This window comes from Anolis carolinensis, chromosome 1 (genome assembly GCF_035594765.1).
Source record: "Anolis carolinensis isolate JA03-04 chromosome 1, rAnoCar3.1.pri, whole genome shotgun sequence".
Lineage (NCBI taxonomy): Eukaryota > Metazoa > Chordata > Lepidosauria > Squamata > Dactyloidae > Anolis > Anolis carolinensis.
Genome location: NC_085841.1, coordinates 158,546,390 through 158,834,747, shown reverse-complemented (window position 1 = coordinate 158,834,747; position 288,358 = coordinate 158,546,390). Strand labels below are relative to the sequence as shown.

Genomic DNA, 288,358 nt, shown 5'->3' with positions numbered 1-288,358 from the left:
TGACAAAAGTTACCAGGGAAGAGTAACACACACAATAGGAGAGGCTGCAGCAGTTTGCATTTGTCTGTGTCTACAGGGAAAAGGCAAGATATTTTTCTCCCCTCTGCTTAGTTGAGTGCAAACTACTTTGAAGCAATATCTTCTGGGCATTTCCAGGTGGAAATTTCATCTGGAAATACCCCTAGTGAAGACTGAGCTGGAAGGCAGATACGACACATCCTCTTTACCAATTAAATCTCCACCTTTGTTAAAGTAATAATAACCAGCATCATTGTCATAAAACTTTATTTGTATCCCGCCCTGTCTCCCCGAGGGGACACATGATGAAAGTATTCATTAAGTGTCAACTCCACTGCCCGTGTTCCAGTACTGTTTATGTATATATGTATGGATAATGATCATTTACTTTTACTGTTGTCTTTACTTACAGATCATGCAGCTATTTTTTGAAGTCACTGCTTTCTTTTAAATATAAATATTCTTTTAAATATAAATACATCATAGAGAAGTATATTTTGACCATGTGATCTGTCAAAACTGTGAATTTTTTACAACTCTTCTCTGCTTTCCATTCTTCTGCTTTCTTAAATTGGATTTAAACAATCTTTCAAACAAAATTCTTGGCCACTTTGCCAGGCCCTGTCACACTACATGGTTATAGCACTATCACAGCACTTTAACTGCCATGGTTGCTTCTTAAGGAATCCTGGGATTTGTAATTTGGTCAGAGGCATCAGAGGAATTCCCTGGTTAAATATTTGCAAGCTCCTCCCTTCACAGCCAATATCAGGGAGCAGTCAAAGACTCAGGCCCTTTCTACACAAGCCTTAAAATCCACAAGAAACTGGGATAAACTAGATGACGGCCACCAAAAATGTGTGCGGAATCACACACCTCTTTAAATTTGCGATCGGACAAAAATATGATGCTACAGAGGACTGTATAGCTCTGCAGTCAAAAAGCTCATGAGAGTTGGTTGTGATATGCTTGTGTGGATATGCTCATTTTATAATCCCAAAGCAGCTGATTAGAGATGTAAACAAATGGAGCCACTGACACACAGGTGTCTAAATGGAAGCACAAACGGAAAGCAATCCCCATGAGAACTCTCTCCAACCATTCCTTTGTTCTCATATTTAAGAAATTAAACAGAGCTTTAAATTACACAGTAGGCAACAGCATGGCAGGCAAGTGATCCCAAAGGGAAACAGGGTTTAAAAGGACCAATAGAAAGGCAGCAGGAGAGTGAGGAAAGATGACAACAAAAAATCTGCTTAGGTGTACTTTTTTATGTGTATCTGTATGAATGCTTATGAGGTCCAGAACATTTCAGAGTCAATAAGAAAAAAAGAAGCAGAAGAAGAATACATACTGGGCTGTGGATACATACTGAGCTGTGTACCTCATAACCCCACCTTCCTGTACTTCTGCTATTCTGTATGTATACATAAATATAAATATAACTATAAATACACACACACACACACACACACACACACACATACATATATTATTTTGGAGCAATTTTGAAATTCTCGCTTTTAAAAAAGAAAGTGGGGCAAAAACATAAAATGTAAAATAAAATGAAAATGGGCAGTTTTGACATATCACCGGGGAGTGGAAGAAGAGAGGAGTTCCACTTCTGGATGCCACTTTCTTACCAGCAAGGTGTCACAGAGGCAGAAGAGACCCATTGCACCAAGGTAGGTAATGAGAACACGGTGGGATTGTGAGCTACTGGTGGGTTTTACCCATCAATATTAAGACATGGGATACTGATGCAGTGGGGGGCAAATTAGTAGTTGGATTCAATACTGATTCAATGCTGCAATACTGTTTTTCCTGCCCAAAGACTTTTCTGCTCTATTTTTCAGAAGAAAAACTGTAATTAGGGAGAGAGAGAGAGAAAAAAAAAAAACAAAGCAGCTTTGGGGAAACCTATGACATCATTAGTGGTTGTTGTGCCTTCATGTCACTGATGACCCTTTCACAGGGTTTTCTTGGCAAGATTTATTTAGAGTGGGTTCATTGCCTTTTCTTTCCTCTGAGCCTTCCTTCCTGCACTCCTCCACACATGAGACTTTAAAATGCTTATTCTGAAAGGAAATTTCTAACAAGTTGCTTATCACAAAGTGCTCAGATCTGTCACCTGACAGAAGTCACAACCCACTTCTTAGCTTTGCAACATTTCCTGATATGCTGAACTCTAATCTTTTGGTATCTGAAGAAAAGGTGACATCCATTCTTCAGTTAAATGGCCAACCTATTACCTGTGCATTTCCATTTCAGCATCATTTCCTACAAGCTGAATGGCACAACCTGAAGTTCACAACCAGATACAGTGATGACATTTGCCCTTGCACTTTGCTACTGTGCTGCTGAATACGCATGCCCAGTGTGGAATACATCTCACCACATTAAAACAGTGGATGTGGATCTTAATGAGATATTTCACATTATCACAGGATACCTATGCCCTACACCACTGGAGAAATTATACTGTTTAGCCGGTATTGCACCACTTGACATCTGTTGGGAAATAGGAACCAGTAATGAAAGGACAAAACCATTGACATCTCTGGCCCATCCTCTGTTTGGATATCAGCCAGCAAAACAACATCTTAAATCAAGAAATAGCTTCCTAAGATCTACAGAGATACTTGTAGGAACACCTCAGCAAGCAAGAGTCCAAAAGTGGCAGGTTAAATCCCGGAACCTCAATCCATGGCTGACAACTCCCTCCTGGGCACACAGAAGACTGGGTGGCTTGGAAGGCACTGAATAGACTGCGCTCTGGCACCACGAAATGCAGAGCTAATCTTAAGAAATGGGGCTACAAAGTGGAGCCCACGACACACAAGTGCAGAGAAGAGCAAACCACAGACCACTTACTACAATACAGTCTGAGCCCTGTCTCATGCACAATGGAGGACCTTCTCACAGCGACACCAGCGGCACTCCAAGTGGCCATCTATCGGTCAAAGGAAATTTAGTATAATTCCAATTTTTAAACTTTGTTTATGGTTAATACATCATAACTGTAACCTCATTTCGCTTCTGACATGATAAATGAATTTCTTGCTAGTATCTGAATCATGCCCATTCACTTGAAAGTGATTCTTAAGTATAAATAAATTCAACATGTGCCATAGGGAAGAACTCGATACCAAAAACTGTACAGCCAGGAAGATCTCAAGCCATGGACAACAAATAGCACAATCCAAGGATGTCTCTCATATTAGGCTCATTATATATCCCTGCCCCATGAAAGAGATCCCTTGCCATGATAAACATAGATTTTGCAGTTGTTTTTGTTGCATACTTTCCATTTGTTTCCAACCTATGATGATCCGAAGGCGAACCCTGGGGCTTTCTGGTGCTGAGAGTGTGTGACTCCCCCAGGGTCACCCAATGGATATTCATGGCTAAGCAGGGCATTGAACCCTGTTTTCCACAGTCATGGTCCAACACTCAAACCTCTGCACCATTCTATTACTATTACTATTTCCAAGCTTTGGTAAGGTCTTGGGGTTGATTTATATAACCTCCAGTCAGTGGGGACAGGCATATATAACTTCATCATCACAAGTGCACTTTAAAGTTTGACATTACTCCAAACACAATGTTTTCAGGTGAAATAAGTTCACACAATCAATAGGGAGTGCATGTGTTGAGTAATCTGTACAAAATGCGTAAGCAAACCTGAGTCAAAGAGTGCATGAGAATATCTCCTACCGAATTCCACTACTAAATTGTTTCATGGGCAACTCAAAAATTAAAATTCAGGATTGGCTGTATGACGTGCGTACAGTGACATCTACTGGGGAAAGTACAATGTCATTTAATATTTTTACTTAGTGAATGTTTTCCTGGAGCCTTAAGTTTTCTGCAAGGGATCCCATTTATCACAGGGACAGAAAGTGTGGTGAAATCTTCTGAACAGGGGCAGACAGCAAAACACTAACCTTTCCCTATGCTACCCATATATATTTGAGTGGAGTTACACTTTAAAATGTACTTGTTCTGACTTAAAAACAAATTCAGCTTAAGAACAAATTTTCAGAACGTATTGTGTTCGTAACTTGGGGATTGCCTATAGTTTGTCATTTCAAAATATTCAGGCATGAGTACTGGAACAAATCAAGTCAGAACCCTCCCTAAAAGTCAAGATCATTTAACCAATACTGCCATATTTTGGCCATATCATGTGAAGACATAACTTTCTAGGGGGAAAAAAAATACTAAAAAAATCTCACTATACATTGAAGTCAGCTTGAAGGCAGTTAACAACAATAATCACAGTGAAGATGCATTTGAATAGGGTTGGTGCATCTAAACTGTAACATTAATGCAGTTTGATGACATTTTACTGTAGTTTTACAAGTTCTTCAGCCTTCTCTGTCAAAGAATGCTGGTGCCTTACCAAACTACAAATCCCAGGATTCCATAGCATTGAGTCATGGCAGTTAAAGTGGTGTCAAATGAGAATAATTCTACAGTGTGCATGCACCCAATGTTCTGGTCGAGGAGTTTCCCATGCCTCATACATTAATTCATATCTCATCACAGAGGTTGCCTAGATGAGTGTGAGGAAGACTAGTGAGTTCCTTTATTGCTTAAATGAGTGATTCAAAAGCTCACAGTATTGCCATAACACCTCAGTCCAGACTTTGCTGTCATGACTAAAGTGGCTGACAATATTCTTTAAAAGCCATTCATTGGAACTGAAAATGTGTATTCATGTTCATGAGTCATTGGTGAAAATAGAAGGAAACCTATGACTCACCTAAAACAGGAAAGGAAGGTCCATCACTTTTCCATCTATATGGCCTGGGCCACAGGTCAACAATTACAATGGCCATAGAAGGTATTGTTGGCACCACCACTACCCAACTGGTGAGTCAGATGACATCCCAACATGGGTGGGCTTAGGCCACCAAACCACCTTCTCTGATGCCATCTGGCCTGACCCGCCCTATCCTACCCGACCTTGCTTTCCTTTTCTCTATTCCAATAAAGGTACATCTTGTACATTATAAAATTACTACACCATGTACAATATTGAATTGAATTTACAACAGCATGGGTGACTGATAATTGGAGTGATTACTGGAGAGGCAGCACATTCCACCTAATGTTTTAGTGGAATTTCTTTTCCTGTCATTTGAATCCATTAGTTCATGTTGTAGTTTCTGGAACATCAGACAAGCTGGCTCCATCTTCTACATGACATCTCTTCAGATATTTAAGGATAGCAATTATGAATCTACAAATCCCTGGATTCCACAAGACATAGAGCCGTGGCAGTTCGCAGGGCACCAAAGAGTTGGAAATGTGTTGTTGTGCATATAGGAAATCAATTAGACAATAGTTTTATGACAGGCAAAATTACACACCTTGCACCTGTCCCAACTTGCCAGGGACAGTTGTTATTAATCCTCTGTCATCTTGTTTCTCATTTTTTCTCTCTTCCTCCCCTTTCATTCTTTGCATGCTACAAACTGAGTTCAAAATATGAAAAGGGTTTACACTCAACTAGCAAGAAGAGTTAGGTGCAATGACTTGCCTTTCTTGGTAGTCCCAGGAAAAAGCAAACTGCTGCAGCCTCTCCTTGCTTTTGTGTTTTGACTCATCAATGTTTGCCATATTGAGTACATATATTCTGATGTTGGTTGGCCACAACTCCCAGTTTTCATTTGTGAACTCTTGTGGGGGCATGGAATTAATACCAATATAACTATGGCTAGGCTTGCTAGCATCTGATGTGGCATCACAACATTATCAAGGTATGTGAGAGTCGAGGGGGAGGAGCAATGGGACAATCAAGGAGAATTTCTGTTGAAAGCAGGGAGTGAACAGGATAGCAACATCCATTGTGATGAGCAATCTGGGTTCTTGCTCAAAGCATCCCAAACTTGGGGCAGTGATTCCACCCTGCTGCTTCCCCCAAGGTATTATAGGATTTGAAGAAGAGCATATAAACACAAGATTTTCTTTACCCCCTCCACATTACCACATTACCCCCTCCAAGGAGATCTTGAAGAGCTGCACCCATTTATACCCCACCACAAACAAGAAAAGAAAGTATTCCCAATGTCCCCAAATGTTCTTCACAAACTATGAGTGACATTTTTTTTCTTTTCTTTTTTTAGGATTCCTTTTATACTATTTTAGACCCAAAGTAATAAGTGAGCAGTTTAACTGTAGTTTTAAAAAAGCCTTCCCTGGTCCTAAAACAACTGAGAGGGACAAAATGGGGTAATAATGCTCTCCACCACCAGAAGGTGTACTCTACTAAACTGCCATAAGGCCTGTCACAATATATGAAGCTGAATGTTGGCCGGTAACAAAGGAAGCAGAACACCGCCTCGGTGTTATGGAGATGAGGATGCTATGATTTACAGCTGGTGTCACACGCCTTGACCACATCTGCAATGATGACATTCGGCAATGCTTTGGCATTGCTCCAATTGCTGACAAATTACGAGAGTCGTGTCTCAGATGGTATGGTCATACTCTCCAAGGTGAAGACAAGCCCATTTGCAAGATCACTCTTGATTTAGAAATGCCTGGCAAGAGACCAAAGGGACAACCAAAGCAATGCTTGGCTAGACACGTTGCACAACAATTATTTAATAATATTATTAATGATCTGAAGACTGCTGCCATATACCCTGATCTGGCGCACAACCGGGTGAAATGGTGCCAACAAACCAGTAAAGCGGACTCCACCATCAAGTGGGATGAACGCTGAAAAAAAAGAAGAAGATCTGCTTTGATAATCTGGATTATATGGCAATATAGAAGGGGCCTGAGACCCACATTTGAGAATTCATATCTTCAAGATTGTGACAAAGATGTGACTCGCTAACAGGTCTAGGATGGAAGACTCAGTGCTATTGTGTTAAGTTTCCTTATATGACTGACCTTTTTGAATCAGAGGAAGAATTCTGCTGGGCCATGTTTTGTACATGTCATGATTACTCATAGGAGGGGAAATGGGGTTTGCATGGCTTTCTGTCAAGGCTTGTCAAGTTTAGACATGAAGAAACTTGTGTGTAAAACATGTGGTCAACACTGGAATTGCAGTATTACATGAGCCTTGTGGGCTGGAGGTCTGGAACAAGGACGGAAAAACAACGCTATCCTTGAGTTATAAATTTGCAAGGTTTGGCTTACTTTGCCAAAGGGTGCTGGTGTCTCACCAAATGACAACTGCCAGGATTCAATAGCATTGAGACAGGGCAGTCAGAGCACAATATTAATTCAGCAGTGTTGAGGCACCCAATGTATGGCCACCTGAGATGCACAAAAGACACATGAAGGGACTCTGGCTAGTTTCATATCCCCAACTTGATTGCTCAGCCATGTGCCAGGAACAGTGAAATGAGCTCTGCTCCATGGATTTCCATGCTGTGTAAACACAGGCAAATGCCTATCCTAAATTTTGTTCTCTCATAATAAACCTCTCCCTTTTGTATTAATGTTGTTTAAGACAGAATCAAAACAGAGTTTGGTCGCTTCTTGCATATTTTCTTTCTTCTCCATTCACTGGGACTCCTACACTGCCATATAATCCAGTTCAAAACAGGTTATCTGGATTTTATATGGCAGGGTAGAAGGGGCCTGGACTTTCATCTAATTACACCATGTAACACAATTTTTATTCCTGATTTATAAATCCCATTGCCTAATTGGTTCTATAATAAAAACATGGGAAGTTTATTAAACTGCCAGAACTTTGTTTCGCAGGACATCCTGAAGCACATTTTGCTATAGTTTTTCAATGAATATCTCTGTCTTAACTAATTCGGCATAGTTTGTCGCAGCCACAAAAACAATATTTCCAGAGTATAACAACTACTTGCAAACTAAGTACTGCACAATTAAACACGAAATAACACTTTCAAACTAAGAACAGAATGTTTTTCAAAATTTGTTACATAATATAGACACATGGGAACCTAGCAGGGAAAAAGGAACATTGTCCAATGACAAAATGTCTGCTTTGATTTAAAAAAGAATTCCCGCCAGTGAACCACCAGACGGATTCCAGCGGAATGCTGGCTGGGTGGAGCAAACGTCGTGTAATGGGACCTGTTCAAAATCATTCCCAAACAGTCTCAGAAACGGAGTATCTCGTAATGGGATAAGGTCCAGAGAGTGGATGAGATCACAAGATGATCCACTCAACCCTGGACCATGATTGATCAGCTCCCTGCCATGAGGAATCTACTTGAATTTAAAGAATTTAATTTAAAGGAGCTGTCTTGGGCCCCATCAACACTGACCTATAATATCCATATTATCTGATTTGAATTAGATTATACAGCAGTGTGGACTCATATATTCCAGTTCAAAGCAGATAATGTGTATTATCTGTTTTGCTAAACTGGATTATATGGTAGAGTAGATCCAGCCTATGGCACCTTCCACACTGCTCAGAATCTGATCCCAGATTATCTGATTATACTAGATTATGTGGCAGTGTAGACTCATATAATCCAGTTCAAGTCTCCAGAGATAGATGAACTACATCCAAGCGTATTGCAGGAACTGGCAGAAGTCATTTCAGAACCACTGGAAATAATCTTTGAGAATTCTTAGAGAACAGAAGACGTCTCAGCAGACTGGAGGTGGGCAAATGTGGTCCCTATCTTGGAGAAGGGAAAAAAGGATGACCCAAACAATTACCATCCAGTCAGCCTGTATCAATACCAGGAAAGATTCTGGAGCAGATCATTAAGGAGGCAGTCTGCAATCACTTAAGAAAGGGATGCAGTAATTACTAAAAGTCATGGATTCCTCAAAAACAAGTCATGCCAGACCTATCTTATCTCTTTTTTCGATTGGTAGATGCAGGGAATGCTGTGGATGTAGAACATCTTGATTTCAGTAAAGTCTTCGACAAAGTCCCCCATTATCTTCTTGCAAGCAAACTAGTCAAATGTGGGCTAGGTAATGGTACTATTAGGTGGATTTGTAACTGGTTAAGTGACCGAACCCAAAGGGTGCTATGGCTCCTCTTCATCCTGGAAAGAAGTGACTAATGGAGTACTGTTCCACATCTTTATTAATGACTTGGATGAAGGTTTAGAGGGAGTTCTTATCAAGTTTGCAGATGACACCAAATTGGGATAGCTAATCCTCCAGAGGACAGAAATCCTTTCCACTGTGGAGCAGCTCAGAATACGCGGCGGCTGTATATAAACACAAGGGACACACTAGGAGTCTATCAGCCGCACTCCCCAAAGGTCCTTTCCCAGTGGAGATCTCCCTCCCTCCCTCCCGGAGCCAGACGAGCTGGTGGGGGGGGGGGGGGGTAGTTTGCTTGCCTGCCTGCGGAGAGACGTCTCAGACAGCGGAGGATGAGGGGCGTCACCTGCCAGAAGGTGGGGCTGGAGACAAGCCTCCCCGCCGCCTCCCTTGGAGCTGCAGCCGGAAGCCACAGGAAGGACGGGAGAGGAGTTTGCCCGCCCGGCCTGGGAGAGGCGGATGGTCTTGGATCAGACTCTCATCGAACATTTCTCAGGTAGGGAGGACGCCGCCTGGGGCTCGGCTGGGAGAGGCCGCATGGTTTTGGATGCCACCTCCAGCATCCCATGCCCAGCTGGGGGATTGTGGGAGCTGTTGTCCCAGAAAGGCTTTCTTGTTACTTCTGTTTGTTGTTCTTGCTCCAATCCAGAAAAAAAAGCTCCGCTCCAGGCATTCGGACCCTCTTCTACACTGCCATATAATCCAATTCAAAGCAGATCATCAGGATTTGATATGGCAGTGTAGAAGGGGCCTAAGGGTTTCTCTTGCCATGGTTTCGCTCTGGGGCTGAGAGAGTGAGACTTGCCCAAGGTCACCCTGTGGATGGGATTTGAACCCTGGTCTCTAGAGTCATAGGCCCCTTCTACACTGATATATAATCCAGATGATCAAAGATAATCCACATTATTTGCTTTGTGCTGGATTATATGGGTCTACACTACCATGCAATCCAGTTCAAAGCAGATACTGTGGATTTTATATGGAAGCACAGGAATTCCGAATCTACACTGCCATATAATCCAGTTCAAAGCAGATAATCTGGATTTTATATGGCAGTATAGAAGGGGCCTTAGGCTGGATCTACACTGCCATATAATCCAGTTCAAAGTAGATAATCTGGATTTTATATGGCAGTATAGAAGGGGACTTAGGCCGAATCTACACTGCCATATAATCCAGTTCAAAGCAAGTAATCAGGATTTTATAAGGCAGTATAGAAGGGGACTTAGGTGGGATATACACTGCCATATAATCCAGTTCAAAGCAGATACAGTAGAGTCTCACTTATCCAAGCCTCGCTTATCCAAGCCTCTGGATAATCCAAGCCATTTTTGTAGTCAATGTTTTCAATATATCATGATATTTTGGTGCTAAATTTGTAAATACAGTAATTACAACATAACGTTACTGCGTATTGAACTACTTTTTCTGTCAAATTTGTTGTATAACATGAAGTTTTGGTGCTTAATTTGTAAAATCATAACCTAATTTGATGTTTAATAGGCTTTTCCTTAATCTCTCCTTATTATCCAAGATATTTGCTCATCCAAGCTTCTGCCGGCCCGTTTAGCTTGGATAAGTGAGACTCTACTGTAATCAGGATTTTATATGGCAGTATAGAAGGGGACTTAGGCAGGATCCACACTGCCATATAATCCAGTTCAGTAGATAATCTGGATTTTATGTGGCAGTATAGAAGGGGCCTTTGGCCAGATCTACACTGCCATATAATCCAGATTATTAAAGCAGATAATCCAGATTATCTGCTTTGAACCGGATTATATGAGTCTACACTGGCATATAATCCAGTTCAAAATAGATATTCTGAATTTTATATGGTGATGTAGATGGGACCATAGATAAACAAAACACTACATTGGTTTTCAACAAAGGGAAGTACAGCCCATGGAATATTATTCAGTAGTAACTTTATAATTCTTCAAGGTTCTATAGAACTCCCTGTTGTTTATCTTGGTTCAGTTTATTGCAGAGCAGTGCAGCTGGGTTAACCTGTTGGAACATAACCCAGCAGAGATTCATCAGAAATCTGTGTATCATTATGAAATGTCCCAAGATTCCTCTGTTTGAGTTTGATGTTTGATAAGGCACGCCAGCTACTGATGTAGACATGCATCTCCTCTGCGTTGTTGTTTTTCTGTTCCGGAGACAGTGAAAGAGTTTTCTCCTTTGCAATGCTTGCTAGTTCAAAAACATATTAAACAGAGCAAAACAATCAGAGTGATGTCATTCTGACTACTTGAAAAAAAAATCATCTTCACTGTCCTTACTGTTGTTTACATGGAGAGAAAGGCTGTGCCCTCAAAAACTCAAATCATTTGAAAACATCACCTTTGGTTTGTGAATTGTCAAACATTCCTTGCTTTTTTGGTTGGTTTCATGGAGATCTGGAAAAATATTTTTTCACACATTTCAAATTTGAATAGATCCAGGATTCCAAAGTATTCGAAAATCCAAAATTGTCTACATGAATAGCTGAGTTAATGACACCTTTGCTTTTTGATAGTTCAGTGTGTACACAATTATTGATAATATTACATAAATTTACCTTCAGGCTCTGTGTGTAAGAATTTCATGTTTAGACCTGGATCCCATCTCCAAGAAAACTCATTTGGTATGTGCATGCAAATTTTGAGAATTAAAAAAAAATCTGAAATCAAAAACACTTCTGGTCCCAAGCATTTTGGATAGAAGATACTCAACCTGTAGTAGTTTTGCTTGGAGGTGCAGTGGGAGGGATCAAGATGGCTTGTAATAGAGTAACTAAGGCCCCTTAGATGCTGTCCCAATATCACAGGATCTGATCCCAGATTATCTTCTTATTCCAAATTATTTGACAGCGGAGACACACATAATCCAATTTAAAGCAGATAATCTGGGGTCAGATCCTGGGATATTAGGCCAGTGTCGAAAGAGCCCAAGATATAGACTCAGAATCTCCACCCACTTCATCAAAAGCCATTTTTACTGAAATCTTCCAAATATTGGTGAACTGCAATTCCCAGCATTCAGAACCATTTTCTTTGTTAGTTAGAGATGCAGTTCAACAATATCTGGAAGTCTCTGTTTGAAAAAAAATATTACCAGATCAAAAAAACGGCAAGATAGTTCCTTGTTTCTGAAAAAATATCTTTTATGAGGCTGCCCATTCAACTATAACAAAAAGTCACAAGGCATCTTAAAGGCAAAGAGTTTTTGCCTCTAGTTTTAAAATCCAAGGCTGGATCCAGATTATCAAAGCAGATGATCCATATTATCTGATTTGGATTTGATTGTATGAGTCTACACTGCCATATAATCCAGTTCAAAGCAAATAATCTGATTTTTATATGGCAGTGTAGATAAATCCAGAGTAGAAAGATTCTGTAGCCCAGCAGATACTATTGAATTAAAACTCTTACCTCTATGGGTTGAATGGAGCTGGGATTTGGCAATTAGATAGGCATAAATCATTTACTCCTGACTTTGAATGGACGCTCTCCATAAGTAAGATATGATAGGCTGGTAAAAGAGATTTACTGACCTTGGCGAAAAAACTGTCAGCGCAATTTCCTTATCGTTAATGTTGAATTTTTAAGTCAGGAGTAAATGATTTATGCCTATCTAATTCCAACTCCTTCGGTTCACTAAAACCCTCATTTTTCTATGAGGGGAGAAGGATTTAAAAAAAAAACCAATCTTAATTGAACGCAGGTTTTCCCCATTCTTCATTCAAGCCTCTCCTTTATTTATTTATTTATTTATTTTCCAATCAGTTCAATCCTAACTCCCCAGGATTCCTACTTTTCTATTATATCCTATTATTATTTTATTTTAATTATGGGTTATTGGATCCAGATATGATCTTGAACCAGCCCACTTAATTGTATATCTTTTGTCCCGGTTGGCCAAAAAAAAAGGAAAATTACTTCTTCTAATTACCTAATATCCTTATTAGGAGATGAAGAGCCAAATAAACTTCTTCTGGAAACTTACATTTCCTTGGTCCGGGCCCCCCAAGCTCCGGAACTTTATTGCCTTCAATTCTTCTTTCTTTGTGGTGAGTGCGGCGAACAGCTTGTGCGGAGGATAAAACCCCGCTTCTCGCGCCGAGTCTTGCCACATCCTGGACCTCCCGGACCCACTCAACCTCTCACCCTTGAGGGGTGAACGGTCTTTGGGGCCATCGGGTGGTCACCTGGACTTTGCAACCCCTCCCGTATCGATCCGCGGTGAGGGGGTGAGCTCACGGCTCAATCTAGACGTGGCGGCGAGTGGTTCATCGGGAGCTCCGATGAACCATGTCTGTCGCCATTGCACGCTCACCCGGAAGTCCCTAGAAACCACATTTTTAGGCCACTTGCACACTGCCATATTATGATTATCTGCTTTGAATTGGGTTATATGACAGTGTAAGAAGGCCCTTAGAAACAAGGCATTAGATTAAATGTTTCTTTTCTGTTCAAACTGGGATCCAACAGTGGTGGCAGATGGTTCATATATCAGTGGGATAGTCAATCTGATGAAACAGTATTCCCAAAACTCTGGTCCTCCAGATGTTTAGGACTACTGCTCCCAAAATACCTGGCTATTGACCAAAGTGGCTGAGGATGCTGGGAGTTTAAGTCCCAAACACCTGGAGGACCAGCTTTTTGGGGAACCACTTGCTTCAAGGACTCCAAAGCTTAGAAGCATTCCATGGTCCCTTCCACACAACTGAATAAAATCCCACATGTTCTGCTTTGAACTGGGATATATGGCGGTGTGGACTCAGATAACCTAGTTCAAAACAGATATTGTGGGATTTTCTGTCTTGATATTCTGGGTTATATGGCTGTGTGGAAGGGTCCGAAATCATTGAGCCTATTTTGGATTGGAGTTTAGCATCATGGATAACTCCTCTGAAATTCAGAACCCCTCACCCCATTTGAAATTTATGGCTCTATCAAGATGAAAACCACCCACCACCAAATGGACAGACTGCCACTGGATGTCAAAATAACACTGAGAAGGATATAGTTACCTTGAATGTGACAAACCTAAGGAACTCCCAGTATTTGTCAGGACCTATTAGTGAGAAACCCCAGAGATAGTGACAACAGTAGGTTACCAGAGATACTGACTCTATCTCTTCTAGACTGGAGAAGAATCTGCAAGTTCAATTGTGTTATGACAGTTTTCATCATGTGTTGTGTAAAGTAAAAACATTTCTAGTAAAGATATTAAACGACTAGTCACCATTTAAAATGGGTTTATAAACGGTAAGTGTGTGAAGTAGAAGTGTGACCCATGTGAAATCCAGGAATAGAGCCATACCATATTTTAAGCTAGTACCGTTGGCCTCCAGTGTGTTATAGTACATCTACACCAGGCATCCTGCAACTGTGGCCCTCCAGCTGTTTGGTCCTCCAACTCGCAGAAACCCTGGGATTTGGATGCCCAAACAGCTGAAGGGCTATGGTTTTAGGATGAGTGATCTACATCGTATAATTCATGCATCACTTTAACTGCCATACTCAGTGCTATAGAATAATAGGAGTTTTAGTTTTAGACGGTCTTTAGTCTTCTCTGCCAAAGACTGCTGGTGCCTTACCAAACTACAGATCCTAGGATTCCTCAGTTTTGCTTTGAACCATGGCAGTTAAAGTGGTGTCAAACTGCATTAATTCTACAGAGTGGATGAACTTTAGCTCTTTCACCAATGATCAAGATATTTTGGAAATCTAAACTATCTAAAGGGCTAAAAGTTGAGGAACACTGTTTTAGAAAGTCTGGCCTCCTCAAGTTATGCATTCTCAGCATCAAGAAAGGGAAGCACACATTTGTTGCTATTGCTATAGTTTTTTCTCTGAGCAGAGGACTGGGCCTGATGGCCTACACAGCCCCTTCCAGTGCTTTGATTCAATGGTTCTAGGGAAAGTGTTTGAAGGATTGCCTGGCTCTGATACCAAATTATTTTTCTTGGCTTGGATATAATGCACCTAGGTGGGAAATGGTACATGTATTGATCTCCTTAGGGCCCTTCCACACAGATATCCCAGAATATCAAGGCAGAAAACCCCACAATATCTGCTTTGAACTGGGTTATCTGAGTCCACACTCAGATAATGTGGGATTTTCTGCCTTGATATTCTGGGATATAGGGCCCTAAGTCAAGTCATTTCAGGAAGTCAAATCAAACTGCAGAAGTTGATGCATAGAGGGGAATCTGATTTCTGTCTTCACCAGGGGAAAGACATGCTTGTTGACAAAAATGAATTCTTCCTTTTAAACAGATGTTGAGTGTCTTTCCATCCTTGAGTCTGTGGAATTCCCAATAGCAGCATGATTTCTTCAAATGAATATGGCTCCAGCTCCTGGGAACTCATTGTCACTGTTGACCAACCTTATGAAGAACCAGAACAGAGCACCCTCCAAGTGTCAGGTGATCTTCATATTGGAGGAGTGATGCTCAAACTTGTGGAACAAATCAGTGAGTACAAAGGTATTTTTTCTGCTTTTCCGTGGTGGGAGTTTTAACCAGAAAGAGCATTTCAGAATAATCTGTCATGAGTACTTTGAATGTGCTTTTCCTGCATGGCAGGGAATTGGACTAGATGGCCCACGTCTTCTCTTCCAACTCTGTTACAGTAGAGTCTCACTTATCCAACATAAATGGGCCGGCAGAATGTTGGATAAGAGAATATGTTGGATAATAAGGAGGGATTAAGTAAAAGCCTATTAAACATCAAATTAGGTTATGATTTTTAAAATTAAGCACCAAAACATCATGTTATACAACAAATTTGACAGAAAAAGTAGTTCAATACACAGTACTGCTATGTAGTAATTACTGTATTTACGAATTTAGCACCAAAATATCACGATGTATTGAAAACATTGACTACAAACATGCGTTGGATAATCCAGAACGTTGGATAAGCGAGTGTTGGATAAGTGAGACTCTACTGTATTCCATGATTCTATGAAAACAAGCCCATTTTAATTCAGTTGCTAATAACCAGTTAGCAATATTGTAACCCGCCTCGAACAGTGAGAAGAGGTGGGTAAGAGTTATTATTATTATTATTATTATTATTATTATTATTATTATTACCTTGTTTTCCCCAAAATAAGACCTATCATGATTTTTCAGCATTTCTGAGGATGCTCGAAATATAAGCCCTATTTCAAAAATAAGCCCTAGATGTAATTCATTTAAGTCAATTTGGAAAAATAAGACTGCCCCTGAAAACAAGTCATAACATATCTTTTAGAGCAAAAATTAGCATAAGACCCTGTCTTATTTTGGGGGTAAACAGGGTATTATGATGCCTTCCATTTAAGAGGAGGCAGTTCTGTCCTGCCAGTCTCACTTCATTGTTAACTATAAAATAATGCTTTGTTCGTATTTGCTGTGCTATAACTCATTTCTTCTTTGCTTTGTTGTTGTTTTTTTTGAGGTGTCTCACAGGACTGGTCAGACTATGCCCTTTGGTGGGAACAAAAACAATGTTGGCTTCTAAAGACTCATTGGTCACTGGACAAATATGGGGTGCAAGCAGATGCCAAGCTGCTGTTTACTGTTCAGCACAAGATGCTGCGCCTCCGCTTGCCAAGCATGAAAACTGTACGGTTGAGCGTCAGCTTCTCTTCAGTAATATTCAAAGTTGTTGGAGATATTTGCAGGACACTTGGTGAGTATGAAGCCCAGGAGAGGCTGAAAGATGGCAAATAATGGTTGGTCCAAAACTTCAGTAGATAACATCTGGTAGACTGTGATGATGATTATGATATGATATTAATTAATATTATTATTGCCATTACCATCAACATTTTCATAGTCTATATGGTGTTACCAACTTCAGTTTTGGATTATCCTTAATTCAGATTGTATCAAATTTGAGGATTTAGTAAAATACCGACAGATAATGTGATTGCACATTCCAAGCAGAATCATTTTTAAATTGTACTATTGTGTTCCTATTCATTTCTTTCAGATGTTTTGTAAATTTATTTGGAACTTATTGATACTGGTTCTATTTTCCCAGAGGTGTTGAATTTCAGTCTGTAGGTCTCATTGTGGCCCTTCTACACTGCCATATAATCCAGATTATGGATTATATGGATAATTTGAGTCTACACTATCATATAATCTATTTCAAAGAAGATAATCTGGATTTTGTACAGCAGTCTAGAGGGGCCCTGAGTCAGAATCATCTCCCTCTCTTTGTCTTTAATTCTGCTGTCTCCTGAGACTGCCACATCTATAATCCAAATTTTGCTTTTTTCTCACATTTTGTGTTCTCTAATTGTTTGACAACTTAAATCTTGATGTCACCATCATGGATGGCAGAAATTTCCAAGTGGGAGTACCTATTGCAGGAAAAACAACAAAAAATCTCATGGCACCTTAAGACCAACATATTTTATTTGGCATCAGCTTTCATGTGCCTAGTTCATCAGATTCACTTCCATCCTTGCAAACGTTTCAGCTATGCTGCTTTCACCTGCTGTTTCTCAAAGGAATGGGGACAGTGCATTTCACAAAATATTGCTATTGGATTGAAGCATTATCTCTTCCATTGTACTCAAGTGGAAGTGTTTCTTTAAACATTAATGCGAGGCTGGGGCCCCTTCTACACTGTCATATAATCCAGATTATCAAAGCAGATAATCCACATTATTTGCTTTGAACTGGGTTATATTAGTCTACACTGCCATATAATCAGTCCAAAGCAGATAATATGGATTTTATATGGCAGTGTAGAAGGGGCCTAGATCTCACTTTTTGGTTGATCGCTAGTGGCCATTTTTCGCATAGGCAAGGCTCCTAGATAGTGCTGTTTTGATTACTAAGCTATATAACAATACTGCAAAATCCCTTTGCTTTTACCAAGTGGCTAGTTTACCAAGTGGAAGTTGTAGTTTTACAAAGTCGCAATCCTTCTCTTCCAACAAGAGATGGTGTCTCACCTAGCCAGAAAACCAAGGATTCCATAGCATTGAGCCATGGCAGTTAAAGTGGTATCAAACTGCATTCATTCTACAGTGTAGATATACCCTTAGGGTCCTTCCACACAGCCATATATCCAAGAATATCAAGGCAGAAAATCCCACAATATCTGCTTTGAACTGACTTCTCTGAGTCCACACTGCCATTTAGCCCAGTTCAAAGCAGAAAATGTGGGATTTTATTCAGCTGTATGGAAGAGGCCTTAGATACACTCTCACTGCGAGCGGGACTTTTTTGGCTGGGTCACAGAACTCCCAGTATAAGAAAGTTTATTGGGCCCCAACCTTCTGTTTTTTCAGACGTTTGACTAAGACAGAAATCCTTTGTAGAAGAATTTTAGCTAATAGTATTTTCTGTTCAAAATTCCATTGACATCTAGTGGTACAACAGCAGTTTTTATTGTAATTTATTGCTATTTGCTAATATTGAGTGTTTTTATTTTATCATTATCCTTCCTCTTCATATTTACACGTAATAGAGTTGCCTAAGTAAAATTGCAAGGTGCCTCAGTAAAACAGTATCTATACAAACATACGATAGTCTATGTACAAAGAAAATGTGTCCAAATGACATATATTATTACAGTTCCCCGTACTAAGCTCAATTTGGCCGTACCAAATTTCATTTCATTTTGTCGGGTACGGCCAAATTGAGCTTTGTACGGGGAACTGTAATAATATATGTCATTTGGACACCTTTTCTTTGTACATAGACTATCGTATGTTTGTATAGATACTTTACAAGTATTCTGGGATTTTGTATAGTCAGTAAAACAGTACACATGTTTCTGTTTCCAAACTAGAGTAGGAAGAATTGTTCTGTAATAGTCAAGGCAGTGTTTTGGATTAAGTGTTTTTCTCTCTTACACCTTTCTAGTTTTAATTTTTTTTTTATTTGGCTGCCATAGCAGTTTGAGGGAGCCTGCCTTATCCTAGGAATCTTGCTTTTAGGCCACCGATTTCCACATATGTGGAGGAGTGTAGTGTATATCATTCACATCTACAGTGGAATGTGATTTAATGCATTCACTCCCTGTAGAAAGAATGTGTCACCCCAAGCCATACAAACAGCTGTGGAGTCCTCTCTAACTAAAGTGCTAGAACTATACCTTCAAAGATGTCTGCAGTGTTGCAGTCACTATGAGGAAAGCTTCAGCTATTGCTCAACAAGAATTTGTCTCTTAAGTATTCCTGAACCACAAACAAATAGATATGGAGCTGATAAATTAGTGCAGCCTCCAGCAGCTATTTATGACCAAATGTCTTTACATTCTGTTTCTTCTGATAACTTGGTCATAAATACTGGAGACATTTTTGAATTCCAGCAGGTATCTTATATAAGACCATTATTAAAGAAAACCAGATAGAGCAGAAGACATCAAGGCATGTGACATAATTGATGGTCTTTTTATAACATCACAATACTTCTGTAGTAATACCAGTGGTTCTGTTGCTAAAGCTGAGGAAGCAAAATTCAGGTTAACCTATGTGTCACTATGGTCCCATCTACACCACCATATAAAGCAGTTTAACTGCATTCAACTGCATGATATGAATCTACACTAAACATATAATTTTGTTTCAAACTGCGTTATATGACAGTGTAGATTGGGGGCCTATGTTCTTCATTCCCTGGCATAAAGACAATCCTGAAATATATCATTATCGCCCTATTTTCCTCAACAAAAAGACACATGAAACTCTAGGAATTACAGTAGAAAGAACAGAAAATAACACTCAACAATCCTGTTTCATTTGGCCGATTTTCAGGATTTGTTCATTGTTTACTTTCAGATCATGTGCTTTTTCAATAAATTATGAAGTAGTTTTAGGTTTGTTTACACAGTTGCCACAGAACACATTCTTTGTGTGCTAGCTAATGGGACCAAAACAAAGAATATAGTAAGCTTTTGGGTACTACTTTGGGTACCACCTGAAAAAACACTGCACATTTCAGGATCATTTTCAATAGAACACACCATTGTGAACTGGTTTTGATGCTATCCAAAATACATTCAAGCAAGCTTTGGGCTGATAGGAAAATATTGGCATTCTTCAGAAAATAGGTGTTGTTACTCAGTTTTACATGGAATATGAGCCCCAGCTACACTGACCATTTAATGCAGTTCAATACTTGCTTTGAACTGCGGCAGCTAGATGAATGCCCACAAAAGCAAGGCCTTAATGCTCATCAGTGCTCTGTGGTTTGTGTAATTAACATCCAGGCCTCAAACCAGTTTCAGGATTTCCTTTGTAATCATCTGCACAATGAAACCAATGTTTTCAATACTGCTTTGAAACTGACTTAAGTGGTCAGTGTATGTGCCCTTGGTGTGAAATTAATTTTAAGGATAGCAGGTGCTACCAGTTTGTCTCATTCTGAAATCATCAGCATCAGTTCAGGCAATTGCAGGCAAATGTCTTATTTTTTTAATACCAACTACATTATGCATTTTTAAATATGCAAGATTAATAAAATTGTAGTATCTGCTAATGTGTTATTACACATTGAGTATCCCTTATCTGTAATGCTTGGGACCAGAAATGTTTTAGATTTTGGAACACCTCTGCTTGATTGTATGTAAATCATGAGATATCATATCTATATATATAAAAGAGTGATGGCATCAGGGCAGTGGACAAAACAACAAAACTACAGGCCCCCCAACCTCGAAATTTGACAACACAACCCATCATCCACGCCTCTAGGTTGATACAACAAAAAGAAAAGAAAAATAAAGTCCTAATTAGAGGGAGAGCAATAATTGTTTTTATCCAATTGCTGCCAGTTTAGAGGGCTAATCTCTGCCCACTTCATTGCCTAGCAACCAAGGGACAGCCAGGTTTCAGTTAGGGGACAGGCAGATTTAGGCCTCACTTAGGCTTCTTCCACAGATTATATGGCAGTGTAGACTCAAGGCCCTTCCACACAGCTATATAACCCATTTATAATCTTATATTATCTGCTTTGCACTGGATTATCTTGACTCCACACTTCCATATAATCCACTTCAGTGTGCATTTTATACAACTGTGAAGAAGGGGCCTCATATAATCCAGTTCTAAGCAGATAATATAAGATGATCAATATACAGTCGACTCTCATTCATCCAACATAAACAGGCCGGCAGATAAGTAAATATATTGGATAATAAGAAGGGATTCAGGAAAAGCTGATTAAACATCAAATTAGGTAATCGTTATACAAATTAAGCATCAAAACATCATATTATACAACAAATTTGACAGAAAAGGTAGTTCCATGCACAGTAATGCTATGTAGTAATTACAGTAGAGTCTCACTTATCCAACACTCGCTTATCCAACGTTCTGGATTATCCAACGCATTTTTGTAGTCAATGTTTTCAATATATCATGATATATTGCTAAATTCATAAATACAGTAATTACTACATAGCATTACTGCGTATTGAACTACTTTTTCTGCCAAATTTGTTGTCTAACATGATGTTTTGGTGTTTCATTTGTAAAATCATAACCTAATTTGATATTTAATAGGCTTTTCCTTAATGCCTCCTTATTATCCAACATATTCGGTTATCCAACATTTTGCCAGCCCACTTATGTTGGATAAGTGAGACTCTACCGTACTGTATTTACAAATTTACCAGTAAAATATCACAATGAATTTGAAACACTGACTACAAAAACATTGATTATGAAAAGGCAGACTGTGTTGGATAATCCAGAACATTGTATAATCGAATGTTGGATAAGTGAGATTCTACTTTGATATGAAATAATTTCTAGGATAGAATAATGCAGAACAATATAATCTCTAAAACCAGGATAGTAATAAAGAAATAAAGAAATAAAAAAAGTAAATAAAGCAAGGAAATTGGAAATTCCACAAAGGAAACAATCAGGGCCAGCTAACACCTCCCAAGAAAGGACTCTTCCAGAAAGGAAGCTGAGAAGGCAGTGAAGCACTATGTATTACCAAAGTCATTATTATTACTATCATTACTATCCTTACTATTATTATTATTATTATTATTATTATTATTATTATTGTGTTGCGGTCAACCGTGAAAATGAATATAATCTGGCTCCAAGTATTCAAAAACACTAAAATCAGAATATATAAAAATTAATGTGGTATAATAAAACAGAACAATACAATCTCTAAAATCAGAACACTAAATAAAGAACAACACTCTGAAAATAGGGGAATTCCACACAGAAAACAATCAGGGCCAGCTAACACCTCCCAACAAAGGATTCCCATCATCAAAGTCTGGCCAATCCTCTGTTTTCTCAGGGCCACAGACAGTAGAAGCATATAAAATATCGCAAACAACACCACTCTGAAAACAAGGTAATTCCAGACAGGAAACAATCAGGGCCAGCTAACACCTCCCAACAAAAAAATCACTCAGGGAGGAAACAGCTAGGCTTTAAATCTGCAAGGCCATTACATCCTAATCATTTTTCCTAATTGCAGCATTCATACTTGCCTCCAACAGACAAAAAAAAACAACAATCAGAAATATTGTATATTCACAACCTTTAGGAAATAATGTCCCCAGATGGCACAGGCCGCAGGTTTGAATTGGGGGAACTGACAGAGCCCCCACTGTTAGCCCCAGCTTCTGCCAACCCAGAAGTTCAAAAACATGTAAATGTGAGTGCATCAATAGGTACTGCTCCGGTGGGAAGGTAACGCTGCTCCATGCAGTCATCCCACATGACCTTGGAGGAGTCTACGGACAACGACGGCTCTTCGGCTTAGAAATGGAGATGAGCACCAACCCCCAGAATCAGACATGACTGGACTTAACGTCAGGGGAAAACGTTTACCCTTTACCTTAACTACCACCAATTCCTCAATATTTTATTTCCCATACCACCATTCTTCGCCACAGCAAGGCGTGGCCGGGCACAGCTAGTTATGTTATAATATTATAATATTATGAGATATTATGTTTTAGTCTATGGTTGGTTTTAATCTTTGTTGGATTGGGCTTGTTCCCCATGTAAGCCACCCTGAGTCCCTTTGGGGAGATGGAAGCCGGATATAAAAATAAAGTTATTATTATTATCAGATTCTTCTTTCATTCCTTAAATTGGTGACTTTGTGAGAGGACCACTTCCAGTTTTTTGACCCAACACAGCACCATCATCCGCAACAACTAACATACATTTTATTGCCTCTCCACCCCAAACCTTGATGTTCACTGAAACAGACGTCGGTCCTCAGTACTTCTAGGAGGCTTCCTTGTTTGAGGGTAACAGGAAAAGCCTCTTCATTGGCCCAAGGTCAGGAAGTTTGTGATTTCCAACAAGAAACCAATGTGTGAAAGAAAAGACTCTCAGCTGGAGGAAGCTGCGTTCAGCGTGTTTCCATTTTAAGACTTATCTTGTAAAATTCTGTCCACAGGTATAAGACGGCCAGAAGAACTTTCTGTGCTGAAATTACCTGAAGATGTGAAAAAGAAAAAGAGGAAAGACAAAGACAAAGAGCCAGTCATAGAAGATATCTTAAATTTGCACAACTCCCCAGTGAGTCTCGGGTCGCCAGGTAAGAGTACAGCAATTAATATTCTATTTGTTTTATTAATGCAGTGGCCACCATCCAGATGCATAATATTCTGCAGTAGAGAGAGAGACCCAGGTAATTTAGGGAGACAACCTATCTCCCTAGAAAAGTTTATATTGTTCAGTAAAGTGGGCACTGGTAGAAAAAGAGGAGGAATGCAATACAGATGAATTGACTCAATGAAGGAAGCGGCAGCTCTGAGTTCACAAGACATAGGCAGAGCAGTTGATGGCCTGAACTCTTGACTGATGTTTTGTGTGTGTGTATGTTTCAGGAGCGACTTGGGAAACTACAAGTCGCTTCTGATATGAGAGAATTGGCCGTCTGCAAGGACATTGCCCAGGAGACGCCCAAATGTTTTACCATCCTGTGGGAGGCTTCTCTCATGTCCCTGAATGAGAAGCTGGAGCTGACAGATGGGAGCTCACCCTACTCCTCAGATTTGAACCACCAACCTTTCGTTCAGTAGTCCTGCCGGCACAAGGGTTTAACCCATTGCACTACCGGGGCTCCTGACTGATGTTCATTCATAGGGTCATACTTTCATGCACTGAGTTAAACCTGATTCAGTTGCAAATAACAACAGCAGCACTCTAGTTGGAATAAGTAAAGAGAATCATGAAAACAGATTAGAAAAATATTTTAATATTAAGTGATCTTACAGACTGATTTTCTTGCTTCCCATCCTTAATATTTCAGCAAGCCCTGGCTTATACAGTAAAACCATGACACCCATTTATGATCCCATGAGTGGGACCCCCGTCTCTTCTACCATCACATGGTTTGGTGACAGTCCTCTGGCAAAACAGAACTGGAACAGCCTTGCTTCCAGCCACCCCAACTGTACCCCAGAAACACTAGCTAAAATGTATCAGCCTCGAACTTTGGTTGATAAAGCAAAACTAAATGCCGGGTAAGGAGTACTTCTGATGATTGTCTCGATTTACTGGTTTTGATAAGCTAGGAATAAATATATGTAGTGAAGCATTGTTCCATTGCATTCATAATGAAAAAAATGGTGTTTTGGGCTGGAGTTGGGGAGGGATCAGCTATGAGATTCTTTACATTTTGAGCTTTCATTAGGGAAAATTCATTTGCCTGAAAATACACATATTTTTTCAGACAATGTTTTGAGGAGCAGAAAATGTACATTTTGTACAAGATACTGATACTAATCCAGAAAGCTGCAAAAATTACCCATAAGAATATATTTTTCATAACTACATGCAATTCTTTTCTATCAGAAATTATGCAACTGCAATTTAACACAATTTTTACAAATAGATGCTGAAAAGCTATGTGTCGTTTTTCCTGACTATCTGCTGTGCAAACAAAAATATAGTTGCTTTTCCTAACTAGAATGCCCTCAGGGGGATGGAGAGCTTCAGCTTTTACATTTCAGAAAAACCAATAGCTCATGTTGAATAAGTATACTATTTCTCTAAGAAAATAAAAAAAATTACATAAGCATAAAAAACTAGCAGTTTACTTAGTCAAATATTGCTTGTATGATTATAAACTGGATTTTTACTCTGTTTATTTGCAAGCTGACCTTTTCCTTCCTACTCAGCTAGGTACAACTAAATATGTTGTTTTTTTTCTTCCTCTTCCAGGTGGTTAGATTCTTCTCGGTCACTTATGGAGCAAGGCATCCAAGAAGATGATCAGCTTATGTTACGCTTTAAATACTACACTTTCTTTGACTTGAATGCAAAAGTAAGGAACCCTAATACTCTTTTTATAAGCTGCTACAATTTCTAACATGTCATGAAAAGCCACTTGCAGATCAGTTTTCTTATTAAAACCTGCAACTTTACACTGTGAAGAAAGTAAAACATTTCAGATCTCTAACTGTTTGGAGTTCACTCTAATCACCTTCTGGTTACTTGGGCTCCCAAATTGTATCCCAAATATAGTCCAAACAGATATATTTCAAGAATGTATCTATCTATCTATCTATCTACCCCGTTTTATCTTCCCAAAGGGAACTCAAGGTGGCTTGACATAAAAGCTTTAGTATATAATAATAATAATAATAATAATAATAATAATAATAATAATAATAATAATAATACTACACAACACACAACACACAACACTCCAGACCTTATGGTTGTGGAAAAGAAAATGTTTGGATTATTGATGTCGCCATACCAGGTGACAATCAAATTGACGAAAACAACAGGAAAAACTCAGCCGCTATCAGGACCTCAAGATTGAACTGCAAAGTCTCTGGCATAAACCAATACAGGTGGTCCCGGTGGTAACTGGCACACTGGGTGCCATGCCATAAGATCTCTGTCAACTGCAAAAGGCCACCTTACTGGGATCTGCACACATCATCCGAAAATACATCACACAGTCCTAAACACTTGGGAAATGTTCGACTTGTGGTTTTGTGATACAAAATCCAGCATATAGATCTCATTTGCTATGTCATACTATGTCTTTGTGTCAATAATAATAATAATAATAATACACTTTATGTATATTCTCCCCTTCTCCCCTTGGGGACTCAGAGCAGATTACAGCATTTACATACATAGGCAAACATTCAATGCCTTTACAAACACACGAGACACCCAAACACAAACAAAGGCAAGGCTTCTCCTTTTTCATTTCCAGCATCTAGAAGCGATGCTCATCTCTGGCTCTGGGGCAGTGCTTTTCTCCATTTTGAAGCAGAGGAGCCTTCATTGTCACCTCCTGGTCATGTGGCCGGCAAGATTGCTTGGAGCGTCTCTTTGCCTTTTCCCACTGAAGTGATACCTATTTAACTACTCACATTTGCATGTTTTCAAACTGCTAGGTTGGCAGGAACTAGGGCTGACAGACGAGAGCTCACCCCATTTCATGGATTCGAACTGCCAAACTTCAGGTCAGCAGTTCAGTAGCACAAGGGTTTAACCCATTGCGCCTCCGCAATTAAACACAAACCGCACTAAAAATTCACAGTTAAAACCCATCTAAAACACGTTCAAAGTTAAAAGTTATCTATTTTGTATGTTTTCAAAATGACTTCATATTGTTTCGTTTGGATACTTGTAAAAAAAATGGTAAAAATTTTAATGAATTCTTTTTGGGATCTATATTTGATCCCATTCTGGGAGAAAGGTGGCTAAAGGAAAGGAGGAGGGAGGATTTCTTCATTAATTCTTCAGATCTGGAGACTTTAATCAGCTGTAATAAAAATAAAACAAAAGTTTTGTGAACTTTTCATCACAATTATTCCCAAGCTGGAGGATTATTATATTATTATATATATAAAGGAGTAATGGTGTCCATTCCTCCCACTAAACAACAAAAGTACAAGCCCCAGAATCTAGAAATTTGGCAACACAACCCACCATCCTTGCCCCTAGGTTCCGACAACAAAAAGAAAAGAAAAATAAAGTCCTAATTAGAGGGAGAGAAATAATTGTTTTTATCCAATTGCTGCCAGTTAGAAGGCTAAGCTCCGCCCAGTTGATCTCCTAGCAACCCACTCAGCCCAGTGTTAATAAAAGAATAAAAAATAAAATAAATACAAATAATACCATAAAATAATAAAAAACATTAAAATAATTAAAAACACTAAAAATTAATACAATAAAACACTATAATAACAAAATAACTAAAAATAATACAACAAAATAATAAAATATAATATATAAAAAGGTAAGTTACAATAAAATTAATTAAAAATACAAATAACGTCAAATAAAAATTCCACGACAATTTTGAACCAATACCACCACCACTTTGCCACAGCAACGCGTGGCCGGGCACAGCTAGTTATTATTATAAAGTATGCATTAGTGTTTCATCTGAACCCGTACATAACTTTGTCATTTAAAAAAAAATCTTATTTGTTTGTTAAGGTAGCAATATTCTGCATCTTGATCTGATTATTCTGTGGCTCAGACAATATTAGGAAAATATTAGCCATAACGGATAACTTTTGTAGTCAGTCTCACACACTTTTAGGAAGCTAGACTGAGGATCAAAAAAGTGTGTCTATTATCTAAAGAAGTTGAACAGATTTTTCCTTTCTGGCAAAATATGCATGCACATTAAACATAATCGATCAACACTGAACATTTAATGCCTTTGTATTGGAATTAGCACCAAGCAAAACTATTTGTAAGTTAGAAGTGAAGAAGTGGAACTTGCAAATAAAATGTATTTTGATGCAAATAAGACAGAAAACATATTTTAGTGCTACCATTATAGAGGATATTTACTGTGCAGAAAAACATGAATTCCTCGAACTCAAGCCCTAACATGTGGCTGGCTTTCTGAACTAGCATTCTATATTGCATTCCATTTTAAAGTAGTCTGAACAAGTTTTCATTGTTTCTCCTGCCAATAGCTACAAAGCCATGAACTTAGAAAAAGAGGAAAGAATATGTTATCTTCTGCAGTTGCTCCAAAGCCTTGGAGGTTATTTGCTACACATGGCGACTGTGCTGCTAAACAAAATAGCTGCCTACTCATACTGATACAGCCTTTGTTATTTCATGAAATAGGGTCTTGATTTGCTGTTCACTTCCCAAATTGAGCATAGTCACATTTGCTTCCCAGTAGTGGTTTGAGTATTGGAGGACAACTTTGGAGACCAGGGTCTGATTCTCCATTTGCTCATGTAGACCCATTGGGTGACCTTGAGTGAGTTACACACTCTCAGTCCCAGAAAATTCCATGATAAGGTGGTTATAAATTAGAAATTATTTGAAGACACACACAACAACAACAGCTGCAGCAACAACAACAACTGTTGGTTTAGTTGGACACACATTCTAATGAAAATACTAATGATCGCCTTAGGGATAAACCCAAGAACTTCAAAATATAGGCCCCAGAATCTCCCAAATAGCAGGAATATTGGAGGATTCTGGGAAATATAGGCTGATATCTTTTTGGTTAGACCTAACTAGAGCACATCCATTCAACTAATTGAATAGGCAGAATCCATTGATTCCATTGGTCTCCTCTAGTCAGGACTAGCAATAGCAGTGGGCTCTAGTCCACTGGTTCTCAGCCTGGGGTCCCCAGATGTTTTGGCCTTCAACTCTCAGAAATCCTAAAGCTGGTTAACTGGCTGGGATTTCTGGGAGCTGTAGGCCAAAACACGTAGGGACCCATAGGCTGAGAACCACTTATCTAGTCTGAAATGTAACCTTTTTTCCAAGCTCTGCTTCAAGGCACTGTGTGTGGAGGCAGTTGCACTGTTGTGTTTGATCTATGACAATCTTGCCCAAAAATCATGTCCGATCTCTCATGTAGACTTGGTCTTATTTTTTCTCCCAACAGTATGATGCTGTACGGATCAGCCAGCTGTACGAACAAGCTCGGTGGGCTATTCTGCTGGAAGAAATAGACTGCACAGAGGAAGAAACTTTCATTTTTGCTGCACTGCAGGTACATGCTTGCTCCTAAGTTGAAAAACCAGTTTTCCCACTTGCGTAAAGCACTTGCCAGAACACAAGTACAACAAACACCATGTGAATTTATAGTTCCGCATGAGGCCTCACCTTTCTCCAGCATCTCAACAGTGATTAACTGGTTTACTTGTGCAAATTCTATTTAAACATGTGTAAATAATTAACAGATGCTCCAATCTTTTACAACAGCAACTGGTTGTAAAGCATTTGTAGCTGCACCAATTGTGAAGTGTATCCTATGTCTGCCCACCAAAAATATTGTTATACTAGCTAAACCCGGCCACACTTTGCTGTGGCTCAGTATGATATGTAATTAATATGTAAGTAAATAATAGTATTGTTATGAACATTGATTCACCGCAGAAACACATCAATTCAATTCAATTCCCTGTCTTGCGTTGCTGTGTCTATGTGGAATGAAGTAAAAGGAAGGGAAAAGAGGAATTTTTTTTTACCAAAAATCATTTTTTTATTATAAAGCTAGTAGATTGACTACATTTTTGATTTTTCCGTTTTCTGCATAAACATTTAGTTCAGATGGTTTACTGACTCTGGAGCATGCAACGTATACTTTCCCATGAGAGAAGCCTTTGATTTCACATCTCTAACTGCACACTTGCAAAGACCCTGTGCTTTATTGATAGTCATTGCAAACACAAGGCGTATTGGTAATTGTAGTCGTTTGTACTCAAACGCCATGTTGGTCGGAATTAGTGGGATTCCCAGGGTAATCATCCCCAACTCCTGCATGTATGTAGAGTTGCCCATGTTGGGTCTGTGTGCCAAGTTTGGTCCAGATCCGTTGTCAGCTGAGTTCAGTGCACTCTGGATAAGGGCGAACTACAATTCTCATAATCAAGGTCAATTCCAACATACCACACCAGTATGTTCAGTTAGTTATGGGGGTCCTCTGTGCCAAGTTTGATCCCAGTCCATGATTGTGGGGGTCACAATTTCTCTGGTTGCTGGTGAACCATAACTCCCGTAAATCAAAGTCTGTTTCCCTCAAACTTTTCCAGTATTTTTTGTTGGTCATGGGAAATATATATGCCTAGTTTTATCCTGGTCCATCATTTGTGTGGGTCTCTGTGAGCTGTTGAAGTTGGAGCTGATTCGGGTAAAGGTACTGCAAATTCATGGTCCATCCTCCTCCTATCAGCACCCAGACGTGAAGTGGGTAATGGGGTGTCTGTGTGCCGAATCTGGTCCATGTCCGTCGTTCGTGGGGGTCGCAGTCGTCTGTGGGAGCCATTTCAGGTGATGGTAATCCCATCATCTGTGCTCTGTCCTCCTCTAACCGCACCAGGACATAAAGTGGTCCATAGAATCGTAGAATGATTTGGAAGGGACCTCACGGGCCATCCAGTCCAACTCCCTGCCAAGAAGCAGGAAAATGACATTCAAAGCACCCCCGACAAATCGCCATCCAGCCTCTGTTTAAAATCCTTCAAAGAAGGCACCTCCACCACACTCTGGGGCCCAGAAGGTGCGAGATTGCCCCCACCTACTCCCAAAAACCCCTTAAAAATGGGGGAAACAGTAAAAATAATTTACCGGCCTCCATTAGGCCTCACAGCACAGTCCCTGGGATGCACCATCACGTGCAAAAAAACGAGGGGGAGCCAGGAGCGATTCTCCCCCCCCCCTTGGTTTTTCGCTCATAATGGTACATCCCAGGGACTGTGCTGTGAGGCCTAATGGAGGCCGGTAAGTTATTTTTACTGTTTCCCCCCATTTTTAAGGGGTTTTGGGAGGGGGTGGGGGCTGTCTCCCTGTTCTCCCGGTAGGTACTGGGAAAACAGGTAGACAGCGCCCACAGAAAGCATGGGCTTTTGGGGTGGTGTGCGGATTACAGTCCGCCCCAACCTAGGTTTTTTAAATCCAGGTTGAAGCGGACTTTGCCACTATCTGGAACCGCCCTGAGATTGTGTGTAACCTAAGGTCACCCAATGGATTTTCATCACTGAGTGGGTTTGTAGCAAAGTAGGGATTCAAACCCTGGTCTCCAAAGTCATAGATAGCCCCATGCTCAAATCACTACATCATATTGGTTTGTTAGTTTTACTGCTAACTTACTACAAAACTCCTGTAGGTATGAACTAAATGAAGCTGTTCTAATTATCTTTCCATATCTTTCTATCTTTATTACAGTATCATGTCAGCAAGCTGACATTATCATCAGGGTCACAGGATTTCACAACTGAAACTGAAACAGATGAAGTGGAGGCTGCTCTTTCAAATCTTGAAGTAACTCTAGAAGGTGGAAAAACAGAGGGCACATTGGTATGTAACACACATGATTTTAAAAGTCATAGAGTCATGTCAATGTGGCGACAGAGGAGAAAGGATTGTGGCTTAATGTCACTAAGGTCACATCTACACAGCCATATAGAATGATCTGCTTTGAACCAGATTATATGGCAAGGTAGACTCATATAATCCAGTTCAAAGAAGATAATGTGGATTATCTGATTTGATAATTTGAATTATATGGCAGTGTAGAAGGGGCTTTAGCCTCCTACAAAACAGATCCAATAAGGAACCACACCATTATATTTCCACTATACACATAATATTGTTGCAACTCTCCTCATGAATTTCAGACTTTGCTAAGATTTTCATAAAAAAGAATTTTTGTTAACTTCTTATATTGTGAGGAAAATGTATTTGGGTTATTTCACGTGTGGCAGAAGAGAAAATCACAACTTGTAAATTGTACTAGAATGTTTACATTATGGTTTTCAAATATGCAGGAAATATCTAAAATATGTATTTTACTGAAGTAATTATTGTCTGTCCACAGGAGGATATCACAGATATACCAATGCTTGCAGATAATCTCAAGTTATTTAGGTAAGTAAAAAGTGAAACAAATGGAAAAACCATTAGTTATTGTGCTTTATTCAATTAAATTGCTTTCTGCAATTTTAATCTTTTTCACAGTAAAAGAAGAGCTAGCCCAGGTATGGGCAAACTTCGGCCCTCCGGGTGTTTTGGACATCAACTCCCACAATTCCTAACAGCCTACCGGCTGTTAGGAATTGTGGGCGTTAAAGTCCAAAACACCTAGAGGGCCAAAGTTTGCCCATGCCTGTGATAGCCATACTATTCTTTTGTGACTAACAGGTCTTATTTGGTACAAGCCTACATCAACAAGATGCATGGTTATAAGTACTGTATATCTTTAAATGAATACAAATAACCAGTTTGTGCAGGCACAGCATCTATTTGTTTTATTAGTAGTTGTTAGTGCTGGTAGTTAAGCTGAATTTCCAAAGAAAAGCTCAGTTGTTTGCGTTGTGAAGTTGTTAGCTTTTCTTCCAATTAAATGACTCATTCAAACCTTTTAATTCTATGGTATGTTGAATAAGAAGTAAATCTAATTAATTTTGATAATTGTGCCAGGAAGTGTGTTTGAGATGTAAAAAATTATGTTAAAATTAACTGGATTTTGTTCCCAATCGAAAGTTCAACTGCTCCTCTCAATTGAAGCAATTGGATATTACTGAGAAAAATAATAACATCCATTAGTGATGCCCATAAGAAATTCTCCAAATGCACTGAGGAATATAGCAAGGCTGTCTTTGTTGGTATGTAGTGTACCCAGAAAGAGATCTGATGCAATTCTTTTTAAATTGTAGATCCAAAAAGTTGACACTGAAAGCCTTTAAGGAATACTGGTTTGTCTTCAAAGACACTTCCATATCTTATTTCAAAAACAAAGAAGCAGGATATGGAGAACCCATTGAGAAACTCAACTTAAGAGGTAGGGAGAGATGTTTTCAAACTACATTTTATAAAGTGATTTTTTATGCTACTTGGCACGTTGGATAATGTGTGTGTTTGCTCTTTAATTGCACACAGGCACAATGTAACCAGTTTGTACATGTGATTTTGATTTAATCAGTTTTACCAGCCAAATGAGTGAAGGATAGAGGATGAGTGCCATAAAGTCGGGGCACATTGCTAACAAGAGGTGAGCAAACAATCCACAGAATCCAGCTGTGAAGCAACAACAGCATAGAATAGCACCAGGGAAGCCGATAGTCCGTTCCAAGATCCAACGCCGATTCTAACAGCTGAGTCAAGGGTTAGTCCACAAATCCAAATAGCAGAGTTCAAGAGATAGCCCACAGCCCAGAGATCACCAACAGCCAAGGTCACAGCTCCAAATGCTGAAGGTGCTGCCTGCAACAAGGTGCCACTCTTGAGCACCTTTTATGCTACCTTCTCAGGTGTTGCCTATTGATAGTGCATTTATCTGCTAACCTGGAGGAACTGTGAAGTTGAACCTTCTCCTTTTGCATGTCCAAAAAGGCCAGAACACTTCAATCCTTCCTCTGCCTCCTCAGATGAGCTTGCTTGTTACAGTACCTGTTCTGCAGGCTGAGAAGTGGTAGCTTCTTCCATAGGCTCTTCTTGCAAACTCAGTTGCGGGAGTTGCTGGGGACTGCTGGGCTCCAACTCAGATGCTGGATCTTCAAACAACATCTCCCTGCCCTCGCTATCAGAGCTATCCATGACAAGGAAGATGCTTGAAATGATTATATCATTTCCCTACAATTAAGGGCTTGTCCACATTGTCCAATTATTTTGAAGCCAGTCCAATGCATGACCTGGTTGGACTCTATAGACTCTGACCATCACTACTGAGGACAGAGCGTGTAGACACCTCTACAGTCTCTGGCATCAGTCCAGAGCATTTCTGCCGGGAAAAGGGAATAGGAGCAACAGCCCATGGGAACATTAGGGTGGTTTCTGTTGGAGCAGACCTGCTGTCTACTCTGAACTGTGGGACTGCTGCAGAATTTCATTGAAGCTCCAAAACACTCCCAAACCAGTTCAATCGTTTATAGTTCCCATCAGGCCTGTCAGCCTGGATAATGGAAGGAATAATTCATCAATCCTCATCCTTGCTCTTGAGATATTTGGCCTAAAATCAATTTCACTTCTATTCAGAACTAAATTACATGTGCTAACGTGACTGAAGAAAACTTACTTCTTATGTCTTAGGATCCTTCTACACTGCTACATGATCCATATTATCAGAGCAGGTAATTACCCACATTATCTGCTTTGAAATAGAATATATGAGTCTACACTGCCATATAATCCAGTTCAAAGTAGACAATTTGGATTTTATATGGCAGTATAGAAGGGGCAAGGGAGCCCCCCAGTGGCACAGAGAGTTAAACCACTGAGCTGCTGAACTTGCTAACCGAAAGGTTGGTGGTTTGAATCCAGGGAGCGGGGTGAGCTCCCACTGTTAGCCCCAGCTTCTGCCAACCTGGCAGTTCGAAAACATGCAAATATGAGTTGATCAATAGGTACCGCTCCACTCCATGCAGTCATGCTGGCCACATGACCTTGGAGGCATCTACGGACAATGCTGGCTCTTTGGCTTAGAAATGGAGATGAGCACCTACCCCCAGAATGGGACACAACTAGACTTAATGTCAGGGGAAAACCAATACCTTTACTATAGAAGCAGCCATAGTTCATTAGACAGAAATAAATTATTCCAAGCTATTTTAGCAATATAATATTAACCTTCTACACTTTCAGAAAATAGTTTAATAGAAATAGTAGGAATAGTATAATAGTAACCCACTCCTGCCCCAAAAAAATTGAGATTCAAGGCACCTTTCAATTTAAATGAACAATACAATTAAAAACATACAAAAAGTGAACATGAACATAGAATGAAGCTGTGCACTGTATTAAAACATATCCATTTTAAAAATGAAATTTAAAAACATAAAAAGCTACTAAAAACAATTCTGGGAAGGCCATTTTGGGAAAGGCATTCAGAGCACAAGATAGCCACCAAGAAGATCCTCTCTTGCATCCCCACTAACAATGTTTGTGATGGTGGTGGGAGTGAGAGAAGGGCCTCTCCTGAGGATGTCAGGGCTCTGGCTGGCTCATGTAGGAAAATACAGATAGCCAATTGGCCTGTACCTGAATTATTTAGGGCTTTCAAAGTCAAAACTAGCACTTTGAACTTTGCCATCCCTCCAAAAAAAACTTGCAGATATTATTATTATTATTATTATTATTATTATTATTATTATTATTATTATTATTTTGTATGACACAGCAAACAAGATAGATATGCTGGATTTCGTTTCACAAAATCACAAGTCGAACACTTCCCAAGTGTCTAGGACTGTGTGATGTATTTTCGGATGATGCGTGCAGATCCCAGTAGGGTGGCCTTTTGCAGTTGACAGATCATAATTTTGTCAATGTCTATTGTTTCCAAATCCCGGCTGAGATGCCAGTGTGCCCATCACCACCGGGACCACCTGCACTGGTTTCTGCCAGAGTCTTTGAAGTTCAATCTTGAGGTCCTGGTAGCGGCTGAGTTTTTCCTGTTGTTTATCATCAATGAGATGGGAACATCAATGATCCAAACCTTTTTCTTGATGCCAATTTCAACTGTGATGTCTAGTGTGTTGTGTTCCAGAACTTTGTCAGTCTGGATTCGGAAGTCTCACAGTATCTTTGCGTGCTCATTTTCCAATACTTTTGCAGGTTTGTGATCCCACCAGTTCTTTGCTGCTGGGAGGTGGTACTTGAGGCATACGTTCCAATGAATCATTTGGGCCACATAGTTGTGCCTCTGTTTGTAGTCTGTCTGTGCAATTTTCTTACAGCAGCTGAAGATATGGTCAATGGTTTCGTCAGTTTCCTTGCAGAGCCTGCATTTTGGGTCATCAGCTGATTTTTCGATCTTGGCCTTAATTGCATTTGTTCTGATGGCTTGCTCCTGGGCTGCAAGGATCAGGCCTTCTGTCTCCTTCTTCAGGGTCCCATTCGTGAGCCATAGCCAGGTCTTCTCCTTATCAGCTTTTCCTTCAATTTTGTCAAGGAACTTTCCATGCAATGTTTTGTTGTGCCAGCTGTCAGCTCTAGTTTGTAGTGCCGTTTTCTAGTACTGGTTTTTTGTCTACTGTGCTTTGAGGAGTTTCTGGTTTTTGACTTCAATCTAAGCAGGTTCTTCACTTTGCTTTACATATTCTGCCAAGGCATGTTCTTCTTCTTTGACTGCTTGTTTTACTTGTAAAAGTCCTCTGCCCCCTGATCTTCTAGGCAGATATAGCCGGTCAACATCACTGCGGGGATGCGGTGAATGATGAATGGTCATGAGTTTTATTGTTTTTCTGTCCAAATTGTCCAGTTCCACCTGTGTCCAATTTATAATGTCAGCAGTATATCTTATGACAGGTATGGCCCAGGTGTTTATGGCCTTGATGGTGTTGCCTCCATTGAGCTTGCTTTTGAGAATTTTTCTGACCCTTTGTGTGTATTCTTTACTGACCACAGTCTTCACATGTTCATGCTTGATGTTGTCCAGCTGTAATATGCCCAGATATTTATAGGCTTCTGGCTGGTGACACTTTATTGTTTGGCCATTAGGCATATTTATGCCCTCACTTTCAATGATTTTTCCCTTCTTCAATGCCACTGTCGAACATTTGTTGTTGTTATTATTATTATTATTATTATTATTATTATTATTATTATTATTTGATTTCTTACCCACCTCTCCTCGTGGATCGTGGCAGGTTACAGCATAATTAAAATGCATAAACATTGTAAAAATTCTATAAATATACAAATTCAAACAAATCTCTATAAAATACCTATTAAAATACACAGAACACAATTAAACACAAGACACAAAATTAAAATTCATACTTAAAACTGGCTGGGTAAGCTGTTTTATTAAGGACTTAGTTGTTCTCTGTTGTCACGATCCAGACTGCAGAGCACCAATAACCATGCGCAGAGACCAGATTCTATCTAATATCTTTATTAAAGAAATATATAAAGTCAATAAAAACAAGTGAAGAATATAGTTCAGAAGCAGACCTTTCAGGAAAGGCCAAATATAGTCCAGGAAAATATTGTCCAATATAAGAGTTCAAAGTTATAATCCACTTGACCGAAACACACACTATTTGCCAAGCAATAGTGTGGGGAACTGTCCAAAGTCTTTCGAGGCTTAAGGTAAATCCGAAGGAAACTGGAAAACAAGGCTTGAAACTAGGAAGCAAGGTCCGTGGTAAAACGCAAGACAAGGCAAGACTTGAAACATGGCTAGATCAAACTTGAAACAAGGCAAACATGAAACATGAACTGAGTCCAGTGAAGTCCGTGAAACGAGGCAAGGCTGGAAACTTGATCCGGGAAACAGGGAACTGGAGTACGAAGTCTACACACGATCTCACTCCTCAAGCTGACGAATTGACTCCGCAAGGTTTCCCTTGCGGCAAAACACCTAAATAGGGTCTCGTTTCCCGCCAGAAGAACACTTTCCCTGGAGAACGAGAAGTGAAACCCAACTCTGTCCAGATGCATGACTCCTTAGAATTTCCCAAGGGAAGCAGACCTAATCAGCTAGTTGTTTGGCTGCGATTCTGAGGCTCCGGCGATTAGCCTCCCTCGCTCCTCTATCTCTATTATAATTGTCCTTTCGGGAAAACGGGGGAGAATTCTGCCCAAGGCTTGTTTGGCTGACTTCTTGAGGGCAAACATCCTCCAGGTGCAGGGGTTCTGATTCTGGCTGAACCGGTGGAAATCCCATGTTTTCCTCCTCATCTGCCACAATAGTACTAGGAACAGGACTACAAGGCCCATGAGACATCACATCTGTAACCTGCCCCTATTAACAGTCTAGCCGCAGCTCTGTGGACCAGCTGAAGTTTCAAGAAAATTAATCTGGTCCAAAGGCACCCCAAGTACAGCAACGGGATGTAACCAAAGCAAGTACCACTGTGGCCAGATAATGCATCTCATGGAATGGGTATAGTTGGTGCACATGTTTTAAAAGCACTCCTGGCCACCTCAGCAACCCAGACCTCCAGATTTAAAATCTTGACTCATTTGTACACCATATCCCACAAACTTGTGTTTTCAGCAAGAGAATAGCATCCGACATTGGCTAAACCTTTATTCTCTGATCTGGCTGCTGTTTGATCAGGAGCATCTTATCTGGTTTATTTGCTCATTTCCAGTCCATTACTGATGACAGACACTGCTTTAAAGCCATGACAGCTGCCTTGTCTTGGGAGTGGAAGGGAGTAGTAGAGTTGTGTGTCACCTGCATATTGATTGATTACACCCTTTTGGACTAACTTCATCAAGTCGTTCCAAAACTAATGAGTCAAGGGAATTTACTTTACTGTTGACTCACTAAATTTCCATTTATTCAATTTGGATTTAGGTCTTTTTGTTTTATGTGATAGATTTTTTTGTTTCTTTTGCTTATCCTCACTCATGACTTCTCATGCGTTCTGTCCTTCAGGCTGTGAAATTGTCCCAGACGTAAATGTGTCAGGGAAAAAATATGGAATTAAATTACTCATCCCTGTTGCTGATGGAATGAATGAAGTACACTTGAGATGTGAAAACGTAAGTCAAGAAACAGCCAATGATTCTGTTCAAGGGTCTATTGTTTGTTGTTTATTCGTTCAGTCGCTTCCAACTCTTCATGACCTCATGGATCAGCCCTCTTTGGGTATTTTTTAGGAATGTGTGCTTAGGTCCCAGGGATCATGATTAGCATAGTAAAGCCAGGCAGATGTAGAGCATAATTATTTCAGGTATGTGCACAAAAATGGATTGAACTCACAATGCAAGTCAGCCAGTGAATGAGGATATCTGTGGGGAGAGCCAGCATGGGGTTTACGTGATGGACTTGTCCTCCAGGAGACCAGGGTTGTTGATAGCTCTTATGAAGTAACCAATCCCCAATGAATTTGTCTAATCCTGTTTTAAAACCATCTGGACTAATGCAGGTAAATTTAGTTTTAGGAGACTAAAAGAAAGAAGTTGATACTTCACCAGATACACAGAGCCTTGGTCTAGAGTTCTGTACATGAATCCTTTTTCAATAGTGGAGGATGTGTTGCCTTGTAGAGACTTTTGGAAAGTGGCTCCCACTAACCCTGGGCCAGCACAGCCAATAGTAAGGGATTACTAATGTTGTAATCCATTAAATCCTGGCCCTGTGTTCTCAGTCTGTGTCCTGTGTGATGCTTTAGAACAGGGGTCCCCAAACTTTTTAAACAGGGGGCCAGTTCACGATCCTTCGGACCGTTAGAGGGCCGGACTATACCGTGTTTCCCCGAAAATAAGACAGTGTCTTATATTAATTTTTGCTCCCAAAGATGCTCTAGGTCTTATTTTCAGGGGATGCCTTATTTTTACATGAAGAAGAATTCACATTTATTTTTGAACAAAAAAAAAATGAACATTTATTATATACTGTATAATAGTTGTCATCACAAACCAGCATAACCAGACAAACTGAATCCTATCAAGAATTTCTTGTTACTACCAATATTTCCATGTACAACACTCGATGGTACGTACATTTACCAATCCTGCATGCTCTGGTGTTCAGTTCGGCGGGCATGCTTCCAAACAAAACCTTTGCTAGGTCTTACTTTCGGGGGAGGCCTTATATTTAGCAATTCAGCAAAACTTCTACTAGGTCTTATTTTCTGGGGATGTCTTATTTTAGGGGAAACAGGGTAGTTGGCCACTGAGCAATAAATAATAATAATAATAATAATAATAATAATAATAATAATAATAATAACAGCAATAATAATAAAAAGAGGGTTGGAAGAGACCCTTTGGGCCATTGAGTCCAATCCCCTTCTGCCTTTGTGCACCGAAAACACAAGCAAAGCACCCCTGACAGATGGCCACCCAGCCTTAATGTTAATAATAATAATAATAATAATAATAATAATAATAATAATAATAAAGAGGGTTGGAAGAGACCCTTTGGGCCATTGAGTCCAATCCCCTTCTGCCTTTGTGCACCAAAACCACAAGCAAAGCACCTCTGACAGATGGCCACACAGCCTTAATGTTAATAATAATAATAATAATAATAATAATAATAATAAGAGTTGTAAGAGAAGAAGAGACCCCTTAGGTCATTTAGCCCAACCCCTTCAGCCCTTGTGCCGTGGGGGCCGGATAAATAGCTTCGATGGGCTGCATCCGGCCCCCGGGCCTTAGTTTGGGGACCCCTGCTTTAGAATGAGGCCCTGCCCCTATTTTAACCAAAGAAGTCGGATAAAATTTAAATCACTAGAACTCAAAATGCAAACAATATTTCAGTGCAATAAATTTTCAGACCCCCCTTTCTTTATGCTCAATTATCAATTTGTTGCAGGAAAATCAATACGCCAGGTGGATGGCAGCTTGCATTTTAGCTTCTAAAGGCAAAACTATGGCAGACAGCTCCTACCATCCTGAAGTCCAAAATATCATGTCTTTCTTAAAAATGAAAAGCAGAACAACTGCTCCCCAAGATGTTTCAGATGTAGAAAGCATGGACATGAAACCAGAGTGCTTTGTCTCACCAAGATATGCAAAGAAATACAAGTCTAAGCAGGTAAGTGGGTATGAAGAACTGAGAAACAACTTCTGCACCTGATGCAGATTACTTACTTACTTACTTAGCCGATCTCTTGTTGTGTGAGTATGATGGCCTTCCAAGTTTAGTGTCTTGGCAGTAGATGCATAGGTGACTGTAGAGCCCTATTCTTGACCCACATGTTCTTCCACAGTGAGGACATTGGTTTCCAGGTGGAAGGCGGCCCTCGTCAGGGTTGGCTTGACGCGCCTTCCTCTGGGCACATTTGACACTGATTATTGTTGTCCTGAATCACCTGACTACCGTTGCTGTACTAAGTGATTTTTCATACCCACCTATTGTCTTGCATCAATTTTGTTAAGCTAACAAATCATTCTGATATGGAACCAATAACTTTCACATCTTCTCTCTAATAGCATTCTGGTATTGCTTTGCAATCAGTCTTCCACACAGCTTTGATGTCTAATGCTGTTCTGTAGTTTTTCACATCTGTGTATCAAAGCTTATATTTTCTCATTTTATTAAGCTGTCTGCTCGTATCTTGGAGGCTCACCAGAATATTGCTCACATGTCCCTGATGGAAGCCAAGTTAAGGTTTATCCAGGCATGGCAATCCCTTCCTGAGTTTGGCTTATCATACTACATTGTAAGGTAAATGTAACACTGTGCTGCCATAATATTTATGTGGCAAATGGTTTTCTGTGTTTGTGTTTGTGTGTGTGTGTGTGTGTGAACTGGGAAAAATAATGGAAAAGTATGGTGAAACATAGGAGAAAATGGAAAGTGGAAAATGATGTCTGGATGCCTTGTAAATCTATTTGTGGGATGACAATTGCACAAGAACACACTCATTTCAAAACATCCAGAATTTCAACATTATTTTCAAAACATTATATGCATAGCCAGTAGAGGGGAGCATAATTTCACCATGCAAAGGCATCAGTGAATGTTCTCATTTCAACTTCTTCTGCATCTCTATATTTGGTTGCTATTGATTTGCAGTGAGACATGCACTCTTTTTAATGCTTTTATGACAGAAGGAAAGCTTTTGCGCAATGCTTCAGTCTGCTGCCCAGCTTTCCATCATGCAACAAATAAGATACACCCCAGTCACATTCTGTCCTTTATTTGCAGAGAATATTCTGCAAACAGAGACAACAGCTTGCCCTAATAGAGCTTTTCCCATTCTGCTTCCCAGCTGGGATCAAGCAGCTGGAGTGACAAATGCAGAATCTGGTCCACATTTGCAGTACCCTGCCAGGTTCGAATCCCACCTGGGGAGAGCGTGGATGAGCTCCCTCTATCAGCTCCAGCTCCATGTGGGGACATGAGAGAAGCCTCCCACAAGGATGGTAAAAACATCAAAACATCCGGGCGTCCGCTTGGCAACGTCCTTGCAGACGGCCAATTCTCTCACTCCAGAAGCAACTCAAGTTGCTCCTGACACGAAAAAAAATGCAGTACCCTGAGTTTATGGGGGGGAGTGTACTTTCTCTCCTAGCCCGGACAGAGTAAGATGAAATGGGGATGTGGATGATGTATAATTCTGTGGGCATGATGATTGCAAAACCTTAATAGCAGTTAAATTCACTCACAAGGAAATCTTGGAAATTTCTTTAATGCTAGGTTACTACTATTCAGCAAAGTTGTGAATGAAGAAAACATGGGCAACTTCTCAGTTCAATACTCCAAAAGCCCACCCACTCAACTCCCAAAAGTTCCTCCCTATAGTCTCCAGATCTTCCAGTCTGAGCTCTGTCATGTTATCAGGCTCCTTCCTGTGCAAGGCCCCAGATGTTTTTATTCTGTTTTCATTCCTCAACCTTGGTTGTGAACTCGTGGCTTGAGGGTGTTCCAGTGTCTTGAACACACCAGATACGAGTCCATGACAGTGGACTGTGTTTGTGGTCCTCATCCAGATTCTCTGGACCACCCCTTTTCGGCCTCCAAAAACAAGACAAATTGTCTCTCCTAGAACTTCAAGGAGTGTCAATTCACCTTTTAAATTAGTTGCTGGAGGGCAATGCTGCACTGTTTAACACAAAAAAATCACAGTTTTTACTAAAGCAAAATGGACTTCCACAACTTTAGGTCTTTTGTTATAGAATCATAGAGTTGGGAGGGACCTCATGGGCCATCCAGTCCAACCTCCTGCCAACAAGCAGGAAATCGCATTCAAAGCACCCTTGACAAATGGCCATCCAGCCTCTGCTTAAAAACCACTACACTCTGGGGCAGAGAGTTCAACAGCTGAACAGTTCTCACAGTTAGGAAGTTATTCCTAATGTTCAGGTGTTCAGGTTTGCTTTTTGCCCCTAGTGGTCTCTAGGTCAGGTTCATTGACCCCTTGGCTCACCACATTGAGTCAAGGGGTCACAGTACTTATCACTGCCTTTCAGTCGTCCTCATACATAGTTGCCCTTCCTTTTCCCCTAATTTTTTATTAATTTTGCACATTACATGAAATATCACAATACAGTAACAAATCTTAATCTAAAGTTCTGCATTATCCCATCCCATCTACAATCCCCCAACGTCACAGATATTTACATACTATATTCCTGTCAATCCTCTAAGCAGTAAGTTATTCTCTATTGACTAATTTTCTTAATAATAGGCCTATCTTACTCTCGTTATTATGCTAGTCAGTAACCAAAATCTCATGTGATCTGAGGGTAGTTTGGATTTGTTCTTGCTCTGGCACATACGGATAACAAATGGTTTCCATATAGCCTCAGACAAATTCTTTTTTTTTTTTTTTTTGTGTTGTCAAAGGATTTCATGGCCAGAATCACTGGGTTGCTGTGAGTTTTTTTGGTTGTATGATCATGTTCCAATAGCAGCCTCTCCTGAATTTTTCCTGCATCTGTGTCTGGCATCTTCAGTTGATACCAGCCACAGATGCAGGCAAAACGTCAGGAGAGAATGCTACTAGATCATGGCCATACAGTCCAAAAAACTCACAGTAACCCACTTTTTTATTTCTCCTCTTTTTAATAGAAATAAAAAATGGAGGGGGAAATGTTCATGCATAGTTGCACTTCATACTTATGCCTCCGACTATCCTGATTGTCACGTTTCTAATTTCCAGGTTTCTCTCTTCTCTTCCTGCTTTCCCCCTTTGTCCTCTGCTTACTTCAATTGCTGCGAAAGTGAGTTTCAAAGTGCAGAAGTAGTTTGTACTCAAGTAACTTTGCAAGAGGAAAAGGAAGAGGCAGAATAGGTACAGGCAAAAGCCAACTGCTGCAACTTCTCTTAGCTTTGGTGTTTTCCCTCATCAATAGAATTTGACATCTTGACAACACTGTAATGCTGCATGGACACGTGTATCCTGGTTTTTATCTGTGAAACTTTGGAGGATATACAATTATTTTTAGAAAAGCATGGAACGAAATAAATTGGCTGGTGGATATTCTTTCTCCTCCTTAGATTTAAAGGGAGCAAGAAAGATGACCTTCTGGGAATTTCTCACAACAGACTGATAAGGATAGACATGGCGACAGGCGACCCAATTACAACATGGAGATTCTCAAATATGAAACAGTGGAATGTGAACTGGGAGATACGTCAGGTAAGCTTTTCAAGGAGTACAGCTGTCTCGCTGTTAAGTACAACTGCCTTCAGTTCCAGTTTGTGTGATCATATGTGGATTTGCAAAAACGAAATCGGATAGGCAAAAGTCCTTACGTGAGTGACACATGCAGATTGACAGCATTATTGGGCTGCAGTTTGTCATACACTTACAACATGGCTTTCTTCACAGCTACCTAATTCAATATGATTCGTATTTAAGACTTGGGTGCTGTGGTCTCCACTGTGATATAAAATGTGACTAAAGGAATATTCCTCCTCATTGGCTACTAGAAAGCAGAAATAAGAGATTAGCTCCAGATTTAAGCTCCTAAAATGAGGTTGACAGAAGCAGACTTCCCAATGCCCTTATTCCCTCAGTTTTCTGTGTGTGTGTGTGTGTGTGTGTGTGTGTGTGAAGAGCGACTTGAGAAACTGCAAATCGCTTCTGGTGTGAGAGAATTGGCTGTCTACAAGGATGTTGGCCAGGGGTCGCCCAGATGTTTGGATGTTTTACCATCCTTGTTGGAGGCTCTCTCATGTCCCCACATGGGGAGCTGGAGCTGACAGGGGGAGCTCATCCATGCTCTCCCCGGATTTGAACCGGCAACCCTCAGGTCAGCAGCCCAAACTTCAAGTCAGCCGTCCTGGTGGCACAAGGGTTTAACCCGTTTCGCTACTGGGGGCTCCTACTCCCTCAATTATCTCTACAGAAGACCAAAATGCTACACAAGTGAAATTAGGGGACCTTCTCAAAGATAGTGTTTCTATCTGGGGTTTTTTTTTGGGGGGGGGTCTTCTTTTCCTACAGCCCTCTGAAACACCACCTACCCATTCTGTAAGGACCCCAAACTTCTCTCTAGCATAATGGCGTGCTTGAGCAGCTGTCATGGGGGAAAAGAAGTGGAGAATTTCACTTATACTAATCTTGCAGTACAAGTTCAAATCTGGGTTTAAATTCATTTCGGACTTGGAAAAAAATCAGCATGGAAATCCATTTATAAGTGCAAGGCAAAGAAGCATAAATATTGAATAGAATTTACAGGATTAATCGATAGAATGTAGACCCCCAGTTGCGGTAATACTGACAAGGTGATTGGCTTTGAATCAGATTTAAGTACATTATTAGAGTACAGTGTCTTCTCATCATGGTGGCTAAATGTTGAGAGGAAGAATAGCCCTGAATATCAGCTGCTGGGAGGCAAACAATTGGGAAAGGTTGTGACTTTTTATGCCATGTTTGTTGGTTTTTGACAATTGAGGTGCAATGGGTTAAAACCTTACGTTGCTGAACTGCTGGCCTGAAGGTTGGCAGTTTGAATCCATGGGACGGAGTGAGCTCCCACTGCTAGCCCTAGCTCCTGCCAACCTAGGAATTCAAATACATGCAAATATGAGCAGATAAACAGGTACCGCTTTGGCGGGAAAAGGCAAAGGATGCTCCAAGCAGTCAGGCCGGCCATACGACCAGGAGGTGACAACGCAGGCTCCTTGGCTTGAAAATGGAGAAAAGCACCTCCTCCAGAGCTAGACATGAAACAGAAGCCTTTGTCTGTGTATGTGTGTCTCATTGTAACAAGTCATTGAATGTTTGCCTGTGTTTGTTTATATACTGTTAATATAATACTCCGAGTCCTCTTGAGGAGAAGCGTGGAATATAAATAAAGTGTTATCCGGTACAATTCTGTGGGACGCTTCTACACAAGTATAGTCAAATCCCTCATGGATACAGATTTAGTACTGTACTAGTTGTGAAACACAAGCCTGCTGTACTACTGTATAAAATGGACAAGGCTAGATTTTTCTGTGAAAGCAGCAAGATAACTACAGTACAACGAAAGGAGCATATTGAGTTGGCCCAGATGTCAGTAATCTCTGGAACTTCCTATTTGTTGTCTAGTACAATAACAAACATATTGGATAGAATATGGATAGAAAATGACTTGCAGTGTGAGCACATATTTGACCATATGCCTTTTTTTTACATCTCTTGTTGGAACAATGGAATCTTGACAGTAAGCTAAAGACCCAAGTACTATGTGATCACCATCCAACAACAATAGTTCTGTTTTCCAACCATAGTATAGCATAGTAGCGGTTGTCAGCACATCTGTTTGTGTATTGTAAATCAACTCCAGGTTTCAATTTTAACTTTCAAAGTGCTATCCAAGGAGCTGAAAACATTTTGCAGACCAGGGTTCAGATTCTTTTCATGGTTCCATTAAAATTTGAACTGAACCCCCAAGTGATTTTGCTCCCATACAGACATGGAAACCACCAGATTCTCTATGCATCATGGATTATCTCATGATCGTGTGAAAGAGTTCTACGTGGTTCTGCTTATGGTTTTTAAATGCTTTTCTTCCTTCCTTGAATAAATGTATTTAGCAAAACATTATCTTCATTTAGGATCTGGAGCTTTTAACTTTAAAAAAAGGTTTAAGCTTCCAGAAAGGGACAAATTAGACATTGCAAAGAGAGGAATCTTGTGTGAATAAGTCCCAGTGTTTGCTTGTATTTATCCCTGTAATGTTTTTACACCACATATCAGTAAAAGTTGTCAAACTTAGTAAGATGCTGTAATCATAATCTTTTTTTAAAAAAAAGACAATTTTGGGGAGACTGCAACTAGCTTGAAGGAGGAGCTAAGCAAGTGGCTGCTTAATTTTTTATTATGATTTCTATCTCCACTTCTTCAGGTTGCAATTGAGTTTGATCAGAACGTATCCATTGCGTTCACTTGCTTGAGTGCAGACTGCAAGGTGATCCATGAGTACATTGGAGGTTACATTTTCCTGTCAACTCGCTCCAAAGACCAGAATGAAACATTGGATGAAGACTTGTTCCATAAATTAACTGGAGGAAGAGAGTAAAGGGAAGTCAACCACCTTCTCTCTGTTGGATTGCCTGAGCTGATGAGGCTTACAGAACAATACAGTTGGACCTTTTATGTGTTGAATCTGGGGCTTCTGCATCCACGGATTCAACAAACCATGGCTCAAAATTTGGGGGGGGGGGGGGGGGAATCCAAGAGGCAAACCTTGATTTTGCCTCCTGCTGATGTGTAGGCCTTCCTCCATTTCACAGATCCTCAGTCTCTGTCTGGCACACATTTGGATTGTTCACCATTTTATATCAGGGATGCCATTCTACTACATCACTGTATATAATGGAATTTAGGAATCCTCAGATTTTGGTATCTACAGAGGGACTTGGATACGATAAGACACCAAGGACTCATTGTATGTTCATTCTCCTTGATATGCCTCTGTAGGCTGCTTTGAGGCTACTGACTAACTTTTTTCATTACCGTCATCATAATTTTTCTTACCTCAGGGATTATTGCCAAATCAAAATATATATAGTCTACTTCACTAGAACAAGCTATCTGTGGTGTGCCTGTGATGCATACTATTTCTTTCTTCGTAATTTTTATTAACAAGATAGAGCTAGCCTGTGAAAGCCATTTGACATTCTAATACAGCAAACTCTGAGAGTATCTCTGTGAGCTACTGATTCCCTATAAGCAAGCCTCAGTGGAGATTACATCTGTATACTCTACTCAATGCCATGCATCACCTAATGCCATATACAGGGGCATATACACACTACAGAATTATAGCATCATGGTTCTTTTGCAATTCACCTGGCTGCATCCTATGGGATCCTGGAGGGATTGTGGTTTAGGCAGAGGCACCAGAAGAGTTGTTTGAGGATTTGAAAAGCCACTTTCTAAGCTGTAGTGTGAAAGGACCCCGGAAAAGTCTAGTGTACTTTTTAATGTTGAGTTATAGCCATCCGTGTATGAATTGACCTTCTTCTGTGTGTCAATAGGTCGATCCCAGAGGAACCCCCAACCCTTGAGAATAGATTTAAGTGAAGTTTGGAGAGGGAGAAATTGCAAGAGTGTAAGGCAGTGGTTCCCAACCTTTGGGCCTCCAGTTGTTTTGGACAACAACTCCCAGAAATCCCAGCCAGCTTAGGAACTGTGAGAGCTGAAGTCCAAAACACCTGGAGGTCTAAAGGTTGGGAACCACTGGTGTAAGGGAATCCTTTCTGCAGCGCCTTCTATTCCACTCGCAAGCAGCAAGTATTTGCTCCATCCCATGCTCTTGCTAATATGACCTTCTCATTGCTGTAAGACATTGAAAATCATTCACACTAAGAACTCTTATATTAGCTATGTTTGCATCCCCATGGTAACTATGCCTGTCCCTTTTTTAATGTTCCTACAATATATTTCTAAATATTTAAGTGAAGTTTTTTAAAGTTACTGCAATGCTGGAAACTTGGAGAGAGAAAATTTAATGAAAATGGCAGTGAGTTTTGTGAGCATCTAGAGTAGTGGTTCTCAACCTGTGGGTCCCCAGATGTTTTGGCCTTCAACTCCCAGAAATCCTAACAGCTTGTAAACTGGCTGGGATTTCTGGGAGTTGTTGGCCAAAACACCTAGGGACCTACAGGTTGGGAACCACCTAGAGTCACACTTGTACTGCTTTGGTGTACACAAACAAAGGTGGAGTTGGACCTGAAGCGTACTTTCATCCTGATGCCAGTGCTGTTATCCCTTTCTTGAAATCAGTGGAATTTTCTTTGAATTCAGTGTGTGCAATTATGCTATTTGATACTTGTATGCATTATTAGCCACAGAGTGGTAAGCTGTTGATTTGTTACAGGCCCTATATTATTCTGGCTTTTAAAAAGTCCACCATTCCTTATTGTAGTTTAATATTTGAAAACTCTACCCTTGCTCTGCAAGAATGCTAAGACAGCAGATATTAAACAGATTATATAGGTTATGTAGAACCATTTACATTGTCAACGTGTGTATTTGTCCAATGTTAATTATTGGTGTTTGCATATATTCTACTTTTGATTTTTCCCCAAATAAATATATAGTTTAGGTTTGTATGTTTAAATATTTTTACGATATTGTTAAATTGGACAATATTAAAATGTAAAAAAAAATACACCCCAAAGTTTCTATAACGTCCATAGATATTGGGGAGGGAGGATACTTTATAGGCTAATAAGCCATTCCTTGTTTAAGTGTAAATGGACTGCATTTAGAACCGAATTTGTCTATTTTGAAAAGTTTTTCATTTTTTTAATTGTTTTCTGACCTCTGTTGCCTTTTAAAATAATGTAAACAATTTAATTTCTAAAACAAATCTTTTCTAAGAATTTTTCAAGTAGTTTTGATATTTCATTTCAAAATGGTAATAAACACACTGGAACTCTTTTTGGATACAATCAGATTCCTGAAAAATGACTTAATGGGATTTGAAATTCTGTTCCTGTTTAACTCAAGTTCAGCTTCTCACAAGGCAACTCTGCGCTCAACATCCAACGTAAGTTGTCTATGAAGATATGCTGGGGGACTTAGAGATTCCTGGAGAGGTGTTCTCTCAGATTCTTGGTGGTAAGAACTATTTGACTACAGAATGGACTAGCTTGGAAGATAAGGCAGTCTCATGCATTGGAAGTATTTAGACAGAGGTTGGGTGGTCTTCCAGGGATAATTTAGTTATGGAGTCTTGCTTTGGATTTTCTCATCATAGGGTTTTCATGGTTAAAAAAACACCTGGAAGTGGTTTATCATGCCTCTTTCTGCTCAGTACTAACAAGTGTCAACTACCAGTGTCAACTCTCCTTTAGCGCAGCCCAGTAGCTAGATGGCACCTACAGGGGGCCTTCCCATCCTATAATTCTAACTTCTTGTATTAAAAATGTGAGATAAAGTAGGAAGATTACTGTTAACTTTTTTTAGGAGGAGGTTTCATGCAGTTCCAATTATGCAAAATTTTGATTCAGTCTCAGTGATTTATGCCTGATTGTCAACTGTTTTCAAATTGACTTTGACTTAAGATGATCCACTGAATAGAGATCTCCAGCTTATCCAATCCTCAATAGCCCTGTTATAAAAGGGGGGGAAACTGAGTTTGATGATTATTCTTTAGCCTTTGGAAAACATTTCAGTGCTTATAATTATTGGTGGGGTGGAGGGGAGGGAGAGATACTTCCAACGTTTCCCTAGGGAGGGGTAGGTGGAGCGGAACTAATGGTGCCATCTCCTTGTGGAACTGTTCTGTTCTGTTTATCTTCCAATGTCAGTAAGGAATTCGGATTTCAAATGTAACATTCCAGACTGATTTGTAGCCAGCACCGATTCAGACCTGGGAAAAGCAAAAGGTGAGTGAATGTCTTGGTATGAGAGAGATTAGCCTTCAGTGTCTACTTTAGCACATAGAGGGAAACCACAATACAACACACGCATCACCATGCTGGAATCTTGTCTGAGTCAACTTTAATAATAATAATAATAATAATAATAATAATAATAATAATAATAATAATAAATTTACAACCCGCTTCTATCTCCCGGAGGGAACTGGGTGGTTTACATGGGGACCAAGCCCGATCAACAGATAAAGCAAACGACAACAGCATATATAATTAAAACAATAACAGTAAAATGACATTCAGAAAATACATGGTGAGCATCATGACTAAACGATGGGGCTATTAAGAAATTACAGGGAAGGCAGGCATGTTTGGTTGTAGTGTTTGAGCCATGAGTATATCAGTTTGCCCATATAGACTAAGGTTGAGGAGGAACCATCATCTGACCAAAATTGACTTCCCTATTTATTTGAAACCTTGCCAGATTCTTTTTTAATAATAAACATTGGGGAGTAATATAGGGAGGCTGAAGAAAGCCATTGGATTGTAGTGGTTTGTGTGTTGGACTAAGACTTTGGGGACCAAAGTTTGAATTCCTGCTTGGGCATGGAAACCACCTGGGGGGCCCTAGGCAAGTCATACTCTCTCAGCCTCAAAGGGAGACAAAAGCTAACTTCCTACGCACCATTCTTGCCAAGCAAACCTCTTGATGAGATTGCCTTGAGGTTGCCATAAGTCTGAAACAATTTGAAGGCACTGTACAACAACAACATTGGGAAGTTGGGCAAAGAAAGAGGCCCTACATTTGTTAGTCTAGACAAGCTGCTAGTTCTCGACTTCAGCTCCTTTAATGAAACTAGTCCACTTTATAAGATTGTCATAAAAATTGCCAAGATAGCATATGAACACTTAGTTCAGGAATTGATGTTTCACCATCCCGGTATTTTTTGATTGAAACACCCATGATCACTTCCCATCAAATATGTTGGCTAGGACTGATGACCATTTTCCTCCAAAACACATGAAGAGCTGTTTCCACAACCCTGGTTTAGAAAACCTACTAGATCAGGGGTTCTTAACCAGAGGTCCACAGGCCCATAAAGGGTCCGTGAAAAGATTTCAGAGGGTCCTATGCACTTGAATTGGAAAAAAAAACCTCAACTTATTATCTTTATTTTCTCTGTCCTCTAACTGAAATCTAGAATTTCTATAACTTATGAATGTGTGCAATAAATTACAGCAGTATTCATTTCATATCTCATTATAGGTGCATATCTCAAAAATTGCTTATACTAATCCATGCTTCAAAATTTCAGTGGCCGTTAGACCCAGTATGAGATCACATGGATCACAGTCCTGCTCTGTACAAACTATTGTGAAGCATGTTGATATTGAGAGTCATAAAACTGTCTGCTGCTACATTCTGAGACGGTGTCTATGGATTTCATCTGATTGGCAAAGGGGTCTGTGGATCACAAAGGTTTAAGAAACTTTCTACTAGATTGCTGTTGTTATTACAGGTATGGCAGCATCTCTGGATGAATTATAGCCAACTTGTTCAATGAGGGCCTTAAAGCAGAATATTCAAATAACTATTCCAGGATGCCTTTCCATAATGTGGCTATCCAAAATGTGGTTTCAACTATGTAATTCTGAATTAATATGCTTAGATTTATGAAGCCAAAATCATAGTTCTTGGTAACTTGTACCAATTTATGTTGCTACTTTATCTGTGTATTATCCTCATTTGTACAGACTTGGTCTAAACAAGCAATGTATGAATACATAAAATGCATAAATTTAAACATTGGACTTTCAAAACTTTATAACAGCATTAGTTTATCAGCAGCTAGTGTCTGTTTAATCCAATCATCTCTGTACTAATTTACGGTATGATACCTTATGTGCTATCATATTTCACTTTGCTGCCTGGATCCTTGTTTTTCCAAGACTAATTCTGGTGGAGAAATTAAACTTTGCCACAAGTACATACTATTTACAGGAGTTGAACAATATTGGGCAATACTCAGCTATGCTTCTTGGATTTCAGACGGTGTTGCAAAGTTCCAAAAGTACAACCTGATCTGTTTAGGTTAAAGAGGAAAAGAATCACAATGGCCCCAGACAGTACCATAAAAGAATTTGCCTTAAACCTCTAGGAAGCCTGCTATTTCTCAAGGTTCCTTTGATAGTGAGTGACAGCTGTAAAGATAAGGCCACCAGAGCACATTTTCAAGGTCCTGGGGGGGGGGGGGTGTAGCCTTAATCATTCTGGCACATATATTCTGACACTCATAAACTGTTCCCTTTGGGCAGGATTACCTGCGGTTTTTCACATTGCTATTGACAGGCTGATTTGCTTTTCCTCTATATAGTTTATGTTGGCTTTCCTACACACTCCATAAAAACAATACACAAACTATTTTCCAAAGCAGTTTCAAGAAGTAGTTTTGATGGTGTTGCTAAGACATTGCCATGCTAGTCCGGAATATTGGTATGCAAAGGAATCTTGAACAGCCCCAAGACATAACTGAGGGCCCTTCTACACAGTCATATAAGACAGAATAACAAGGCAGAAAATTACACAATATCTGCTTTGAACTGGGTTAACTGAATCCACACTGCCAAATATTCTAATTGAAAGCAAAAAATGGGTGATTTTATTCAGGTGTGTGGAAGGGCCCTGAGATAAAGAAATTGTAGCATAAACTTCAGTGGATTGTGAATCTACTTTTTCAGATGCATTGAGAGACCTAGTGCTTGGAACATACTTTTATGAATGAACTGTCTTTAAACATAACAATTATACAGTCTGCTTTTAAATGTATGTTCCTAAGCACTACGTTACTTTATGCCCGCCTCCCCAGATGTTTTTGGCTGTCCCATTATCACAATGGCTTTCCACTGTCTATTCTAGATGCCATGTATATTACAACCCTCAACCATCTAGAGGGCCACTGTTGTTCATCTGAATTGGAAACATTTTCTAAATTTTTTAAACTTTCAGTTATTTCCTTGATAGCCCATCTTTCTCCCAGTGTAGAATGCAATGAAGAATCACTAAGGGGGAAATACTCATCGCTATGGAGTATTCATCTGACCATAATCTTTGTCAGCAACGAGGGGGGGGGGGGGCAGCTTTGCCTCCCTTGGAATAATGAACTCCCAGAAACTGTGAACTTTGACTAAGAAAGCCAGTGGTATTCCAGATCCCGGGCTGTGGCGCAGGCTGGAGAGCAGCTGCAATGAATCACTGCAATGAATCACTCTGACCAGGAGGTCATGAGTTCGAGGCCCGCTCGGAGCCATGTTTGTCTTGTCTTTGTTCTATGTTAAAAGGCATTGAATGTTTGCCTATATGTGTAATGTGATCCGCCCTGAATCCCCTTCGGGGTGAGAAGGGCGGAATATAAATGCTGTAAATAAATAAATAAATAAATGTGTTTTGCAATAGCCATATATTACATCCCCTGTGAGGGTAGGGGGCAAGCATCAGAAGCCTAAATATATCAGGCTGGAGGTTAATCACCCCTTTCTCTCCTTCTCCAAAGATCATAGTCCTCAAAGTCCACCTTAAAAATAGAAGTGATCAAGTGATCCATGTGCATGTGCATACCCAAGCACGAATCAAGGAACATGAAAGGTACTACAGACTAATTCAGCCAGAGAAGTCAGCCATAGCAGAGCACTTGATGAACCAACCTGGACACAGTATATTATCTGAGAACACAGAATGCTGAACAACCATCATGTCAGACAACACAGAGAAGCCATTGAAATCCACAAGCATGTGGACAATTTCAACAGAAAGGAGGAAACCATGAAAATGAACAAAATCTTGTTACCAGTATTATTTTTTTTAAAAAAACTCCAAAATCAGGACAGTAAATATAGAACAACATTCAGAAAATGGGAATTCCAGACAAGAAACAATCAGGTCCAGCTAACATCTCCCAACAAAGGATTCCCTCAGGCAGAAAGCAGCCAGGCTGTGAAGCTGCAAGACCATTAAATGCTAATCAAGGTGATCAATTGCAACATTTCTACTTGCCTCAAACAGACAAGAGTTCTTTCTCCCAACCTGGACTTTCGACGGATATATAAACCCCATTCCTAGTTTCCATCCAACCTCACAACCTCTGCCTGCCATTGATGTGGGTGAAACGTCAGGAGAGAATGCTTCTGGAACATGGCCATACAGCTCAGAAAATTCACAACAGTTATTCTGGCCCTGAAAGCCTTCGTCTACAGTACTTCTTGACAGGAAGAAAGGGGGGAAATAACACTGCCTAGCTCACTTATCAGCAGAGGGCTCCTTACTAATGTTTTATCTTTATGGGGTGTAATTTTCTCTCTTCTTCATCAGCAAAGAAACCCAGTTCTCCCCCTCATCAGCCCAGACAAACAGCTACATAGAGGAGAGGCTCTCAAGATATTCCATCTACCCCCCTATATCAAGGAAGGAGGAGAGGTGGATGTGAGACAACCCATGAGGACTGGTCTTCCCTTTGCCCAGCAAGAGGCAGGGGGTGGAGGGGGCCCCACTGACACGTGAGAGACAAGGCTGCTCGCTCTTACACCCATCCCAAGAGGGTGGTTTGGGTGGGAGAGGCCAAGACGGGAAGAGCAGACACACAGTGGTCATGCTTTTGCTCAGAATCACTGGAATGTTTATACCAAGAGGTGGGAGATCCAGAGGCCCGATCTCTTTGACAGACTCCTTTGCAGCAGGTAAGCACAAATCAATGCTAACGGGGAGGGTGAAAAGGAAATGAACCATTAACTTCTTTAATGGGTGTTGTCTTATGTCTACTACAGGTGACTAAAATGAAAGAGCAGTGAATAGGGAAAGGATTTTGCAGTGGACAGTGCTTGAGGCAGGGCAGGTGGTGACCGCATTTCCCATGCCAAGGTGTTTCTTCCATTTTAAGGGAAAACCTGCAAATGGGTTACTGTGAATGTTCCAGGCTGTATGGCCATTTTCCAGAAGCATTCTTTCCTGACATTTCGCCTGCATCTATGGCAGGCATCCTTAGAGTTTGTGAGATCTTTTGGAAACTAAGCAAGTGATGTTTATATATCTGTGGAATAATGTCCAGGGTGGGAGAAAGAACTCTTGTCTGTTGGAGGCATGTGTGTATGTTGCAATCGGCCACCTTGGTTAGCATTGAATAGCCTTGCAGAAACTTGCAAATGTTTCTCTCTTTTTGAATTGCTGTAAGGGAAGAAGGAAGCTGCATGCACCATGCCTCTAAAGATTCAAAAGCTCCCTCCTTCCCTGTGGAGTGAGGACTTGGACAATATTTAACATCTAGAGCAGGTATTCACCAAAGAAATATATCTGGGTTAAGAGGGGTTGTTTTCAGAAAGTGGAACACAAGATTTCCCCAAACTAGCAGCCTTCAGGGGTGTAAGGCTTAATCTCCTGTAAAACCCATGTGTCACACTTGCAGTGAAGGGATCTGATCTAGAAGGAGATTGGGGGGGGGGGGGGGAGGGATCTACATTAATTGCTGCAATAGAATGTTTCATGCGTATGCCTATGTTTGATGTTTTTATAGTTTTAATGGTTTAATCTATAATAATAATAATAATAATAATAATAATATTCTTATATCCCGCCCCATCTCCCCGGAGGGACTCGGGGCGGCTTACATGGGGCCATGCCCAGACACGACAGCACAAATCAGATAAAACATTAAACCGAACAGTAAAATTTCAACATGATTAAAAACAGTCATAAAAGTCAATATACACAATAATATTAAAATCCCGATTTGGGTCAAAAGATCCAGGCCAAGGTGCAAAGCAATATCAAGTTATCAGGGAGGGATAATTATACAGCAGGTGTAATACTTAAAGTGCTGAATGAATCCTAAAAACAATCCAGAGGGTCTACTGCTTAATAGGTAAATAACATGATCCCACAAGGATCAGTCAACGAAGGCCTTCTGGAATAGCCAAGTTTTCAGGCTCTTCCTGAAAGAAAGTAGGGTAGGGGCCTGCCTAATCTCCCTGGGGAGCGAGTTCCACAGCCGGGGGGCCACGGCGGAGAAGGCCCTCTCCCTCGTCCCCACCAACCGCAACTGCGAAGTTGGTGGAAGCGAGAGGAGGGCCTCCCCCGACGAGCGAAGAGGTCGTGCAGGTTCATAGGGGGAAATGTGGTCTCGAAGGTAGGTGGTTCCCAAACCGTTTAGGGCTTTGTAGGTGATAACCTGCACCTTGAATTGGGCTCGGAAAATAAATGGCAGCCAGTGGAGCTCTTTAAACAATAATCTGTTAGAAACCTGGCTGCCGATCGTTGTACTAGTTGTACTAATCTACAGTTATATGTTTTTGATTTAGATATGTGATATATTTTTATACATATGTGAGTGTGACGGCGCGAGTGGCGCCATCTATATGTCAAACTATAAGTTTCAAGATCTGAATTGTTGTATCATGCCTGATTTTGCCCTTACCCTGTAAATGTAGTTGGATTGGTTATTTATATGTCAATCAATATTGCTCACTCAGCAAAACTGTTTGGCTCCACCTCTTCCCCGAGTAGGACAGTGTTTCCTCTTTTCATTCCACCAGCAAGCTCTCTATCGGATGGACGTGAGAGAGAGACTTGGCACTAAAGGCCCTTCAAAAGTTACCTCTCAGCACCAATTCTGAGGTTCTTACCCTTGGGACTCACACTTCATGTTCAGGGCCAACCTGAACAACGTTGAGGAGTCTCAAGCGCCTTCACATCAGTCCTTTGGCAACAGAGGAAGACTCTTGTCTTCAGATATAGGTCATTGGACTGAGGCTGAGTTTGCTCCGGCATTCACAGCCAGAGAAAGAGGGATCTGGACAAGCTTCATGGACTTAAACAATCAAAGACTGTAATGTATATTTTCTTTTACCCCCTTTGTGAACAATAAACCCAGTTTTTGAGTTATCTACAGTGTTTTGGTCCTTGGGAGTTTTAGTTTCCCTAAAGGAGGGCAAGAAGCAATCCCCTGGGGAAAGATGTCACGTCCATGCCTCTTTCACTAAGAGTACAGCCCCAGGCGCGACGGCACAGTGAGGCATTGAATTTTGCCATTTATTATGTTGTAAACTGCTTTGAGTCCCCCCCAGGGGTGAGAAAAGCGGTATAGAAATGCAGATAATAATAATAATAATAATAATAATAATAATAATAATAATAATAATAATAATAATAATCTACACCTGATCTGAGAATTTTAGATCAACATATCTGAGATTTGCCAAGTTAAGGAAGACCAGTATAATCTCATGTCAGACCATGTCATCTGCCCATTTGGCACTTTTGCTTCATCTTTGTTGGAGTCCCGCTGTGGTGTATGAGAACTTTTGCTTGTCACTGTCTGGAAGTCAGGACTCAGCCAACACTTTGAGGATCAATATGGCGGATTACAGCCTTTGATCTTATGACTTATGCCAGTCTCAAACCAAACTTTTCTTAGCCACACAGCATCCTCTGTGGTATAACTCATTATTATTTCAGACTACAATTGACACTGAAGCTTTAGAAGAGTGTCCCTTTGTGTTCAGTAGGGTTTACTATTATTTCAGATTATAGATTGAGCATCCTTTATCTGAAATGCTTGGGACCAGAAGTGTTGTAGATTTCAGGTTTTTTTTTTTCATTTTGAAATACCTATAATATGTATTCTTTATACACATAGTCTGAAGGTAATTGTGTAGGCCAGTGGTTCTCAACCTGGGTCCTGAGTTGTTTTGGCCTACAACTCCCAGAAATCCCAGCCAGTTTACCAGCTGTTAGGATTTCTGGGAGCTGAAGGCCAATCTGGGGACCCACAAAAGTGAGAACCACTGGTGTATGTAATCATAGAATCAAAGTCCAGAAGTTTGTGTGTAATGAACCAATAAAAAAATGTGTCACTATCTCAACCACCACAATTTTGGGTTTTTAAGTATTTCTGATTTTGGAATTCCAGACATTCCAGCCTGTATGTATCTCAGACTATCTGACATTGTGCTTTAGAGTTCAGTATTCTGTAAGGTGTCTATGATACATCACTTTGAACAAGAGATTCACATATTGGAAATGGCAGTTTCTCTGCCCACAGCTATCCTGTGACCATGATGGCAGGGGAATTCTACGAAGTTCCTTTTCCTTTTCAGGCTGAATCTGGAGTCCCAACCCAGTCTAACACTTTGTCTGATATTTTCTGGGTGCAGCTTCTGATGGCATTTGAATGTTTGGGATGGTGGGGTTTTTTCCCAGGAGAAAGAGAATTTGGTAATACTGTATTATTTTCCTTCTTCTGTCTCTTTAGGTTTCCTCTTTATATGGAAGATGCTTCAAGGGGCTGCTATGTCTTGCCTCCTTGCTTGCTTCTTCCTCCTTGTCCAGGCAGTGGCAGCCAAGCCAACAGAAAAGCCAGCTCCTGAAATGCAGAGAGACATGACGGCCTTTTTGCAGCTGGTTAATCAAAACATTTGGGAAGAAAACATCAACTTGACCAGTTTGCCCTGTGAGGATATGAAGACACAGGTGTGGACCACCTTGAGGCTCAAAAACCAAGGCCTAACTTCTTTCCCTGCCTGTTTACCTGAGCATTTGGAGCATCTGGATCTGAGCGTCAATCTTTTGCCTGAATTCCACAGCCAGGATGTGGCTTACCTGCCCATGTTGCAGGTCCTGTCTCTGAGGCAGAATAACATTCAACAGGTGATGTGGGAGGCTGGGAGCCTCAGCAACCTCCACTACCTGGACCTGAGCTTCAATCAGTTGTCTTCTCTGCCAGAATGCAATTCCTTCACTATGGAAAATCTCAAATGGCTCTCTCTGGCTGGGAACCCTATCACAGAAATCCAACCCTTTGCCTTCTCCTGCTACCCTCAGCTGCATTTCGTAAACCTGTCTTCCACTTGGCTGGGGAAGGATGGCCAACAAGGAATAGGAGAATCTGCCTTTGCAATCCGCTTACTGCATGTTGGAGACTCCAACAGTAAAGCCGAAAGTGCTATCAATGTGCTGGACCTCAGTATGACGTTTTTGGAGAGAAGTAAGTGCTAAAGTCATTGTGGGCTTGGGCTACAATGATTTTTGTTTTACCAGGAGAAATAAAGTTGCACAAGAAAAGGGTAACACTAGCTCTGATTTGCAAAAACTTAGTTCTCTTTCACTTTACACTATTATAGCATGTCGATATTACTTTTACTACCATGGCTGCCCTTTACAATCACTAGCATTAGACACAGGATTCCTGCAAAATTATGGGGGGGGGGGGGACAAATGTTCAAAGCTGTTTTTGTGACAGGTCCCCACAACCCCTGCGCGACCGCCTACTTAACTTCAACCCTACTTAATACAAATTTAGTTTTAGATAAACCCAGTCTTTGATGTACCAGGCACAGCCCTTGGCAATACTAATAGCACAATACTGTACACATCTATTCACAGTTAGCTCCACTGGTTTCAGCACAGCCTTCTCCCAAGTAAGTGCATATAGAAATACAAACCAAATAGTTTACAACAACAATGATTATGGTTGTTAATCAAAATCTCTGTAAGAATTCCAAGAGTACAAACCTACAATTGTCTACTAAAGCCACTACCCTTATTTTGGCACCTGCAGCAGAAAGGTCAAAAGGACCTTTCCTTATTGCCAGCAGCAAAACTACAGTGAATTTATTTGTTTGTTTGGTTGCTTGATTGTTTGTTTGTTTGTTTGTTTTACCATATTTCTATCCTGCCCTATCTCACTCCAAGGGGGACTCACAGCGACTTACAACTTGACACAATTCTATAAATAGCAATTTGCTCTCCTTTTATGTCACCCCAAAAATATACTACCTGCAACGGACAGCTGTACTCAACGGTAAAAAGGCTGGCCCTGTTTAAAATTAGGTTTTCTTAATAAGGGTTTTCCTTCCAGGGTTCTTCTGATTCATTCTGCCACACCTAGAAACCAGGCTGATAAAATAGAAAAGATTCAAGTTGTCTATGATCAAAATGTTGCTATTGTTGTTTTTGTGTTCCTTCAAGATATTTCTGACTGCATTCCTAAGGCATCCCTATCATGAGGTTTTCTTGGCAAAATTTGTTCAGAGGGGACTGAGGAAGTGTCACCCACTGGGTTTCCATGGTCAAGCAAGGGCTTAAACCCTGATCATCAGAATCTTAGTCCAGCACTCAAACCATCATGCTCCCAGATATTATTTCTTTGTCCGCTGCCCTTTCTTACATCTTGGAGGACAAGTTGCATGTATCACATAGACTATCCTGTACTTGCTAAGCTAACCATCCAGGATGGAGAGGAATGAGATCTAAGTACTAGTGCTGGCATAAGATCAAGATATCTGTCCAGACAGCTTCTGTGTATAGGTTAAAGAGGGGAACCATCTTGTCCAGTGCCATAAGTGCTAAAACAGCTTGGGCCAACCCTAATCAATATTATCCCAAACTTCCATTGCCTAATAGGATTGCCTGTTAATCTGTCATTCTCTTCCCTAGTTCATGAGGACTGGATCAAAGATCTGCCTAGGCTCTCTTCCCTTTATCTCACAAATATGAGGAGGCTGAGAAGCCTTGAGGGTGCTGTTTTCCAACATATGCTGCATCTGAAAGAACTGGACTGTCGAGACTCTCCTGCACTAAGTCTGGTGGAAACAGAATCTTTTAGGCACACACCTCAGCTGGCTTTCCTCCTGCTCCAAAAGTAAGTGTCCCTGCATGCTCTCAAGGATACAGTTAAATCAAAGGGCTCTGCCTAATGCAGTGCCCACAACTATTCCTTAGTATGCATGAGTGCATATTTTAAGGATTGTTATTTGAATTAGGGCTATAATTTGATTATCTGACCCAATGTGTTGGTTCTTTAAAGGTGGAATTACGAGGATGTAGCATATCTTCATTTCTTTTAAGGCCTTTGACAAGGTTCCCCATGTTCTTCTTGCAAACTAATTAGTGAAATGTGGGCTAGATAATAATACTGTTAGGTGGACCTGCAATTGATTAAGCGACAGAAGCCAAAGAATGCTCATCAATGGTTCCTCTTCATCCTGGAAAGAAGAGGCAAGTAGGGTGTCTCAGGGTTCAGTCCTGGGTCCAGTTCTGTTCAACACCTTTATTAATGACTTGGATGAATGTTTCAAGGGTGTGCATGCTTATCACATTTGCAGATGACACCACATTAGGAGGGATAGCTAATACTCCAGAGGACAAGATCAAAATTCAAAATGACCTCAGGATGAGTTACACCCGACTTGACAGCGGTCCATGTGAGGTTGAGAGAAGACGTGATAGCTATGTCTAAATATGTAAAAGGATGCCATAAGGAAGAGAGAGCAGGCTTGTTTTCTGCTGTCCTGGAAACCACAGTAGCTGCCTTATCACATTAAGGCTTTACTGAAGACAGTCCCATTCTTCTTGAGCGAACAGAATTCTGGGAAATTTAGTTTAGGAAGGTGAGAACCCCTGTAGCAGAGAATTCAAAAGGCCCCGCCCTAAACTATATTTCCCAGAATTCTGCTTTCTTCAAAAGACCAGAGCTGCCCACGTTAAAACCCCAATGTGATGGTGCTGCCAACTCAGAGCAATGGGTTCAAATGACAGGAAAGCAGATTCTACCTGAACGTTAGGAAGAACTTCCTGACTGTAAGAGCTGTTCAGCAGTGGAAATCTCTGCCCCAGAGCATGGTGGAAGCTCCTTCCTTGCTTTTAAACAGAGGCTGGATTTCCATCTGGCAGGGGTGCTTTAAATGTGCTTTTCCTGCATGGAAGGGGATTGGACTGGATGATCCATGTGGTCTCTTCCAACTCTATGATTATCTGACTGGTTATCTCAAAATCTTTTATATTGATAAAAGAGGGAACCTGGGCATATAGAATTATAGATACAACTTACATTTTCACTTTGAATGATAGTATTTGTGCACAAATAGAGAGTCTAAATGCTCTACTCAGTTCCAACCTGAATTCCCCTACAGCTCCCTTGAAATAAACTTTCAATTGGCTTATTGAGTCAGGGGAGGCAGATTATATATTTTTGTAGTCTAGAACACTGCTTCTTAAACTGTGGGTCCTGACTCCAAATATTCGATGTGGGGTCCCAAAACATTTTTTTCTGAATGTCATCTAGTGGCTGTTTTAGACATTTACTTGAATATGTTGTGCAGTGTTTACAGTAGACTCTGCAGAAAATACTACAGCTGTACTCCACAAAAAGGAAAATCAGCCTGTTTAACAAGCTTTGCAAATGCTGATTTATTGTCAGTAAATGTCTAATTTTTATACCTATTTTATATACCTACCCACCTAGGTCATGTAAATATTTCTCAGGCCAAAAGGGGCCCTGAGTGGGAAAGTTTAAGAAGCCCTGGTCTAGAGCATGAATGGAAGATCTGCAGATTTATATGTGTGTGTGTGTGTGTATATGTGTATATATATCACAACCTCCCTACAGACAACAAAGAAAACTCCATTCTCTGATACAGATAATTTTCTGTATTTCATACATTTGTTGACTTTTGTTTGTTTGTTTTATCATAGTTGTAACTTGAGTTCTTTGCACGAGTGGGACCTTGGCTCATCAAACAACCTTGTGATCAACCTCTATGGAAACCCTTTGACCTGCCATTGTGAAAATTCTTGGCTGATTGCCAGGCAAGACAAAATAGTTCTGCAGAGGTAAGGTGTATTACGAGCCCAGTTTCTCAGGCTTTATGATTTCTCAAATATTGACACAGAAGATTAGTCTTTGAACTTTATAAATTCACAAGCCTTGGTATTGGAGGGGCTACTGGCACTGCACCCCTGTTTTCATTCCTTCTTTCTCTTTCGCTTCCATTATACCTTTTCCCCCTTTACTTTACTTTCTCTTTCTTCTTCTTTCCCTCATTTTTCTTTCTCCCCCACTCCCTTCTTCTTTCCCTTCTCTTTCTTCCTTCCTTCCCCTCCCCTTTCTCCCTTTTCCAGCTCAGAGAGGGCCTATCTCAAAATCTCTTCATGGAAACATGGCTCCCTTTGAGGCTCTTTCCTTCCTTCTACTCTTCCCCTCATACACGTCTCCTTTCTTTTGCAGTAATATCACAGAGGGGCACTTTGCCTAGCAATCGTCAATCCTTCACTTAGTAACAGCCAATACAGTGACATCACAAAGGGCTACTGGATTGTCACCTAGCAACAGCCTTTGTGGGACAGACAGACATACTTTGACTTTTTACATATATAGTTATATAATATTTCTTACTAATCAGACTTCTGTAGAGTTCACTTCCTTCATACAAAAAAAATGCTACAGTTTGTTCCCATACTTGGAGTATAATTGATGTACCTGGGGCACCTATTGGTCCGATATTGATGGATTCCGTTCAACTTATTCAGCCCGATGATGTGGACAATCCTTGGAGCTATGATAGTGACCACTTGTGCTCTAGACCCTTGCACTTCCTGGCTCATCAAACTTGCTGGTGGGGGATTGGCCGAGTGGTTTACGAGGATCATCAACACCTCCTTGGAGCAGGCACACATACCACCAAGCTTTAAAAAAAGCTATTGTAAGGTCTGTTCTAAAGAAACTGTCCCTTGACTCCTCAATATTAAATAACTACTGGCCTATTTCTAAACTCTCCTTCTTGGGCAAGTTTCTGGAGAGGGTGATAGCTTCTCAGGTCCAGGGATTCTTGGATGAAGCCAATTATCTTGATACCTTGCAGTTTGGTTTTCGGCCTGGTCACAGAACAGAGACAGCTTTGGTCGCCTTGGTGGATGACCTCCACAAACAGTTAGACAGAGGGAGTATGTCCCTGCTAGTTCTCTTGGATCTCTCAGCAGCTTTTTGATGATGTGGACAATCCTTGGAGCTATGATAGTGACCACTTGTGCTCTAGACCCTTGCACTTCCTGGCTCATCAAACTTGCTGGTGGGGGATTGGCCGAGTGGTTTACGAGGATCATCAACACCTCCTTGGAGCAGGCACACATACCACCAAGCTTTAAAAAAAGCTATTGTAAGGTCTGTTCTAAAGAAACTGTCCCTTGACTCCTCAATATTAAATAACTACTGGCCTATTTCTAAACTCTCCTTCTTGGGCAAGTTTCTGGAGAGGGTGATAGCTTCTCAGGTCCAGGGATTCTTGGATGAAGCCAATTATCTTGATACCTTGCAGTTTGGTTTTCGGCCTGGTCACAGAACAGAGACAGCTTTGGTCGCCTTGGTGGATGACCTCCACAAACAGTTAGACAGAGGGAGTATGTCCCTGCTAGTTCTCTTGGATCTCTCAGCAGCTTTTGATACCCTCAATCATTGTATCATTCAGCTTTCTGGAATTAGTCTTGGGAGCTCCGCTTTGCAGTGGGTGCGCTCCTTCCTGGAGGACCGTTCCCAGATGGTGATGCTGGGAGACACCTACTCGAACCACTGGCCATTGACCTGTGGGATCACCCGGAATGCTTTTCAATATCTACATAAAACCACTGAGTGAGGGCATATGGAGTTTTGGGTGCCATTTCTACGCAGATGACACACAACTCTACTACTCTTTTCCACATAAATCCAAGGAAACTCCTCAGATCCTGAACCAGTGTTTGACAGCTGTGATGGACTGGATGAGGACTAATAAGTTGAGGCTTAATTCTGACAAGACAGAGGCCCTCCTGTCGTGGGACCGATCGTGGGACTGATCGGATTATAGGAAGGCAATCTGTGCTTGACCGGGTTACACTACCCCTGGGGACACAGGTCTGCAGTCTGGGAGTCCTCCTGGATTCAGTACTGACGCTTGAAGCTCAGGTGTTGGCAGTGGCTGGGAGGGCTTTTGCACAGTTAAAGCTTGTGCACTAGCTATGGGAAAGCAGACTTGGCCACGGTCCATGCCTTAGTTACATCTAGAATGAATTACTGCAATGCACTCTGCTTGGGGCTGCCTTTGAAAATGGCTCGGAAACGGCAACTGGTGCAACAATTGGCTGCCAGATTACTAACTGGGACCAGCTATAAGGAACATACTATCCTTCTATTGAAACAGCTCCACTGGTTACCAACAAGTTTCCAGTCCCAATTCAAAGTGCAGGTTATTACCTACAAAGCCCTAAACGGTTTGGGTCTGGCCTATTTTCGCAACCTCATATCCTTCTACGAACCGACAAGGATCTAAGATCTGCTGGGGAAGCCTCCTCTCAGTCCCACCTCCGTCTCAAGTGCAGTTGTTGGGGATGAGGAAGAGGGCCTTCTCGGTGGTGGCCCCCTGGCTTTGGAACACCCTCCCCAGGGGACTTAGGCAAGCCCCCACACTACAGCACTTTAGGAAAGAATTAAAAATGTCGTTGTTTCAGCAGGCTTTCCACATTGTTTAGATCAGGGGTCCTCAAACTTTTAAAGCAGAGGGCCGGTCCACAATCCTTCAGACTGTTGAGGGGCCAAATTATCATTTGGGGAAAAAAAAAACAAATTCCTATGCACACTGCACATATCTAATTTGTAGTGCAAAACAACAATAACAATGAAAGAACAATACAATATTTAAAAATGAAAATAATTTTAACCAACATAAACCTATCAGGATTTCAATTGGAAGTGTGGGCCTGCTTCTGCCCAATGAGATAGTCAGGTTAATTAGGGTTGTTGTTGTGTGTCTTCAAGTCATTTCAGACTTTGGGCGAGCCTAAGTTCAAAATTATTTATTCATTTACTACATTTATTCACTACATTTATATCCCACCCTACTCACCCCAAAGGGAACTCAGAGCAGCTGTATGTACATACAATATATTATATTATTAGCATAGCACAATATTAGCATTATACTATATTGAACTATACCACTATACTGTAATATTATATGTAATATATAACATATAATTAATATTATTATATGGTATTATTGTTAGCATTATATTGTATAAAATGATAATATTCTTATCAATATTATATGTATATACAATATATTATATTATTAAAACTGATATAAAAATATTATATTATAAATGAGGGCGGGGGCCAGGTAAATTATCTTGGAGGGCCGCATCCGGCCCCTGGGCCTTAGTTTGGGGACCCCTGGTTTAGATAATTGCCAACCTTATTGCCACTATGTTAGCACCTTACATCTTTTAAGGTAATACAGTTGAAATGCTGAACCATTCTATGGATCTTTCTATCATGGCTACGACCATATTTTACTGTCTCTATTTAATAAAGGTAGTTAACTTTAGATATTGGTTTTATCTATTCTGCTATTTATCTGATATGTTGTTGTATTGTATCTTATATGTCATGGCACTATTATGTGCTATCTTGTAAGCCACCCCGAATCCCAATGGAAGATGGAGGCGGGGTATAAATGAATTATTATTATTATTATTATTATTATTATTATTATTATTATTATTATTATTATTATTATATGAAACACAACAAGATGAGTCCACAGCAGACACTCTGTTGGCTGTTGTAGTGGATCACATGTCGGACACTTCCCAAGTGTCTAGGACTGTGTGATGTATCGGCAAATAATGCGTGCAGATCCCAGTAAGGTGGCCTTCTGCAGCTGGCAGATGGTAATTTTGTCAGCGCCGATTGTGTTTAAGTGCAGGACAAGGTCTTTAGGCACTGCACCCAATATGCCAATCACCACTGGGACCACCTTGACTGGCTTGTGCCAGAGTCTTTGCAATTCGATCTTTAAATTCTCATATCGTGTCAGCTTTTCCAGTTGTTTCTCCTCAATCCTGTTGTCACCTGGGATTGCTACATCAACAAACCATACTTTGTTTTTTAACACAATCGTGAGGTCTGGAGTATTGTGGTCTAAAATTCTGTCTGTCTGAATTTATTTATTTATTTTTATTTACAACATTTATACCCCGCCCTTCTCACCCGAGGGGACTCAGGGCGTCCCAGAGTAGCTTGACATGTTCATTCTCTGTAACCTTTTAAGGCTTGTGATCCCACCAGTTCTTTGTCACAGGCAGATGGTATTTGTGGCACAAGTTCCAATTAATCATCTGAGCAACGGTGCTATGCCTCTGCTTGTAGTCTGTCTGTGCAATCTTCTTGCAGCAGCTGAAGATGTACTCTATTGTTTCATCTGCTTCCTTGCAGAGTTTACATTTGGGATCTGTTGTCAACTTTTCAATTTTGGCTTTGATGGCATTGGTTCTAATGGCTTGTTCTTGTGCTGCCAGAATCAGGCCCTCCATCTCCTTTTTCAAAGTTCCATTTGTGAGCCACAGCCATGTTTTTTCTTTGTCAATTTGGCTCTCAATTTTTCCCAGGAACTGTCCATGGAGAGCCTTCTTTCGCCAGTTTTCTCTTCTGCTCTGGATTGTGTTTTTGCGGTATTCACTCTTTGTCTTTTGCACTTGAAGCAGTTTACTACTATTGACTTCCCTCATGTTGGTTCTTGACTGCCTTTCACATAATCTGCCAGAGCATGTTTCTCTTCCTCTACCATTTGTTTCACTTGCAGAAGCCCTCTACCTCCTGATTTTCTGGGCAGGTAAAGTCTGTCGACAACACTACATTATTATTATTATTATTATTATTATTATTATTATTATTATTATTATTCTCTCTAACTGAGCTCAAAAATCCTTAAAGTTACTGCATGAAACTAAGGATACAACAGTGATACACTAGAAAGTGTTTTTCAAACATGTTCCATGTGATATCAGTCCACTTCCTCATAACACATCTTTTACCTTGGTCTCTTCCATGTATCATAGGGAATCGGAAACTGTGTGCTACACAGCAGCAGAAACTAAATCAGCATCCTTATCTGGATCTAAACTGCTGTCCAACTTGTATGAGGACTGTCAAGAGCAAGAGTCTGCTCATTCTACTCCGCTGTTTACTCAAGGCAACACTTACAGCACATCTCTCACCATCACCATAGACACATTGCAAGATGCCAGTGCATTGCCCCATGAATGGCACAGCATTTCCTTTGCCCCAGAGAGCACTCCTATGAATCGTGGAGACACAACTCATGTAACTTTGGGAGATAGATCAAAGCAGGGTTCAACAAAGACAGACCTTCTTGCCTACAAAGAGGAAATCATCAATGGATCTACAGACATGTCACTCATCATAACAGCTGCTGCCATAACTTCATCAGCAAAGCCAGGACAACACACCACTGAGCAAAGCTTAGTAGATACAGTTGAGACAGGTGAAAGGAAACAGGATGCCACAACTGTGAATACTATTATTCGCTTGGAAGAAACACAGCGCCACATTGATCTTGAGAGTCCAACAACAGAACCCACAGAACAGGAAGGCTTATTTTCTCCACTTAGTACGGCACCCTCAGATCAAACCATGCCATCATTGCAAATTCCCACCAAGACAAGCACCCAGCCAAATCTTGCCATTGCTGACAATCCAAATTATTACACAGATGACTATGACTATGATAAAGAGGAGAAAGAATCTGTGTCAGATACACTTGGGCCTTGTGACTATGACCCTTGCAGGCACCTCCAGAAGCCTTGTGTTGATCTCCAAGAATTGTCTCCTTGCCTGTGCCCAGGCATATCTGATGAATTCACCATCCCAGATCCACCAAGGCTCTGGGACATAACCGAAATAAGGGACACCTCTGTAGCGATCCACTGGTGTGCTCCATATTCAGCAGTAAGATCCTACCAGCTTGCCTATAAACCTCAAGGCAGTAAGAAGAATTATACAATTTCTGGAGAGATTTATACAACAGCTAGACAGTATACACTTTACAACCTCCTGCCGGCCTCAACCTATCAGGTATGTGTCATCGCTTCAAACAAAGCCGGCCCAAGCACAACGACAGATGGAAATGGTCAGAGTGCTCCTTGCAGTACCTTTTCAACCAAGTCCAGTTACAAACCTGTCTTTGCTGCCTTGGGTGTAACAAGCGGAGTCTTTCTCATTACCACCATAATGTTGTCTGTATGTCTATGTAGGAAATGGAGAGCTCCCCGCCTTGAGCAATATAACATGGATTTGGTCTCATATAAAAACCCTGCTTTCGATTACTCCTTAAAATAAGAAAGGTAGAGAGGATGTTATGAACTTGCTGTTCTCACAAAGAGAAAAAGTTCTCATTGTCGTCACCCTCCTGCCCCCACCCCATCCCCAAAAACAGCAGTAGGGGGGTTTAAAGGATAGTATCCAATGAGTTTAGAGAACTGGTTCATCCAGGTGGTTTAGGAAGGGTTATTCCCATCCCACTCCACTTTGATGCCTGTCCCCCAAGACTCTCCAAAACCTGTTGTGAGTGTCTGTAACCAGAAGGAAATTGTCACCTTTCACTGAGAAAGCATAAGCAGTAAAAATATCATAATGTTAAGTTCTGATTTGCTGCTGATGAGCTCTATTAGTCATCAGCTCTAAACCAAATCTGAGTCCTTATTTACTGATCAGACTTCTTTGCCACTGGGATTGGGATCCAAAGAGTTAGATGCACTTGGAGGCTTAAGTGTGAGCAACAGCATGTCATTCATTCTTTGGGCAATACCTTCATCAAAAAACTGTTTCTGAAAGTCTAGGGTCAATGTCAGCTGGAAGTTGATCACAGAATCATACAGGAGAACCTAAAGCTTCCTAGAGAGACAATATTAATTAAAGTGGTCTATAATCAAATCTGTAAACAAGGGAGGCTGTACACCCCACCGCCCCAAGTTTCCAAGTACAGACAAAACATGACTACTCTATACATGTACATACAGAAAGAAATCCTATAATTTCCACTGGGACTTTTTTCCAGGTAAGTGTGTATAAGGTATGGCAGCTAAATGCATCAAACCTGAACATCCTGATTGGAAAGCACATCCCGCTGAACTTCAAGATCTTTAGCTTTTTAAAAAAACCTATCAAGAAGTAAAAATGATTTGCACCACAATACTCGCTTGAAAGCAGAATATTTTACACAACTACCTGAATTTCTGCAGTTTGGTTTTAATGTCAATTGGAAAGAAAATAAAGGGATATTTATTTTTTTAAAAAATTAGCATTTCTGAATCAAAAGCCATTTCCCTGAATTCTTCTCAGTTTGCACTGTGATATTATGAGCTGAAGTTTTCAGTTTGCTCACTGCAGTGCACATAAAATATTGTCACTAGTTAGAACTGTGTCATGGTTAGTGTTTGTGTGAACTTTGTATCTCCTACTAAATGCACCCTGTTCTATATTAAAGAACTACTTTTATAATTTTCCAAGCTGCATGGTCAAAGTCTAGAAGGATTCTCTCCTGAAGTTTCACCACATCTATGGCAGGAATCCTCAAAGGTTGTGAGGTCTGTTGGAAACTAGGCAGGTGGGATATCTGTGGAATAATGTCCAGGTTGGGAGAAAGAACTCTTGTCTGTTGGAGGCAAGTGTGAATGTTGCAATTGGCCACCTCGATTAGCATTGAATAGCCTTGCAGCTTCAAAGCCCGAGGGAATCCTTTAGCTGGCCCTGATTGTTCCTGTCTGGAATGCCCCTGTTTTCTGAGTATTGTTCTTCATTTACTGTCCTGATTTTAGAGTTTTTTATATACTGATAACCATTTTGTTCAGATTTTGTACTTTTATAATAACTGTTTAGAAATGTGGGGCTATTTCCATCTTATGAAATTTCCTCAAAACACAGCAAAATGAGAAAGAACAGAGGTGGGTGTGTGTGTGTATTTGTTGTAGGCCTTCAAATCATATCCAGCATATGACAAGCACTGAATTTTTGCGTTCAGTTGTACATGTATGAAATGGTTCAGATGCCATTCTTGTTAATAATACAGAGCAATTCATTTGCTTCATTCTATATGCATCAGCTTACAATCTTGCCCCACCTCTAAAGTCCAATAGTGCTAAAGTCTGAAGGACTATATAGTAGACCCTCTAATTCAGAGCTTTTCAAAGCTTTCCTGTTGCTGCCACACTTTTTAGAAATTCATCTTTTCACTAGAAGGTCATTCCGTTTGACCATCAAACCTGAGATAACCAACCCCTTAGAAGAGTTATATAAAACTCATGCATAGTCAGAACATCCCTGATTGCCATCCATCTTTCATTTAAGGAACCTCCAGAGAGGATTCCCACACTTTCCAGTGCAAATGCCAATGGGAGAGAAGCTCTCTGATTTGCTGTGTGAACTTTGAAAGAAGACAAGATGAATGTTTTGAGATTGGAGGGTAATTCAGTCTGTTCATCTTCCTTTGAATCAAAAGCCCTCCTGGGCTGAATCAACTATATAAGGAACTAAAACATTCACTTGTTCTCTGTCAGCCTCTGGTGGCAATTTGGAAAATTACATCGAATGAGCACAGATTGAAAAACAAAGTGCAAGCCTGATACAGTAGAGTCTAGCTTATCCAGGCTTCACTTATCCAATGTTCTGTATTATCCAATGCAGTCTGCCTTTTAGTAGTCAATGTTTTTGAAGTAAATGTTGCAATGTTTTGGTACTAAATTCATAAATACAGTAATTACTACATAACATTACTGTGTATTGAACTGCTTTTTCTGTCAATTTGTTGTAAAACATGATGTTTTGGTGCTTAATTTGTAGAATCATAATGTAATTTTATGTTTAATAGGCTTTTTTCTTAATCCCTCCTGATTATCCAACATTTTCACTTATCCAATGTTCTGCCGGCCCGTTTATGTTGGATAAGTGAGACTCTACTGTATTTTGTAAGAGAAACTTTCCCCACAATTTGGTTTTGTATCTCATAGCTCTTTCTGTTTGTTTTTTCTATGCAACACACAGTAACAATAATATTGCAGACTGGATTTGTGAAAGGAAGAACAAATACAGCATTAAGTCGCATTCTAGTTTTCCCATTGGGAAATCTAGATGCTATACTTTTTTTTGCTTTTTCATAGATGAAACTGGGGGAATCTAATAGAGCCTAAAGAGGAGATTAAGGATGCCTAATTGTGCAATTGTCAGGAACCTCTGTGTGATAAATGGGTTTAGAGTTTGAGGTTTTTTTTAATGTGTCAATTATGTTTTCATTGAAAAATACCTTTTTTGAAAACGGTTGTGTATTCATAGGATTAAAAAGTGTCCCTTATTGCCAAGATGTCCTCTATTTGAAGATTAGAAAACACGTTCTTTTATGCTGACTGAACAAAAAGAATAGATTGAAATTTCACTTCCATGGTTATAGGGACGGGATCAATATACAACGGATCCCTTAGCATGTCATTCCTTTCTTGCCATGTGTGAGGTCATGAGTTCTAGATGGGAACTTGTGCTTTTTCATGCATGAGATTTCTTGGTCAGGAGGTCAGGTGGGGAGAGAATGGAATGCTGGGATGGTGATTGACAGCCCATTGGAAGGAAGAGAAGGCAGTTGGTGGTCAACTGTTGGTCAAGTGCAGCCACCATGACAGAGCAGGGACACAGAGGAAGAGGAGAGCGAATGCAGGGCTATGGCAGGGCCGTATCGCGTGAGCCTCCTTTCCTACAAGAATGGCAGTGTCTGTGAAACGACATTCAAGTGGGATGGCTGCCTCTTCTTCGTGCTTGAAGGACCATCACAGGACTGCCACCGTCTCACACAGCAAAATAGTAAGAGAAGCTTTGGAAAGAAGTCTAAGAAATAAGGAACAGCTCAATAATGTGCAGGAAGTGATTCAAAATACAAGCTGGAAGACCGGCTAATAATCATGTTCTCAACTTTGAGGTGGAATAGGAAAATCCGGACTAACCCCCTAGAAGCCCTTGTGGCCTGGTCCAGCGAAATACATCCAGAGATTTTAATATCACAGGATGACATGGCAATAAATGGCAGAATTTCAAAGCCCTTTACCTCCTCATCTACCAAGAACTCTGTAAAATATTGAATTATCAGATTTGCAAGATTGTCAAAGGAAATACAAATCTACCAAACTCTGGCTAAAAATCAAAACTTGACTTACAGGGGGGAAGTATTTGAGATCTACCAGGACCTACTGCCTGACCACTTGAAGAAGAAAATGGAGTGGAAGCCAATGACTAAAGCAGGATCTGGATACAGTTGGAGCTTTCCCTTGAAGACTGTGGGATGGGCTTTGGTGGTGACAACGAACAAAAGTTCACTCCCATTTGTGCCCAGATGGGCCTGAAAACACCTGACTGAGAAAAAATGAAAGCACAGAAGACTGCTGCTGTTCCTGCCAGTTGGAGGAGGAATCGCTAATGGACAAGGCCATGGAAAAGAAAAGATGGCTCCATTTGGAACAAAAACATTGCAGCCCCTGAAACTTCATCCATCAACTATCAACAGAGCAATGTCTAGAAATTAATGAGGACTTCAATGCTTGTGATAAACAAAGGGGTTTAAGGCATTTTTATCTATTTTCTCTATTCTCTTTCTTCCTTTTTCTTACCCTTCTTTCTTTCTGTGACAATGTATATAAGATAAAGTAGCTATTTAAGTTACATAGGATTCTTTTGGTACTATTATATGATGAAGAGAACTCAGGCAGGGGAGAATCGTTTTGAAATCCTACTGCTGCCACCAAATTGCTTCCTGGGATGCTCCTCCCACCTGGTTGGCTGGGTCTCTTGGGTTCTTAGGCACAAGAAGAAGGAGTAGGAGGAGGAGGAGAGAATCCTGTACTTGAGGATTAGTAAACATTTTCTTTTATCCTGACTGAACAAAAAGAATAGGTAGAAATTTTACTGCACTGGTTATAGGGCCAGGATCAATATTTATTATGTCATTCCCTTCTTGCCATGAGTGATGTCATGGGTTTTGGAAGATAGGTGCTCTTTCATGTTTTGGATTTCTTGGTCATAAAGGTCAGATGGGGAGAGAAGGGAATGCTAGGAGGGTGACTGACAACCCATCGGAGGGAAGAGAAGGCAGTTGGTGGTCAACTGTTAGTCAAGTTCGGCCACCATGACATAGCAGGGAAACGAAGGAAGGAGGGAGTGAATGCAGGACTACGGCAGAGGACTGCAGGGCAGTATCATGTGAGCCTCCTTTCATATCAGAATAGCAACATCTGTGAAGCAACATGCAAGTAGTATGGCTGTCTTTTCTTTTCACTTGAATGACCTTTGTGGGACTGCTGCCATCTCACACAGCAAAACAGTGGAAGAAGGTATGGAAATAAGCCTAAGATATGAGAAAACCTCAATAATATGCAGGAAGTGATTCAACAACTAAAATACAAGCTGGAAGACCAGCTAATATTCATGTTTGCATCTTTGAGATGGAGGAGGAAAATCCAGAATAACCCCTAAGAAGCCCTTGCGGCCTGGTGAAGCGAAATAAGTCCAGACATCTCAGTATCATAGGATGACATTAGGACAAATGGCAGAGTGTCAAAGCCCTTTAGCTCCTCCTCTACCAAGAACTTTGTAAAAGATTGAATTGTCAGATTTGCAAGATTGCTGAAAAAATACAAATCTACCAAACTCTGGCTAAAAATCAAAACTTGATAACAGGATTTGGTGCCTGACCCACTGAAGAAGAAAATGGAATCAAAACCAATGACAAGAGCAGTTCGAGAAGCAGTATCTGGATGCAGATGGAGCTTTCCCTTGAAGATTGTGGGACGGAGCAGATGTGGGGCTTGTTGGCGACAATAGGACAATACTTCACTGACATTTGTACCCAGATGGGAGTGAAAATCCCTAACAGAGGAAAAATGAAAGCATAGAAGGCTGTTACTGTTCATGCAAGGTGAAGGGGGAATCGCTAATGGACAAGGCCACGGAAAAGAAGAGACTGCTCCATTATAGCTGCTGCAGCCCCATCAATCAACTATCAACAGAGCAATGAGGAATGTATTGCTTGTGAAAAACTAAGGATTTAAGGCATTTTTCTCTATTTTCCCTATTTTCCCTTTCTTCCCTTTTTCTTTTTTTTTTTTCTTACCCTTCTTTCTTTCTCTTACAATGTATATGATGTACTATAGCTATTTAGGTTACATAGTATTCCTTTGGTAATATTATATGATCATACTATATTTACGTAAGTCCAATGCACAATGTTTTTGGCTAAATTTCATCACCCAGAATAGGATGTGCATTACGCTCGAGGACTGGGGAAACCAGGAGCAACCAGGAGAAACTAAGCCTGGCTTGAGTACCTGGCCTTTCATGGGCTGCCCCCTGCCTTCCTCCTTCAGCTGCCTAGGATCCTGTTTGCACTCAGGGTTTAGGAGCCAGACGGGGGAGAATGGGCTCAGAGCGCTCCTCTCCCACTGGCCCCGCCAACAGGAGATAAGAGAGAGCATCCATGGGCTTCTTCCCCTTTCCTTGCTTCCTCAGGAAGAGCCAGTGATGAGAGATCTACCCTCGACCCCCCACCTTCACTGACCTGCTGCCTTTGGCTGCCTTGTCCTCCTTGCAATCCAGGCTGCAAAGGGGCTTCCATCCTTGCCTCAAAGGCAGACAATGAGTGAGAGATCCAACAGGGCCATCCAAACCCGCTCCCTTTGTGTGCTGTTGGTACCTTCTAGATCCGGCACAGTCTGGCTTCAGGCCAGGGCATGGCACTGAGACAGCCTTGGTCGCCTTAGTCGATGATCTTCGCCGGGAACTGGACAAGGGGAGTGTGTCCTTGCTGGTTCTGCTGGACCTCTCAGCGGCCTTCGATACCGTTGACCACGGTATCCTTTTGGGACGACTCGCCGGGTTGGGCATTGGAGGCACTGTTCTGCAGTGGCTCTGGTCCTTCCTGGAGGGACGATCCCAGATGGTGTCACTGGGGGACACCTGCTCGGCTCCACAGCCATTGTCCTATGGGGTCCCGCAGGGGTCGATATTCTCCCCCATGTTGTTTAACATCTACATGAAGCCACTGGGAGAGATCATCCGGAGTTTCAGGGTAAGATGTCATCTGTACGCAGATGATGTCCAGCTCTGTCACTCCTTCCCACCTGTCACTAAGGAGGCTGTCCAGGTCCTGAACCGGTGTCTGGCCGCTGTGTCGGACTGGATGAGGGCCAATAAATTGAAATTGAATCCAGACAAGACAGAGGTCCTCCTGGTTAGTCGCAAGGCTGAACAGGGAATAGGGTTACAGCCTGTGTTGGACGGGGTCGCACTCCCCCTAAAGACGCAGGTTCGCAGTCTGGGGGTGATCCTGGACTCATCGCTGAGCCTGGAGCCTCAGGTTTCAGCGGTGGCCGGGAGAGCCTTCGCACAACTCCGCCTTGTGCGCCAGCTGCACCCGTTCCTTGGGAGGTCTGACTTGGCCACGGTGGGGCTGCCTTTGAAAACGGCCCGGAAGCTCCAGCTGGTGCAGCGGGCGGCAGCCAGGTTAATAATGGGAGCAGCTTACAGGGAGCGTACAACCCCCCCTGCTAAGCCAGCTCCACTGGCTGCCGATATGCTACCGAGCCCAATTCAAAGTGCTGGTTTTGACCTACAAAGCCCTAAACGGTTCTGGTCCTGCTTATCTATCCGAGCGTATCTCCTCCTATGAGCCCATTAGAACCTTAAGATCTTCCGGGGAGGCCCTGCTCTCGATCCCACCTGCCTCGCAGGCGCGGCTGGTGGGGACGAGGGACAGGGCTTTCTCGGTGGTGGCTCCTCGGCTGTGGAACTCCCTCCCCAGCGATATCCGGCAAACCCCATCCCTCCTGGGATTTAGAAGAAAACTAAAAACTTGGCTCTGCGCCCAGGCATTCAGCGAATAAGCTCATTGGCTGTTGTAATCGGGTCGCAAATCTGTAATTGCAGCAGTAGTGAATGACTGAGGATGGTGCAATATCGCTGCTTTGCAGCGTTTTAATTTTTGTATACTTTTTATCATGTTTTTAATCATGTTTTTATCATGTTTTTATCATGTTTTTATCATGTTTTAATTGTTTTGTTTTTATAGTGTATTTGTTGCTGGCCCTCGTGGCAGAATGTAAGCCGCTCTGAGTCCCCTCGGGGAGAAGGGCGGGGTATAAATGCATGTGATAAATAAATAATAAATACCTTCCTTTCCTGCAGCCCCAGGTGACACTGAAGGGCTGGGTTGTAAAGGAGGAGACTGCAAATGGGAAACTAACAGCAGCATCCTCAAAAGCAGGTAAGGAAGCAAGGACACAACGCTGCCTCTCCCGACCCACCACCCCTTTGCCCAGCATTGCACTCTTCCTTCCTTAGCTGCTTTTGAGGAGGCTGCAGTCAGAGCTCCGCTTGCAGTCTCCTCCTTGCAATCCACCCCCCCCCCCTCGTCTGGGCCTTCAAGGAAGGAAGGATCCCACCTCGGGCAAAGAGAGCGGGTGGGAATGGTAGCCTTGGATCCTCCAATCCTTGCCTGGGCTTGAGGCTGCTTCTGCTGCCAGAACCCCATTTCCAGGCTAGGCAGAAGGGAGTTTGGTCGCAAGGGAGAGACAGCTAACAATGGTCTAATTGTCGTTTTGTGAAAACCATCCACTTATTCTAGTGCTGCATTTCTCCATTTCTCTCTTTCACTCACTGGCAATTTCTGAACTCCATTCCAAGAGGATGACCCATGGGTCTCTCTTGCATTGGCAAAAGAAGTCAAACATTGATTCTGTCTTTGTGATCTCCTGGCTTCCACCCTGTCATCTGCTCTTTGGTTTCTGGGAGGCATTATTCCCACATTTCCTTCTGAAATCTCAAGTACAGTGAGTTGAGCAGGAGGGTTTTCAAGCCTCTATACTGGCTTGATGGAGCATTCAGTTGACTAAACCTCTCATCCTAATAGATCATCTTTCATAGAGTAACTCTTCTGGAGTTTGGGCTCTGAAGTCAATATCCTTTGGTTCTACTAGGAAATTTGAATTGAATGCCTTCTTGTGCTATCCTGTCAAATTTACCTCTTTTCTCTTTTGGAACAAATTTGTAAGCTTTGGGGCCAAATACTCTCCAATGTGCCATGCTAGAAAGACATCCATGTCACAGTTCATAAGATGTAACAGCCTTTGCTTTCGTAGGCTGTCTGGTTTGCAATTCATTAGCTTCAGCCCATAGATTCCTAAGCAATTTAGAGTTCAGCAGTGTGCACGTGGCCATCTCTAAACCCTGTTCTTTCTGTCAGAAACCACATTTTTGTGTAGGACAAATCACAGTTATTTCCAAAAGATTTTCAATTCCCTCTCCACAGGACTCCCCTCTGTTATTGGTTCTTTAGATGTGAGGCATTCAGTGGAATGTATTGCTTACAGCTGATAAAAATTCCAGTATCTTTTCATAAACTTCAACTTTTTTTCTTGATCTCATATAAAAATAAAACCTCTTGCAGTCATCAGTAAAGATTTGGAAATATCTATTCCCAGCAACCTATGTGACTCTCATAGGTCCACAAACATTACTGTGAATGAGTTCAGTCACCATCACACAGCTTTTTCAGAGGGTGTGTGTGTGCTTGTCACTTCACTTCTATGCAGTCTTCGTTCTTCTTTATCTCAGAAGGTTTGCAAATCCATGCCACTCCATCACTGAGCAGCTTCAAATTAAAATCTTACATTCGCATGTCTTCAGTACCACTTAAACAATCATCATATTTACAATTCTTTGCAATGCAGAAATCTTGCTATGCATCTTCCATTCAATGCTGCCTTTCCTGGTCCCGGCCTTTTTCCCAGCATTGGAAACTTACTTCCTTACTCGCTCTTCAGGAGGCTGCTTCTACCAGAGCACATTTGCATTTGCAGTCTCCTGCTTTGCAACCCAGACCACTCACTCTCGCCTCCACCCCCACCCCACCACCAGGCTGCAGGGAAGGAAGAATGTAATGTCGGCCAAAGGGAGAAAGTGGCAATAGGAACGTTGGATCCTTCCTTCCTTCTTCACCTGGGCTTGAAGGTGCTGCTGCTTCTGCTAGAGACCGTCTACCGGTCTCTCCCTTTTCCCGGTATTGGACTCTTCCTTCCTCATCTGGTCTTCAGGAGGCCGCTGTCAATTCCCCATTTGTAATCTCTGCCTTTACAACCCAGTCCGGCCTAAGTCTGAAGGGAAGGAAGGATCCAAATGGATCCCTCATTCCTTGCCTGCTCTTGAGGTCAGGGAGGAGCCCCCTTTTTATCCAGGACTGCGAGGAGGAGGAAGCAGGCGAATCCAGCAGGTCAGAGAAGGTGGGGGCCGGGGATAGCTCTCTCCTCCCTGCCTCCTCCTGAGGAACCAAGGAAAGGGAACAAAGCACGTGGGCACTCTCCCTCCTTTTGGCTGGGCCAGTCAGAGAGGAGCACCCCGGGTTCATTCTCCCAGCCTCCCAGTGCTAACAGAAGCCTGGTCTCTGTTTGGGAGGAAAAGGGAGGGGAGGAAGGGAGCAGTCTGCTGAAGCCAGAGGGAGGGGGCAGACTGCCTCTCTGGAGAGGGCAGGAGGGCATCTGGGCCTCAGGGAACATCTGGGCCTCTGTGTTCAAAAAGGTGGACCTTGCGCCAACCTTGCCACCTCTGGGGAGTCATAGCCCATGGTTGCTTCCTGGAATGCTCCCCGCACCTGGTGTTTGCTGGTGTATTACATTTGCCAGAAAATACTTTTTTTGATTTCAGGGTTTTACAAAATGAAGGTGCACGTTATATTCAACGGTGCACTGGACTCAAGTAAATGCGGGTTTGATCCTTTAAGTGCGTATATTAAGTTTAGTATGTTTTAAATTTATTCTTATTACCAAGAAACAATCGTTATTTGCTTATAGTACAGTAGAGTCTCACTTATCCAACATAAATGAGCTGGCAGAATGTTGGATAAGCGAATATGTTGGATAATAAGGAGGGATTAATTAAAAGCCTTTTAAACATCAAATTAGGTTATGATTTTACAAATTAAGCACCAAAACATGTTATACAACAAATTTGACAGAAAAAGTAGTTCAATACGCAGTAATGCTATGTAGTAATTACTGTATTTACAAATTTAGCACCAAGATATCACAATGTATTGAAAACATTGACTATAAAATTGCGTTGGATAATCCAGAACGTTGGATAAGCGCGTGTTGGATAAGTGAGACTCTACTGTATGTGTAAAGTATGGGGGATAAAATCAACTAAATATTCCTGTTTTAAACGAGCAATAGAAGGGAGCAGAGGGACGTGCCACAAGAGACCAGATCTATGGCCCCACCATATACCTTCATGGCTTCACTTGAAGCTACACAAGTGGAGAAGACTGGTGTCTTCATGGCCATGTTTAGGTGGGGGGAAGAAGGGTGGGTGAGGGAGTAAGGGTGGGAGAGGGTCAAACAAGGAATGGAAAAAGTCAGCCTGTCATTGGCTGGGATGAGGGAAAAATGGATACTAAAGTAATTGTGGTAAGGCTTTGAATTGAACTCCATAATCAATTGACACGGCATCATTGGGGAGAACAATATTGTTGTAATTTAACTGTTAATAATTAGTTCTCTCTCGAAATACTGCAATTGGAGTTATGCATAAAACCAACAGTGACTTGAAACCATCAATTAATCAAGAAGGAATCTTGATAAACAATCACAAAATATAGCAATTCTATGTAATGAATGGAACAAAAATAGTAGTAGCATAGAACTGACTGAGCTTTACTATATACTTGGTGTGTTCAAAAAATGTCCAATGTTTATTCCTAAAAAAAATATTTGTATTAAGATACAACAATCTTACACTTGCTTTCTTCAAAGTAATCCCCTTGGGCTGTCACACACTTGTCCCAATGGTTCTGTCACAGTTGGAAGCAAAGTTGAAACACTGCTTTTCAGATGGCGTGTAGCTGGTCTGTTGTATTCTGCATGATGTCTTCTCTGGACTTGCCTTGAACGCTCCAAACACCTTTGCAGAAGCATACGAAAAGCTTCGCCTTTCACTAAACATCCAGAAAAGCAAAGTACTCTCCTCAGTAGGCACCAGCCAACCCTTCTGCAATGCCAGAAATACAGCTTAATGGTGTAACCTTAGAAAATATTGCTCATTTCCACTACTTTGGCAGCCAACTCTCCACAAAAGTCGACATCAACACTGAAATAAATACCAAACTGTGAGCTCTGTGTGTGCAGTATTTTTTCGAATGAAGTACAGAGTGTTTGAGGATTGGGACATTCGTAGGGAGGTCAAGATGCTTTTTTCTAAAGCTATTGCTATCCTGACCCTGTTTTACACCTGCAAAACATGGACCGTTTACAGATGTCACACACAGTGACGGTTCAACCGAGAGGCAAACTAGTCATTTGCCTGTGGCGCCATCCTGTAGGGGGCGCCATCAAGGCAACTCCTGCCTCCGCTGCTGTGCCTCTGCTCTGCAGAGCCCAGTGCCTTCCTCCCCAGAAGGAAGACGTCGGGCCAGCACTTCTCCAGTCTGCAAAGCACCCAGTAGCTCCCTCTGGAGAAAGAGGATGTTAGGCAGTTTGCAGACTGAGAAGCCCAGCACCTCCCCCCCCCCCCCCCCCCCCGCTGCAACTTGCCTTGCAGCAGCCAAAGAGAAGGAATCAGGCTCCACGTGGAGCTGGCTCGGGTCCCTTTGATCCTTTTGCCTCCCCTGTAAAGCAAGCAGTGGGATTGGGGGGAAAGGAAGAAGGGAGAAGGGGGAAAGGAGCGAGGGAGTGTGGGGAGAAGCCAAGCCACTGTGACCCACTCACTGCCTTCCCATTTTAGCAAGTATTTTCCTATTTGTTGGTCCATTTAAGGGGCTTGTTTTGCTTGGGGACGGGGGACGGGGGCTTTGCTAATGGGGTTTATTGTTGTTGTTGGAAGAGGGACCAGGCCTTGGGGCCTTGGATCCTTTTTCCTTTGGGCCCTCTCTCTGTTCTCTTTCCTCCCAACCATTCCTACTACCTGCTGCTCTTTCTCTTTTCCCTTTGCAACATAAATGAGGGGGATCCTTTTGTTTGCAATGTGTGTGTGTGTGTGTGTGTGTGTGTGTGTATATATATATATACATACATACATACATACATACATATACACACATATATACATAATATTGGGATTTACTATGGGAAGAGAGATGGAGATTCCCCCATTTTTGAATGTAAACAATCCCAAAAAGACTCCAAAGGCTTTGCATTAGCTCCTGAAAGTATCTTAGATTGGAAAGGGAGAACCCCAAAGGACATCTAGTCCAACCCCATGAAGAAAACCACAAAATCCAGCCCTGGTTAAAGAGCTTGATATATATATATATATATATATATATATATATATATATATATATATATATAAAATAAACACACTACTGTGCATATTAATATACCTATTAATGTAATAAACACAATACTCTGCATATTAAGATACATATTAATGTAATAAACACTATAATGGGAGTTTATTACATATTGATATACCTGTTAATGTGATAAGCACAATACTCTGCATACTGACATACATATTAATGTAATAAACACAATAATGAGAGTGTATTCATTATTTATTTATTTTATTTTATTTACTACATTTATATCCCGCCCTTCTCACCCCAAAGGGGACTCAGAGCGGTTTACGAATAATATTGACATATTTACGTACAATGTATTATATTATTAGCATCGCACAATATTAGCAGAGCATAATGATACCGTAATAATAATACAGATTTTCAGAACATAACACAGTAATCATATTCTATATTATATTCTGATTCTGCCAACTTTGCAGTTCAAAAACGTGCAAAATGTGAGTAGATCAATAGGTACCGCTCCAGCCAACCAGGAAGCAGCCCTGAGTTCCCTTTGAGGTTGAGATAGGGCGGGGTAAAAATGCAGTAAATATATATATATTACCCTCAGAGGTTGTGAGATCTGTTGGAAACTAGGCAAGTGGCGTTTATGTATCTGTAGAATTTCAACAGAAAGGAAGAAACCATGAAAATGAACAAAATCTGAGTATTAAAAAAGCTAAAATTGGGACAATAAAAAAGAACAACACTCAGAAGACAAGAAATAATCAGGGCCAGTTAACCCTTCCAAACAAGGGATTCCCCCAGGCAGGAAGCAGCCAGTTCTTGAAGCTGAAAGGCTTTTCCATGCAAATCAAGGTGGCCAATTCAAATATTCACACCTGCCTCAAACAGAAAAGAGTTATTCCTCCTTCCCTGAACATTCCACAGATATAGAAACCCCACTTGCCTAGTTTCCAACAAACCTCACAACCTCTGAAGATGCTTGCCATAGATGTGGGTGAAACGTCAGGAGAGAATGCTTCTGGAACATGACCAGACAGCCTGGAAAACTCACAGCAACCCAATGATTCCGACCATTAAAATATTTCATAACACATATCCGTGGAATGTTCAGGGTGGGAGAAAGAACTCTTGTCTGTTTGTTGGAGGCCAGTGTGACTGTTGCCATTAATCACCTCGATTAGCATTGAAAAGCCTTCCAGCTTCAAAGCCTGGCTGTTTCCTGCTTGAGGGAATCCTTTGTTGGGAGGTGTTAATCAATCAGGAGAGAATACTTCTGGAACCTGTTGTCAAAAGCTTTCATGGCCAGAAACACTGGTTTGCTGTGGGTTTCCCAGTCTGTAATGCCATGTTTCAGAAGCAATCTCTCCTGATGTTTCGCCCACATCTATGGCAAGCATCCTCAGAGGTTGTGAGGTCTGTTCGAAACTAGGGAAGTGGGGCTTAATTATTTGTTGAAAGTCCAGGTTGGAAGAGAAAGAACTCTTGTCTGCTGGAGGCAAGTGTGAATGTTGCAATAGGCCACCTTGATTAGCATTGAATAGCCTTGCAGCTTCAAAGCCTGGCTGCTTCCTATTTGAGGGAATCCTTTGTTGGGAGGTGTGAGCTGCCCCTGATTGATTCATGTCTGGAATTACTCTGTTTTGTGTGTGTTGTTCTTTATTTACTGTCCTGAGTTTTTAAATACTGGTAGCCAGATACTCTTCATTCTCATGGGTTCCTCCTTTCTGTTGGAATTGTCCACATGCTTGTGGATTTCAATGACTTCTCTGTTGTCTGACATGGTGGTTGTGAGAGTGGTCCAGCATTTCTATGTTCTCAAATAATATACTGTGTCCAGGTTTTACCCCTTATCTTAAATGGCTAAGGGGGGAAAAGCAAGGGGCTTGAGGCTGTTAGGAATTGTGGGAGTTGTAGTCCAAAACACCTGGAGGGCCAATGTTTGCCCATGCCTGGTAGGTAAGTGCACTTGCTGTTGCATCTTTGCTGGAAAATAATTCTGTGTACATTTAGAAAAGCATAAATACTACATATTTCAAGTAATGCATCATCATTTGATCATTTCATAGAATTCCAGCAGATTCTCAGAATGTGTAGGACGCATGGGGGTGGGAATTTATGAGTAGCTGTCACACAGCCATATAACCCAGAATATCAAGGCAGAATAACCCAAAATATCTGCTTTGAACTGGGTTATCTAAGTCCACACTGCCCTATATCCCAGTTCAATGTTTGGTGTTAAATTCGCAAATATAGTAATTCCTACATAACATTACCATGTATTGAACTGCTTTTTCTGTTAATTTGTTGTATAACATGATGTTTTGGTGCTTAATTTGTAAAATCATAACGTAATTTGATGTTTATTAGGCTTTTCCTTAATCCCTCCTTATTATCCAACATTTTTGCTTATCCAACGCTTTTGTTTTTCAGTGATTGGTTTTGGGGGGGGGGGGGGGGCGCCAAAATTCTGTTCGCCTGTACTTGAAAATTTCCTAGGGCCGGCTCTGGTCACACATAAACTTCTGGAACGATACCATCAGAGTTGCCTCCCAAAAATCCTGCAAATCTCTTAGGAAGACAGGCGGACAAATGTCAGCGTTCTAGAAGAAGCAAAGACCATCAGCACTGAAGTGATGATTCTCTACCATCAACTTCGCTGGACTGGCCACAATATCTGAATGCCCAATCACTGTCTCCCAAAGCCGTTACTCTACTTTCAATCCAAGAAGGGAAGATGGGCTTAAAGCTAACCTTAAAAACTGTGGCATAGTCACTGAGAATTGGAAAGCCTTGGCCCTCGAGTGTTCTAACTGCAGATGAGCTGTGTTACCAACAGTGCTGTGGAATTTGAAGTGGCACAAATGGAGGGAGAAAGGGAGAAACGTGTCAAGAGGAAGACGTGTCATGCCAACCCTTCTCAGGACCACCTTCCACCTGGAAATCAATGGCCTCACTGCGAAAGAACATGCAGATCCAGCCACTGGTCTCTACCATCACCTACAGACCTACCACCAAGATTCTACACCTGGAAGGCAATCATACTCAGCCATAAGTGATAGCCTATGCTTTGTCTCTGGACTGAAATCTGATTCCTTTCAGGAGCATTTTCAGCTTAGGGAAAAGCCAATAATCACATGGAGCCATGTCAGGAGAGGAGGGAGCCTGCCGAAGCACAGCTGTGTTGTGTTTGGCCAGAGAACTTTGTATCAAATGTGAAGAATAGGCAGGTGCTCATCGTGATGGAGCTGCCCACAGGTCTGACAGTTTGTATCTCACAGCGTTACAAAGGCAACGCAGAACCTCTTGGTAGTACTCCTTGGTGATGGTTGTGATGTGGTACATACACATGATGAACCATGCCCCTGGAATCAGTCAAGATGGTCAGCATGACTTTGACACTGCTGCGGACCTGCCTTGCGTTTTTTGGCTTCAGGGATTTTGGATGCTTCCATTGTGATAACTGCAACTTGGTTTCTGGGTTGTACCCAGAAACCCAGAACTCATTGCCAGTGATCACTGGGTTGAAGGAGTTGGGGTCACTGTTTGCAGTCTCCAGCATGTCCTGTGCAATCTCGAAACGGAGCTGCTTCTGCACAATCATTAGCAGTGTTGACACAAATTTCGCTGAGATTCTTCTGAAGTTTAAATCCTCAATCAAAATTGAATGAACAGATCCAATGCTGTGCTCACCTCTCCTGCATGTTCTCTGATCATAATTTGACTTTCCTGCTGATGTGTGGCCATCTTTGAAGTGTTTGCACCTCTCCTTTATTTATGTGGTACTCAATGTTTCATCCTTGAATCTTGTGGATTTTTCCCACTTGGGAATCGTCAAGCTGTACACAAAATTTAATGCAGTAACTTTGTTCAAGTTTTTCTGTCAAAAACAAAAATTACATGCTGTTCACTTACAATTCCTCACTCATCAGCTATGTGCCCATAACTGACACCTTCTACAGACAGGAAAATATTCAAGCATGAGCATTAGGTTCGCCTACATACATGCACCAAACCATGCTTCCCTAGCTTCATTTGTTTACGCACAAAAATTATAATTGGAAACTTTTTGAACACACCTTGTACACCCCTATCTGAATGATGGAGGGAACTATAGATCTTGGAATTAATGAGATAACAAGATAACTGTATTATGCAAAATGTTTGGACATTAGTAATAAACCTTTGTAGTAAAAAAAAAACAAGGAAAATAAGCACTAATGTAACTAGACGCTGTCACAATGACCTTTTTGCCCCTGGACTGGGAGCTGTCGGAATTTCAGACTCCCTAAATGATGGGACAATTTGCCTTTTCACAGCAGCGAGTTTCTTTTCTGAAACAGATGCATATAAATTCAAGTGATGTCTTTACTTCAGTTGCTTAGAGAGGGGTAGGGAACAAGATTTAACCAGACCCTTGGCTCTGCCTATAGCAGTGATTCTCAACCTGTGGATCCCCAGATATTTTGGCCTTCAAGTCCCAGAAATCCTAACACCTGGTAAACTGGCTCAGATTTCTGGGAGTTGTAGGCCAAAACACCTGGGGACCCTCAGGTTGAGAACTACTGGCCTATAGTAATCTTACCCAAAGCTTTACTAGCTCTAAGGAGCAACAGCTACCCCTGAATTAGATAAAATGCTATGTTCTATTGAATAACACTATGTTCTCCTCGGTTATGATTGTGCAATACCCTATTTTAAAATGCTGCATTTTGATGTAGCCTCTTCAAATACTTTTTAAAAAATATCTGGCTGGATGTCTGTTCCAAGCAACTTCAATTTAATAAAAGAATAAAGAAAATTAAAATGAGTTTTTAAAGTTTGTAAATCAACTTCTCAAGGGCTGTCTATAGAAAGAAAGCACAGCTGCTGAGTGTTTTATGTTTCTGTTTTTAAAAAGTCTAAAATGATGTAGGTGCGTATTTGGGAACCAAAGCTTTCACTATGACACAGGTATCTGCACACAGATTCCTTCTTTTTAATCATATCCTAATAATATTATGCAAAACTTTTCAGGTTAAAAAACCCCTGGCTGACTCATGAATTTTTACTGGTTAACTAAATCCCCATGCTAAATCTACGAGAGGCAAAAATTAAACCAGTACCTCCAAAACTGTAAACACTATCTCAAGCAAATTTTGACCATTTATTCACACTCTCATTACTTGCAGCAATAGCTGACAGTAGAAGCAACCAAGTTGGCCCACCCATAACTGATAGGCAAAGCCTAAGGCATGGGGGGATTTGAAGGCCCTCATGAAGGAGATCAGACTTGGTGGAGCTGGTTGACAGGGGCAGAGCTGCAGGGTATTTAAGGCTGCTCCGCCCCTCCTGTTGTGCTCTTTGCTTCAGCGTGAGGTAGGAGGCAGATTCCTAATGGGGAATTGGGCCTTTTCCTCCTTGCTCCCTCCCCTCCCCTCCCCCATAGTAGGTTTCCCATTGCTATGCCTTTGCCCCAGGGAGACACCCTACAATTTGGGCAGTTTCTGCCCTTGGCATTTATTGGCAGGGCCCCATGTAAGCCGCCCCGAGTCCCTTCGAGGAGATGGGGCGGGGTATAAAAATAAAGTTATTATTATTATTATTTCCCAGCAGAGCGTAAGGGCTGGGTTGGAGGTTTGGGTGGCTGCAATAAGCAGAGTTCCCCTCCTGGTTGTTGGAAATAGCAACCGTCTCAATCTTCCACTAGTTGTTTGTTATGTATATAATTGCTTACTGTATTGTGTATGTGTGTATTGGTATGCAATTTTACTTTAACTCTTTGTTGTGGGAGGGGCTGTAGATCATGTGATCAGAACTGGTCTTGTTCAGAACTCAGACTCCATTTTAGAAACAGTTCAGTTTATACTTCAGTAGGAACAGTATGCTGTACAGAAATCATTAGACTCCATTGGATTTTCACACTCGAAACAGAGACTCTATTAGACTCTCAGAACGGAGAGATGCTTTAGATATGAATGATGCCCTGTGTTACCTACACTGAGAAACTACTTCAAATCTACTTGTGACTGGGTTGATAAAGTACCTGTATGCTGAATACATGAAATGTGTGAGTAAACCAACTTGGTTACTTTATAAGAAGTCTGCTTATTTTGTATCTCGAGAGCATGATTTGAACCAAGAGGTTTTAAGGAAGAGTAGATGTTTTTGGGCAACTAAAAAGAACACTTCTAGAACTCTGCTGAATATAAATGTGTTTTTGTGCATTGGCATTTTTTCCCCTAACAGTTCAAAGACATACATCAGTTTAAGAGATGAGAAACCTAATTGCCTTGCATGAATGCTGGTGAATGCCATTTTCCCTAAAGGTTATGGCTCTAACAGATCATGTTTTTTCCAAGAGGTTATGGCATCATTTTTCAAAAGGTGATGACTTCTAAGAAGGTTATCCCTTTCCAAAGATCATAAAATATCCAAAAAGGTTATGGCAATTTCCATTTTCCAAAATGGGTTGCCTTAAGGAAGGCACATCTTGCAGCAGGGGAGGTTTGCCCTCCTTCCCCCTCCTCCTTTAGAATAAACTCTTAATAAGTGATTGCCTGGGTGAGTCACACATTCTCAACCTCAAGTTATGATTGCTAGGCCACAGAGGAAGGTTGCAGATAACTCCTTCCTTTACAATAATGCTCCATGAATTGTCTGGAGGGAGTTACACTCTCTCAGCCCCAGGAAGGCAAGGCAATTTCACTCATTAACTGTGTCATCGCATACTGAGGCTTGATAGCGAAGACCCCCCCCCCCCCCGCTTTTAAATTCATCTGACCTGCAGCAGGGAGTTCCACAGATCCGGATCGCCAGCAAAGTGGGATAAATGTTCAGACCACAACAAATTATTATTAAATTCTTTACTTTCCCCAGCCCTGACACTGTAACTAATCCATTAATAAAAAGTATCCTCTCCTTTAACCTGAAATCCTCTCCAGTGGTTATTTTGTATCTCTTTTCTGGCTCCCTCGCATGAAATCTCCTCTCCTTCCCTCCATTAACCTCGCCGCGCTCTCTCTGCCATTGACTAACATGGCGGACGGGACAATTTGAACCATAACTTCATCAAAAATACTCCAAGCATGCCTATCTTTTATATTTAACACTCTTAGAGGCTTCTGGTTCCGGGACAACCAACAGCGCCAGGATTGGTCCATTTTAAAACTTTGAAACAGCTGACTGTCAAAAAGCCGGTTCCAATTGCTCTTTTGCAGCCCCGCGCCGCTTCTCGGCTCCTGCGGCTGGCAGGATGCCTTTTCGGGGACACAATTTTCTCCCAGGGCTACTGGTGGGGGACTGCCATTCCCTGGGAGAGAAATGTAGTTTCTCCAAGGACCAGCTGTGATTTCTACGGCAAGAGCTTCCGGATGGATTTCTTCAGCTCATTCATTCATTTTTATGAATGAACGGATTCCTCATTCATATACTCCTGCTGGACTCCCAAGGACAGAAATCAACCTGAGCTGCTTATGAACTTTTCATGAACTATATGCTTATATGTTTATGAAATATTGGAATCAATTCTTTATTAACTGTTTAGCCAGATGTAACTTGGTCTATGGGTTCCCTGGAAGACCCCCAGACTCATATATTTCCCTTTTATATATGTTATATTACAGAAAAACCTGGGTTTTTTCCTTCCCTTTAAAACCAGAGGGAATCTGAATTCCCTCCTTGTCCTTAGACAAACCGCGATATGGCTGAATTGCCGAATTGCCCACCCCCAGCATGCATTTTCACTCATAACTCACTCAGTTTTGCACCAAGAATCACCCCTATTCATATTTATGATTAAAATCGCCTAATCTTTAAAATACAACCAACAGAGATCATTTTTGACCATTTTTTCTCTGATCATCAGCTGATTGTCAAACTGCGTTCCTTGCCTAAATAGCCTCCCGCCTTGCGCTATTAGCGTAGGAATGGAAAATAAGCTATAAATGTTAATATTTAGTACTTTTTTTTGGTAATTTTGGGTGGAAATGGATAAGATATGATTCTCTATATTCCCTAGTATAGTTTAATCAATGAAAGCATAGCCTGAACTCTAGTTAACCCTGAAAATTCCTGCCTTCTCTCATCCTAGATTCTGGGCTTCACACACAAAAGAGGATAAACTGTTACCATAAGATTTAACCTATGTTGCATCTGCATGGCCCATAGCGAGAGATTGACCCACCCCAGATCGGAGCAGTCCCCGGGGTGATAAAATCTCATATGGTAATGTTGATCACAATCCCATCCTGGACCCCTGGGGAGCCAAAGGAAGACTTCCTGCTGGTCCTGCCACCATAATCCCATAGTGTCAATATTTACTGTCATCTCCGCCACACCACAGGTGTTCATGAACTGTGTACGTGCGTAAAGAATCCCGGACATCCCAAATGACCCTATTCAAAACAGCAATAATCTTAAGATTATCTTAGAAGGCGCAAGCCTCAGGTAATTGCTTTGCATAAGATAACTCCAATGATTCATTCACCAGAACCCATTGTCTGGCTGACTCCCACCTTCCCCAACCTGATTGGCCCTGGCAGAGGTGAAGGTTGTTCCTCATTGGCCGAGGCGCGGGGCAGGAAACCAAGCTCCCGCCTAGTACGGCGCCCTCGACCTATCAGCAGCCAGATGGGCGGAGGGACGGGGCGGGAGATTCAAGCAGACTTCAAACTTAGAAATGTATAAAATGGCTTTATTTTCATCAAATTGTTATATCTTGCCTGTCGATCTATCGCGGCGGATGTGCTTTTTAGCTGAATTGCTTTAATAAACGCTTTGGCAGTTTTTCCTTCAACTTGGCAGAGTCTTTTCCTTTCGGTCTCAGGTAAATTTATATTCCGGGTTATTTTCTGCTTCCCTGACGGCTCGCCAAGGTTCGTTCTCTCATCGGAGGAGCGGTCGGATCTCCCTCACAGGGCAGATCCCTGCTAAATCGCGGTCTCGATAACAGGCTGACATTTTATTGCATGCCTCTTGCAATTATATTGGAGGGCAGTTCTCCTTTGTTTCAGGCCTCATGTTAGGCTTTAAATCTTGCCATTATATTGGGAGGTGTCCATCTTGCTCTAGGCCTCACCTTCAGCTTTATAGCCTTCGCCAGTATATTAGGAAGCCTTCATTTGGAGGCCTGCCTCGATTTTGTTCAGACCACATGTCAGGCTACATGCCTTTAGGCTATTGTTGCCTCAGGCTGGGGTCAATCTGGAGGGGGCCACAAAGTCTTCTCCTGTATCTGAGAGGCCCACCAGTTTCTGCCTCGTCAGGCTCATGGCCTAACAAACTAGAAAGTATCAGATCTAGTCTGTTCTGGAAGCCATGCAGTCATACAAACTTGCTGCAGAGAGCTCTAAAGGGGAGGAGCAGGGTAAGATGGTGTGAAATGAGGTTTGAAAGAGAAAAGCAAAGAGGGGGCAAGAAACAAAGCTGTTGTTGTGCTGAGAGAGGGTAAGCCCTGAAAAGGATGAAAGTAAGATCCAATCATGTTAGAAGTTGTGGTGTGGACACGGAGAGCTCTGTTGAGAAATTTCAGGAACCAGGAGATATAGCATGGGAAGGACCCTCATATTATATCTCCCAGAACATCCAGAGGGTTAGGCCCAGCATATTACCTTCCCTGTGTATTAATCCATATTTGTCATTGTCTGAATAAGGTGCCATCGCAACTTGAAAAGTGATGTTGAATATGTTTAGTCTGGGTTGCTGTGAGTTTTCTGGGCTGTATGGCCATGTTCCAGACGTTTCGCCCGCATCTATGGCAGGCATCCTCAGAGGTTGTGAGGCATATTGGAAACTAAGCAAGTGGGGTTTATATATCTGTGGCAGGTCCAGGGTGGGAGAAAGAACTCTTGTCTACTTGAAGCAAGTGAGAATGTTGCAACTGGCCACCTTGATTAGTATTGAATGGCCTTGCAGCTTCAAAGCCTGGCTGCTTCCTTCCTGGGGAGGTCCTTTGTTGGGAGGTGTTAGCTGGCCCCGATTGTTTCATGTCTGGAAGTGTTTTTAACCCATCCCTTTCTTGGTTTGGTACTTTCAGAACAATAAACGCGCATGCTCCCTTTGGAGGACATACCTTCACAGACTGGTCCCGTGGCCGAATCTAGAAAAGGCGCCTGTGCCTTTAAGAGACTGCTGGCCCAAACCCCAGCCGCGCCTGCCGAGGTAGAAAACAAATAGAAACGGAAAGCCCCGCCCACTGTGCGCTCAAAGCTCCGCCCCTTCTGCCTGGGGCGGGGGGGGGCGCATGCGCGGGAACTCTTTCCCTGCTCCTCGGCCTCCTGGCGGGAAGACGAGGAAGGTAGGCCTTTGAGGGAGCAGCCAGAGCCGCTGCCAGATAAAGCTTTGGGTGAGGGAGGAGAGCAAGGAGGCCTTCCCCTCACGACGGGCCACTTCACCCCTGCCGCCTTCTTGCGCCCTCCCGCCTGGCCCTCACCTCAGGCTTCCCAGTTTAGTTTGCGCTCCGGAGCAAGGAGCCCAGCCTCGCGCTTCCCATTTTGGTGGACTTCAGCTCCCAGCAAGCCTCGGCTGCCTTGCCCAACGGCCGGGGATTCTGGGAGATGGAGTCCCAAACGCCCACAAGGTTTGTCAAGGCCGCCCATTCACACAAAGCTCAGCAGCAGCTGCAGGGCTTCCTTCCAATGGACTCTGCAGGACATGCTTCAGCTGCATTGTATTCTGCCTCCAGATCTGTCTCTGCCGAATCTCCCAGGGAGGACTGATGTGATGGTTGAGAGATTCCTCTACGTCTCTCACCAGCTATACTTCGGTTAAAAATATAACTTGCTAACCATAGCTAGGAGAAGACTTATTCATTGTTCGTAATGGGGAGGGGGTTTCAGAAAGTTAAGTTATTGTATTAATCATTCATTTTTAGTCTTGGAATTTCTAGAGGTGGTATAGAATTTGCAAATGGTTGGCACCAGGGGCTCCTAACTGGACTGGTAGTTATTACCTCTTTCTAAAGTACTTTTTTGTCCTACAGGCAATCCACAAGTTTCAAACAGAATAGTTCTGTACGTTTGTTCTTAAGTTAAATTGATATGTACATCGGAACAGGTACATTTTTAAGTAACTCCAGCCATAAGCTTTGGAGATATAGATATATATAAGCTTATGGATATATATGTAAGCTTTTGGATAGATAGATAGATATATGTATATATGTGTGTGTGTTTATATATAATATATGTATATGTATATAAAAGCTTTGGATAGCATAGAGCAGGGGTCCCCAAACTAAGGCCCGGGGGCCGGATGCGGCCCTCCAAGGTCATTTACCTGGCCCCTGCCCTCAGTTTTATAATATAATATTTTTATATCATTTTAAATAATATAATATATTGTATATACATATAATATTGATAATAATATTATAATGTTATACAATATAATACTAATACTAATGCCATATAATAATATTAATTATATATTATATATTACATATAATATTACAGTATAGTGGTATAGTTCAATATAGTAATATATAATGCTAATGTGATATGCTAATAATATAATATATTGTATGTACATACAGCTGCTCTGAGTCCCCTTTGGGGTGAGAAGGGTGGGATATATATGTAATAAATAAATGTGGTAAATGAATAAATAAATAATTTTAGACTTAAAAGATAAAGGTAAAGGTTTCCCCTGACGTTAAGTCCAGTTGTGTCCAACTCTGGGGGTTGGTGCTCATCTCCATTTCTAAGCCGATGAGCCGGAGTTGTCCGTAGACACCTCCAAGGTCATGTGGCTGGCATGACTGCATGGAACGCCGTTATTTTCCCGCCAGAGCGGTACCTATTGATCTACTCACTTTTGCATGTTTCCGAACTGCTAGGTTGGCAGAAGCTGGAGCTAACAGCAGGCACTCACTCTGCTCCCCGGGTTTGAACCTGGGACTTTTCAGCCTGCAAGTTCAGCAGCTCAGTGCTTTAACACGCTGAGCCACCGGAGGCTCCAATTTTAGACTTAGGCTCACCCAAAGTCTGAAATGACACAACAACAATCCTAATTAATTAACTATCTCATTGGCCAGAAGCAGGTCCACACTTCCCATTGAAATCCTGATAGGTTTATGTTGGTTACAATTGTTTTCATTTTAAAATATTGTATTCTTTCATTGTTGTTGTTGTTTTGCACTACAAATAAGACATGTGCAGTGTGCATAGGAATTTGTTCATATTTTTTTCCCCAAATGATAATTCGGCCCCTCAACAGTCTGAAGGATTGTAGACCGGCCCTTTGCTTTAAAAGTTTGAGGACCCCTGGCATAGAGAAAGGTGAACACCTCTGGTGTTTATTTTGGGATCTGTGCAAAGCTGACTTCATCTCACTTTCTATCCCCGTGAACATTGGATTTTGAAAAAATGACGTTATGGAAACAAGGATTATTGATGAAGCTTCAGGGGAGACACCTTTTCCCCATGATAATAGGGAATTTCAGGAGTGAATTTCCCTTCCAAGGGGTAGTTTTTTCTCACTTCCTGTTGTCTCACCTCCGTCCTTAACTAAGAGCCATTTTTAAGTCGGATGTTTGTAACTCGGGACTGCCTGTATTTAGGTTGCCTTCCCCAAACTGGCACGTTTTGGGTTCATTGGCCCACAAATCACGCTATTCGATTGGTGGGATTTAGAGTGTAGCAGCACATTTGGAAATTGCCAGATTGGAGATTGCTTCCCTAAAGCTTGGGCACTCATTCTGATGAGTTAGAAAAAAAGGGAAAATGTGGGGGTTGGAAGGATACATAGGACATAATTTCTGGCCTGGGCAATTACATTAACAAGTGCAATTGTATTAACAGAGGCTGGCCAAGTGTCTAAAATATTACTTGCCGTTTACTTTCTTAAAATACACTTTCTTATGTGGATGATGACTGTTTTTTTTTTCTGAACTTCAAGCTACACCTAGAGCACACAGTCTCTTAACTAAAGCCTGTGTAACAAGAACATAGTCTAAAAGTACATAATGTGTACAAATATCAACATTTTTATGATACAAAATTGACACACTTCAGTACATCAATCCGGGAAGAAGCCAGAACTGAAAGAAAACATTAACTGCAACATCTAAGTGAAATTGATGCTCCCCCCCCCCTAAAAAAAAGATGAAGTGGTGTATAATAATATGCATGCAACATCAGTTTATTGCTGAACCAAATGGACCTTCAACTCTAAAGAAGTTGATGTGGATTCTGTCTGGGAAGTAATCCAAAAGATCAGCTTTTTGATTTGTCAATATCAGATTCTGAAACTGAATACTAGTGATCAATTTAATCATTTAATGATGCTTCTCTTCACAGAGTTTGAAAAAGCTCGTCTTTACAATCTTATGATTTCTTACTGAATAGTGATGTTTGTACTTCCACTTCAGATAAACATGTGATCCACATAGTTTAAATCCCTGTGGTGTTATTGATGGTGGCAAGTACTGGTTGTAATACTCCACCAGCATACAAGGCCTGTAGCTCTAAAGGAGTGGTGTCATTATCTCCCTTCATCCACCAGAGTTGTTGGCTTGGGTTGGAAAGGGTTGCAGTATCCTAGTAGCAGAACATACCACGCAATAATGAAATGCACCGATACAGGATGGGTGACATTTGGCTCAACAGCACTCTATGTGAAAAATATCTTGGAGACTTTGTGGACAGCAAGTTGAACATGAGCCAACACTGTGATGCAGCAGCTAAAAAAGCCAATGAGATTTTGGGCTGCATCAAAAGGAGTATAGTGTCTACATAGGGAGAAGTCATGGTGTCTCTCTATTCTGCTTTGGTCAGACCTCACCTGGAATACTGTGTCCTTTTCTGGGCACAATTCAAGAGGGATATTGATAAGCTGGAAGGTGTTTAGAAGAGGGCAACTAAAATGATGAACGGTCTGGAGACCATGAATCCCTACAAGGAGCGTCTTAAAGAGCTGGGTCTATTTAGCCTGCAGAATAGAAGGTTGAGAGGAGACATTAATATCTGAAAGGCTGTCATAAGGAAGATGGAGCAGGCTTGTTTTCTGCTGCCCTGGAGACTAGGAGCAATGAGTTCAAATTGCAGGAAAGGAGATTCTGCTTTAACATTAGGAACGGAAGAGCTGTTCAGCAGTGGGACTCACTGCCTCGGAGCCTGGTGGAAACTCCTTCTTTTGAGGCTGGATGACTTCTGCTTTTATTGTGCTTTTCTTGCATGGCAGGGAGTTGGCCTGGATGGCCCATGTGGCCTCTTCCAATTCTATGAAGTGAGGAAGAGGTTTGGGTGTCTGGCATTCTGCTTCACAAGGGAAAGTCTGGATCCCTCTTACTAAGGGCAGAGGTGGAAAGAAGCTTATATTTACTAGTGATAAACATTAAGAGGAAACCAGAAGAGCCATTGCTTCCTCTTATGTATGAATACAGCAGCCATCTTTAACTTAGTGTTATTGGAAGACACTCAGAAACATGGAAGTATTAATAAAGAGGGGTTTTTTTTAGTATTGTCTAATGGGCAAGGATATGATTAAGACCAAGTAAAGGGATGGGAATAGGGTTTAAGAATAACTGAGAAGCCCCGTGCTTTCCACTTTCCTGCTGATACACCCAAACGATGGATAGTAGTTTTGAAAAATGGCTCAGTTCTGTGCAAGTTCTTTCAGGCGTTAGCCGTATCCATTAAAATGTCATTCTCTTGCTCTCAACTGAAGTGGATGTGTTTTTACTTGCATTTTCAGCAGATAATCACTCCCTTTGCGACGCCTTTGAAGATGTTTGGAAGAAAAGGACAAGAAGCTCCTTCATCTATCCCCTAGGCATGAAGAGAAACCTTAGAGGTTCTTTTTATTTCCCTTATATAACTTCAAAACAACAGTTTAAGCAAAGAGATTATAGAAGCTTCACCTTCCAGATGGTTTCTAAGATAGATGTTATTTCTCCAAAATGCACTGAAATTTGATGTGGGACTCTTGCTCCAGTTTGTAGGTTTAAGGAAATACATTTAAAACATATCTGTGACTATTTTAATATCTCACTATACTGCAGAACAATAGACAGTATTTTTAGCATCTAGATTATTCATCAGGTTTTGTACCTCTCAAAGAGAAATTCTCAAGTGTTTGTTCCATTTGAGAGTAAACATGGAATTCCCCAGGCCAATAGCTGAACAACCTTTGCATAGCTTCTTGGACAGGGAGGTTGCAAAGGAGAGACCCAGTCCTTGCTGATTTTTGGGTGTAAGATCCATTGAGGGAGAAAAGGACTCTCAGGTCATCGAAAAGGGGAACTCCCTCATTCTGCAGATATTATGGGAGGGTATCATCATTGTTTTCCTTCTGAGGAAGTTCCAGAGGAGACAGGCACATGTTATTTGTACAGCTGTCTTCCATTTCAACTTGTACCTGTAATAATCTTTTTCTAAGGCACCATCTACACTGCCATATAATTCAGTTTCTGAATGCAGATTGACTTCATTGAACTGCATTATATAGCAGTGTAGATCCAGCCCTGATAACACTTATCTGTGTTTACTTAATCATTGCATCTGGTCCCGTCACATCCTATCCCGTTCTGTCTCTCCACTCCCATATCCTGAAATGTAGCATTTGCAGTTTTTGCTAAAGCACTAAAATGTTGGCTTCTTGTCCCATTGACAGTAAAAAGGTCTACATTACCTGCAAAGGAGTGCAACTTACATAATTAATACAGCCACCTGGTGCCATGTGAACCTGCCTAATATCCTGTTTTCGCAAGACCACTTTTTATTCACATTGACTGTAAAATCCACAAGAGTGCATTTCAAGACAGGTAAGGGAGTTCCAAGATTACATTAATGTAGTTTCAGCCTTTGTGGGCTACCATAATTCACCATGTGATAGTTGCACTTTTAATCCCTTTTTTCCTTCCAAAAAAAAGAGGATGAGACCATTACATGAAAAAATGTGTGGATCTGGCTGGGTCTGGGGCTTTCCAATTTTTAAAGGAAGGAGTAAAGAAAGCCCTACCCAGGCTTCTCAGTATGACAGTTTTTATAAAGAAATACAAAGTAAGAGATGAAGAGCCCTGATTCAGCCACTCCATTTGTATTTCTTTTTCAAAACTCTTACCAGGGAGAAGGGAGAGCCCCAGCCCTACTAGCTTTAACGCAATGATTAAGGAAAGAAAGGCAAGACAAATTTTGGAACCCCAAAAGTGGGTTGCAACTATTATGCAGTTGTGACTATTATGCAGTGAAATACAGTAATTCCCAAAGACCAGCATAAACAAAATAATTGAATATTGTTCTTGCTTTTAAGAATGAAAACTGTTCTTGTGTTGATGAGTTTGCTTTTGAAAAATGATACTTTGGCAAGCAAACGTAAGAATATTGATTGATCAGTTGGGCAAAATTGGTTTTCCTTACCACAGATTTTGGCAACCTTCTGAGCTATGAAGGCCACAGTGACTTAGTAGCTGCAAATATGTGCCCAAATGCATTTAGATGTGCAGACATTTTTGCCTGTGATTCAGAGCAGGATTACTGCTTTTTGGTGACCAGTAGTAATATGGAAACAGTAATCTCATCTACTTTAATGCCACTGAAGAAGGAAGAGAGTAGAGATTGTGATCCCTGTGTTCAAACCTGATTGGGGTTAGGGCATGGAAGCAGTAATTCCATCTGCATAATAATGCCAAGAATGTTTTTGATCTATGTTTTTGATTGTTTATCTATCTTTGTACAGGCTATGCAATATATCTTTTTACTGAAGCAAAATATGCTGGATGTTGGGAAATGGCCAATATTTGCTTTCCGCTCACCAGAGGAGTTGAAGCTAATTCGCCAAGCCTGCGTTTTTGGCAGTGCGGGCAATGAAGTACTTTACGTTACTGAAAATAATGAGGTAACTTCTGGAGACAAGCTATGAAATATAATTTGTCTATATACTACTTATTTGACTGTGGGTACAGGCAGTCCCTGACTTACAAACATTTGATTTACAAATGACTCCTAGCTAAGAATGGGGATGAGACAACAAGTAGTGAGAGAAAGCTACCCCTCGGAAGGGAAAATCACTCCTGAAAGCGTTATAATGGGGAAAAGGTGTCTCCACCAATCCTTGTTTCCACAACAAGCCAATTTTTTCTAAATTCAGTGATCACAGGAACAGAAAGAGGTGAAATCCTCTGAATAGGGGCACAGACAGCAAAACAAACACCACAGATGTATTCACCCTTCCCTATACTATCCAAATGCACTCATATATTTGGCTGGAGTTGCTCTTTAAAAAGGACCCGTTCTGACTTACATTCAAGTCAAATTAAGAACAAACCTAGAGAACCAGTCCTCGTAACTTCAGGACTGCCTGTATTCCATAAATCTATGCAATTTGTGAGACGTTAGTGTCCTTCATGATACCTAACTTTTCATCTAAGTGGAACAAAGTACATGAGAATAAGTGATACTGAGTAAATGTTCTTAATTTGAATAGAATTTTACTTGGTGTCAAATAAAACTTTCCTTCATGCTGAATATGTTTTTCTGTAGTTCAGAATATACAGATAAGATAGAATTGAGATGGCAAATCCTCAACCATGTTTATTGGAGAAATTATTATACATGCAGGCTGGATATACACTGCCATGTAATGAATGCAGTTTCAGAATGCAGAACAACTCATCGAACTGCATTATATGGCAGTGTAGATTCATATGATACCATTCAATGTGATTACAGTAGAGTCTCACTTATCCAAGCCTCGCTTATCCAAGCCTCTGGATAATCCAAGCCATTTTTGTAGTCAATGTTTTAAATATATTGTGATATTTTGGTGCTAAATTCGTAAATACGGTATTTACAACGTAACATTACTGCGTATTGAACTGCTTTTTCTGACAAATGTGTTGTATAACATGATATTTTGGTGCTTAATTTGTAAAATCATAACCTAATTTGATGTTTAATAGGCTTTTCCTTAATCCCTCCTTATTATCCAAGATATTCGCTTATCCAAGCTTCTGCCGGCCCGTTTAGCTTGGATAAGTGAGACTCTACTGTATATTGAAATGTAGATCCAGCTACAGTTAATGGAAATGTTTTTACTTGCTAAGGTAAATGTTAATATAATAATACATGTATTCATATATATTTTTTAAATCTACTGGTGGTGTCACTAGGTTTTTGCCCTTGGCACTAACTGCAGTGGCTGTTTGGGAGTTGGTGACACACAAAACAGCGTTGAACCCCGGAGATTAGATACTTTATGTGGCAAGAAAATAACTTGCCTCAGCTATGGAAGTGGGCCTCATGTTGTTGTAGCAACTGCTGGTGAGTTCTTAAATGTGATTGTCCTTTTAGAATAATCCTTGACAATGAAATTTTTAATTTTTAATTGTAAAAAAAGAGAAGATATCCAAGTTTTTATTGCTTCTAAAAATATTTACATTTAAGTTTTTAGATACCTGAGGGGTTTTGTGAAATCCTCCCTATTTCGGAAAGTGGAACCTACTTATATTTCAAGTGTGAAGATGGAACTTTTGAAACAATAAATAGAAATGCCCTGTATTAATTATGTTTAAATGTTTATTTTGCTCATGAGAAAAGGAAACGAGCAAGGAATGGTTAAACTCCCTTGTAAAACAGAACTGAAATGCAGAAGAATTACATTTTTTAGTCTGGTATAGGAATTGTATGGAGAAATACTAAAGAGAGATGCAGGCTTTCATTCCTGATAGATTATTGATATAAGAGTTATATTAAAAGTAACGGCTGTCAGGTCATAACTCCTTTATTAAAAACATGAGACATATACATCTGCATAAATGAGTAAATCATTCTGTCTACAACATGGTACTATTTTTAAAAAGTTTTCACCAGCGGTGGTGCTTTTATGCTTCTTGTAAACCTCATCAACAATTCCACTTTGGAAAAACCCTTTCGGATATTCTCTGGTCATCTACATCATTGAAGTACTATTCCTGAAGGCTTTCCTTCATCCAACTGAACAAGTTAAAGTCTCAGGATGCCAGATCAGGGCTGTCAGGTGAATGTAGCACCACTTGCCATCCCATTTGTACAAGATCCCATAATGTTGCCAAATAAGTATTGTGGCATAATTAGATTGCATTTAGTTGTTTCTCTGGTCTTTTATTGCGGATTACTTCTCAAAGTTTCTGGAGTGATACAGTGTAGTAGTCACTGTTAATTGGTATCCCACACTTGAGGAAATCAAGCAAAATCAGTCCCTTGTCATTCCAAAAGACATTTCCCATAATCTTCTGTGATGAGTGCTGGATTTAGAATTTATTTTGTTTAGAGGAAGTGCCGTGCTGCCACTCCATGGATTGATTTTTAATCTCTGGATTATTCAGGTATGCCCAGGTCTCACCAGTGCAAACATTCCCAAAAAAGGTGTCCTCCTGGATTTCAAATGCTGTCAGCTGTTCCAAACAAATGTGCAGTCTTTTCTCTTTGGAGTCACCTGGTAATTGATGAGGAACCCACATAGCACACACTGTCCTGTATCCAGAGTTGTGAATAATCTGCTCAACAGCCTGTGACCACAAACGAATTCCTCAGCAATCTTTTGGATAGTCATACATTGGTGTGCAGAAATCATGACATCTACTTTATTTTGGTTTTCATTGGAGGCTGCTGTCAATGGCCTTCCAACCTTCCAATACATATTTTGTCCTCAGTGCTGGTTTTGTTGTCTTTAAATCTTTTTACCCATTTTTGCACCTTACTCTCCTCAACTTGATGACTGCTCTCAGTTTCTGCTTCACATCCATAGTTATACAAACATCTGGAATTACAGAATTTTTGTCGATCAAAAATTCTGTAATAATGTGTAATAGCATCACATTTGGATTAATAGTTTCAAAGAAAGTAGCACACAGGCACAACTTTCAGTACAACTCTTCCTGAGTTCCTAATTTGAGTACGTTCCTCAAAGTGGTGCGTCTCCCTTCCCCCCTCATACTATGTCTGTGGTTCGCAACCTGTGGGTCCCCAGATGTTTTGGTCTTTAACTCCCAGATATCCTAACATCTGGTAAACTGGCTGGGGTTTTTGGGAGTTGTAGGCAAAAACACCTGGGGACCCAGTGAGAAAAGGGCCACACACCTTTATAGTTCTTTTCCAGAAAATTGCATATTTCATTCTCTAAGGCTGACAAAATATTGGTAATGCCAATAGAACACCCTCCCTATATCCATGTTGGTGTCAGCCATTCTTCTTTCTATTAATATATGCACACGACGGAATGGAAATGTTAATATCAGTTATGACCTATGTAAGCATTAATTCATAAAAGGGAAAGTTTAGAAACGACTCTTTGTGGCAGAAAATGATTCAGTCTTCATGTACACGTAAGAAATTATATTTTCTGATTTTGTCTTTAAGAAAAAGTTAATAGCTGTGTAATGTAGCCATTTGTTGGTACTCCCTTTTACAATTATTTCCTTATGTTACAGAAGGGGAAGTATATACCTGGGGCCATAATGCTTACAGTCAGCTGGGAAATGGAACAACAAATAATAGTTTACTGCCTTGTCAAATCTCTACCAACTTGGTAAACAAGAAAGTCACTGAAGTAGCCTGTGGCTCCCATCATTCTATGATCCTAACTTCTGATGGAGAGGTGAAACAAGCTGTCATTACTTTGTGCAAGTTGTTTTTGAACTTTGTCTAATATAGAAAGGAGCAACAATTCTATATGCGATGAAATTAGGATGAAACTTGTGTATTAATAGATATCAAAGTTGTACTTGAGTTTACAACTGGTGTTGCTCAGGTATCCTTGGAACCGCTGCCGCCTACCTTCTTTCTCTAGCTCTGAGGCGGCCTACCTCATAATATCTCCATTGCAACACTCTAGCAACAGAGGGCAGGCTTTCCTTGTGGATCCTTCCTTCCTTCCCCTCATAAACATCATCTTACTTTCTTAGTGACATCACAGAGGGCCACTTCACCTATCAGTATTTTGTGGTTCAAACAAATAGACAAGCATTCATACATTGACTTTTATGCTGTGTGTGTGTTTACAGTGAGTGCATAGTCCATTTCTAAATGTTAATTTTGTTTCTGCATGTGCATCCCACAAACACGTTGGCTATTGCATGTGCCAAATTTAGATGTTAAGGGTCCATAGAGAAGATAGTTCCCAAGTATTTTGCTAGAGCCAGAGCCTGAACATATTTAGGGTGAAATATAACTGTAAGGTTTAACAAGGGTGTTTATGTGATTTTAAGTTTACTACAAAACTGTTTTATTCTGCCTTCAGTTTGCAAGCTTAAAAGGAGGTACAAGCTTAAATAAAAAGATAGCCTGAAGGTTCCTAGAAGCACTACACAATCATTGCTCTCTGCTGTAAACTACAAGTGGAGCTAGAATTAGCTATCCACAGTTTTGGGGGTCTGCCATTTTTGTCCTTTTTTGGTCTTGGTTTGGGCATCCCACTGTGTTTCATCCTTGCAATAAGTATAACATAGTTGCGTGCACAGAATTGCCCCCTCTTGCTTTCTCATACCTCCATCATTGCCATGTACTCACATTTAAAGTGAGGGCTTCTCAGTAACATGGTAAAAATGTGTTAGGCAATTCTTAATTACATAGCTACCAATTTATTTCTTGAAAACAGTATCTGCATTGCACCTATATTTCTGAGTTCTAAGTATTTATGTCTGCACTATAAATCACACCAGTTTCACAAGCATCAGCCAGATGAGGGGATTTGTTATCTCAGTCAGTGTGCTTCAGTACAATTTGCTACTTCAGTTACTGTTGCTAATCCAAATTAAGGATAATACAGTGAGGCGGTGGTTATTTTCCATTCATTTGGATACTGCAAATATATTTTCTAATCAGAATAACAAGCTAGAGACAATTTTGTGATAAGTGACGCAGCATTTCTGTATAGGTAAACACAATAATAGTGATGATGATGATGATGATGATGATGATGATGATGATGATGATATTCTTACCCGCCTCTCCTCATGGCTTGAGGTGGGTTACAAAATAATTAAAATACATAAGCACAGCAAAAACATTACAAATACACTAAAACATATCACCATAAAAGTTACACACCAAAACGTATCTCTGCAAAACAATCGCAAGAAGACTCTTCAATGTTGCCCCAGTTGGAGTGTCTGCATAGAATAATAAAAGTTAAATCATTCCATAGCCTGGTAGACACTGACAAATATGTAGATATTTATAAAGTAAAATGATTATTTTTTACATCCATTTTATGGACTTTGATTAGAGCAGTGGTTTTCAACCTGTGAGTCCCCAGGTGTTTTGGCCTAAAACTCCCAGAAATCTTAGCCAGTTTACCAGCAATTAGGATTTCTGGGAGTTGAAGGCTAAAACATCTGGGGACCCACAGGTTGAGAACCACTGAATTACAGTGTGTATGTTCTATGATCCATAATGATAACATTTGAGATTTTCCTGCCTATGATTTTGAAATAAAGGTTACTAGGCCTCACCTTCCTTAGCCCTTCTGCAATTTCTTTATAGCTGCTGTCTAAATGATTCAACGCCTAGGTATCAAGTTCACTCCAGGTCTCTTTCAGGCAAACTATTGTAGGATTCCAGTGATTTTTTGTCTACCATTTCATTTTTCTCCTTTTTGGAATCCCAAAGAATTGAATTGAACCCTGACTACTTTATGTCTATCAGTTGTGATTTTCAACTATGATTCCCTATTTAAACGTCAATGCTAGGAGGAACAAGATAATAACTATTAATTGTATCAGTTCTGCTAATGTAGGGTGCTTTGCTACAATATATGTTTCACAGATTGTCAAAGTTATAATTTGATATTAATGTTGCCTCCATTTCATTTTCACCATATTGCTTCTGCTATGTTCATCAATTATGTTAATTTTATCAATTGTTTGGTTGTTATCAATTAAATTTATAACACACACACACACATATAATGAAAATATGTATGTATGTTTGTCCTGCAAGGGCCCCTTGATGGATCTGGGTTTAAATAAAAAGACACCCCATTTGTGGCTAGGATCCCAAAAATAAATAAATAGGTAGTTGTGTATGTAGTGCTGAGATCCAACTACAAGAGGGCAGTAGAAAGGCTTCCCCAAAGGGGGGAGAAGACACTGTCTAGTCCATGAAGAGGCTCAAGCAAAGATGGAGTCAAAGTGCAGAAGGGGGAAAGGCAGTCCTCAGGATGACAAAACTTGGGTAATAATTGATTCTTCACAGAATCCTGTATTCAGATCACTATATTTTGATGCATGAAGAAAATAATTAACTTGAGTTAATTTGTACTGAGAAGCTGAGTAATAAAATGTTTATAAAACATTAGTGTCTGTACCCAGCGCTGCTCGGGCGGATATGCTTTTTCTAATAGTAGCATTAATGCTATCATAAGGTTTACAATGAATATTTCTAATAAACAGCATTAGAAAATGCATACACAAGCAACACTGGGTACATACGCTAGTACACTTATAAAATTAGGGAAATTTTGGAGTGTTTATTACTGGGAACTGAAAAAATAACAATATTGGCCAGTGAGTTTTTTGCAAAATGTTTTATAATCTGGCATTTGGCATTATAACATTGTGATACAATTTCAGTCTCTTCTTAACAGGTATATACGTGGGGCTATAATAACTCAGGGCAAGTTGGATCTGGGTCAACAGCAAATCAGGCAATCCCTAGAAGAGTTACTAGCTGCTTACAGAATAAGATAGCAGTCAACATTGCTTGTGGACAGATGTGTTCGATGGCTGTCGTAGAAAATGGGGAGGTAAGATTATTATTTAGCATTACCAAGTCAATTGTTTTGTCTTGTGAGTTATGTAATGCTTATAATGTTGTAGACTAAATGGTTGACAATGTTCCCTTTGGATATTTCCATAGGCAGTGCTAGTAATTGAGACACATGTTTATTTTATTAGGGTTTTTTTTAGATGCATAGTTGTGTGGAGTTAAGGCACAGGATCCCCGCAACACTGGAAAAATGCAAATATGAATAAAATTTTTGAATGCATATTTGTAGTTCATTCATTAAATATTTGTATCCCATCCTTTATCTGCTCATAGGGTGGTCTGCAATAAAATGAAATTGAAACCATTAATACAAAAGTTTAAATGACTAAAAATCTATTACGTATTTTTCAGTTTAAAACGAGACAACTTAAAGTGGGTTAAAACAGCCTTGAATAATATAAGAGCAGGCTGGATAAAATCAATTTAGACTGAAGACTTAAACAATAAGCCAGGATTTAACTGGGAGCTGAAATGGTTCTTATATTGGGGCCAAATGGGCCTCCAGAGGGAGGGAATTATACAGTTGGGGTGCCATCACAGAAAAGGCCCTCTCACACATCTTTCTACAATGTATTTTCCCTACTGGTGGGAGACAGAGAAGGTCCCTTCCAGTAAATCTCTATTCTCTTTTTTTTTCTCTCCTATCACTCAGCCGATTTTTGGCAGTCACAAGTTAAAATTGAGGTGGTTCTTGAGTTGGGGTGGGAAATGAGAAAAAGCTATTCAGTAGGAATCTCAGTGGAAAATACCTGATTCTGGTAGAATATTGGCTTTAACCTGTCTTGCATAAGAAAACAAGCATTGTGTGGGAAGTGTAATATGGGGGATTACTCTGCAAGTAAAATCACATCTACAAAGTGATTTCATAAGATGAATAATAAAACAATAGCATTCCCAAACTGGCTGAACTAGCTGCTGCTTGGGCAGTTCAATTGCAGGAGAAATTATTCATACTCCAAAAGTCACTGACGATCATCTCCCTCTCCAATCCAACATTTCACAGGATTTGAGGGGAATAAATGCTGGAAACACCCAACAATCCAGCACTACCCAAGCAGTTTCCTATTCTGAATCACACAGGGATTTCCCTGACCAGGCAGACAATTTTTTAACCTATATAGTTGGCATGTTTTAATATGTCCACAAAGTATGGAATTACTGTTGGCATTGGCTCTCTAATTCTAATGAACAGCAAAATTGAAAGGATTTTAATAGATTCCTTAAGATTATTCCATAGACCCTGTAGTGAATTTTGCATGCCTGTTCCTTACACTTGAATACTGATTGAAATTGTCTTTTCTAAGGTTTATGTGTGGGGTTACAATGGCAACGGGCAACTTGGACTGGGCAATAGTGGAAATCAGCCAACCCCTTGTAGAATAGCAGCTTTACAAGGCATCCGTGTGCAACGGGTATGTGTTCTTCATTTTCCTATCCAGGCCTTTCGAAGACCACAAACTCACTCTCAAAGTGTGCTTTGTCTTAGCCAAACTGGCCCTAGCCATGCACATGAGAGAAGTTGTCAGCCAGTTGAGGAAATCCAAGCATATTTATTATTATTTATTTACGATATTTGTAAACCCCTCCCTTCTCAACCCTGAGGGGGACTCAGAGTGGCTTCACATATTGGCAACAATTCATTGCCATGAAAACCAACAATTGGTAAAAACATTTACATTAGAAACAGAGAATTAGAACAAATACAAACAGATAATTTAATTATTAAAATCACATAATCCAATGTGGTAGTCCAGGGCCACTCCAGATGTCAGTTGCACATATTCATTGTTCATTTATTGCACTGCAGTTAGTCTCCATAGTCTTTTTTCAATGAATCATGTGATCTCAGCCGCTCTGAGTCCCTACAGGGAGATGATGGCGGGATAAAAAAATAAAGTTATTATTATCTCAAGTGAAACTAACACCCTGTAAGCTTTCTTCTTACATGCATTTTTCTTTTAAAGATTTTGTTTATCAATCAAAAAAAATGTCCTACAGACTATGTTTGATAGTTTTTACAGGAAAAAAGAAGGAACTCTGCCTAACTCCTTTCTTGCTCCTCGTGTCTCTAAGCCCAGCCACAAATGTCTGCCTGTGCCTGGCTCGGACAAGGCGGTTGGCAGAAATTATTTGAGTTTCTTTTCTTTCCTAGGTTGCCTGTGGCTATGCACACACACTAGTGCTAACAGATGAAGGTCAGATGTATGCCTGGGGAGCCAATTCCTATGGCCAGTTGGGCACTGGAAACAGAAGCAACCAGTCATACCCTGTGCCAATCACCGTGGATAAAGACAGGTAATATTCCATTAATAATTAATCAACATTTTTCTTAAACACTGTATGAGAGCATAAGAAAAAGTACACCTGTTGTATTGCATGGATCAAAAGCAGGTAGGCCCACATAAAACATGCTTAAGGAAGTGAGAAGAAGGTGACTTAGCACTGGACAATCATTCTGTGTTTTTCCTTACTTCCTCTGAAATGATACCTTCCTCTCCATTACATTGTAAGGTTATACATTTTTATTTTTGCAAGTTAGAACTGTAACCTGTGATCAGAGTTATTTTTTCTTTAAAAACTTAAATTGTGCAGTCCACTTGTATTTCCAGACATCCAACTGCTGTTTTTCCACTGCAATTCTGAACTGGTCAGAATTGTGAAGGGTGATCTGGGGGAAGACGGTCTCTGGGTGGGACAACCGCTCAGTTTCCCCTCTTGCTACTCCTCTCTTCTCTACCTGTAAATAGCCTTTTCTAGCACTGTTTTGCAGAAAAGACACAATAGCATATTGTTTGGTTTATGTGCAGATGTATTGTACATACAAATTTGCATCCCACCCATTTATCAATTATGACTAACATCCTAATAAAGTTGCATGAGACTAAATCAAAGATTGAAATAGAAGCTAAGAAAGACCAGAAGCAATAAACCAACCTAATGAAAACCAAAAGACCTATGGTAGCAGAATCAAAGACCTGTTTAAAAAGTGGCACATTTAAGGAGGCATTTATAAACATTCTTCTGGAGTTTTAACATACCTAGAATTTGTTGAGTTTTACTGCGTTTGGCTTTGGCAGATGTTTGGCATCTGCGTTTGGCAGATGTTATAGTTGTCAAAAGTTTGGTACATGATGTGTCCATTTATCACTTCATTGATCAAGGCTGTAGCACTCAGATGTCTGTCTGTTTTTCTACTCAAAGAGAATGTGTTTTGATTTTAAGTGGTTGTGTGCAATGTTTTATATCCAAAGTGAGTATGTAACTTTTTATGTCTCTAAGCATGTCTTTAATTGCTATCCATAATATTATTTTTAAAATTGGGTGACTATAGATAGCAGTTTCTGATTCCTTGGGAATACTGATACATTTCATGTCCAAAACAGTGTTTGCTTTTTAAATCATTCAGTGAAGGACATGTACTATACAGTAGAGTCTCACTTATCCAAGCCTCGCTTATCCAAGTTACTGGATTATCCAAGCTATTTTTTGTAGTCAATGTTTTCAATATATCATGATATTTTGGTGCTAAATTCGTAAATACAGTAATTACAACATAACATTACTGCGTATTGAACTGCTTTTTCTGTCAAATGTGTTGTATAACATGATATTTTGGTGCTTAATTTGTAAAATCATAACCTAATTTGATGTTTAATAGGCTTTTCCTGAATCCCTCCTTATTGTCCAAGATATTCGCTTATCCAAGCTTCTGCTGGCCCATTTAGCTTGGATATGTGAGACTCTACTGTATTTAGAACTGCTCATCAAACCTCATCCACACCCCACATGTCCTGAAAGGACCAGTGACTCTAAATATAACTCATTTCACCATAGTTGAACCTCAATTAGTTTGAGGCTGGGCAACAGAATTTTCCAAGCCTTCATGTTGTCCTTTCACATTCAATCTAGGAGCTGTTGGCCAATGTGTGTTTTCTGCTCAGTCGCATAGTTTCCATGTTTTGAGTTCAGTAGGGGCCTCCTTGTTCTATGTCATGAATATCTGTCAAGCAGTCTGTTTAACAGTGTATGTACTAAAAATGCTTTCTGTGAGGAACAGCTCAAAGGATTCTTGGCTGTTTTCTTTCTTTGCATACTTTTTTGGCCCTGCCTCTCCTTGTAGAATGTGTCTAGCTCAAGCATGGGCAGACTTTGGCCTTCCAGTATTTTGGACTTCAACTTCCACAATTCCTAACAGTCTACCGGCGGTTAGGAATTGTGGGAGTTGAGGTCCAAAACACCTGGAGGGCTGAAGTTTGCCCATACCTGGTCTAGCTGCTGTGTGGATTTCTGTCCCTGGCTCTCATGACAACAGTATCTCCACTGGACTTTCCTGGATAGACTCAGGGATGGGCAGCTGCTGCTTCGTGTTTGAGCAGTGGGCTGGGGTGCTAAGGATTGAGTGTTCACCAGTAACTGCAACAAAAGATAGCGCTTTGTATCTGATAATCCTTGAAACTATAAACTACAGGCTCTGCTGACCGAGGTTTCTAGTTATGTCTGAATTTACAGGCTGTTGACAATCACTGTTACAGTCACTGTTCTGTCTTAAAAGATTACCTCAGAGACAAGAGTGAATTTATGAACTTCTGAAGCTGAGTCCTGAACAGTTGAGAAACAAAATCTAACAGTTCAAAATCTTGGATTTGCCTCTTATGCTTTTGGATACTCAAACTATGAAATCCATATATAGTCTGAATAATTATGAGTAACTACCGTGTTTCCCCGAAAATAAGACAGTGTCTTTTTTTCTTTTTTTTTTTTGCTCCCAAAGATGTGCTAGGTCTTATTTTTAGGGGATGTCTTATTTTTTCCATGAAGAATTCACATTTATTGTTGAACAAAAAAATGAACATTTATTATATACTGTACAGTAGTTGTCATCACAAACCAACATAACCAGATAAACGGAATCCTATCAAGAATTTCTTGTTACTACTGTATAAATATAAATAATATAACATTTTAATGTATTATTACCATTATTTCCATTTACAACTGGTATGTACATTTACCAATCCTGCAAGTTCTGGTGTTTTGTTTGGTGGGCGCCGGCCATGCTTCCAAACAAAAACTTTGCTAGGTCTTACTTTCGGGGGAGGCCTTATATTTAGCAATTCAGCAAAACCTCTGCTAGGTCTTATTTTTTGGGGATGTCTTATTTTCGGGGAAACAGGGTATTATAAACTATTATATACTCTGAATCTGAAACCTCTCCCACTTGGCTGCTATCATCATCCTCCTCCTCAAGATCTGGAAGACCCGCTCCTGCGCCGGTATATCTGGAAAAAGTCAGCTTCTTTTTGGACTGGTCTTCACCACTCGTTATCTGGATCTCTTCACTTCATTCATTTCACTTTATAACACTTCTATGAAGCTAATCTACGTTGCTTGCTCGTATGCCACAGTCTACCTGATCTACATGAAATTCAAGGCTACTTATGATGGAAACCACGATACATTCAGAATTGAGTTTCTTGTTGGTCCAGTTGGTGGCCTGTCTTTTCTAGGTTTATAATAAACCTTGTTTTTGTGTTATGTCTGTGAGCCCTTTTACACAAACAACTAATGCGAGCTTGATCTGGTGTCTTGGATGCAGGATTGGGCCCAATCCTGGGACTCCCTCAGCATCATCTGAGACAAGGGTGCCTTAAGATTAATCCTGATCAGGCCTATGTGGCGTTTAGCTTCTTGAGAGCTGACCTGTTTCCGTACTGACCCCAGTGATCATTGCGGACGTACCTTGTGTCATGAAATTCAAGAGAGGGAGGGAGGGAGAGCAACAAAAATACACTCTTTTTCCTGGTGGCATTTGTTTACACAGGCAGGAAGGAGCATAAAGGATATAACATCCTCCTCATACAAGAGGGAGGACAAAGCTTAATAAGGACATTAAATTTTGAGGTTCCAAGAGGTCTATACTATGGAGAGATTGCAGAAACCAGACACCACCACTCCCAAAACACAAATCATCTTAGTTTTTCAAAGTGACATGGGCCTTTATAATGAGGGATCAGAGAAAGGGGACTGTGTTACAAATGTGTACTAGTTTTGTACTAGACCTGATGCTTGGGCACTGACCAACTGTATCCAGGCTTCGTCACTGCATGTTATTCTTACACGACTGTTTCTTATGTTTGCTTTTACATGTAGAGTCATAGAGATTGCTGCATGTCACTCTGCTCATACTTCTGCTGCTAAAACGCAGGGTAGCCAAGTGTACATGTGGGGTCAGTGCCGGGGACAGTCTATCACTCTTCCATACCTCACCCACTTCGCCTGCACTGATGATGTGTTTGCTTGTTTTGCTACTCCTGCAGTGACTTGGCGTCTTCTTTCAGTAGGTGAGCTTCAAATTAATTTTGTCTGCATTACTGTGTCTTATTTTTTTCTTGAAGTTATCTAAATATTTGGTGTGCCTTGGATCACAATTTGGTGAAGAGGCAAGCCGCAATTCCTTGATTTATTAAGTCTACTTCTGTTTCCTATTCATGATTTTAAAAAACAGGTTCTTTGTGTACTTAGAAATGGCTCCCTAGTCTAGTCTATTGAAAAATACTTTCAGTCTAGTGTACTCTGGATATCCTAAGAGTTCATTAATACCGTAGTTGGATAAAATGTCAAATGTGGCTTTTGCAGTTGGAAAGGAAAAGAGCAGAAGGGTGCCTATTTGGGTCTCTATCTGAAATAATATTTTATTGTCTTAAAACTAGAAGGTTTTAAGTATTAATCTGTATGAATCTGTACGATTTCATGGAGATTACCAGATTTCAAGTACTTTCGAATTGGTGCTCAATTTGCCCTGGGATATTGCCGGTATGATTGTCCTTGTTAGACACATTTCCATGCCTCCTCCAGGCACACCAGGCAACAAATCTGTATACTGTTTCACAATGTTTCAAGGATAAACCTTTCAGGAACATGGATAACTGGGGGAAATTATTTCAAATATGTCAATGGAGCCACAAATGGCTGCTAAATATCCTCAGCTACTGGGGGTGAAGCTACTGCCTTCTCAGAAGCTGCTTTTAGTCCTATTCAGAAGAAAAGCAGGGTATAAAATAAATATAAGTAAATATACTGAAAATTCACATCCCAAAAATGCAAGCAAGCCAAGTATAAAAAGTCTGATTTTTTAAATGCAGTTTAGTAGGTTGTTCACATAGGATACCCAGGCAGGCAACAGAGAAAAAAATAGAAAAACTCTACAATCAAGACAGCAAATAAAAAACCCAAACACTTTGAAAATAGGGGAATTCCAGACATGAAACAATCAGGCCAACTAATACCTCCCAACAAAGGATTCCCCCAGGCAGGAATCGGCCAGGCCTTGAGGCTGCAAGGCCATTAAATGCTAATCAAGGTGATGAATTACAACATTCACACTTGCCTTAAACAGACAAGAGTTCTTTCTCCCACCCTGGACCTTCCACAGATATATAAACCTCACTAGCTTAGTTTACAATTTACCTCATAACCTCTGAGGATGCCTGCCATAGGTGTGAGCAAAACGTCAGAAAAAAAAATGCTTCTGGAACTTGGCCATACAGCCCAGAAACCTCACAGCAACCCAATGATTCCAACCATGAAAGCCTTCGACAACACAAAAGACAGAGCTTTTCTAGAAGCAGAATTCAGTTTAGAAGCTGCCACAAAATAATGGTGTAGCTATTTAAAGCTGCTCTAGAAACAGAAGGGAGGAAGAAGGGAAATGAGATGTGATGACAGTGTGAATGTAGTGGCTTGCTTTGGTTTACAGGGCAGGAAACCAATTGCTAATGGAATTGAGAAGTTGAAGATGACAAACAGATGTAAAATACGAGTAGAAAGAATGCTCTAGCTTTCTTTAAACATTGCTGAAATACAAGTAGAGGGCAAGGAGGATAATTGGCATCTGGTTAAATCTAAAAGGAAGCGGGGGGGGGGGGGTGAAGACCTAGACCATTGAGTAGCTTTGCTGGTGGGGAGAGCAAATTGTGCCTGAAGGCTGCATGTCTTTCCTAGGCCTGTTTCTGAGACCATTCAATAGTCTCCCCTCACAGTGTAGTATCACAGAAATAGAGATCTGGTCACTTCTGTGTTTTATGTTAGCATATTTCACACACCCGCACAGGTTTTGGCCTAGGTATGACCCACAGTAGGCATTAAAGATCAAGATTGGGCTTCCAGACCTGCCAAATGTGTCCACCTCCCTCCCTATCTTACGTTTTGGGTTTTTTTTTTTTACTGAGAGTGCAAGAGTAGTCTCTTCATTGGGACAAGCAGAGATATAATAGGTAAGTAGCTGCCAGCAGGTTTGCATCTGAAATTAGTGTGATCTGATAAGGTGTCTGATTATCTGTGGGCCTCTATGAGCTCGAAGATCAGTTGTGAACAAGCATAACAGGACAGTAACATGGTCCTGAAAGTGTGATCATTAGGTGCACTAAAACAGATGATCATAGAAAAGAAGGCTGTCGAAGTTTTAGGTGGAATTCAAAATACTATTTTTAGAAAAAGTAACTTGTAATCTCATTCTCACTGATAGCTGATACAGTGCTACTTTAATCAGGGGAAGGCAGGTATTGGCAATTTCAAGTATAGTACAGAGAAGGTAGGAATGTTTCCTTCTTTATTTCCATAAAGGATTTATGTGAAGGATTTTCAAATACAGTAGAGCCCTACTTAACCGAGTTAAACGGGCGGGCCCAAACTTGGGTAACTGAATTTGATGGATAATGGGGGGGGGGGGGAGGGGGATGGCTATTATCCAAACCGGGGGCTGGGCCAGTACGCAGAGAAGGTGCCTCGAGGGAGGGAGGCAGGCTCCGGAGGAAGTTCCAATGGAAGATTTCTTCCCCCCACACCTTCCTTGTTTATCTTTGAGGAGCTCAAAGGCTCCCATCAGCTGCTTTGAGGCGGTGAACAGCAGGGTGGGCTCCATGCAGAAGAGGGCGCGGAGCTGCAAGGAGGCCTGAGAGGGAGCCACCGCCGCTGTGGTCATGGCTGCCTCTGCTTCCCCCTCCGCTGCCGCCTCCTTCTTCACATCTTCCAGCCGGAGGAAGAGGGAGAGAAAAGTCCTCTTCCCTCTCCCTCTCCCTCTCTTGAGCTGTGGTGGTGGCAGCTTCCTCTCGGGCCTCCTTGCAGCTCTACGCCCTCTTCTGCATGGAGCCCACTGTGCCATCCGCCGCCTCAAAGCAGCTGGTGGGTGCCTTTGAGCTGCTCAAAGGTAAACAAGGAAGGCGTGGGGGAAGAAATCTTCCATTGGAACTTCCTCCGGCGCCTCGGATAATACAGATGCTTGGATTAGCGGAGCTCAGTTAAGTGGGGTTCTACTGTATACCTTAGCATTGTTTGTAAAGGCAGCACAAACACAATAGTGGGAATTGTCTTTTCCATTACTGTGTGCATTTCCTATTTAAGAAATACACATTTAACATCAAAAATTAGCCAATAATTTCTACAATTTGTCTAGGCATTCTTTGTGTCTTCAGATTGATACCAGAAAACTGAAACTATTTTTAATACTTCAGAGGATTTCTTTACTTAAGATAGGTTTCGCTTTTTAAAATATCCCCTCAAAACTAAGGCAATTCAACATACATGAAATATTCAGCCAAAGGTAAAATATTAATACTTTGGTTAGTATGCCAGTAAAAAAGACAACCTCTATTACCTTCCCCAGTCATAGTTTTTCTGGCTGTAGCACAAGCATAATTAATGTGGCAGAAATAACCGTGTTAAGTAGCAGGCTGGACAAGTATTCTGGGATTAGGTTGCTGTGGGTTTTTCGGGCTGTATGGCCATGTTCCAGATGCATTCTCTCCTGACGTTTTGCCCACGTCCATGGCAGTCATCCTCAGAGGTTGTGAGGTCTATTGGAAACTTCACAAACGTTTCTGAGGATGCCTGCCATAGATGTGAGCGAAACATCAGGGGAAAGTTTCCAACAGAGCAGTTGAGGTGATCAATTCTAAGCAGCCGTTGCCTGTCTGAGAAAAAAAGGGTTAGACCAGGTCTCCCCAAACTGTGGCCCTCCAGCTGTTTGGGCCTCCAACTCCCAGAAGCCCTTGCCAGCTTGTTCAGTGGCCAGGAATTCTCGGAGTTAGAGCTGGATGGCTGGAGTTTGAGGATTTCGGAGTTAGGCAGTCTGTTCCCTCCTGCTGATCTTTCAACCTATTGGCAGTCTCATGCAGCTGCTTTAAATGGTAAGAGAAAATCATGAAAAGAAAGAAAAAAGCCCAGTGTGGAATTCTGTTCTAATAGCTGAATCTCAAAGGCCTCATCCTGCATCTTCTGGGCTGAAACAAATTCTTGCCTGTACATGTGCAGAGCTGAAGTGACTACCCATGCACTGTGTCTTACTTGACTCTTTGAGGTTTCTATCACCTTTGCAGTTTCAGAACTGTTAGTGGCTACCTTTATTTACATCCGCTAGAAAATTATTTCTAATAGTAGATAACTTGTTTGATAGGAGCCAAACTGTCTCCATATACAAGGATGGTTTTACTGTTTGGCTTTTTAGTCTGGAACATGGTATAAACTGGAAGGGAAGAGGGGGGAAAGAAATGTGGCAACACCTTTTATCTTATTTGTATTTTAGTGGGAGCTTTCATAGATATAAACCCACTCCTTCAGATGCAGGTACCAAGTGCCCAAGTGATAACCCAAATGCAGTATTGCTTGATATTGACTCTGGAGAAGTGGGTTTATATCCATAATGGCTCATGCTAAAATAAAAACCAGTTAGTCTTAAAGGTGATGTCACACTTCTTTTTTTCCCTCCCCCCTCCCTTCCTCCTTTTTCAACGTGACTACTTCTTTGAAAACTACCACAATTATATAAACTGTGAGAACTTCTGTTTTCATACTGGATTAAAGGGGATGTGGTTAAGTCAGACGAGGCAATTCTTGTCACGTAAAGAAATGTGGATGTGGCAAGTTCAAATATCGGCCTGTGCAGAAAAAGTGCTGAAGTGCTGTTGCTAAGTCACCCTTCCACTTTTGTGCTGTGCTCTTGCTACTTTATTTGTACAGCACAATGTTTCTCTTATTCTGTAAATTTTGAGCCTCACTTGATTTTCTTTCATTTGTTATGTTCATGTCATATTAGCAGAGTGTATGTGGGTGTCAGCTTTTAAAATTTGTGTTCATTGATGTCTTTCTTTCAGAACCTGATGACCATTTAACAGTAGCTCAGTCACTAAAGAAGGAATTTGACAACCCAGATAATGCAGATTTGAGGTTTCAAGTGGATGGAAAATACATTCATGTTCATAAAGTCCTTCTCAAAATTAGGTACATAATTAACCCTGTACTTCCACCCTTTTATCTGCCTTTCTGATAGCCCTTTCCATCTGTTTTGCTACTGATAGCCCATGTTTTCTTATCAATTGTTATATCATTTCTCCATCTTTCTAAAATTTAAGTACGTTTCCATAGCCAAAACTGCACCATTTTGCTTGCAGCTCTCACTCAGACCACGTTTCCACGAATGAATATTTAGTTAAAGGTTTATTGCATTCCAGCCTCTTTGTGTTACAACGGTCCCATCAAGAAGTGTTTGTAGTGCTAAAGTGCCATGGCATGGCTGCCAGAGTGAAAATTAGAGATGGCTTCTTTCCTTTGAATGGTTGGGCAGGAGAGGGAATTTCAGCAGGTGTTGTTCGTAACAACCAACAGTTCCTGGCAATCCTTTTTCTATATAGCCATTAACGGGAAAAGCGCTTAACAGTTTTCACTCTAGAAACCCAAGGTGGGAGATACAGCAACATGTGTAGTTTCCCTTAAGTTGACAGGGGACCTGATGAACAAGTCTTACAAGTGAGGGACTGGCATGAAACCTGCTACATGGGGCTTTGTATAGTTGTGTGTAAGTGTAAAACATGTGCTCTGGTCCCCCTCTGCAGTTTAGAATTGGATTCATAAGTTTCCTGCTAGAAAGGCCCCACTAAAAAGTTTGATGATATCAAACAGGAGTCCCCAAATTAAGGCCCTCCAAGGTCATTTACCGGCCCCTGCCCTACACTTTAGATTTAAGGTTGCATACAACAACAACAATCCTAATCAACTTTACAGGCCCACACTTCCTATTAAAATACTTGGTTAAAACTGTTCTTCATTTTAAATCTTGGGTTGTTCTTTCATGGTTTTTTTTTCAATATAAACAAGATATGTGCAGTGTGCATAGGAATTCGTGTTTTTTTTTTCAGACTAGCCTGGCACCACAACAGTCTGAGGGACTGTGAACCGGCCCTCAGCTTAAAAAGTTTGAGGACTCCTGGTATGAACCATCCCATTAGTTGGGATGGTTCTTTGTCTAGGGCAGAGGACAACTTCCTTCCAGTTTCCCAACTTGCACCATATACAAATTTCAGCTGGAGGCCAGTTTCATTTCCCCCTCTCCTAATTCGATAGAGACAAAAGTTTCACAATAGACTGCATGGCAAATCATATTAACAACTTATAAGAAGTCACATATAGAATATTGAGCTGACATCTTGTAGACTGTGGTTAAGTGGATTTGGCTGTGAGTGAGGACTGAGTTGTTAAAATCCTCTCTGTAACAATTGCATGCTTCCATTTTTTTCCTTCTAAAAGAGAGATATGATTTGTTCAGCAGCACAAAACATAACACACAGTAAATAAAGACTAGAGATGATGATAATTTTTATTTCTGTCATTTTTGCATTCATTAATTCTTGCCATATTGTTTTCTTAATCTGCTCCAAAATTTGCATATACACGTTTTCTTATATTTTTGTCGACCAATTTCTGTGTCAAAATTTTGAAGTGAAATGTTCCAGATTTAAAGTTCAAAATTCCCCTTCTCCATTTTTCCCATGTCCTTTGTCATGCAGCTGGCATGAAGCCTGGTCAGTGTCATAGTTTTACATTCTTTTGTCTGAATTTCAGATGTGACCACTTTCGATCAGTGCTCGGCAACAATGATGAAATTATAGAAATAAGTGAATTCTCATATCCTGTTTATCGAGCCTTTCTGGAATATCTTTACACAGACAGCATCAGTCTGCCTCCTGAAGATGCAATAGGTAATTGGGGGAAATTGTTTGTTTTCATTTATTTATTGAATGTAAACCCAACTTGGATTTCAGGTCCACTGCAGCATACTAAACCTTTCTGGTATTTGACATTTGACATGTCCCCACATGAGCTGGAGCTGACAGAGGGAGCTCATCTGTGCTCTCCCCAGATTTGAACCGGCGACCTGTTGGACACAAGGGTTTAATCCATTGTGCCACCAGGGGCTCCACCTCTTATCATGAGATCACTTAATATTTTGTATTGGTGTATTACTGTGGTAAAAAGTCTTAAGTTTTTTCCCCTTTCTAGCCCTCCTATCAACTGTTTTTTCCCCTCTGGCAGGTTTGCTAGACCTTGCAACTTTCTATCAGGAAAAACGACTGAAACGACTTTGCCAACAAACCATCAAGCAGGGTATTTCTGAGGATAATGCCATTGCCCTTCTTTCAGCTGCAGTCAAGTATGAGGCTAAGGTATGAAGAATATGTATGTGTTACCTCCTCTGACTTCTTTTCAGATATTTGAGAACCATTTATATTGGAAATAATGTGTGATGAGCTGGTGACTAGGCATCAAATCAAGAAGGTGCTCTTTTATCTTTCTAATGAACTCAAAATTGTCTTAGACAGGCCAAACGTAGCCTCAGCCACTCATCAACAATGTGGATATGAAATGTGTGCAAAGAACACTGTGATAAAAAGTTGGAAACCATGCCCTATGAGGAGCGTCTTAAAGAGCTGAGTATGTTTAGTCTGCAGAAGAGAACGTTGAGAGGAGACATGATAGCCATGTTTAAATGGCTGTCATAAGGAAGTGGGGCCAGTTTTGCTTTCTGCTGCTCTGAAGACTAGGACGGAAGGAAGGAAATTCCACCTGAACATAAGGAAGAACCTTCTGACTGTAAGAGTTGTTCAACAGTGGAACTCTCTATCTCAGAGTGTGCTTGAGGCTCCTTCTTTGGAGGCTTTTGAACAGAGCCTGGATGGCCATCTGTTAAGGGTTCTTTGTGCTTTTCTTGCATGGCAGAGATTGGATTAGGTGGCCTATGTGGTCTCTTCCAACTCTTATTATTCTATGTAGGTGAAGCCCTATGAATACCTGCAGCACTATACAAATGCTTAGTATATAATCTTATTAGTAGTCTCAAAGTCATAATATTTTTCTTTCTTAAGAGGTCTGGCATGAAACATAACAAGAGTGGAAGTGCCTTTTTTTTTGCACATGTTTGATTGAGATTATAGGTCTTTGGCTGCTCCTCTTGTGCACGCATTCCCCTTCTTCACACAGTTGAGCTCTTCCCTGCATAAGAGCCTTAGGCAAAAACACAGAGTATGTCCACTGGCAGGGAGAGATGCTTTCAGATGAGCTAAAGCAAATGAAGAATGAGGAAGGTTCTCAATGAGTTTGTTGATGTGGCGCAGAACTATAAGAGAAAAGGTGTCATAAGCATATCATGTCTATATGTATTCATGTAAAAGTTTAGAAATTTTCATCCCAAATTTAACCAAGAATTCCTGGGTTAATTTATCCATGGGTCAACGTTATTGCTGTACCTTCTCTTATTTTTTTTAAATGCCCTTCTCTGAAGAGAGTGGTGAAAGAGAAGGTTGCTTACCTTTAACCATGTTTCTCCGAGTGGTCACTCCTGAAGAACCTGAAAGCAGCTCAGATCCCTACTACTCTTTGCCAAAGCTGACCTCAAGTAGTGTTGGGCTTTCCCCTCTGCAAAACAACCCTCAACTTATTCAGGGATCATATCAAAATTCATTACTGCCAAACCTGCCCTTGATTTATACAAAAGCAGGGAAATTTTTTCAGACATCCTGAAATCTTGGAAATGTAATTTGCAGTGATAAGCGAGTAAGAAGCCCACAAACTGATATCGTAAGAGCAAAAAAGAAATTAGAACAGTTATTGCTCTTATCCTGCCTTTTTTTCTGAAGAAAGTTAAGTACTATTTCCTTTTTGCACACCGCCTGGTGTCCTATTGGGCATATGTATGAGTCACTTTTCCTTACTGAGGTGGCTCAGTCTAGCATAGGGTCTTCCTGTGCTGTTGAGCCACACAGGAATTGTGCCCTAAATTTGGGAGTCTGCCTCACTGAATTTTTTTTACTAAGCAAATCTCAGTTTACACCCCCTTAGAAAGGTTCCATGTTTTTTCTCATCACTGCCTAGATTTACTGTACATTTATTTCCTGATAAAAGCAGTTGCACTGCCCCCTGAGTGATTCTTTCTATTTTAATATTTTTTCCCATTCAGTAGTACAGTGCAAAGTGGATCCTGTCCTTTTTATTCTACTCTTAGCCTTCTTCCTACCTTGACTAACCTTAGGAAGATAATTAGACGAGGATAGTGTTTTAAGAAATATGGAGAGGGCCTAGGTGAGGCATGGGCAAACTTGGTCCCTCTGGTTGTTTTGGACTTCAACTCCCACAATTCCTAACAGCCGGTAGGAATTGTGGGAGTTGAAGTCGAAAACACCCGGAGGGCCCAAGTTTGCCCATGCCTGGCCTAGGTGATTGAGCATTAGCAGCAATGCCAGATTTAAACTGCCATCTTCTCTTTACCGCCGATTTCTCCCTACATTTTCTCCATGTTAGACTTGATGACTGAGCTTGTGTGTGTGTGTTAAGACAAAGCCTGCCAAATGTTTCTGACACTTCCTCATGTACAATAAAACGGGGGTATTTTCCTCATCTGTTTGCCTGCTGCAATCTGTACTTAACACAGCGTAGTTTATTATGATTGAATGTTTTGTGACAGGTGCTCAGTGTTTGCTTTTGAATTTATAAGTCAGCCCCGCTATTGAAGCAGGGCCTGACACGTGTTTTTAGCTTCAGGTCCATGGTGTGCACGCCCACTTTGAAGAACACATATTAATATAACACTTCTTTTATTCCCAGGAGTTAGAGGAGTTTTGCTTCCGATTTTGCATAAACCACCTGACTGTAGTTACTCAGTCTCCAGGCTTTGCAGAAATGGACCATGACCTCTTGAAGAACTTCATTAGCAAAGCCAGTCGAGTTGGAGCATTTAAAAACTGAAGGAAGGACTTCTGCACCAACACAAAGAGAGTGTTCTTCTGGCATGGATGCTTGAAATACCAAGATGCTGCCTGGACATAGGGTGTGCTTCTTGTTGAAACTAACATTTTTGCAGTGTGGGTTGCAAGCACAGCCACTACCTTTGTGGGTTGATAGGGTAAGAATCTGGTCTCAAAATCACGTATAAGATAACGTTTCCCTTAATATTACAGTAGGATATGAAGTGTTTTTCCCATAATGTCTAAAAATGAATGTTTGGAAACTGCTGCTTGGTGCATTCATATTAGAAATAGTGTTGTTAGTGGTGTTAGTAGTCCAGAGAGGTGACGTAAAAATGCTGCCAAACATCTAGTAAGTGAACAACCCCTATTTAGGTGGGCGGGGTAGGCTACTACATGACCTTCTATTCTGCGGCTTTCCTTGTGGAATTCCCCCATTGCCTAAGCCTTAGTTCAAGCATGGCACAAAACCTGTCATTTTGGGAAGTGGGGCCTTTTCTGCTATCAGAATCAATTAGGTTGCCTTTTAAATAATTTTTCAGGCTATTTCATATGTAGTACTTGCTTGTTGAAACTCAGAAAAAAAGGGAACAGGGCACCTGAAATTAAAAAGTGGAAAGGAGTAGTTGTGTTGGCTTTAGTTTGCTGTCAGTTGTATTGTGGTAAAATCTTTTGTTAGGCAGAATCCTCTTTGCTGAAGAACTTAGGGCTGGATGTTGCAAAATGATAGAATCTATCCTCTCAGAGTTAATTTTTCTTCATCACTGATCATGACAAACTTGCTTGAAAGACAATGAGCCTACTATGAAATCCTTAAAATTGTGTATAAGCTGACTTCATGTATACTTCAAAGACAGGTATTGGGGCCAGAATTACAGATTTTGATATGACAAGTGACTAAATCGAAGATCATTGTGTGAGAGGAGAAAGTACCAGCACTGGCTGAAGGACAGCTGGCGCTGTTCACTGTCACTTTTCCTCCCAGACATAAAAAAGGCCTAGAAGCAGGACACGGTGGAGAGCAGGACGGGTCAGTGCCTCTTTCAAGTTTTTCTGGCAAATGAACTGCCATCTCAATGTACACCAATCAGAAAAGGGAATGTGTGTGTGGTTGTTTTTTTTAAAAAATAACACTTTTAAGTACAGTACTTATATTGATCCACAAATAAGTTAATCCAGTTTTTTGCGGGGTCAATTTTTTGACTGAAAATTTTAGACATATACAAAAGTATGTGTAGACAGTAAGAGTTTGAGCAAAACAAAATAGCCTTTCTTAAATCCTTATTGTTAAGGAGAAAGCCAGGGTGTGCTTGCTCTGTCCTTTTACAAGATTTAGTAGTAATAGATGTTGATGTATTCTCTGTACTTGAACAGTGACTGTAGGGAAGGGAAGCTCTTGGTAATTTAGATTATAGATTGACATCACTAATTAGCTGTTTGAATTTATTGTGTGCCGGTTGATCAGTACTTTTGCCATTTAACTGCTGTAATCCATTATGTTCAGAGAATTACATATGCCAGTCTGTTAGGATTATAAATTTGAATAGCAGCAGCAGCTTCTCTACAGCCCTACCTTTTGCAAGTCCTGCTCTTCTTTGGAAGGTGAATACAGAACCCACTGCTTACCAAGCAGACGGTGACTGTTCTGGGAAATATATGGCTAAGATCTCCCCATCTTGTATAATTAGTCTTATTTATATTGATAATCATGCAGAAGGTGAAGAGTTGTAGAGGGAATTGAGTGTTTGGTCCTTAAATACTAGAAATTCCCTCACTGCCCATCCTCTTATCTGACATTATTGACTGTGTTACACCTCAAGCCATGAGGAGAAGTGGGTAACAAATAACATTGATGATGATTATGATTATGAATATTATGTATACTGTCTTTCTCCCAACATGGGGCCTATGACATAGCTGGAGAGCCTATGCCTCTATCTGCCAAATGTTAAAGCAAACTCCCAAAACATGCCTCACCACTGGGCAGGTTAGCTGGGGTCAGTGGGAAATGACTGTGCTTCTTTAACATTTACTCCCACAAGTATTTTTCACAAGAGATAACTTGCAGAGAACCTCCAAACCAGTTCTAAATAAAACTCAGTTTTAAGAATAGTTTTGAGGATCTGTAAAGATCCCTTTAAATGGAAATTGCTATCAAAGCACTTATTTCTAGCCAAGTGGCCCTTTAGAGCAATGGTTCTTAACGTGGGGTCCCCAGGTGTTTTGGCCTACAACTCCCAGAAATCCCAACCAGTTTACCAGCTGTTAGGATTTCTGAGAGTTGAAGGCCAAAAACATCTGGAGACCCCAGGTTGAGAACCGCTGCTTTAGAGACATAAACTGCATTGTGGGGATACTTTGGATACTGCTTTTTAAAATACCAGTGAATGTTTGCATGTATCTGCATCACAACACAGGTCTAAAACGAACTTGCTTTATTTAGGTAGATGGACAGAGAGTACTTTGATTTCCTAATTGTGAGAGATTTTCAAATCAAATGATTTCATTTGTTCTTGTGGGCATATCAGCAAGACAGCAAAGTTTAAAATGGGCAATATTATGTAGTATTACAGCCTGAACTTTCATAATCATTTATCTAAATCCCACAATTAGCCTTGACTAGAATGCATCCATTAAATATATGGGAACTTACTGAGAGCCAACATGCACAGAGGTTTCATCACTGATTCAACAAGACCACTCTGTTGGACATTTTGTGATCAAAATGGGACTTTCACCTATCCTTTGCAATAAGTCTGTTCCACAGATAAAGTATTCATCATGGATTCATCATTACTTGTGATCAATATCCTCTATATAGATACCCAAATTAAATTCTTGTTTGCAGATTTAAATACTTTTTGTGATGATAAAATCAAGAGATTTTATACCACACCTTGAGGATTATAGTGAGCATTTACGTATAAAATACCCATAGAAATGTGCCATCATTTTAAGTTGCTATTTAAATGATACATTAATATAAATCACAGTAATGGGATTTCCAAAGATGGAGCTGCTATTCTAATCCCCTCTGAAAAAAAGATATATGGAACATGGAACAGATCACCCTTTGACATAACAAAAAACAAAGCAGAGCTTTTCTTTCTCCATGCTAAATCATGCTACCACCACATTCAGCATTGTCACCAATATTCAATGTCATTTCTACAACTGAGTTGGGGTCGTCAAATACTACACATGCTTATTTTTGAAAATATTTTATTAATCCTTAAAGGAGGAATATTTATTCCATATTGGAATAATAAACATTGTATTTCCATATTGAACAATACTGGATCATCATCAGTTTGCCTGAATACACAAGATAGATAAAAATTTTCTAGCCAAAGTCCCAAACTATTAAAATTCTGGGCTTTCTTTTCCATTGCAGTCTACTGATTTGCACAAAATCAATGCATTTAGACAGCTCTGGCACTAAATGTCTTTCCTTGTTCATGATACAGACAGAAAAAATCATACTGACAGTTTTGTACCTCAGCTATTCTGCTCAGAAAGCAATTTGATGAAATTCAAGCAAGGGGAAAAAAGGATGTGTATGCTTTAATGGAAAAAAACTGGACATATTAAGAGTATGTAAAAAAAATATTACAGTAGCATGACAGGACAGTGAGTTGGGCTCCGGGCTCCTAGTTTGCCAAGTGAGAGGTAATGTGGCTCCAGCCCAGTCCCACAGCCAGTTATGATCATCTGCGCAGTTGTGCTTTGGGAGGGAGAAGGGGAATGGGGTGCCACATGCAAAGTGTAAGCAAATAGTGCATCAAGTCTAATATTAATGTCATTTCTTAACAAAACACTAGTGCATTTAAACTAATTCTACTTAAACTTAAAATGTCTGCTTTAGACAAGAGAGATCAGTATAAGTAGAATAAAACAATATCAAAACCAACAGTGCTGCACTGGGAAGGAAACAAATACATTTACTTTTTTAAAAAATTAATATATAAATTAACTTGCTAATATTACATACAAGCTGCATCACATAGTATAAAACACTGAGAACATGAATGAGTCCAAATGAAAGGTCACTTCTGTTCAGCAGTTGAAGCATCAGCTCCGTCATTCTGATTTTGTATTCTGGTTCGAGTAGATGCTACAAAAACAAGAATTACATTTCTTTTAAAATGGGGGATGGGGCGTAGTCTAAACTGTGGTAGGGAAAAGCTTTATTTTTCAAATGCAATGAGAAACAAGGAGCTAACCTGTCATTTGTTTTAAGAAACTGGTGCTTTCCACAGACAAAAGCATGTGAACAAGAGTGAGAAATGAGAGGATGACACTGAAGTGTTAGCACAGAAAAGTCTGAAATCTCAACAGTTATTAAAACTTACATGCCTTACATACTACATTAAGCAGTTAAAAAAAAACGGCAAAATTGTCATGATATCTCATTCTATCGCAAGGGTCTTTTTTCTTAAAGCCTTTCCATTCGCATATCATACAGTCACAGTGACTGGCATCTTCTTAATGAGCAACAAAGGCATGAAGCCAACCTGCATCTTTTTAATTCAGGTTTTTTATATGGAAGAGGGGTGGCCAAAGTCAGGATTTTATGCTGAGAGTGCAACAACCAAGCACATCAATCCACACTGTCTCTACTGCAGAGCTCCCTTCCTGTCCAGCTATTTTTCTGCAGATGCAGAAACAGCAAATGGGGTCCTCCAGAGGCCCCTGAGGATAACTGCCAGATGTTTGTTTTTCCTTCTCTGCACTGGATAGACAATGGCCATGCCGGGGGGGGGGGGGGGGGGTCAGCTTGTGTGGACACCTTTCAATCCAATATCTCATTTTTGAATTGTTTACATTATTAAATATTGACTGAGATACAAAAAGCAATTTAAAAACACAAATGGTACATTATTATTTTTTTTAAAACATTTCCCCTGCAAACAGCCTTTACCGCAATTTGCTTTGTAAAGTCTCTTCACTTTTCAGAGGTTCAGGATGTCCAGCTGAATCTTGGGTCAGTCTTCAAGTAATTGGCTGGACAGATGCTTTCACTACTGAACAGGGAAAAAATTTCACAAGTACTTACTCATTTCTGCCAGCTTTTGTTGGAACTTCTCTCCAGAGACATGCTCCCTATAGATGACAGGAAAAAAGTAATTACAGTTACAAACATCCAACTTAGAAACTACTTATAGTTAAGAATGAGGGTGACAGAAATCTACCCCTCAGAAGAGAAATTCACTTCTGGAAGAGTTGTTATGGTGAAAAAGTGCTTCCACAACAAGCCAAATTTGTCAAAATCCAGTTATCACAGGTACAGAAAGTGATGTGAAATCTTCTGAACAGGCACAGATAGCAAAACATAACAGGGGTTTTAACCTTTTCCTATGTCTGTACTGAACTATAAAACAGTGATGCAAACCTGAGTTGCACATGACTTGTAGCTAAGGACAGCAAATGTGTATTTCCATTTGTGAGCATAGATACCATCTCTGTAATGCAGTGCGGTTCAGAATTGCACTGGGTTAGTCTCCTTTGGATGTGTATCTGTAGATCTGGAAGATGACTTTTTTATTCAGGCATCCTTTGGAAGCTCAGAGCTGTGTGCATTACAATTTCCATATGAATTTAATTAGGTTACTCAAGCTGATACTTAATTTAAGCTTTTAAGTTTGACATAGTGCTTCATTGTGTCTTACCAAGGCCACAATCATTTCTGTTAGTTTTACAAAGATTATGTACCACTTGTACATTTTCTGTTAATGCAAAAAAAAAAAAAAGCTCTATGTATCCCAGACTCTGCAAACACATCAATTAGCTGTGCAACAGAGGTAAATATAACTCCAGTAAACTAATTCCTCAGAGCTTGCTTTCTCAAATTGCACATCCATGTAGGCTCCCCTTGATTAAAGGTGTAATTAATTAATAATAAAATACACAATTTAACAAAGGAAATGACCAGCGAACACTAAGTATTCATCAGACATCCATTATGTACATTATGATTATAAAGTAGTTGCAGTTTACACAAATGGATTTTTTTTTCATGTCAGGAGCAACTTGAGAAACTGCAAGTCGCTTCTGGTGTGAGAGAATTGGCGTCTGCAAGGAGGTTGCCCAGGGGACCAGATGTTTGATGTTTTTACCATCCTTGTGAGAGGCTTCTCCCATGTCCCACACAAATGGATTAAAACATAGATATATTTACACAACCATTCCACATTGCCTTTTGAGAATATACTCAATTTCATCTACAGGCTGCAGTATAGCAAAGCTCAAACATGCTCACTAGAAAAGTTATGTAGTTAGAAAGTTAATGAAATCTCCCAGCACTTTTTGGTACTACAGAAAATTCAACAACTACTTTTTAAAATTTAGGCAATAGAAAATATCTGCAGAAATCATTATATTCCATTGCCCCTTTTCCAAAAAAAAAAGAGAGAGAGAGAGAGAGAGAACTAAAAGGGAACCAGAAATGACAAGGGAACACCACAGGCAAAAAGAACTGATGTAAAACAAAACCCACCTCCCATCAGCTTCATCCTGTCCTTCTATATCAAAACGCAGCCTTTTCAGAGGTTTGGGAGCTGTGCTTCCTTCAGCACCATGTTTTAGAGGACGATCGCTGTTACACACCATCTGGTTTATTTTCTGCAGCTTTTCTGACGTCTGGAAAGACCCAGCATGAGAAGAACAGTTAAATTTAACCTTTTATCTCAAGAAAATTATGTATTTTGAATAGTTGTTTGGAAATATTCTTGTATGCCTTTGAATAATCTTTATAACCGTGATTACACATGACTCCACATTATGAGCAATTCCATGTAGCTGACTTTATAAAAACAAAAAATGGACCTGTGTCAAAATATTTATACTGGATTCTACTCCTCTGCCTATGGGTCTTGTTTTGGGCTCTGTTTATCCCGCAAGAGAGACCCAGGCCTCTTCTGGGGAAGAGAGAAAATGTATTTCTTTTTCTCTGTTCCCCCAAGAAAGGCCTACCTTTGCTGTGTTGCCTAGTGCTAGGTGCCTCAGGCTTCAGTGGAGGACATCGCTGTCAATTCCAAAAATGACTAATTCATTGGCAGAGCACAGTTGTTTTAAGACAGTGGTGCCAAACATGTGGCCCTCCACAATTTGGACTTCAGCTCCCAGAAATCCTTTCCATTGGACAAAACAGCCAGTGTGAATTGCTCTCAACTACAGAGCAGATCACAAATTCACAAAGTATGCCAAATCTCTGGTTTCTTTAGACTAGTACTACTCATTGGTGGGCCATGAACTGGTGTCCTTACATGAGCCATTGGCTTCCAGTCCACATCAAGTTTCCAGAAAGGAAAGCAACTATTGTAGCCCATGGGCACAAATATGGTACTGATCCCTGGCACATTACAAAAAGAATATACCCATATCAAATAGCTTAAGAAGCACTGTTTTAAGACCACAGCATGAAGGGATGGGATCTGTTTTCTAAAAGTCAGGTCATATATCCTGTTAACAGAGTGGAGCCATAGCCAACAGGAAGTGGCGTCACCCCTCCTTCCACAATCTTTTTTCTCCCTTCTTCCCAGGCAGCGTCAACCTAAATGCTAGCCAAGTTGTAGTGTCTTTCGAAAACACAGTTCCAATTAGATCGAGTATGGAAAAATCCCAAACTTGTTCCCAGGTAGCCTTGTTCCTCTCCAAACTAAGGCCCCTTCTACACTGCCATATAAAATCTAGATTATCTGCTTTGAACTGGATTATATGGCAGTGTAGAAGGAGCCTGTCTGACACTGTCACCTCAATTCACTCGAAATCAAGTTTATCTTGCGGTTGGAAAAGGAGATTGCAAGGGAAAGAGCAGTTAACAGTTCCCCAGAGTTTATTCTTCTTTGATACTGATATCAGAGCATCTTCCCATCTTTAAAAAAATGACAAGTAGCCTAAATCTCTGCAATGCATAGCATGACCTTAATACTATAGTTATTTCAGCCAAATTATTCAGAACAGGAGACTCACCCCAAAGGATTCACCAATTGAAACCAATATTCTGCACAAGTAAAAACAAAGAAAAAGACATTTTAGTGAAATGACCAATTTTTTCACCCCAAAGTCCCAAAGATTACAATATTATTCAAACAACCAACTTGTTTTCTTTAATCCTTTGAAAATGCCAACTTGTCTGCTGTCAAAACACAGATGAAAGCCTATTATGTTAATCTCTATATAAACCAGTTGGGGGGAAACAGAGGAAAACTACCCCAGATACAATTCTTCCAGGTAATGTTTTTGGCTCCCTGAAGTTTCCTTGTTGGTAGCTAAATAAAATCTAATGACAGGCTTCTTCCAGCCAGACAAGTATTTTATGAGACACAGTGAGTCATGGTGACCATACATGAAGGGAAAACTGAAAGTTTAAAATGTACAACTGATCCAATGGTGTCATTTCGTCAGCAGAATAGGGGTGGGGAATGATTCCTGTTACACTAGTACAGAGCTTTCCAGACATTTCATGTTGGTGACACACTTTTTAGATATGCATCATTACCTCACACGGTAATTCGGTTTTACTAGCAAAAAACAGGCATGGGCAAACTTCGGCCCTCCGGATGTTTTGAGCTTCAATTCCCACAATTCCTAACAGTCTATCCTTACAAGAGATACGGACACAAATCTCATAAAAACCTTTAATTTATATTTTTAAAATAGGATTTATTGCTTATTTCACACAAACTCAGATGTTTCTTAGTAAGTTTGCGCAACACAGCTATGCATTGCAGCTGACACGCTAATTGTGTCACAACAGTTTGAAAAGCCCTGCATTAGTAGACCATCTGCCAGCATATTGTTGGGTTTAAATCTAACTTAGTGTCAATTAGTCATTTTTTCTTCTATAGCCTAGACAACTATTTAAAATGAAAGTATCAGTGAAAGTGACTCCTTGTGTTTCAATCACTTATTTGGTTAAAGAAAGAGATCACCAACCTTGTTCTTGGCGTCATTTTGGTGGGTGACAGCAATCCTTCAGAAAATTTATAGGAACTTTTCAAAGGTGAGATATATATATTGTTTCCCGCAGAAACCCGTAAAGGAGAATTAGATAACTTGTAAGGGCTCTTAGGAATGTGTGGTATGGGCGATAATGTTGGCGGCTGTGAAGGGATAATTATAAATCAGTGCTATGTAACTCTAAGAACTTCAGCTAAACTCTGCTGGAGACAGGACGGAAGCATCATTACTTACCCTACTGGAAGCATATTGCAAAATATTAGTTTTCAGTCTTTGCATGAACACCAAATTGTAGAAGACTATAATGGAATCATACTGTCCTTCCCTGATCAAAACACACTTGAAAGTCTAGAGAAAATCAGAAAGTTCTCCATTAGCCATTTTTAATATGCTGATCTGTGTAGTTAGATTTGCAGTTAGATTTGTTTTCAAGACTGCCTTTTGATAAGATACTTATCTGAGCCTAATTCAGCAACAATGGACCAAGAAACTGAAAAGGAGAGCAAATGCCACCAGGCCAACTACAAAATATTACAAAGGTATTGCCACATTCTGTAACCAAATTAATATTTTAGCCAGCAGTGCAGAATGCACAAAAGGTTTGTTTCCAGAGATTGCCCAACAGAGAAACTTTTACTTTCAATTTTAAACAAGAAAGCTGTTTCTCCAGCTGAGCCTAAATCTTAAATTATAAAACATACAGAGACATGCCTGGAAAGCAAGCCAATGGTTGGAGGGATTTCTTGATGCCTGCACAAAGATTAGTAAAAGGAGATCATGCCAGCACCAATCTCGGGGTTGGAAAGGAGTGATGGATTTGGAATATCTCAATGGAATAATACATTTTTTAAAGGATGAGTTTAAAAACAATTTTACATACTGTAATAATGCGAGACCTTCCTTAATTTAAGTATCTGGGCTACCCTTTTCTGATTAAGGTAGGTAAAGGTTTTCCCCTCTGACTCTGCGGGTTGGTGCTCATCTCCATTTCTAAGCCGAAGAGCCAAGATTGTCCATAGGCACCTCCAAGGTCATGTGGCCAGCATGACTGCATGGAGCACCATTACCTTCTGCCAAGGCAGTACCTATTGATCTACTCACATTTGCATGTTTTCGAACTGCTAGGTTGGCAGAAGATGGACCTAACAGCAGGAGCTCACCCCGCTCTCCAGATTCGAACCCCCAACCTTTCCGTCAGAAAGTTCTGCAGTCAGCAGTTTAACCTGCTGCGCCACCGGGGGGGGGGTCCTTAGTTGGTACAGGTTCTTGGTAACTTGTACCAATTCATGCCGTTGCTTTATTAACCCGTTGCACCACCGGATTACTGTGTTCAAATGCCATAGGCAAAAAGCAACATCATGTGGAGAATAGGAGTAATTATTTCATGCCTATATTTCTTTTCCTGCTAAGGTACAATGGGATTTTAACGCTTTTTGTCATGTCTGCCATTGTGGGGTGGAAATCTTTCTTTTGGAGGGGGGATGCATCAGCTGGTGAAGCCACATCTGACTGGCCAAGTGAAATTAGGTCCTCTTCCCCTTCATTAGGCTTTCAAAGCTTGTCCAGACCATTTTAATTTAAACAGTCAGAAAAGTAAGTTTCCATACCTCTTGATTAGCATTAGTGAGTTCTTTGTACGCTGTCACAATTGTTTTAAACCTGAGATCAATGTTCTTCACTTTGCATATGCCATACATGGAACACATCATAATCTGTTAAAAAGTAGAGGGAGGCCATCAGAACCGATAGTCAAAAACGAACCCGGCTTCCTAATGTTCCTTCTCTGAGGTGACAACTAAGCAACTATTCACAGAGTAAGACTACCTTTCCATCCTGTCCTTTCAATCACTACAACCCCTTTCTTTCAGAAAAGAAAGAAAAAAATCCCAAACAAACCATCAAAGCTTACCTTAAAAGGCTTAAGTTTTAAATGCATATTGCAAAATGGTGCCTTTAACTAACATCTGGATTTCTGTAAGGTGTGAGGCTCTGCCCTTGAAGTGAGTACAGAATCCAGCAGTCAAAAATGTAATTAGGGATTAGTTTAGAAGGTATTTTAGGGGGAAAGGAGAACTGAAATTGTTTATTATATGAAAAGTGATGTATATCACAATGTTTAAAATGGAACAATTATACTCAACAATTTAAAAAGACTTGTTACTACTGTAAATCAAACATTAATTCTGAATAATGTGCACTGGTTATTGGTCTCTACACTCAATATAAATAGGTTTTATTTTTGGTTAATAGATTTTTAAAATCAGAACCTAACAACTGGAGAATTTTGTTAGCAATTATCATGTCAAAGTAGAATAAGCAAGTAGATGAATTGTTAACTAATTTGAACTTATTAATGATGGAAGAGTATCAACTTTCAAGATATATGATGTTTAAGGTATTTTACTTTTACTAGAAATTGCTGATTATAAATATTCAACATCCTGCAAAGCCACTATTTATAAAATATAAAAATGTTTACAACATCTTATATTAATTTTATCTGACAACTTACTTACTTACTGAATAAAGTCTGTAGTAATACATGTATGCTGGACTTGCATAGAAATAAAAATTATCTGGGGGAAAATGTTATATTCATTTAAATACAGTACAATGTTTTACTACGTGGAATGAACTGAAATGTTAAATCAAGGGATAAGAAAGAGACATGAACTGTTTCTAGCCAAAATGGTGTTAGGGAGAAGTTGAAGAGATGATCTAAGGGAGCTGACAAAAAATGTGAAGAGGCACAAATCAGCTAAAACTTTGTTGCTGAAAGAATATATATACTGTGTATTATAGAAAGAGAGAGTACTATTTGAATCATGAAGGGAACTTTTTAATAACAATTATGAAAGAAGTATAATTTCAAGGTAGGTAGAGTATTTCAAATGAACTGAATGGGTTTTAAAAGTTCAAAGTTTAATTCAGGTTTGGGAATGCATACAAGTATGTTTGTTTATATACTGATATCCTTATGTATTTAAAATATGTATATGCTTATGTATAAAGTATTTCCTATTAACTTTTCAAATAACATTAAAGGAAAACTTGAGTGTGATGCTGTAAAAACACAAAGAGTTTATTTTTTATACTAATGTATTGATAACAGATCTTTTTATTATTAAAAACACCTTGGTTGCATGTTGTATTTTATCAACTGATGCATGTATTTGATATTTAAACAACTCAATATATTACAATTTAAGTATTGGTTCATGACTAGCTAACAAAAGATGCTTAATAAAATATAAAGCCACTACTAAAAAAAATAGGCAGATTCGTGTGAGAAACAAGTCTTTCAAATAATTTCTGGTCCAAAGGAATTTTCAAAGGGAGAATAACGGCACCTTGAATCAAAAACAGAGAACCCAGAATAAATACATTCAGTGAGATCCATTCCAGGGAATCTGACTCCTGTATTCTGAGCAAGTCAAACAGGATTTAAAAGCAGTCCCATACAGAAAGCACTACAGTAATGTAGTGTAGATGCTACAAAAGAGCAAAGCTAAGTGAATCCCACAGCTTGGGAGTATCCCATGGGAAGGTTTCCTCCAGTGTGCTCAGCAAATATGCCTGTGACTCTCTTACGTGACTACCATTTCCCCCTCCAATCTACTTTACTGGGCAGCAGCTGCAGGGGAGGAAGGAGCTCCCTTCTGCCAGTCCATGGAGAACAACCGGATAATTGATGATGGGACACGTGGAGATAGGAGATATTACTCAGTGAAGTATACTTAATTTGGGAGCTGATACTGGCCACCATAAATAAAAAAACCTAGGAAAATTGTACTGGATGTTACCATTTTCTAACTGTTTCATCAGGTTAGAAATTAGTATGTAATCAGCATGTACTACTGGAGGGGGAGACAGGTGAAGATAGATAACTGCTTGTCCATATTACTGAATAGTAGGCGTCACTGATGGAAAGTGTTTGGAACACATTTCAATAAGACATCCAACTCTCTATCAACCCTTCCCAGCAACAGGAGTGGGATATTCTATGAGAGAAGAAACTTTTCTCTAGGATCTCCAATTTAATACTCAAAGCAAAGCAATCCCCTTTAGTTTAAGCAAAATATGTAGAATTAGCCACTATCATCTGGCGACTGATGGTTAGTCCTTGTTTGTCCTTCATCCAACTCATCACCAGTTCCCAACAAATGTCTGTCTTTAGGTTCTGATATGACATAAAAACAACACCTCTATACCCTCTTAAGTGATCTAACCCAGCACCTTCTGACAGATCTAGGCTGGGCAAAGTGCAATCCACTAGAGATAGTTTCATCACCACTGGCTATATGAGGGCAGGTGAGAGTTACAATCCAACAACATCTAGAAGACTGCACTTCCTGCCCATCCCTGCCATATAGCAGAAAGGAACCCAGTGAAAATATACAACAGCAATGTCTGTGTATAGGTGAAATACAGATTCTTGAGTTTACCTTTTATACAACAGTGCAATCACCACAAAACAGCCTTGATTACAGACAGGGAACAGAAGGTTACCCTGTTTCTCCTCCTTCAAGCCAACAGGATAAATCAGTGTAGCTTTAGAAGTAACCCTACATTTAAATGGGACAGGTTTTCTTCAACCGTGTCTCATGTTGTGCTGCCACTATCTCCTTAGGTAACTCACCAGAAAGTGTGAAATTTGGACCCTGAATATCATTTACAGGTTACATATCCCTATCCAAAATACTTGAGACCAGAAGTGTTATAAATTTTGGATTTTTTTAAATTTTGAAATACAGTGTACCCTCACTTATGCAGGGATTACGTTACAGGACCACCCACAATAAGTGAAAATCCGCGAACTGGGGGTGCTATATTTATTTTAATATTTACACATTATATTAGTAGTTAGGTGGTCTTTCTCACCTTCGCAGGTCTTCTTCCCGTGCTTGTTCTTGGCTCGCTCCTCTCTGGAGCCTGCCAGTTTCCCTTTTGCGCGTCCACTTCCCTCTAGTCGGCATCCAGAGTGGCCCAGCTGGACGCCAATGAGAGGGAGGGCGCATGCGCAAAAGGGAAACTGGCAGGCACTGCCATTCAGAAAAAAACTGCGAAGCAGCAAAGGAGTGAAAAACGAATGGCAAAGTAGGGAGGGAACACTGTACTTGTATTTGCATAAGTACATAATGAGATATCTTAGGCAGCAGACCCAAAACTTAACTCAATATTTGGCTATGTTTCATATGACCCATATACACATAGTTTGAAGAGAATTTTATACAATCTTTTATTAATTTTGTGCATCAAACTCTTAGAAAACAATGGCGGGATAATCTCAACCACCCATGTGGAGAATTTTGGAATTCTGGATAAGGGATAATTCATCTGTATAATTCCAGTAGGCAGATATTTAAGAAGACATAAGACAATCTCATTTAAGATTACTAGGATCACATCTCATAATGGAAAATTCAGCAGAATCCCTGTAAAGCAGGCATGGGAAAAGTGCAGCCCCTTTGGTCACATGTAGATCGCATTGTGGCAACCTTGAAACACTCTGCCAAACCCCCATAATCCTCCCATTGGAGACAAGGTTTTCTCTGTAGTTAGATGTTACCAACAAGGCCTCGCTTTTCTAAGCACATCCACCGCTGCAACAAATAACAATCCTCAAGATAAGCATGACTAAGCATCCCTAGTAACTAAGTTCCTATATCTGTACCATGCTCAGCACAGCATCTAAATTGGAATAGATGCAAGCAGTTTTGTCAGTAAAGTGATTTGTTTGACAATCATCACAGCAGACTGCTGAAGAGTCTCTCTGATCCTTCAGAAAGTCCACATGCCATACTGTGTTCATAATATAAAAGGGCAACAACTGTATTGACACAAAGGTAAGGCATGCCACCCTATTTTGGGAGGAAACAGAATGATCTCTTACCAGTGCTCCACCAATAATGGCAGTCATGTCAACAAGAAATGCCATACCAATCCAGATCAACACATCTTTGGGACTTCTATACTAAATTCACCACCACTTTTCCGTTGAAATAAATATTATTTATACAGAGCCAATATATTTCACAGTTCAGGTTGGGCAGAAGAAAGACCATGCTCTACTGGAAACCATTAGTCATTTATTTATTTATTTATTCATTTATTTACCATATTTATATCCTGCCTTTCTCTACCCGGAGGCGGCTTACAAAACGGCACTTGTGCAGTGCCTTAGGCATAAAACACAAACATGAAATAGAATTATTAAAATTAAAACAGACATAAAAACATAATTAAAATACATTCCAATATAAGACACGTCATCCAAAGACAAGGTCTAAAGCCGTTCCATATATAAAGCCATTACACGATTATTCAAGACCATCTGTGTAGTTCCTGCTAATTGCTGGGACATTTTCAAGAGGGAAGCAAAGAATGAAGTACTTTAGAAATCCCAATAAAATCCAGCAAGACAATTCTGATATTCTTAAGAAAGAGTGAATATTTGTGATATTTAAGATAGCTCAGTTATGGTTTAACTAGTTCAGAGATTCGTTCTGTAATACAACAACGTACTGATGGACCATGGAGATTCTAGTTAAAAATGAGAATCAACAGAGATCAGCCCATCACTATCAAAGTTATTACCTGGTCTAAGTGCCTGTCTTTCATAAGTTCATATTCATTTTGCAAGGTATGGTGGAAAAGAGTCCATATCAAGTGTTTGAGTTCAGGGTGCTCAGAAAGAAGACGGGAACATAAGTTGCTCAATCGTTTATATGCCAGCCAATACACTAGATAAGAGAAAACACTAGATATCAGAATCATCTTCAAATCTAGTAACATTACAAGAAAGTACCAAATGTTTTGTAATTTTAAATATCACAAAGTTAGGATTCTGCTCCTAGGGTGTGAGCACTTTGGCAAGAGTACATCATCTCCCAAGTGAATGATGGACACCTTAGAGAACAGCAGTTGGGAGTAGGCTCCAAAAACGGCCTTAATATGGATCTGGTTTTTATATCTGTTGTTAATTCAGGAAAATCTCAAATCATTAAGCAAATTACAGGTTAGAAAGGCTAATTATAAATTTAGAGGGAAATAAAACAGATGTTCTAGCAATTGCAAGAGACAGTGAATATTCTTATTTTGCAATGTACAATTAAACATTACATATCAGGATTGTTTTTAAATTGCAGTAAAAATAGACCAGGAAGAGAGATCAAATGAGTGTTTGATGGCCTGAGTGTTTTACTAGGACTCCAGTCAACCAGGGTTTGCATGGGTGACACTGGGCAAGTCCTACTCTTCCAATCCTATTATATGGAGGCACTAGCAAACCTCCTCTGACTAAATTTTGGCAAGAAAGCTTTAGGATAGGACTGTCATAAGATGGATGTTGGCTTGAAGTGCATAATAACAGAGGTTTGCAGTTGCAAAGCAGCAGATCCAAAATTCCCCTTGTACAAATATATAGATATAGAAAACATGTCCTCATGCAATTGACCACCTCCACTACTCAACATTATATGCTATTCCAGAGCATCTCGCAAACCTCGTATCTGGGGAATAAAATGTTCGATAGCAGAGGGAAAAAACCCTAAAACATGCAGAAAACAGACCACCACATGCAATTCTTGGGATCCAAATCATATTTATTATTTTATTTATTTACTATATATACCGTCTTTCTCACCCCTGGGGCGACTCAAGGCGGTTTATAACATATTAATGGCAGACAATAAGTGCCAACATACATATAATAGGGGGGAAATCATAATAACTAGACACTAACATATAACTATAAATTAAGATAATTAAAACCATTAAATATATGCATACACAACATTTAAAGACAAAGCATTAAAAATAACCTAGTATGAATATTTAAATCATATGATCCAAAAATCATATACCGTATGGTACAAGCTTTGCCAGATACTTATGATTATCTGTTATCAAATACAGGAAAGGAAACAGGAAATGCAACTTTTAAAAAAGGAAAAGGAATCTCTACTCACCTTTTTTGTAGAACAATGACAGGGAGGTAGATTTGTAGAGTTTTTGAGACTGATTTATCACAGGTGGCTGAGAATCCGGAGCGGAACACACTGAAGTGGAAAAAGCTTTTCTTTTAGGAGATTTTGTAGGGGATAAATACCTAGAAAAAGGATACAGATAAAACAAGCAACAATGACTTACTAAAATGTATTTGGATTAACTACAGAGCTGATTCTCATTTACAGTGACTATTGTAAGCACTTTAGGAATACACTTGGGGTGATGACAAACTCTTGTTGGACAGCTACTCTTTCAAATGTTAAAGTGGAGAAAAATAAGATTAAATATTTACGTGTCATCATCGTGAAGAACAACACTTTACTACCGTGTTTCCCCGAAAATAAGACCTCCCCAAAGAATAAGACCTAGCAGGGGTTTGGGGGGATTGCCAAATATAAGGCCTCCCCTGAAAGTAAGACCTAGCAACTAAGGCTGCAGCAGAGTTCCATTGGAATGCATGGCTGCAGGGCAGAAGCAGCACTCATTCATACACCGGAGGGAGGGAGGGAGGGAGAGAAAGTGCTTGCTGGCCTTGCCTTGCCTGTCCCCCAGCCTCCGTGGCTGCTGCTGCGCTGCTGTTTCTTCCTTCGTCCTGGCCATGCTCCCTTCGCCCCCAAGGCTTCTGATTGGCTCCTGGAGCCAGGGCAAGGGAGGGTGGGAGGGAAGGAAGAGGGCTTTCCACTCGTCCTGCTCTTTCTGTTTCTTAAAGGTACAGGACGCATAGGGATTCTCCTCTCATCCTTATTCCTATCATATGCCATGAAACTTATTATTTTATACTATTATTCTATTACCATATTATTATCATCATATCTCTTACTATTATTATATCCCATTATTATATTATCCTATTAATATATTTTATATCATTATATTATATTTTTCTATTATTATTATTATATCATTATATTATTATTCTATTATTATTCTATTATATTTTCATATTAATATATTATTATTCTGTTGTTATTATTATATTCCATTTTATATTATCCTATTAATACCATATTATTATCATATTGTTATTTTTATATCCTATTATTATATTATCTCATTAATATATTGTATATCATTATATTATTATTATATTATCATATTATTATTATTATAGTATATTATATTATTCATCATTCATGACTACATTGAAACTAGAATAGAGAGAAATCAGCGTGGAAACCTTGTGAAACCTAAACTGCAAGAGGTACCATAGATTGTTGTACATGTAAATAATGGTAGTAACAAGAAATTCTTGATAGGATTCATAGTTTGTCTGGTTATGCTGGTTTGTGATGACAACTACTTTACAGTATATAATAAATGTTCATTTTGTTGTTATAAATGTGGGCTCTTCTTCATGGAAAAATAAGACATCCCCTGAAAATAAGACCTAGTGCATCTTTGGGAGCAAAAATTAATATAAGACCCTGTCTTATTTTCGGGGAAACAGGGTATGTAAAATCTTTCCCCAGAATTGGAAAGAAATAAAAAAGAGTTTTAAAAAATGGGGAAAGTTACATTTATATATTTTGGGTAGAAATTAGAGAATAAAAACAAAAACCTTGTCTGGGCTTTTATTTCTCTTTCAAATGATCCTTATCAAAAGAAATGGAATACCTTTTGTGTAATTATTTTAATTTATATGCAATGTAAATTTGTTTTGCAGGCAAGAATCCCAAATACGACTTAAGACAATGCATAATATTAAGAAAAGGGAAGAGACTTGGGAGTCCCCAACTGTATTATGTGTTGTTCAGCATAGCAGAAGAAATGGATGAGATGAGAAACATTGGGAACTTGAAGGTCATGATTCAAGATTTGAATGGAATAGTTGTCTTTAATATGATAAAGTTAAGACACATGCTCAATTTAAAAACCATTGCATTAGAAAGCCTTGTTTAAGAGTTTGGTATAAATACAGTGTTCCCTCACTTATCGCGGGGGTTCCGTTCCAGGACCTCCCGCAATAAGTGGAGATCCGCGAAGTAGGGACACTATTTTAATTTTAATATTTATACATTATTTTAATTGTTATGTGGCCTTTCTCCCCCTTGCAAGCTACGGGGACCTAGTGAAGCCTTCCCTACCTTCGCCGGCTGGGCCCTTGCTCCGGGCCTGCCATGTTGTTCTGGCTGCCTCTGCTCCTGCAGCCAGGGAAGGAGGAATGCTGTTCCTGCCAGATGAGTTAGCGAGGGAGGGTAGGTGAGAGAATGAGGGTGGCAGCAAAGCGCTCTCTCTCGAGCTCCAGTGCCGGTCAACTACCACCAAGCCCCGCCTCTCTATGGCTATCATGTCACAGCCGCCATGTTTGTTTCAGGCGGAAGTCTAGTGAGAGAACTCCTATTCCTAGAGAGGCAGGGGCAGACCCAGGATGGGACAGGTCAGGCAACGCTCTTTTCTGTGAGCTCACTTCGGGAGGAGGAGGCAAAGAGGAGGTCTTCCGGAGAGAGAGACCACGAGAGGAGGAGGAGGTAAAGGGGATGGGGGGGTCTTCCCAATTCGGGCCTTGGGAGGGAGCAGCCTGTCCAGGCTCCAGCCGCTGCCGCCCGCCCTCACTCTCATCCACCCTCCCTCCCTCGCTCACTCGCTCGCTAACTGACCGGGTGAAGCAGGGTGGGGTGAGTAAATAATTTCCCTGCAAAACAGCGAGTCCGCAATAAGCGAACCGCGAAGTAGCAGGGGAACACTATATAAGCAGATATTTTCCCCTAGGAAGTCTTTTTTTTAAAGACAAAATATTTTTTTAATTGGAGCTGGCTGCTATGAGGATCTTTTATACTTTAAACAACATAACTGAAAGTATATACCAAGAGAGACACTTCTAAGAAAGGTACAGATCTTAATTGGTTTGCTTCTTCTCATATGTGCTTTTTCTGCCTGTCACAGCAGAGATCACTCACAGGAGAAGCAGGATAGTCAGTCAGCTGTCACCTGATCAATAAGGGAACAGACCCCTGTCATTCACAGGAACTGCTACCCAGTAAGTGGGGACTAGGATGGCAGTCACTGCATAGAACTGCAAATTACGTACTCATAACGATCCAACAAGATTCCAGTCATTATGTTTCATATTGGTAAATTTAATGTTTCAGTTTTTTTCTCTTATGCATTTCTTTCAAAATTGTATTTTTAAAAAGTAACCAATAAGAATACAGCTAAAGGAAAGGAATTTATTTATTTTACTTATTTATTTCTCACATTTATATCCCGCCTTTCTCACCCGAAGGGACTCAGGGTGGCTTACAACAGTGGCAACCATTAGATGCCCATACAAACCAATATGAAACAGCACCTAAAACAGTTAAAACTATTAAAATACATTATGAATTAAAAATATACATTTCAAACATAAAATCAGATCTGGAATTCCGTGTGCCACTTTGAACAGAGACTGGTTTGTCAATGTGCAAAGAGGAGGGTGGATGAGAAGGGAAAAAGGAAGAAATCTTGACACTTTGAATATAATTTTTCAGTATATACCTGCCAGAATAAAAAGAACAGCTGAAGGAGTATTTTTCGGTGCCCTACAATTGTGTTGTACCATAACCTACATTATACAAAAATCTAATTGCAGCACCTACTTATGGAATATCCGTATCTCCAGGAGGTCTGGCAGGTACTAACACTGGCTTCATCAGAGCACAAACTATCATTAGCCATAGCTTGGCTTAAATTTACCTTTACTCATACATTGGTACAGTTTTTACTGACGATCCAGAAATCAAAGGTTATACTTCTAGACGAGATACTTTTATACAAACATACATTTTATACATAAACACATTCTGTTTCTTCCCCTTCATGTTTTAATCATTTTCCACCAGCCTCCCGTGAGAACCTAGGAAGTATGCTTGTTTTGTATCAAGTTATAAGTACCCTACTCATCTCTTTATACTTGGTCCCCATCAAGTCCTAGATCATCCACTCAGTTCAATAATTTATCACGTTGATATGAATTTGCCCACATCTTTACTTACAGATCAGCAGCAGTGTGATTATGCTGAACAGGCTGTGTGATATAGCTGGGAGGTTCAGGCTCATCAGGCTGTCCATCCCGTTCCTTTGACTGTTTTATAAGTTCAAATAATGGTGAATCCTTCAGAAAAAAATACAAATAAGAATTACATTACATTTTGAAACACTGTTTACGTTTTAAACAGCTGAACATAATGAGTATCTGGAGCAGGAAAAGATCACAATAGAACTAACCACTCTGCATGTCTTTAGATTGGATAACTGAATTTTGGCTAAATTTTAATTGTATTTATCATATTTTAATTGCATTTTAACCTAAGTCCACACTATTTAATTTGTTGTTGTTAAAAAATGTATTTGCCTTATTTTAAACTGTGACCAAAGTGTGTGGTTGAGTCCCCATCTTGAGTCCCCATGGAGAGAAAGGTGGGTTATAAATAAAGTAAATAAGGAAACTAATAACCAGAGGCCTGTTTCCCCAGTCCTCCACCATCCTCTCAATTCCAGTGCTGCTCAAAAATATCCAACTACACCAGTGCTTCCCAACCTTTGGGCCTTTAGGTGCTTTGGACTTCAGCTCCCACAGTTCCTAACAGCTGGCAAGCTGGCTGGGATTTCTGGAAGTTGAAATCCAAAACACCTGGAGGCCCAAAGGTTGGGAACTACTAAACTAGACAGAGACCAAGAAAGAAATGGGAGGAGCTAAAAATATTTTGTTAAAAGAAGCTTCTTTCTCAGAGGCTTTGTCAACTGAGATATGTCTTTATATTGAGACAGGAAAGGATATCAACACAAAATGTAATACAACTGTAAAACAAATGATCAATAAGGAAAACAAACCAATGCAATATACATAAAGCAAACTGACAAATACATATAATAAAAATATACAAGAGTATAAAACAACATTAAACTACAATTCCGAAAGTGTAAAACAAGGAATATTTTAATTAAGGTCTTTAAAAAAAAAGAATAATGGACAGAGTAGTATGCAAATATTTCAGGAGGCAATTCCAAGAGTAGGGAGCTACAAATAAACAGTGACAGAGGAACCCTTGGTTGGGTGAGAAGCCTAGAATGCAAATCCCAAGCAGGCTGGTAAAAAGCAGTGAAGTATGAAAACTGGAGGGGAACTAGATCATGTAGGGGCTTTAAAAGTTAAAATATGAGACTAGCACTAAATTCTAAAAGAAACGGGCAACAGATGAAAATATATGAAAAGTGGAGTAAAACAACAGATTTAAAATCTTAACAGCAGAATGTTGAATGGAAACCAGAGGGCTAAGATGAGATAATAAAAGGCCAGTCAACAGAAGATTACAGTAATCAAGATGGGAAATGACCAAGGAATAATCTAAATAAAGTCTTTGTAGAGAGAGCGGATAGAAAAGGTCTGGTTTTAGCAACGTGATGAAGAAAAAGTGGCATCACTTTACTATAGTCTCAATGCAAAGAATAAAAGATAAATAATCCATACACATAGTAAAAGTGAAAATATGTATGTGTGTATGTGGCTGGGGTGTCCACTTACATAGACAAGCTCCTGTCTCCACAAACAGCTATAGCTCCCACTACCCAGGAGACACCAATGGCCCTCCTCCAAAGACATAGCAGGTTATAGCAAGCGCCGTGAACATGTCCAAGAGCCCTGCTAATGTCCTCCACAAACACCATACTCCACCACCCAAGTGAAGGTTTTCATTCGGGGACAATTTCCTCCTAGATTTCCTGGGTTTTTTTTCTCCACAGACATCCCAGTATTCCTTACTCTCTTCATTGGTGTGGAATTTGCATGACCCCGCCACCCACTGCCTCTTTCATAACCATTTCCTACTCTTTTCTATGGCACACAGCAAACAGAGGAATTGATCAGCAACTGAACACTAGAGAGGTTTGGGAAAAATTCACCATGATTTATAGAAGTTGTAGGTACTGGGGTGTATAGTTCACCTGCAATCAAAGAACACTCTGAACTCCACCAATGATGGACCTGAAACTAACTTGGCACACAGAGCCCCTGTACTGGAGGACTTTGGAGGGATGTATAGGAGTTGTAGTTCACCTACATCCAGAACCCAAACAATGATGGATCTGGATCAAACTTGGCATGCATACCCGATATGCCCACATTTGAATACTGGTGGGTTTTGAGGGGAATTGGCCTGGACATTTTGAAGTTGTAGGTGCTGGGATTTAAAGTTCACCCGCAATCAATAATCACTCTGAACTCCATCAAAGATCGACCTGGACCAAACTTGGCACAGAGTCCCCATGACCAGCAAAAAATACTGGAGGTCTCTGGGAGAAATTCACCTTGATTTGGGGGAAGTATAATTCACCTACATCCAGAGAGCACTGTGAACCCAAATAGCGATGGAACTGGATCCAACTTGGCACACATACCTGATATGCTGAAATTGGATTACTGGAGGAGTTTGGGGGAACTGACCTTCCTTTCTGGGAGTTGTAGTTCACCCACAGCCGGGAAAACTGTGACCTCCACTGATGATGAACCTGGTCCAAATTTGGCACACAGAATCTCCATGACTAACTCAACCTACTGGAGAGGTTTGAGGGGACTAACTCACCATAATGGGAGTTGTAATCTACAGCCAGATCACACTGAACCCCACCAATGATGCATCCAGAGCCAACTTGCCCAATATAACAAACTTTAAGTACTGATGGAATACTAGCATGTTGTGAGTTGTAATTCACCCACAACCTTATGCATTTTGTATAATTAAAACTGATTTTTTTCAAATAACCCAGGCAACGCTGGGTACCCAAGCTAGTTAAAAATAAAACCAAGACTACATGCCTACTTCAAGGGACAAATGGCAATATTATTCATTGTAATAGAAAATGTTGTAAAGGAGGTTTTAGAGGAAAAAATAAGTAGTTCCTTCTTTGTCATATTAGGCTTTGGACAATGAGGAAGCATCTATGCTGGGATGACTGAAAGGCATGCTGTAATATGAAGCTCAATATCATCAGCATACATGATATTGAAAAACATACAAATAAAATTAGCCAAATATAACGTATAATAAAAAAACAAAAACAATGAAAGGCCCGGAACAACACTCCAAGGAAAAAACAAGAACACACACAGCCTCCAGCCATCACCTTAAATGATTGGCCTGGGAGGCATATAAATTAGCTGAGGACTGTCGATCAGGAAGGGAATCCAATTGTATCAAAGATTGCATAGAGTCCTGTTGATACAGTAACGTAAGTCTTTTTATCTTGGCTTGAAGAAGATGGTCTGTGATATTCCTAAGAGTGATCTTTGTAGATTGCAAGGGTACAATCCAAATGAAAAAGAATCCATTATGCAAATACTATAACAAAAAGCATGTTCCAAAATGTACCACCTTGCCAACTGTTTGTAAAATTCCTCAGAAACAGATGAAGGGCCAGAGGTATGAAGAAGGATAAACACCTTCCCTTTCTTCAGAAAAGGCAATAAAGCAGATTAGTCAATCTGATTTAAACACTAGAGAAATATTCTAAGTAATTGTAATGGAGTCCATATGTAAGTACCTAAATGAAAGTGCAGTGATTACTAGGTCAATGTGCATAATAGTTTGGCCCCTTCCCTATCCCTATGGTGCAGACTTGTCTGGTAAGAGGATTTCCTTCAAGCAGGTTAACTATTAACTTTAATTACCTGCAAGGAAGTCTTGCTCAGTTCTGGGAAAAGCATTCGCTGGCTTGTTTTTCCTCACATATATATAAAACACATTTACAAAGCTGTTTTTTTAAAACCTGTCCAGGATAGAGGCCTTGAGGACATGGAAGAGGTGACAGCTATGCTGGACTCCTTGTCTACAATTCTATGGAGTCATTATTTTTAAATAAGCTCCCCTGACAGACAACTTTGTTAAAAATCACGTATAGGATTTCAAGGCAAACCTTCTGAAGCAATAGTATTTTGTGAAGCATGGAAATAAGATTGTCATTTAGTTTAAAACAGGGATAGATGGCCTTTTTCACCTTAGGGTCTGCCTTAAGGTAATTTCAATGTCAACAATGGTTACTGGCAAAACAACATGCTCACTCCATTCACATACAAGCAGTCCCCAAGTTACAAACAAGAGAGGTTCTGTAGGTTTGTTCATATATATATATATATATACATACATACATACATACATACATACATACATAAGCTTTGGATAGCATAGAGAAGGGTTAAGACCCCTGTGGCATTTATTTTGCTGTCTTGACCCTGTTCAGAAGATTTCACCTCATTTTCTGTCCCTGTGATAACTAGATTTCGAAAAACACGTCTTGTTGTGGAAAAAAGGACTGGTGATAAAGCTTCAGGGGAGAAACTTTTTCCCCATGATAACAACTCTTTCAGGAGTGAATTTTCCTTCCAAGGGGTAGATTCTTCCTGTTGTCTCACTCCCGTTTTTAACTAGGAGTCATTTTTAAGTCAAATATTTGTAACTCAGGGACTGTCTGTACATGCATTCACTTACTTTTGCATTTATTTATTTATTTGCAGCATTTATACCCTGCCCTTCTCACCCGAGGGGACTCAGGGTGGCTCACAAAATTAGCAAAATTTAATGCCTAAAAGCATAATTATAAAAACATCACGTACATATAAAACAATTAATAATACAGTTTAAAATGCAATATAAAACTTAAAACATATATATAATTAAATCCATTCATCCAGAACCTCATGCAAAAACCTTAATTCGGACTATGTCATTTTGAATACTTATTCGTTAAACGCTTGGGCACACAGCCATGTCTTCACAGCTTTTCTAAAGCCCAACAAGGTCAGGGCTTGTCGGATGTTGCTAGGAAGGGTGTCCCACAGCCGGGAGCCACCACTAAGAAGGCCCTGTCCCTCGTTTCCACCAGCCGCACTTGCGAGACAGGAGGGACAGAGAGCAGGGCCTCTCCAGATGATCTTAGGGTTCTCCTCAGCTCATAGGAGGAGATACGTTCGGACAAGTAACTTGGGCCAGAACCGTTCAGGGCTTTATAGGTCAAAACCAGCACTCTGAATTGGGCTCGGTAGCATATTGGCAACCAGTGGAGCTGGCTTAGCAGGGGGGTTGTACGCTCCCCTATATGCCGCCCCAGTTATTAATCTGGCAGCTGCCTGTTGTACTAATTGGAGCTTCCGGGCCATCTTCAAAGGCAATCCCACGTAGAGAGCTTTGCAGTAGTCCAAACGGGATGTAACCAGAGCATGGAACACCGTGGCCAAGTCAGACTTCCCAAGGCACGGGCTCAGCTGGCTCACAAGTCTCAGTTGTGCGAATGCTCCCCTGGCCACCGCTGGAACCTGGGGTTCCAGGCTCAGCGATGAGTCCAGGAGAACACCCAGACTGCGAACCTGTCTTTAGGGGGAATGCGACCCCCATCCAACACAGGCTGTAACCCTATACAGTGTTCGGCCTTACAACTGACCAGGAGAACCTGTCTTGTCTAGATTCAATTTCAATTTGTTCACCCTCATCCAGTCCGACACAGCAGCCAAGCACCGGTTCAGGACCTGGACAGCCTCCTCAGTGACAGATGGAAAGGAGTGACAGAGCTGGACATCATCTGCATACAGATGACACCGCACCCTGAAATTCTGGTTGATCTCTCCCAGCAGCTTCATGTATATGTTAAACAACATGGGGGACAGTACTGATCCCTGCGGGACCCCACAAGTCAATGGTTGTGGGGCCAAGCAGGTGTCCCCCAGTGACACTATCTGGGAACGACCCTCCAGTAAGGACCGGAGCCACTGTAAAACAGTACCTCTGAGACCCATCCCAGCAAGGCACCCCAGAAGGATACTGTGATCGACGGTATCGAAGGCCGCTGAGAGGTCCAGCAGAACCAGCAGGAACACACTCCCCCTGTCCAGCTCCCGCGAAGATCATCGACTAAGGCGGCCAAGGTTGTCTCGGTACCATGCCTGAAGCCAGACTGCGCCAGATCTAGATAATCAATGTCTGCCAAGAATGCCTGGAGTTGCACCACACGTTCCACGATCTTACCCAAAAAGGGGAGACTGGAAATAGGCCGATAGTTGTCCAATTGAGTGGGGTCCAGTGATGGCTTGATCACAGCCAATTTAAGGCTCACTGGAAATATACCTTCCCGAAGGGAGGCATTCACCACCACCTTTACCCATTCGCCCAATCCCCCTCTGGCTTCTCACACCAGCTAGGATGGGCAGGGGTCTAGGATGCATGTGGTAGCCCTCACCTCTCCAAGCATCTTGTCCATATCCTCAGGCTGCACCAATTGAAAAGAATCCATCAAAATGGGACAAGCAGGTACTCTTGCTACATCCTCGGAAGCTGCAGTTAATATGGTGTCAAAGCCAGAGCAGATCAAAGTGACTTTGTCCGCAAAAAACTGCGCAAATGCTTCACAGCAGGCTGCCGAGTTGTCAGGGACCCCATCTTGAGAGACGGGATATAACAAACCTCTGACAACTCGGAACAGCTCTGCTGGACGGTTCTTTGCAGACGCAATATTAGCTGCAAAGAAGGAGTTCTTTGCAGCATCTATTGCCGCGGCATATGTCCTAAGATAGGAACATAGCCGTGTTCAGTTTGACTCGTTCGGCTCTGAGCGCCACACGCTCTCTAGTTCCCTCTTCTTTCGCTTCATTGCGGCCAGCTCCTTGGAAAACCAAGGAGATGGTTTAGCTCGGGTACTCAAGAGGGGACGTTCTGGAGCAATTGTGCCTACTGCCCTCGTCGCCTTCTTGTTCCAGAGAGCAACCAGAGCATTGACAGGATCACGAGCCGAGGTGGTAGGAAACTCCCCAAGAGCCATCAGCAATCCATTTGGATCCATAAGTCTCCTGGGGCAGACCATTTTAATGGGTCCTCCTCACCTGCGGAGGTTGGGGGGCGCAGCAAGTCTAAACCTGATCAGGTGATGGTCAGTCCATGGCAACCGAGCGATGGTAAGCTCCTCCACACTGCCACCTTCCTCCCATACCTGGCAGAAAACCAAGTCAAGTGTGTGCCCCGCTCTGTGGGTAAGGCCAGATACTAATTGAGACAGCCCCATGGTTGCTATGGTGCCCATGAAGGCCTGAGCCACCCTGGACAGAATGGTCTCGGCATGGACATTGAAGTCCCCCAGCACAATAAGCCCTTGGGATTCCAATGCCAGGCCTGAGACCACCCCGGCTAGTTCAGGCAGGGAGACTGTAGTGCAGCAGGGTGTCCAGTACACTAACAGAATCCCTAAACTGTCCCGGCCGCCTACCCTCAAATGAGCACATTCAAACAAGGTTGACTACGGGATGGGACACCTGATCAGGGGGATAGACTCCTTATACACTACTACAACCCCTCCTCCCTGCCCTCCAGATCTTGGTTGGTGCTGCACGGTATAACCTGGCAGACAAAGCTGGGAGAAGTTGGCTCCCCCAGCCTCGTCCAGCCAGGTCTCCAATATGCACGCCAGGTCTGCCCGCTCCTCCAGGATAAGATCCTGGATGACCGCTGCTTTGCTGCTAACAGACCTGGTGTTCAACAGCACCACCTTTAGATTGAAGGGACCGCCATCCTGGGCACCTAAATTTACTGTGTCAGGAGGCTGTTTTAAATCTACAAGAACTCTCCTTTCCCTAGGCCAAATTAGTTCCCTCACATACGCATACACTTTCCCTCACACAAATGAAAATGTTTGAATATAGCCATCTTTTAAATTAAAAATCAACACTCACTCAATTCAATGGGAGACAGACTTTTTCCCCAAGCCAAACTGAGTGAAGTATTTGAGGAATGGGCTAAACCCACCTTCCCCAACTACAATGCTCTGAAACACACCCCTCCATTCTGCACAGATGGCTTGGAGAAACATTGCCATTAATTTCAACAGCAGGCTTTTCTCATCCCCAGTTGCTGTGAAGAAGAAAGGAGGGCTTCAGGTTGGTGTAGGACCCTGCTTCTAAAACTGTGTGTCCTAACCCCAAAATGGGTCCCCTTAAACCCAACATTGGGGTCACAAAAATTGTCAACAGTGTAAGGTTTCTGACACCACCTAGACATTTACACAAATCTGTTAGCAACAACATTCAGTGTTTACAGTGGACTCTGCAGAAAAAGCTTCAGCTCAATTTTCACAAAAAGGAAAATCAGGCTGTTTAGCCAGTTTTCTGTATGTTTGTTTTATACCACTTTTATATATCTATATGGATCATGTAAAAAGTTCTCAGGTGGAATGGGGTTGCGAGTGGGAAAAGTTTTTAAAGTCCTGGTGTATATGTCTCCACTATCCATAGTTAGCCACCAGCAGTTTCTCCAACCCTGATTTAAAGAGCTACCTAAAAATCTAGGCTAATATCTACAATGAGTCATAATATTCACTGGGTAACTTTGGACCAGGCATTTTCATTCTGACCTTCTGACAGAGTTGTTGTCAGGATCATATGGATAAATCATATATGCTGTTTTGTGTTTGCTAGAGGAAAGGTAGGGTATAAATATGATAAATAAATATACAAATTCTTATTTAGAGAAAGTAGAACTGAAATTGTTATAGAACTGGATTTCACTGTTCACATGACTGGCAACAGGCCATGGCTAATAACATTTTAGCTCCAATTAATAAATGATGTGGAGCCACAGTGGCGAAGTGTGTTAAAGCACTGAGCTGCTGAACTTGCAGACCGAAAGGTCCCAGGTTCAAATCCCAGGAGCGGAGTGAGCGTCCGCTGTTAGCTCCAGCTTCTGCCAACCTAGCAGTTTGAAAACATGCCAATGTGAGTAGATCAATAGGTACCGCTTCGGCGGGAAGGTAACGGCACTCCATGCAGTCATGCCGGCCACATGACCTTGGAGGTGTCTATGGACAACGCCGGCTCTTCGGCTTAGAAATGGAGATGAGCACCAACCCCCCGAGTCAGACATGACTGGACTTAACGTCAGGGGAAACCTTTACCTTTACTTTACTAATAGACTCTACCTAAGAACCATTAAAAAATTTGAAAAGTCAACTTTCAATCTTGCAACAACAGTGCAGATTTTTTATAGGTGACTTTATATAAACAGCCTGGCTACTTAAAATTATCCAGAATACACCAGCACAGCTTTTAGAATAGGTACATATTCCAGTACTAAAAGCTGCAAAGAGCTATGATTGCTATCATTTAGTTTCAAGAAGACTGGAAAAGCTGCAAAGGTCAGGGAGCTATCCCATTTCATTCATTTCCTGTGTCTAGTTTTAATCTGTGGCCAACTATGAGGAAGGAGGTTGGGAAGGATACTCGAAGGCTATACTAGGACACTTACATTTAGTTAGCATCACTTGATACTTTCTATTCTGTTGAAATGTGTCTGAGTATGAGAAAACACATCATAGAGGCCGTTTTTTTTCATGTCAGTAGCGACTTGAGAAACTGTAAGTTGCTTCTGGTGTGAGAGAATTGGCTGTCTGCAAGGACGTTGCCCAGGGGACGCCCAGGTGTTTGATGTTTTACCATCCTGTGAGAGGCTTCTCTCATATCCCCGTATGGGAAGCTGGAGCTGACAGATGGGAGCTCACCCCATTCCCTGGATTCGAACCGCCGACCTTTCAGTCAGCAGTTTAACCCATTGTGCCACCAGGGGCATGAAATCATGGTAATGTGTATTACCATTGAGATCTATGTATCTTCAACTGTAATTGATTTTATGAGAGCACCACCCAATTCAAGCACCATTTTTGGAACAAATCTAAAGTCAGGGCAGGATATATGTTGTATTCCTGACACACTTGCACTTCAAGAAAGATCAGTAGCTTAATAAATCACCTGTGTATCCCTTCTGGCCACATTTGTTTCAAAAAAGAGCTTTTGAAATGCTTTGTCATCTAGACTTTTAAGAAACCAGGATCCTCTCAAACATTCTGAATTCATTCCTGAATCTAGTCAGAAATGTAACAGTTGAGTACTATCCCAAAACAAGTCTATGCTGTGTATTAAATGTAAAAAATTCCTTTTAAAGCTTATTTTCATTTTACTTCATTCACTAAACGTAAGTTGTTTATAAGATTACATGCGGGAAATACAAGCTGGTTCTATAAAAGCATCTCAGAATCCAACTGCTGAAACCCCTTTGCAGGGAAGAAGGATGTGAAACAGATCATTTTGTGTGAAAAAAACACCACATCACACTGGGAAAAAGCTCTCTAAAAAGTCATCAATTAATATCCCGAGTATAAACCAACTCAAAATGCCTCTAGTATGTTATTCAGATCCGAAGGTGCTTCAATGCTGTGAATAAAGTTTTGACTAGAACTCTGTTGATCTTTTTTCACGTTTCTCAAATAGATTTCTGAGAAATGCACTCCTTTGCCTTTAAAATGAACTGAAAGTTGAAACCTATTCTTTACTCCAGCCCCTTTTCCTGTGATGTCAGCTTACTAACTGAGTAAGCATAGGTGGGGCTTTTTTTCAGTAGGCTTTCCTGAAAACGCAAACGCATACAGTATAATTGGAGTGTGTGTGAAGAAAGCTCAAATTCAGCAAGAACAGACACGCTTTGGAATTTTATTCTTCTGCCTACTCCCTGCGTTGCGGGCTCAAGATTTGAACTGTCTAAACGTTTATTTAGCAGCACAAAGACAAGGCAACAGGAAAGAACCCTGCAAGGTTGGGAAATAAGGTCGTCTGTTCACAAAGCAACTTCAGATCTGTTACTCACATGCAACTTTGGAAATGATGTGGAGTATGTTCTACAGAACAACAGGAAGAATTGATTTCTATATCAATAAGTGGAGCAACCGGACTAAAGCTTTAAGCTGAGGGATGTTCTTTGTGTACAATGAGTTGTTTAGTCTTGGCTTGGCTTGGTTTGGTTTGGCTAAGTGACTCGCTACAATACTTGGAAGAAAATAATTCTTCGATTTCTACCTACAAAATGCCTTATTCTAAATTTTAATAATTGGGCCATCGTGGTTTAAAGCCAGACACAGATGAAAGCACCCAAAGACTGGATTTACAAAGCACCTGAAAGTGTGGCTGCAACAATACAATAAAAGAAGGTACCGCTTTACTTTTAAAACTCTATCAGTGGAAATAAAATTGCTATCATAATGCTAAAAAACACCAATTGTTCTACTGAAGACTCTTTTAAATACACTCTGTATGGATATATGTTTAGCATGGTATTTGTCCTTGGCTTAATATCCAATTGTGCTGCTATATACATTTTCACCTGCACATTAAAAGTACGCAATGAAACAACAACCTACATGCTGAATTTAGCCATTTCAGACCTGCTTTTTGTGTTTACATTACCCTTCAGAGTTTACTACTTTGCTTCCAAAGACTGGCCATTTGGAGACATACTCTGCAAGATTTCTGTCACATTGTTTTATATAAACATGTATGGAAGCATTTTCTTTTTGACCAGCATAAGCATTGACCGCTTTTTAGCAATTGTATATCCGTTTCGGTCCAAGACAATTCGAACAAAAAGAAATGCAAAGATCGCCTGCATTGCAATCTGGACAATTGTGATAGTGGGAAGTATACCAGCAAGTCTATTTCAATCCACCAATACTCATGTCAACACAAAAGGACAAATGCACAATGCATGCTTTGAAAATTTTTCTGAAGCAACTTGGAAAACATATATTTCAAGGATTGTTATCTTCATTGAAATTGTTGGATTTTTCATTCCACTTATACTAAATGTGACTTGTTCGACATTGGTTCTCAGGACTTTGAACAAACCGCTCACACTCAGTCGGAATACAGTAAGCAAAAAAAAGGTTCTTAGGATGATTTTTGTTCATTTGCTGATATTCTGTTTCTGCTTTGTGCCATACAACATTACTCTCATCCTTTATTCGCTTATGAGGACACAAACATGGGATAATTGTTCAGTAGTTGCCGCTGTGAAAACTATGTACCCGATCACACTGTGTATTGCAATATCAAACTGTTGTTTTGACCCTATAGTTTACTATTTCACTTCAGACACTATTCAAAATTCAATAAAAATAAAGAGCTGGTCAACCAGAAGACATAATTACAGATCCTCCAAACCACAAGCTTCTGAAACATTCATTCAACATCGACCTCAGACCCTACAAGCAAGGACTGAGAATGAATCTACAATATAAATGGAAGTGAAATAATCAGAGAACAAAAACTGAACATTGAAGCTCTATTTTTGTATAAAGATATGCTTTTTATAAAGATACACACATTAGAATGAGTAAAGGCATTTTAACAGTAATAAATGTTTCTATGTTTTTAAGTAGATAAAATGTGTTTTTCTTGGAATACAGCCTTTGAAAGATTAATATTTTATCATGTGGGGAATAATGAACACATGAAAGGGAAATTGTCTCTTTTGAACAATTTAAGATATCAGAATAGGAAAAGAGAGCACTATTTTTGACCTCAAAAAATTAATTCATTTACAAAGGGAATTATGACTCTGTCTCTGAGTTGAACGATGATGGTATATATGTATCAGGCCTGTGCAATCAATGAAAAATATGTTTCAATACTCATTAGAAAATTATAGGGTAGAGGGGAAATTATTTCTAAAGTTTTCCCGAAATAGTACGGAGTCTGTATCATAACTATAACGAGTTAACTACTTTTCAGTTACTTTTTGTTAAGTAATTAATTGTGCCAATGGGGAAACTTCAGAGGCGCCTTTCTCATTATTAGAGCTTTTGGCATGAAACTTGCTAACGATTATAGAACACATTTACCACTGTTAGCCCATCAAGTTTCAGAATGCTTCACTCATCCACTAATGTTTAGGGAATTTTCCAAAGTTTTTACAAACAACATTTTAAAAAAACCTACAAGAGCTATCTCCTTGAATTTTCTATACGATGACGCAAGATAACAAGTTTCAGAAATATTCCTACATCTGCTGATTTTTGGGAAGTTTTAACAAAAACCTTTTTTTTAAAGCCACAACAGCTATCTTATTGAATATCTTATATTAACCAATATAACTTCAATTTAGAGATTTCTTCCCAGCCCAGTACTAATTTACTTATTCTCTTTGTAGATTCATCAATTTATAGGAACTCTAACTGGAGGGAAAAAGCTCTTCCCTATTAGAAGAGATTGAAACTTTCTGATGCTGAGTTGAATTCTGGGAAATGTAGTTTAGGGCAGGGCCTTTTGGATTATGACACAGGGGTCCTCGCCTTCCCAAAATACATTTCCCAGAATTCTGTGCTCTCTCAGTCCCTTTCCCAGTTCACTCAGCTTGGCTCGCCCTGCTGCTTCCTCATGGTGAGAGGCCAACAATTTAAAGGGGAATTGCCGCCTTTTTGGCTTCACCTCACCTACACTGAAAATAAAACCAACTTTGATAGGCTTCCAAGCATTACAGAATTCAAACAAAAAAGTACTGGGTGAGTTTGATTCTTAAGTTTTTGCGTGGGCACCCCCCCCCCCCCCGGGTTTAATATCTGTTTGTATATACTAAACTTACGAATTAGATACGACTTGCTAATTTAAAATGAAGTTTTGCACACCCCTAATGCATATTCAGGGAATCCATTTTGATGAAACTGTCTAACAAGATTCAATATTCAACATCCATGTCTTCAGTTGCATTGTTTTTCCACAAAGAATAGAGAAGACTTCAGTCCAATAGACTTCAATTTCAAATGATTTGATGTCTTGAAGATATCAAATAATTGTAATTTGTAGGGGGGAGAAATGATATTGGACAGTTTTTTTAAAAAACGGTTGGTGTTGCTCATACCATTGTAATTTTTCATTCAAAAGCTGTTAATCTTTGCAAGCCTTTAGACTTGGCTGACAACATTTATGAGAAAAGATGGAAGGGTAATACTTCTAGGCACACACCACCAAATATAAACATTGATTACTCCTGTTTACATTAATGGCAGAGCATTAAGCACACCATTATAATAGATCAACCTAGGAAATAAAACACCTCCATACAATTAATTTGAGATTATAATGTCAAATAATTAACTCAGTGTTTAGTTAAAGTGTTTCTCAATGTATAGGAATTTTAAAAACCTCATTTTATTTATATTCCACCCTTCTTGCCGAGGGGACTCAGAGAGGACTACAGAATGTAAACAGACACAGGCAAACATTCAATATCTTGTTACAATGGAATACAATGAGACACAAATACACAGACAAAGTCTTCTCCTTTCATTTCTGGCTCTAGAGTTAAAACAAGAACCATTTCCCTTATGCATCAAGATTCTCAACCACAGCTCTTTAAATATGAGATGATTGAAATAAAACACTGAAAATTGAGTCCAAATCCATGCTCAGTATTGAAATTCATTGGATTCAATAGTTAGGCAAATCTACCTTCCTCACCGAGTTATCCCACTGCCCCCCCCTTTTATGGAGCTAACCAAATTTGTAAAATTCAGCATTCATGGTTAATAATTTACACAATTAAATATCAAAAATTGATGCAGCTGAATTGCAACAAACAACATAAACAGAAATAGAGGAAGATTTAGAAAACCAATTAATGATTCATACGTTATAAAGTAAAAACAACAACACTGCATAAAACGTGTGGATGCAATAAAATATGTAATATACTAACAAAATATACTACATATTGACCAATAGGGAATTGCTATTAAAAGTTTTTTGTAAGGGCTCTACTACACAGAATAAGGCTTTACCAGTTGGACTTAAGAGGTCCAGAGATTCATTTGGGAGGAGATAACCCTTCAAGTAACCTTGCTCCTAGCTTTAGGTCTTTCAAGATAACAATCAGCACTTTGAATAGCATCAGGAAATGAAACAACAGCCAGTTCACTTGGTAACAAGAGAGGAATTCCATGGTTTGGCCACATAATCTGCTCAAAATCCGGGCTGCAACATTCCACATAGGTTTAGAACTCCATGCAAACATGTTACAAGCAGTTCATTTCCACCAATGCTAATACATAAATCAACATGGTCAAATCCAGTTGTACCAAGAACTAGCATGGCTGTGGAACCATTCTAGTCTAAGGGACCACCATTATGGGCACAACCGTCTCCTGAGCACCTAATGTAAAAGCTAGATCTGTGAGTTCTAAACATGTGAATGTTAAATGTGTTATAGCACAGAAACAGAAATATGAAAGTACAATTCCCAGCATTCTTGACCAATAGCCATGCTGGCTGGGGCTGATGTAATTAGTCAAAAACATCTGGAAGGGTATCTTATAATGTATTTAATCTGCTCTTAACCTGGTAAAGATGAAAAAATACTCAAGAGCAGGGGTCCCCAAACTTTTTAAACAGGGGGCCAGTTCACAGTCCCTCAGACCATCGGAGGGCCGGACTATAGTTTTTAAAAAAACTATGAAGAAATTCCTATGCATACTCCACATATCTTATTTTCAAGTAAAAAAACAAAATGGGAACAAATACAGTCTCAATGTTAATCATCATCATCATTATCATCATAAAAATAATAAAGGCCACCCAGCCTCAATGTTAATAATAATAATAATAATAATAATAATAATAATAATAATAATAATAATAATACATCACACAGTCCTAAACGCTTGGGAAGTGTTCAACTTGTGATTTTGTGATTCAAAATCCAGCATATATATATATATCTTGTTTGCTGTGTTATACTGTGTCTTTGTGTCAATAATAATAATAATAATAATAATAAAGAGGGTTGGAAAAGACCCCTTTGTGCTATTTAGTCCAACCCCCTTCTGCCTTTATGCACCAAAAGCACTAGCAAAGCACGCCTTAATAATTAATAATTAATTAAATAATAATTAAAATAGCTTTATAAACAAGCAAAGCTTTGGAAGGCGCGCACTGGGCGAGGGAGGAGGCGGGAAAGGCACGCATCTTTCCCTCCTCCCTTGCGCTGCACTCGCCTTCCTTGGTGGAGGAGGAGGGAGCTGCCGCCGCGGGGGGCGGATAAATGGCTTCGATGGGCCACATGTGGCCCCTGGGGCATAGTTTGGGGACCCCTGTTCAAGAGGCTAGCTGTGATGTCCACCTGAGAATATGTTTTTATATCTACACTCTGATTTTCTTCCAAATGTGGTATGAATTCTATAATAAAAACCCTTATAGGAGACATATTATGCTGAAGATGTACTACAGAATAGGATATGTGTGAGACCAGGGTTCCAATCCCTACTGGAAACCCACTGGGTGACCTTCAAAAGGTCACTCTTTCATCCTCAGGGAAGACAATGGCAAACATTCCTGAGAAACTCTTGGCAAGAAAACCTTGTGATAGGCTTGCCATCAATTACATACCAGTTACAGACATACAACAACAAAACAGCAGGATGGGACATTCAGTTCCCCAGAGACATGCAAATGTTCTATTACACAACTGTTCAAAGTGATGGTCCACCAACCACAAACTACTCTATAATATGCTGTAAAATACACATACTATTTGCATTACTATACATAGTTAATCAGAAACACAAAATTGTCAACTGCTTTGTTATTTTGCTTTACAAATCATACAGAGACTGGGGCTTGCATAAACTGCTTTCAGAAGTTGCTTTTACCTGAAATGTAGTAAACAAATATTTATATTTCCATTACATTAAAAACTATTACCTGATTTCCACCTCTTTGAGCCTATCATACAGTAACCTCGGCCTTGGTATTACTTTTGAACACTTTCCTTCAGTGTTGCAAATAGACACTTGAATCAAGGATATAGACAGAGCAGGTCAATTTGATCTTTGACAGAAAAAGTAGTTGCTCCCAGCAAGTGGTTGAGCTGGTCTTACTTTCCTGCCCCATTTGGCTTCCATGGTTTACTGTACCATGTGACCAAGCCATATAGAAACCCAAAGGGCAATATGTGATACTTCTTAAATACATTTTATACGTGCACATGCCAGCATAAAAACTCAATTCCTCTTAACAAAATATGTGAAATTACTTGGGAAGGGGTTGTCCAACAAAGATGACGTATCCTGAAAGACAACTTACTGATTGCCACGCAAGGGATTCCATAATTTGGTGTTCACAGCATTCTAGGTGTTTGATCATCTCTCTTGTCAGGCTTGGCTCAGCCTTAATGAAGCTCTCAATAACTTTGTACAAGTCAAAGGCTTTTAAGTCAAGTATATTGATGATCCATGGGAAAGACAAGTTGGTTTCCATATTCATGGTATCACCTTGCGAAGCATTTGTGGAAGCTAAAGAGAACAGAAATAATTAGTTACATCCAGAATGGATTATTGCAATGCTCTCTACATGGGGCTGCCCTTGAGGATGGCCTGGAAACTTCAACTGGTTCAAAGGTCAGCAGCCAAGCTTTTGACTGGAGCTAACTATAAGGAGCATACAACATCCCTAATAAAGCAGCTCCACTGGCTGCCGATAAGGTGCCAGGATCAAAAAGAAGACAACCCAGAAATTTCTTTTTCCATTTGATCATCATACAGCAAGGTGATATCAAAGAGGGTAAAAAAAAAACCATCAGAAGCCAATTTTGGTGCAGATTTCCAAGTTCAAGCTTCACATCTAGAAACCGAATGCACCAGGTTAATGAGCACAGGCTCTACATACAAGGTCCTCCCCAAGGCTTCCACTTGCCTCCCAAATAATCTGTACAAATACAATCAATTCAACCTGGGGGTTTCTTCTAGGTGGTCAGGAAAATGGATTAAGGCTCACATCCAGATTTAATATATTTTGTCCTAATGTTCCTTTAGGAAGGCTTAGATAAGGGCCTTCATGTGAATACTGTGCAAGTGTCCGCAGTTTGCTCAGCCATAAAGGGACAGCTCACCCACAAATTAGGCAGCTCCTGACACAGATCTCTTTCCTACAGCCAACAATGGTTCATAGGAATTCCTCATGGGGCATACAGAAGGTGTTAAAAGCATTGTTTAAACCAGCCTCCACAACTTGGCCCTTGCAACAGAATTACATTTCCTAATCTGGAAGGTGGCTGCTTTTAAAGTTGCTCTTCCATAACCAAAACAGTATTAAATTACTTGTACTGTACAGAGGATGCTCAGGAAAGATGACAGTAAAACCTTTTTAAAAGCTTCCTCCAAGCTCTAGGGCAGGGGTCCTCAAATTAAAGCCCATGGGCTGGATCCAAGGTCATTTACCCTGCCCTCACTCTAAACTTTAGGCTTAAGGTTGCCCTTAGTCTGCAACAACTTGAAGGCACACAACAACAACAAAAACAATCCTAATTAACCAACTATCTCATCAGCCAAAAGATTGAAATATTGGTAAGTTTATGTTGGTTAAAATTGTTCCTCATTTTAAATATTGTATTGTTCTTTCATTTTTATTGCACTACAAGTAAGATATGTGCAAGAGGATTCATTCATGTTTTTTTCAAACTATAATCTGCCCCCCCCCCCTCCCAATAGTCTCCGGCCCTCAGCGTGAAATGTTTGAGGACCCCTACTCTAAAGTTAAGGCCAGATAGATGTTTGGAAGTGCTGAGTGCCAAAATTTTGGCAGTGGTTCTGAAGACGATGAGATTTTTCTGTTTGAAAAGCCAAGCGGATTGTTGAAGCAGAAGCAGCAAGATGAGGAAAAGACCTACGGTAGTATGTGAATTTTTTGGACACAGAAATGTTAGACCTCTTTATGTTTCCCCACTGATAACCACAGACCACATACTGATGCTGTGCAGCCTGTTTATCCCCACAAATCCCATCTCTTCCACCTTTTCTAGTTTGCAGTGTGACACAAACAAGAAGAAACCAACATTTAGTTCAGTGGGGCTTTCCTTTCCCTTTTTCTTTCTCTGGACTAATAGACACACCCATGAGACTGGTTAGGTTATGTCCCTATTCCTTCCCTTCCTTGTGACTATAAATGTAGACATGTAGTAATTCTGGAAGAGGAACAGAAGATCACAATTAATCTCCACTGTAGTGGCATGAAGAAGCTATAGTTGGATGCAAAGAATATAGGTCTCTGGCTGAGAACTAATGTTGTAGGGTTGTTGTGTGTTTTCCGGGCTGTATGGCCATGTTCCAGAAGTATTCTCTCCTGACGTTTCAACTGCATCTATGGCAGGCACCCTCAGAGATTGTGAGGTAAGATCACAACCTCTGAGGATGCCTGCCATAGATGACATCAGGAGAGAATACTTCTGGAACATGGCCATACAGCCTGGAAAACACACAACAAACCTGTGATTCCAGCCATGAAAACCTTCGACAACACTATTGTTGTATTCGGGCCCTGCTAGCCCATGTTGGCCCAGCGGTCATCACTGGCCATACAATCAACCCACATGGCCTTGTGAACTTTGGTTGGCTCCTGTAAATCAATATGGATGTCTCATGCTTAGTTTTTATGTCGTTAAATAATTTTGTTTGCCTACGTTATGCTTAATTTATTGATGTTAGGTTCTAAATTTATGTTTACATGTGGGGTTATTCTGGATTATTTTGCTGCTACGTGTTTGTTTTTATTAAGGCATTGAATGTTTGCCTTTTTGTATGTTGGAATCTGTCCTGAGTTCCCCGTGGAGACAGGGCAGAATATAAATAAAGGTTTTATTATTTATTTATTTATTTATTTAACTCTTACATGTCAGATCTCTGAAAACCTAACATTGTTTCTTCTCTAGTGGTAATATTTGTTCAATCCACCAAGGGAAATACGGATGGAATTGATGCCTACTAATAATGGGGGAGGGGGGAAACGGGGATACAGGTTTCAAACTTCTCCCAGTGGCAGGTACAGACTGGAAAGCGCTGTTGAAACTGATCTACTATGATGTCCAAAAGATTGTTGCTGTGTATTCTGGTAACTTCTCTCTATTTAGTGTCTGCTTCAAAATCTCCACAGTCTGGGACAGAGAAAAGGAACTAATACACTCACCTTAAGATGGCAATAGAAAAAAGAATCTTTGGGGTCTAGCTATGGAAGATAGAAAGGAAGGAGGAAGACAGAGATGAAAATGACCCTGAAGGAGAGAAGCGGTTTTTTTTTAAAGGAGATGAGATTAAAAGGTAAGAAGAAGAAAAAACACTTTTGGAAGGCGGCAAGCTTCAGTGAAGTTTAAATAGAGCTGCATAAAGGCTGAAGCTCATGAAATGATAACCTAGTTAGATGTGGGGCAGAAAACATACTTGTCTTGAATAGATTGCAGCCCTACACCTTCCTGTTAAATTGAGAAGTAATTTATAAAAAAGATAACCTCTGCTACTACAGGAAAAATAATATTTTGAACATTTTACATCTATCTTGACAGAGTTCCCAGCCTCAAAAAAATTGCAATTCAAAGCTGTACAGAAAACAAATTCTGATGTAGCATTAAGAACCAAAAACAAATATTATTAATAATAGATAATGACATTTAAGTTATACTTACTGCCATATGTAGCCACAACAACCTCAAGGGCACAGGCCAGCAGAGATGCATGAAAAGTGTTGTTATTCAAAAGTTTGCTGTAAGAAAATAAGTCTCAATAATATATTCCAAAATTTAAAATAACCTATAGGGATTAAAGTATGTTTGGCAAACATACCTAAAGTTATGAATCGATAGTCTTTTTTCTTCCTAGAACAAAAGCAAAAAAGATAGACTTTAGAATATTTTTAAAACTCCATTTGTAATAACTGAATGACATGAAGACGTACCGACTTTAAGATGGATTCCATCACTCTGTAGTATAGCCGTACTCCAAGCCTGTATCGCTGGAAAAACAAAAATTAAAACTCTTTTTAACACAATACTAATTAATAAATAGCACAAGAAACAGAGCCTTGAGGGACAGCACAAGCCAACAGCCAGGGGACCAAACACAAATCCCAAAGAACCACCTTCTTCTGAATTTGTCCCTACACCAGACCTAAGCCTCTGCAAAACTATGGCCAATACCACTCCCAAGAGGAAGTAAGGAAGAATACCTTGGTTGATGGTACTGATAAGTGCTGAAGCTGTCAACGGGACCAGTCAAAGCAACATCAAGCCCCTAACTTGTTTCAGGTATAAGTTGTCTACTGTCTCTATCCCATAACAAGCCCAGAAACCAGATAGAAATGGGTCTAAGATAATATATGTCTTCCTTAGGACCTATCAGCAATCCACCCAGATCTATCAGCCTTCTGGGACAGACCATCTTAACTCCTGCATAAGCTTTGAATTCAAGTGAGTCTGATCATTCCCAGTCAGTGATTTCTCAATGACAACAGCACTGCTCAGAGTTCTTGCACAGCAAAGTCATTATCCACTCATTCAGAGTTTTCCCAAAACATGTGAGGAGTCAGGTATCACTTGAGCCACCATGCAGAACATGAAATATTGAGCCACTCCTTCCAAGGCAATATATTACCCATGCTTCAATGAGATTTTTGTAATACAGTCCATATTAACATGTTTGTCAGGACCCCCAGGATCAAATCTTGCACTTTCCCCAATGATTGACCTGGCAACCAGCAGCAGCAGCTTTAATGTGGGGGGTGGGAGGCTATTGTTAGGGCTGTCCAAGTTGTTTGAAATGCCGAACTCGCTATTTCACAATGATCTGGCTGCCACGCACTCTATATTTCTCCTCCTCTTTTAGTTCTTCTAAGCATTCTGTTTGCCTTTCACCCCATCTGTCTTTTGTAAAAACACCTATTCAGCAGCAGGTAGCAACCTCAACTATAGCAGCACTGAAAGGACAGGTTGCTTTCCTCAAGTAAGCATCTGTGAAGTCACACAAATGTGTTGCCTACGTTTACACAAGTGTATTTTCAGAAGCTTCTAGAGGACTTACATGAGCATTTGGGTGGTGGGCCTGACCACACCCCAAGTACTACATCAGTGTGCTTCCTGTCTAAACTTTCAGTTCCCTGGATGTCGAAGCAGCAGACAAGGATGTAAGAATAGGCAGGACTCGATAATGAGAGGATGACTGGGGTGGGTTTAATAGATGATCACTCAAAGAATTACAGTTACAAGTAACTGTGACTCACACAAGGAGAATTTAGCATGAGAGACTTGCAGGCTATCAACCACTGAAGGAGGATGAGTCATGATACATAGATAAAAAGCACAGCCCCATCAAATGCTGCCTCTGCCTGAGACCTGTTGGACCTCTGAGTGGCATTTGATACTACAAGCCATAGTATGTTTTTGGAACACCTGAGGACTTTGAGACTTGGGAGTCACTGTGGTTCAGGGTTTTGGTCCTATCTCTCAGGTAGATTTCAGATAGTGGTGCTTGGGAAAAAAGAAACTCTCCTAGAGCATACCATAGGTGCCATACTATCCCTAATGCTTTTTCAACATCTCCATGAGAGACACCCAAATATATTTCTTAATGCCTTCAAAAACAGCCTCAGCTAAAGATAGTGTTTCTCCCCTGAATTACATGCCTGGAAGAGGTAATGGGTTGAATGTGGAAAAACAAACTGAAGGTGCTTACTTGTCAAGGGTTTAGAGCAGTAGTTCTCAACCTATGGCTTCCCAGATGTTTTGGTCTTCAACTCCCAGAAATCCTAACAGCTGGTAAACTGGCTGGGATTTCTGGGAGTTTAGGCCAAAACACCTGGGGTGTTGAGAACCACTGGTTTAGAGGTATGTCAACCAATCCTTAATGGGGTTACAATCCCCCTGAAAGACTATTTCTGAAGCCTGAGAATCTTTCTGGATCCCTCACTGCAAATAACAGCTTAGACAAGTGCAACAGCCAGAAGCGCTTACTATCAGCTTTGAATGTCATGCCAGTTGCACCTCTTCATAGAACAGAAGAATCTCCTGACTGGATTTCTGCAATGTGCTGTATATTGGTCTAATTTTGTACTAAATTTAGAAACTGCAATTCATTCTAAACTATTAGCCAATGATACCTCTAGAAATGATCATATTATACCATTATTAAACTCTCGCCAATAAGTTTCTGGGCGAACTTGGTTTGGGACCAAGTTACCGAGATCACCTCCTCGTACACTCAAATCCTCCAAAAGACATTTACTCCAGTCAATCAGGATTAAGTTGGTGACAGTCACTCAGAGGACATTTCTTCTGCCATCCCTAAACTGTAGAATTATCTGCTAAATGAGCCTTAACAGCTAAAAACACAATATGAATTTAAACCGTCTCTTCCAGCCGGACTCGTCAGATTACTTTTAAATTATAAGTTTTAAACTGTGGACGGATTGTTTTAATATGTTTTGGTCTGACTTATTCTTTAAACTGATGTTGTGTGTCTTAGATGGTTTATGTGTTTTTAACTGATTTTGTCTGTTGTATTTTAATCTGTTGTTGTTCCCTCAATTCATGAGGAGTGCACTAGATAGCCCTTGTAGCTTCATCCAACTATATGATTCTGATTCTAAGAAATGAAAACGGCAGCAACACCAACTTTAAAAAAACAAAACAAATATTTTTGCTTACATAGTAACAAATTGAAGAGCAAATCCCAGCCATGAGGGCTTTTTAATTAACACTAATTACAACTACAGATAAACCAAAATATTATTTGACTTTTAATTCCCATTGACCCAGCACATCTCAAGCATTTGACAAATCCTGTACTTCCAAATTCACACAGTTCTATAGCCTGAAGCAGAAGGCATGCCCTCCTACCTCACCTTACATTTGTTTTTTTTAAAAACTACAAAGAGAAATCTACCTGCGATCCAATTTCAGCACATCTTTGTCCAACTGCTTCAGCAAACTTTTCTTTGAAGATTCGACCCAGATTTTCTACTCTTTCCACTATATCATGTGTAGGATTTACTGTGCAGTTCTGCAAAGGTCAAAAAAGCAGTTTCTTAGATGAACAGATGTATACAGTAATATCTAAGAAACAACAAAACCTTCCACATGCATCCCAGCTTCACAGGAAGTCTGTCTTTGTTGAAAAAGGCATGGAAGGAAATGGAAAACTGCATATTTCAGGCACACCTACTCTGCTAAAAAGAAACATTTCTCTGGAAGCCCTAAAGACAGAACACACTAAAGTTATTTTATGATTTAAGACATTAATTCAGATATTCAAGGTTTTTTTTTTAAGTTCATCATTTGAGGGTGTCCTGCTGCATTATTCTGTATAACAGGGTGCTTTTACCAGCTTTGTCTGCTATCCCAGCTATTGGCCTAACAACTTCTGGAATCCATGTTTCATAGATTTATATTTGCACTAGTTGTGCCTGGCCACGCACTGCTGTGGTTTATGGGAATCATTTGTTGGCCAGGTGAAATAGCAGTGAATAGCCTTGCAGCCTCAAAGCCTGGCCATTTTCTTCCTATGGGAATTCTTGTTTGGTGAGCTGAAATACAATGGAATAGGCTTGCTGCTTGGGGCCGGGCTGCGGCGCAGGCTGGTTAGCAGCCAGCTGCAATAAATCACTCTGACCAAGAGGTCATGAGTTCGAGGCCAGCCCGTGTCGGGGTGAGCACCCAACAATTAAAAATAAAATATAGCCCCTGTTCGTTGCTGACCTAAGCAACCCGAAAGATAGTTGCATCTATCAAGTAGGAAATTTAGGTACCACTTATATGTGGGGAGGCAAATTTATGACACCATTAAAATCATCCAGCCACTGTTGGAATGAGGAAGTTGCCGTTGCAGTGGATGATGAAGCAGCTGCTCCCCTGTAGCCAGAATCAAGCATACCTTCAGGAAGCTATAAGCTGGAGAAGGTTTAAATTGCCTCTGCATCTGTCTCTGTTCTATGTTATATGGCATTGAATGTTTGCCTTATATGTGTACAGTGTGATCTGCCCTAAGTCCCCTTCGGGGTGAGAAGGGCGGAATATAAATACTGTAAATAAATAAATAAATAAATAAGACTGGGTACTTGCATTCTAGGGGAATGGGGTTTTTTTTTGGGCTGCTAGAATTGCAATGAATAGCCTCACCACTTCAAAGCCCGGCTGCTTGCTATCTAGGGGGATCTTTGGTTGGTCGGCTTCAATAGTACAGAGTAGTATCGCTGCTTCAAAGTCTGGCCGCCTTCTACCAAGGTTAATCCATTGTTGGTTTGCTTAAACTGCACTGAATAGCCTTGCCGTTTCAATGCTGTGTTATACCCAGGGGAATCCTTTTTTGCCGAGCTGGAGTAGCACCCTCAATCAAAGAGCTGCTTTGAAGTCTGGTTACTTCCTTTGTAGGGGAATCCTTGTTTGGCCAGTCTGAATTGCATTGAATAGTCTTGCAGCTTAAAATCCTGGCCGCTTTCTACATAAGGCACCCTTGCTAGGCCAGGTTGAATAGGACGGAGTAGCCTCGTGGCTTCAAAGCCTAGAGGTTTTCTATCTAGGGGAAATCTTGGTTGGCCAGGTTGAATAGCACTGAATAGCCTTGCTGCTTGCAAGCCTGGCTGCTTTCTACCTTGTGGAATCCTTGGTTGGCCAGGTTGAATAGCAATTAATAGTCTCAGTGCGGCAAGTATGAATGCTGCAATTAGTCACCTTGATTAGCATTTAATGGCCTTGCAGCTTCAAAGCCTGGTGGCTTCCTTTCTGGGGGAATCCTTTGTTTGGACATGTTAGCTGGCTCTGGTTGTTTCCTTTCTGGAATTCCCCTGTTTTCAGAGTGTTGATCTTTATTTGCCGTCCTGATTTTAGAGATTATATTGTTCCGTATTATTATACCACAGTAATTATTATATATTATATTTATAATCTTACATTACCTGCTTAGAACTGGATTATATGAGGCCCCTTCTACACAGCTGTATAAAATCCACACTGAACAGGATGATATGGCAGTGTGAATTCAAGATAATACAGTTCAAAGCACAGACTGTGGATTATGTGCCTTGGAATTCTGGGTTATATAGCTGTGGGGAAGGACCTTGAGTCTACACTGCCATATAATCCAGTTCAAATCAGATAATCTGTATTTTATATGCAATGTGGAAGAGGCCTAAGTGAATTCTGCCTAAGTGCCATTGTGGCTGAGGGGGTTGCTATGACATGAAGGAGGTGGGGCCTGAAGGGGGCGAGGCCTACCCTTCTGACTGGCAGCCAGGGGGAGAACTGTGTGTGTGAGGAGGGAAGGAAGACCCTCTAAGAAGAACAGCCCTGGCAGCTGACTCTCTCTCTACCTGCTCTTCTCCACATCATAGGCTCCCCCATCAGCTGTAAACACAGTCACCCCCCTCAGGGGAAGTGCAGAGAGTGAGGGGAAAAGAGGGGAGCGTACAATTCCAGCCGAAAAGGAAGGGGGGAAAGTGAAAAATAGATATAGGGCAATCGGGGGGTTTTTTTGGGGGGGGGGGAGGGTTGAGTGAAGGACATACCTTGGATGTGTTGGTGTATTGTGGCCAAATTGGTGACATTTGGTCCAGTGGTTTTGTTAACTCGGTCCTAATTATGTACATTACACACACACACACACATATATATATATATATATATATATATATATATATATATATATATATATATATAATTTCAACACAAATATACAGAGAGATCCTTCCGTTCAGGAGCCATACAGAATATAGCTAATATTTCTAACTAAGCATTATATATTTATTAAAGAATCTTCCTCTCACATGCAGTCGTTTCTAGACCCAATCCAAACAACTAGTTTTCACAACTCAGGACAACTGGGAAAGGTGTACACAACTTGGGGACACAGTACTGGAAGGAATACTTATATGCACTGATTGTGCTTTGAAACCACCAATAAAAGTCCTGGTGTGCATAGGGGATAACTACAAGGAGTTGAGCCTTCTTTCTAGGAGCTCCACAGCAGTAGAACACTCTCCTTAAATATACACAATGAGTCTTATGCTTTAAAAGTGAACCAACCCTTTAAAATATCCAGGCTAGAAAAGGGACATAAAGAGCGTGAGACTGAGCTATATTACTTTAAGGCAGTGAAACCAAATACATGTTTGATCACTTTACAAAACAGAATATAACATACAACTTTGTATTTCAATAATTTACACAATCATTGTTTCCATTAGTTAAAATGTTGCTACTTACATTAAAATATGAGATAAGGTTGTCTGATGGTTTATCACTCGCAGAGTTTAAAATCATCACTAGCTGCTGAATAGTGTTCATTGCAGTCCTGCAGAAAAGAAAAAAAATTGCTACAATTTCCTGAAATATATAAAGTTATTTTGAACAAAAACAAATCCAATAATAGCAATAATAAAACTTTATTTATATCCCACCACCATCTCCCTGAAGGAATTCAGCTCACAAAAGCACCCCAAAGTGCCACACACATGAAATACATACTACATAAGCATATAAAATGATGAGAACATAATTTTACACAACACTTTCACCTAAACTGAAATGATCCTTTACAAAGAACATTCCCGAATATCATTTAAAAAAGTTACTTCTCTTCATTAAACTACTTGGCATTTTAGACTCTTTATGGACATTGATTGTTAGTAGTTTCAGGATTTCCACAGACAATTCTAGCTAAAAAGGCGAATGAACACCTTTTTAATGCAACATTTTAACTAATGGAAACAATCAAATAACAAAAACTGAAGGTTTATAATACTTGAGAACTGAAATGTGGATCTGGTTAGTTCTTTATACCTTTAAAATAATTTTCTACATTTTAAAAACAGGTGTTTTTTTTAAAGATCACCTTTAAAATACTTACCGAACTGGAGTCTGCGGAAGTACAATAAGAAGATCTTCACCTGAGTTTTTCGTTGGTGTTCTCTCCAACTGTAAACTTAATATGAGAAAAATACAATTTGTTGCAAACAAAGGCTTGATGTGTTCTTGCTGTGACACATGATAGCTCTGTGAGGCTAGAGAAGTTGTGTCATTCTTTTCCCTTTCACCATTCACTCATTTCACCTGTGTGCATCATTCTTTAGTATTTCTTTTTTTCCGGCAAAGCCTCCATGTTTTTCAAGAATATTTGTTTATTATCTTTGATTCCACTTCTTGTTATTTTTAAGAAAGCTTCTCAGCTCATGCAGCTGATGCCTCTCCTTCTTCAACTCAGATCTCAGATATGGCATAATTCTACAATCTGAAGCCACACTTACTTTTTATCATATTTAAAAATAAGGAAATCAAACAATTCCACTCAAAGGTTCCTTGTTCATGCAGGAAATACACTGTTGCAATATTTGACAGGAGTTTTGAATCAACTATTTGACAACAACCATGGCCCCTTCCACACAGCCCCTATATTCTAGGATCTGATCCCAGATTATCTTCTTATCCCAGATTATCTGGCAGTGGAGACTCATATAATCTAGTTTAGAGCACATAACCTGGGATACAGGGTAGCACACTGCCCTGAGGCCCTTCCAGGAGATAGGGCAGGAGAGAAATAAAAATGTATTATTATTATGTAGAAGAGGCCTAAAACAATTGAGTTTGACCCCTTCCAAGGCTGTTTGTTTTACCTATAGAACAATGCATACTGTCACAGGCAGTGCTTTCTAATGTTTATTTTCATCTAGTTTATCACTAAAAATATTGTGACAGACATGGGAGACATTAAGAAGTAGTCACATCCTCAATTGCTCCATAGGCAGAGACATAAAAAAAAACATAAAAATCAAGGCGAAAGAGTAGTTACCATTCTGTGTGTTCATATTGTAAAATCCCATCTTTCTCCAGAAATAACCTGGCATCGATATCCTTGTTTTTCAGATACATTTCTTCATATATTCTTGACAAATTCTCAACCTGTTTTCAAAAGATTCAAAGAATAAAGAGTGCTTATACAGACAGTATGCTAAGAAATCATATGAAGATATTTAATTGCAATGTAATTCATTCCTTTAAGTTGTTAGATATACTTCAATTACTGTACCATCTCTCTACCGCTACAGTGCTAAGAACTGCTAACCATTATTTAAAAATAACAGAATCATTAAAATACAATAAATATAACTATTTAAAAGGTCAAATAAAAGATATGTGATTTAATCCTTTTTAAATGCAGTAAGAATGAAAACATAGACCCCTTCTACACTATCATATAAAATCCAAATTATCTGCTTTGAACAAGTACAAAAGCCATGTAGTGCAGCTACTTTTATTTGTCCCATTTTATCACATGTTTATAATCTCAACAGTGAATGAGATATTATGTTAACAAATGACTTCAAAACCAAATACTGGTAAAGAATTTAAGATAGCAAATAATTATAAGAAAAATAGCTACAATATACTGAGATTATTCTTAACCTTATTTCCGTGTTACCTCTGGAAGTCCGCTGAATGCTGTAATACCCATGGAATTGAGGAATGGAATGAAACTAGTAAAATACACATTTTTCACCTAAAAAGAAAGGAAATATTCTAACTACTGGAAAATCAATTCCCATGCATAATACTACAGCACAACCCAATTACACTTGTTTACATTACCCTGTATCTTACATGACCCTGCATCTTACAGACTGGTTCCTCAAACCTAAACACAAGTACTAGCATAAAATGCTTATAATACTTGGCAATGATTTAAAACATATTATATTTGCTTGCCTAGATAGAACCATCAAATATGCACATATTCAAACATTAGATTGAGCAGGCTGTGAAATGTCTTTCTTTGATTTACCATTTGAAAGACAAATTTGATAAAGGATTATACTCAATTATTCTATTACACAATATGAAAGGCAAAGGTTTCAGACTCTCCTCAGTTGTATTATGTCATTAAGATAATCTATATATAAAAAAGAGTGATGGCATCACGGCAATTCACAAAACAACAAAAGTACAGGCCCCCCAACCTCAAAATTTGACAACACAACCCATCATCCACGCCTCTAGGTTGATACAACAAAAAGAAAAGAAAAATAAAGTCCTAATTAGAGGGAGAGCAATAATTTTTTTTATCCAATTGCTGCCAGTTTAGAGGGCTAATCTCTGCCCACTTGGTTGCCTAGCAACCAAGGGACAGCCAGGTTTCAGTTAGGGGACAGGCCGATTTAGGCCTCACTTAGGCTTCTTCCACAGATTATCTAATTTGCACTGGATTATATGGCAGTGTAGACTCAAGACCCTTCCACAGTTAGCCAACCCAGAAGTTCGAAAACATGCAAATGTGAATGCATCAATAGGTACTGCTCCGGCGGGAAGGTAACGTCGCTCCATGTAGTCATCCCACATGACCTTGGAGGAGTCTACGAACAACGCCGGCTCTTCGGCTTAGAAATGGAGATGAGCACCAACCCCCAGAATTAGACATGACTGGACTTAATGTCAGGGGAAAACCTTTACCCTTGACCTTAACTACCACCAATTCTTCAATACTTTATTTCCCATACCACCATACTTCGCCACAGCAACGCGTGGCCGGGCACAGCTAGTAAGAACATAAAGCAAATGTAGGCTATAGCATAGGAATTACAACAATCTTTCATGTGTCAGGTGCCCTTTGCAAATATTGTCACTGAGATGGAGGGAAGAAGAAAGAACACTAGGAAATACCTAAGTTCAGAACCATGTAGCTCTATTTGTAATATAACACTATGTAACAAAATCTGAAAAAAGTGTTCCTGGTTTGAAAGTGTTATTTCCTGTTTAATTGTGTGGTACTTACTTTGAAAGTAGTTGTTATAATCCAGAAACTTCATCTTTGTGACTGCCACAAACTTTGTTCAATTGGTTGAGACTCTAGGGGAACTTCCACACAGCTGTATAAAATCCAAAAGGACCATCCCAACGAGACTTACTTTATGTACCGGGTCCTAGAGAAGTGCACTTGGAAAGGACCAGGCGCAGAGCTTTTTCTATTTCTGCCCCTGCCTTATGGAATGCCTTGCCGCCCTACATGAGAGCCATGCGTGAGTTAGGGCCTTTTACCCTAGCACTCAAGACCTGGCTCTTTACTAGAGCTTTTAATCTATGTTAATTTTATTAATATTTTATGTATGTATTTTTATCCTTTACAATTTTATCTTGTAAATCGCCTAGAGCATCGTGGATGGAGGGCGATTAATAAGTAATTAAATGATGATGATGATGATGATGATGATGATAAAGGACTGGAAAGAAAAATTATTAAAATATATTCAAATGGCCAAGCTAACAAATGATATTCAGGGAGGAAACAATGAGGAATTCGCTAAAAACGGATATTTGGAAAGGAAGATTTTAAAGTAGTCGCAAGGGTAGGCTTTAATGGGTATAAGATTCACATTGAGTAGGGTCAGAAGTCATAGGTGGTGAGTTCACGGGTGTTGGGAACGAGGGTAAAGGTTTGATAACGTTATAATTGTAGAGTTTCTGTTAGTTACTGTACTACTTGTACTTGATTTTTGCTTTCTGTTTCTCATTCACACACAATATATTTTTTAAAATGATAAAAAAATTGAAAAAGCTGCTCTTTAAGTACTGGTAGGTTGTGTATTTGAAGACTAATGAACACGTTGATATCATAGTAAATTGGTCTAGCAATCCATCCAAGTATATTCTCCTCTGCTGATTCAAATATCCATTCACAGCGTACTCTAAGCAAAATGAAAAATCAGCTTCGCTGGAACAAACACGATTTATGCAGACAAGAACTGAACACATTGGCAGCACAGTAGGAATATATCACAATGCAATCTGGAGAAACTGTGTGGCAACAGTATACAAGAAACATTATGAATAAGGAAAGGAGACAAGTTATTTTGTTGAAAATAAAATGAATATTTCAAACAAATCCTCAACCCATCTTACCTCATCCAAATTACAATCATGTGTTTTACAAAGTTCTTCAATGACCTTTATTATATCTGTATCTGGTTTTGACATCCGTGTGTTCCGATTCTGGCTTCGCCTGCCAGTTCGAATTGAACTATTACTACAACCTGCACTCAAGGATTCTGTAAGAAAACAATTGTTTGTTCATTATATAACCTTACTTCCAAACAAAATCTAAGTTTAAAAAACAGTAATTTAAGCACACAAAAATGTTTCTAAATAGTAGGTAGTGAATTAGAAAAGGAAAAGAGAATGACGATGAAGTTGATCTTCATCTGGAATGCATAACTCTACTTGAGTGCATAGCATACAAAGAATTCCTTTTCCTTCTGAACACAGCTTTATCCTTGGTGCTTAAAATTCAGTTTAAGAAGACAAATATTAAGGACAAAAAACTTGTGGCTCTATTGATTCTGCAGCTGATGAGAGATGCAACAACACTTGGAGGGTGTCTGTCATGGGAATTGTGCTATTACATGCTAATAAACAATAATAATCTATTGCATTCAGTGCCCTGCATGTATACATAAAAATTAAAGACTTGAAAGACAGGGTAGATTTTTTTCCCCCTTGCTAAGCAAGGTTTGTCCGGAAAACCAGCCAAGCAGCACAATTGGGTGAGATTAAGAAAACAGAAATGGGGAGTCAGTCCTACAGCTGGAAGCCAGCTAGTGCAATGTTGCTTTCTTAAAACTGACTAAGAAGAGAAGCTATATTCTTAGCTTCCCAAATCTTAACTGATTGGGAAGCAGATGCAGTAAGTACCTATGGCAGCTATAAAGGCAGAGAGAGCCCAGACATCCAGTGACCAGTTCTCTGCTAACCCCTAGCATGGAAAGAAAGATCCATCTTTCAACACATGATGCACCTCTATTCCCACCATAATGTCATCAATACTTGTGAAACTTTGGTACACAAATTAGGATAAATTTATGTTACAGGCATAAAGACCCATACATTACAGATTAATGTCTTTAGAATTAAAGACAGTTTTTCACTATGGCAAATATATTAACTACCAGTGTATCAATACTGCATAAAAACAGCACTTTGTAACTACATTAACTGACACCCTATGAAAACCTAGGGTTTGTAGTTTGGTGTGGTGCCCAGAATTCTCTGCAGGCAAATTTTAGTGCTGGAACTAGATCTCTAGGGCATTTGGAGTTCTCACCAAACTACATATCCCAGGATTCCATAGGATGGAGCTATAACAGTGCCACTGATATGAAATTGCTCACTGTAGATACATCCATCATAAATCACTATCTCCTGGCTCAACAATCTTAGAAAGCTTTCTGGAATGTTTTAAAGAAGAAACAAGGAACTTTTGGCCCTCTTGATGTTGTTTGTACTCTCTTTCATCAATCACATTCAGTGTAGCAACCAGTCAGAGATGATGAAAACTATATACCATCATCACTGAGCTAGCTGGCTGCCCATTTTAAGGTCAGATCATATTGTAAGTAGAAGGCTTCACAACTCCAGCTAATATAAATGCTTCTATTACATTTGAAGTAAACACTGTACATTTTAATTGTGTCACAAACATTTCCAGTTTCCAGTTTATTATTATCAGGAAAACTTGGGATTTAAAATGTACTTTATGTTAATCTACTTTTATCTCCTACTGACAATTGCTAGCACAGTATAAACCCCCATATCCACTGGAGATATGTTAAAAAAAACTCAATGAATGCCTGAAACCAAGGATAGTACCAAACCCTATATTTTCACTATAAGTATGCCAGAAGCATACCATAGAAATCCACTGAAGGGACCAAGAGACGATCATAAACATTTCCCAAGAGATGGGATATTTTTTGGAGCATGGGTAGATGAAACCAGGCATATAGAATCCATGGATAAGGGAACCATACTGTATATGTATAAGAGAGAGACAGAACTGTCTCCAATACAAAACATTACTACAATTTTCTTAGTCTCCTGATTCCTTTTTATGGTTTTCCATTTTTGCCCTGTCTTTAAAAACAGCATATAATAGAACATGCTACGTGACCATAAGAAAAAAATGTACCAACTTAAATGAAAGCTGTGCCAATTTAAGCACCATGTCAAATTTCTGAAGACATGAAATTATAATATATAGTGAGAAGATACACTTCTATACTGCCAGTTTTTATGCCAAGTAGACATACATTTTTAGACAATTATTTTTAAACCATTGTGTCAAAAAGATTAAATCCTTACTGTATGGCTCCTTGAGGATTGCAGGGGGCAACAGTTTAATAAAATAGTCAAGTGTGCACAGAAGTAACTGGAAGGAGATAACCAAGTCATCTTCCATCTGCAGTATTTTTCCTAATAAAATCAAATAAATTTGGTTTGGAGTGAAAATTTATTCATTTACATAAAACATACATAATATTCCACAAGCAAGAAAGCTAGCCTATAAAAACAAAGTATCTTCTTGACAAACCACATAGAAAGCAACCTCTTACAGAATTAATGCTTTTTATCGTGTCAGAAGCGACTTGAGAACATACTGCAAGTCGCTTCTGGTGTGTGTGAGAAAATTGGCCTTCTACAGAGACATTGCCCAGGGGACGCCTGGATGTGTTAGATGAGAGGCTTCTCTCATGTTCCCACAAGCTACAGCTGACAGACGGAAGCTCACACCATCTCGCAGGATTCGAACCGGCAACCTTCAGGTCAGCAACTCAACCTTTAGGTCAGCAGTTCAGCTGGCAAAAGGGTTTAACCCATTGCTCCTAGAATTAATGCTGAGAAATCAGAAATATTTTCAACAGAACATGAGATTAATGAGCCCTTGGAATAAAAACGTTTGACATCCATTTCCGGATGCTTTCAAACTGAGGAGTTTCTTGCCTTACAATTAACAACCATTTTCACTGTACAGCACTCAAGGCTTTGTCTGAGTAAATGCCCAAATAAATCAGCAATCCTAGGGATAACTTGAACATAATAATAATAATAACTTAATTTTTGTATCCTGCCTCCATCTCCCCGAAGGAACTCAAGGTGGTTAACACAGGGCCAAGCCCAAACAATCGCAATAAAACAAAATGCATACAAGACCCAACAACAACATCCAATAAAATGCTTATACAATAACGAAGTAAAACCAAACATAATAACAATAACATAATAAAACAAAGTATAAAAACAGTACAGAATTTTTTAAAAGTGCGAGGTATAGAAATTGTAAGGTCCATGAATGAGGTAGATAAAGTGCTGCATGTAGTGGGAAACTTGGGTGGGATAAACAATGAGGTTATTCTCAACCAAGGGATGAAATAAAGTGCATCAGGAAAATAGGTTGATTCTGGAACGGAACCTAACATAGGATTTACCGTATGTACTCGAAGATAAGCCAAGTTTTTCAGCCCTTATTTATGAGCTGAAAAAGCCTCCCCCGGCTTACATTCGGGTCAAGTCAGCAGCGGGCCACAGTATGTTTTCTTTTCCAAAACCTCCCTTCTTCGCTTCTCCTCCCAGGCTGGTTATTTTTATTTTATTTTTTGAGAGAGAGAGAGAGAGAGAGAGACACAGAGACAGCAAATGTTTTCAAAAGCGAAAGGAGCGTGTGAGAGAAACCCTTGCAAGCCAGATTGCATGGGCAGAAGGGGAAGAAAAAAAGATATTCTTGCAAATTTGCACGATTCATTACTATTACTATTATTATTACTACTACTACGACTACTATTATTGCAAGAACATTTGAGTCCAAAGGGAGGGAAGGAGGGAAAAGAGAGCAACAGAAGGTGTGTATTTCTTTTTATTCCTAAGGAAACAAAAATGAGGTGGGTTTTTTTGGGAGGGGGAGAGAAGTTTTAAAAAGCCTTTTCTGGCTACTTTTAGAGTTTGAAAAGGGGAGAAAGAAAAGAGGTGGGAAAGAGCAGGAGAAAAGAGGACAAAGTTGTTTTAGGGGAATATTGCAGGAGGAAAATGCACATAGAGAGAGGATTTCCAATGTTTCAGGAGGAAATACACATGTGAAATAAGTTAATAATAGATCTATATCTAGCTCTGCATTATTTATGTAGGCATTATATGTTTGCCTGTTACTATGTTGGAAGCTGGCCTGACTCCCCAGGGGGAGATAGATAGGGCAGGGTACAAATGAAGCTGTTGATGATGATGATGATGATGATGATGATGATTATAAAGTTATTGTTGCTTTTCCACTTATAGAGTTAGTTTACTATTTTTCTTTGAAATACAGTAAATATTCAAAACATTTAACCCACTGATACCTCAATTAATGTAATTTTATTGGTATCTAATTTTATTTTTGAAATTTACCAGTAGCTGCTACATTTCCCACCCTCGGCTTATACTCGAGTCAATAAGTTTTCCCAGTTTTTTGTTGTAAAATTAGGTGCCTCGGCTTATATTCAAGTTGGTTTATACTCGAGTATATACGGTAGTTATTCAATCTTCAAAAGCACACCGAAAAAGCCAAGTTTTTAAACTTTTCCTAAAGTTTAAAATGCTAAAAAAATATATAACATTAACCAATTAATGTAAGCTGCCCCCTTGGCATAATAATTCAATGCATCTTGGCAAAAAAACCTCTTCACTCAGCAACTATGTGGTATAGCCTATCAAAGCTCTCGAAACTGTAGGAACAACTGGCAAAAATTTAAAATATCTTCCTCTGGTTTTTTTATTCAGCTAAATTACTAAAATAGGCCATAATGTAATTGGTTAAGTAGCATTCCTTTTTTCTAAGGAGGAAAGCAATACTTGTAAAAGAGAACTGAGTGTCTTCTCGAATTCCAAAACACTAATATGGCAAAGCAGCTATACATATTATCTCTTTTTTATTTTTTTATTTTATTAAGGGTAAGTGATATACATAGACACAATTTAAAAACAAAGTAACAATTGGGCTAACAGTGAGGGATATCTGGGAGGGGAGATGGGGGGAAGTGAGGGGAATGGGAAGGAACAAAACACACAGGGGTAAACAGGGAAGGATTAGGGGTACATTGAAAACTTCCATTCTATCCCCTACTCGGAAACAATTTCTTTGATATATCTTTGTGTCTATGTTCCGGTTCATTTTACTGTTATAGTCCTTTTCTTAATGTATGAGTCTAATTTTTCCCACTTTGTATTTTTGATCAGTTCTCCTCTAATTGCTTTCAAGTAAAATGTTAATTTATCCATGTCCTTTATTTCTTTATGTCTTTTATACCACTATTGTTACTACTACTTACCTTTTGCCAAAAGAAACATGATCCAGCATAGTTTTAGAATTAATGGAGAATTTAGTTCTGCACAGGTTCTACAAATATGAAATAAAATACTATAACATTTCACATTTGCTGCTTCAAACAATTAGAAAAGTATACAGCTAAAAGTTACAACAAACTGTTCAATATTTTGTCTGAGAATGAGACTACAAATAAAATAAACGCATTACTTGGATTAAAACAGTTTTCTCTGCTGTTTTGTATAGAAGAATGTTATTATATTTAAGGCAGCCCCTCAAAAGAACAAGCATGTAAGGTAATTAAGACACAGATCTAGGTTAGGAACAAAAGGCTGTACATCTGGTAGCAACTACAAAGGAGACTTCTCCCACATACCATGATTTATGACTTTTCTCGTAATGCATTTTCTTAGCATTAAAAGGTCCAAGTTAATTGCCCTAGAAAATGCTGCTGTTTAATGCCAGGTGGAAAAACAAATGCCAATTTAGGATTTGATTCCAGAGCATGTCCAGAGGAGGATGACTAAAATGATCAACAGTCTGGAAACTATGCCCTATGAAGAATGGCTTAAAGAGCTGGGGATGTTTAGCCTGCAGAAGACATGATAGCCAGGTATAAATTTGTGAGAGGATGCCATAAGGAAGAGGGAGCAGATTTGTTTTCTGCTTCCCTGAAAACTAGGCCTCTGAGCAACGGGTTCAAATTACAAGAAAGGAGATATCACTTGAACATAACAAAGAACTTCTTAACCGTAAGAGCTGTTCAACAGTTGAACTCTCTGCCTCGATGTATGGTAGAAGCTCCTTCTTTGGAGACTTTTAAACAGAGACTGGATGGCCATCTGTTGCAGTAGCTCTGATTGTGCTTTTCCTGCATGACGGGGTTGAACTAGATGGTCCATGTGGTCTCTTAGAACACTATGATTCTATGATAATTCCTATTTAGGATTTTTAGTTTTAGACTAAAGAACAGGGAGAGAACACAGTTCTTCCAATAGGCAAATCAGGAGAAATTAAACAGGGGAGAAAGTGAGAGTCAAAATCTTCATCAGATTAAAATTGGGAGGATTCCTACCTCAATTAGGTTGGCACAAAGTATTAACCCATATGTGGTTACTCAAAACTGATGTTTCATGCATGTATAAATATAGACAGCATGCACAGCAGTTAGATCCCTCGCAACAGGTCATTCCATAAATTGGGGGAGGCTAATGAAAAAATCCTCTGGTTAATAGTTGCCCCAGAAGAACTGGACTTAGTTCCAGTTTGGATACTGGATTGGATACTGCTGGATTGGATACAGCAGTATCCAATCTGGCTGCCATATTTTGAACTAACTGAAGTGCCTGAACTTAGTACAGAGGTAGTCCAATGTCAACACATTTCAAAAAGTCCAGTCTTGATGTTTTATTTCTTCTCCCTATGAAAGGGAGCATGGCCTGGGAAGAATCTGGTAGATTGGGCGGAGAATCACCACAGGCCATATTCAAGAAACTGCTCACACCTAGTTTAAAGCCACAACACAGCCTCATGACAAAGGGCATGACACATATCCATTTCCATTTTGCCCACTGCCTATCCCATAGCCATTACCTATTCTTTTTAATTTATGTAAGCAATCAGACTTACTGATCATTAGGCTGGTCAATATAGATGAGTTCACAAGTCCTAAAAACAAAAATAATACACCACTTAATGTATTCATTGTATGTTAATCTTAGTTGTTTTAAATATGGTTTTTGCTTGACCTACATGATTGGTTAACCATAGCAGACAAAGAACTGCTCTTTACAAAAATTATACAGCTGGAAGACGCCTGGGATATTTCAAATTACATATCATTAATTCCTGTTCTCAAAAAAGGCAGGATGACAATCATCACGCTCCTTCCTCTACAATGGAGAGCATCAGGCCCTCCCGAAGCTGAAAGAGATGTGGACTGACAGAGGTACATTTTAAGTAATACAATATCTTGCCTAGCCTAGAGAGTGACAAAAATTAATCAATTAATGGGTGCTCCCTTCTCCACTGACAGACCAAGCATAAATTCTAACATTTTGTGAATTTAACTGTCAAGGTTGGGAAGTTTATTGGGCAGGGAAAAGAAAATATCCTTGCTCTGCACTACGGAAGCAACCCTCACCTGCACCAATATGATATTCTCACCTAGTAAAATTCCTTATTGGCTATGAGTACTAAAGCACAAGGTCAATTTTTGAACTTCTTTTTTAATCTGTAGTAGACCTGAGAATAAGGTCTACATATAAAAATCATTTATTTTATAAAAATTTTAAAGCTTGTTTTAGTGCACAGATGATGAAAGTGCAGTACGGAGGCCACATACAGACCTGTTCTTTTTTGGTTTGCTCCAAATCTTCTCTTGAGCCCTCATACCTAACCTTATATTTATTTTATACATCTTACAGAAATCAAGATGTGGTATTTACGACATAAATATATATGCATATATACTATCCTTTCAAAGAACATAAAATACTGTATGGAAGCTGCTCAGAAAACATAATGATAAAATTTTAAGCAGCATAGTCACAAAGCTTTTCTTCTGAACGGTTCCAAAACATTTAGGCAGTTTAATAAAGGCATCTTCAAGGAAGCAGAACTAGAAGTCCTATACAGTACAATCTTACGTGTATTTAGAATTGCCCCTGATTTATTCCCTAGTCAGTATGTTCAAGACTTCAGCCATAATCTCTAGACATTGGTTAAAAGGACTTAGCCTCTCAAAATAGAAAACAGGGTTATTGAAGCAAAGGTCTTAAAACTGTGGCAAAGCAAATAATGTAAATATTAACATGCAAATAAGTAAAAATTAATACCTTTCAAACTTCTGGTATAGCGCTAAGAGCACATCATATTTTTTCTTGAGGCGAGATACAGCACTATCAACTTTAGTACTAATGGTGTCCATATTGACATCTATTTCTTTAATCAAGTACACAAATTTGCACACGCTGTAAGAAAAAGATTAATAAAAATAATTTCTAAACATAATACGTATAAAATCAAATTTTGCATATTCCTCTAGACACAGAAAACTGTAACAATAGTCTATACCCAAAGCTCTACATTTCTGGATGAAGTTGCTTGTCAGATATAAAATGAATTTTAAAATGTTTTAGTTTCATCAGAATGAAGAATGAAATGATTAGGTTCTTCTCTAGCTTTAATTAATTCAGGTTCCTTTCTCAATTTCTCCATTCTAATCCAAATTATTTTCCTGATGCAAGTATGTAATTTTAATGAAGCCACAAATGTTGTATTTCACTTATACTTTCAAATACTAAACAAATAGTTTGAAACTGCATTTAAAAAAAAACAACTCACTGTCCAAGGCATACTTTCCAAGAAACTTTTTAAATTACAGGCTAAGCTTTTAATCTTCTAGTTCCTTTTACAATGATGACAACATAAATATTCTGTTATTTCTCTCTAAGAGAGTTATGTGCTAGTTTAATTTCATTTCAGTGATTTCAAATACCATTTTTGGTTTTGTTTCCTCTTTTTATGGTTGAGGATTTTTTTATTGGTATACCCATAGTTAATCGCATAATAGTTGCCATCGTATAATAGTCGGACCCCCCTTTTGGGGAAGACAAAACTGATATTTTACCTTTCCCCACATAATAGTCACCCAGAAGAGTGAATTAAGAGTGCAACTACTTGTTTAGTGCCATGCAGCTCAACTCAGCTGGGAGCGGAGTCAAACTCTACAACTCCAGGGAAAGGTGGCAGACAGGTGGGGGACTTTGTCGAAGGCCTTACTGAAATCCAGGTAGGCTACATCCACAGCGTTCCCTGTATCAACCCAAATAGATACTTTTCTACAAAGTATCTATTGTGGGGAGAGAGAGGATAACTGTATCCAAGAAATATTGTTGTAGTAGTACATGTTTCTCTTAAATGGCAGATTCCCATCGCAATTTCCATTGTAGCATGAAAATAAACCAGTAGATATGGGGAAATGGAGTTAGGTAAAAAAAAATTGCCTTCTCCAGCACAACTTCACCAAGAAAATCAACAATTCCCCCTATGTCAGGGTGGCCTGGACTGAAGTATACCCAGTACTGGTTACGGAATACTCTTAGGGAAATGAACTGTGCAAAATCAAGACAATTACATCTCAGATGCTAATCAAACATCCATTAAAGCACAGTCACAGAAAAAAACTTTCACAACAACCAGAAAGTCTATTCACAACACTACTTGTGTATATTAGTTTGTAATACAATGACTGCACTTTTATTTAATTGTATAGGTTTTTCTACAACCAACCTACCTAATATTTAAACACTTGAGAAGATCTGTAAATGTAAATGTCATCTCCTCCAAGTCAACTGCTGCTATAAAAATGCAGATCGCCCATAATACTTTGCGATGGCCCTCCTAGGAAAAAAGAAATAGTAACTGCCACAAACTTTGGAAATCAGAAAGAGTAAATTAGTCAGCATGTATCTAATTGACAGAATTATCAAATGACCAACTTAAAATGTATTTAGATCACATTCTACTATAATCCCTCCCCCAGTTACTTGTATTTAAGAAATAAAGAGATCAGTGAATTCTACATTCTGCAAAACTTTGCGTACATTTAAGCAACAGAATATTAAAATTTAGACAGGCAATTGAACCCATAACAGCCTACATCACACCGGTAATGTTGAGTTAAAACATGTACAGCATTGGAACATCAATATTTTCCATGCTGGTCCCCATAAACTGTTACCTACCTATATTATACAATGAAGTCCCATAACTAATTTTGTACATCAGTCTCTTCACTCACCCACTCAGAGCAACAGAGGGCTTGGGTTCAAGGTCTCACATCTGAACCTTTTGTCAGCAAATATTTAGCTGGGTACTACAGGAAGAAAGGTAATAATTTCTGAAGAATGGCAAGAGGAAGCAGATACGCTAGCTTAGCAGTTTTCTGCTCCATGCTACTTAGAATCAAGGATACTCAGATATACCTGCTATCGGCTGGAAAGATAGGAATATTTGTTGATACTCAGTTACTACAGACTTTTCCTAAGTGATAATAAGGATCAGAACCTTTGTAACAAGAATGAAGCAGCTGCAGTGTGTTAGATGAGCGTGTTACCAAGCCTAATGAACAAAACAAACTGTGGATTAGCTGTGCTGGTGCAAGTAGCTAGTGTATGCTGCTGATGGTATTGACTGGGAGCCACTGGTGTTGGCTGTTAGCTACTGGTGTAGCCACAAGTTGCTGCTGCTGAAGATGGAAGCTGAAAAATAAAGTTTCTGAAAAAGTCAGGAGTGAGTGTTCATCTCATCGGACCAGTCAAGGGCATCGTGGAACTTCATAAGTAAAGAAGTTGAACAGTTTATGTTTTTTCTTCCTTCATATTATCAAGAAGACTTCTCATTATATCATAGAATCATAGAATAGTAGAGTTGGAAGAGACCTCATGGGCCATCCAGTCCAACCCCCTGCCAGGAAGCAGGAAATCGCATTCAAAGCACCCCCAACAGATGGCCATCCAGCCTCTGTTTAAAAGCTTCCAAAGAAGGAGCCTCCACCACAGTCTGCGGGAGAGAGTTCCACTGCCGAGCAGCCCTCACAGTGAGGAAGTTCTTCCTGATGTTCAGGTGGAATCTCCTTTCCTGTAGTTTGAAGCCATTGTTCCGTGTCCTAGTCTGCAGGGCAGCAGAAAACAAGCTTGCTCCCTCCTCCCTATGACTTCACCTCACATATTTGTACATGGCTATCATGTCTCCTCTGAGCCTTCTCTTCTGCAGGCTAAACATACCCAGCTCTTTAAGCCTCTCCTCATAGGGCTTGTTCTCCAGACCTTTGATCATTTTAGTTGCCCTCCTCTGGACATATTCCAGCTTGTCAACATCTCCCTTCGACTGCGGTGCCCAGAATTGGACACAATATTCCAGGTGTGGTCTGACCAAGGCAGAATAGAGGGGCAGCATGACTTCCCTGGATCTAGATGCTATACTCCTATTGATGCAGGCCAGAATCCCATTGGTTTTCTTAGCAGCCGCATCACATTGCTGGCTCATGTTTAACTTGTTGTCCACAAGGACTCCAAGATCTTTTTCACATGTACTGCTGTCTAGCCAGGCGTCCCCCATTCTGTATCTTTGCATTCCATTTTTTCTGCCAAAATGAAGTATCTTGCATTTATCCCTGTTGAACTTCATTTTGTTAGTTTTGGCCCATCTCTCTAGTCTGTCAAGATTGTTTTGAATTCTGCTCCTGTCTTCTGGAGTGTTGGCTATCCCTCCCAGTTTGGTGTCATCTGCAAACTTGATGATCGTGCCTTCTAACCCTTCGTCTAAGTCGTTAATAAAGATGTTAAAGAGAACCGGGCCCAGGACAGAAAGAGAGAGTTTGTTTGCTTTTTCTTTGTAGTGAGGATAATTGCTGTGAACTGTGTTATATATTTTTGTTTTCCTTAAAGTAAATTAACTACTTTCAGTTTTTACTTTAAAGCACAGCTGATTTCCTCAGGACTTGAATGCAGGGACACAGAAAGGGCTGTTAAATCCTTAACAGCATAAGGGAAAACAATCTTCTGCACTCTGCAAATCAAACCATAGGGCTGTACTACTAACCATGGTTTAACAATGTTTTTGTTGAAACCCACTTTAGACATACAGTATATGGTTCCACAGCTATTAATAATAATTCAAGAACTGTAAAACATTCAGAATTAGCATAAAACACTGCTAATAACTATCAATGCAATCCTGGCTTGTAAAACTTATATCAGAAACCAGGTTTCTCAAAAAAAAAAAAAAAACTGGTTTTAGTTGTGGCCCAGGCCAGGCCAGGCTGGCTGACTAGTGAGAATTTTATTTCCTTGAAATGTCTCATTTTATTGAAATACCTTATTCTTCAAATTGGCATGCTCCATTTATATTTTTGTTTTCCACAGTCTATTTGTGACATTGAGAGATATTTGTTAGTGGTAGATTGGAAGGTCCGGCTGACATCTGCAACTCCAATCCTCACACCACACAAACGTCTGGGTCAAATAAAGGTTTCAACACTAGCTGTACAGCAACTGACATATTCAAAATCCTATTCCCGGCCATTTCATCCAGTCTCTTAAAAATTTAATAATTGGGTTATTCTGCTACCTAAAGCCTTTAGAAAATAAAACATTCGTATTTACATTGCCCAGTAACATGATTAGGTACCTAAACTCCATTAATAAATAAGAGAATGTTACTAGAATGTTAAGATGGGCTGGAGAAAAGTTCAACAAGCTCCGTAAGGAACCAAAGGAGTTATGTGGATCAAAATCATTGTTCAGATGGTAAGGTGCATGCAACAACTACCCATCTTAGGGCATTTTTAAGGAACCTGCTGGCAAAATTAACTAAAGTTAAGCAGTTTCTTTCATTTATAGCCTGCCTTTCTATCAATATGGAGGCCAAATCTGCTTACAGTAGAAGTTCCAAGTTTAGTATATTTACAAAACAGTAACAAATGCATAGTTCATTCTTTGTTGTTATTTCTGAAGTATAAAATATATACATGTCTCAGATATTTGCTCTCAATAGCTTTCAGGATATATGTGATTCTAGTAAATAAAATAATGACAAAAATACAACAATGTAAGAAGTCCTTAATAGAACAATTTGAAGAGTTTACATATCCTAGCATTATCAGGCAAGTGTCAAAAAACAAAATGTAAGACTAGTGTAACAGATTAAAAAAACAATTGGAGAGCTCCTCTCCTCAGAACTAGTGGAATCAATTTCTAGGAAAAAAACATAGTGCCCCCAAAGTCAAAACAACTTAAATTTTATTTGAGTACAATGAGAAGGCAGCAGCTATTTTTATGCGCCTTACTAAATGAAAACTAATCTAGTTTTTCTGCTGCCAGAATATTAAGAAGCTAACCATATACTCACTACAATTCCATTCACTGGCATTTTTTCAAAGGCTTCCCAAGCAGTTACTCTCACGTTGTCTGATACTTGAAAAACATCGCACAAGGCAATGAAGTCTGTTTCAGCAAACAAAAGCCTGGAAAAGAGAAATATTTATCAAACTGAAATATTTAACAACTTTGTGAGAAATTGTATGTATAATAAGCTATAGAAGATCATAATTGTGAGAGAACAGCAACTGCTAGAAAAAGAGTGGGGGGGATACAAACCAAAAAACAAAGCAAATGCCGCAAATATAATAAACCAATAACCTGAAATGTCTGGAAAGTTCTGTTTTACACAAACATTTCAAGTTGGTGACACATTCTTTAGAGATGCATCTTTTCATGACAGAAGACTTCAGTTATACTAACCCAGGGGTCCCCAAACCTTTTAAACAGGGGACCAGTTCACAGTTCCTCAGACCGTTGTAGGGCCAGACTATAGTTTAAAAAAAACTATGAATAAATTCCTATGCACACTGCACATATCTTACTTTGAAGTAAAAATACAAAACGGGAACAAATACAGCTTCAATGTAATCATAATCATAATAAAAATGATAGAGGATTGGAAGAGACCCCTTGGGCCATTTAGTCCAACCTCATTTTACCTTTGTGCACCAAAAGCACTAGCAAAGCACCCCTGACAGATGGCCACCCAGCCTCAAAGTTGTTAACAACAACAACAACAACAACAACAATAATATACATCACACAATCCTAAACGCTTGGGAAGTGTCTGAATTGTGATTTTGTGATACGAAATCCAGTATATATATCCATTTGCTGTGCCATACTGTGTCTTTGTGTCAATAATAATAATAATAACAACAATAGAGGGTTGAAAGAGACCCCTTGGGCCATGTGGTCCAGCCCTCTTCTGCCTTTGTGCACCAAAAGCACTAGCAAAGCACCCCTTAATAATTTATTATTAATTAAATGATAATTAAAATATCATTATAAACAAGCAAAGCTTTGGAAGGTGCACACCGGGCGAGGGAGGAGGAAGGAAAGGCGTGCACCTTTCCCTCCTCCCTCGTGCCGCATGCGCCTTCCTCAGTGGAGGAGGAGGAAGCCGCTGCTGTGGGGGCCGGATAAATGGCTTCGATGGGCCACATGTGGCCCCCGGGCCGTAGTTTGGGGACCCCTGTACTAACCCCTTATAAGAGATATCTAATATTGTAATACGGAATGTATGTGGACACAATGTATCTCATGAAAATCTTTCATTTATATTTTAAAATATATGATTTGTAAATAACATGTGTACATTTCCAGGACTTTTATCATTTCTCAATATATTTGTGCAACACACCTACACATTGCAGCCGACACTAACGTGTTGTGACACAGTTTGGAAAGTTGTGTGTTGGGATCAGGATATCTGTTTCTGTTTGTTACTTAGTATTAAATTAATGTTGTTATCTGATACTATAATTATCATTTCCCCATTGATTGAGATGGGAAAAATAGGAGATATTTCTCTTGTTAATTAAACTTTAGTGCGGTTGCAGTTTGCTGTGATGTGTCAAGTCATTTCTGACTTACAGTGATTCTAAGATGAACCTATGAGAAGTTTTTCTGGAGCTGAGAGTATGTGGCATCCCTGGGGTCAACCAATGAGTTTCTGCAGCCAAGCAGGAAAACAAATAATGGTTTCTGGAGTTGTTTACACCAGACTGGACCATTGCAGTTTACCTGGCCTCACTCAGTACAAATCATTTCGCACTCACTGAATGCAAAAACCATACGTACACTTTGAACTAGTCAGTACAAACACTACACAAAATCAAAATTACAGATTATGGAAAGAAAAAGAGGCCACTGAAAAGTTGGATAAACCAGAACAGAACTGAAAAGTTAAAAATCTTCGTACAAACATCCACAAAGAAAAAAGATTCCCAAAAATGAAAAAAGGGTGTAGCTATAAAGATACTTGCACCCTCAACCTCCCTCTTGGGTGGCTTCAGAAAACCCATTAGCCATCCAATTTATTATTATTTGCTGCCATCCATTTGTTTCACATTATACCTATCTCTCCCCCCCCCCCCAAAAAAAATTTATAATGACAGAATTGTCGCAGCAGGGGAAGGCATACAACACTTTACAAGAAAAAGGGACAAACAGAAGAGGAGGACAGCTCCAAAGTAGTTTTCACTACTTTTTCCCCTTCAGCAGATCAAAACTGCCCTGTGTGGCAGAAGGGGACTGGACTGAATAGCCCTTGTGGTCTCTTCTAACTCTCTGATTCTAAGGTGCAGGCTGCCTCAAGATGGACAGGCTTTCTTTCCTGGTGGGAGAAAAGGAATTCCGGCTTGAGGTTCCAGTCTGTGCTGGCACAAGGGAAATGAAAGCTGGCTCAGATCAACTCCACCCAATTAATCCACCCTTAGTAAAAAATGTCAGATCTGTTGGCATTTATTAGATTATGAATAAGTAAGTCTAACTGTAAAAACGACTGGTATTTGTACACCTTTGGCAATGTCATGCCCTGGTGCGCTTGCATTGCCCTCTCACCTTCTTCAGGCACAAGTAGCTGGCAGCTAGGCAAGACAGGATCATAGAGAAGCATTTGCCACATTGGAAGGGCATCTCCATAAAGAACCCAAGGGGACAGGTGGCTGGGAGCTATATTTTCCTACGCTATTTTAGACAAACAAAAAGTGTGCACCTTTTTTAGCCAACACTTCTGGCCATTGTGCATTACATTTTCCAGGAAATACTTTTTTTGTTTTCAGTTTTGAAAACGTAGGTGCGCATTAGATTCAATGGCACATTAGACTCGAGTAAATATGGGTACTCCTTCTCAACAAGATTTCCCAAATTTTCCTATCAGAGATTAAGAATACCAGTAAGTTGAAGGCTTTCATGGCCAGAATCACTGGGTTGCTGTGAGTTTTTTGGACGGTTTGGTCATGTTCCAATAGCATTCTCTCCTGACATTTCACCTGCTTCTGTGGCTGGCATCTTCAGAGATCTGTTGGGAGTGAGGCAAGTGGAGTGTATATACCTGTGGAATGTCCAGGGTGGGAGAAAGAACTCTTGTCTGTTTAAAGCAAATGTGAATTTGCAATTAGCAAACTTGAATAGCATTGAATTGCCATGAAGCTGCAAAGTCAAGCAGTGAAGGTATCTAAATACAGGTATTTATTTATTTACTATATTTATACCCCGCCCTCTGTCAACCCGAAGGAGACTCAGAGCAGCTTATAAGGTAGTCTGGCCTCTGTTGCCTGAGGGCATCCTTTGTTTGGGAGGTGCTGATTGGCATTTGATTGTTAGCTGTCTGGAGTTGTCCTGTTTTGGAGTGGTGTTTTTTATTTACCATCTTGATTCTGCTTTTTTTTTTAATATTGGTAACCAAATTTGATTCATGTTCATGGTTTTCTCTAGGCTACCTCTATGCAAATACCCTCACTGATTGAGTTTGCAGCTTCATGACTACTCAATGCTATAAAAGTTTTCTAATTGCAACATTCATACTTGCTACAAACAGACAATTCTTTCTCACACCCTGGACATTCCAGATATATACACTCCACTTGCCTCACCTCCAACAGAACCTCTAAAGATGCCTGCCACAGATGCAGGTGAAACTTCAGGAGAGAATGCTACTGGAATATGGCCATACCGCAGGAAAAACTCACAGCAACCCAATATCTGAAAGGAACTGTAACAAGGACACTTGTGGAGAGAAAGTTTTGCACACTCAGCAAATTCCTGTATTACACAGAAAACACCAGGGTGTTTTAAAAAGACAGGCCTGATTTGAAATCTCAATATCTCTGCAACCACACAGTGATACCCTGGCCACTTGAAAGCACGAGGCATTGAATTTCAATGGATTACAGCACAAACAAATGTGCCTTTTAGGATTATTCAGAAAGAATATTAGTGTAGGAGACAAAGAAATTTGCCAATACAGCTTTGTTGCAGCAAGACTAGCAATAGCAAAATCTTGGAAGGAGGAAATAGAGTCAACTATTAGAGATTGGAGAGAGAACGTACTAGAGTATACCCAAATAGCCAAATTAATTAATAGTAATAGAGGAAAAAATAACAAAGAATTTGTAAATAAATGGAGGCTGGCATTTGGCTATCTGGAAAGGAAGACAAGATTTGAAAGTAGCCACAAAGGGAATTTATTATAACTATTTATTTATATATTGCATTTTTACCCATTTTATCTCACCCCAGAGGGGACTCAGAGCGACTTCCAGTTTGGCAATAATTCAATGCCACATTGAACATAAAATCATATAAATGCACAACACATTAAATATTAAAATCAGACAATAAAGCATAGAAATACAATTAAATTACAGTTAAAAACAAGTATCTAATCCCGCAATCACAGTCCAAGCTGATTCATGTATATTACAGTCTGGTTGTTCTATTCCCCAAACACCTGGTTCCACAGTCAGGTTCTAACTTTCTGAAAACCAGAAGAGAGGAAGCCAACCTGATATCACTGGGGAAGGAGTCCCATAACTGAGGGGCCACCACTGAGAAGGCCCTGTCCCTCGTCCCCACCAGTCGCACCTGCAATGGAAGTGGGAAGGAGAGCAGGACCTCCCCAGACGATCTTAATCTCTGAGATGATTCATAGAGGGGATACGTTCAGACAGGTAAGCTGTTTAGGGATTTACAGGCTAAAGCCAGCACTTTGAATTGTGCTTAGTTGCAAATTGGCAGCCAGTGGAGCTGACGTAACAGAGGAGTTGCATGTTCCCTGTACGCCACTCCGGTAAGCAATCTGGCTGCTGCACATTGGACTACTTGAAGCTTCCAAACAGTCTTCAAAGGCAACCCCAAGTAAAACACGTTGCAGTAGTCTATTCAAGATGTGATGAGAGCATGGACCACCGTGGCCGTCTGGCTTCTCAAAGTACTAGCGCAACTGGCGCACAAGTTGTAATTGTTCAAACACCCCCCTGGCCCACCTAGAAACCGCTGGGTTTCTAGGTTCAGTGATAAATCCAGGAGAACTTCCAAGCTGCAAACCTGTGATTTCAGAAGGCGTGTAACCCCCATCCAGCACAGGCTGTAACCCTATACCCTGTCCAGCCTTTCGACTAATTCAGTTTCAATTTGTTTGCCCTCATCCAGACAAGATGACAATGTCAGCAATGAGCTTAATGAAAATAGGACTGCACACAGTGGGATCTTTTCCAACAAAAGTAACTTTTCCTGTCATTGTAACACAGGCATTGGCTAACTTTGGCCCTCCAGGTGTTTTGGACTTCAACTCCCACAATTCCTAATAGCTAGTAGGCTTGTTCAGAGGTATGTTGTAAATGAGGCAAGTGGGATGTGCATATATCTGTTGAATGTCCAGGGTGGGAGAAAGAACCCTTGCCTGTTTCAGGCAACAACAGCCAGGCTACCTCTATGCCAGTGGTTCTCAACCTGTGGTTTCCAATATTTTGGCCTTCAACTCCCAGAAATCCTAACAGATGGTAAACTGGCTTGGATTTCTGGGAGTTGTAGGCCAAAACACCTGGGGACCTAAAGGTTGAGAACCACTGCTCTATGCAGATGCCCTCACTGATTGACTTTACAGCTGCAACATCCACACTTGCTTCAACAGACATGGGCTCTTTCTCCCACCCTGGGCATTATTCCACAATTGACACTCCACTTGCTCCACTCCCAACAGAACCTCTGAGAATGCTTGTCACAGATGCAGACGAAACGTCAGGAGAGACGGGACTTGTGGGACTTGAAGTCCAAAATACCTGGAGAGCCGAAGTTGGCCCATGCCTGTTGTAACATGCTGCCATCATTAAACACCGAAAACATCCCATATTATCATTATTCCCAGCGGGATGGTGGGAAGAGACGCAAAGTTCACTGAAAACGGCACGGGGAAGGATCCTGACTGGAGAGCCCTTCCCCTCCTCTGACTTCCTCCGGGATGAACAAAAGAGCAGCGGAATGACAGCCGCGCTCCTTCCACAGGGTTGGCGGGGCTGCTCAGGCAAAAAGGGACGGAGGGCACTGACCTGCCTGAGGCCGCGGGCTCGGGCTCCGACTCCGCCTTCCTCGGGAGCCTCGTGGGCGCCATCTTGGGCACCTCCAAACCCCTCAGCGGCGCCCAAAGCCGCCCCCCCCCCCTCACGCGCGCTCGTCGCAAAAACAGCCAACTGGCAGCAGGCCCCGCCCAGCGCCTCGCAAACCGCGGGAAAAAGGCTCCGCGCCTGCCGCTAACGTCACTTCCTGCTCTGGACGACGGCAGGAGCGGGGGGGGGGGGCGGCGGCTACTGGTAGCCAGATACTGGTAGCCACTCTTGGCAGATGGCCTTTCAGCTTCGGTTTTGAATTATAGAATCAGAGTTGAAAGAGACTGCATGGCCCATTTAGTCCAACTCCCTGCCATGCAGGAAAAGCGTAATCAAAGCATTGGTCCCAACAGATGGCCATCCAGCCTGTTTAAAAACCTCCACAGAAGGAGCCTCCATCAGACTCTGGGGCAGAGTTCCAGCTCTTAGTCAGAAAGAAATTCCTAATGTTCAGGTGGAATCTTCTTTCCTGTCATTTGAACTCATTCAACTGAGTCCTAGTTTCCAGGGCATCAGAAAACAAGTGTGCTCCCTCTTCATGACATCCTTTTGCATATTTATACATGACTTATCATGTCTCTTCTCAACCTTCTCTTCAGCAGGCTAAACATCCCCAGCGCTTTTTGTAGCTCCTCATATGGATTCATAGTCTCCAGACCTTTGATCCTTTGTCACCCTCTAGACACCTTTTAACACAGCATTTCTCAACCTGGAGGGGTCGCAAGGGGGGTTTCAGAGGGATCTCCAAAGACCATCAGATTTGATGGTCTTAGGAACCCAAACCCCTCTAGTATTTGGTTGGTTATGGGGGTTCTGTGTGGGAAGTTTGGCCCAATTCTATTGTTGGTTGGGTTCATGGGGCTCTTCAATTGTTGGTGAATTGTAAATCCCAGCAACTTTAACTCCCAAATATCAAGGTCTATTTTCCCCAAACTCCACCAGTGTTCAAATTTGGGCAAATTGAGTATTTGTGCCAAGTTTGGTCCATATCCGTTATTGTTTGAGTCCACAGTGCTCTCTGGATGTAGGTAAGCTACAACTCCAAAACTCAAGGTCAATGCCCACCAAACCCTTCCAGTATTTTCTGTTGGTCATAGGAGTTCTGTGTGCCAAGTTTGCTTCAGTTCCATCATTGGTGGAGTTTCAGAATCTCTTCGATTGTAAGTTAACTATAAATCCCAGCAACTACAACTCCCAAATGACAAACTCAATCCCCTACCAACCCCACCAGTATTCAAATTTGGGTGCATTGGGCATTTGTGCCAAATTTGGTCCAGTGAATGAAAATACATCCTGCACTCGATATTTACATTACAATTAATAATAGCAAAATTACAATTATGAAGTCACAACAAAAATAATTTTATGGTTGGGGGTCACCACAACATAAGGAACTGTATTAAGGGGTCACTACATAAAGAAGGTTGAGCTAGCTTGTTCTAGCTTGTCAGAAACAAATAATCACACCAAAGTGGGTAATAGTTCTGTTTTTGCATCCATGGGCCTGAGCCCAGCTTCTCCATTATAAACAAAATGAATTCTGTAATCTGCTTACAACTACAGTAGAGTCTCACTTATCCAACGTAAACGGGCCGGCAGAACGTTGGATAAGCAAATATGTTGGATAATAAGGAGAGATTAGGGAAAAGCCTATTAAACATCAAATTAGGTTATGATTTTACAAATTAAGCACCAAAACATCATGTTATAGTAATAATAATAATAATAATAATAATAATAATAATAATAATAATAACAACAACTTTATTTTTATACCCCGCCTCTATCTCCCCGGAGGGGACTCAGGGCGGCTTACATGGGGCCAAGCCCGAATAAAAACAGTAGCAGTATAAAACACAGCAATAGACAACAACTTGCACAATAATAAAAAAATAAAATAAACATTAGCCAATAAAAAACAAGAACTAATAAAAACATGGATTAAAACTGAGAGATTGTAAAAGTAGACTGGGTAAGGTGCACCATATAAATATTGTAAACACAAGGTGACTGATAAAGTGCTGCAAATTCTGGAAGTGCAAATTGGGATGGGAAGAGACCCTGTGTCTATATCGAGTTGACAAAGGTAAAAGGTGCAAACCGGTACAAGAATGGTCACAGATACAGATTGCTTCTGGATTAGCAATCTTTATCTAAAGGCTTGAGTAAAGAGCCAGGTTTTCAAGCTCTTTCTGAATGCTACCAGGGTGGGGGCTTGCCTGATTTCCCTGGGGAGCGAGTTCCAGAGCTGGGGGGCAACCACGGAGAAGGCTCTCTCTCTCGTCCCCACCAACCGTGCTTGTGACGGAGGTGGGAGGGAGAGGAGGGCCTCCCCCGACGAACGAAGAGATCGTGCAGGTTCGTAGGGGGAGAGGCGATCACTAAGGTAGGAGGGTCCCAAACCGTTCAGGGCTTTGTAGGTGATCACTTGCACCTTGAATTGGGTCCGGAAGGTGAACGGCAGCCAGTGGAGCTCCTTAAGCAGGAGGGTTGACCGCTCCCTATAATTTGCTCCAGTTAGAAGCAAGGCTGCCGAACGTTGAACTAGTTGGAGTTTCCGGGCCATCTTCAAGGGCAACAAATTTGACCAAAAAAGTAGTTCAATACGCAGTAATGTTATGTTGTAATTACTGTATTTACGAATTTAGCACCAAAATATCACAATGTATTGAAAACATTGACTACAAAAATGTGTTGGATAATCCAGAACGTTGGATAAGCGAGTGTTGGATAAGTGAGACTCTACTGTAGTTAGATTTTTTTAAATGTATCAGTGAAAGTGGTATCATGCGGATGTTCAGTCACGGTGCTGAAAGAGATACAGAATCCAACAGGTACATGACCTTTATTTTTTTTATTTAAAAACTATTATATGCTTCAACTAGTAGCCATATCACATACTTTATAACATCTAATCTCAATTCTAATATAAAATATTAAGATTAAAATTCAGTAGTTCTAGGGTAAGCATTCCAGAGAAATTTGCCATGTAAAAAAAATGGATAAACTTTTAGACAAACAGATTTGTAATATTTATTTTCCATTGCACATACATAGCTTATATACATCTCAATAAAGCAAAGTTACTGCTCAGTTTTGTTACAGCAGACATCTATATTAAAACAGCCGTTTGGAAATCAAATGTAAAAGTAATTGCATTAAAAAATAAGAAATTGCACTTTTATTATAGATCATTTTCTGAATATGCTGTAATCAACCACATCACTAATAATATGCTGCTAAAAATCTAAAGTGTCGTAGTCTGTTTGTTTATGTATTATTTTATTTTAAGTCAGAAGATATTCAATCAAATTTTATTTTAAGATGAGCCACACTATTGACCTGGTATTTTTTCTAGGTCCATTTCTTGTAATGCACTAACTAAGATTTTATACAGCTGCTATTCAAACATATAAAAAGGACACTATACTTCAAAATATGAAAAAGAGGGTGTGTTTTAAGATGAAAGATGTTGAGGTTCAGCCATATAGCTTTGTCTACTACTTCTATAAATGATTTGAAATCAAAATCACTGCACATAATATAAAGAGTAAGATCAATGTGTGGGTTTTCTTCCAATCTTCTGTTACAGTTATATTCTTTACTGTTCTTCACAAATGACTGTTTCTACTGCAAATCTGTTCTCAAAGTGCCGAATTATTCGACAGTTTGTTGCTTCTCGCTTTTGGATTCCTGTTGAGGGAAAATAAAAAAGGCATTTAATATATTTTAAGTTGTTCTGACTTGTGAAAGTACAGGTGCCTTAATTATTTATTTAAAGTATATCCCACCTTTCTCCCAGCATGGCACACTCAGGCAGCTAAGAACAAATTAATTGAACTTATTGTTCTTTAAAAAAAAAAAAAAACCAACCCGAAATACCTGCCATTGTTACCCGTATAAGTTCTTATTAAGCATCATAATCATAACAAGAGTAAAAATATTGCATTTCAAAAATCTGAATTTCCATGGTTTCTAGTTCCTAGATTCATTCAACAACAGGCCAGTGAGAGAAAAACTCCCTTGTTACTAAGACTTCTCAAGATAGATTTCTGATGTTCTGATGGATAAGAAAGTAGTGCATGAGAATTATAGCTATCTCCCATTCTGTTGAATCGCAGAACTTTTAAGAAAGACTGCCAATTAAAAAAATGAAATTGATTATTCCCATTATCGGCCAAATTGTGTTTTTTAAAAGTAAGGTTGTGGAACTCTTCAGGTGGGTTTTTTTTGGGGGGGGGGTGAAGAGATAGGGAGAAGAGAAGGATGATGTGTAAAATCAGAAGTGATAGTAGGAAGGATGAAAAATATGATGAGACTATAAGTGAGAATGAGGGTAAAAACAATGTTGCTAGAAGCTAGAACCAAAAATAAATCAAACTTCTAGTCTCAATAATGAGCACAGGCTTTCTATTTAGCAACTTGATTTAATGTTGGGAATAGCAATCGGATTCAGGCCCATAGCAGTATAGCAAAGAAGTAAATCATGGCAAATAAAACAAGTAGCAAACTTTAAAAAAAAAGTTATTTTGAAAAGTTTGAGAATAAAAAGGTTGTTGACAAAATCAGCAAAGTAAAGTTCTGACAGAAATCTACAGCCTGTACATCAACACAGAAAAAGTCCCACTGCTCAGAATGAGGAAGGTTACCACAACCTTTCCAACATAAGGGAAGAAGCCTGAGCAATAAGTACAGCATCCGAAAAAGGATTTTAATTAGTAAAACAGCAAAGTATTTTTAATTCCTCATGTAAGCACAAATTATACCTTTAAGAGTTTCTTTACGCTGCAACTTGTAGGTCTCTTTACCATGACAGAGGCGATAAATAAAGAAACCCAGCTGATCCACATTTTCTATGCGGTCAGTGACGATCATCTGTTCATGAATCAAATATGACTGAGGCAAATATGTTCCAGCCTAGAGGAATGAAAATAATAATGCAACAATTTAGTATCAAAATATTGTTGTTACCATAACAATTGTTTTAGATCCATAGAAAATAACTTTTAATTCTGAATAATGTGTCAGTTGGGGAGAACTTTTGAAAATATATGACACTGTTTTGGAATTAATAGTTGAAATCCTAAGGCAAGGGACCACAGCTGACATCCGTTGGCCCTTTCTCTTACATAACACTAAGGTCCATTAAAAAGCTTCCATAGAACAGTGCATAGAGACTGCTTCACAGGGAGTTATTTTCAACAATACATTGACAGATGGTGTTGTGAATGAGTCTTCCGAGGCTGTTAGTGCCAATGGTAGAATCAGGAGGGGAAGGAAGACTCCTCGCGAGGAGGGCTCATTGGAAGACTTACACAGGAAAAGGCTCAGGGAGATACTTGAGGAATCCTCAGATGAGGATTCATTTGGGGATTTGGAAGGGGATCCTGAGGTGGAAATGACTGCTGAGGACCCGGTGGTGGTGGAAGGAGTTGGCATAGACTGGGCATGGGCTCCGGAGGATCTTGGGGAGGAAACTGGGCCCATGGATGCTGAGGACGCAGGAGAAGCTTGGGTTTCTTCAGAAACCAATCCCACATGGTCTGCCTGGAGGAATGAGGGCAATTCCGCAGGTGTGGACAGGGTTGGGCGTAAGCAGGGCGATTCTGACTGATGAGGAACTTGGGACACCTGATCCTAAGGCGTTGGTTGTTTGGACGCACAAGGAAACCTAAATAAATTGGGGATTTTTGGCCATTGTTCTTTGCGTGTGGCAAGGTGTTGTTGGGCGCCACTGGGTTTCCTGTACGTGACTCCGAAGACTGGCTTGGGACTTTGCAACCAATGTAAGTTTGATCTGGGTTATTCTACGACGGAGGGCTGGAACTGTGTGGGTTTTCTCTTTGGACTGCATTGTTATTACTATTTTGCATTAGCTGCCGCTTGCCTCTGTCATTTTGGCTTTTTGTGTAACCCCGTGACGTGGACCTAACTGTGACGACTTCATTCCTTGGACCCTGGACTGGACTACGACCTGGTGTATCTCTTCGCTCCCGAATTTGGCTTGGCTTCATTCCCGTCCCCGTGGCTGCTTCCTGTGTTGACCGTTGGCTTTGTCTCTGTCTCCGACGTTCCTCTCCTGCCCTGACTCCGGACCGGCTTACAACTACTGTGACTACGTTCCGTTCCTTTGACCCCTTGCCCGGCCTCCAACTCTTCGCCTTTGTCTCAGCGTTTTTTGGCTTTGGCTTGTTTACACTGACTCTAGCCCGGTTTGGGCTTCTTTTCAGTTTTGGGATCTTTTCTGTATATTTTGGGTTTCAGAATATTTTGGAACGTTGGGACACTTTGTCCTGTGTTTGTTTTGCTATTTTGACCCTGTGCTGCAATTTTGAGCTGAATTTAAGCAACCTAGTTTTAATCCGGATTATATCCGGATAATCCGGATTATATTCCGGTTTGCGTTTTTGGAGTTTCTTTGTTTCAGACTGTTTAATCACACTGAAGGCTAAGTGTTGCAAGCTCCCAGGACTTTTTGTTGAGCTTTTTTGAGTTATTATTAAATAAACTGAATTTACCTAACTGGCTGGTGTCTGACTCTTGACAGATGGAGAGTAAAAATTAAAAAATGCAATGGAGAGAGAACTTTCCTCTCCCCTATTTATTATTCATCCTGGAAAATAACTGAGTGTATGGCATGTGTGTAGAAGTGGAAAAACATATTTAGTGTTTTAAAATGCGATAACCTGTTATCTTTGTGATGATGTTCTGCACTTGTGCAGTTATTATTGTGTCTTTGTACATGGGAGGGAAGCACAATAATAGCTAGGTACCCTAAAAGTATCAGATCCAGTTTGATACTGGAAGCTAGGCAGGATCAGCCTGGTGAGTACTTTGCTAGTAGGCCAAAGAATACCAGATGCTGTGGGCTCTATTTCAGAGGGAGATGGCAAAACCACCTCTTGAGTATTCCTTGCCTAAGAAAACCATGTGAAATTCACTGGTAAAGTGTACTCTTATGAGGCAGACCCAATATGATTTTTAAAAGTCCTCCCCATTAAACAGAACAGAATCTGTCTTGGTTTGCCACACACTGATGGGATTGAACTGTTCACAAGCCAACACAAAACAGAACCAGAGACAATGTTTGCAGATTGCAATTTGAACAAGCCCTGAAGTGCTACTGTGTTAGAATACATTTTATACAAAAATGGAAATCTTTGGCAAGCCAAGTCTTAATGCTCTCTTAGTTATACTGCAAGTAATATCTTAACACATACAAAGATTTCTCTCTTATGTTACACTTGTATGCTTAAATTTGATTTGAAATTGTAATAAAGTATACAGATTACTGAATGTTTTTAAGGCAACTCTTTATAATTTAATCATACCTTGATGTTAATCAGCAACTCCAAAAAGTTTTTGGGAGGCATAACAACTGACATATTCAATGGAATGACATAGCACTTATCCAGACTGAGGTCAAGGTAAGCTGTAAGTCTCTGATGGAAAAAATAAATAAATATCATGTTAAAAGAGTATGCCAATCAATTCCTGCTTCAATTGCAAGCTGATTTTCAAAGGTTCCTTACCCTGTGAAAGTCATGAACAATGTCAGCTGGATCACTGTCAGCAAATTCTGGAACAGGCACACTGATAAACTCTACGTCTTCCTCCTGGAGGATCTTAATGTTTTCTTCAATAACGTGATAGCGTGGAGCTGGGGCACCTGCTTCTGCCTCAGTTAGACTCAAACCATCCTCAAGATATTTAATTCCACAGAAGTAAACACCACTTTCCTAAAAATCGAAGTTAACATGTATAAGCAAAGATTGTGCAAGCTTTTAGATATTTTTTATTTTCATAACTTTAAGCCCCACATATATCAGTTCCTCTTCATTTCCAAACCTTTCAACATTAAGTGTATATGACACTACATTTTGGGGAAATCACTCTAAAGTGGCTCTGAATAAAAGACTAGCTGTGAGATATAGACTAATCACAAGGTGCCTTTACAGTAAACACCTAGAATGAAAGGAGAAATCAATTCATTCACCCTATCTTCCTCCTTACTTCTTAGTCTTAGAGGAAATCCTAGATACAGTAGTCTCACTTATCCAAGCTAAACGGGCCAGCAGAAGCTTGGATAAGCGAATATCTTGGATAATAAGGAGGAATTAAGGAAAAGCCTATTAAACATCAAATTAGGTTATGATTTTACAAATTAAGCACCAAAATATCAAGTTATACAACAAATTTGACAGAAAAAGCAGTTCAATATGCAGTAATATTATGTTGTAATTACTGTATTGACGAATTTAGCACCAAAATATTACGATATATTGAAAACATTGACTACAGAAATGGCTTAGATAATCCAGAAACTTGGATAAGTGAGACTCTACTGTATTATGATCAAATGAAGAATCAACCATCTATTTTAGCAAAACCTGAGATGGTGAAGGGGAAGGAGAGCTTTGACCTCCAGTATGTTAGGGTGTAAATTTCCTATACGTAACGTATATATAGACAGTGCCACAGGATCATCTCGCTATCCCTCCAGGGAGGAACAAATGCTAGCAGTGGGCAGGACAACCTTTTCCTTCCCTCCCCTGCTTGGCACCCTCTCCTGCACAACAATTGGGCTTTTAAAAAGCCACACACTCAGGTCAATGAGGCAGGGGTTTTTTTCAAGCCAAATGTCATTTCATGGCAGTATCAGCATGCAGGGAAAGGAGGATTAAGGTTTTGTCCACAGCTGCAATCACTAGGAAATTGCAGTGGCATGCATGGAAAAGCTGATTCTTGGCAACTCAATTTTTCTTCTGTGTGGTATACTAAAGATTTCCTTTCTCTTTGTACTACAGAGAAAGGTAAAAGCTAAAAAGAGAAAATACTAAAATGGTAGCAGACAGGAGGAAATTCATAAGCATGATAAATAAACGTATAATACAAGATAAAAAGTAAGAAAATTTTGGTTAAGCATTGTACTAACTGGACAATATTATAGAATCTGCAGGAATTAAAATATAATACAGGCAAGTTTAGAAAAGGAACAGTAAATGACTTGATTAGGTTCTCAAGAAATGATACGAATAGAACTTTTTGAATAGTACCTTGCTCACAGGCCAGAGGCTTAGGCCAAAAGTAATACGATGTGATGTCCTCCTTGCTTCGAGAAGGACTGACCGCAAAACCCATTAGAAATGAGAACAGCTAATATGTGCAGTGAGATATGATTATTTTCTTGAGTTGATGTTTCTGTGCAGGCATATTACTCGCATCTTGTGTTCCCAGGAACTACATCTCCTCCTTTGTTACAGAAATGAAGTAACATCATATCCAATGTTATTTTCGTGTCTTTCAATAAAATATGTCCTGTAAGCCAGAATGGTTTTGAGGGAAAAGGTATGCATGTGCTTACTTAAGACTACAAGTCAAGATAGTGAGTTGAGTATATTTAGTCTGGAGAAGAGAACCAAGTCCTCCATTGCTCCCACTGCTTCCCTCCAAAATTTGCACAAAAATTGACACTACAATTTGCTGCTTTAAGTAGCAAACCACTACATGTGCTGTAGTCAATGGGAAAACAATGTTGACTATCCTAATGATTGTAGCCAATCGACTAGTCAATAACAGTAAATCATGGTACAGTAAATGTCACACAGAAGTATATTTAACTCTCATAATAAGGTTTCCTGCACAGCCATGGAAACCCACAAGGTCGGCTAGTCATATTTTCTCAGCAGTAGGCCCCTCTGAACAAATCTTGGCAAGAAAATGCTTAGAGTTGCCATTTGTTGAAAATTACTTGAAGTCAGACAATTACAAAATCAAAAATGAGAGGAAGGGATTTTATCTGTGAATGAATGAAGGGGATTTTGGTTGATAATAAAGTTTATATGTATATATAAAGAAATTATATAAATGTGTGTGTGTACATATACATATTTATCTGATTTGTCATTGATCCGCTCCTTTGGGCTTCACGTAAATCTACCATTTGCCAAAACATGATTCTGAGCTTTTCTTTTCCATTTCTGGCCGAATAGCTTAACAATTGGTTTGACCCATCGAGTACGAGGTCTGCCCAAGGGCTGTTTGTGGTCTCTTGGTATCTTCGTTAGTCGACATGTTGACTTTTATATATATCTATATCTAATCTAAATCTAATCTAAATCTAATCTAAATCTAATCTAAACCTAATCTAAATCTATAATAAAAGTGAAAACCCGTATGTGTGTATGTGGCACGGGTGTCTGCTCACGCAGACAGCCTCTAGCCTCCACAAACAGGCTACACTTCCCAGTGATGAGAAGCTAGCTAGTCACTCTTTTCCACTGGCATTATGGTTACAGCGAGCACCATGATAATGCAGCCCAGCCCCTACCAATGTCCTTCCCAAACACTACAGCCCACTACCCAAGGAATACTTTCTTTGGGGACCACTTCATCCTAGATTTTGCTTTTTCTTCCACCACAGGCAGGCATCCCAGGGTTCTCCATTGCTCTGGAATTTGCATGGCCCCGCCCACTGCCCTTTCCTTTCCAATCTCTCTGCATAACAAACAGAGCAGAACTGAGCTGCAACTAAACTTACTGGAAGAGTTTAGGGATTGACTCCACATGGTAGAAGTTGTAGTTCACCCTGCATCAAGTCAGAGTACTGTCACTCCTACTGGGGAATATAGAGGAGTTGTAGTTCACCTACACCCAGAACGCTATGAACCCAAATAATGATGGCTCTCGGCCAAACTTGCCATGCAGACCCGATATGCCCAGATTTGACTACTTGTGGGTTTGGAGGGGAACTGGACTGGAAGTTGAGTAGTAGGTACTGGGATTTATAGTTCACCTGCAACGATGAGCATCACGCTTGGCACACAGAAACCCCATAACCAATATAACATATTCAACAAGTTTGGGAAAAAGGGAGTTAAAGTTCACCTGCAACCAGATAAACACTCACCCCCACCAACAATGCACTAGGACCACACTTCACACCGAGAAGCCTCATGACCTACTGAACGTACTGCAGGTATTTGTGGGAAGGGGCCTTGATTTTGGGAGTTGTAGTTCACCTCCATCCAAAGACCACTGAACTCAGCCAATGATGAATCTAGAACAAACTTGGCACACAGACTGAATATTGCCTGCTGTGGATACTGATAGATATTTCGGGGCAATTGCCCCGGGAATCTGGAAGTTGCAGTAGTTCACCCCCATCCAGAGAGTACTGCACCACACCTGGTACACACGCCCAAAATGGCCAACTTATAATACTTATAATACTGGTAGGGTTTCGAGAGGATTCAGCCACGATTCTGGGAATTGTAGTTCACCCACTCCAAACAGAATACATAACAGGGTGGTTGTATGTCTTTTGGGCTGTGTGGCCATGTTCCAGAAGTATTCTCTCCTGACATTTCGCCCACATCTATGGCAGGCATTCTCACACAGCCCGCAAGACATACAACAACCCTGTGATCCTGGCCATGAAAGCCTTCGACAACACAGAATACATAACATTACAAGACAAATAATACCATTCTCAAATGACCTGGGCATCACCGGGTCCCCAAGCTAGTATATAATAAAAGTGAATGTTTGTATGCGGGTATGTATGTATGTGGGTATGTATGTATGCGAGTATGTGCCAGCTTTCTGATTGGCCGCCACTGTCACAGGCGACTGTCATTGCCAGGAATGAGGAACCTGGTCCAAACTTGATACACTTAACCCCCATGATGCACTTTCCATCCTGGTGCCGTTTGGGGGATGATGGACCACGGATGATGGGATTTGTAGTACTTTCAATAGTTTCTACTCTCACAGATGACTGCCATGCTCACCAGTGACGGAACTGGACCAAACTTGGCACACAGAACCCCAATGACCTGCTTTACGTCCTGGTGCAGATTGGGGGAGGACATACCTAGGATGATGGGACTTCCAGTACCTTCACTCACTTCCTCAGACCACTGCAATTCACACGAATTACACAATTGGACCACACTTGGCACACATATCCCAAATGACATGCTTTACATGCTACAGCACTTTGGGGGAGAATGGACCAAGGATTATGGGATTTGCAGTACTTTCCAACACACTGTCTCCAACAGATCACTGTTACTCTAACTAATGACGGAACAGGACCAAACTTCACACACATACCCCCCATGACCCACTTTATGGCCTGGAGCCATTTCAGGGATGATGGACCAAGGATTATGGAATTTGCAGTACTTTCAAACATTTTGTCTCCGACACACTCTTACTATAACTAAGGACGGATCAGGATCAACGTTAGCACACATAACCCACATGACCAACTTTACTTCCTGGTGCAATTTGGGGGAAGGCATACCAAGGATAATGGGACTTCCAGTACCTTCACTAAATTCCTCAGACCACTGCAACTGCTACAAATGATTGATCAAGACCAAACTTGGAACACAGAGCACCCATGACCCACTCTATACCTTGGTGAAGTTTGGAGTATGATGGACCATGGATAATGGGAATTGCAATACATTCACTCACTTCCTGAGAACATTGTGACTCCCACCAATGCCTAAACAAGACCAAACTTGGCACATAGAGCCTCATGTCCTACTCTACACCTGGGTGCTGTTTGGAGGAGGATGGACCATGGGACTTGCAATACCTTCACTGGCTTCCTGAGAGCACTGCAACTCCCACCAATGATGAATCAGTACCAAACTTGGTACACAGAGGCCCCATTACCAACTCTACATCCTGGTGTGGTTTGGAAGAGTTTGGACCATGGATGATGGGACTTGCAGTAACTTCACTCACTTCCAGAGACCACTGCAAATCCTACAATTGACAGAACTGAACCAAACTTGGCACACATATCCCAAATGACACACTTTGTACCCTGCAGCAGTTTAGTGGAGGATAAACCAAGGATTATGGGATTAGCAGTACTTTCACCCAAATCACCTCCCACTGCAAACCCCATTGGCCACAGATCTACAGCAATGGGCCCATTCATAATATCCAAAACAGCTCAATGCCCTCTACTAATAACCCGGGCACCGCCGGGTCCCCAAGCTAGTCCATAATAAAAGTGAAAACCTGTATGTATGTATGTATGTATGTGGCACGGGTGTCCGCTCACAGACAGCCTCCAACCTCCACAAACAGGCTACAGTTCCCAGTGCTGATATGTCCCTCAAGCTGTTACCCAAAATAAAGTGATCCTGGGCCCATCAAAGTTGTTCATCTCTTATCTAAAGATAACTAAAGATCCTTAAATTTTAAAGCAATATGGACAGTAAATGAAAAGACACTCTTTCGGAGTTAGCTTTGTGACATACTATCTTTTTAACCAAATCAATAACACAATTTGATACACTTGTTTTCATACAAAGATTTAAGGCAGGAGGTTAAAAATCGATTAACTCTATGCGAAGTATCAAAAACAACACAAATTTATTTACGCATGTAAGCAAAAAAATTATCCTACCTTGGATGCAAAATACCTGTACAGATAGACACCACCAAGAATCACAACAGCAAGCATAAAAGCTAATCCAAAACACATACACCAAAACCATGCCCTTCTTTGTCCAGCAGGTACCACTTCCCCTGGATCCTAGAGAGAAATGAGAAATGGAAAATTAATTCTGGGCTACAAATTGGTGCTTTCTGATAACAAAAGGTTACACTGAGGCCCCCACAGTTTTGTAAGTATGAGCATATGGCTCCTTTTCGAGGGCAGTTTTTGCAGTCATTATTATGAATTTAATTTTGAGAGGAACAAAACACATAAGATGAAATATCAACTATAGTGCTGATATTCAAGACCTAAAATGTAGCTGTGTTCTTGAAGTAGCAGACAAGAATACAACTTAAGATTATCCCAAACTAATCAGCCTATGAAAAATTACCTAGCCTCACTATCTAAAACTTTGGTTCAGCAAAAAATTGATATTGCAAGTATACTGAAAACTACACTTTCTAGAAATAAACCAAGAACTTCAGCCAAATATTACCAATGAAATATAGATGGCATGCTGCTCTTTTTCTGGCTGGATGTTTTGCAGTATAGTAATTTTGTATTAGAAAAATCTTTACTATTTGTAGATACAGTTACACTATATTCTGATAATTTGGAATTTAACTAAGAGCCAAAACACTTGAGTCTTGGTGCTGCTATTTATAGATAAAAGACACATATTCCAAAGTTGGAAAGAAAAATGTAAATCTTAGAACAGATATAGCTCAGTTAATGAACTTGGACATGATTTCTTTAATAGAAACTTTGACACGAGAGACAGAAACAACATGGATAGGTTCCTGAACCACAAAAGGAGCAGTTCAACATATTTTATTTATTTTCAAACATGGCCATATAGCCCAGAAAACTCACAGCAACCCATTGATTAAGGCCATGAAAGCCTTGACAACACATATATCAGCATTTGCTACCAGGCACAATTCAAAGTGCTGGCATTAGCCTATAAAACCCTAAATGATTCCAGTCCAAACGTATCTACCCCTATGAACCAGTTAGAGCATTAAGATCTGCCAGGGAGGCCCTGCTCTCGATCCCACCCCCCAACATATCAGTTGAGGTAGAAGAAGAACACATTCTCCCCCTGGGAGTGCTGGCATGAGGAAACAAAGAACATGCACAAAAGCCTCAAAATGCTCATCTTCTTCAGGTATATCTTGATAACTTGACACACATCCAAGATAAGTCATATCTTTTCCATAGGCATAGAGAGTCTAAGACAGAAGGACAGTAGGATGACTTCCTGGTCTTTGTGAAAAGCAAAGTTCACCTTTGGAAGAAAGGTCAGGTTGAGCCAGGAAAACTATGTGATCATGCAGAGATCAAAGACAGAGCAATTAATTCAAACACTCTTCATGCTGGTGTGACTGCTGTCAGCAGTAGCGTCTTCCAAATGATATAAGACTGATTCCATGAGAAGCACAGTGAGCATAGTCAGCATAGAATACATATCCCACAAAGGAGGGAGCTGTAATGTAATGGTGCAGTCAATAGTATGGCATTCCTAACAACCTTGCTGACATAAAAACACAGCAGTATCCTATTATCTTCCCAAAGCAGGTAGTTGGAGATGATGGTAGCAATCTGTCTTTTGATAGGTCTCAGTCTTTGTTCCACTCCTTCCTGGAGGAACTTCAGTGGAAAAGCTGCCATAATTTTGCCAAACACCTGCTTCTTTCATGTACACCTTTCCAGAAGTTGAGAGTGATGTTTGTAAAAAGTCCATGTTTTGCAGGTGTACAACAGAGTCAGAAGGACCATAATTTCATAAACAAGCATCAACAAAATGTAGAAGCATAGCTATGAAAATGGAAAATAAAGCTGGTGAAATAACACATCTGATCCCATCTTAAATGGGTCATTTCGAGTGCCATTGCTGTCCAAGACTGATGTCATCATGGAGGAGTTGCAGGACGTTCAGAAATTTACCAGAGCATAAGATGGTCCAGAGAGCACAATTCACAGTATTGAAGGCCTTTACAAGGTCAATGAATGCCATGTACAAAGGTTGATTTTGTTCTCCATTTTTCTAGGAGCTGTTGTGCAGTGAAAATAATATTCACTGTTCTGGAGGGGCAGAAGCCACTTTGGGAATCAAGGAGGATGGCTTCTGAAAAAGGTAGAAGGCAGTTTGCAAGGATTTTTCTGACGGAGGATAGAAGGGAGATACCTCAACAGTTTCCAGAGTCTGTTCTTTCTCACTTTTTGAAAGGGGTGATGATAATGGTGTCCTTGAAGTTCACTGGGATCTTCTTGGTCACCCACACTTTTTCAACTGGAGGTCAGCTGTTACCATCAGTGTTTTAAATTTTGAAGAGACATGGAATGTGGGTGAAAGGGATTAATGTGCCAAGAGGAAAGCATGTCAAACAAACCCTTGTCAGGGCTGCCTTACATTTGGAAATCTATGTCCTCATTGTGAAAGACCATGCAAATCCAGAATAGGTCTCCACAGTCACTTACGGACTCTCTGCCAAGACTCTACTCTTGAAAGAATCATACATGACCACAAGTGATTGCCTATAATATGATCATGTACACCACTGCCAGAATACCCAAAGGATGTACTCATAGACCCTGCTTGAGGAGGGTCTCCTTGATACTCAAATGATCTTCATTATGCTTTCTGAATACCCATGGGTCAACAAGATTTACTTCTTAACAGGCAAGCATGGAGCTGAAGGCATGCAATGTCTGGATGGGTCATCTCGTCTTGTGGTAGTAAGTCCAGCCTAATCAGTAGAAGGAGGCAGTCCACTACTAGGATACCTTGGAGGATAACAGACACCGTGGCAACACAAATGCCACAAGAACAGGTGTTGCAGTTTTTTGCTCTTAAATTTCATGACACCCTGTTTAGAAGATGGAGGTGGTGGCAGTCCATAAGGCCATGGAGAACTTAGGGCATCAGGTCTTCAGAGCATTCAAAAAATTTCCCTTGTTGGCATTTTTTAAAGGAAGGAAGTACTGTGTAGTATCAAATTAAAAATTTGCCAATGGTAAGAAGGCAGAAACAAAGACTAGCCTTGTCAGTGTGGGTTCTCCCACCCCCTAGGGTTCTTCATGCCGGGGGGGGGGGGGATTAAACCTATAATGAGGAAAATTGATACACTGAAATCAACTTTATAGCAATAAACAAACAGAAAGCATAGTGCAATGACTGAAAAAGTGGTTAACCCAAGGTCCCTTCAGTTACAGTGTCCCCTCACTTTTCACAGGGGTTAGGTTCCAGGCCTGCCTGCAAAAATTGGAAAACCGTGATATAGCAGCACTATATTTATTTCAGTAAATATAGCCTCCCTCCCTCCCTCTTTTCCTCTTTAAACATACTGTTCTGTCTTCTTTGTTGTTCCTGGGACGATGAGGTGCAGGCAGGGCCTACTGGCGCTGCCTGCAGGCGGCTGAGGAGGAAGCACGGGCCAGGTCACGTGACTCAAACTGGGCCCATTTGTGCCTGCGGGCCGGATGGAAAAATCCGCAATACAGCGAATCCGCAGAACCCGAACCGCAGATTAGCAAGGGAACACTGTACTGGAGTCAGGATCAACCAACCAACTGATTAAAGGGCAGATGATGGAGTTAAAAAATATTGTCCATCATCCTTGTAGATAAATATTTTCATTAATTCCAAACAGTAAGTATCGGTAAAACAGCAATGCTTCATAATTTATTAAAACTGGTTGTTGTTTTTTTCCTGGGGCATCCTTATTAATAGAATAACCTTTTAAGAGAAAAAACAAGGGAAGGGGAATTTTGTATTTTTTATATTCTCAAGGAAAGAAATTCATGCTTTTATGTCCAATTGTAATCTTTGTACTCACTGGACTACCACCTCAGGCGTGCAGGTTGTTTCCTCCCAAAGTCGTTTACTTTATATGGTTCTTGAAAGAGGCCATGATTCCTCGTCCATAAACTGAATAGTCTCCTCATATAAAATCTATTTCCAGGATATGGATGATAGTACACATTACATTGATACATACTCAGTTAACAAATCCTCTAACAAAGAAACTCTTTGTAGAATTTTTTATGTCTGCCCTACTTTCCTTGTTGCCTGTCTAGCTGGATAAAGAGCTGCAGAAACACAGACTTGTGATAATGGGTTGCACCAGAGTGTCCTCAGTAAACTGAAGGGAAGCCTGAACTGTGAAAGACCAAGATTCTACTTTATTGCTTCTGCTGTAGCTGTGTGTGGCTGCCTGCTTACAACAGCCAAGATAATGTGTGCACCTTAATGAGCATACCTGAACAACAAAAAGAGAAAGAGAAAGCAAACAGAGACAATCCTACTTCACCAGCTATTCTCAACAGAATCTATACATTTTTGGCCATAAGATTTGATCAAAAAAAGGTGGAAGCTTTTATTTCACATGTGTGTATTATTAGTTTTGAATAAAAATTGCTGAAACATGTTGATCTACTCTTCTTTTTCATGGAAATTGAACATATCCCTATTCTTTCATTATTATTTCTGCTCCTGTTACCAGATTTTCTAATTAAGAATAAAAGTCCAGGAATACATGGAGTTTGTTAACTGAGATATAGCTAGCTGTAAATGAAGAGAAGCTGAAGTTGAAAGAGGCAGGTTGAATTCTTCCCTTGCTAGCAAGATTTTACCACCCAGTTTCACATAGTTTTGGCATGCCTCCATGGTCGCTATTTGGAGAAGGGCAGGACTGGTTTTAATCAGTCCTATTAGTTCTACAATCACAAAATGGCTGCTAGCTAACTTGTGTTTTGCATATTAGAGTTGTTGGGTTAGAATTGCTATAGAATCTGTGGCTGTCAATATTGCTTTGTTAATTTTTAAAATCACTGTAAATATGTACTAAAACCTTCAAGATACGGCCAAGTGTCAAATGCTGTATTTCTGCTGGCACCTGCAATTTTTTTAAGTCAGCAAAATATAAATTATGAGTGACTGGATGTTAATGTAAACAGTCAAATATATTTATATTCTAACTGATTGCAAAATGCTTTTTTCAGCTTGCATATAATCAACCAGACAAAGCATGTATAATCAGCATTACAATGTTTCACTGCAGTGCATCAATATCAGAACAGAAAAAGCAAGAAAAACCTGTTACTTCTTGCAAGAACACAGTTAAGCCATTCAGAATTCAGGTTGCTCTCCACTAAAACAAGTTTTTGTTTGAAACTGCAATTATGCTGGCTATGTCAGCCACAGGAGAACAGGAATTCACAGTGAGAAGATTCTTTGCAATATCCATTTGAATTATTCTTTTTAAAGCACTACCCAAAGCAGAAAGTATAAATGAAATAAGTCTCCAATTTTGTTTATCTATGCACCACATTCAAAAATAAGCCAACCGGTACACACTTTGAGAGCTGCAAAAGCCTGGGATTACAGAGAAAGCTAAATCCCGTATTTCTATATAAACCTAATAAGGCTACCACAGACTGAAGTATTTATTTATTTATTTACTGCATTTATATCCTGCCCTTCTCACCCCGAAGGGGACTCAGAGCAGCTTACAAATAATATTTACATACAGTGTATTATATCAATAGCACAGCACAACACTAGCACTATATACCAGCATATTGCACCACACCACTATACTGTAATATTACCAAACACATCACCAAACACATTCTAAGATGTCTGTTTCTTAAGTACGTGGCTCTAGCAACACATAATTTTCAGAAATTGTTTTCTGTGTGATTCAACCATCTATGCTTGAAAATCTCTCCCTCTCTACCCAAATTCTAATAAGCAAACCTTGATTTTGCCATTTTATATAAGGGACATTTTACTACGACACTGTATATAGTGAGACTTGATCATCCACATATTTTGATATCTATGAGGATCCTGGAACCAAACCCCAGCAGATACTAAAGGCTTTCAGAGTAAAAAGATGGCACAAGGCAACCTGTGTTCAATTCATCAGGACTTTGACACTCACTGTGTCACCTTTACCTGCTAAGTGTCTCTATGTCTAACCTTCCTGCCAGATTTGCTATAGGGATAATGAGGTAAAAGCAAACATGCCAGATATTCTGATTCCAGACTGTAAAAAAAACTGCTGAAAACCTTGAATTTTGCTGATTTCCTATCCCTATTTAGTAAAAGATACGCTTTCATTCAATCAACATTTGGAAATGAGTTTATTTCAACATTTGCAGATAACTGATATTGTAAACAGGGGAGCCCTAAGAAGCCATGTCTAGTATTTTATGTATAAGGCCCACTTCACCAGAATAGTATGCAAATTATTGACATTTGAATTCTAATTTCACTTTAAAAGGAAGAAACCACAGGATGTACAAAACTACTGAGTTAGTATAAATCAGTGGTATGCTAGGATAAAATTATATGCCATCTAAACAACCAAAGTGTGCTGCAGTCTGATGTGTTCTTTGGCACAGCATGTTGTTGCTGAATCAATTACTTTTTTCTATCAAAATCTCAGTTTCCCCAGGGACAATCTCACAAAGAGCCCACACACCAAGCTAGGGTTGTGTTCCCCCTGTTCAGTCCACAAATCACTATTGAATATCCTGCCAATTATTTATTTTATTTTATTTTATTGCAGTCTGGCAATGACAGTGAAGGAAAGAGAGAGCCAAAAAGAGTTTGCAACACTGCAGGATTTTATATAGCATGCCTGCACTCACTTGCTCTCTCTACACCACCCCTTTTTGCAGCCCACACAGAAAGGGACTTATAATTACTCCTACATCATTTTATAGATATAATCTACATGCAAATTTAGCCTACCAAGCAGGTAAATTCTTTAGTTTTACTTTCCTCCATCTTAAATAGAAATGATGGTCCATCTACTAAACAAGCCAAAATGTATTAAAACAAACTTGGGAGTGCCAGATCTTGACACTTACTGTGCAATGCCTTATAGACATAGAGATATAGGCCCCTTCCACACAGCTGCATAAAATCCACATTGAACTGGATTATATGGCAATGTGAACTCAGATAACCCAGTTCAAAGCCGATATTGTGGATTAACTGGCTTGATATCCTGAGTTATATGGCTGGGTGGAAGGGTCCATGGTTTTGAATTAAAAGCATGATGTTCATGCATTTTATGTTGATCTTGCCACAGCAGTTGCAACACATAATCTTTAGCTTGAAAAGACAGAACCACAGAATAGAAGACAATGCCAGAATATTTCTACCTTGTCAATGTTATATATGTAAGCAGTTTAACCAGTTTATCTGCAAGACAGTTCATGGGCCAGGAATCAAGTTGCAAACTGTAATCTTTGCATTGGTGCAATTTACTTTTGAGTTTATGGAGGGATTGCACTGTAAAATTTCATTCACTACCTTATTACCCTGCTATCACAATCAAGTAAATAGACAGTGTAATATGAGTCATTAGGATTTGAGACAAATATGGATCAAGAGCATCTTAAACAGTAATTTAGACAAATATCTCTGTTCTTTCCCTGCATGATTTTTACAGCTTTACCTGAGAAACAAGCTCATGAGTGTCAAATATTAGCCTAATGTATTTTGTGCCTTCGGGTTGTCCTAATCAAAGCATCTCAAGACTTTGAAAAAGTACTGACTTTGAAAAATCCTGCAAATCTCTTGGGAAGACATGTGGACAAATGTCAATGTTATGGAAGAAGCAAAGACCACCAGCACTGAAGCAATGATCCTCCGCCATCAACTTCACTGGACTGGCCACGTTGTCCGAATGCCCGATCACCACTGTCTCCCAAAGCAGTTACCATACTCTCAACTCAAGAACGGAAAACAGAATGGATGCCTGCCATAGATGTGGGCGAAACGTCAGGAGAGAATGCTTCTGGAACATGGCCACACAGCCCGAAAGACATACAACAACCCTGTGATCCCAGCCATGAAAGCCTTCGACAACACACGGAAAACAGAATGTTGGTGGGCAAGAAAAGAGATTTAAAGATGGGTTGTTGTATGTTTTCTGGGCTGTATGGTCATGTTCTAGAAGTATTCTCTCCTGATGTTTCGCCCACATTTATGGCCGGCATCCTCAGAGGTTGTGAGGTATAGAGAAACTAAGCAAGGAAGGTTTATATATATCTGTGGGAAGTCCAGGGTGAGGGAAGAACTCCAGTAGTAGCAAATTTCTATATGGAACACTTTGAAAAACAAGCCCTAGAAACAGCGACAAAAAAGCCAACTGTATGGCTCAGATACGTTGATGACACCTTTACCATTTGGAGACATGGAGAGGAAGAGCTCAGCAAGTTCCTGGACCACCTTAACAGCATCCACCCAAACATCCAATTCACCATGGAAAAGGAAAAGGAAGGAAAACTGCCATTTCTAGAAGTTCTGGTCATCCGCAAACCCAATCAACAATTGGGCCACACAGTTTACAGAAAACCTACACACACAGATAGATACCTTCATAAAAACTCTAACCATCACCCAAGTCAAAAAAGAAGCACAATCAAAGCCCTGACAGACCGTGCACAAAGAATCTGTGAACCTCACCTCCTCCAAGGTGGACTAAACCACCTAAACTGGACTCTACAGGCCAATGGATACTCCACCACAGACATCAGAAGAGCTGCAAGGCCAAGAACAAGCCATGAGAGTCAAGACAAAGATCCACCCAGAGGAAAGGTGTTCTTACCATACATCAAGGGAACCACTGACCGCATAGGCAAACTGATGAAGCACAACCTACAAACCATCTACAGACCCACAAAGAAAATCCAACAAATGCTACGATCAGCGAAGGACAAGAGGGATCCTCTCACCTCTGCAGGAGTCTACCGTATACCATGCAGCTGTGGACAAGTATACATAGGGACCACCAAATGCAGTGCCCAAACACGAGTCAAAGAACATGAAAGGCACTGCAGACTAACTCAACCAGAGAAATCAGCCATAGCAGAGCACCTGATGAACCAACCTGGACACAGTATATTATTTGAGAACACAGAAATGCTTGACCACTCCAACAACTATCATGTCAGACTACACAGAGAAGCCACTGAAATTCACAAACATGTGGACAACTCCAACAGAAAGGAGGAAACCATGAAAATGAACAAAATCTGGCTACCAGTATTAAAAAACTAAAAAAAAAAAAACAGTAAATAAGAAGCAACACTCTGAGACATGGGAACTAGGGGCAGTTAACAAAGAATGTCCCCAGGCAGAAAGTAGCTAGTAGATGTAGCCATTCAATGCAAATTATGGTGTTTAACTGGAACATTTACTCTGGCCTCCAACTGACAAGAGTTCTTCCCTCATCCTGGACTTCCCTCAGATATATATAAACCTTCCTTGCTTAGTTCTCTATACCTCACAACCTCTGAGGATGCCTGCCATAGATGTGGGCGAAATGTCAGGAGAGAATACTTCTAGAACATGGCCATACAGCCCGGAAAACATACAACAACCCTATGATCCCGGCCATGAAAGCCTTCGACAACAGATTTAAAGATGGGTTAATCTTTTAAAATGTGCAGTAAACACCAAAAACTGGGAAGCCCTGGCACTAGAGCATTGTAACTGGAGGTCCGCTGTTACCAATAGTGCTATGGATTTTGAAGATGCACGAATGCAGGGCGAAAGGGAGAAACGTGTGAAAAGGAAGGCGCATCAAGCAAATCTTGGATGGGACTGCCTTCCATCTGGAAATCTATGTCATTGTGAAAGACCATGCAAATCCACAATAGGTCTCTACAGTCACTTATGGACCCACCACCAATACTCTACTCTTTGAAAGCAATCATACTCAGGACACAAGTGATCACCTATAGATATAGAGAACCAAAGTATCTCCATTATGCATATTTTGCTGTATGGCCAACACGGTTACTCTTGAATATATTTGTTTTATCTTTCTAACTCTGGCCCTGTGGTAAAAATCATATTCACCCATAGCATGGCTCATTTACAGTTAAAGTTAGCTATTATCTTACAATTCGAGACGATCAAGCTCTATATAGCAGCATTTTCCAAGCTGTGTGTAGTTGTCATGTGAACATGTCGGCTGCAGCACGTAGGAGTGTTGTGCAAACCTCATGAGAAATGACAATCTTTGAAATGCATGTTATTATCTTACAAATATTATATTATACCTTAAAAATAAAAAGGAAAGGTTTTCATACACCCCGCTATTACAGTTGATGTATGTGTCTATATCACTTATTGGGTATTTGTTTAAACCTCTCGCTTTGCTGGTCAAACTGAATGACTGTGTGGCAAAATGGTGCATATAACAATAGTGAAATGTTTGGAAAACCCTGCCACTGAGGCTGGATCTACATCAACCTATATCCCAGGATCTGATCCCAGATTAAACTATGTACCAAAATTTGAGGAAAAAACGTTTCTGGTTTGAAAGTTTTTTTTCCCGTTTAATTGTGTTGCACTTACTTTGTAAGTAGTTGTTATACTCCAGAAACCTTTGTTTTTGTGGCTGCCACAAACTTTGTTCAATTGGTTGAGATGCTAGGGGAACTTCCACACAGCTGTATAAAATCCAAACTGAACTAGATTATATGGCAGTGTGAAGTGAGATATATTGTGAATTATCTGCCTTGATATTCTGGGTTATATGGTTGCGTGGAAGGGTTCTGAGAGATATTCACTGAAAAACTATAGCAAAATATGCTGCAGGATGTCCCTCCCGCCAAAACAAAGTTTTTGCAGTTTAATAAACTTGTCCCATGATAGAACCAATTAGGAAATGACATCTATAACCCAGTAACAAAAAATGTGTCATATAGTGTTATATGACAGTGTGGATTGGGCCCCAGGCTGCAGTCCTACTACATTTCCCTGTGCTTTACCTGCCAAGTTTGACACTAGGAAGGCCAAATGCACTATCTGCTTCGAACTGAATTATATAACATCCCTTTTAGGCCCCTTCTGGAGCCTCCGGTGGCCTAGGGAATAAAAGCCTTGTGACTTGAAGGTTGGGTTGCTGACCTGAAGGCTGCCAGGTTCGAATCCCACCCTCTATCAGCTCCAGCTCCATGCGGGGACATGAGAGAAGCCTCCAACAAGGATGGTAAAACATCAAAACATCTGGGCGTCCGCTGGGCAACGTCCTTGCAGACGGCCAATTCTCTCACTCCAGAAGCAACTCCAGTTGCTCCTGAGACGAAAAAATAAAAGGCCCCTTCTACACTGTCATATAAAATCTGGATTATCTGCTTTGAACTGGATGATACAACAGTGTAGTCTCACATAATCCAATTCAAAGCAGATAAAGTGGATTATCTACTTCAAAAAGGGTCCTTGACAGAGAAAAGTCCATTTTAGTGGGGGGGGGGGGGGGAGTTGAAGAAGGAAAACCATTTTCCTCATTTTCACAGGTAAAAGAGGGTTATTTCCATGAAGGAGACATGGGTGGGGGGAATAACAGGAAAACAGGGGAAATGTTTTGATTCCTTCAAATCCCCCTCCCTGTAAAATGGACTATCCTTCTCTGTCTAGCGCTCCCTTTTGGCCTCTGCCCAGATAATGAAACAGTACCCTTTTCCCAAGTTTTTATGATAAACCAATTAGGAAATGACATTTATAACCCAGAAACAAACATCGCGTCACATAGTGTTATCTGCTTTGAACTGAAGGCTCTTCCGCACAGCTATATAACCGAGAATATCAAGGCAGAAAATCCCACAATACCTGATTTGAACTGGGGCACCTTCCACACAGCTGAATAAAATCCTACATTATCTGCTTTGAACTGGAATATATGGCGGTGTGGACTCAAGATAACCCAGTTCAAGGCAGATATTGTGCGATTTTCTGCCTTGATATTCTGGGTTATGTGGCTGTGTAGAAGGGCACTGGATTATCTGACTCCACACTGCCATATATTCCAGTTCAAAGCAGATAATATGGGATTTTCCTCAGCTGTGTGGAAGGGGGCTGGGAAAGGCAACCAACCTGCCTCCAAAGCGCTTTCAAAGGCCCGGCTGAAATAAAGCCACCTCTCACCAGGAGGCCATTTTGGAGGCGCGCGCCCGACTGCAGAGAAGCCAGGCCCCGCGCCCCTCGGGCTCCGTCGCCTTGGAAACCAGGGCCCCTCGCGCGCCCGGCGGGCCTTTGGGCCTCTTGCCACTGGCGCAGTTTCCAGGCCGCAGCCCCTGAGGGAGAAGGTCTCCCCCGGCCCTTGGCTCACCTTGGCGCCGGGGGGCAGGATGAGCACCTGGCTGCTGTACCCATGGCCCTTCCCTCCTCGCTCCTCGTCCTGCTCCTCCTCGTCCTTCGAAGCGGCGGCGTCCTTCTGGGCCAAGGCCGCGTTGAACGACACCTTCACCATGGCTGCTGCCGCTACTGTTGCTGCTGCTGCGTCGGGGGCTGCTGCGGGGACAAAGCAGGAGGCGGAGGGCAGGCGGGGAGGCGCTCCGCAGTCGGGCCGGCCCCCTTCGCCGCCCAGGTGCCAAAAGGAGGGGAGGCGGCCCCGAAAGAGCGGCGGAGGGCAGAAAGCAGCAAGCAAGGCTCCCCACCCACCGACTTTCCCAGCGCCCTTTTGGAAGCTTACAGACCAGGAATTGGCCCTTTAAACGCCCGAGGAAATAGGCACAGTTCCCCCTGAGATCATGCTCCCAACTCCCTTCTTTTAGGCCCCTTCCACACAATGTGCAATGCCTTATACACACAGAGACATAGGCCCCTTCCACGCAGCTGTAGAAAATCCACATTGAACTGGAATATATGGCAGTGTGGACTCAGGGCCTTTCCACACAACCCTATATCCCAGAATATCAAGGCAGATAATTCTACATTATTTGAGTGTGGACTCAGATAACCCAGTTCAAAGCAGATATTGTGGGATTTTCTGCCTTGATATTCTGGGATATAGGGCTGTGTGGAAGGGCCCTCAGATAACCCAGTTCAAAGCAGATATTGTGGAATATTGGTCTTGATATTCTGGGTTATATGGCTGTGTTAAGGCAGGAATGAAGGGGTAGGAGGAAATGGCCATATAAGGAGGTACGAGCAGGCCAGGAACACAGCCGATGGGTTATCACATGGTTTCCCTGAAATCATGTGTTTTGAGAGAAACGAAAGTAATGAAATGTAATACTGCACCACAAATATGCACCAATGGTTTGATATGTGGGCGGTCGTAAAACTGAACCCACTGCCTTGTATAAATAGACACTCGACCCTGTCTGCGGGGTTCTCCCCTTTTGAGCATCTAGTTGTGCGTGGGATGAACCTCTGCAGCTGCAGGAAACTTTTAGTAAACTGCTTTCTTTGGGAAAAAGAAAAAACCTCCAGTTGTCTGTCTCCTACTTCCACTGCGTCCGCACAGACACACGAGAAGCCGGGAAGAGGGGAAATCTGGTTTCCGCTACATTTTCTGGTGACCCCGACGTGATTCCACAATAAGACGGGCCAGGAGATCGGAGACGGATCCCGTTGGCGGGAAGGTCCCAACTCGGCGGTGGGGGCCAGAGGCAACTACCGTGAGACGAGAAGGGGCCCCTGAATATTGTAAGACCGGCTGCGGTACTTGCCTCTGATGCCAACGCCGGCCGACGGTGGGAGCCGCAACGACAGCGAGGTTCCAAAGAAACCAGGCAGGGAAAAGGATCCAGGGAAAAGTCCAGGGGCGAAGGTTGGTCCGACGTCTACAGCAATCTGGCAAGTATAGTGGTTAAAATGAGACACTAAGGGAACAGCGCCGGGAGGGGACACACAAAGGTTCCCAGGGAGGTATAAAAGGGTTTCTGTCTTGTGATTCCTGACACACACCGTTGAGTGTCCAGGTGCCCAGTCCAAGGCAGTCCCCTCTATTAGGCAGGATGGGAGGCAGTGGGTTCAAATCCACCACCCCATTACAGTGTATGTTAGACAATTTCGGCTCAGTTGCAAGTAGAGCCGTAGAAGGAATTCCCCAGAGAACAAGACTTGTGAGGGTGCCCCAAGACCAAGTCGTGCAGGGCTCATGAGGAGTCGCAACTCCCGGGGAAAGGAAAAAAAAAAAACTGTTTGATTTCTTTGTCATGTGTGGGAAATAATGAGTTTCAAGTTCTGCATGTTTCGTGGTAATATTGAAGTGAAAATGAAAAATGAGTCTATAGATTTACACAAAAAATGTTGAGCACAAATATCTAGAAATGTTTTATTACGGTTGAAAAAATCTGATTCGAAGAGGTTCTGTCTGTGTTAGTTTGCTTTTGCTGACAAGCTGCAGAGAGGCGAGAAAAAGGGAGGGAGTTAAAGTGGTGTTGAGGCTCAGAAAGTTTTTTTTTTTTTCCTTGTTATTTCTGAGGAACAAAGGCTGTTTTCTTAAAAAGTTTTCTTTTGCACCTGGGCCTCATGCCAAAAAGATAGTGGGAAAATCTTGACAGTTCAAGGTAAAAACTCCCTGTTATTCTGGTTAAACTCAGGCGAAATGCCCAGAGGAAGATAATGGAATTCCAGTGGACAGCCAAGGTCAATGAAAGCCGCTGTGAAATGTAATGTGAATTTAATATGAAAAAAAAAAAAAGAAAGAAAGAAAATGATGATGTAAATGTGTGTATATATATATATATATATAATATTTTGGGGTTCTGTCTTTCACCTGGATCTTAAATCCTTGCTTTGGACTTATTTTGGGACAACTGGGTGAGAATGTTTTCATGAGCTGAGAGAGAGTGTGTGACTTTATCTAAACAACTAACCACTAATCAGAATTCCTGTGGACTTTGTGTGAATGAGATGTATGTGTTGAATTCAAAATGCATAAAGAGTTATAAACAATGTTAGTAGATTTGTTCAGAAGCAATTCGGAAGCTGTAGATATTTTTTTTTGGAAAAAAAAATGGTCTTAGGCTTGAAAAAAAAAAAATCCTTGTTTTGAAAGAACAATGCTTCAGTGTTTTTAGAGAACATGGTGCTACAGACTTTAAACCCCTTACAGGTTATAGGGAAATGTTGGAGGTTCTTTTTTTTTTTGCAGCACTTTGGAATACAAGGAGAGGAGTTATTGGTTGTAGAGACTTTGTATGGAAAACTGTCACAAGTTGGCAGTGCAAGAAAAAATAAATAAATTGTTTTTGAAAAAAATTGACCCCATATTCCTGACACAGAAGGATTAAGAACTGACATTGATTTTTAAATTTTTGATTGACATTTTATTCAAAAAGGGAGCTAGTGCCCAAGTGATAAAAAGTTATCCTTTTGAGAACCAAAGACATGATATAATTGGCTACGTCTCATGTTGCTTCATAATAATTTTGTGAGATTTGGATTCTGGACTTTGTGATTTTGGCCCAACTCTTTCTAAAGGTTACGGAAAGGGAGGACTAGGACTTTTGTAAAATGGGACATTAGATCATGCAAATAGGGGCATTTTTCCATCGCCCCCAGCCTGGATTTTGCCAGATTTGAGAAGCGGCAGGAGGCTTTCCAACGTGTGTTACTAACAAATTTTGATCTGTTCAACGAGTCGGTGTAAAAGGGGAATTGAGTAAGTTTAACACTGCAGCAGGACTGGAGTGGAAGATTGCATTGCAGCAAGTGGATACACGATTGTTAAATCGTTTGCGGAAAGGAAAAGAAAAAGATGCGGAGAAGAAAGATTTTGTTGGATTTCAAGACAGATGAGTGAGTTGTCAAAGGCACAACCTCTGAGGAGGCCTGCCGTGGATGTGAGCGAAACGACTAGAGAGAGTGCTTCAAGAGCCATACAGCCTGGAAGGATGAGTATTTCCCTCCCCTTCTTTTCCCTCTCATTGTTTTTTTTTGCTACAGGTCCTGAACTCCTGTATGGGATAAAAACCCAGAAGTCTATGAGACATGTTTATTGAGAGGCCTGGGAGGGCCTATAGGTGTTGCTGAGTGCTAAGGCTGTGATGGAGTGTGGCATCAGGCTGGAGGCTGTAAGGGCTGACCAACTCAACAACATACAATTTTCTATTTTGACCCAACTCTCCTGGTTAGGACCTTTTGTAACGGGACATTGCAAATAATTCGGATTTTTGCCGGATTTGAGAGACAATGAGGGACTTTTTATATGCCATCTAACAACCTTGCTTTTTAAGCCAAAAGGAGGATATAGCACGGAGGCAATGTGACAAAGAATAAAATAAGTTAACCATTGCAGCAGGACCAGAGTAAAAAGGATTACTGCAGATCGCGGAAGAAGGCCCATGGAGGAATCATTTCTTAAGAGGCCATGGAGGGGTCGTTTGGGAGCTGAATAGTGGCCTACCTGCCCCACCCGTGGAGAGACAAGGGATTTCAACAAGATTGGCTGAGACAAAAGTGATGCCGAACAGGATGATCGACAGATGGGTAATCCGTTCCCCCTCCCCCATTCTCTCTCACTGTCTTCCTGCTTTCTTTTTCAGCTTTTTTTTTTTGGACTCCTGTTCCTAAATTGGAGATCCATAAGGCATTGTTACTGAGAGGCCTGTTTTCCAAAATGGAGATCCATAAGGCATTATTACTGGAAGGCCTGTTTTGGAATCCAAAACCCGTAGGAGTTTAAGTCTACCCCACGCCACACATACTGGGTATGACAGCTAAAGCCCTGTGAGAGATGGAGATTTTCTTTACAGATTTTTCTTTACACAGAGACAATTCTTAGAGACTAGAGACTTGATTGGACAAAGAGACTTTCTTCAAATTAACTGAACATTATTCCTTTGATCAAGGAAGAGGAAACACACCCCCAGTTTGACTTTATGCCAAAGACTGAAAAGACCTGAAAGTTGGACATGTATGTGAATGGCCACCTCTGGCCATAGCAACAAATCCATCATCGGAAGAAGCCAAATGACTGGGCTAGATCAGAATTCTGCTGTGGACTATGTCTTTTCTAAAACCTGATTAATATTTTTAATCCTCATGTGTTGTTTACCTCTGGTGATGAAACTATGTACAAATGCTATTCTGCGCTCATTTTCCACTGAAAAGATAGCTTGGCTGCAAGCTAGAAGGGATTGGAGGGACCCATAAGTCTGCTCATTTAGTTTGCTTCAGCTTTTGTATACACGCTTCGCAAAAAAAAAAATGGGGGAATAAGGCAGGAATGAAGGGGTAGGAGGAAATGGCCATATAAGGAGGTACGAGCAGGCCAGGAACACAGCCGATGGGTTATCACATGGTTTCCCTGAAATCATGTGTTTTGAGAGAAACGAAAGTAATGAAATGTAATACTGCACCACAAATATGCACCAATGGTTTGATATGTGGGCGGTCGTAAAACTGAACCCACTGCCTTGTATAAATAGACACTCGACCCTGTCTGCGGGGTTCTCCCCTTTTGAGCATCTAGTTGTGCGTGGGATGAACCTCTGCAGCTGCAGGAAACTTTTAGTAAACTGCTTTCTTTGGGAAAAAGAAAAAACCTCCAGTTGTCTGTCTCCTACTTCCACTGCGTCCGCACAGACACACGAGAAGCCGGGAAGAGGGGAAATCTGGTTTCCGCTACAGTGTGAAAGATCCCTTCAATAATAATAAAACTATCCCACTCCATCTCCCAAAGGACTCGGGGTGGCATACACTGGGACAAGCCCAAAACAGTATTACATCAATAAAAACAGTAACACAATAGAATCACAGTATAACACATCTTATAAAAATTAAATAACTTAAAACATAGACAGTAATCCCAATCAGTAGTCAAGCACCATAGGACATGGGCCATTTTAAGGGGAAATGGAAACCTGAAAGTGCATATTCTTCGGTGACTAGGGATGGGAGTGACTAAAGGTAATAAAGTTCATGGAATGGCCAAGGCCTAGGTAAAGCGCATGGACAATTAATTCGCAGTTACGAGAAGGCACCTGTGAACATCCATGTCCTCCCAAAGAAGACTCAAAACAGCTTAACATAAAGCATTAGTGTGCAATTTAAATATACAAATTTAAATATGTACATGGTTTAGATGAAGGTTTGGGCATGCAGATCAAATTTGCAGATGACACCAATTTGGGAGAAATAGCTAATCCTCTAAAGTACAGGAGCATGATTCAAAAGGACCTGAACAGATTAGAGAGCTGGGCCAAAACTAACAAAATGAATGTCAACACGGACAAATGTTAGATAACTACACTTAGACGGAAAAAATTAAATGCATCGATATAGGATGGGTGATGCCTGGCTCAACAACAGTCCATGTGAGAAAGATCTTGGAGTCTTCGTGAACAGCAAGTTAAACATGAGCTAATAGTGTGATGCAGCAGCAACATTAAAAAGAACATCCTGACTAAGCTGCTCAGTAGTGGAACTCTCTGCCTCAGAATGTGGTAGAAGCTTGAAGGCTTTTAAACAGATGGATGGCCATCTGTCAGAGGTGCTTTGATTGTGCTTTTTCTGCATGGCAGAGGGTTGCGCTGGATGAACCATGTGGTCTCTTCCAGCACTATTCTATTATTATTATTATTATTATTATTATTATTATTATTATTATTATGGCCTTGACACACTTTTTAGACAAAAATGATTCAAAATGTTTTCCTTGCAAACCAGAGGTTAAACCAACTCCTTAGAAGAAATATGGACACATACATAAATTGTAATGACTAAATGTATGTCCCATGAAAACCTTTCATTGACATTTTAACAACATTTATAGTGTATTGCTTATTTTCTATAGACCCTGAGGTTCTCATTAGCCAAAACACTAATGCAGGCACTCTCAACCTGCAGCCCTCCAGCTGTTTGGGCCTCCAACTACCAGAATTCCTGACCATTGAACAAGCTGCTAGAGCTTTGGGGAGCTGGAAGTCCAAATAGCTGGGGGCTGCTGGTTGAGGATGCTTGCACTGGTATGTGTCATGTCACACAGTTTGGAAAGCTCTGCTTGAAGGGATTTACTCATTTGCAAAGGGATTATGACCCCTTCTCTGAACTGAAAGATAATAGTACTGTATATGTATATTCTGTGAATCCATTTTGATGATGTCTATCAAGCCTCGAAATTCAACGTTCATGTCATCAGTTGCATTGTTTTTTTCACAGAGCATCCACTTTTGAATAGATAGACTCCAACCCAATAGACTTCAACCCACACAAGTTTGATGTCTTGAAGACTTTTATTTGGAATTTAAAACAGTTTGGAAAGCTCTGCTCTAAGGTGCTCCAAGATCCCTTTGCATCCTGATATTTTGAATCTAGAATAAGACAGCAATGTCTTTGGCTCATACTCACATAGCTAACACAACTGAGTTCAAATTGTGGGCGTAGTTGGAGGAGGAGAAAGACAGAATCTTGCCTTTCCCAGTAGACCCAGGCAAAAGCAGCCTTTTCCTGTCTTGCATGTCCTCCTCATCAATAACCTTTGACCTTTTGAATCCACTTTGATGTTGCTTCCCCACATAGGGCTTACTTTTCATCTGCAAAATGTTGGAGGGCATGAGCAAAGAATTAGAGAATCCAGCCTGGCCTGTCTTGAGAGAAGGTAGACAAGCTGGAAGCAACCAGCTCATTCATACCAAACTCTCATACCAGCTGTTCCTCTGGAAAAGAGCTATTGAGAATCTTGTTTAATTATGAGACTATAAAAGTGTAGAGCCTACCTGAGAGCTGTAGGCCGGATGAGACCCTCCAAGGCCATTTACCAGGGCCCCGCCATAAATTTTTGGCATAGGCCCCTACTACACTGCCATGTGATCCAGATTATCAAAGCAGATTATCCACATCTGCTTTGAACTGGATTATCTGAGTCTACACTGCCATATAATCCTGTTCAAAGCAAATAATCTGGATTTTATATGGCAGTGTCGAAGGGTCCTTTGGGTCCCTAAGTCTGAAATGACTTGAAGGCACACAACAACAAAAACAATCCTAATTAACTTGATTCTCTCATCAGCAAAAAGCAAACCCATGCTTTCCAATAACATGCTGGTAAGTTTATGTTTGCAAAAATTGTTCTTCGTTTTAAATATTGTATTGTTCTTTCATGTGCATAGGAATCAGTTCACATTTTTTTCAAACTATAGTCTGCTTTCTGCCCCCAACAATCTGAGAGACCATGGACTGGCCCTCTGCTTAAAAAATTGAGGACCCCTGGCCTAATGGTACCAGATCCTGTCTGCTCTTGGAGATCTAAGGAGCAGAGTCAGCCCTGTTAGTACTTGGATGAGAAACCACCAACCAATATCAGGGACTGTAGGTTAAATTTCAGGAGAAGGAACTGTCAAACCCTCTTTTCTGTATTCTTTGCCTAAGAAAACTCTACAAAAGTGATGGGGTCACCAGAAATCAATTTGAAGGCACAAACACATAATACTTTCAAGCATTTGACTATGTCCCATCAGGATCAGGTTGTACTTTCTGGAAAGACAAAGGTTGGCTGTTAATCATTCCCAAATCACAGTTTAATGAGTAGAGCTATAGGTACCAGGGGAATTTGTCACAGGAAGTTGTACAATAAACAACTCGCTGTGGTGTAATCCCAAACAGGCATGAAAGTGATATTTTGCACTTGGGCACTGCAATAGTGTACTATTTATGCCAAGATGGCATTCCAATAGATAAGATCAGTTTTCCATTGAGAGCTAACTGGGCCTCTATGCCCTTGCCTTTCAGCCTAGCCATGACAGGCAATCCGGGGGAATTATACTACAACCCTTCATTTTTTGGTCCTTGGCCTCTAGAAGAGGGAGAACGATAACTTGCTTCAACATAATACAAATGTTCTTGTTCAACTTTTTACATTTCTTTAAATAAGTCCTAGCATTTGGCCTCACTTTCGACTTCATTTCAAGTTAAAATTGAGCCCAAAAGGTGGGAATGTGCGCAAACATACTTGAAAAATATTGTTGGTTTCTCTGGCCACAGCAATAAAGAAGACGGGCCTTCTTTACTGTAAAATATTTGTTGCATCTATAAAACACTAATAAATATTTTGTACCAATGGCTTTGTCTTAACCATCTTTGCATCTGCCTTGATGTGATATCAAGCCTCAGAAGCTGAGATTTCCCTCTTTCTTCTTGGAGTCATTCTAAGACTGAATCAGCTCTTAATGGATGTTGTGTATGGTGTGGTCATTGTCCTCATAGCTATTGTCCTCACAGCCTGAGAACAAGGACAAGGTCTACATTAGCAGCACAACATTAGATGAAAGATGGCCAAACATTACATTAGCGGAGCTTTGGCCCTAAACAAAACTGAATTTCAGTCTTCAGGGTTTTGACATTTGCTGATTAATTTTCAGTAGGCTCTCCAAATCTAACTTTCCTCCCAAATTTGCTATAAAGATAATAGGGTAGTAAGAAAATATATGATGTATGGCCCTCCCAGGATACTTCAATTAAATACAAGTTACAGATGAGGTATTTATGAGAAAATTATGTCACAGTGCAAAGGAAATCTTATTTTCTGAAAGGTGGATACATTCCAAGCCCTAGATTGTGGGAGGAGATGGGGATACCGTATATCCTTTTTATGCTTGGCATTTGAAAAAAACTCATGCACCAGAGCTGTGAGCTTGAGAAGAAGCAAAGTAAGTAGAAACTGCTTGATCAATCATTATCTCACATTTCTACCCAGATGTACAATTACAATATTGTCAGCCTGAATCAAGAACCTAGGAAGCTACCTTATCTCAATTTAAATTCAGGTTACTGACCCAATTACTTTAGTACACTGACTTTCAGTATCTTTTTAGTGTTTCAGACAAAAGAGTTTGCCTAGCTGGAGATGATAGGAACTAAAAATATATTAACTTTTAAACAAATACAAAGCATAAGGTCTGCTCTTTGATTTCAGAGTTCAACTTGTTCTCCACAAACCCTAGCAGTTAAACCTCTGTAGTATCTATGCAACCTTGTATCTGTTGCACTGGAATATAAATGAACATTCATAAATGTCAAGGTGTCATATAGTACACACCCTGCCATTTCACATGCTTGCAAGGTTAATTTTAAATGGCTGGCAATGACAACTTGTAGACAATTATGTTTCTCTAGCATATGTTTAACCTGATGATTACATTCCTTCTTGCCTCTTAAAGCAAACCAAGGCAAGCAAAGGATTTTTGGTTATGAAAATAGATTAAGTCTTTAAACTCGAGCAGTCAAAAATGTACACCAGGGTTTTTTTTCAGTGTTATTATTGTTGATAGACAAGAAAATCCTTATTGCATACAATATTGCTCCAGAGAAAGGATACTTTGCTCTTGGAGAGATGCCCCTCTAGACATGCCCAAGGTTTTAATACCTGTATTTCCATCTTTGGATTATTGTGGATTTTCTGGGCTGTATGGCCACGTTCCAGCCCAGAAAATGCACAACAATTCCAGCCATGAAAGCTTTGACAATACATTTCCATCTTTTCCCCCCCTCCTGATCTGAAAGGATCAGCCAACTGTTCTGATGGCTCCATGGTGGGCAAAGCACTCTGGTTTGCTTTTCTTTCTTAGTGCAAGATTTAATGTGTTACTGAAGACTCCCACCTCATCCAATCCCAATATCTCAATAGCAAAAATCAGTTTTATACCCGGACCTTTACACTTTATATTTGACATCATGGAGGATGGATTCTCCCTTATACTCTTATCACATGTGATAAATATTTTTTCCAGACATGAAAAAGTAATTTACATTAAAATATTACCTTAACAAAGTGGAAATATGTCCTTATCTTCCTACACAAAAGAGGTCACACAGTCTCATCTATACAGTTATCTGATGTCTTTGAATTTCTAGCCCACTTAACTCCAAAGACAATTGACATTTCTTTTATAAAGGTGTATTTTGTGGCCATTACAGAACACTGTGCAGCCTTTGAGAGTACATCCTGGTCCATACATCAGCAGGTTAACTTTTTATCACAGCTGCTAGAGGTTGTGTCGGAATGGGCCTTGAGGTTCCCCAGGCTTATTGTTTTGGGGGACTTCAATGTCCACGCTGATGCAGGCTCCTTCTCCTCAGCAGCTGAAGACCTAGTGTCGACCATGGCGACACTAGGACTCTCACTTTATAATACTGGGCCTACACATCAGGCTGGCCACACACTAGATTTGATCTTCGGGGTTGGAATCCAAGTGACCCTAACCTCCGTTTTGGAGGTTCCATGGTCGGACCACTGTGCCCTAGGAATCCGTATAGAGCACACCAACCCACCCAGCCTGGGCACCGAACCTATTTGGGTTCGCCCGAAGAGACTAATGGAACCGGTCAGGTTCCTGAATGCTCTAAAGGCCATAGAACCTGTCAGCGACTCACTGGAGGTGCAAGTGGATACATGGAACACCAAATTATCCAATGCACTCGATGAGATCGCTCCTAGACGCCTTCTCCGACCCCGTAAGAATCTGTCTCCTTGGTTTACTGAGGAGCTCCGTGCGATGAAACGGGAGAAGAGACGGCTAGAGGTCATGTGGTGGGAACGCTGTGATGAGGAATCGGAATCAGCTTATAAGAAGTTCAGAGAGTCTTATGAGCAGGCTATCACCGAGGCAAAAAAGTCGTATTATGCTTCCTTGATAGCGTCTGCGAGCTCACACCCAGCACAATTATTTAAGATCATTAGATCCCTGACAAAGGTCCCTTCTGTTCCAAACAATAATGATCTGGCTCCTTCTGCTGAGGTTTTCCAGAGCTATTTTGCAGACAAGATCTCGCTTCTTCGCCGGGAACTCCCTGCCACGATGGATACAGTAAGTGAACTTGAGACTCCGTGGCCACTCGCCGGGCCCATCCTCAACCGGTTTACCCCGCTGGATGCAGAGGCTGTCGACAGGATCATGACTGCAGCTAGGCTGACCACCTGCTCCCTCGATCCGTGTCCCTCCTGGCTAGTAAAATCCTGCCTAGAGGGATTACGTTAACCTCTGTTGAATATAATAAATAGCTCCCTTGAGCAAGGAGTTTTTCCAGAGGGTTTAAAAGAGGCATCGGTATCTCCGCTGCTGAAGAAACCAGACTTAGATCATTCGGTTCCCGCTAGCTACTGCCCAGTCTCGAACCTTCCGTTTCTGGGCAAGCTGGTTGAGAGGGCAGCAGTGGAACAGTTGCAGCTGTTCCTCAATGACACAGCCGGACTTGATCCCTTCCAGTCCGGATTCCGTAGGGGGCACGGGACGGAGACTGTGCTGGTCGCCATCACAGACCAACTTCGCTGCCAGAGGGATCAAGGCGGATCAGCGCTGCTTGTGTTATTGGATCTCACAGCAGCATTTGATATGGTCGACCACAATCTATTGACCCACCGCCTAGCCATGACGGGGGTTAGGGGGATACCCCTGAAATGGGTGTCTTCCTTCCTCCAGAATTGGGGACAGCGGGTGGTGAGGGGAGGGATGGTTTCAGCGTGGTCTCCGCTAACTTGTGGGGTCCCACAGGGAGCTATTTTCTCTCCTCCATTATTTAACATCTATATGCGACCGCTTGCCCGACTAGTGCGGAGCTTTGGGCTCGAGTGCCACCAGTACGCCGATGACTCCGTACCCGATAGTTTCCTTCAGTGCCTTGAGGCCGTTACTGGATGGTTGCATGCCAGCAGGTTGAGGGTGAATCCAGCGAAGACGGAGATCCTTTGGCTGGGCCGTCCGGGTGAGAGGGAGATCCAGCTGCCTACCCTGGATGGTGAGACACTACGTCCGTCATCTTCTGTAAAAAAAGTCTTGGTGTCTTATTGGACCCTCTGCTCACAATGGAGGCCCAGGTCTCTGCTGTGAGCAGATCTGCGTTTTTCCATCTATGTCAGGCTAGGCGACTGGCTCCCTACCTATCTAGGAACAACCTGGCGACGGTGATCCAGGCGACGGTCATCTCGAGGCTCGACTACTGTAACGCCCTCTACATTGGCCTTCCTCTGCCATTGATCCGGAAACTGAAGCTGGTGCAAAATGCGGCGGCTCGTCTTCTCGCCGGGGTGCCGGCGAGGTGGCGTATCACCCCAATTCTTCAACAGCTGCACTGGCTACCGATTGAGTACCAGATTACTTTCAAGATACTGGTACTAACTTTCAAGGCCTTACATGGTCTGGGGCCAGCGTACCTGAGGGCCCGCTTATCCCCCTACCAACCCCAGAGATTACTTCGGTCCGAAGACCAAAATTTGCTTGAAGTCCCTAACATACGGACTTATCATTTGTCTTCTACTAGGCAGAGAGCCTTCTCGATTGTAGCCCCTCAATTATGGAATGCCTTGCCAGTGGAAACTCGAACCACCTGAGACTTACTTGCCTTTCGGAAAGCCTGCAAAACCTTGCTCTTCCGACAAGCGTTCAATGGGTGAAAAACTCGGGGCTATGTCTGTTTTTATTGTTGCTTTTATTGTTGCTTTTATTGTTTTTATTTTTATTTTAAAGCCAAGTGTATTGTTTTAATCTATATTTGTAAACCGCTCCGAGCCAAACTGGGAGTAGTGGTATATAAGTTTAATAAATAAATAAATAAATAAATTTTCAGACTAATAGTTCATTCCTACAATTTGCAAATGTTTGTACGCTCAAGCAGAAACGTCATGAACTCTTGCCAACATGTGATTTTGGTTTTCTCACATCAAAAATAATATTATTGGTGAACCGCCTCCATAAGATAGACTAGCAAGTTACAGTTCTTTGTTCAGATGGTTTTTATCTAATTCCTCTGTTAGGTTACTTTGCATCCTGATTTATCTTTCTTGCCAAATATTATATTGTTGATCACAAGACATTATGCTACCAGCATTTTTTTCTGTCTCCAGCCTCAACATAGGGGAAAAGGGGGAAAGACATAGGGGGAAAGACATGGCTTTTTACATTGACATGGCTTGTATGTGTTTTCCCTTATCTGTTAGTGTATGACAGAAACCTGCATAAAAGTTCCATGCCTGACCCTGAAGATCAGTGGTTCCCAACCTTTGGTCTTCCAGGTGTTTTGGATTTAAACTCTCAGAAATCCCAGCCAGTTTACCAACTGTTAGGAACTGTGGGAGCTGAAGTCCAAAATACCTGAAAACCAAGGGTTGGGAACCACTGCTGTAGACTGAGTGGATGTTAAAGCAAGACAGTATATATCTTTTGGTGCAGCAAAACTTTCTTCTGTGTGGAAGCAGCATCTTCTCCCTGCCCCCATACATAAGCTTGTAAAACACCCATATGTCTGAGCCACAAAATCCATGAAGAACAGGTTGCTTATCTGAAACTGTGGTTTGTCAAGTGGTAATCTAAACTCACGCGATCTCCCTTCCTGCCTTCTGTGGTTGTCGCTTGGTACCTATAATTGATTTATGTACACTATGACATATGGGAACTGACTAGAAAGACTGGAACATATGAAGCAGGGAGAAAGCAGTGCTCTCACCAAAACATTCAATTATGGTGCAAAGCAAACCTACATGTCTGAATTCAACATATCCATTTAAAGAGCTACAATTGGCCTGATCTTTTAAGTACTTTCCCTGGGGATTTATTTATTTATTTATTTATTTATTTATTTCCATCATTTCTATCCCGCCCTTCTCACCTGAAGGGACTCAGGGCGGCTTACAAAACTGGCAAAATTCGATGCCAATATACAACAATACAAAATAATAAAACATAAGCAATTAAAAACAGATTTAAAATAATACAAAATACTTGAGCCATTCATTCACAAAACCTTGTACATAAACTTTAGTCCAAACCAAGTCGAAGCCAACAAAACTTATTCTTTGAACGCTTGCTCGCATAGCCAGGTCTTCACTTTCTTCACTCAAAAGGGATGGAGCCTGCCGGATGTCACTAGGGAGGGAGTTCCACAGCTGAGGAGCCACCACAGAGAAAGAACTGTCTCTAGTCCCCGCCAGCCGCACCTGTGAGGCTGGTGGGACTGAGAGCAGGGCCTCCCCTGAAGATCTTAAATTATGTGGTAGGTCATAGTGAGAGACACTTTCGGATAAGTAAGCTGGGCCGGAACCATTTAGAGCTTTATAGGTTAAGCCAGCACTTTGAATCGTGCTCGGTAGCTAATCGGCAGTCAGTGGAGCTGACGTAACAGGAGTAGTGCTCTCCCTGTATGCTGCTCCGGTTAACAACCTGGCTGCCTCCTGTTGGACTAATTGAAGCTTAGGGATGGGTTAATATTGGGGGGGGGGGGGGGGAGTCACAGATATTCACAGTCAGATAGTTACATGTTACATTGGTAGAAGAGAAACCCTGCATTACAAGGAGGTATGCAGGTGCATGGAAGAACCCAAGTTGCACCAACTACGTCAAACTAATATAAAATGTTAAAAAAATAGGATCAGGCTAACAAGTATATTTCTTCACTATGTTCTGGAGATTCCACAACATTTATATAATGGGAGGTTTAATGTTTGCTTACTGATACACGATGAAAACCAAAACAGCAGCAATGCAAGTCTGTGTTAGAAAATGTAGGTCAAATGGGAGGAAAATATACTGCTCACTCCCTAACCTGTATTGTGGCTGCTCCATTAATTGTGCTACTATTTTTCAATTATATTTACAGAGTTACATTCCAGGCAATAAAGATCAATACAATGCAGTATGTCATGCCAATTTGTAACTGTAGTGAACAGGGAACTTGAAGACACATACATTCATACATATAGATTTAAAAGAGCTTTTATATTGCTTTGATAAGTATATTCCAGGGTAATGTTCAGAAGCTAAGTTTCTTGTAAAATAATAATAATAATAATAAAACTTTATTTATACCCCGCCACCATCTCCCCAGCGGGGACTCGGGGCAGCTAACATGGGGCCATGCCCAAAGCAATACAATATAATAAAATATAAAACAGCATATCATAACATAATTAAAAATAATAATTAAAAAAAATAAAATGCAATAATGTTGACGAGAATTAAAATTGAAAGCAAAATTAAGTATGTAAGTGGTAGAGGGTGAAACCTGGATGAAACCTGAAAGTGGAAGTTGACTTGAAACTGGGGAAAAGGGTGTGTAAATAAACTTGAAGTGGAAGTTAAGGCCAAATATACACCTGCAAAATAATCCTTTCTTCCCAGTACTCTTGGAACTCATGACAGTCCTCCATTTTCAAAGTGAAACTGCTTAGGCTTTCATGTGGTTTTAAAAATCTACCTTTTTATTCTGCTGTTCTTTCCTTCCCTCCCTCCCTCCTTTCCCAATGTTTATCCTGCATGCAAATAGAGATCAAGATGGGAGTGGGGTGGGAGTGAGGTGGTCAGGACAGGTGATGGGTGTTAACTAGATACAGAATTTGTGGTGTCACCATTTTTGTTTACCAAAGGTCTTGAGATTCTCTGCTCACTGGGAAGTGTGTTACATGTTGTTGTTGCTGTTGTTGTATTTTATTAAATTTTAAAACATATAGTTGTTCCTCCACATCTGTTGCTTAAACTTGGAAAAGTGAGAGGCTGGGATGGGGATTGGATGGAGGGGATGGGAGAATAAAGGAGGAAGGATGCATCGCCCATCAGTCACTCAAACTATGGGACTAGATGTGAGAGGAAGAAGGAGTGAACACATGTGTGCCTGCCATCGTTCACTCAAACTTATGTGGGCAAGAGGCTGGGATTGGATTTTGGGGGGGGGGGGGGAGAGGATGCTTGCTCCCCATCAATCATCCATTCACTCAAACCTGGTGGAAAAGTGGATTGGATGGTAGTGGGGAGGAGGGCACAGGACACCGGGGGGGGGGGGGGGGAGGAGAGAGCTGCCAAAGCCCTTCTTCACAGCCCTTGCACAATTCACCCAGGCAGCACCCCCCTTCTTTTTAGTGTCTATGTCTTTGTCAATCAGAAGAATTAAATGCCCCAGTCAGATCTAAATTTTAAATTCCTGTGCTCACTCATTCGCTCACTTATTGGGCGAGAGGAGGATTGGCTAGAGGAGCTATTCAATGTGAGTGCAAAGTGGGTGGTAAAAGTAACAAGTAAACAATGTAGGTGTATGCATGCATGATGGGGGGGAAGCCTTGTAGCTCCTGCAGTCGCATGACCTAAAATAATGTGACACGGGCATATGTGTTGTCAAAGACCCCAGAGCCCCCTCCCAATAAAAGATTAACTTATACTAGACTCTGTGATTTATAGTTTCCTCAAGTGTTAACAAGCAATTTAGAGCAGCATTGGATAGTGAGATCCAAGCTGTGGGTTAAGTCTGGTGAGAAAAGAAGCCAATAAATTCCAGAATATAACTCACCAAGTCAAAGCAGAAGCCACTGAGGTATTTTATTTAATTTCAGCTGAAAGTGATGCCAGCCTGCGATAGTTCACCAAAAATAGACTGAGATACATAACACAGCAAAGCATGCACTTTTATACAATTTTTAGGTTAAAAATTCCCACCGCTCCTGGCTGGGCCCAGCCTTGCTGTGATTGGCAGAGGCTCCCTAGAGAGGTGGGAGCTTGACACGCCTTGGCCAATGTGAGAGCACTGCCTACTTTTGATGCAAATTCTCCCTCTGTCCAATGATGAAAGAGGGGCTGACAGGTCTCTGAACAATGGAGGAGGTGATGGCTGATAATGGGATTAAGTGTCCTGCTGTGTGGGGACAATAACCCTGTTGAAACTCTTATTGTCCTTTTGCATGTACAGTCTCTGATGAAGCCCAGTGTCCCCAAACACTAAAAACTCCCAGATAAGTGCAACAGAAAATATTTGTCTAATGGCTGGATTATGACTGGCCTATCCTGGGCCTACTGTCAAATGGTCTAGTGAGAGCCCCAGGGCCCTGCAAGCCAGACCTGTTTATTGATACACTGACTGAAATATCAAGTCCCTTGGATGGAAGTCTGACACCTGAATGTCAGTTCTATTGTCAAAAGTGCAGCAGCATCAGTATTTTGATGGGATTAAAAATGATTCAGAGTCCGAGGAAGGAAGATGGCTTTGTCTTGACAGCTGTGGCTTACCTTACCTCCCTGCGGAGGAGGTAAGCCATTTAGATGAATGATTGGAATGTCCAAAGGTTTCTTCATTCTCAAATGACCTGGCATCGCCCTCCGAGGTTTGAGAAGTCAATTGTTTTATTTCCAGATGGTGATGATGGCAATCCATATTTGTAGTATATGGCCTGAGGCATGCTGGTGGTGCTCAGATCAGGATGGTATGCTGGTCAAGAGTTCATATCAGGGTCACAGTGCTTCTTTTTATAAGGGGCAAGATATCATAAAGAATAATAATAATAATAATAATAATAATAATAATAATAATAATAATAATACAAAATAAAATAAAATTGGTAGGGGACATATGTGGGATTCACAATGGGGAGAAACATGAGATCCAGCCTCCCCATGTGTTGGGAGACAGATGCAGGTAGTCGCATGAGGCGTTCAAAGGGCTCCAATCTCCTTTGTGTTTCTCATGGGGGGAAAAGAGAGGAATCCCAGAGGTTCTTCAGTGGCCCTTCAGGCAATAGGGCTTTTGGGGTTCCCCTAGGATTGGGAAACGGCACAAGGAATACAGGGAAAAGGGGTCCCTGATACCTAAAGAGTTCATAGGAAGGGGAAATAAATGGCAAGGGAAAGATTATAAAGCATGTTTTCTTGGTTAACCTTTAACCTAGATATGTAAATGTTTCTCAGCTCAAAAGGGAGTCCCTTTTGTTTGTGAGTTGTTGACTGAGATGGGAAACCATTAGAAGAATCAATTCTCTAGCCCAAGTGTGGCTCAGATGGAAAAAGGCAAATAACTTTTGTGGCATGGTTTTCAGTAATAAATTTGTTACCTTCTGCTATAAATATATGAAATATAGGATTTAAAGCCTTGATTAAATGTACACACTATCTAACATGGGAAGGGTCCTTGTTGTTGTTGTTAGTGCCTCTGCAAATTGACCAAGACTTAACCTTTATTATCCAGCCTGATGTCCCTGTCCTTAGCAAGTTACTATCTTCTATTGGGGGGAGGGTCACCTTCGACTTCACAAGGACGAAGGCCCCAATGAAATAGGAATGGCCTCTGTCCCTCACAACCCACTGAGACCCTCCCAGGGCCAGCAACACCCCACGCAACCCCCAACCTGCACACACCCATATCCCCTCTCATGGCACGGTTCTCTGGCCTGTGCTGGCCCATGGCAGCGATCCTTCTCTGCTGCAGACTCGGCAGCTGATCGTTCAAGCTGGCTGGATGGCCACAACGTATCTAGAACACCTTCACTTGTCTCTAGCTACTCTATATCTCCTCTTCTGTGGAAACTATGTATCTCTCCTCTCCTCTCCTCCCCCTCTTTGGACACTGTTATCTATTCAGAAAACTATGTCTTCTTTCTCCAATACCATCAACCGGCCCCTTGCTGGCCATTGGAGAGCAGAAATCTGCATTGGAAGCGAGGAACGCTCTCTGATTGGCCGGCAGGATCACCGTCCCATCTCCGGGAGGGAATCCCTCCAACTGTTCATGATGTCAAGATGGCACTGTCAATCAGAGTGAAGCCAGCCCTAGCAGGGCGGGAGCAGGAATTTTAAAGGGACAAATTGTATAAAATGTCTGTTTTACTGTTGCCAGGGATCTCAGCTTTCATCTGTAGCTTACCGCAAACTGACATCGCAATCAGCTGACTTGAATAAACTACCTCGGTGGCTTCTTCAACTTGGTGAGATTTCTTGATTGTGAACATTGTGTTTAGCTTCTTTGTCTCTCCAGGAGCTCAGATCCACAGGTGGCCTGCTGCAAGTACTAGCCACCCACTTAATGGGACTCGGTATCTGCATCTCAGGTTTCATTATCCGTGGCCCGGATCTCATGATCCACATCATCGTCGTTTCACTCGTTCAGTCGTTTTTGACTCTTCGTGACCTCATGGACCAGTCCACGCCAGAGCTCCCTGTCGGCCATCCCCGTCCCCAGTTCCTTCAAGGTCAAACCAGTCACTTCAAGGATACCGTCCATCCATCTCACCCTTGGTCAGCCTCTCTTCCTTTTTCCTTCCATTTTCCCCAGCATCATGATCTTCTCCAAGCTTTCCTGTCTCCTCATGATGTGGCCAAAATACTTCAACTTTGCCTCTAATATCCTTCCCTCCAGTGAGCAGTTGGGCATTATTTCCTGGAGGATGGACTGGTTGGATCTTCTTGCGGTCCAAGGCACTCATGATCCACAGCTGCTTTAAATTACTCTGTTTCATTTTAACTGGCTAGGTGTGTTAATTGGTTTTTAATTGGTATCTATCTGATGTCATTTTTTATTGTCATAGATTTACAGAGTTGGAAAAGACTACAAGACTTCTGCCATTCGAGGGACAAAATCAAAGCACTCTTGACAGACAGCCATCCAGTATCCATTTTAAAATCTCCAAAGAATATTCTAGTGTATTTCACTGTCAAACTGCTCTTACTATCAGGAAATTCTCCCTAATATTCAAGTGAAATCTCTTATAAGAAATAATACTATGTAACATGATTTTTGTTCCTGGGTTATAAATGTAATTTCCTAATTGGTTCTATCATAAAAACCTGGGATTTTTTTTAATTAAGCTGTAAAAATGTGTTGTTGAAGGCTTTCATAGCTAGAATCAGTGTGTTGCTGTGAGTTTTCTGGGCTGTATGACCATGTTCCAGAAGCATTCTCTCTCGATGTTTCACCCACATCTATGATAGACTTCCTCTGAGGTGTGAGGTCTGTTGAAAACTAGGCAAGAGGGTTTATATATCTGTGGAGAAAGACTCTTGTCTGTTTGAGGCAAGTGTGAATGTTGCCATTGGCCACCTTGATTAGCATTTAATGGCCCTGCAGCTTCAAAGCTTGGCTGCTTTCTGCCAGAGGGAATCCTTTATTGGGAGGCATTAGCTGGCCCTGATTGTTTCCTATGTGGATTTCCCCCGTTTTCAGAGTGTTGCTCTTTAATTACTGTCCTGATTTTAGAGTTTAATACTGGTAACCAAACACGAATCAAGGAACACGAAAGGCACTGCAGACTAACTCAACCAGAGAAGTCAGTCATAGAAAAGCACTTGATGAACCAACCTGGTTTTTAAGCCATGCTTAAAATTTTAAGCCATGCTTAAAATTTTATATAATGTGATTTTATTTTGTAATGGTGTCTGTTTTATATGAATTGTTGTTTTGTAGATTGTTTTATATGAATTGTTGTTTTTACATTGTTTTTAGGCATTGCATTTTTGCCTATTTACTGTAAGCCACTTTGAGTCCCCTTGGAGAGAAAGGCGGGGTAAAAGTGATGTAAATAAATAAATAAATATGATTTGAGAACACAGAAATACTGGACCACTCTGACAAGCACCATGTCAGACTACAAAGAGAAGCCACTGAAATCCACAAGCATGTGGACAATTTCAACAGAAAGGAGGAAACCATGAAAATGAACAAAATCTGGCTGACAGTGGAAGAGTTCTTGAGATGAGTGGAAAGGACTAGCTATATTTTTGTGAGGCTTGTTCTACTTGCCCCAGAGACAAAAAGTGAAGTTGCTGTGACCCCGAACCATTGCCCAGTTTCCCATAAAACCTCGGAAGTTTAGGGCGGTCACAGTGTGTGTGTCTTTTTAAAAGGCGGTGCCACGCGAGGAGGATGGGCGGGGCCTTCCGGGGCTGCCACTCATTTGAGCATTTGGCAGCGGAGGGAAGAAGCCGAAAGAACAGCCCTGCGTCCTCGCTCTCTCTGCAGCATGGACCGCGGCACGCGCCCGGGCGTCGGGGTGGGCGTGGTCGTAACCAGCCCCGCCCACCCAGGCTGCGTCTTATTGGGCAAGCGGAGGAGCCGCGTCGGGCGAGGAGCTTTTCAGCTTCCCGGGGGACACCTGGAATTCGGGTGAGCCCTTGAGCCCCGCCCACTGTCATGGAGTGACGTCACTTTTCACGCCGGTGGGGTGGAAAGTCAAACAGGAAGCAGTGCGCGTGCGCAGTGGGCTTCTCTCGACTTTCATTTAAAAGGAGCAAGGTGAGAGAAAGAACTCTGGTCTGCTTGAGGCAAGTGTGAATGTTGCTGTTGACCACCTTGGTTAGCGTTGAATAGCCTTGCAACTTTAAGGTCTGGCTGCTTACATTCACACTTGCTTCAAACAAGACAAGAGTACTTTCTTCTACCCTGGATGTTCCACAGATATATAAACCCCACTTGCCTTGTTTCCAACAGACCTCTTGAGGATTCCTTCCATAGTTTTGGGCAAAACGACGGGAGAGAATGTTTCTAGAACATGGCCATACAGCCTGGAAAACTCACAGCAACCCAGCCTTCGACGACTTCTGTCTGCTTTGTAAAATATTTTTTCCTTTAAGAACTAAAGCATTATTTTGTAAAATCCTTGTAAAAAGGTAAAGGTTTCCCCTGACATTAAGTCCAGTTGTGTCCAACTCTGGGGGTTGGTGCTCATCTCTATTTCTAAGCCGAAGAGCCAGTGTTGTCCGTAGACACCTTCAAGGTCATGTGGCCGGCATGACTGCATCAAGTGCTGTTACCCTCCTGCTGGAGCAGTACCTGTTGATCTACTCATATTTGCATGTTTTCAAACTGCTAGGTTGGCAGAAGCTGGGGCTAACAGCGGGAACTCATCCCACTCCCCAGATTCGAACTGCCAATCCTTCAGTCAGTAAATTCAGCAGCTTAGCAGTTTAACTTACTGCGCCACCAGGGGCTCTAACTAACTAGTGTTTCCTATTTCCTTATCATCCTTAATCTGCAGTGAAAGCTTTACAAAATGTGCCGAAAGAGAGACTCTGGAGGAAGCAGCTCTGCATCTTAAAGACGTCCGCTTTGCTTCGACTGTAAACGGCATTAGCCTGAAGAATAGTTACCATTACGTGACTGTCTTAATGAAAGGAGAAGTCGATATGAATCATGACTCTGAACCAAAAAATCTGGAACCGGAAAAAAATGAAAGTATGGTATTATTTCCACCGTCTGTCTCCATTGTCTGATGGTTTATGACACAGAAAGACTTTAGAATGATCCACATTCTTTTTATGGCTGTCTTAAGGCTACACCTAGAAAGTGAAATCAGAAGGTCTCTGTCAAAGAATGCTGGTCTTACCAAACGTTAACTCCGAGGATTAATAATAACAGCAACTTAATTTTTGTACCCTGCCTCCATCTCCCCGAAGGGACTCAGGGTGGCTTACATGTGAAACAGAGTTGCTAAAACAACACATAAATAAACACACAGTACAATACAAAAACTAAAAACAATAGCATATAAAACAACAATTTAAACTCAGAACAGCACCCAATAATGTATGGTGACAATTCCCATAAAACATGGCTGTAAACAAGGGCATGGGATGAAAGTGCAGTGCTGAGACAATTCCATATCATTGAGCCAGGGCAGTTAAAGTGGTATCAAACTGCATTAATTCTATGGTGTAGCTACATCCTCGGGCGCTGTCAGTACATTAGATTCCTTGCAGGTGGTAGAAGCTGTTTGAGGCTGGAATGGACTGTCTTTCATAGGATTTTATTTTGTCTCCACTTCATTGCATCCCTTTGTAGTTGGTGCTACATACCCCTTGGGGTTCCTTCCTATATTATCAGTTTTCCATTTCTCCAAGCATACATAATCTTGCTCTTATATGAAAGTGAAAATCACTTGCACACATTTGTATAATGCTTCCCATGAAGAGCTGCAATTCTTTACTTAATTATCTTGGAGTTGGCTTTGCTAATTAAAGTGGGATGTGTCTGTGTACATGCCTTCAAGTCCCCTGTCAATCTATCGTGACTCAATACATTTAATTGGGTTTTCTTTGCTGAGGAATCCTCAGAGATGGTTATTCCAGTTCCTTCCTTTAAATTACAGCCCACAGCACCTGGCCTTGATTGGTGGTCTCCCACCCAAGTACTAATCACTGCTGACCTTGCTTAGCTTCCAGGATCCGATAGGATCTTGTGTCTTTAAAGACTTGCTTCCAAGTAAATACTCTGGGAATGGGAGATAAAAGTGCCCTGGTTTATAGTGGTGCTTATTTTACACAATTTGACAAAATTAGGAGACTTCAGTGGTGCAATGGGAATTGCTATAGGACTACATACAGCTTTTTAAAAACGTGTCTTTTATTCCTTCAAAATTAATTGTCCTAACTTAAGCCTTGAAGGACATCAAGTATTTTAAGTAACATTGCAGGTCCCTGAAATTACTTTCAAGAGTATAGATGAGGAGCTGCTCGTTTCGTCTGGTGTTTCTTTCTTTTAATACATTCCAAGACACCCAACTAATAATTAGGCTTCAGTTGGAAGAAATGTTGAATGTTTTTTTTCCCTGCAACTGGTGCCTAGTTTACCTTTACTCCATCTGACAATCACCTAGAATGGCCAACTTTTGCATCCTTTTTTCAGTCCTTTCAGAATGAACGACCAATAGTGTTTGACATTTATATCACAAGGCTGATTTCCTTTTCCGTTACACAGCTCAGCAGAAAGTGTACTTTCTCAGATGTGGCATCCCAGTTCAATATACTGTCCCTTTGGAGACCTGTTTGTCACCAAATAAAAACACAAAATCATAGAATTGGAAGAGACCACAAGACCCATCCAGTTCATCCCCCAATCATGCAGGAATACACAACCATGGCTATAAGAAAGCCTTTGTGCTTCAGTAATTTTCTTCAAATTCTGAGAAGAGGGTTGTAAAAACATTTTAGTATTTAAACTTTAATAAGTATCTTTGTTGACTTTATATCTATGTCATCCTGAGATCTTTTGATAGAGCACTGGTTAGAATAATTTTAATAAATAAATTCTTGCAACTGCGTGATGGGTATGCTGCTCTGCAACTGAGGAATGTCGTATCCTGCAAATGATGAGTATAAAAGGGGTAACAGTTGCCTTCACCACAATACACGCAGCCCCCAAGTTACATACATCAGAGATTATTATTGTCTGGGGAAGGCTATGATCTCAATTTAGCCTCCTTTGCAGGTGCAACTGATGGGAACGAGAGTCAGGGCCTTCTCAGTGGTGTCCCCTCGGCTGTGGAACTCCCTCCCCAGGGATATTAGATCCCTCCCTCCTAGCCTTTAGCAGAAAAATAAAAATCTGGCTCTGGTATCAAGCTTTCAGAGAATAGCGCAGTGCAATAATGTATTTGGAATATGTGCAATGACTATGGAACTGCCTTAGACTACAATTTCTGGATGGCGTGATTTTAATATTGAATGTAATGTTTTCAAATGTGTAATATGTATTAATTTTAATTCCATTTATTTTAAGCACAGTGTTTTGTATGTGTTTAAGGCACTAAATAATTGCCATATGTACTGTAAGCCGCCTTGAGTCCCCTTCGGGGTAGGGAAAGGTGGGGTATAAACAGGGTAAATAAACATCCAACTTACAAATGACTCACTGTTAAGAAGGAGGGTGAGACAACAGGAAGTAAGAGAAATCTTCTCCTCAGAAGGGAAATTCACTCCTGAAAGAGTTTTCATGGGGAAAAGATGCCTCCACTGAAGCTTTATCACCAATCCTTGTTTCCACAAGTCATTTTTTTTCAAAATCCAATGATCACAGGGACAGAAAGTAAGGTGAAATCTTTTGAACAGGGGCACGGGTAGCAAAACAAACATCTCAGGGGTGTTGACCCATCCCTGTGCTATCCAAGGCATATACATACACACACATACATGCATACACATAACATAGTACTTGGAGTTACACTTAAAAATGTACCTATTCTGACTTCCATACAAATTGCACTTAAGAACAAATTGACAGAACCTATTTTTTTTGTAACTTGGGGACTGCCTGTACAAATGCATTTATTTAAGAAACTTGGATCTTACCAGTCTAGCTGAATTCTTGGTTTTAGGAATAAAATTATCTGGCTTTTGCTTTTGCTGGTAATTTAGTTGACTTCCTATGTTGACTCACCTTTCTTCTCTGCTTTGCAGGTTGGGAATGGGTAAAGTGGGAAGAGTTTCCTCCAGCGGATCAGCTGTTCTGGCCTTTACGTTGTTTGAAAGAGCAAGGCTACGATCCTTTTAAAGAAGATTTAAGTCATCTTGTGGGATATACTGGAAATCATCTTCATGTAGAAGACAGTTAGACTTATTCTGTGGTATAGGGGTGTAAATAATATGGCCCTCCAGTGATGTTGCATACAGTATCTCTCAGCAGCTCTAGCTGACAGCCATAGGGGAGGAATACCGGGAGTTAAAGGTCAGCAACATCTGGGCCACATGATTCCTACCCCTGCTGTGAGAAGTGTTTCTTTTTCACAGCAAATACTTTTTGTGAAATAAAGAAGTCTATCCCTGTAAATTATTTACTTTTGTCTAAAATATGGAAGACCACCCTGTTTCTCCATTTTACACAACTGACCATATCATCTACATTATTGTTATTTTCTATTACACCATGTGTGGTTTTTATATTACAATACACCTTTGGTATCTAGGAATGTTGAAGTTCTATTACATACAACTGGGTTACATTTGTGTCCCTTATATAAATTAGCAAAATCAAGGTTTGCTATTTCAGGAAATATTAAAAATGGTTGAATCTGTACACATGGAGGGCTGACTGCACTAACACATATCACAACACAGCAGTTAATTCAAGTATAAAGATGTTTAAACAGTTTCAGGTTGTGCAGCGTAATTTCTTTTTTTGATGAAGAAGAGACAATTGTCTATGTTCAAACTATAATCTTTATGCTGTAACCTTGTTTCAAAAGGCAAACGCACATGTTGCTGCATAATGTTCCATGTTAGTTATCATTTCTTGATCTGCTTTACTGGTTTATGCTGGAGAAACATTAAAATTGTAACCCAATTTTGACTACTCATTACGCCACAAAACTCCTGATACCAGCATTGTGCTGATTCATACTACCCAATTACAAATGCTTGCAGTGAGAGACACTAAGGCTATATCTACACTGTAGAAATAATGCAGTTTGACTCCACTTAACTGCCATGGCTCAATGCTATGGAATCTAGAAAGCTGTGTATAGTTTCGTAAGGCACCAGCACTCTTTGGCAGAGAAGGCTAAAAGACTTGTAAAACTGCAGCTCTCACAGTTCCATAGCATTGGGCCATGGCAGTAGAAGTGATGTCAAACTGCATTAATTCTGCAGTGTAGATGCACCCTAAAACAATCAATTGTGTAACTGATGTTACTATGTTTGAACTTGGTATAAGGTGAGTAACAAGAAAAAAATGCTTGAAGAAACTGTCCTTCTGACAGTGGTTTTCTGCAAGGTTTAAATCTTGGAACAAAGTAAGAAAGTTAATGGGTTGTGCTACTACAACAGGAACATGCTGATCCAGCCTTTATAAAGCAAAATTGTTTTGAGTGGTTTATTATCTTGTCGTAACACACTGTGAATTTGGAAAAGGTGTGACATTTAAGATGCTTTCCCTCTCAACTGTTATAGGCCAGTATCCATTATGGCACGTTAAAGTGAAAGATGTGAGAAAGTCACCACTTCTCCTGAGATCAGTAACTTGTGCCTTCTCATCCTTCTAAACTGGCGTGAACTCAATTTTAGGTCACCATTTTAAGAACTTCCAACTGAGAATGAATGCTTATTTTTCCTCATCCTATAACTTGTTGCATCTTTTAGAATAAACATGACTGTAGGTGGATCTTCATCCCTAAAAGGTATTTTCTAATGCAGCAGGAGGCAAAAATAGCTTAGATAATGCCGTTACTACCAGTCAACAATACCTTCATAAACTCATATTCTAGGATGTATGTATTTTAGCCCAGCTTGACTGATGGGCAGAAAAAATAAGAAAAAGAGGCAATAAATTAATTGTATGAAGTGGAAGCAGCCAGATTTCATTGTACTCCAGAAAAAAACATTTACTCATTTTTTTAAAAAAGTAATTCATAATACTTTATTAGTGTGATTTCTATATACCATAGAAATCACACACAAATCTAGTCATCAGTTGACTAATACACTTAAATAAACATAAATCCATGTTAAAGAGAAACCACTGTAAAGATTGGGTTGGATTTGGAACTCTTGAGAGACATTCTCTTGGAGAAGTTACAATTTCTTCATCTCTATGGCTTGTGCCCCCTAAAGATCTGGGCAGCTGGCAATAGGCTAACATGATACTCACTGAATTTATTTTTCAGAAACTTAATTTACCAGTAATATGCACTGAAATAAATAATGTCATAATACAAGAGTTACCAATTAACATCAGCACTATTGAGAACATCTGGATTGGATCTAAATTTAGTCATACTTGGAACAGAGTCAGCTAGAGCTACGACTAACTCAAATCATATGGGTTTTAATGAGTCTTCCCTAACTTTGACTATGGAATCATCTCACCCTTTAGATATTGGACACAAATTCCCAAAATTCCACATCACTGGCTATTCTGGCTATATCTGATGGGAGCTGTGGTCCATCCATTTCTGGATGGTATTATGACTGGCACTCCCTTATCAGGAACATTAGGACAACCAAATAACAATAAAAGTAAGTTTTTCTTAGTTTTCTGTCATGCCACAAGACTCCATCTGGATTGTAGACCAAACACTGAATGAAGTACAAAGTATTTGGTTAGTCTGATTTCATTTGCAATAAAGTCAGTAGCTTCAGGTGAGGCTGCTAATCTGAATCACTGCTGCTGCTTGAGGAATCTGTTGACATAACCTCTACATCATCTTCATTCTCCTTATTATGTCCTGGAGGTTCCAGCATGAAATCGTTGCTGTGATTAGGAGGCAGCATGTTCATTGACATGTCACTTGATTGCCATGGATACTGTGGTGCAAGTACATCTAAAGCAAAAGAGAATGATTAAAACCATCACATATGCCCTGGTTATTTTCACCACATACTACATAATGTATTAGAACAGCACGTAAACAAGTTTCACAGAACAAGACATAATCACGAAATATTTTCAGCATTGGATGAAAAGGCTAAGCATTGTACTGTGACAGGTATGCTGACCATTTTAATTTTAACTTTAACTGAGCACTTTAGCTTGTGGTTTTCTTCATTATTTTAAAACATTTTAAACTCCAGTTGAGCAAATATTTCCATCATAATACACACTGGGGGGGAGGAGCTTGTTAGGGATGTATGCAAGATAAGCTCCCCTTTGCACGAGCACTACAAGGCTTTGTATTCTCTTCCTCTCTCTGCAGTACCCAAGGCCTCCCTCTGGAATACTGCACAGCCTTTAAAGCAGTAGTTCTCAACCTGTGGATCCCCAGATGTTTTGGCCTTCAACTCCCAGAAATCCTAACAGCTGGTAAACTGGCTGGGATTTCTGGGTTTTATAGGCCAAAACACCTGTGGACCCACAGGTTGAGAACCACTGCTTTAAAGCCTCACCCTGTCTATTATGTGGCTTGTGAGGAACAGGCAGGATTGCTTAAGTGTCTGGCTACATCCCTGTATCCAGTTACAAAAGAATGACGTGACTAAGACTTGGACAGGTGCCTCCAGAGATGTGAATGTTGGTATAATCATGTCTGGCTAAATCGGGATGGTATGTGACTCAATAGTGTAGATCTGCATATGGATGCGAAACAATTAGCTATACAGGATTGTCCCCATTATTTCATTGGAAGGGTCACAAGAGCCATCTGTAGGAATAAACAACTGGATCGCTCCTGAAAGATACTTATCCCACTTCTGTTTAAAGACCTCTAAAGATAGAGTCCAACACCCTCTGAGGCAATCTACTCCACTTTCAAACACTTAAAAACCTAATATTGAGTTGTCATCAGCAAATTTGATAAGTATGCCTTCTATTCCATCATCAAAGCAATTTCTAACATGTTAAGTAACCCTGCACCGCTGGTCATTTTGCTCCAAATGAAGATGCAACCACTGTTGAGTATCTGCAATTGCTCTCAAGTGCAACATTTTTGCTTCATTCATATACCACTAGTCAATTGGAAGATGTTTAACTTTTGTTTATTTTCTACTACCTGGTAATCTGCCAGCTGCAAGTGCATCTCCGGGTAAGTGTCCATTGACTCCATTTGCTGATGGGTTGTTCATCTGACCTAGTAGACCACTTCTCATCTCCAAATCTGTGGGATATGGCCTCCGTGGATCCCCTTAAAAATGAGCAGGTTATTAGCAACTTGGAATAAAATGTTGCAATAGCTGTTCATACAATACCAGCCATGCCCAAAGTCATACATACTCCATAATAGATATTTATTTTATCAAACTAAACAGTTTCCTGTGTACACTGTACATGCACAGACAATGATTAGAAAGAGTTTTAAATCAAACTTCTTAGTGATAATATAACAATATACAGTATAACATGTCATGAAATTTGTTAGTTACCTGGCACCCATGTCAGGGGAGCACAAACCGCATTGCTGGCACTAATTCGATGAGCATATTTAATTATTTCTTCTGAAGAAACTGCTCCTGTGAGAAGCAGAGGGAAAATAAAGTAATTACAAGTATCACCTTCATGAAAGAACGATCAGACACTTCAGCAAAAATGAGCTAGATCTTTCAGGGAAGAAACGTTAGAACTTTGACAATAAGGAAATGTAATCGCAAAACATAGCTTGTTTCCTTTGCTTTATCATTTCATAACTGTTCACGTAAGTTAAACTTCCTTCCTTTCCCCTCCTTAATGTCATTTATTCCAGACTTCTAGAGACATGGAGCAGTGGGCATTTATTCAGTATATATGTGCAAAATGAATCATTAACATGGGGGGGGGGGGATTTTAAAAATGGTTCAAATGCTATTACAGCTCATTGCTTGTGATGGGAGTCTGCAATAGATATCGTTTTAATCGTTCACTACAATCCATGATATGTCAGAATCACTGGAAACTCAATAAATGCATGGAATAAGAATGGGGCATATATATTACTTATGTCAAGCTTTTTTATTCCACATTTCAGCTTAAGAGGCTGCTGGAGCAATTTCCCTCTTATCTATAAAAAGACAGTTCCTGGACATAAGCTTATAGTCAATACAATAGAATCAGAGTGCAGTCAAGCTTTAATTCAATGTTCTGGAGAGGGAGGTTGGCACAGGGATAGAAAGTGATGTGAAATCTTCTGAACAGGGGCACAAACCTGTTAACCCTTCCCTATGCTATCCAAATATATATATATTTGGCTAGAGTTACAATTCAAAAATGTCCCTGTTCTGACTTACATATAAATTAAACTTAAGAACAAATCTAGAGAACCAATCTTGTTTGTAACTTGGGGATTGCCTGTACTTTCAAAATGCTTGCCCTATCCTGTTGCAGTGGTTTAAGCACTGTCTACGACTCTAGATACCAGACTCCGAATCTCTACTTGGTCATGGGAACCCACTAGATCAGTGGTTCCCAATCTGTGGGTCCCTGGATGTTTTGGCCTACAACTTCCAGAAATCCCAGCCAGTTTACTAGCTGTTAGGATTTCTGGGAGTTGAAGGCCAAAACATCCAGGGACAGGTTGAGAACCACTGCACTAGATGTTCGTTGGGATGTCACACTCTCAGTCTCAGAGTGTAGCAACCCCTCTTTGAACAAATGTTGCCAAGAAAAACCTAAAACAAGTTGAACGCACAGAATAAGAGAAATACCATTATTTATTGTTTACCAGAGATTCTGATGCTACAGCAATGTGAATAGGGAAAGTCCAGCAGACAATTCCAAGGACGCATGCCAAATTTGAAAAGCGTTTAGACCTTTGATGTAAAATGCCTAACACATAACACTCACACGTATTTTCCCTTCAGTCAATTCACATGATCAGTTTATGTGGAACTCAACAGGAGACACATGTATCATGCAATAAAACCCATCTCACCAACAGGTATTTAAATGTTAGATGGTCAGGAACACATTTTACACTGGAAGCAGCTGCTAAAAGAAGCGTGAGGAGGGGATCTGGCTTTTTCTCCAGATTCACGGAAGCTGACAACTTCAATGGGGGTATTTGCAGAAAATGGTATTAGCACATTCTCAATATAATTAAAATATAACTTACCCTTTCTTGCTTTTTCCACTGATTTTAGTTTTTCTTTTGCCTGATAAACAGCTGTTGCCTGAGTATAAAAAAGTAATTACTGATAAACTGGAGGTTCACTGAATTACACTCTCTTAAAACCTATGTGCAACTAAAAGGAGTTTGTAGGCAGATTAGTCAAATAATGCACACACTCACCTACAGCTGGACTTCTCCTCCCCTTCCCAGGATTGTAACATTTTTTAAGTGGAAAACATTTAAACAACTTGGAAAGGATTATATTTTCCATTAAGTCTTTCAACAAGTTAAACAATTAAAGGCCCAGAGACTGAAGGTAACAAAGGTAATCTTAAAAGAGAATGCCTTTTAAGCAGAAAAAAATCAGTAAAAGAAACTTTTACTTTAAGCTGCCTTTATTTCCATATTGACAGAAAGGCAAGATTTGAATACAATAAAAAGATTGGTGAAACAATAACTGAGCAAATGAGATGAACACATTAGACTCTACTAGATCTTTTCAGCATCTGCCCAACTGACCTGCTGGAAGAGCTCTGACAGCTAAAGGAGCTGTCAAAATTAAAGATGCAATTAAAGACTCACCAATATATGTTCTGCTTCTTTCAGCTGTTTTTGAAGTTGCTGGATATCATTGTCTCTTTTCTCCACTACCTTTTCCAACAGCTGCATTTCATGGTGAATTTTGCCTTGATCAAGAGCCAATTTCATTAACTCCTGGAATTCTTTATCCCTTTGAATCAACAGTTCAAGGATCTGTCCAACAAAAACCATTATCTGCCAGTTTAATTGTTAAAAATTGTTTTTAAAATATTCAATTTGGTGAGAATTTCATGAGAAATTTTCTGCTAAATCACTGCCAAACTTTGTAGTTGTTCTGACGACAACACACACAATATGCTGGCCACATAGTCCTTTGAGACATCTACAGATGTACTATTTTTCTGTACTCCACTCGCAAATACTCCAAAAAGGAAGTAAACTAAAAAATCATGCCAAAGTCACCAAAAAGGCAATTTTCCAAATAAATACACTTTCACCAGAAACATCTGTTCATGAATTTGCAAATTAACATATACATAGTTTAAGAAATCTAGTATGACTTTACCAAGTAAGTCACTGAGGATACAGGCACAGGCCCCTGTGACAGTGAAAAACTACAAATAAAAAATATGGGGTTTTTTTTAACCCAAGATAACATTTTTCTAGGAATGTCTAGGTCTTCCACTGGAAGCTGACCACGGGATCACACTGAAAGACCAAGAGATTCCTAGAGAAAACATTTTAATCAAATCCATGAAAACTCAAGCATCATCTAATACAGTATTATTTTAACACTTTCTAAATACGGTAATATCTAGCACCTAAAATTACAGTTTATGACTTCTTGTCCCTCAAAGAAGTAAATGTGATGTTATTTCAAGTAACAAAGTTTCATAGGTTGGTAGAGATGGAGAAATTTGTTTTCATGCTCTATCAGACTGTTCAACATTTGAAATACCATATTTACTCAAATCTAATGCTCACCTTTTTTTGGCCAAATTACATAGCCAAAGGTAAGGTACGTATTAGATTTGATGGTGCATTAGAATTGCCTGCACTTCTCCATCAAGCCGAGAACTCCGTTTTGAGGGCCTTGTGAAAGAGGCCTTATTTGAGAAGCTGGGCAAGGGCAGCGAGTTCACCAGCATTGGACGGATGGAGAGGCAAGGCTTCTCCTTATCAACCTTTCCGAGGCGGTGAGCGGAAGCAGAACATCCAACAGGGAAGGGGAAGCCATGTATTACATTTGACAACAAATCATTTTTTTGGAAAATACACATTACAATCAATGGTGCATTATGCTCGAGTAAGTCTGGTAAGAAGTGAAAAGCTCAACCATTTTAATACTCTTAATATTATTTTGAAACTCTGATTACCTGGCTGTCCTCTCCAGTTTGTGTAAGTTTCTGGTTTCTTGAAATTGCCAGCATTTCAATCAGCTCCCTGAAGCACATTTACCATTAAGAAAGAAGCAAGAAAAAGTTTAAGCTTTTTAAAGAAAAGAAACACATTTTTCCTTCCTTTATTGTTAAAGTTCAAAAAAAATCATACACTTAATAATAATAATAATAATAATAATAATAATAATAATAATTGTGCGGTTTTCTGGCATTGTGTATTGTGTACAAACTAGAGCTGACAGCTGGCACAACAAAACATTGCATGGAAAGTTCCTTGACAAAATTGAAGAAAAAGCTGATAAAGAGAAGACCTGGCTCTGGCTCACGAATGGGACCCTGAAGAAGGAGACAGAAAGCCTGATCCTTGCAGCCCAGGAGCAAGCCATCAGAACAAATGCAATCAAGGCCAAGATCGAAAAATCAGCTGATGACCCAAAGTGCAGACTGTGCAAGGAAACCGATGAAACCATTGATCATATCCTCAGCTGCTGTAAGAAAATTGCACAGACAGACTACAAACAGAGGCACAACTATGTGGCCCAAATGATTCATTGGAACCTATGCCTCAAGTATCACCTCCCTGCAGTTAAGAACTGGTGGGATCACAAACCTGCAAAAGTATTGGAAAATGAACACGCAAAGATACTGTGGGACTTCCGAATCCAGACTGACAAAGTTCTGGAACACAACACACCAGACATCACAGTTGTGGAAAAGAACAAGGTTTGGATCACTGATGTTGCCATCCCAGGTGACAGTCGCATTGAAGAAAAACAACAGGAAAAACTCAGCCGCTATCAGGACCTCAAGATTGAACTTCAAAGACTCTGGCAGAAACCAGTGCAGGTGGTCCCGGTGGTGATGGGCACACTGGGTGCCGTGCCAAAAGATCTCAGCCGGCATTTGGAAACAATAGGCATTGACAAAATTACGATCTGCCAACTGCAAAAGGCCACCTTACTGGGATCTGCACGCATCATCCAAAAATACATCACACAGTCCTAGACACTTGGGAAGTGTTCGACTTGTGATTTTGTGAAACGAAATCCAGCATATCTATCTTGTTTGCTGTGTCATACAACGTCGTTGTGTCAATAATAATAATAATAATAATAATAATAATAAAACTTTATTTATACCCCGCCACCATCTCCCCAACGGGGACTCGGGGCGGCTTACATGGGGCCATGCCCAGAGCAAAACAATATAACAAGTATAAATACAACATAACATAGAGCAATTAAACAATACAATAAGTAATAATATACAATATACACTACAACGCAAATCAAAGAAACAGTAAAAACAGGGCCAGCCACATGAATACAAAGATAAAAACTGGGGTGAGAAAGATAAGGGGAATGGAGACCATGGGGAGCAGGGACATACGAAAGTGGAACCGTCTAGAGGAAAGATGTTGGAGAGGAGCAAGAAAAGGGATAAATAACAGTTACTCTCCAAAAGCGCACCGGAAGAGCCATGTTTTTAAATCTTTTTTAAAAGCTAATAGAGTGGGAGCTTGCCTAATCTCAATGGGCAGTGAATTCCATAGTCGAGGGGCCATAGCAGAAAAGGCCCTCTCCCTAGTACCCTTAATAGCTCCCCTTAGTTTGATGAGAACATATTTATACCGGTAGCAAAATCCATTTCTGCCTTCAAGTATTTTACAGATGAAAAAAAGTTAAAAGTCAACTGTGTACAGATAGAACCTATCAATTTCTTTTGCAGTAATTGATTTCTTCCTAAGAAGATAATGAACAACTCAAAATACATAGAATTTCTCTGCCTTCTGCTTCCAGTTATGAAGTCTATTTGTAATGTTTGCAATTTTGCATTTTATGATCTTATTGGTTTAATGTATATGCATGTGTATTCTGATAAGTGAGATGCAACAAAAATAATTACAGAAGAACCACTAGGTGCTCATCTGAATTTGGTTTCCCAGAAAGTTGGCACTTTAGGCCATGCCTAACTGAATTACTCTGAAGTGTCTTTCATGTTCTTTGATTCGTGTCTGGGCACTGTGTTTGGTGGTCTCTTTATAGACTTGTCCACAGCAGCATGGTATATGGTAGACTCCTGCAGTGGTTAGAAGATCCCTCTTATCCTTTGCTGAACGTAACATTTGTTGAATTTTCTTGGTGGGTCTGTAGATTGTTTGGAGATTGTGTTTCTTCATCAGCTTCTCTATGCGGTCAGTGGTTCCCCTGATGTATGGTAAGAATACTTTTCCTCTAAGTGTATGCGAATGACACCCAGCTGTACTACTCCTTTTCACCTAATGCCAAGGAAGCTGTTCTGACCCTAAACCAGTTATCTGTCATCAGAAATAGAATGGGTGAGGGCAAACAAATTGAAACTTACTCCAGACAAGACAGAGGTACACCTGGTCAATAATAATAATAATAATAATAATAATAATAATAATAAGTTTATTTGTATCCCGCCTCCATCTCCCCCGAAGGGGACTCGGGGCGGCTTACAGCAAAATCAAAATACAAACAATGATAAAATATAAAACATCAGGACAAAAACAAAACCAATAAAAATATACATAATAAGTTAAAAACACAATGCAGAATTAAAACATCAGGTTAAAAACAATGAGGTTGCAATAGTGGATAAGCAAAGTGTATGGTGCACATTATGGGTAACAAATTCATAAATAGATAAAGTGCATTAGAATCATTTAAGGTCACATTTGGTACGGTAGGAAGGAGTCCTGAGTAATATCAATCAATCAGGAGTCGGGAAGAGTGACCAGTGCAAAACGTCGAGGAGCATAATAATTGTGATGGAAAAAAAATGATCTTAACCAAAGGCCTGAGTGAAAAGCCAAGTTTTCAGACTCTTCCGAAATGCCATCAAGGTGGGGGCTTCCCTGATCTCCCTAGGCAGCGAATTCCATAACCGGGGGGCCACTACAGAGAAGGCCCTGTCCCTCGTCCCCACCAACCGCGCTTGCGATGCTGGCGGGAGCGAGAGGAGGGCCTCCCCCGATGACCGAAGAGACCGTACAGGTTCGTAGGGGGAGAGACGATCCCGAAGGTAGATGGGTCCCAAACCGTTTTGAGCTTGATAGGTGATCACCAGCACTTTGAATTGGGTCCGGAAAATAAGCGGCAGCCAGTGGAGCTCCTTAAACAGGAGGGTTGACCGCTCTCTGTATTGGGCTCCCGTTAGAACCAAGGCTGCCAAGCGTTGAACTAATTGAAGTTTCCGGGCCGTCTTCAAAGGCAGCCCCACGTAGAGCGCATTGCAATAATCCAATCTAGAGGTAACTAAGGCGTGAACCACCATGGCCAAGTCAGACTTCACGAGGTATGGTCGCAGCTGGCGCACAAGTTTTAGTTGTGCAAAGGCCCTCCCGGCCACCGCCGACACCTGAGCATCAAGTGTCAGCGATGAGTCCAGGAGGACCCCCAAGCTACGGACCTGCGCCTTCAGGGGGAGTGCGACCCCGTCAAGCACAGGTTGCCACCCAATACCCCGATCAGGCATACGACTGACCTGGAGGACCTCTGTCTTGTCGGGATTAAGCTTCAGCTTATTCGCCCTCATCCAGCCCATCACAGCTGCCAAGCATTGGTTCAGTATCTGGGGGGCTTCCTTGGAGTTTGGTGGAAAAGAGTAGTAGAGTTGGGTGTCATCTGCGTAGAGATGGCACCGCACTCCAAAACTCCGGATGACCTCACCCAGCGGTTTCATGTAGATGTTAAAAAGCATGGGGGACAGAATGGAACCTTGCGGGACCCCACAGGTCAATGGCCAGGGGTCCGAGCAGGTGTCCCCAGCATCACCAACTGGGAACGGCCCTCCAGGAAGGACTGGAGCCACTGCAGAGCAGTACCCCCAAGGCCCATCCCAGAAAGCCGTCCCAGAAGGATACCATGGTCGATGGTATCGAAAGCCGCTGAGATGTCCAAGAGAACCAGCAGGGTCACACTCCCCCTGTCCAGCTCCCTGCGGAGGTCATCCACCAAGGCGACCAAAGCCGTCTCAGTACTGTGACCAGGTCTAAAGCCAGACTGCGATGGGTCCAGAAAATCAGTGTCATCCAGGAAACCCTGAAGCTGCAAGGCAACCGCCCGCTCCAGGACCTTGCCCAAGAAAGGGAGGTTTGAGATAGGTCTGTAATTGTTTAAAATGGTCGAATCAAGGGAGGCCTTCTTCAGAATTGGCTTCACTATGGCCTATTTAAGGGAAGATGGAAATTTACCTTGATCCAAAGAGGAATTAATTATCCTCACAAACCAGTCTCGCAACCCACCTCTGGCTGATTTAATTAGCCAAGAAGGGCAAGGATCCATGGCACAGGTAGTTGGTCTCACCGCCTCAAGAATCCTGTCCACGTCATCTGAGTGAACAAGCTGAAACGAATCCCACAAGATAGGACAGACAGGTGCCTCGGTTAACTCACATGTCATTGCAGTAACGCTAGCATCCAAGTCATGACGGATCTGAGCGACTTTGTCTGCAAAATGGTGCGCGAACTCGCTGCACCGAGTCGCCGTGTCCTCGGGTGCCTCCCCACCCCCAGGAGGGTGGAGGAGCTCCCCGACGACACGGAACAACTCCGATGGTCTATTAGTTGCAGACGCTATGCGGGCAGTCGTGAAGGTCTCCCTGGCTGCCCGCAAAGCCGCGGAGTAGGCACTAATAGCAGCACTAGCCCGTGCTCGGTCAGAGGCGTCCTGAGTCTTCCGCCAGCGGCACTCTAGTCCTCTTCTCTTGCGCTTCATCACTGCCAACTCCTCTGAGAACCAGGGAGCCGACCTGACTCTGCGCAAAGAGAGGGGACGTTCAGGAGCAATCATGTCAATTGCCCTGGACATCTCGCTATTGTAGCAGTCTACCAGGGCATCGACAGGATCGCCAGCCTCCATGACAGGAAACTCCCCAAGAGACCTCAGGAATCCATCAGGATACATAAGTCTCCTGGGGCGGACCATCTTAATGGGTCCACCACCCCTGCAGAGGTTTGAGGTCACGGTAAGTCTTAAACTGATCAGGTGATGGTCAGACCATGACAACGGAAGAATATTTTGCTCTTCCACTCTGACACCACCATCCAAAGCAACAAAAACCAGGTCGAGTGTGTGACCATCTTGATGGGTGGGACCAGATATCACTTGGGACAGCCCCATGGTCGTCATGGCAACCATGAAGTCCTGAGGTGCTCCTGTTAAGGCTACCTCAGCACTACCAGATGCTGGGACACCAAAGACACATCAGAGATCACCTCTGCTAGCTCAGGTAGGGAGACTGCTGTGTCACGGGGTGGACGGTACACCAGCAGAATCCCCAAGCTGTCCTGGGAACCCACCTTAAGATGGACACACTCAAAACCTGTAGATTGCGGGACGGTGCACCTGACCAGGGAGATGGACTGCCGAAAGACCACCGCAACCCCACCTCCCCGCCCCCCGGATCTAGCCTGCTGTTGCACCCCGAAACCTGGAGGACACAGCTGGGTGAGATTTACCCCACCGAGCTCGTCCAACCAGGTTTCAGTGATGCAGGCCAAGTCCGCCGCCTCGTCCAGGATCAAATCCTGGATGATAGCAGATTTACCATTAACGGACCTGGCATTAAACAGCAAAAGCTTTAATCCGAGGGGGCTGTCATGGAGGCTACCACATCTAACCTTCTCCAGGGTCGCCAGAACTCTAGTGCGCTTCTCCCTGGGTCGATGGTGATTATTTCTCCCCCTCCCCCACACGGTCTCAATGGTCCCCCCCCCGGTCATGGCCCACTCTCTCCCCTGGGGCCCAGGCAGGTGAAAGCTGAAATTGGGGCATCCTAGTCAGCTCTCCTTAATCGGAGAGCTACATAAGTTTGAATTGTGTCTATGATAAGAGTGTAGATCTTGAGATGGTGGTAATGATAGTGGTGGTGGTGAGAGGAGAGAACTATTGGCGAAGCTAGATTGACTGAACAGAATCAGGGACTGAGGGTAGAGATCAGATGCGGATTGAACAGTGGCTGACAACAAAGGAGGGGACATTTGACAATTATCTTGAGCAGAGGGGGACCGAATTGGAGAGTTTTGGGTGCTACCAATGCTTGGACTAAAACGATCTCTAACCGAGCCTATCATTAAGGGGCGAATCAAAGAGTCTAAGACAACTCTTCTGACATTAATTCCCCAAGATAACAATAAGGGTTTAAGTGCCCAGAGCTCTTCTGTTAATAGGCTATCTTCAAAGGTGGCAATAAGGGATATCAATCAGAAGGTAGATCAAGGAATAGGGATCCAGCCTATGCTGGATGGGGTTAAACTCCCCCTGAAGATACAAGTTCGCAGTTTGGGGATCTTCCTGAACCCAGGTGTCGGTGGTGGCCAGAAGGGCCTTTGCACAATTAAAACTTGTGCACCAACTGCACCTGTTCCTTGAGAAGCAAGATCTGGCCAGTGATCCATGCCATAGTTACATTCCGTCTGGATTACTGTAACATACTCAACATGGGACTGCCTCTGAAGAGTGCTCGGATACTTCAGCAGGTCCAAAGAGCTGCAGCCAGGTTGCTCACTGGGACTGGTTACAGAGAGTGGGCAACCCCCCCCCCCCCGTTGCAGCAGCCCCACTGGCTGACAGTCTGTTTCCAGGCACAATTCAAAGTGCTGGTTATGAACTTTAAGACCTAGATGGTTTGGGTTCAGACTATTTGAATGACTGCATCCCCCTGTATGAACCTGTCCAGGTCCTGAGATCTTCAGGAGAGGCCCTTTTCTCTGTCTCACCCCTATCTCAAGCTTGGTTGGTGGGAACGAGAGAGAGAGAGAGAGAGAGAGAGAGAGAGAGAGAGAGAGAGAGAGAGAGCCTTCTCTGTGGCTGCCCCTTGACTATGGAATTCCCTTCTTCTTCCCGGGGAACCCAGAACAGCCCCCTCCCTGCTATCCTTCCAACAGCAGGTTAAAACCTTTTTATACAAACAGGCTTTTAAAAATGAAGGTGTTTAAGATCTAGTCAGGGGTGCTGTGGTTTTTAACTTTAAATTTGTTTGAATGATTTTAACTGGGAATTTTTAATACTGTTTATATTAAATCCCATTTTAATGTTTGTATATTTGTATATTCTAAGTTATAATGCTTTGAGTCCCTTTGGGGGAGATAAAACAGGGTATTAACAAATATAAGAATGCGACTGGAACATAGCATAGAAAAACTCACAGTAATCCATGGCCTTTCAACACAGCCATATAATCTAGATTATCAAAACAGATACTCCACAATACCTGCTTTGGACTGGGACACCTTCCACACAGTTGAATAAAATCCCACATTATCTGCTTTGAACTGGAATATATGGTAATGTGGACTCTGATAACAGTTCAAAGCAGATATTGTGGGATTTTCTGCCTTGATATTCTAAGTTATATGGCTGTGTGGAAGAGCCTTCAGTTGACTGAGGCATTGCTGCACTTGGGTTCAGTCAACACAGCTCACTACATAACGATGTTGAAGCCGAGGGGCCTTTCTTTTTTGAAATAACGGCGAATTTAACTTCTCCTCCACTGGTTGTTTACGAAGGGAGAGCAACGCCCTCGGCCTCAAGAAGCGAGGGGGACGCCCCGGCGACGAGGGAACCTACCGGGCCAGGAGCTCCAAGTCGTCCAGCGCTGCCAAGAGCCGTTCCCGAGTGCTGCTTCGCTCCCCAACTCCTGCCGCCGCCATTGCCTCTCTCCGCGTCTCTGACAACAGGGAGGAAGGGAGCGAGAGGTCGCCGGAAGCGAAGGAAACAGGCTCGCGCACACACAAACGGGAAGTGGCAGCGCCCCTAGTGGCGCCAGGGTGATGGAGGGCCCGTGTTGTGGCATGCGTCGGCGCATGCGTATTGCGAGCGGGGCAAACTTGCCTGAGCCGAAGGGCCGGGGAGGAAGGAGGCTTGTCATGGCCGCCTCCATGATGTGTTCGCGGGTGGTGACAGCGGCCGCCAGGCAGCTGAGGGGATATCAAGGAGGGCGCGCGAGCCTCGCGGCCAAGGTGAGGAAAGCGGGGAAGAGGCGGAGGGCAGCGGAGACCTTGGCCTGGCCTTCCCTCCTTGGTATCGTCCTTTAGATGCCCTCCTCTTCTTCCGGCGCCGGCACCCGGAACTCACCCTGGGCCCTTCCACACAGCTGAAGAAAATCCCACAGTATCTGCTCTGAACTGAAATATGTGGCACTGTGGACTCAGGGCCCTTCCACATAGCCATATATCCCAGAATATCAAGGCAGAAGATCCCATAATATCTACCTTGAACTGGGTTATCTGAGTCCACACTGCCATATATCCCAGTTCAAAGCAGATATTGTGGTATTTTCTGCCTGGATATTCCGGGTTATATGGCTGTGTGGAAGGGCCCTGGGACAATACTTCTTTTAGTTACTTTTATCATGCCTTTTCTTAGAATTTACTAAGTTAATCAGAGCTCCCGGTGGCAAAATGGCTTAAAATCCTTGTGCCGGCAGGACTGCCGACCGAAAGGTCAACGGTTCAGATTTGAGGAGCGGGGTGAGCTCCCGTCTGTTAGCTCTAGCTCCCCATGCAGAGACATGAGAGAAGCCTCCCACAAGGATCATCAAACATCAAAACATCCTGGTGTCCCCTGGGTAATGTCCTTGCAGATGGCCAATTATCTCTCACCAGAAGCGACTTGCAGTTTCTCAAGTCACTCCTGACACGGAAAAAAAAACCTTGGGGGTGGGGAAAAGGTGCTATATATGGGAGCCCTTCCACACAGCCCTATAACCCAGAATATCAAGGCTGAAAATCCCACATGATCTACTTTGAACCGGAATATAGGGCAGCGTGGACTCAGATAACCCAGTTCAAAGCAGATATTGTGGGATTTTCAGCCTTGATATTCTAGTATATAGGGCTGTTTGGACGGGCCCAGGGTACAAATGGTGAATGTGTGGCTTCCCTCTAGCCCAGTGGATCCCAACCTTTTTTTGACCAGGACCCACTTTGACCAGGACCCATTTGACCGGGGACCACTCTCCAACATTAGTACCAGCATTAGTACCAAAGGGATTACAAATCAGTTTTTGGTCAACTTTAGATTGTTTGGTTATTTGGGGTAAGAGGAACGAGGTTCACAGACCGGATTTTTGTTCTCACGGCCCACAGGTTGGAACTGGAGAACCACTGCTCTAGCCCTTCTACACTGCCATATAATCCACATTATCTGAGTGTGGACTCAGATAACCCAGTTCAAAGCAGATGTTGTGGGACTTTCTGCCTTGATATTCTGGGATATATGGCTGTGTGGAAGGGCCCTTAGTATTCCAGGTGAGGTCTGACCAAAGCAGAATAGAGTGGGACCATGACTTCCCTCAATCTCGACACTACACTCCTGTTGGTGCAGACTTTAGCTGCCGCATCACACTGTTGACATCTTGTTCTTGACTAAGACTCTAAAATCTTTTTCACATGGATTGTTGTCAAGTCAAACATATCTCATTCTATATCTGTGAATTTCATTTTTTCTGCCTGAGTGTAGTATCCTACATTTCTCCTTGTTGAAATTCCTTTTGTTAAGGTCATTTTGGATTCTGATCCTGTCCTCTGAGCTATTAAATATCCCTCCCAATGTAGTGTAATCTGCAAATTTGATAAGCATGCCTTCTCTTCCATCAAGAAAGGTATTAGTTGAGAGCTTTCTATACAGATAGTATGGAAGCAGCTATTTATGTAGCTTGTGGTCTGAAGGGTGAAAATGAATGTGTGGTAGACTGGCACACAGTAAAACTATTGTTCCAAATAGGAGAGCTTTGTTCCGCAAAAATTAACTATTAGTGTGGTTCCCCTGTCATATGATGGAATCAAAACGATGAAGGTCTTCTTTTGTCATAGTGTAATGTGTACTTTTTATGTGGTTCAAAGGAACCCGACAAAGCTGTATTTGCAAGATCATGAAAGAGTATGAAGGATAATGAATTAGGCAGGAGGTCACTATTTGTGCTAAAAGGGGGCATACTTAAGGATCACAGGGAAGAGCTAACTACTTCCAGATATTTCAGTGTGTTGTATGAAAAAGCGGGGTCTTACAATACGTTGAGCTTCTCTTACTCTAAAATCATCCACATGGGTGGCTGAAAAAGTAACAGCATTGCTATTGTTATTGATTCAAAAACATCATTTTATGCATTGAAGTATTAAAATAGTGTGGATAAAATTACCTTCAGACTATGTGTATTTAATGTGGGTAAAACATAAATGATGTTTATGTTTAGTTGTGGGTGGATTTACATTGTAGAATTAATGCAGACATTGCTTTAATTGCCATGGCTCAATGCTATGGAATCATAGGAGCCTGGTATCCTGATTTTACATTATTGACTTAAACTTCTATTATTATCCACTAATAATTCCCTAATTGTGTCTAAAATACCACTGGCTAAGTAGTAATACTCTCAACTGTGTATTTGTGGATCTGATATTTTTTCCTAGTGTTTTTCCACTTCACATTGTTTTCTCCCCAGTTAGACTGAGGTTTTTAAATTTTTGTGAGTTCTTTCCCTGGAATGTTTAAGCAGTTTGTGTTTCTAAAGACGAATCCAATCACATTCAGAAGGGATTAGCGCAGAAACTAATTGTGGGCGAAGGAGTGGCCAGAAGGCATTAATAACATGTGTATGCATTGGCTTGCACCAGGAAGAACTGGGTTCAGATTTTATTTCAGTTGTGACACTCATACATGGTCAGGCAGTCTGTCTTGACGTAATCTACATTAGAAGGCTAATGTGAAGATTAAAATACTTATAATGCAAAACACTTTGGGGTTTTAAGGGAAAGGTCAGTAGACATATGTAATATAATGCTCACTCCTTCATCCATTATATTAAACAATTTGAGACTCTACTGATCCCATATAATTGTGACTAGATTTGCCTTCATTTGCTACTGATTCAATTGTTAATTTGGCCTTTGTATGCGCCTTACAGTATCCTATTACTGTAGTATCTGCTAGATTGAGGTAGGAAATGTTCAACCTGACTTAAGATCTCTAGATATAGGGAAGGTATAAATATTCTAATAAATAAATATAGTAAATAAACCCTCCAGTAGCCTTTGCCAAAATATCCAGTCATGGGGAATGTTGGATGTTGCAGTTCAGCAACAGCTGGTGGACCATATAAATCCCATCCCTGTTCTAGATGTTATCAAATATTCTTCCAAATATATTGGTAGTATTAGCTGTAATGCAGGGGCGTCAAACTCATTTTCACAAAAGGCCACATCAGCCTTCAAAGGTCTGTTTGTAATTGTAAGTATATTACCCTGGCATTGAAAGTCTCGTGGGCCACATAAAACGACATAGTGGGCCAGATTTGGCCCACGGGCCTTGCATTTGGCATGTGTGCTCTCTTCTTGATTTGTGTTATGTCACTGTTTTTGGAATTATTTAAAATGAGACTACTGGAAAATGGCATGGTCACATATTATCCTGTCACAAAGAGGCTTACAGACAGTGTATATAGTTCAGAACTGGGCAACATCAACAAATCCAACAAATCTCCACTGAAGACTTTCTAGAACCCACAAAAACTACCAAAATGCCCTAGACCAAAAACTCAAAAGTGTCCAGAATTATTTCAACCTATTTGAAAGCTGCATTGCTATTCCTGAAGGCTTCCTGGACAGGAATGTAATTTTATTTTGGGTTGGTTTGGGGAGTCTGAAAGGGTTTAAAGCTACAAAAATATCCTAATGACCACATTTTGCCTAACCTGGGATAGTTCAAGGTTAGCTGATTTGTTCAGGGGGTTATGTTATGATGAAGACTATGCAATCTTCTTGTTTATTAAGAGCTATTGCCTGATTTAAAGCATACAAATTGACTTATAAGTTGTATGTTCAGATCAAAGTATCAGGACACATTATGTGTTTCTGTATAGCAGGGGGCTGGATTGGATGACCCTCGTGGTTTCTTCTAATTCTATGATCTTGGAACAAGTATTAGCAAATAATCTTGATTATGTATTATTGAGCAAGAAATACAATCATCTTATTTTGATTAAATAAAAAATTAAACACAGTTCAATTTGGAAGATGTGTTTTTCTTAAAACTGTCCTAAATAATCTAATCAATTGTCATTGTCCCATTATCTTTCTCCATGAAAATGCCCTTGTGTTGCAGACTGTAAATTCACACATTATTCTAAACAGAAATAGTGTTCTCAGGAAACCAGAAAAAACATCTTCCACAGATAGTAACATACTGTCTGTTTCTTGCAACCCACAATTAAAAACAAATAGTCACTACTGTGGATGACACACTACCCGGCATCTTGTTGGTGACATACACACTTTTTTGGCCAGGGCAGAGGGCTATTTTCTTGCCTCTACTATTGCCTGGCACCTGTTAAGCCCCAAGAGGGTCCCCTGCTGCTTTCACTTATTCGTGAGGAGAGGAGGGAGGTGATTCAACCATAAAGATCCAGCTACGCTGGGCTCCCAGAAGAAGGCGAAAACAGTGCACTTCTGTTTTGTTACTCCTTGACAACTAAAGCAGTGTCTCTTATCATTTGAATGGCCTCCCTTCCCCTCTCCACCAGTAAGCCCCAGCAACTGGATTGTAACAGCTGCTAGTCAGAAGAAAGACCCCAAATTATATGTGCAGAGTTATGTAGGCGCTCTGCCAGCATATGTCCACTTGACATTTATAGGCTTTATGTAATATAAAACAGCAAATAAAGCAATAATATATTTATATACTCTCAGATCTATATATGTAACATTTTATTTGTCAGGTAGCACTTCATCAGATACACCAAATACTCTTTGTAAAAAAAACCTAGAGTATGGAATAATAGCCCATGGCCATAGTACAACATGGAAGTATAGTTGGATGAAGCAGACTCAGTCACTGCAATGTTATAAATATTATAAAATTCCATTTATTCGAATAAAAAAAATGCCGACTAAAGGTGTCACAAACATGTATTTAGGTACACATATACCTGTATATTTGTATATTGTGCATTGGGAAACTTCAGTACATATGGAGTCACTGCATGGAAAGCATTGTCCTTTTTGAGGCCAGAGCTATTGTTCAGTGATTTGGGGCCAGAATGGTTTCTCCATTTCCAGGGGTGAGATTTCTATAGACCAGAATGTGGAGCTGCTGCTTAGCCTATGCTTGTGTCACTGCAAAATCATATATTTTCTTTTAGCTAGTAAGTAGATGGGATTTATCTGGTTCTTTTATGATGAAATAATGTTAAATTATTACTGTAAATGAAGATTAGACAAACTGAAATTTATGTTCCTTTTTTCTTAGATTCTCAGTGGAAGTCCTGGTTTGCTTAGCAATCATGCATTTCAAATTGAGCAGCGAAGGAACTTGTCATTGCATGAATATCTGAGTATGGAACTACTGAAAGAAGCTGGAATTTCTGTTCCACATGGATTAGTTGCAAATACACCAGAGGACGCTTATAACGTTGCCAAACAAATAGGTATAATATTGAAGTTTTTTTATGTGCTCTGCTTCCTTACTTTAAAAAAGAGAGCTTTTGTTTCAAGAACAAATACAACTTTTAAAAAGTTTAATGCCTGAGGATGTACAAGTTAGTAGCTCTGTAATGAAACTGACATTAAGAGGTTCAGCAGTTGTGAAGTTCTTAAATAAGTACCTAGATTTTCTTTTGGATATTATGTTACTGACACTTGCTTTACTTAAAAAATGTGCTATGGATATGTATAACCTTTAAGGTTATCAAAGTTAATAGTAAGGCATCTTGTGATCTCGCTCTGAAACTATCCTTCTTCCCAATGCAATTAGGTTTAGAAAAGTAAAGAATATTTTCAGTTTTGCACTGTTTGGACATCTACATTCAGTAGTGGATTAGGCAGTCATTACTTTGTGTGTATTCTCCCTGGCAAAAAACTCACCAGAAAATAGAAGTGAAAGGTAAAAGCAATTAACTCATATTTTTTTGATTTCTTGGAGAACGTACCTGGCAACATATCTGCTTCTTTGTTTTCCTTAGGATATTTGCTTATATGCATCATCTTGGAACTATCTTTGTCACAAGGCAAAATCTTTTATGCAGTGATAAAAAATTTAAAATTTAAAAACTGTCCTTGTCTATCCCCATTGTGTTCCAGGTACAAAAGACCTTGTTGTGAAGGCACAAGTTTTAGCTGGTGGCAGAGGAAAAGGAACATTTGAAGGTGGTCTAAAAGGAGGAGTGAAAATAGTCTTTTCGTAAGTTGAACAAATGAAGAAACTCTTGAGATTATGTACATTTACTCAAATTGTTTCAGCACATCTATCTTTTAGAATCCAAATCATCTGAAACATTAGTTGTAATTCTAGCTAAAAGGTTTGATTTTTATCTTACTTTTTGATGTTAGAACATAAGTACTTGATCAAACCAAAGGCTTATCTGGTTCAATTCCACATTCCCACAGTGGCCAACCAGATGCCTTTGGGAAACCCTCAAGTAGGATATGGATGCATCCATGTTGATCAGCAACTCATATTCAGAGTCACGTTTCCTCTCATACTGAAGATAATGTAAAGTGATCATGATTAGTATAGCATGATTACAAACCATAATTATATATGAGTTGAGCATCCCTTAGCAGGAATTCCAAAATGTGAAATACTCCAAAATCTGGAGTTATCCACCTTTGCGTTTAGGTGGTTCAATGTACACAAACCTTGTTTCATGCACAAAATTATTTAAAATACTGTATATAAAATTACCTTCAGGTGAAATATAAATGAATTCCATGCTTAGACTGGGGTGCTGTCTCCCAAATATTTCATTATGTACTTATATAAAAATAGAGGTATTCCATAATCTTTAAAAAATCCGACAACTTGTCCCAAGCATTTTGGATAAAATATAGTCAACATATAGTAGGTTACAGTAGAATAGAATACATTTTCTGATCTACTGTTTATTGGTCATATTTTGAACCCTGTTTTTATTTCAGTCCAGAAGAAGCACGAGAGATTTCCTCAAGAATGATTGGGAAAAAGCTATTCACAAAGCAGACGGGAGAAAAGGGCAGGATATGCAATCAAGTATTTATCTGTGAGCGCAGATATCCCAGAAGAGAGTACTATTTTGCAATAACCATGGAACGATCATTTCAGGCAAGTTTATCTATCTTGAAGACAATGCTTCCTTACAGAACACATAGTTTTTTTATGGCTGAAGATTTGCAATGGAAAGTGTCTATCTTGTTTTCGGCTGTGTTTTTTTAAGTCAGCTAGAACATCATAGAAATAATTCACTTTATTTCTGAACACACTAGTTTATTTCAAACGTTTCCAATACTATTTTCTACAATATGATGCAGTTACTTGTTTAATTTGATAAAAATGTCAGTGTGCCTAGTGACAAGAGAAATGTCCCTTAGCGTAAACATATAATTTATGTAACATTGGGGCATGCATTGAGGGATTTCTAGAGGTTTTTCTGAAATGGCCTTTAAACCCTCAAATTGTTTTTTATTTGCAAATTTTTATGTAGTCGGGATTAGGCAGAACAGCAATTTAAGGGAAAAGGCAAAGGAATACCATATAGTTCTCAATAGCAGGTGGTCTTTTTTTAAATCTTCAGCTTTGGAAGAAGATATCTGGAGAGAAATTGTCAGGAAAATAATTAGTGTTTGCAGTGACCTAGCTCTTACCTTATTAAAATCATTAGATTTTAACCAGTGCATGAGTAAGATTTTAAGAAATAATATTTTAAAATGTGCCCTGCCCACACGTTCCAATTTTTTCAGAATGTATTTTTTCTGTAGCCTTCCCTATCAGATGGTGATCATGGATGGCGGAGAATTTGGATGTGGGAAAGGGAAAGGCTTAGCGCAAAATTATTTTTGCATGAAACAAAAATCTCTAGAAGTCACTTGGAATTGTCATGAGGTGATGCTGGACCATTAAAACAATTTTGGTTGTCTTTTATCAAACTAGAAATGGGCAAAGTTTAGCTCTTGAGTTCTGTTTTTGGAAACCCAACTCCCCATGGCTGCCATTTTAGTGTCAACAAGGCCCATCGCTATACTTGGGCACCTCCAGAAGTGGCTATTTACCTTTTAAATAACTTATGCTGACCTTCTGCATCATTCATTTTTTAAAAAAAAATCAAGAACTGGACTTTCAGACACTTCTTATGCTTTGTAGTTTTGGTAGCCTGTCAGTGTTCCAGAATATCCCAGAGGCAAAAACCTGCCACTCTGTTCAACCACAAGTTCTCAGCTCTTATTAAACTGATAAAAGACTTCAGTTACATAACAGAAGACATACCATGAATGAATTTTTGCTTTAGTATTGCTCTAACATGCACATCATTTAATTCTTCCTGAAAACGTATCTGTGAGATTCAAGGCAGTGAGATTCACACTTCTTTCCAGTACTTTGTTTCTGTGGTTAATGTCTTCAGTTTTATTTTATTTATGCAGGTCTCCACACCACTTTTTTCCAGAGGTTTTATGGCTAATAGTTTGCAGTGTTACAACTACAATTAATATTTCTACCGTCAAATAGACAGGATATATTCAATTTGGTAGTCTGTCTTTTGGTATGAAAGCAGGTAGATTGGAGCATTTATACTCCAAAACTGATGCAATAGAACTGGTAAACATCCAGATATTGCACCTATGATTCCAGGTATATCTATTTTATTAATATAGAAATCTTTAGTCATTTATCCAGTAACTACTACAAATCAGACTGTATGAATTTACAGTCTTTCTATTTCCTAGAAGCCTAATTGGAGCATTCAGTTCTATCTAGAATGCAAACTGAACATTTTTCATATGCAGCCTATAATTCATAAATGTTATATGATTAACTTTGGGGCACTGTATACAAATATTATTCCTCATTTTTAGGGCCCTGTACTCATTGGCAGCGCTCAAGGTGGTGTCAATATTGAAGATGTGGCTGCAGAGAATCCTGATGCTATTGCCAAGGAACCAGTTGACATTGTGGAAGGCATCCAGAAGGAACAAGCTATCAGGGTACTGAACTGTGTGCTTTTTGCTCAGTAACAACTTCTACCCTGATAGACTTTTGAATTAAAATATGTAATGTATCAGGACATGCTGAAGGTTTTCCTAAGTGTTGCAACAGGTCTGTTTTTAAACAATGTTCTGTACAATTCAGAGCCATTTTAGCGACTTGGAGGATCAGTACTGATCCTAGAGTCTTTTTCTTTATAAAAGTATGCTGCTCTTCAGTACCTTTAGAAGACTATCATACAGGAAAGACAGATTGGAATATGCCAGAATAAGCAAAAGTAGATAAGATGCATGAAGCAGCTATATTAGTCTCTTGCAGTATAAAAAGAGGGAGGAAAGAAGGAATGTGGCAACACCTTTAAAACCAAATGGTTTTTATTTTTGTATAAACTTCTGTGCTTATAAACCCAGTTCTTTGGGTGCAATATCAGGTGGTCTTAAAGACTTGGGCATAAAACATATTTATAGTGTTAGGAAAGTGGGATAAAATGTAATAGGATCCAGAAAGATGCAAATCATGAGCGTTGCCCTAAATTTTCAGAGGGTCATGTAAGGTAATCCGGGTCTCTCAGTTTTTAAATGCAGTTAGTGTTTGTGAAAGCAATAAATCTGCTGTTCAAGAGTCAGTTTCCCAAAGTTGAAAACTCCTTGAGAAGATCCTTTATTATACGTTCAAGAAGGTTGAAATGATTTGCAATTGGCTTTGGTGTTGTCGAAGACGTTCATGGCTGGAATCACTAGGTTGCTGTGAGTTTTCTGGGCTGTATGGCCGTGTTCCAGAAGCATTCTTTCCTGGCGTTTCGGCAACATCTAAGGCAGGCAACTTCAAAGATTGTGAGGTCTGTTGGAAACTAGGCAAGTGGTGTTTATATACCTGTGGAATGTCCAGGGTAGAAGAAAGAACTCTTGTCTGCTTGAGACAAGCATGAATGTTGCAGTAGACCACCTTGATTAGCATTGAATGGCCTTTTTCATTGCCATGTCATACTATAAGGGATTTATAGATTGCAATCCTTCAACAAGGAAGTTAAAATGGAAGACTAGAAAGCGAAACGGCTGAATTGAATTACAGTATATTAATACATCCCAGTCTGTTAGCAGAGATATGAACAAAAACAGTGCCTTCATGGCACCACATATATTGATACCAGTTGCTCCTGCACTTATGACAAAAACAATCTTCTCAGAGAGAGTTTTGAGCCTAGGTAAATTTATTGCCTGGCCACTACAAAGATCTGAAAGGTCCATATCGTCTCACTCGGTCCTTTTAAAATTTAGAGTAAGGAACATGATTTGTATCTTTCTGGAACCTATTACCTTCCATACAAATATGCCTTTTACCTTAGCATTAATTATCACTGTTGTATTTGAAAAAGTAGGGGTATAGCCACAAAAGTTGATACTAAAATAAAAACCAGTGAGTCCTAAAGATCCTTCGGCACTTCTCTCTTTTCTCTCCCCTTCTTCCATTTTATTGTCTAGTGTATTTGCTCATAGGATTCCTCCTAATTTACTGTTTTCTGTTTTTAGCTGGCCAAGAAAATGGGATTTCCTGCTAATTTAGTAAATGAAGCAGCTGAAAATATGATTAAGATCTACAACCTCTTTATTAAATTTGATGCCACAATGGTAGAAATTAACCCCATGGTTGAAGATTCCACAGGGATTGGTAAAGTATTTTCTAATGGAATAATGTCTGTAATGACTTATGGAACACTTGAAATTGAGTATCCATGTTCCATATTTCATTCATGTTTGGGAAAAATAGCTAACAAATTACTCAAAAATCATGGAAGTAACATGGATTGCCATATATTGTTAGTGCGAGTCACAATTGTTTGTCTATCAGCACTGGTTGGCATCTGAATACTGCCAACTATCAGCCGGTGGATTGTTTGGAAGTTCTTCAACTTCATTTAGAGTTCAGAAACAAAGGCTGGATAGCTACCTATCAGGGATGCAGTAGTGAATCTGCTTACTACATCATCAGAGGTTGGAACAGAATGAGCCATGAAATCCCTGCTTTCCAGACGAGCCCTATATCCCAGGATCTGATCCCAGATTTTCTGCATTAAATTAGATATGAGTCCTCACTGCCAGGGGAAACCTTTGCCTTTTTGCCTCACTGCCAGATAATCTGGGGTAAACAGAAAACCTGGGATCAGATCCTGGGATATAGGGCCTGTCTGGAAGGGCTCTAAGTTATAATTTGATTAAAGGCCTGGGGGAGCTTTCCTGTTTAAAAATTATGCATATTAAAAAGGATCTGCTTTAATTCTACAGGGTCCAACTCTTTTTGGTTAGACCTTGAAGAAAAATGGAAGTGTGTGTGTCTCTTAGTGCAACTGGTTCACACCCCAAACAGAAGGGCAAGTACCCATATTTACTTGAGTCTAATGTGCCATTGAATCTAATGCGCACCTCAGTTTTCAAAACCCTAAAACCAAAAAAAGTATCTGTTGGCTAATGTAATGTGCAGCAGCAAAAGGTGCACTCTTTGTAATATAGCCATTTCAGTTGCTGACTGCTTAGAATTCCTTCTTTAAAAACAAACGTGTTAGAGCACCAAAGCTTTCAGCAATGGGAAAGAAAACTTTTGGATGCATCTATGTTGTAGAATAAGTCCACTTTAACTACCTTGGAGTCATGGGGGCTGTAGTTTTGCAAGGCCTTGAGCCTTCTCTGCCAAAGAGGGTTGGTACCTCACCAAACTACAAATCCCAGAATTACATAGCATTGAGCCATGACAATTAAATTACATATGACATCCCTCAAACAGAAGGTCCAGGTGCTCCTGAAGCAGCTTCTACTTTTGCTTTGGCACAGCACTAAAATTACTACATTAAACAAATCTATTGTGCACCCTAATTTTGGGAAAGTGATTTAGCCAAAAAAGGTGAGCGTTAGATTTGAGTAAATACAGTAGTTCCTCTCTCAGGTGCCACAAAGACCACAGGCATTGCATTGGTCAAGGTAGAGATACTGTGCGAGTTCTTATATGAAAAATTGTGTGTAGCCTCATCCTGTACCTGAAGTGCATTGTTATGAACATTGGCAGAGAACAAGTTACATAGTACTGCTTATACTTCAGAACCTTGGTGTAGAGTTTTGGGAAAATTAGTACCCTGAGTGTGAAGTGATCTAAATGCAATGTGTTTGTCTCCCAAGTGATGTGTATGGACGCAAAGATAAACTTTGATAGCAATTCAGCTTATCGTCAGCAGAAAATCTTCAGCTTGCAAGACTGGACCCAAGAAGATGACAGAGACAGGGATGCAGCAAAGTCTGATCTTAATTATATAGGATTAGATGGCAGCATTGGATGTCTGGGTATGTTTGCCTTGTTTGAATATCATAGTGCCAGTAATGGTGATGGACCTGTGTTCCTGTGTCCTCACTTACTCTTGCCCCTTTCTTGTAGTAAATGGTGCTGGTCTTGCAATGGCCACCATGGATATAATTAAACTTCATGGAGGCACTCCAGCAAATTTTCTTGATGTCGGTGGTGGTGCTACAGCGCAGCAGGTGACTGAGGCCTTTAGACTTATTACTTCAGATAAAAAGGTACGAGCACAGCCATTTTTGTCTTGGAAGCTGCTCTGAGTCCCTTCGGGGAGAGAGGGCAGGCTAAAAACAAAATTGTTGTTATTATTATTATTATTATTATTATTATTACTCTTTGGAATTCTGCATTTATTTTCATATTTCTCACTTGAACGTAACTACTGGAATTAGAAATAAGATATTTTATATAATAAAATAACATTATTTTATCAAGGAATGTACCGATTATATAAAGCAGAGTCCTACTTAGAAGCAAGTCTCAAAATGTTCAATGAACTTTCTTACTAGAAAATACATGCAGGAATGTGGTCTTGGTTTTGCAATTGGTCAGTTTGTCTAACAACCACCATGTCAGACTACACAGAGAAGCCATTGAAATTCACAAGCATGTAGACAATTTCAACAGAAAGGAGAAAGCCATGAAAATGAACAAAATCTGGCTACCAGTATTAAAAACTCTAAAATCGGGACAGTAAATAAGGAACAACATTCTGAAAACAGATGAGTTCCAGACATTAAACAATCAGGGAAACAAAGGATTCCCCCAGGCAGGAATCAGCCAAGCCTTGAAGATGCAAGGCTTTTCAATACTAACCAAGGTGATTAATTGCAACATTCACACCTGCCTCCAACAAACAAGAGTTCTTTCTCCCACCCTGGACCTTCCACAGATATATAGACCTCCCTTGTCTAGTTTCCAATATACCTCACAACTTCTGAGGATGCCTGCCATAGATGTGGGCAAAACATCAGGAGGGAATGCTTATGGAACATGACCATAAAGCCTGGAAAACTCACATCAACCCAATGATTCCAGTCATGAAAGCCTTTGACATTAACTACTCACTTATAAACAGGATATGTAAATTGATGATAATATATGGACAAGGCCACAAACTCAAATGCTAGTTCTGTCCCCACATCAGTTCTAGGAGCAATATTACAGAGACCAATAACATCATTCACACTCTCAGAAGTACATTTCCTTGCTCTTCCTCCTGTGTGATTTATGCCAGCCTATGTCAGCAGTACCCTTATATACTCCACATTGGGCAAACAGGATAATCTCTAGACATGGTAATTTACTATTCTGTTTGTCCAAAGTAGAGCTTAGAAATGGCAGTACTCAAAAACCAAGTGCAAAACATTTTAGCCTCCGTCAACATTTACATATAGTACAGGATTTAAAGGTTGTAATCCTTGAACAAGGAAATTACAAAGGGAATGCTAGAAAGAGAAACAGATGAATGGAATTATATTTACAGTTTCCACTCCATTACCAGAAGTATGACCGAAAACATTGGCTTCATGGCACACAATATATGTTGATATAAGAGTCCTTACTATTCCATGTATAACAAAAGGAGTCTTCTCAGATAAGGTTTTGAACCCAAGGAAACTGACTTTTGGTAAGTAGATGTATTGCTCACACACATCAACAGTAGCTGGCCATTGTAAAGATCTGAAAGACTTGCGTCACTTTACAAAGCTATTTGAAAATTTAAAGCAAGGGTTTCTATTACTTTCCATCCCACGTCCTTCTAGACTGCCATGAAAAATCCAGATTATCTGCTTTGAACTGGATTATCTGGGAGTGTAGAGTCATATAATCCAGTTCAAAGCAGATAACTTGGATAACGGCACCTGAACCCTAACCTTCATACTATTTTTTTCTAAATCTTCTGTATGCTGCCACATTTCTTCTAATATAACTAGTAGCTACGTCTTTGAAAATTCAAGAAATTTCAAAAGTCTTTAATATATATATATTTTAAATTAAATTGTACAGAATGATGCAATTGCCCATTGGCAGCCTGATGAGAGTTTACTTAGCCCGTCTTCAGATAACAGTCTGACCATTGCAGTTTGCATTAGCTGTAGTTCTGGAGTGCTTTTAAAGTCAGCTCCATGAAGAACATATTACAGTACGAGGGTTAAATGAAAAGTAATGCCTCCACCTTCGTAACTCCTCAACAGATGGCAGTACTGGCATGCAGCAGGTACTGGCTTGTTCAGTAGACTCTCCTCTACAGTTCCATTAAGGCAGGAAGCCTTAGCATTGAACGGTTGTGTTGTAAAAGTGCGAAGTATGGAACCCTGTGCAGACGGTCGGTCAATGCGACTTAAGCAATGTGCAGTCATTGAATTCTTGACAGCAGAAGGTGTCACCCCAAAGGAGATACATCAGAGAATGCAAGCTGTTTATGGTGATTGTGTTGATGTGAGTACTGTGTGTCATTGGGCGAATAAGTTTAAAGATGTTGAGGTGGGAACATCTGACTTGCGTGACAAACAAAGAATTGGACATCCTGTGACAACAATCACAGAGTTTCACAAGCAAAAGGTTGACAGATTGATTCAGGACGATCATCGTATCACACAGAGAGAAATTTCAAGCATAATCGGCATTTCACAAGAACGTGTGGGTCACATTATTGCTTTGCTTGGCTATCAGAAGATCTGTCCACAATGGGTACTGTGAGACGCTGGTTGCGGAAACAGAGTGTCGACTCCTTCCGTGATAGCTTCAGAAAACTTGTTCATCATTGGCAGAAATGTATCCAACTATCTGGTGATTATGTGGGAAAATGAATAGTGGTAGTTAAAGAGCACATTCTAAGGATTATTTCTGATTTATTAAAATATTCTCATCCAAACCCAAGTAATGAAGGTGGATGCATTACTTTTCATTCAACCCCCGTAGTTTAAATGAAATTGAAGCATGGATCACTGTCTCCAAACCTCCCTTTCTTAGGAAGGAGTACTGCTGCTCTACAAGCTAAAATTGAACAAAAACACACCTTAATACTTCAAAATAGTCACCTCCAAGACCAATAACAATCCAAAGGCACAAAGGACCATCATGACTGATGGCTTTGAATGCAGCTGGAAAATACAGCAGAAGCAACAGGGATGCTTTCACATTTCCAATTTCTCGTATAGGGCACCCATGAAAGCAACCAATGCTGTCTCTGTCCTAAATAAAGCCCGAGCTCAAGTTGCTATGAGTCCAAATCTATTGTCCTCCTTCAAAATAGCATTTACAACCCCCATCAACAAATTGGCCAGTCCTCTAACATTTCTTCATCAGCCAAGATGACTGTGAATTTAGCAAACAGATGATGGGCCTCACTGCTTTAAGCAGCATGTCCACATCAGGCTTACTGAAATTCATCCATCAAAGTTATATGTTCCATTTATACAAATACAAGCTTACTTCAGCTAACAAAGCCTCTAACAAAGTTCTTTTTACAAAGTCCTTTTATTGGAACATAGCTTAGACCCAGCTTTGTCTTCTCTCTAGCTGCATTTCTTTTTTTCTTTTTTGCAGCATTGTTATTGGGAGAATGGTGAAGGTGGGCTGGAGAAAAAACAGACTTTCTGTGTTGGATTGCAGTGATGTGTCTGCAATAAACTATGCAATAAAGTAATCCTAGGAAAGAATAGAATTCCACTCATAGTGATCCTCTTGTGGGAGTTTAGATGTAACATGCACAAAAAGCAGCTGCCTCCAGATTCACTCTCTGAACATTTGTGAACAGCAAAACAGAAAGAAAATTGGAAAGCAGACTAACCAATTTCTCTGGCATGTTGGAAAGCTTAGATCTATACATTTTGCCATTGAAATGGAAATAATAAGAAAAGCAGAGGCTGTGGAATGTAAAAAAAAGTCTCCCAGAGTTTGGTGATGTAAGGCTTCCGTACCTTGGGTGTTTCATTTCACCTGTCCATAATTTTGGATTTGAGTTAAAGGTTTGAGGAAACGAGTTGAACTTCTGTTTTTGTGCGTGTTCTTTCCATGTTATTTCTACCTCTGGTATAAATTTCTATTCAAGAAGTAAAGCTCAGGACAACCTCTACTTGTTAATTGAGCTATACCTGTCTTTAATTGTGTTCCTACATTCTATTGTACAGGCCCTGAGCATCTTAGTATATTAATTACTCCTACTCTAATTCATGCCATCCCTAATGTTTTTTGCAGCCATTCCTGACTACTCCCCTGATACCTGTGTTTGTGTTCCTATTTTCCATAAATAGGAAAACTATTTATGTTGCAGAGATTTATTATTTAAAATGAGTTCTTACAATCCAATATGCTGCTTCTTCACACAGGTGCAGGCAATTTTGGTAAATATTTTTGGAGGCATTATGCGGTGTGATGTGATTGCACAAGGTATAATCATGGCAGTAAAAGATTTGGAACTAAAAATACCTATTGTTGTACGGTTACAAGGTGAGCATTCTGCATATTATTGAATTCAGTGATCATTATATTCTGTAATTTGCTTTCTACATCAGTACCATGATCTCTTAAACATATTATTCATATCACTAGGTAGGCCTCCAATTCTTCTGCAGTGTCTAATGCCCTTCATTTTTCTATTGAATATAAATGTGTGGAAAACAAGGTGCCTGAAGGTAGTGGACCTTGGCTTTCTTGTAAACAACTCTTTTACGTGTCTATGCTCAACACAGCTTATGCTGTTGAAGGCTATGTCAAAGTAATTAGCAGCGCAGCAGTTGGATGGAATCAGAACAAAGTGACATCCAGAGACTTTGGTAAAACTATATACAAGTTTTACTGAAAGCAGTAATAAAGACAAACAGACTTGCAGACAATGGACACAGGACTTGACTTCTCAGCAGACAGCAGAACAGAACTGAACTGATGTAATCAGTAATGCACAAACACTTGTGCCTGGACACTCCCCAGTTCCAGTCACACATCAAGGTCATCACAGCTTCTTGGCAATTAACTCTTTCCAGACTATAGTACACTCTGGATGATGCAATCAGTATGCAATACTGGCAAGACACAAATTTCATTTAAACACTATCTATACACAAATCCCACATTCTTTGAATGTGAAAACCTTAATCTCTGCCTTGTGTTGTAGAGTTTTATGCTTGAGGGGAAAACGCTGCAGGGGATGATGACTCAAAGTACAGCTTGAGTGTCTCTTATCTAAAATCTGAAATACTCTAAAATCCAAACTCTTCCACATGGGTGGCTGACATAGCGACACAGTTGCTTTCTAATTGTTCAAAATACTCAAAACATTATTGTATGTGCAAAATTACTAAAAATAGTGTGCATAAAATTACATTCATGCTATGTGTGAAACATCAATGAATGTTGTATTTAGATATGAGTCCCATCTCCAAGATGGAGATATACGCGCGCACACATTTGTTTGTGTGTGAGTGTACAAGTATGAAACAATCCAAAATCACGGAAAACTTCTGGCCCCAAGCATTTTGTATAAGGGATACTCAAACTGTATTTGTTTGTAAAAATCTTGAGTGATTTGTATAATATTTTCCCAATTGCAGTTCTCTTCAGGAAAGATATTCCAAGATACTGAATCCAAGTTTCTACATAAAATAACCAATTGCCCTAATTATTCTGCCTACATGTTTGTTTAGTAGATGGAGGGCTTGCTAAATGTTGATATGTTACAACAAACTGGATTGGGATAACAGGGTACTAGATGCCTTAACTTTCAATGTATGGTAGTCATGATACTGATTCAGAAGTCCAATCTTAACAAAGCTGTTGCCTGTAGGTAACTAAGTTTTTCTCAAGCCTTATAATACATTTCACATGTCCATGGGTATGCACCTTTAAGATGCCTGTCAACTTACGACAACCCCATGGATTTCATAGGAGTTTCTTAGGTAAGAAACAGAGGGAGTTTTGCCTGTTCATTCCTCTGAAATATAACCTACAGCATCTGGTACGCCATCGTAGTCTCCCACCTGAGTACTAACAAGGGCTGGGCAAAATCAGATGGGACCACTTGACTTGTACATTATTGAAAAGATTAGTTCTGAACATCAGAGTATTGCTTCACCAGATGATGCTATAGTATTTTTCTTGTCCATTGTTTTGTTGTGAGTTGAGTGTTTCAAATGACACTGAGCACAGTGATTTATTAATCTTTAATTTGACTACCTAGGTACACGAGTTGATGATGCCAAAGCTTTAATAACAGACAGTGGTCTGAAAATACTTGCTTGTGATGATTTGGATGAAGCTGCTAAAATGGTAAGCTAACGTTATTTTTCCATATTTTTGCTATGGATTTCTTGCTGTAGTATGGCATTGGCAATCATTATTGAACTATTTAAAAAATAGATTTGAATACCTTCTTGTACTATAGAATTGTTCAGTTTTTGTACTGGAGCAGTATACATCTCTAAATCTATCATCATGCCTTTAGAATCTATTTGTACACATACACTTACAATCTTGCAGAATCCAGGAGTTGACAGAGCCCCAGTTAGAGATGACTATAAAATATATACATGTGTATTTTCCTATGTTGCTACATGCTGGTGGTTGGGACCTGTTAAGTACCTTATACTGATGAGTTTCAGGAAGTGGATTAACACAATATTTACAACACTTCTTTCCAACACATAACGTGTTTAGGTTGGCTTTAGTTAATAGTTCTCATATGTTTTTATCACACAATAATCTTTGCCTAAACTTTCACCTCTTCCTGTTTCCAGGTGGTCTCAAACCCTACCTATCTGTTTCTTAATAGACAAGGTGTTTTTCCCTTTTTCCCCTCTTACCTTCAGTGCCATCCCCAGTAATGTATGGTGGTGGTGATTGTTTTTTTATTTGTTTTCCGCTTTTTCTCTCTATAATAGAGATTCAAAGTGGGTCACAACAAAACCAATGCAAGTGAAACATAAGAACATACAAACATTAAAATTGAATGAAATGGAACAGTATTAAAAAATCAACAGTTAAAACCCTTAAAACCAATTAAGAACCTATTCATAGAAAAAAATCACAGCACCCTCTGACTTGAAACTAAAAACCTCCTACTATAAAAGTCTGCCCAAATAAGGATGTTTTAGCTTGCTGCCAGAAGGTCAACAGGAAGGGGGCCATTCTGGCTTCCCTGGGAAGAAGGGAGTTTCAGAGTCAAGGGGCATCCACTGAGAGAGAACCGAGCTTGAGATGAAGGTGGGACCAAGGGAAGGACTTCTCCTGAGGTCTCATGACCTGGGCAGGGAGATATGATCTACCAAAGAGCATGAACATGAACTATATAGGGCAGTGGTTTTCAACCTTTGGGTTCCCAGATGTTTTGGCTTTCAACTCCCAGAAATCCTAACAGCTGGTAAACTAACTGGGATTTCTGGGAGTTTTAGACTAAAACACCTATGGATCCACAGGTTGAGAACCACTGCCAGCACTTTGAAACAAGCTGACAGCCAGTGGAGATGCTGCAACAGGGGTGTTACCCGCTCCCTGTAGCAACCTGTCTACACGTCTTTGGACCAGTTGAAGTTTCCAAACACTCATCAAAGGCACCTCTGTGTAGAATGCTTTACAGTAATCCCAGGAGAAAATGGGTTCCAGACTTGTCCATTACACCAGAATAGACATGTGTTTCATTTGATATGTTTTTCAAATTTTCATGGCAGGTGGATAATTGTGCCCTTTCTCCTCTCACATGGCCACCTCCCTATTTGAGCTAAGCTACGTACTCAGATCAGTTCAGTAACCTTTCCAGAGAGCACAGCACTATGTACATTTCATTGAACACACTATGATATATTTATACTGTTACTGGAATGGCAATAGTATTGTTTTGGAAAATTTTCTTGATTAAAAAACCCCCAATTTACTGTGAATTCAGAAATTCGGTATTTCTGTTTGTCAATCATGAAATTGGATTATAGCAGCATTTTGTGGGTGGCAGTATTCCCTTTCTCTTTCTCTTGCAAGGCAGCCTCCAAGCCTCTCTTGCAAGGCAGCCTAGTCCTCCTGTTGCTTGAAAAGGCAGGAATCACATGATCAATTTTGGTGTTACAGTAGAGTCTCATTTATCCAACCTTCGCTTATCCAATGTTCTGTATTATCCAGCGCAGTCTGCCTTTTAGTAGTCAGTGTTTTTGTAGTCAATGCTTTCAATACACGGCAATGTTTTGGTGCTAAATTCCTAAATACAGTAATTACTACATAACGTTACTATGTATTGAACTGCATTTTTTGTTGATTGGTTGTAAAACGTGATGTCTTGGTGCTTAATTTGTAAAATCATAACATAGTTTGATGTTTAATAGACTTTTCCTTAATCCCTCCTTATTATCCAACATTTTTGCTTATACAACGTTCTGCTGGCCCCTTTATGTTGGATAAGCAAGACTCTACTGTATTTGCCATGTCGGTTATACGTGAATGCAATAGTCTCATTTTTTGAAATATGTATGAGCCAGTGGCTTCTAGTGATACTTTGTTGTTTTGGGAGTGTTTGACTCAAGGAAAGCACCATAGTGCTTGAGATGTCCATTGTTGGATGATGCTTCCTAATGTTTTTCCCCCTTAAATGCCTTGTTCAACAATTTTCTGGCCACACCAACTATTTAAAGCAGGGGTCCTCAAATCTTTTAAGCAGAGAACTGGTTCATGGTCCCTCAGACTGTTACGCGGCCGGACTATAGTTTGAAAAAAAATGAACGAATTGCTATGCACACTTCATATATCTTATTTGTAGTGCAAAAAATTGAAAGAACAATACAGTACTTGTAATGAAAAACAATTTTAACCAACATAAATGGTCCAGTATTTCAATGCAATGTGCAGGCCTGCTTTTGGCTGATGAGAGAGCCAGGTTAATTAGGTTTGTTGTTGTTGTATGCCTTCAGGTCATTTGAGATTTAGGGTGACCTAAGTCTACAGTTTAGGTCAGGGGCTGGGTGACCATGGAGGCTGCATACGGCCCACAGGTCTTATTTTCGGGACTCCTGATTTAAAGCCGCTCTGGTGCTTTCTGTTCATTGTCTAATGCAGTGGTTTCCAATCTTTGGTCCTCCAGTTGTTTTGGACTTCAGCTTCCAGAAATCCCAGCCAGATAACCAGCGTTTAGGAATTGTAGGAGCTGAAGTCCAAAACACCTGGAGGAACAAGGTTGGGAACCACTGATATAGTGCATCATGCCAAATAAGTAAGTCAACCCATTTTAGAGAGAGAATAGCCTTTCAGCAGGGCCTTCTCCTTTTCTACAGCCTACACCCTCAGTCAGTAGTTACGTTTGTGGTAAAATCAGGCACCATAATCTATAGCTGCAATTACTTTTGATTTTAAGTACCTCTGCCCTACTCAATTATACAGAAACGATTTTTATTTCATGTTGCAGCAAAGACAATCCCCACTTCTTCTTTTTTCTGAGGGAAATTAAAACATTATGCACTCAGTATCAATAAAATTTACTGTTGAGCTTCTTTTAAAAAGGAAGAAAAAAACCAGAGAGCCAAATATATTGAAAACTCTTCTTCAAATTGTTCCTGCTAATCTCTAAGAACATAGGTTTTCTTAATAAGTTCAAAAAAGAAGACAGACAACCAAAGAGTCCAAACAGCTCTTGTCATCATCATCATCATGGGCTGAGTATGATTATCTTCCAGAGGTAGAGTCTTGGTGGTGGGTCTATAAATGACTGTGAAGACGTAGTCCAGATCCACATGGTCTTTCACAGTGATATATTTCTGGATGGATTTGCTTGACACACCTTCTTCTTGGCAGATTTTTTTTTTTTTTGCCCTCAATTTATGCCTCCTCAAAATCCATAGCATGGTCGGTAACAGCTGACCTCGAATTAGAACACTCAAGGGCCAGGGCTTCCCATTTAACATTTTTTAAGGTTAGCTTTAAGTTCATCTTTAAATCCCTTTTGCTGTCCACTGACATTCTGTTTTCTGTTCTTAAGTTGAGAGTAGAGTAACTGTTTTGGGAGACTGTGATCGGGCATTTGGAAAATGTGGCCAGTCCAGCGAAGTTGATGGCAGAGAATCATCACTTCAGTGTTGGTGGTCTTTGCTTCTTCCAGAATTCTGACATTTGTCCGCCTGTCTTCTTTCCAAGAGAGTTGCAGGATTTTTCAAAAGCTAAACTGATGGAATCTTTCCAGAAGTCGAAAGTGATGTTTGTAGATGGTCCAGATTTCACAGAGGATGGAAGAGGTTGAATGGCTTGATCAGGAGCCCTTGACAGACTTAACCAACAGCAGTATTTTTTATTTTTGTTTTAGTAGCGATGACTGCTTCTTCTCACTCAAGCCAAATCTTCTCTGAATCAATGTCTAAGGACTAAATAGCTCCCAGAGGAATCTCTATAGTTCTTGAGCTTAAACCAGCACAATAACCTTTCTGCTGCCCCACGTCAAGCTTGTCAAAACTGAAAGGCAATATAAGGCAAGACAGCAGTCAGTGTGGCTCAGAATTTATTTCTGTTTTGATCAGCCCAAACAAGTCTTGAAACACAGTGATGCTGCCATCGTAGCTTTGCTCTCAGGAGCTGTTATGCATAATGATGAGTATGCCTCTTTCAGGTTTCCCCAGAAAACAAAACATCTGTATTCATCATCACTGCTGTCTTTGGACAGTGGTCTTTAAAGGATTGATTAAAGTCAATATTTGGATCTTGAGCTGTAAAAGGTGCTATGCCTTTCTCTGTTAGATCGGTGGCTGACAGTGGCTGACAGTGCTAGGCCTCTCAGATCACACTGGCTTGAACTCTGCCATTAGTATCTTTATCCCAGTTTATCCATTATTTTCCTTCCAGGGCACATACCTGTTTCCTAATGCAGGCCTTAAGAACATCTTAGATGAAATTAAAGAAAATAAAAATGCTCTCTGCTTCTAGAAAGGAATCTAAAAAGGCTTTCATCTACTTTTCCTCCTTTTGTATGTCTTAAGATTGCAACTAACTATCCTTGCAGATCTTCATGATCTTACTTGAGGTTCCAGCCTAGGATCCCATGCCTTTTCTACTGTCATTAAACCCTGAATGAGCATGGTCTTGCTATGAGAGCATTAAACAACTGCATCGTTGGGCTAGAAATCATAGTAGAAAAGCAACCTTGTATCTGAGCATTGGAAGAGGGGCCAGAGGCGGGGCAGTGTATTAACAGCTGTATAACCCACAGTGATATTTTCTTTTCCCCTTGACTTACTTCCCTCAACTACAACAGAGACAGTTTTTTAAAAAAGCAAACCATGAATGTGGATTAACCAAGACCCAATACAGATTCAGTAATTGAAAAAATGGCCCTTGCCACTATCTTTGAAGGAGTTCCCCCAAAGGGACTTTCAGACAAAGGTGATGGGCAGAGCATGTGGAAAAAATCAAGCATTTGATGTTGGCCATAGTCTCTTTCCTGGTGCAGCTGATATCAGAAACCTGCTTCTAGGTAAGGTGGGACAGAACTGGTGAAAAAACACTGCCTGTAATAGCCCTTGCCTAAAGCTGTCAGCCACCGGGATATATATTTTATGTTCTGCAAGAGTCCACCAACGCAAAAGGTCTAGGTCTTCAGAGCCTCTGATTTTATTTTCATGGCTCACCTATGTTTATGTAACACATGTTGGATTTGGTAATTTATTACTTCACCTTTATTTGCTATTAGATATATCATGATCATTTTTCTTTGTCTTCCAGGTTGTGAAACTCTCTGAAATAGTGACCTTAGCAAAGCAGGCGCAAGTGGATGTTAAGTTTCAGTTACCAATCTGAACAAATCATTGTTTATGGCCCTATAGCCTTCACTGTGCTCTCTCCATTTTCCAAAATACTGTTTGGTCATTTGTCCTATTCCCCCAACCCAAGTGTGTATCTGTCCGTTTTAATTTTTCATTGCTTGACAGATGTCCTCTTTATATTCATATTTAGGATGGTCATTGTGCAAGTATTGTTGTCACTAATATTTGCTAAGCTGCAACCTATCTCCTTAGAGCTGCAGAGGATGATTCATATATGTTCTGATAAAAAAAGAAAACCTTCAAAGTTACAAATGTATTTCCTCAAAATAAAATTTAAAGTCGACAGGATTTTTGCATTTGTCTCTGAGATTTGCTAGTATGCATACAACAGACTGCCTTCACATGTTGTTAAGCTATTCTGAAAGCAAATATTATGACTGGTAATGTTGAAGGATGTGTTGAAAAGGCCTTTGTATATTGATCATATTTATATTCCTCAGTACAGTGACTCAATTGAGCCTCCCACTTGCTATTTATGAACAATGTATTTCTGTACTCACTGCTTCTTGAAGCAGTGGTTCCTTGAAAATTGTAATTTAGCCACTACAGAATGTACTGTAACTCTTAAATCTTCTGATAAGTCTTCTGATACTTATTTAAAAGTATGTAGTTTTGTATATGAACAAATAAAGCTTATTTCTTTTAATGCAGTGCAGACAAAAGAGCATCTGTTCTTAGAACAATTAATAAAAGGTCTTAAAATAGCTCAACATTGTTCTGTTATTTGCACATTATAATCAGTAAATTAAAATTCCGTCAAATGCTGCACTGAACTATATTACCAACACTGTTTACTGCTCTAATTGTAAGTTTATGTTATCTGTTAAAGAGTGAAAGGCACTCCACAAACCTTCTGCAATAATGAACAAAAATTGCCTTGGAAACATCTGGGAATATCTCTGCTACAGCAAAGCAAATATGAGTGTCATGATAAATTAATCTAATATATTCCTGTGGAGAAAACTGTTCACCTTTTCTGCAAGCATGAAACAAGCTTAGAATGTTTTTCCCTTGACTTTGTTATATAAGCAACACTTTTGTATTTAAAATATAAAAAAATTACTGCAATGCAAAGAAGCTACCTGGAAGCTCCTTTTACACCCTAATGTAGAAATGGAGATAGGTCTCACCTCCTAATCCCCAAAAGGGACTAGGACATGGTGCAATGTATTCAAGTTGCAGGAAAAAGAACTTCCTGATGGGTGATTGCATCACAACACAACTTCCTAATAGTAAGAGCTGTTTGACAGTGGAATATGCTGGTGGAATCTCATCTGGAGGTTTTCAACATGGGTTTCTCAAGAACAGGTCATGCCAAACTAATCTTATCTCTTTTTTTCAATAGAGCTACAAGCTTGGTAGATGCAGGGAATGCTGTGGATGTAGCATATCTTGATTTCAGTAAGGCCTACAACAAAGTCCCCCATGATCTTGCAAGCAAACTACTCAAAATGTGGGCTAAGCAATGCTACTATTAAGAGGATCTGTAATTGGTTAAGCGACCAAACCCAAGGGGTACTCACCAATGGTTCCACTTCATCTAGGAAAGAAGTGACTAGTGGAGTGCCACAGGGTTCAGTCCTGGGCCCAGTTCTGTTCAACATCTCTATTAATGACTTAGATGAAGGTTTAGAGAGCATACTTAGGGTTAGGGTTAGATGACACCAAATTAATAGGGATAGCTAATCCCCCAAAGGACAGGATCAGAATTCAAAATGACCATAACAGATTAGAGAACTGGGCCAAAACTAACAAAATGAATTTCAACAAGGACAAATTTAAGATACTACACTTAGAAAAAATGAAATACAAAGATACAGAATGGATGGCGCCAGGCTTGACAACAGATACATGTGAACAAGATCTTGGAGTTTTCATGGACAGCAAGTTGAACATAAGCAAACAATGTGATGCTGTAGCTATAAAATTCAATGGGATTTTGGGTTGCATCAGAAGGAGTCTAGTGTCAAGATCAAGGAAAGTCATGATGCCTCTCTATTCTCAGACCTCATCTGGAATACTATGTCCAATTCTGAGCGCCACAATTCAAAAAGGATATTGACAAGATGGAACATGTCCAGAGGAAGACAACTAAAATGACTAAAGACCTGGAGACCATGCCCTATGAGGAGAGCTGTTCAGCAGTGGAACTCTTTGCCTCAGAGTACAAGCTCCTTCTATGGAGGCTTTTAAACAGATGCTGGATGGTCATCTGTCAGGGGCACTTATTGTGCTTTTCCTGTATGGCAGAGGGTTGGACTAGATGTGGCCTTTTCCAGCTCTAGGATTCTGTGATTCTAGGAGGTGTCTTACATGACCATCCCAGCCATCACTCAATGTAACGGGGATTGAAGGACGGGGTAATAGGCTATGGAAGAGATTGCTTATTGGCACTCTCATAGTGTCACAATTCTGCCCCCAGTTGTAAAAGGAGTCCTTGAAAAAGGAACTGACTTTCAAAGAGCCCTTTGCTTGAACTGAGACTCCTAGGTTTCCCATTGTGTTAATGGATGTACTAGTGTACATAGAGTTCTTTCTGGAAAGTGCTGGAAGTCATTCTGTCATACATTACTGGGCAAGTTGCAATAAACCCTTTTGGGTTCTTTTGGCCTTTATTTTTTGCTCCTACATTACTAGGCTTTGGAAAACCAAGTAGAATTTTCCCCAAGCTTATCAATCAGTCTCCTTTGTTCTTGGCTTCCCTTTCTTTCCCAGCATTTCTACTTTCCTCCTATAGTCAATCTGATGCTTTGAGGGATTTGGATGGAGCTCATGTCTCCACTTTGTAGCTAAGAAGAGGGGGGGGGGGAGTCAGGTTTTAGGGATTGGACACAAGTTTAAGTTGCCAGAGTAGATGTCTTGGGAAAATAAGCTGTTAAATAAATCAGTTGATTTTATCATGAATTTACATCTCACATTCTCCCCAATGGGACCCAAGGCAGCCCCCAACACGGCTGAGCAGAAATTTGAACCTTGGTATTCCAAGTTATAGTCTAACACTCAGGCCATTAAACCACACTGGCTACAAATTCTGATTCCTTATAATCTATTATTCCTTTCTTGCTCTCTTTCTCCAATGCATTATGAATATATCCTGTGACAGCTATCTTCACAATGTGCCCTTTAATAGATGTCTTTTGCATTGCATTGCCTTGTCATGACAGATTTGCCATTTAGAGAAGTGTCAAGGGGAGAGAAGATTTATTATTGTGACAATTGAGAAGGAGAGAGACGGTCCCAATTTTCTGTCTCATTCCTCCGTCCTTAGAACTGTGCACTTTTGATAAGAGGAGCTCAGAATTTGGGTGGCAGACCCAGAATAATGGCCCAGAAAAGGGGGGGGGGCTGTCAAGGTTCACTGAAGGTGGGCAAAGCGGGGAGGGATAATGAGAGCACAGATACAAAAAATAGATAAAGTGGGGATACATGTGATTGAGCATGTGAATATGTTAAGGTATTTTAGACACCTGGTTTCAGC

General features: G+C 40.5%; 9 protein-coding genes across 20 annotated transcripts; 6 read left to right on the top strand and 3 right to left on the bottom strand.

Annotated features, from left to right (window-relative positions):
• Positions 1-9,367: 9,367 nt before the first annotated feature.
• fermt1 (FERM domain containing kindlin 1) lies at positions 9,368-49,224 on the top strand. 3 transcript variants are annotated; one of them, XM_062957478.1, is made up of 15 exons: positions 9,368-9,532; positions 15,309-15,517; positions 16,476-16,709; positions 23,429-23,569; positions 24,287-24,500; positions 25,201-25,303; positions 28,880-28,987; positions 31,162-31,293; positions 31,814-31,863; positions 32,652-32,776; positions 38,324-38,430; positions 40,211-40,432; positions 40,941-41,065; positions 43,844-43,985; positions 46,684-49,224. In XM_062957478.1, the coding sequence occupies exons 2-15, from the start codon at positions 15,358-15,360 to the stop codon at positions 46,855-46,857; spliced, it is 2,037 nt and encodes a 678-aa protein (XP_062813548.1). In that variant the 5' UTR covers positions 9,368-9,532; positions 15,309-15,357; the 3' UTR covers positions 46,858-49,224. The 3 variants fall into 3 exon arrangements, with proteins under 3 accessions (XP_062813548.1, XP_003215359.2, XP_062813552.1); XM_003215311.4 differs by having other exon boundaries at positions 9,369-9,532; positions 15,309-15,505; XM_062957482.1 differs by lacking the exons at positions 43,844-43,985; positions 46,684-49,224 and having other exon boundaries at positions 9,369-9,532; positions 15,309-15,505; positions 40,941-41,069.
• A 5,448-nt stretch (positions 49,225-54,672) lies between these two features.
• lrrn4 (leucine rich repeat neuronal 4) lies at positions 54,673-74,547 on the top strand. Its single transcript, XM_008116276.3, has 5 exons — positions 54,673-54,898; positions 58,465-59,196; positions 60,648-60,852; positions 62,685-62,822; positions 67,857-74,547. The coding sequence occupies exons 1-5, from the start codon at positions 54,811-54,813 to the stop codon at positions 69,154-69,156; spliced, it is 2,463 nt and encodes an 820-aa protein (XP_008114483.2). The 5' UTR covers positions 54,673-54,810; the 3' UTR covers positions 69,157-74,547.
• A 13,481-nt stretch (positions 74,548-88,028) lies between these two features.
• Positions 88,029-123,049, top strand: rcbtb2 (RCC1 and BTB domain containing protein 2). Of its 9 annotated transcripts, none has more exons than XM_008116294.3 (14): positions 88,029-88,190; positions 96,815-96,913; positions 97,733-97,883; positions 98,798-98,956; positions 100,230-100,380; positions 102,528-102,694; positions 105,683-105,841; positions 107,169-107,276; positions 108,017-108,159; positions 112,015-112,205; positions 117,012-117,138; positions 118,756-118,892; positions 119,227-119,357; positions 121,792-123,049. In XM_008116294.3, exons 4-14 carry the CDS (start codon positions 98,801-98,803, stop codon positions 121,930-121,932), a joined length of 1,611 nt encoding a protein of 536 aa, XP_008114501.1. In that variant the 5' UTR covers positions 88,029-88,190; positions 96,815-96,913; positions 97,733-97,883; positions 98,798-98,800; the 3' UTR covers positions 121,933-123,049. The 9 variants fall into 9 exon arrangements, with proteins under 9 accessions (XP_008114501.1, XP_062813535.1, XP_008114523.1 ...); XM_008116283.2 differs by lacking the exon at positions 88,029-88,190 and adding an exon at positions 92,309-92,417; XM_008116300.3 differs by lacking the exon at positions 88,029-88,190 and adding an exon at positions 92,399-92,417 and having other exon boundaries at positions 96,818-96,913.
• A 2,087-nt stretch (positions 123,050-125,136) lies between these two features.
• On the bottom strand, positions 125,137-193,748 carry rb1 (RB transcriptional corepressor 1). 2 transcript variants are annotated; one of them, XM_003215343.4, is made up of 27 exons: positions 193,591-193,748; positions 187,566-187,680; positions 183,949-184,055; positions 182,489-182,623; positions 181,281-181,319; positions 179,656-179,723; positions 176,660-176,770; positions 174,425-174,570; positions 171,954-172,031; positions 171,324-171,433; positions 170,385-170,459; positions 169,742-169,829; positions 166,428-166,544; positions 163,447-163,503; positions 163,335-163,366; positions 163,178-163,254; positions 159,811-160,019; positions 142,877-142,995; positions 138,863-139,002; positions 137,490-137,635; positions 132,500-132,604; positions 131,127-131,240; positions 130,869-131,035; positions 129,903-129,933; positions 128,428-128,570; positions 126,988-127,034; positions 125,137-126,045 (listed from the first exon to the last, which is right to left on the bottom strand). In XM_003215343.4, the coding sequence occupies exons 1-27, from the start codon at positions 193,650-193,652 to the stop codon at positions 125,978-125,980; spliced, it is 2,706 nt and encodes a 901-aa protein (XP_003215391.2). In that variant the 5' UTR covers positions 193,653-193,748; the 3' UTR covers positions 125,137-125,977. The 2 variants fall into 2 exon arrangements, with proteins under 2 accessions (XP_003215391.2, XP_016851647.2); XM_016996158.2 differs by lacking the exon at positions 193,591-193,748 and adding an exon at positions 184,400-184,530.
• lpar6 (lysophosphatidic acid receptor 6) lies at positions 153,270-155,120 on the top strand. Its single transcript, XM_008116323.3, has one exon. It carries the CDS (start codon positions 153,939-153,941, stop codon positions 154,971-154,973), a length of 1,035 nt encoding a protein of 344 aa, XP_008114530.2. The 5' UTR covers positions 153,270-153,938; the 3' UTR covers positions 154,974-155,120.
• Positions 193,749-196,655: 2,907 nt separating the features above from the next.
• itm2b (integral membrane protein 2B) lies at positions 196,656-219,585 on the bottom strand. The gene is made up of 6 exons (XM_008116334.3): positions 219,259-219,585; positions 207,083-207,211; positions 201,180-201,386; positions 200,979-201,089; positions 198,414-198,564; positions 196,656-197,340 (listed from the first exon to the last, which is right to left on the bottom strand). Exons 1-6 carry the CDS (start codon positions 219,397-219,399, stop codon positions 197,249-197,251), a joined length of 831 nt encoding a protein of 276 aa, XP_008114541.1. The 5' UTR covers positions 219,400-219,585; the 3' UTR covers positions 196,656-197,248.
• A 20,909-nt stretch (positions 219,586-240,494) lies between these two features.
• Positions 240,495-245,672, top strand: nudt15 (nudix hydrolase 15). Its single transcript, XM_008116342.2, has 3 exons — positions 240,495-240,722; positions 241,594-241,790; positions 244,790-245,672. Exons 1-3 carry the CDS (start codon positions 240,580-240,582, stop codon positions 244,942-244,944), a joined length of 495 nt encoding a protein of 164 aa, XP_008114549.1. The 5' UTR covers positions 240,495-240,579; the 3' UTR covers positions 244,945-245,672.
• A 1,043-nt stretch (positions 245,673-246,715) lies between these two features.
• Positions 246,716-260,528, bottom strand: med4 (mediator complex subunit 4). The gene is made up of 7 exons (XM_003215345.4): positions 260,375-260,528; positions 252,756-252,822; positions 251,422-251,592; positions 250,843-250,900; positions 249,182-249,268; positions 248,812-248,943; positions 246,716-247,647 (listed from the first exon to the last, which is right to left on the bottom strand). The coding sequence occupies exons 1-7, from the start codon at positions 260,455-260,457 to the stop codon at positions 247,475-247,477; spliced, it is 771 nt and encodes a 256-aa protein (XP_003215393.1). The 5' UTR covers positions 260,458-260,528; the 3' UTR covers positions 246,716-247,474.
• Positions 260,529-260,607: 79 nt separating this feature from the next.
• On the top strand, positions 260,608-285,584 carry sucla2 (succinate-CoA ligase ADP-forming subunit beta). Its single transcript, XM_003215313.4, has 11 exons — positions 260,608-260,766; positions 266,051-266,228; positions 266,881-266,980; positions 267,718-267,880; positions 269,626-269,754; positions 271,285-271,423; positions 272,923-273,084; positions 273,176-273,318; positions 277,432-277,552; positions 279,279-279,367; positions 284,780-285,584. Exons 1-11 carry the CDS (start codon positions 260,611-260,613, stop codon positions 284,852-284,854), a joined length of 1,455 nt encoding a protein of 484 aa, XP_003215361.4. The 5' UTR covers positions 260,608-260,610; the 3' UTR covers positions 284,855-285,584.
• Positions 285,585-288,358: the final 2,774 nt, after the last annotated feature.

Bases quoted from the DNA above. Each gene is read 5' to 3' on its own strand.
- sucla2 (XM_003215313.4), top strand. From the start codon at position 260,611: ATGCGTATTGCGAGCGGGGCAAACTTGCCTGAGCCGAAGGGCCGGGGA. The intron at 273,319-277,431 runs GTACGAGCACAG...TTCTTCACACAG, and splicing joins TTATTACTTCAGATAAAAAG to GTGCAGGCAATTTTGGTAAA. The intron at 279,368-284,779 runs GTAAGCTAACGT...TTTGTCTTCCAG, and splicing joins TGGATGAAGCTGCTAAAATG to GTTGTGAAACTCTCTGAAAT.
- nudt15 (XM_008116342.2), top strand. From the start codon at position 240,580: ATGGACCGCGGCACGCGCCCGGGCGTCGGGGTGGGCGTGGTCGTAACC. The intron at 240,723-241,593 runs GTGAGCCCTTGA...CTTAATCTGCAG, and splicing joins GGGGGACACCTGGAATTCGG to TGAAAGCTTTACAAAATGTG. The intron at 241,791-244,789 runs GTATGGTATTAT...TCTGCTTTGCAG, and splicing joins GGAACCGGAAAAAAATGAAA to GTTGGGAATGGGTAAAGTGG.
- itm2b (XM_008116334.3), bottom strand. From the start codon at position 219,399: ATGGTGAAGGTGTCGTTCAACGCGGCCTTGGCCCAGAAGGACGCCGCC. The intron at 207,212-219,258 runs GTGAGCCAAGGG...ATTTCTCTCTAG, and splicing joins TCCTGCCCCCCGGCGCCAAG to GATCCAGGGGAAGTGGTACC. The intron at 201,090-201,179 runs GTAAGGAACCTT...TTTTTCCATCAG, and splicing joins TTGTTCATGACTTTCACAGG to AGACTTACAGCTTACCTTGA.
- lpar6 (XM_008116323.3), top strand. From the start codon at position 153,939: ATGCTAAAAAACACCAATTGTTCTACTGAAGACTCTTTTAAATACACT.
- rb1 (XM_003215343.4), bottom strand. From the start codon at position 193,652: ATGGCGCCCACGAGGCTCCCGAGGAAGGCGGAGTCGGAGCCCGAGCCC. The intron at 170,460-171,323 runs GTAACTACTCTT...TCTCATATTAAG, and splicing joins CAATATGAACACACAGAATG to TTTACAGTTGGAGAGAACAC. The intron at 160,020-163,177 runs GTAAGTATAACT...TGTTCTCTTTAG, and splicing joins TGTTGTGGCTACATATGGCA to CTTCCACAAATGCTTCGCAA.
- med4 (XM_003215345.4), bottom strand. From the start codon at position 260,457: ATGGCGGCGGCAGGAGTTGGGGAGCGAAGCAGCACTCGGGAACGGCTC. The intron at 250,901-251,421 runs GTGAGTCTTTAA...TTTTATACTCAG, and splicing joins AAGAAGCAGAACATATATTG to GCAACAGCTGTTTATCAGGC. The intron at 249,269-250,842 runs GTAAGTTATATT...TGCTTCTCACAG, and splicing joins AGTGGAAAAAGCAAGAAAGG to GAGCAGTTTCTTCAGAAGAA.
- fermt1 (XM_062957478.1), top strand. From the start codon at position 15,358: ATGATTTCTTCAAATGAATATGGCTCCAGCTCCTGGGAACTCATTGTC. The intron at 32,777-38,323 runs GTAGGGAGAGAT...TCTGTCCTTCAG, and splicing joins TGAGAAACTCAACTTAAGAG to GCTGTGAAATTGTCCCAGAC. The intron at 40,433-40,940 runs GTAAGTGGGTAT...CATTTTATTAAG, and splicing joins AGAAATACAAGTCTAAGCAG to CTGTCTGCTCGTATCTTGGA.
- rcbtb2 (XM_008116294.3), top strand. From the start codon at position 98,801: ATGCAATATATCTTTTTACTGAAGCAAAATATGCTGGATGTTGGGAAA. The intron at 107,277-108,016 runs GTATGTGTTCTT...TTTCTTTCCTAG, and splicing joins AAGGCATCCGTGTGCAACGG to GTTGCCTGTGGCTATGCACA. The intron at 117,139-118,755 runs GTACATAATTAA...TCTGAATTTCAG, and splicing joins AAAGTCCTTCTCAAAATTAG to ATGTGACCACTTTCGATCAG.
- lrrn4 (XM_008116276.3), top strand. From the start codon at position 54,811: ATGCTTTTGCTCAGAATCACTGGAATGTTTATACCAAGAGGTGGGAGA. The intron at 59,197-60,647 runs GTAAGTGCTAAA...TCTCTTCCCTAG, and splicing joins TATGACGTTTTTGGAGAGAA to TTCATGAGGACTGGATCAAA. The intron at 62,823-67,856 runs GTAAGGTGTATT...CATGTATCATAG, and splicing joins GACAAAATAGTTCTGCAGAG to GGAATCGGAAACTGTGTGCT.